Source organism: Xenopus laevis, chromosome 1S (assembly GCF_017654675.1).
Source record: "Xenopus laevis strain J_2021 chromosome 1S, Xenopus_laevis_v10.1, whole genome shotgun sequence".
NCBI lineage: Eukaryota > Metazoa > Chordata > Amphibia > Anura > Pipidae > Xenopus > Xenopus laevis.
The window spans coordinates 182,697,232-182,985,589 of record NC_054372.1 but is presented as its reverse complement, the minus strand read 5'-3'; the positions used below and the strand labels follow the sequence as shown (position 1 = coordinate 182,985,589).

The 288,358-nt window shown below is 38.1% G+C and overlaps 1 protein-coding gene across 2 annotated transcripts; it reads right to left on the bottom strand.

Moving 5' to 3' along the window:
- Window positions 1-52,246: 52,246 nt before the first annotated feature.
- hcn1.S (hyperpolarization activated cyclic nucleotide gated potassium channel 1 S homeolog) lies at window positions 52,247-284,017 on the bottom strand. Of its 2 annotated transcripts, XM_041580579.1 has the most exons (9): window positions 283,168-284,017; window positions 239,718-240,141; window positions 146,993-147,154; window positions 108,410-108,628; window positions 89,718-89,864; window positions 71,198-71,438; window positions 68,307-68,471; window positions 63,390-63,420; window positions 53,141-53,378 (listed from the first exon to the last, which is right to left on the bottom strand). In XM_041580579.1, the coding sequence occupies exons 1-9, from the start codon at window positions 283,521-283,523 to the stop codon at window positions 53,243-53,245; spliced, it is 1,881 nt and encodes a 626-aa protein (XP_041436513.1). In that variant the 5' UTR covers window positions 283,524-284,017; the 3' UTR covers window positions 53,141-53,242. The 2 variants fall into 2 exon arrangements, with proteins under 2 accessions (XP_041436512.1, XP_041436513.1); XM_041580578.1 differs by lacking the exon at window positions 63,390-63,420 and having other exon boundaries at window positions 52,247-53,378; window positions 283,168-283,970.
- Between the last annotated feature and the right edge of the window lie 4,341 nt (window positions 284,018-288,358).

Below are 288,358 nucleotides of genomic sequence, written 5' to 3'. Positions count from 1 at the left end.
TGGTGGGGGTTCACCTACAATAGCATAGGGATAGATTCTCTGTATTCCAGGCTATAAATTGAGAATCTCTGATGTAGTTTGGAGTGGTTATCCTTTATCTACAGCATATGTTAGTTCATAAGTAAAATAAAATTATGGAAATTAAACAGACACATGAGTAAAATGTATATTTTAATTTAAAATGTTATATTTATAAAACTATTAAATATTATAGTTTTCATCACAAAAATTTGAAACTTTCAAAAGCAGATTTTTTTCTAATCATTCAATTAACATCACTCCTGTTTATCTTTTAGTATTCATGTTCAAACAATTTGATACTTAAAAGATAAAGCCCATGGTTTGTGCTTTACAACACAATCCTATCCAGAGAAGACTGCTTCATGCATTTTCCCTATGTCCTGGCATGTGTTCTGACCTTGAATTCGTTTTCCAGTATAAAGTGGATTAACAGGTTAGTAAAGCAGATATACAATGTGTCCTTAGCCTGACATGAAATTAGGCAGTTAATTCCAGCACAGTACAGGCTGTAAAGAGCAACTACTTGCTGCAGACTCTTACAGAGAGGAAAATGACGAAAAGAAAGCAAGCTTTTTTTCTTGATTCTCCTAAAATTTAAGATTAATTATTAATTAATTAAGATAGTTAATTAAGTAGGGGAAAATGTCACTTATTAAAAATGTCACTTATTAATGACCTTACATTTCTAGCTATTCCTTTCAAACAAATCACTGTTCATGTATTGATTTTGGAAGAATGGCTGGCTCTACTGTTTGTAAGAAGTGTTGGGCAAATGTATTCGGCAGGCGCAAATTAGCGATGAATTCCCGTGATTCGCCACCGGCAAATACATACGAGTAACCACCGCAAAAATTTGGTGGCGTCAAAAAAAATGGACGGTTTTTGGGACGCCGGCGCATTTTTGCATCCAAAAAAATGGACGTCAGCATCAAAAACGAGACGCCTTCGCCGTTTTGGTAATTTTTATCTGTTTCGCAAATTTCGCAGGAAATTCGCAAATTATTCGTTGAAATGCCCCAAATTTGCCCATCACTATTTGTAAGGAGCCAATTACCGAATAATCATTTGCAAATAACAGGTTCAGAAATAGGATTTAATAGAAAACACAAACCTCAGTATGCAGAGCAGAAAATAAACAAGTGCAAGCTCAGGCAGAGGTCTGGGCAGACAGCAATTAAAGACACAGTACTTTAGAGAGGCTGAAGGTCAGGGCAGGCAGAAAAAGAGCAGGGTCACATATCAGGCCAAGAGTCAAAACTGAGGTGTCAACATTTGGGATGGGGGGCAATAACAGGAGTTACATAATACAGGGGCACAGATTCAGGAAACAGGAACAGGATCAGGAACTGAATCAAGAACACAAACACAAGGCTTGGACATGATGGACTTGATGATCCAGCACAGGTTATTGGCGGCGGCAATCAAAAAAAATCTTGACAATTTGATTTAAAAATGTTGGCAACTAATACCGGGGATGCTGCTTCCAAATGTGTTTTCAACATTCAAGCTAAATTTTTAACAGATGAATATGCATAAAGAACATGCAGTTTATTTCTGCAACATAAAATGACAATGTTTTTCCAAGAGATCATTAAAGAAAAATCAAGGTTGCAAATGGATCAAGTTTAATGGAATTTTTGTTAGATTTTTTGATAGATTGGCCTCTAACTAGTACAATCATTGCCTAGTACAATAATTATCTCCTTAAAATTCAAAAGTAGTGTCTATTAAGAAAAGGTTCCTTGGTGCTGTAAATACTGGTTACTAAAGGTAATTTGATGGTTCTTTATATTAGTGTGCGTTTGATGTACACATTTTAAATGTACAACATAAATCTTTACATTGTTTACTACGTTTGAATGTGTTTTATCTTACATTATGTATATAGCTTGAAACATAGAAAACAATCTTTGCCCAGAAGAACCCAAGTCCAATTATGAAATGACATTATTGTTCTACTAAGTTTTTAAAGTGCCAGCAGATAAATTTGTTTTATTAATTACAATTCATGATGTAATGATATTCAGTTGAATCCTGGAGACTTCTATGATATCATATTAAAATGATGAGCTAGAAAATGTGTGAACTATTATTCCACTTTTCTGTATCACCCTTGAAGCAACACAAAGCTAAAACATTCTTTGTTTATATGGCTTATTACTTATAAGGACAGAAAAAAATATATTTGAAGGAAAATGTTATAAGAACTTGTTGGCAATGAAACTTTAAAATGTAAAGTAATCAGAGCACAGTACCAGTTCATCACTTAGAAATCACATTATATCGCCACTTGAGACTGCACTGCTATGGCAACCTCATGGTGTTGAAAGGCACTTAAATTATCAACATCTCCCATTCTTTAATGATTATGACTTTTAGGGGGCAGATTTATCAAAGGTCGATTGTACTCACAAGTCCAATGGGAGGTTATCTATGAAAGAACCCAAACTTCTAATATTCAAACGAATACAAACGACCCTGAAAATTTTAATCGAATTCTAATCGAGTTTTCCTCTGAAAAAAAACTTGAATGTCAGGAAGGCAATTAAAATCTTCAAATGGTTCAATGGACCTCTGCCATTGACTTGTACATGAACTCGGCAGGTTTTAGGTGGCAAATATTCAAATTAGAACTGTTTCCAGGGTCAAGGTGTGATACATCTCACATTCAAATTCAAATTCGAGTTGGTGATTTAAAATTCAAATTTGTGACTTTTGACCAAAAACGGTTTTGAAAATTCGAATTTACCATTTGAACCTTAATAAATCTGCCCCTAAAAGTTATCTGTCTAGATTTGCCTTTGATAAACTCAGTTAGATAGATCTCTTTAAAAACAATTCATCTATAGAGGAAGCTAATATACCACCAGTGTTGTCTAGTCTGTGGCTAAGGAATCTGCTTTTGAGTTTAAAATCTCATTCTGCACAGTCACTTTATAGAAATAGACAGACAAATGACAAATTGATGAATAGACAGATAGATAGATATATACAGGTATGGGACCTGTTATCCAGAATTCTTAAGACCCATTTATATCTACTAATAAATAATTTAAAAATAAATTAAACCCAATAGGATTAATGAGGATTAATATATATCTTAATTGGGATAAAATACAAGGTACTGTTTTATTTTTACAGAAAAAAAGGAAATCATTTTTAAAATTAGAATTTGATAAAAAAAAAAAGTCTGTGGGCTTTCTGCATAATGGGTTTATAACAGATCCCATACCTGTATATATAAGGGAGCAGATTTACTAAAGGGCTGCAAGGGGCACTCACCCTGGTGGTTCAGTGAGCCGGCGGGGATGCCCGCCGCATGATCCGTCCTGTGTCGCTGCTTGCACTGTTCTGTCTTAGGGCGCGCGCCGGGGCTCACTTCCGGGTTTTACGCGTGCAACGTCGCCGGTGTCATGACATCAACGAGCAATGGCTCGAGAGTTAAAGGTATTTAAAGGGAATTTTCATTCATACTCATTGCCCGTTGTTTGATTCTACTTAATAGTTTACTGGGTGCGATCCCTGTGTTATCTGATTCCTGTTTTGACTCCTGCCTGCCTGACTATTCTGAATTCTGTGATCCTGACCCATGCCTGTCTGACAGGTGAACGATCGTTACTCCGCAAATTCACTAAAGTGCGAATTTTACAGAATGTTACCTCTTTTGCCAGAGTTTCCTTCTCCAGCTTAGACCTGGCGAACTGATAAGATGAAGCTACATCCTTCTCAATCTTATGTCAGTGACATCATATCCTGTATGCTGAAAAGTCATAAAAATTATAAAACAAAAAACACTGGCATTTTTTCATATTTTAAAGCGAGCTTGTCTTTAAAAGTATCTATTAAAAATGTTTGTTTTAACCTTTTTATGCCACATTTGTTATAGGGTGGGCTCATGTCTAGGGCATTAGAGGATTTACTTTGTCTTTATTATGCTTACTTGAACATTTTTAATAAGTGGTCACTTCAAGCAATTAAAACTACATCTGACGAAGTAGCGTGAAATATGGAGGAGCCTTCGCAGGCGAAAACTTGCCCCAAGGACTGATATTAAGGGGCATATTTATCAAGAATCTAATTTTTGAGTTGTGTGAGGGTTTTTCTACCTCGAATAAACTCGAATTTCAAATGTTTGGGTATATATAAAAAAATAATCTGAATGTCAAAAACTCAAATGATCAAGTTCATGTCCCCAAAAAACTCAAATCTCTCAAATTGCTTGAGTTTATGTCCCGAAAACCCGAATTGGTCGAGTTTTCAGAAAAAAAATGCTCAAATAACCAGAGAACTTGAGCTTTGCCTAGGACTACTCCCATTGACTTCTACATGACCTTGCAAATGGCAAATTTTTACAATGTGTGAGTTTTCAAATGTGTGAGTTTTGGATTTTTGATAAATCTGCCCCTAAATGTATATAGGGCCACTTCTTACCAATTCATCAGCTCACTGGACAATATGTAAAGTCAAAACGATGACTTTTTCAACTGGCATTTGATCGTCAGCATTGGCATATCCTGACATCATGCTTGCTAAAGGGGCCTGACCCCAAAACATTGCACTGCTATACCGCAATAAACGTGCAAGGTGTTCCTTGCTTGCATCAGTTCTGTGAGCTTCTGGATTGTTTGACTTCTAGATATCCTTACACATCCCACTGTGGATGCAGCACTTGGCAGCATAAAATAGGGGATCACCACCTGGGTGGTCAGTTAAGAAAATGATCAACTTTTTAAGCCATCACAAAGGAAAGGTAGCTAATGGGTTATTTGGAGCTTATAAGCACAATATTACAGTTGAAGGATCAGAAGCAAATTGAGGTTTAGAAGTTAAGAAACCAACTCTTTCAAGGAGACAAAACAACTAAATTGGTAGTTTCACTATAATGTAGACAATACCATTCTGACATACACTGCAATTAGTCTGCATATTTTATTTCTCTACTTTAAAAAATGTTTAACTTTCTATTCTTCTCCTCTTCAGCATAAAATTTAAAATGTCACCAGAAAGCAGATTAAACCTGCGGCTGGATTTGTATTTTAATACAGGTATGGGACCGGTTATCCAGAATGCTTGGGACCTGGGGTTTACTGGATAATGGATCTTTCTGTAATTTAGATCTTCATACCTTAAGACTACTAGAAAATCATGTAAACATTAAATAAACCCAATAGGCTGGTAAATTATATCTTAGTTTGGATCAATTACAAGGTACTGTTTTATTATAACAGAAAAAAAGTAAATCATTTTTAAAATTTTGGATTATTTGGATAAAATGGAGCCTATGGGAGACGGCCTTTCCGTAATTCCGAGCTTTCTGGATAGCGTGTTTCCAAATAACAGACCCAATACCCGTAACACTTTCTATTGGGCTCCTTTCCAATCAACCTTTTAGTCTGTCATTAAGTCCATTTTCTGGTTGCTAGGGTTTAGCCATATGACACATCTCATACTTGTAACTAGTGGAGCTATGCTCAAGGGTACCATACATTTTAGGTATTCTACTGTAGTTTGCCAGTTGTTCAGTAACTCTTTCCTTTTGTCAGTGGGCCTAGCGGCTCCCAAAGGGAGTAGTCCGGACCAAGGAGGAAGCCAGGAACAAGAGTCCAAGATCATGGTATCCGAGGGGTTAAACAAGAGAATAGTCAAAGTCCAGGCAACGTTTCAGTAGGCAGGCAGATCAGGTTCAAATTCAGAGTTTCAGGCAGTAATCAGGATCAGGATAGCAATAGCAAAAACACACCCAGGTTCTATAGCACAATAAACCTATAATTGGGCAGGGTTTCAGTGTCCAGGGCGCCCTTTTATGACAAAATTCCGGCACCAGTGATGACATCATCATGCAGCGACGCTGCACCCATGTGTTCAACATGGGCGCCACCATCTTGGATTTTCATCCCGACCGCCGGGAAGGTGAGCAGCACCGTCGGGTGCTTCTAGCAGTCCTGACACCTTTTGCTTATTGTTCAGTTTGCAAAATGTCATTCTGACCTCTAAATTTGCTTGTCTAGTTTTGCTTTTCTTTGTTAATAAAATAAATTGCATTTTTTGGAACATTTTATACCCTGTTTTATGAACTGCTGTGCATAAAGTTTTATGTTGCATGAGTTTGATGATTCTTGCATTTCCTATTGGATGCTGTACTCATTTAGATGACCTTCAAGTGGGTCTTGTATGGAAAATGTTTGACAAGCATGATTCAGCTGCAATTGTTAGTAGGTTCTGGAGGGTGTAGACTGCAATAGAGCTCTATATTTGTCATCAGACATGGTGGGGACATGGCTGCCTGCCAATGCTGTGCTCTGCATTTAGCACCAGATATCTAATCCAGCACTAGATACAGAGTGCAGCCAATGTGCAACTCCAGTCCATTGCACCACCTCTTCCCTCTACTCTAAGGCTAAAGCGCTAGGGATTAATTAGTTCCTATGGATAGACCACCAGTAATCAATGGACAAGATATCCACCAAGGTCAGAAGAGTAATGTCCACATTTATGACTATGGGCCAGATTCAATTTGATGAATAAAAAACTTGCCTCCTAATTCAATTATATTTCCCACAGACCCAGTTGCAATCGAATGTCATTGCTCAAAATTATATTTTTACCACATGAGAACTTGTGAGCAATAGTCATGAGAGAAGAGAAAACATTTTCTTAATTCAGTTCCAGTTTTTTCCCCATAGAATTCCACAGAGTTTTCAGGTAATAAACGGTGGCATTGAATTGCATCTGTCTCTATAGGAAATTCTGGAATTGAATTAGTAGTTTTTTCCATGAAATAGAAGTCTATGGGGATATATGGAATAGGACAGATTCAGATCCAATGAGAAACTCCTAATTCAGTTCCAGATAGAATTTAATGTAGTTTTCACAATAAACATTGAGATATGATTTTCTCACTGAATTAAATCTGGCCCTGAAGGCCAGATTCAGTCTTAAAGACAAAGCTTTATTTCATAATTTATTATGTGAAAATTCAATTGATCTGTAAGAAATCTGGAATTAAATTAAAGGCTAAATCTTTTTCATTGAATCTGGTCCTAAAGTGAAAAACATATCTCCTAACTCAATTCCCAAATTTTTCAATAATTTATATTGAGTTCTCATTAGATAAACAATGAGATATGTGTTTTGCTTTGAATTTAATTAAATCTGACCCTATGGGGGTTATTTACTAAAACTCATTAAGATAAACTCAACCTAACTCCCATATACAATTTGGCTAATTTACTAATAATTTTTCTCATTGAGGAAGAACTCAGCAAAACAAATCAAGCATCAATTCGAACAGTGTCACTTCAATTTATCAAGCTTGTTGCAGAAAACCTCTAATTATTTGCGTTTTTGAGTAAAAATTAGCATCAAACACCGCAATACTCCCAAAATTGTTGAAGGTTAAAAACGTCATCAAAAGGTAAAGGAGACAACTGCCATTGACGTTTATGAGAATTTGACAGGTATTTTTGAATTCTGACTTTTATCAGCTTCCAAGCATAATAAATCTACTAAATCTAATAAATTCACTGAAAAAACTCGACTAGAAATAATTGAGTTTTAATAAATAACCCCCATATGTAGGAGAGCATGCAAGCATTTATATCTTGATTTATGCCTTGATATTAGATTCAACTTTCACTGTTGATCTGCAACTTTGTGCCAGATGCAATGCAATAAGAACATGGTATCTACTCCCTTTTGGACAGATTTAGTCCATGAGAAACATTTTGATTCCAATTTCCCCATAGACTTTTATTTGAATTTCCAAAAATAAACTGAGCCAGATTTAAATCACTGAGAACTTTTAGGAGAAAAACTGTATCTCCTAATTTAGTTCCAGTTTATTCCTGTAGATTTCAACAGAGTTTTCATGGGAAGAAAACAGTGAAGTAAGTTTTCTCACTAAATTGCACCTGGCTCTATGGAAAAATCTGGAATTGAATTATGAGAGAAAAGGTTTTCTCATTTAACTCAATATGGCCCCTCATGTGATTAACAGTAAAATAAGTTTGTGTCTCGACCTTATATGAAGGATACCTTATCACTTGAAAATACTGAGACATGTCTAATAAATTATATTGCAGGCCTTTTAGTTTGATTTTCTAGTCATGTCCCTGATTCAAGTGATCTTTGGGCCAGATTTAAAGCCATGAGAACAGGTTATGGTTGATCACATGAAAACCTGGGTAAGATTCAAGAAAAAGTTTAAATAGAGATAAATAGATTTAAATAGAGATTTTGGACCAGATTAATTTCAGTGAAAAAAAGGTTTATGAAAACTCATGGGCGAGATTCAATTTGAGATGCAATTCAATTCAGAAAAACTCACAGTTTGACATGTGGAAACTCTATCTATAAGTTTATGTGAAAAAACTCGAAGTCAATTAGGAAAAAAGTTTTTTCTCCTTGAATTGTCTCTTGTCCATGAGTTTTCACATGATGAACCACAAGGTAACCTTTTCTCGGTAAATTGAATCTGGCCCTTTAAACAGTGAGATACGTTTTTCCTATTGAATTGCATCTGGCTCTCTGGGATTACCTAAAATTTAATTAGAAGATAAGCTTTTCTCATCAAAATGAAACTGATGAACCCCTTTATATGCAAAGACTTGTTTGGTGGAAGTTATTACATTCACAGAATTTTATATAAAAATATATTTAGTTCACCAAAGTCTTTGTGCATTATTATTGTTCCTAGTGGGGCTACCCATGGGTGCATTCCCTGAGCTACCAGGTACCCAGTCTCTCCCAATAACACTGCGGATTGGCTCAGGTTTGTCCCGTGCCATTAGGTAAGCGCCACATGTGGAGTGTAACACCATCAGAAGAGGGTGTCGTTACATCATCAAATCATGCTGGATTGCTCCCCCAAAATACTCACATCTGACTTCTGTAGGAGTCTTGCTTGTTCACCTGTGTTATCTGAGGACTTACTCTACATAAGTCTGATTGAAGGTCTTTAAGGTGGCCTTATTGATTTCTCTAAGGCACAGATCAGTGTACAAATAGATTTAGTATCCTTCAGCAAGCTACAGTGTAAATCAACTCTTAAATCAGAACCTGGATTTTATCAAAATTCTATTCTTATTTCTTTTTAATGTGCACACTTTAATCCATATTCAAATCCACAGCATAATAGCCACATACTGTACATGACAAATCCAAACCTAAAATATTAAAGGAAAGAACAAAGGATTTGAAAATAATAAGCATGTCTACATGACTGAAGCATTCTGTAGCACCACTGCATGCCCAATCCAAACCAAAGGAATTAAATAACTAATGCAGATAACGTTTTCACTGCAGGTGGCTAATAGGATTGTGCTGATATAAGCATCTACATTGTGCAATGCCACCGCATTACGAACCTCCGCTTCAGTGTATAAATAAAATGTAATATATTATAATCACAAACATGAGTAACTGCATTGGAGGTGTAAATATGAGTCACTTGTAGGCTCTTACTCACCTGACTGCTGGAAATAGAATTATCTTGCTAGCCTCTAGTGACAGCTCTCTGACATCCACTTCATCACACCTTATAATTAGCACAGATTTTATAGACAAAACCAAAAGAAAGTGTGATTGGCGATCAGGGAAAGTAGTGTAATGTGCAATCTATGGATGGTGTCACATTATCATTACAGGCATGGCAGTCATTATCGGAGAACCCGTTATCCAGAAAGTTTAGAATTACGGAAAAGTTGTGTCCCATTTTAACCAAAAAATCTAAATTTTTAAAAATGATTTTCTTTTTCTCTGTAATAATAAAACAGTACCTTGTACTTGATACCAACTAAGATATAATTAATCCTTACTGGACACAAAACCATCCTATTGGGGTTATTTAATGTTTATTATTATTTTCTAGTAGACTTAGGGGCAGATTTATTAAAGTTTGAATTGGAATTCGAACTGGAATTTTGGAGTTGGGATTTTTGGTAAAATCTCATTTCTAAATTCACCAACTCGAATTTGAATGTGAGATTTATTACAGTCAGACCCTTCAAAAATTTCAGTTTGAATATTCGCCACTTAAAACCTGTTGAGTTCATGTAGAAGTCAATAGCAGAGGTCCCTTGAACTATTTGAAGATAATAGTGATGAGCCACATTTTTGTCAAGTTTCGCTGTTAAAATGAAGCCCACTCCAATGGGAAAAAAAAATGTTTCAAGTTTATTATTATTATGTATGAAGATCCAAATTACAGAAAGATCCATTATCTGTAAAACCCCAGATCCCAAATCATTCTGGATTTTTACCAAGGGGTTACACTTTGTAGCCAAATGGACTGATGGCAGGTAGGGTAAAATTATCCAATCACCCACAATTAGTGGAATAGTCCAGATACCTATTTTTGAGAGAGTTTGTTTCATGATAACCTTGTCCCGAATAGGACAGCATTCAAAGCATGTTGCAGGAAAAGATGTCCACCAAAGACATAAAGGGGATTATTTATTTATTTTTTATTATAAGTTCATTTTTTTTTTCTCATTGGCCTTTTAAAGAGGAAAAACACAATTTTTCATGGAAAAAGACCCTCAAATTTTTCGGGATTTATTAAAACCCAGAGGTTTTTGTAAAAGCAATAAGTACTCCAACTGCCGAGTTCCAGTAGAAGTCAATGGGAGAAGTCCCGAAGATATCCAGATCTGCGATGAGTTTCCAAAAAAATTCTGGTGTTTGGTCATCAAATCCGAAAAAGTCATGATATTCAGGCTTCAAATCGAAAAAAAATTTTTGCACAATTTTATCAAGTCTTTTCCCGCACAACAAATTATCTGAAAATGTATTGATAAATTAGGGGGGGAAAAATCTGTGGAATTGGTTGGAGTAGTTTTCTGCAAATTTTCAGATTTTGATAAATAATGCCCAAAGTGTATTCTATGAAACAAGTGCAATGGCCAAGGTGCAATTTCAGACACACATTGCCATGTTTTTTTACATTTTACATATTATACAGTGTTTTTTCCCCATAAGTCAGAGTTGTATCCAAAACAAATGCAATTGTGCTTGCATTTTGATGCAAATCAGGTGTGTCTCGCATGGGGGTTACATGACTTTCAGAGCGTGAATTAAAAATATCATTTGAAGTGCGCTGTGGGAACCCTAGAGCTCCTACCAGATCCAGGTTGTTGGTAGCTCCAGAGGTTCCCAACATCAACAGGAACCCACTTGCCATGTAACCATCAAAACCCCAGGCATGATTACAGCTGCAACCCTGTAGGTAACTACCTTTAACATACAGCTTTACAACTTGGCCCTCTGCCTTAAACTGCAACATTCCAGTTCTGTCTGTAAAGAAAACAGCTGAGCCATGTGGGTCATGGGAGCAGTATTGCACTAGGGAATTACATGATTGACCATTTGTATGAACAGGTATGGGACCTGTTATCTAGAATGCTTGGGACCAGGGGTTTTCGGGATAAAGGATCTTTCCATCTTTTGGCTCATTGTAATTTTATGGGGGAATGTAATATTGGCCGCTAACACAAGACTCGTTCACAATTCATTCGCAATGCAAATAAATGTTTGCAAAGTGAACAATTTTGCCTTTCCAAACAGTTTGTCCCTAACGCGACAGTAGGATAGCGATTTTTATATGTTATAGTTTGCTATAAGGCTTAGGGGCAGATTTACTAAGGGTCGAATATCGAGGGTTAATTAACCCTCGATATTCGACTAGGAACTAAAATCGTTCGACTTCGAATATCGAAGTCGAACGATTTAGCGCAAACCCTGCGATCGAACGATCGAAGGATTATTCGTTCGATCGAACGATTAAATCCTTCGAATCGAACGATTCGAAGGATTTTAATCCAACGATCGAAGGAATATCCTTCGATCAAAAAAACACAGGCAAGCCTATGGGGACCTTCCCCATAGGCTAACATTGAGTTTGGTAGCTTTTAGCTGCCGAACTAGGGGGTCGAAGTTTTTCTTAAAGAGACAGTACTTCGATTATCGAATGGTCGAATAGTCGAACGATTTTTAGTTCGAATCGTTCGATTCGTAGTCGAAGTCGTAGTCGAAGGTCGAAGTAGCCCATACGATGGTCGAAGTAGCCCAAAAAACACTTCGAAATTCGAAGTTTTTTTAATTCGAATCCTTCACTCGAGCTTTGTAAATGTGCCCCTTAGTGTATGTGATAAAACTTTTTAATGAAAAAGTTGTTACGTTTGCTCCAAAAGTTTATGCCACTTTCAAGCAGGTGTTAAAGGTTTGCAATGTGCAAATGTGATTTGTTATGCTATAGAAGCCTAACGCAGAATATTACATTGCGACATGCAAATTTTTACTTACAAAAATCAATTTTAATTTGTCTTTGTCAGTTTTATTACACTTCCCCAAAGACAACTTAAAAATCATGAAACATGAAAGAAACCCAATAGGATTGTTTTGCCTGCAATAAAGATTATGAGGCAGATTTATCAAGGGTCGAATTTCGAGTTCACGGGGATATGTAAAAACTTGAATCGAATTTGATTTGAGTTTTTTCACCAAAAATAAAACTCTATTTACAGGATGTCTCCAAACAACTCCAAATTGATTCCAGGACGTCCCCATAACCTAAAACAGCAATTCAGCAGATTTAAGGTGGCGAATAGTAAAATTTGAATTCTTCAAGGGCCAGTACATGATACATTTTGAAATTTGAATTTTTTTAAAAGCTCAGATATAATTTTAACTATTCCCTAGTCGAATTACTCTTAAATAAATTTTACATTTTTAAATTCGAAATTCGAATTTTCACTTAGACCCTTTATAAATCTGCCCCTAATTATTACTTAGTTGGGATAAAGTACAAGATATTATTTTATTATTACAGTTTTAAACGTGAATTTTTTGATTAAAATGGAGCCTATGGGAGATGGCTGTCCTGTAAAGATTTCTGGATAATGGTGAGTGCACTGCCACATGTATGTATTAGGGATGCACCGAATCCACTTTTTTGGATTCGGCCGAACCCCCGAATCCTTCGTGAAAGATTCGGCCAAATACCGAACCAAATCTGAACCCTAATTTGCAAATGCAAATTAGGGGTGGTAAGGGGAAAACATTTTTTACTTCCTTGTTTTCTGACAAAAAGTCATGCAATTTCCCTCCCGCCCCTAATTTGCATATGCAATGTAAGATTCGGTTCGGCTGGGCAGAAGGATTCGGCCGAATCCGAATCCTGCTGAAAAAGGCCGAATCCTGGCCGAATCCCGAACCGAATCCTGGATTCAGTGCATCCCTAGTATGTATTATAAAACATAATTTTATTCCTTGTAGGATATGGGGCTGGTTTACTACAGCATGCAAAGCCATGTTTTGTTTTTTTTTACCCATGATGCAGCATTTTTCTCAGGCATGTGCGTGATACAATACAGATTCAGACTGGCAAGATTTTGGGGATGGCGTCATTTCCAGTGTACGTGGTGTTAGTAACAACATTAGTGTATCATTTGCTGCATGCAAGTCATTTGCTTGTGTTGTTGCAACCTGTTAAATTATGGAGAAAAACAATAACCTCTAGGCCAGTGGTAGTTCCAGGGTTCCTTGCGTTTCATGCACCCTGTACTTTGCAGCTTGCATTAAGTTACACACTACTCATCAGAGCAGTCAGAACTGGGACATTGGCATGTGCCTGAATCTTAAATACACACATTTTAGCATCCGGTTTAGCTCTTTCCACTTCCACTTGATTTTGTAAATGAGCCTTTACACAGCTTATTTGGCCCAAAGATATATTTGTGACAAACTGTATATACCGTATCAGATCATCTTTACATGACTGCTAGTTCTGAAAATATTCTAAAAGAATGTAATTATCACTGTCTGCTCCATATTCTTTATATTGTGAGTGCAGAGTTAATATTCAGATTTCAGCTTTAATTTCTCTTTAACTCACCTGCAACCCCTTGTCCAAAACATCCCTAATGTAAAACATTCTTGTAAAATTCATTTTTCTCATGATGTCTCTAGTGCACTGAGCTATGTATAATCTCTCCCCTACATAACAAATTAATTCTTTAGCAACATCAGGACTCACTACACTGAGCTGAAGTGGCAGCACTTAATAGAGGTCAGCACAGATCAGACATGAAGATCAGTATTTTCTCTTCCTAGAAGGTAGTGTAAGACAAATCCAAAATTAAGCATTCTTTAATTCGTTGTTACATATAAAGGGGTTATTTACTAAACTCTGGTCGAGCTTTTTGAGGCAAAACTCAATTTCTTTTATTTTTTTTAACACCAACATTTTTTTTAGATTTATTAAAGTGCAATGAAGCAAAAAGCCCGAATCTGAAAATCCCCCATCTTAGACCTGCCATGGTTGTGTATAAGTTAATGGCAGAGGTCCCTATCGAGTGATTTGAGAAAAAAACTGTAAAAGCCAAGCGATTCAGGGAAAAACCCTGAAAGAATCGTACAATTCAGGTTTTCGCTCAATTTTATCAAGTTTTTACCTGAACAAATTAAATCAAGCTTTTTAGTAATAAATAAGGTAAAACCGGGTATGGGAGTTTGGAGTTTTTAATCAAGTAATGTGATAAATTCGGATTTTAGTAAATAACCCCTTAAGTGTTTCTGTTTAAATTACATAAATCCTGGTAGACTTTTTTTTTTTTACATTTTTAATGTTTTCAGTCTCTGTGCTGTACATTGAATTATATTTTACATAATCAGAACAAGTTTATAAATTTGTTGCATGGCAATTTTATGGCACAGTTTGTTGAGGAGCCAACCAGAAACCACACTATACTAGATCTAATGATCTCTAATGACCCAGAATTTACTGTATAACAAATGTGCAAGTAATTGAACCCCTGGGTAATGGTGGCCATATAGTGATTCATTTAGGGGGTTATTTGCTGAACTCCAAATGCCCAAAATTGAGGATTCATTATACCCTGAGAATGGAAAAGGTCAGAATCCGAAATCACGCATCTAAGACCTGCCAAAGTTGCATATAAGTCAATGGGAGAAGTACCAAAGATTTTTTGATCTGCGATGGGTTTCATTCAATAATCCAAAGATTTCTGGGTTTTCGGGCAAAAATCTGAAAAAAAATCAGATTTTTCAGGTGGAAAATCAAAAAAAAATTGTATGATTCGTATTTTTCACGATTTTTCCATTTTTTCCCCCCGCAAACAAAATTTTTCGCAAAGTGTATTAATAAATAAGGCAAAAAAAAAAAAAAACATGCAGATTTGGTCAGAGTTTTTTCCGAAAATATTGACATAAATTCGAACTTTGATAAATAAGCCCCTTGGTGTTCAGTGCAAAAAAAAACAAAATTATGCTGGCGCAGCAAAAACCCTTAATTTCAGAAAAGATAATTTTAGCTCCTTAAGAGCCTCCCTTCTTCAGAGCATAGATTGGGGCAGTATGTTTTCGGCTAAAAACACAGAGCAGCAATGGATGTTATTTAAAATTATATACAGTAGCTTGTACTTGATCCCAACTGAGATATAATCCTATTAAATAATTAAATATTTTTTTTTATAGAAGATAGATAAAATATAGAGATTCACATTTTGGAAAGACTTATCTGGAAAACACCACACCCTGAGCATTTTGAATAATAGGTCCCATACCTGTATTACTTTTATCTCTATACATCTATATATATTGTCTGCCTGAGTGTTGGTAACAAATAATGCAATAGTCCAGTGAAGTACAGTACTCAACAGGTCTTGTGCAAATAAAAATATATATATATTTTTAATTTAATTTACAAATCCGACATTTTGATCACTGCCTGTGACCTTTCTCAAGGGAAGACATCAGGTTTGTAAATTAAATAAATAAAGATAGTAGAAGGCACTGCGGAGTTATGTGGTCTGCAGCCTTGCACTTTTATAAGGTAACATAACTCCTTGGTGGCTGTTCAAGTGCTCCATAGATTTGACATTATTGTTTTCATATGATTTTGTTAATAAACTGAAATTCACTTTCAATTTGAGATAAAAACACAGTTGAAAGTTACTAGAACAGACACATACACCTCTCAGAATGTATCCCTAGTCCTCCTTTTCACCTTTCCTTTCATTGTTTTTGCATCCTTGCAGTTCTGTGTTCTATTTCAGTCTTCACATGTTTTCCTTTGTTCTTACCTTTTGTCTATTTTCCTCCATATCTCCTTATTGTCTCCACCTATCAGTGTTCTCTTTTTTCTCATTCTCCCATTTCTCTTCTCCAAATCATTTCTGCCCTTTGCTTCTCCTACAGTTTTCCCTCTACTTATTCCCAGTGCTGATATTAACCAAGGCACATGGGGCATAAGCTCCAGAGGGGACTGAATGTGTCCTTGGCAAATTGCAAATTCCATTATTATGGTGTGGACTAACGCAAATAAAATATGTTTTTCTTAAAGGAGAAGGAAAGCTACAGAGGCATTTTATTGCCAATAGATTAGCTGCATTAGTGAAAGCTAGAATGCTATATTTATTCTGTACAATGTTTTACTATACTTGAGTAAAAAGCTCTCTGTTTGTTTAGGATAGCAGCTGAAGTATTAGCTTCCTGCCTGAGTCTCTTCCTGCTCACTTATAGCTCTGGGCTCAGATTACAGCTGAGAATGGAGAGCGGGGGAAGAGGAGCAAACTGAGCATGCTCACGCCCGGGCAAGGATGTTTAAGCTGAAGGCAGGAAGTCTGATACAGAAGCCCATGAGTACACAATAGAAGGAAAGAAATGCTGTGTTTCTTTTGACAGAGGACTCAGAGCAGCATTACTTTGAGGGTTTACTGATATATTTAGGTGGAACTTTCTGATAAGGCTTTCTTAGTTTTAACTTTTCCTTCTCCTTTACTACGCCACAGTCATAGAATAATAATAAGTTGAATTTTTTAATCTTTTTCTGTTAAATATGTAGTGATTATCCATATAAATATAGCCTATCGCATGTATTAAAACGTTCCTGTATCTGACATATGTGCCCTATGTGTCCATTCCAGGGGGTGGCCATATCTTGCCCCTCCTATATGCAGGCAGCACTAGATAGCGAGAAAACAACCCTTATTGTGCCATTATTGTAGCCTCCCTTTAGGCACAAGGTGCATATCTGTGCCTGTGAGGTTTAAATCATTAACTATGATCTCAGATGCAATTGCTTGAGAACAAAAGTTAATTTACAATAAGCAATAGTCTGGGGTCTGGCTGCATCTGCACCTAGCATTGTATTGGAATGATGCGCAAGTTAGGTGATGGATAGGGGCCAAATAGGGGAGTTTCTGTGCCTAGCCCACAGATTGCAGTACTGTCAAGTGAAAGCAACACTGTATTCATGGGGTGCACCCAGGTCTTCTCACAGTTCTGAAAAGTGCAGGGAAGGACACAATTGGGCAACAAACATGGCAAACACTTAGCAGTCATTTTTTAGGCTTTACACTCTACCCTGCACTTTGTAAATAGTCCCTATAGTGTGTAGCTCCTGTTTAATTTCAACTTTGCACTATGAGCCACTTCACCAAATATCCAACTTTCGTTTTTATATCCATATATGATATCCTCAGTACTGTTCTCAACATATTTTCAACATAGAACAACGTGAAAAAGTTATCTGAAGACAATCTCGAAGAGAGGGTTTTATTTTTCTTAGACAAATATATCCAGCAAAAAAGATCTCATGCATGGACTCCAGTTCTGAGACTGTTAGACAAGTTCTGAAGGTGCTGGACAACCTGGTCCTGTAGTACTCTATGGAAACAAATTGTGGTTAGCCGCTACTAGCTGCAACTGTGTTAACATTAAAATAATGAATTAAGCTTAGTGGAATTGTTTGCAGGCAAAGCTATAGAAGAGTAAAATGTGTTCCTTGCAACATAATAGTTCCCTACTCTAAAAGCTCCGTACTATATTTTAGCATCCAGAAATTTTCAGACTGAATTGCTTATCAAGCTGTGGGGCATTCATTTCTCCTGACAAACCCAGAGCTTAGCACTTCTGATTAAACAAAAAGCATGTTGCAATTTTGTCCAAAAATATATATAACTACAGCCGAAACAACAAATGCTGTGATTTTAGTCTTTTCTGTAAAGGCTGTGTAATTTCCTGGCGCTTTTATACTCAAAATTAGAAGTCTTCTGTATGCAAAGTCACAAGTTATTTGCAGTGACCTTAAGTCTACGAGAAATCAAAGTCAGACAAAACTTTCTTTACTAGACCAGGATTAAAAGATTTTGCATTGCATGGCATAAAATGCATGTGAATTTGAGAAAATATATCTATACACCACTTGATTAGAGAGTGATTGGGTTAGCTAATTGTTAAGGGAAGCATTCATCCCTCATATAATGTAAGGATATTTGAATGGAAAAACTGTGCTGTTTTTTTACATTTGACAGATTTTCCTTAAACATTTCAAATGGGTGACTTCATCCAATCAGGTCACTGCAAAACTGGCCAGCTTTGTCATGTCTGTAGGGGTCCTTTACAAACACACACTCTCCTGTGGGTGCTCCAAAATGGGGAATACATATTGATGCATTTCATGAGGGTGTTTGCATCAAAACACAACCTGCACTTTCACATAGTTGCCAATGAGTTCATCATCTACTGATGATGGGGAACCCTGGAGCTACTTGCTCCCTGGACTTCCCTTGCACCCACTGAATCAGATGTCAATGTTGCCCACAGGAGAATAAGAGGCACATAAGAGGCACATTTACTTAGCTCGAGTGAAGGATTAGAATAAAAAATACTTTGAATTTCAAAGTATTTTTTTGGCTACTTCGACCATCAAATTGGCTACTTCGACCATCGACTACGACTTCGACTTTGAATTGAACGATTCAAACTAAAAATCATTCGATAGTCGAAGTACTGTCTCTTTAAAAAAATCTTCGACCACCTACTTCGCCACCTAAAACCTTACCGAACATCAATGTTAGCCTATGGGGAAGGTCCCCATAGGCTTTCTAGCCAATTTGTGATCAAAGGAAAATCGTTCGATCGATGGATTAAAATCGTTCGATCTAACGATTTTTCTTCCAATCGTTCTATCGTACTAAATGTGATAAATCCTTTGACTTCGATATTCGAAGTCGAAGGATTTTACTTAGACGGTCGAATATGGAGGGTTAGCCCTCGATATTTGACCCTAAGTAAATGTGCCCCTAAGTGTCACTGCATTTGATGTTTTAGTTTAACCCTTTTGTTTTTTTAATTAACAAGAGAGCTGAGAGAAGCAAACGAAGAGGCAGAACTTGCTGCTAAGTGCTCTTAGCAGCAAGAGCACTTAGCAGCAAGTTCTGCCTCTTCGTTTGCTTCTCTCAGCTCTCTTGTTAATTGACTTCATTTCCTACACCTGGAGCGGGGGTGCCTTGCTGAGATTGAAAGCACAGCTGCAAGTCCCCCAGTCACTCTGATACATTGCCTTTTGTTTTTTTGTCTGAAATGACTGTTTAAGCTTTTTAAAGACTGGGTCCACAGTGAGTTCCAAGATTTTAGTGTTCCCAAATAAAAGCGTATTTTGTTGTTTGTCATCTCCTGAACCAGGAATGGAGTCCATCTATTTAATTCGCCAAATTATTCAATATCTAACATAATGACCTGCAGGCCAGTGGGCTCCATATCCTTCAAAAAGATCATTGTATTGTCACATATGGATTTGCAAAACAACAGTTGTGGTTATCATGGTCAACAGAGTGTCATCAAAAAGTCAGACATCTGGAGCCTTTCATAAGGGATGGCCCTCTTGTCACTTTTGCAAGAACATTGGGGGAACATACAGCATACGAGCAGGAAGTAAGTGTTGTTAAAAAAGAAAGGCAGAAAAAAGCAGGTTGTTTATCGAGGAAAGGACAACCACTGGCTTTGATTCATTCGAATATTCACCACCTAAAGTTCATGTAAAAGTCAAAGCAAGAGGTCAGTTGAGCCATTCAGAGATGTTAATAGCCTTTCTGACATTTGAGGGCTTTTTTCTGAGAAAAACTCTATTTGTACGAATACAATTCAAATTTTCAGGTCAGAGCCATTTGAATATTAGACATTCACATTTTTTCTTAAATAACTTTTTGAGTATATTCCAATTAAAAAAATTCACATGAATTCCATATTTGACCTCCAAAATGCACAAAAAAAATTGTGGTATTGGCTTTGCCAACCAATACATTTTAAAGAAAACATCTTGCACTTGAGGTCTACCCTTGTTTTTCCCAGCTACAAATGTTTTATAAAATATATATTGATTTTCACAATCTGCAAGTGTCTCCTTAATGGTACCAACTGGCTATTCACATGGTGCATGCCAATAAAATTAATCCTTTCTTGTGTCAAGGAAAAGGTGCTTAAGTGTTAATAAAAGAAATGCAAATGATACAGTTTATAAAGCAAATATTATAAAAAAAAAACCTTTATAAATATGAATTTATGAATCATGTACTTTTAAGTGGGAAAAATATCAAGTCTAATTATATTCCAACCTCAGTCAGGCCTGAGGCACCCTCAGGTAAGGAGTTCCGTAATCTCAGCAGCACCAAGAGGTTGGAACGTCAGTAGGCCAGAAGCTAGAACATATCCAGTTCTGCATCTCAAGAGAGCTTATTATTTTCATGGTTCCCCTAAAGCTTGCAAGAATTAATTCCCCATTCATGGAAATTCATTTACACAAAGAACTGCTGTATAAAAATTATAGTATAAAAGAATGCAATCAGCAAAATGAAATAATTGTGCTTCAGATTGGAAAAAATAATATTTTAATCAGAAAATTAGCAAAGCTCTAGCAGACCTTTTCAATTATTGTGTACTTAATACTTTCCATTACAGCTATTCCAACTTCTTGTCCATAAATAGATTTACATACTATGCTAATGGCTCAGAGAGCATCATAAAGAGTGGAAGCTCAGCGTGTTAATGAAGAGAAAGTGGCGTTTGTATGTTCTTACCAAAATGCTGTTTAAGCATAAAAACAAGTGTATGCACCAAATAATTTACGTTTCCTGAAACCCTATCCAAGATTACATCCTTAATTGAAAAAAAAGCTGTGTCACTGCCATATTAGAATGTCCAAGTTAGTACAAGGCAGATGGTAAATTCAAAACGTTATTTTTAATGTAAAATAAACCACTGCTCCAACTCACCGCTAATCTGTGTGTATCATCTGGCAGGTCCATAAAGACATTCACAGGGTGTGGAAATCTCTTGGCCTCCCATGGCACATAACATGAATTAGAAAGAAATGGAGTACCAAAGTACCGGATGTCTTTAAAAACTTGAAGCTTTATTTGCGCATTTTGTGCACATTTGCATGCCTACAGTAACGTAACTAAGTGGCATCGAGCCCAGTTGTGGGCTGTGCAACCGGGCCCCTTTACCCCCTCCGAAAGAGATCTTCTGTGCAGATATGAGGGCATGCAAACCGCTGGCATGCCCTGAGGGGGCACGGACCCTGGTGCAATTGCACCTTCTCCTCACTGGTAGTTCCGCCACTGCATGCCCAAAATGCATTAGGCGAATAATGCTGCATGTTTTCTAATGTTGACAAATAAAGTTGCACATTTTTAAAGATGTCCTGCGGTACTAAACTTCTTTCTACTTAATTTTATTGTGGCCAGATAAAATATAGGAAAATAATGTGGGGTGATAAAAAAATATGTTACCTTTACAAAATGGTACCACTGGCTCTACTACTGAGGCAGTATATCAGGTATACACAGCACAGTACTGCCTTTATCTACCCACTTTAAAAAGCCACATATGACTTACATTATAGTGCTTACTTTAAAGATAAAAAGTGACAATTTTACTATGATACAAAATTATAATGGCTCGTCTGATGCAGACTGTCATAAGGGATGGTCCAGAGAGGCCACATATGCCACTACTCTCAAAGACTGGCGCTAAAACTTAATTCAGAACGGAAGGTGTGATGTCTCCTGTTCTGTATTAAGGGAAATGCACCTATTGACCCAGAGGAACCCTAAAACTATCACCACCTCCAAAAGTGGCGGTAACTCCAGGAATTTCTGCTGATCGTCAGAAATGGTGACAACCTAGTCTAGAAGATTCTCAAATTTCTCGACACAATTGTCCAATTCTCATTAAAATGCAAGCACACTTGCATGATTCTTGATGCATCACCTGTAACTGCATTAGATTCATCACACCTCTCGCAACAGCAATTATGCTGGTCCATATTCTTTTAGACCGCTGCTGTCCAATGTCAGTATTTGCTTCAATTTAACCTGTGACTATATGTGTTTCTAGTGGACTAAATAAGCTTCGGTGGGGGTGCAGTTCTCATTTATTAAAAAAAAGTCACTTTATGTTTATTTTAGATGAATTGCATCCTTCCCCCCACGAAGTATTGAATTTTTCATGTTGGCCGTGTTTGGTTATTGATTACAAAGAGAACAAATGTACCTTTTAACAAAAGTCCATTTATTGTATTAGCGGTACTTTCATTGATCGATCTCTTAAGAAACTGGCTTTTATGTATCAATTACGAGATACGCCCGTGATTACTGTCTGTCTGTCTGATCTGAAATATAATCATATTTTCTACTGATTCCAGCGATGCCTTTACATATGGACCATGGCAGTTGTAAATGAGGGGGAAAATGGCAGACCAGAGAAGAGGAAGCATTTATTCAACAACAAAGTTAGAGGCCAATTTAAAAATATTTGGTATTTGTTTAGAGGAAAACTATACCCCCAAAATGTATACTTGAGCAACAGATTTATATCATTTTAAGTGGCATATTAATGAATCTTACCAAACTGGTATATATATTTAAGTAAATATTGCCCATTTGCATCTCTTGAACCACCATTAGTGATGGTCTGTGTGCTGCCTCAGAGATCACCTGACCAGAAATACTGCAGCTCTAACTGGAACAGGAAGAAGTGAGGAAGCAAAAGACAGAACTCTGTATGTTAATTGGCTCATATGACCTAACAAGTATAGTTTGTTTGGTATGTTTGTGTGCACTGTGAATCATATGATCCCAGAGGGCGGCCCTTGTTTTTTAAAATGACAGTTTTCTATTTATGATTACCTAATGGCACATACTACTAAAAAAGTATATTATTATGAAAATGGTTTATTTACACAACACAGGGTTTTACATATGAGCTGTTTTATGCAATATATTTTTACAGAGACCTACATTGTTTGAAGGGTATAGTTTTCCTTTAAGAGCACCATTGCTTATAAAAATATACTGATATGCACTAAGCACTAACACACTAACAACTTAAATCCTTTTAAATATTTAGACCCACAGAAATTGTTATGAATTGACAATTTAGATCGAACTACTGTACTTGGAAGTTCGATCTTTAATAAATCTGCCTCTTGCTCATTTTGCACATAAAAGAGTGGAAGTAGAACCGTATTTTGAATAATTGCACCATTTAGCAATGCAAATCAGTAATTTATTCATAAAGTGCTGTTTTGTGTAGCTTTTCTGAAGAGGCAAATGTATTAGTTGTGGTTTTGGAGTTCCCAGGGATTCCAGATAATGAGCAGTTTTGTTCTAAATGAAGTCATTTCTGGATTTGAATTGTATACTGCTGCTAACTCTTTTACATATATTATTGGTGGGAGGGCAGTCAAAAATTGTCAAGTATGCTGAGGTAATAATTTGATTGATCAATTGTTGACAATGCTCAAGGGTTTTCCTAAGGTTTCCCAAAACCTATGGGTCAGTGCTTTAAAGTTCTCAGTTGGTCTGATATTTTAACCCAAAGAAGTTGAATAATTGGGCAGGGCCAAAAGATATGAAAGAAAGATCCTACACTACTCTCTTTGTCCTTGAGCATAGTAGAGAATGTTCTTTAACATTGCCATATCATTTCAGTGACATTGGTATCAGAACAGCTATTTTGTATCTACTCTATGTAAGTGATGATGCATTTAGCATTCTGCCAAATCTGTCTGCATTTGTGGAGGGGTGAGGTAGGGAGATCTTCCATTTCTTGATATGTTTGAGGGGCAGATTTATCAAGGGTCGAATTTTGAAGTACGAAAAACTTCGAAATTCGACCGTCGAATTGAAAAACGTACGATCAAAGGCTTTTTATTCGATGTGTAAAGACTTAGGATTTTTATTCGATGTGTAAAGACTTAGAAAAAGTATGTAGAAGGTCCCCATAGGCTAACATAGCACTTCGGCAGGTTTAAGTTGGCGAAGTATTGAAGTCGAAGTTTTTTTAAAGAGACAGTACTTTAATTATCAAATGGCCGAATATTCGAATGATTTTTACTTTGAGTCGAAGTAAATTTGAAGTCGTAGTATCCTATTCGATGGTCGAAGTATCCAAAAAAATTACTTTGAATTTAGAATTTTTTTACTTCAAAAATTCCCTCGAATTCACTTTGACCCTTGATAAATCTGCCCCTGAATGTCTGATGGAAGTACCAGCTAAAGGGTATGTGAGAAGCTTACAGTTTTGGGGGAGGCATCCTCTTTGAGGAAGTTCTGATTTAGCAAAAACTTCAAAAGTGATAGGTGCCATAACACTATGGGGCAGATTTATATAGTGTCGAATATCGAGGGTTAATTAACCCTCGATATTCGACTGCCAAATGTAAATCCTTCGACTTCGATATTCGAAGTCGAAGGATTTACCGCAAATAGTTCGATCGAACGATCGATGAAAAATCGTTCGATTCGAAGGATTTAAATCCAACGATCAAACGATTTTTCTTCGACCAAAAAATTGCCAGGAAGCCTATGGGGACCTTCCCCATAGGCTAACATTGCACCTTGGTAGGTTTTAGGTGGCAAAGCAGGGGGTCGAAGTTTTTTTTAAAGAGACGGTACTTCGATTATCGAAAGGTTGAATATTCGAATGATTTTTAGTTTGAATCGTTCGATTCGAAGTCGTAGTCGAAGGTCGAAGTAGCCAATTCGATGGTCGAAGTAGCCAAAAAAAACATTCGAAATTCAAAGTTTTTTTTATTCTACTCCTTCACTCGAGCTAAGTAAACAGGCCCCTATATGATTCTACAAAATGTCTCAAATGAAAGCGCTCATGTAACTAAAGGCAAGTGTTGTGGGCTTTCCGAAGACATAGTTAAACCTTGAATATTACATGTCGGTTTATTAAGTTGTGGCATTTGTGCTACCATTTTGCTGTAAAGTCTGTATGTGACGGATATTTAGTCTACCTTTGAAACCATATAAGGTACCTAGCAGTCCATATATTAGCCACAGCAAGAATAACCATGCTGGTTATGGTCACAGCAAGAATAACCATGCTGGTTATGGTCACTAACCCTAGACTTGTCACTGCATGCACAAGTGTTTTTGCCCAAAAACCAACCCCACATCACATTTAGGTGAATTAGTTCTACTACATGGGATGATAGTGGGCTGTATAAGTGGTTTCTCAACACACAGAATATTCTCTGTGTTTGAAATTACTCTGACTGCAGACCAATTACAAGTTGTCTTGAAATGCTGTTGTCTACACGGTTATCAAATTTGGAATTTATTTCAATGTTTTCTGCTACAAACTCCGATCAAATCTGCTGGGGTTTTTTACGCTTATTTATTATTACATTTTCCCAAAAATTTGCGGGGGGGGAAATCAGATTTTAACATTTTTTTTCGGATTTTTTACCCGATTTTCATGATTTTTTAAATTTTTTCACCCAAAAGCGGATTTTTGCCTGAAAACTCAGAAAACTTTGGCGTATGGCACGAAACCCAGCACACTTCTCCCATTGACTTATATGCAACCTCAATAGGTCTGAGATCCCGGATTTTCTGATTCAGACTTTTCCATCCTTGGGGTTTAATAAATTAAGAAAAATTTGTGATTTTTTAAAAGTCCACTTTTATAAATAAAAAATCACAAATTTCTAAATGTTGATTTAAAGGTGAACAAGCCCATTTAATCTCCACTCATTGTCAGAATGACATACATGAATAGAAGATCTATTTGTGGCTGATAATATGTCAGTGACCAAAATGTAATATACTGAAACCTAATATTATGATCTTTCTGAATGCTAAAGTCATTATTAAATACTGTTACCTAAGCTTGGTGAAATATGACCATTTCCATTGTTTTATAGAAATGAAGAAAATGGTTCATAAACTGCCCATTTAGCAGAAAAAAAAGGTTACATTTCATGACTTTGCATCTATTTTTGGAATATTGTGTTCTCCGGAGATTGAATACTATTCCTGTGCTTCTTTTTGCTTGCCTTGCTCTTAGAGATGGATAGTTTGAAGTTTACTGTCCCAGATGTGTCTAATTATTTGTTACAATATGTGGAGTTTTGCAGTTTGTAACCAAAAATATATATAAGGTACATCAGAGGACAAAGGCAGGAACTGTACCCAAATGTTAGTAATGATGGCAATTTGCTCTTGTGGCATTATCATATTTTCATTGAGACATTTGGTCCACTAGTGAGTGACCCATGGAAATGGGAAAGGACAATGTGTGGTCCCTTCACAAAGTTCGGGATCCTATTTGTTTTATTCAAGCAGCTTGTATCCTTGGATAGTGGGTTACTAGACCCATGCACTAATTTGCAAATATGGCAAGAAATACAGTGTTATTTTAAGTCATTTTAGGCCAGTCAATTATGGGAGTCCAGAGCCAATGCCTTCCCTGTTTTACACTTAAGCCAGATATAGACATTAGGCATCTGAATGAACTCGCTATTCAACTATATTCTCAGTGACTCTTAAGCCCTTGTCCTTCTGATTGCCCCTTAAAACATCTAGGGGTAAATTTATCAAAGAGTGAAGTTCCGCCACTAGAGTGAAATTCCGCAGCTCACAATTCATTTCTATGGGATTTTGAAAGGCATATTTATCAATGGGTGAAAGTGAAAGTTCACCCTTTGATAAATACGCCTTTAAAAATCCCATAGAAATGAATGGAAAGTGGCGGATTTTCACTCTAGTGGTGGAACTTCACTATTAACTTCACTCTTTGATAAATATGCCCCCCTAGTCCTAAATCAAAAAGGCTCCCCTAAGCCTAATATATATGATGATTACAAATGTATGGTCATAACTCATGAATATCATCCTATATTAATATCAGGATGGCATTGAATTAAATATGAAATTTGGTTCTTATCTATTTGTACCAGTTGGATAGAAAGATCAATGGAGATGCAATGTTTGACTTATTCCTATTATTTAAAGAAATTTGAGATTAGTGCATATTGATTCACTCCCTACTGTCTGTTTCCCCCACCATACTAATCATGTCAGTAATGTCATCACGGAGACTCTTTTCTCAACAAACATGAAGTGCTCTCTTTTCACTCATGGATCTTATTTACTGTAGCTATGTCCCCATTGCACAAAGGAGGGAAGATTTTGAGTATAGGGAATGATTTTAGAAATAGGCTTAAAGTTCCATTGACCAAATCTTGAAATAATTTCACCATACAAGTTCAGCCAGTGTGGTGCCTGTATGGCGAGTTCTGCTACAAATATTCATACTAAAGGCTGCTTTTGTGTCCCTTCGTACTCTTTCTTTTTTTTCTTTTTTATTTAATAGAAATTTTACAGAGAAATTTGTTGACAAAAAAAAGATAAAACGATAGAAAGTAGATCGAAAAATATATGACATATGGCATACCAAGTCCAATGTTCCATATTAACACGCTGACTGAAATCCCTGCTTAATGTTACTACAATGTTCTTATTCAGGCTGGTAATCTTACCAGGCACAGCGTGGGTAGGTTCTCCATTAATCCTTATTTAGCCTGTCCCCCAGTTAAGATTATGTGTTTAGAAACCTGACCCATGGTTCCCAAATTTTCCAATATTTTTTACTTTTATTATGAATAATATGTTATTTCTTCCATCTTCTTAGTATCTTCTACTACCTGTTGCCACTCCATGTAGCTGGGAGGTGCCACCTCCTTCCAGTGTCTTGGAATTATCGACCTGGCCGCATTCAATAAATGCAAGGTAAGAGGGTACTTCAGTATTTCGTTTTTATCTTTGTCTAGGCTTAACAGGATTAATGGAGCATCCTCCGCCACCAGATTTGAATTTGTTACTTCTGTTATTGCTTTCACTATTTTACCCCAATAGACATTCAAAACCTTGCAATCGAACCAAATATGAACTCGGGTTCCCTTATCTTGCCCACATCTCCAACATATATCTGTAAGTTTCAGCTTAACTGGTGTGAGGTGCCATCTGGTAACTATTTTATAATTCATTTCCCTCACTCTTAGCTCTCTAGATGAATTATGGACTAATGCCTGAATCTTATTCCACGATGAGGGGGAGATATTGATGTTTAATTCCTTTTCCCACTCCCTACGTGTTGTCTCCTTCACCAGAGAGATATTTGATAGTATTCGTTTATATATGCTGGAGATTGCTTTATTAAGGGTTTCTTTACATTCCAATATGTTTTCCCGTTTGGTCTGCTCTCTATTCCAGTCTGCATCTTTAAATTTAGAGATATAATGTCGCAATTGACAGTAATTTCATGGATCTCTCTTTTCTTGTAGTGATATTATTTTGTACTCTTTCACTTGTGTCCGGGGTCTCAACAAATGATCCCCACATTGTAATGGGTTTTGAAAATTAGAAATAAACTGCATTAAAACATGGGGAATGGGAAAAGCACTGTGGCTGGGTACTTTATTGCCACAAATTACAAATGAACAAAGAAAAAACCCAAATGCATGAGTATAAAAATAAAATAAAGGTAATATATAGCTTGCACTTTCGTATAGTTTTCCTCTCTGTCTTCTACTCGTTCCTGTCTCCTGTTCTGAGTTGTGCCTATCGTCGCAGGGAACCCTGGAGCTACTGCCACCTCTGAACCAGGCAGTAGTTCCAGGACTGCCACAGAGTCCTGCAGAGCAGTTGCATTGACAGAATAGGGTGCACATATCACCCACACGCTGAATTTGAAAAATAACACCAACCAAACAATTTCCAATGCAAGGTCCTATTCACATCAAAGTATGAAAGCAATTGCATTCATTTGATTGTATAGCTTGTACTTAGAAATTGCTGACAGGTATTCTTTTGTGCATTTATATAGGGAAACCATTATTTCTCTGTAATAATAAAACAGTAGCTTGTACTTGATCCCAACTAAGATATAATTAATCCTTATTGGAAGCAAAACCAACCTATTGGGTTTATTGAATGTATAAATGAATTTCTAATAGACATAAGGCATGAAGACCCAAATCACGGAAAGATCTGTTATCCGGAAAACCCCAGGTCCCGAGCATTCTGGATAACAGGTCCCATACCTGTACTGGCTAATTTGTTCTCACAACTGTAGTGAAAGTTCATTCTGTGGTGTTCAGGCACAAACTCAATGACTTGCAGTAGGCCAGTTGGCTTGTTAACCTGATGTTATTGCAGATATTACACAGCACTTTACAATTTAAGGCCAAAGCAGCCTGTAGATATTTCAAGAGTGATTGCCTCCCACCCAGAATTTTTTCAGCAGGCTCATAAACCAAAAGTTCCAAGAGGAATTCCTACAGCTTCTGAATACCAAAACAAGGGAAAAATCTCACAGCATGTACAACTAACTATACATGTGGAGGCTTATTTATTAAAGGTCAGCTTTTAAGGATTTTAGAAGTTTTTGAAACCACACCTAAACTCACAAACTCTAATAAAACGATTGTCATTGAGCTTATTAAAAGATCTGAATTAAAAATCTATGAAGAAAAAAAAAGAGCTGAACAATGCAGTGAAAAATGCCAAAACCTCTAAACATTTGAGTTTTTCAGACAATTCCTAGTGAAGAAAAAACTGAAAACATCTAAAAATCCAAGTTGACTTAAAGTGGCCCAATAGGATAAGTGCAGCTCCTGTTCACTTCTATAGCACCTCAATAACTTTTACTTGGCAAAGTTTTGTCTTATAGGTTTGTGAGGTTTTTCCACTTAATTGTCAGGTCTAGCCCAGGACTTGAACTCAAGGAGGTGCACTTACTCCATGAGCCACTGGCGGCTCTTAGGGCTGGTTCCTATGCTATATGTTCAGGTGTTCTCCCTATCTATAGTTTTCTCCTCCCTGTTCTCCACCCACATCATTTCCCTCATGTGTTTCCCATTCCTCATCACCATCCCTTGCTCAGGGCTGGGTCATTGAATTTGTGTTTGTTCCTGTATGTCCTTGTTCCTGTATTCCTGAATTCCTTGTTCCAGTGTTCTTATTCCAGTGTTCTTGTTCCAGCATTCCTTGCCCTCCTGGATTTCCTGATAACGACCTTGGCTTGACCTTGTTTTTTTATTTTTGCCCCTGCTCCTGTTATCTTCTGTTGCCATTAAACCTGCAATATCAATATGTCATCTCCAATTGCTTATGTGTATCCCCCTGGGCTTCCGCCATACCCACTTCCAAGTGTGTGGATAACTCCAGTTATAGCGGCTCCCTGCTGTGAGAGTTACATTAATATGTCTTAAATTTTTAGAGCTTTTTAGAAATATAGGAAAACCACGAGACTCACAGAAAAAATCATAATTCATTTGTTAGTAAATTAAACCATTATTGCTCTCCTAAAGACATATGTAAGAGTAAATTTTACCAAATCACTTATCTCATGTCCTTACTATATTGGTTAATATTGGTACAGCAAGACAAGATGGTTTATATACCTGCTACAGATATAAGAAAGGGAAACAAAACGGCACTAGTTTAGAAAATGCATTTTACCTCCTGGAGTAGTCCTATATTTTTTGCCCTCCTCAGCCCCTCCTGAGCAGCTGTATCACTGTCTGGGCTGGGAATGGCACTGTCTTAGAGTGCAAGATCCTACAGAGGACAGTGAAGACAGCAGAGAAGATCATAGGTGTCTCTCTTCCTTCCATCTAGGACATTTACACCACTCACCGCATCCATAAAGCCACGAGCATTGTGGCTGATCCAACACACCCTTCACATTCCTGCCATCTGGAAAAAAGGTACTGAAGCATTAGGGCCCTTACTACCAGACTGTGTAACAGTTTCTTCCCCCAAGCCATAAGGCTCCTGTATACTTGGGGACTGGACAGATCTCTCTCACACACACACTCCATCTGACCTTACTATATACCACAACATTACACAGCCACTGTACGCCATTGTATGGATGAATAGACATTGGATATAGTTGTTCTCTATGAGCACATCTGCACTTTGTCATGTTCTTTATCATGTTCTTGCTACTGTCATATCACAGTGATACACCCATCATGTCTGACGTTTAGCATTATTTACTTAACATATTACATCTGCTGAGTGTGCACTGTATTGTCCACTGCACTGAAGTGGCACACAACAATTACAAGATCACACTATTTACATATGATGGTGGAACTCCACATGGTGAAACTCCAGATTTCCCACAGTGGATTGCAACAGTAGTTGCAGCAGACCTGCACCTAAAGAACTTTAACTCTGAGTGACATCAGAAGTGACACAGTCCTGAAACCTTGTCCATTCCAGTCACTTCAAAGTACTTATGAGATGTGCAAGAAATTTTGTTTTGAAGAGGAGAAATAACATTCATATGAATATTGTGACTACCCCTATCAAACTAGGTAGACTAGGAGTAACATTTTTCCAAAGGTACTTTCACCAAATACTAGTATAGTCACATAGGACCTCAGGCACAGTTCTCACCATATCACATGATGATCTGCCAGAAAAGCAGGTTCAATAATAAACTGATATTACTCTCATTTTTAATGTTTTCACATTTGGGTAACCCACAGATTAAACCAGCCCTCCCATCTCGGCTCACTGGATCACCCTCTCCTTTTTTACTGCCAAAAGAGATTCATAGATCAATTTCATTCTTCAAGACCGGGAGATAAGCAGAATTATGGGAAAATGTAATGCGCCAGGAGCTGGATAGAGAATGAAATGGGATAACAACAAAAAGTGATGGAAATATGTTATAAGGTCTTTATTTTTTGGTATCACATCCCAGTTAGACTCCATACACTGTTTCTTAAAATATTTCAATATTTATTGACAAGCCTGTGGTACACCTGAAGACATTTTTCATATATTCTAGTTTTGTCCCCATTTGTAACCATTTTAGGAAGAGTTCTTAGTTCTTCTAAAACAGATCTTGCCGAAATCTCGATAAACATTTTCTCTTCCACCTTTTGGTGAAATCCTCCAATCAATTTTCAAACCCGATTTTTTTTCTCTGTGACCTGGATCTCAATGTATATTACAAAAATCACCTCTCTGTTAGAAATCAAATCAAGAGAAAACAGAAAAAGCAATTTGAATACGGAATGACTTTCATAAAGAACAACGTTTCCCAATTTATTGATGCCTGGTTCCCTGGGAACTATTGTCTGTTTAGAACCTGCTATTGACTCACTTGCACTGTTATGAAGCGATCAATTAGTAGCATTTTAAATGTTAATTGATGATACAGATCATGACCTATGATCTATTGAACTATTATATATAGCAACTAAAAGATACTAAAATTCTGATTATGCTGATTCCCCTGTGAACCCCCTGACTTGGATGGATTCTGTTCTTAAGATAGTCTTGGTCTTGAGGGCAGAGCCACCTGTTTGGCTGTTTCTGTGCTGTGGAGTAATATCTCTATGCTCTAATCTGGTAACCCCATTTTAAAAAGATTGTAAAAACCATGTAATCTCTTTTTTTGGGGTTCTGACTCTTTGTAAATCAGAGTTTGTGTCAAATAAACTTTTGTCTTTTACCTCAAATGATCTCCAGTTCCTGAATTTCCACAACAAAACCATAACTGATCTTTTGTGTCATTAGTAAGATTAGTTAGCTTAATTAAGTAAAACATGTTACTCACTGTATTAATTATTTTCATGTTTTAGTATTATAAAAATGTAAAATGTATTTTAAAGAAAACTCTCGAACACAAACAGTTTTTGATATACTACTGCATCATTTAGTGCCTCCTTATAATTGCTTATATATAAAATCTGCTGACAGGTATGCTTTTGTGCATTTATGTAGGACACACATTGCTATAATTATCCTACTCCATAACTTTTCCTTTCTATTATGGAATTGATACTAAGGTGAGAACACGCCAGTATAGCCTACAGTGATGTTAAACATAATGTCGGATTTGAGAAGACCAGGTGGCAGATTTACAAACTATACATGGAACTCTGTAGGTCTCCATTTTGACTCTGGCAGACTCTGTGCTGGAGTGGAAAGACCTACATCAAAGAGATGGGCAGAGAAGTTTACAAAGCATTTAATAATGGTGCACCACCTTACATCAGCATGATTAAATAGTTACCCTTGTGTACCTCTATGTTACATAGGGTATCCCAAAACCCAGAACTAACTCCAAGGTCCTGGTCACGGCCCATGTTTTGGTCTATAACAGCTGCCCTTACCTTTGGGAGGACCCCTCCGCTACTCGGATGCCACCAGAACAGTCAAAGAACAGGCAAAAGTCGGTTAAAGCAGCAGAACGGCAAGAGTCAGGGACAGGCAGTGGTCAATAACAGGATCAGACAAGATAAACACACCTAGGAACTAAAGAACATAGACCTACTTTGGGCAATGAGTGGTAGGTTGAGACCCCTTTAAATATTTGAATTTCATTCTGTGAGCAATGACGTCATTTGCATCAAACTGGTGGAAGTGACAGTTGCAGGTGTCCCCGCAGGGAGTTTGGTGGGAGTCCCCGCCACCCCACTGGAACACCAGATACCATTACACTATGCTTTGGAAATTCTGTGCTCTCTATAATAGAAGAGCCAAGTGCACTACACCTGTTAACATGCCAGCTGAGGCAAGGTTGTCACCATGCTTCATGGTACATGGTATTCATTGGTCAAAGTAGAACTTTGTAACTAAAAACCCCTGTTTTGAAAACACATGCACTTGCATTTATACTGAATTACTTATGAGACAGAGGACCAGGAAAGTGCATTGTAAGTAGCACTTCCATTTTACTTAAATAATAAAGTCAAGTTTAGCCTTTAGAGTGCTTCCACAACCCCCAGAATTCTGTATATTGTACTAGCCAAAAGCTGTGGCTTAGCTTCATGTGGCTTTTTGTAATAGCACCCCATACCCACCCCTTTAAATTATTGGTGGTCCTATGCTTTTAAATATGGACGTTAGTTTGGGCAATCTCTCTCTCTAAAAAGCCGCTTACTGACGGGGGAGGAATCAGCCTTCAGACTGAAACCAATGTTCAGCACACACTGAATACAGGTAATGCAATAATGCAGAGAAGTAAGTCTTTTTATACTATGACCTGAGGTAAACAAGTTAGGGACCGCCATATGAGGTTTACCTTGACGTGGCTTTTCAACTTTATGATCATAACTTTGTAACTAAAAACCCCTGTTTTGTAAACACATGCACTTGCATTTATACTGAATTACTTATGAGACAGGGGACCAGGGAAGTGCATTGTAAGTAGCACTTCCATTATACTGAAATATATTTTAATTTAGCCTTCCACAGTGCTTCCACAACCTCCCGAATTTTGCATATTGAAAGTAGAAGGGCTGCAAGACTTACACCAGTCATGAAGGACAAGGTTCACCTTAGCAAGTGTATCTCATTGGTACAGTAAGTCACAATTATGACCACAGACTAGACAGTCACAAATACACAGGTTGAAACAGAGCAGTAAATAAGCAATGCTTTAGTCTGCAATCACCCTTTATTGGTGTTTTATCACAGTGCTTTAGTCTTAGAAATAGGGAAGCATCTAGTCCAGAATTTGGCTTGGGATTCAGCCAGCATTCTGCCTTTTTCAGTAGAATTTGAATTTGGGCTCAAATCAAATATGAATCCTTACAATCATGTGACTTTGAACTTATAAAAAAAGGAAGGATTTTTTTTTTGTTTGCATGGTTCATTTTAACCCTTAATTGCCCTAATTTGCATATGCAAATTTGGTTTTGGTTCTGTATTCATGAAAGATTTGGGATTTAGCTAATGCCAAAAAAGTGGAGTGTATTCGGCCCTAATTAGAATATTTCCTGGCCCTTTTCACAAGAAGATCAAGATAATTCAACACCAGATTGTTGAGATTTCAGACACCAATTGCCAAATTTTTTTTTGACACAGAGAGGGTTATTTATCAAAGTCAGATTTTATCTCAACATTTTCTGCTACAAACTCCGATCAAATACGCTCAGTTTTGTACGATTATTTATTATAACATTTTCTGTATAACATCAAAATTAGGTCTGTCCCAATCCTTTGCTGAGCATTTAGATGCTGCCAACATTGGGTTAACCTGGAACTAGCACAGTCTTCATAGCTGCAGGGTTCCCCAGCATCAGTTGGCGCACTTGTTTGCAATTCATCCAAACAGACTTGTGGGGTACTTGGTGTCAATAAGTCCAAGTGCAAGTAGCAGCTTTGGATGCAAGTACCTTTAATGACATATATTCGAGTAAGTCAAGTTTAGTCTGGCCTTATCTACAGATGTGGCCATAAATTCTATGGTTTGGCACACAACTCCCCTCATGGCTTTTAGTTGAATTTGTTGCTGAAATGAGAATATGGAAATTCCTCGGAGGTCAAAACGATGCATTCCTCTATTAATTTGAACACAAAGAGGGCAATAATAACTGCAACAATTCTTCTTCAATTTGAATAGGAGACTTAGGGGCCCATTCATTAAGTTCGAGCAAAGGAATAGAAGAAAAAAAACTTCGAATTTTGAAGTGTTTTTTGGCTACTTCGACCATCGAATGGCTACTTCGACCTTTGACTACGACTTCGAATCGAATGATTCAAACTAAAAATCGTTTGACTATTCGACTATTCGATAGTCAAAGTACTGTCTCTTTAAGAAAAAACTTTGACCCCCTAGTTCGCCACCTAAAAGCTACCGAGCTCAATGTTAGCCTATGGGGAAGGTCCCAATAGGCTTGCCTAACTTTTTTTGGTCGAAGGATAATCCTTCGATCGTTGGATTAAAATCCTTCAAATCGTTCGATTCGAAGGATTTAATCGTTCAATCGAACGATTATTCCTTCGATCGTTCGATCAAAGTATTTGCGCAAAATTCTTTGACTTCGATATTCGAAGTGGAAGGATTTTCATTCCCTAGTCGAATATCGAGGGTTAATTAACCCTCGATATTCGACCCTTGATGAATTTGCCCCTTAATGTAAATATGATTCTGAAACACATAAATGTTTGGCTTTATATGATCAGCTTACAGTGTGTATTCTGTGATAACAAAACCCAACGTTGGTCAGTTTTCTGTGGCTGTGTTTTAATTCTGTTCCATTTGGAAAATAAAAAACAAACAAAATACAATTGAAAAAAAAATAATTAAATATAAAATTATAAGTTGCTATTTCACATATGTTACAGTTTAATTAAAGGGACTCACACCAATGCTCACCCAATTCTGGCATTATTGTGGACACAAATGGATGGTTTTCTTTGAATTGTGTTCTGTCAAAATGGATGTGACTGCGCATGTCCTTTGTTGCAAATCGGTAGCAATTGTGCCAAATAAGTCTGCCTGGTATTTCTTTAGGTACAAGCATGCTGCATCTCTTCAACCAGTAGTGGTATCTCCAAGGTTCCCCTATATTGGTAGCTGCAGCATTGTCCATTTTGGAAAAGAAGGCAGAGGGACTGTACGGAAGTACACGGAGCGCATTTTGGTGTACGTACCTTTAATGAAAGTGGTTTTAGATGCAACTCACCTCTTGGAAAAAGCCTAAGTTGCCTGCTGTGGACGTCAATAAGCCTTCTTCAAGCAGCAGCTGCTGTCTTCTGGTCCATCTTTGGTATCATCATTTATACAATGTAGAGCTCTTTAACCTATGGCACTGATCATGGCTATTGGTTTGTTGTAATTCAAAAACAACTGCAGTTTCGGCAATATTTATTTAAATTGTTACTACTGCCATTTTGCAACACTATACTAGCTATCTCCTAGTATTTTTTTTTACTTTTAATATTATAATATAAGCCCAGTGAAGTACTCTTGTGCCTCTTAGTGATCTAGTACTTGCTCACTGGAGATAAGTAAATTACCTCTAATTTCTGTAAAATAGCTGCTTAAGTATTCAAAACCCACTTTGGATTAGGTTGGGAAAAAGGACTGACTTTCACTATGCATGGGAGGGCAGCAATGTTAAATGAGTAATGAAGGTGGTAACAACTGCAAATAATTAATAATGGTGAGTCGCATTAAGATCCTTCTGGGGTTGTTAGATTTTTATAGAATTTTGCTTCTATCTTTGCTGTGTCTGTAAGATGGTGCATGAAGATTGCCCAATGACAAAATGGTCCTACAGTAAAACACTTAACAATGGGAATGTTAAGGAAGTTTGCAATACTCCATACTATATCTGTATGCTTTGTGTACGTTGTATATGCAGTTTTTAAAATCACTGCATTATGTGCTTTTTAAGAAACGCACACTTTCTATGGGGCAGATTTATCAAAGGTCGAATTTCGAAGTGAAATATACTTCAAAATTCGACCATCGAATGGCTATACTTCGAATATCAAAGTCGTAGGTTTTTTTTACCGAATTTGACCATTTTGCGGTCGAAGTAAAATAGTTCGATTGAACGATTAAATCGCTCGAATGGAACGATTTCAGCGATCGATCGAACAATTTTACTTTAACTACAAAAAAACTTAGAAAAATGAAGGTCCCCATAGGCTAACATAGCACTTCGGCAGGTTTAATTTGGTGAACTATTGAAGTTAAAGTGTTTTTAAAGAGACAGTACTTCGATTATCGAATATTCAAACTATTTTACTTTAATCGAATTCGAAGTAAATTCGAAGTCTTAGGGGCACATTTACTAAGCTCGAGTGAACTTCGAAGAAGTTTTTTTTGGGTACTTGGACCATTGAATAGGCTACTTCGACCTACGACTTTGACTTCAATTCGAACGATTCAAACTAAAAATTGTTCGACTATTCGACCATTCGATAGTCGAAGTACTGTCTCTTTAAAAAAAACTTTGACTACCTACTTCGCCACTTTAAACCTACCGAGCCACAATGTTAGCCTATGGGGACCTTCCCCATAAGTTTTCTAAGGGTTTTTTGATTGAAGGAAAATCCTTCGATTGATGCATTAAAATCCTTCGAATCGTTCGATTCGAAGGATTTAGGGGCAAATTCACTAAGCGCCGAAGCGCCTAACGCTAGCGTCAATTCGCTAGTGTTGGTCATTTTCGTTACTTCGCAAATTCACTAACGAACGCTGGCGTAAATTCGCTAGTGTTACTTCGCACCCTTACGCCTGGCGAATTTTCGCAACGGACGTAACTACGCAAATTTGTGCGCATTGTACTGAACGCTACCTTTTACGCTAGACTTCCTTCGCCACCTCAGACCAGGCGAAGCGCAATAGAATAGATAGGGATTGCTTCAAAAAAAGTTCAAATTGTTTCTAAGCCCCAAAAAACTCAGGCGTTTTTTCTATATTATGGGTGATAGGCTGAAAAAGATCGAAATTTTTTTTGGGGCTCCCCTCCTTCCCCCCTACATTTCCTAACTCATGGCAACTTAACTTTACAGGGGGCACATGTGTAGGGCAAAAAAGAAAAATTATTTGATGTTTTGAAGGTTTCCCAGGCATTTGTAGCGATTGTACGTATTCCTCCATTGAAATTTGAATTTGGCGCCGTATGCAAATTAACCATCGCTAGCATAATTTCGCTTCGCTTAGCGAATCAACGCTAGCGCAACTTCGCAACCTTATGTTACCCCTGAGTGCAACTTCGGATTTTAGTGAATTTGCGGAGCACTGGCGAAACTACGCCTGGCGAAGTGTGGTGAAGTGCAGCGAAGTTCGGCGAAGTTAGGCCTGACGCAACTACGAATCTTAGTGAATTTGCCCTTTAATCGTTCGATCGAAGTATTTGTTTTTACTTCGAAAATTCCCTGGCATTCACTTCGACCCTTGATAAATCTGCCCCCTATGTGATTGTTTGAGTACTAAAGGTATGTTGTACATTAACAAAATGCTCTGGTGAATCAACCAGGTATGATTTGGTTTTCAAAGATTTGCTTTTTGATTTGCAATGGAAATAACTGTCCAACCAATTGGTATGACTGCATATGAAAATCTGTGCAAAAGTGATGTGAGGCCGGCCTGAGACGCATGGAACCCTGGATTAGGTGGAGGGTTAGTATCGGGTGCAGGTTGATTTTTTGTCAATCCACTCATCACTACTGTGCAGATCAGCTTAAAGATAAAAAATCTCAAATCATTTCTATTCCTCAGATTTTCTCATTTCAATTGAACCGTTTTAAGGTCTCTTCACATCAAGATGCCTGGAAATATTCCCCCTTTTCATAAAAATCTAATAACTGCATAGATACAGATAAACTATATGTACATCCTGATGTCTAGATGTCTTTACAACACCATTTGAAGATATCATTGCAGGTGAAGAAAATATGAAATGCATGTTAACGAGTTAGTAATTAAAATCAAGTTCTTCAGGAAACATTTGGATCCTTGAATGCTAAAACAGTATTTAAAAATGTAAAATAGTCAAGGGGAAGCACAGGGGAGGCTGCACTGCAAAGTTCATGCATAATCAATGTGACTGCAACACTGAATGGAAGGCCAGATATAAATAGAAATGCTATATTAGGCGAAAGTAATTCCCATAACTCATACCATCTCAGCTTTGCTATTTCAATAGAAAACTTCCCACCATGACATCCACCAAACACAGCTATAAAGAAATTGCTGAAGCTTTTTATTTAATCAAATCATGAACTTTAAAGCTTAGATTTTACTCTTAATAGTGAGTTACCTACCTGGCTCCTCACCAGACCGTTTACAGAGGCCAAATCAATAAGCACAAAAGTTATTAAAAAACAAAGTAGAGCCAAAAAAGTATTTCACACACATTTCTGGATTTAGATAGCTTTATAGAATTTTGCGGCTTTCAAAGCCATCACTGGGCCACTGTGTGGCCTATTTATAAAGGTGGAAATAAAATGTGGATATTGAAATAAACATATTTTTGTCTATTTCTAAAATTTTAAATTGGCAATACGCCATAAAATTATTCACCTTACAATTTCACTGCAATACGTTAGCATAGTTAATGAGGCTGTTTTTTGGCTACTTCGACCATCAAATGGGCTACTTCGACCTTCGACTACGACTTCGAATCGAACTAAATCTAAAAATCGTTCGACTATTCGATAGTCAAAGTACTGTCTCTTTAAAAAAAAACTTAGACCCCCTAGTTCGCAACCTAAAAGCTACCGAAGTCAATGTTAGCCTATGGGGAAGGTCCCCATATGCATTGCTAGCTTTTTTAGCTTGAAGAAAAATCATTCGATCGATGGATTAAAATCCTTCGAATCAAATGAACGAATTGCGGTAAATCCTTTGAATTCGATATTCGAAGTCGAAGGATTTCAATTCGGTAGTCGAATATCGAGGGTTGATTAACCCTCGATATTCGACCCTAAGTAAATCTGCCCCATACAGTTACTGAATCTAATATGATTGGAGTGTAAATGATGAACAATTATAAGCAGATTCAATCTGATGACATTGTTTAGGGGGGTAATTTATCAAAGTCAGAATTTATCTCAATATTTTCTGCTACAAACTCCGATCAAATCTACTCGGTTTTTCTACGCTTATTTATTATTACATATTCCCGAAAATTTGCTTTGCGGGGTAAAAAAAAAATCAGATTTTAGCCTTTTTTTTCGGATTTTTCATCCGATTTTCGCATTTTTCTCTGAATTTCCCCCCGAAAACTTTGAAAACGTTGGGGTATTGCACAAAACCCAGCGCACATCAAAGAATCATTTGGACCACTCCTATTGACTTATATGTAACCTCAACAGGTCTGAGATGCTGGATTTTCAGATTTGGACTTTTCCATTCTCAGGGTTTAGAAAATTCTGAAAAATTTGTGATTTTTTTAAAAGTCCGATTTTTTGTGATTTTTGCATTCTGAGTTTAGTAAATAACCCCCAAGGTGTCTACAAATGATGTTAAAAACTAAGAGAGAGGTAGATGACCTAATCCTAATAAGTGATATCTATATCACCAATTTTACTCAAGGATACTGGATCCACAATACCAGATTCAAACCAATTTCTTGCAGTAGACTTTTGGTTGAGCACATCTTAAAACTAAACAAAATAATGAAGACTCATCTGGATAAAATGCAGTTTGGGATAATTCCTGGATATAAACTCTGGATATAAAATAAGAAAAAATACACCAGTTTTCAATGTTTTACTTTGGGAAAGATCTTCTGCCTGGGTTCAAGTAAGAGAAGCAAATGCATTAATAACAGTTACCATTCATAAGAAAACAATGAGCAGCTGTCATCTACTAAAAACTAACCATTAATTATTTTTAATTCATTTTAACACAGTACTTCATTATGTGGTTGGGTGGAATTTTTATGACCCATTGTTCTCCTTTAATAAAATGTCAGTTTGTGAAATATTTTTTTTACTGTCAATAAAATGTTCCTGGCTGTCAGAAAAGTGTTAACTCATAAACATAAGGATTTCTTATTCATGGATTCATGGACTATAATTTATATTATAAGCATTAAAGGTATTTCAAATTTGTAGCCTGATATTTGTGATATTTGTAGGTAGCATGTAGCAGAAATAATTATATTGGCAATTCTGCTTGACTAATTTAATAAAAATAAATTTAAACTCTGGGACAGATTTATAAGCATTCAAATTTAGCTTTAAAGTTTAACTTTGTTGTGACTAAAAAAATCAAATTTCAGAAACTTGAATTTAGGAGATAGCAAAAGACTTGAAAACTTGAATATAAAAAATTGGGCATTTAAAAGATTTTGAGTTCAAGTAGAAGTCAATGGATGTTAGCAAATTTGAAGCTATTGAAGACTTAAGGAAAAAGAAGAGCTTTTACATTGTTCAGTGAGTGCAATTTTATGTAGTTATCAAGTTTTTGAAAGCTGAGATTTTTTAATCGAGATTTGCATTTTTTAAATAAGAAAAGAATGAAATCATGCCACATCACTATTTTGAATTGGAGGTAAATTTACAAGTATAGCAGTCAAAAGACTGTAGTTTTTTGGGCTTGCTTCACCTGATTTAGTGACCTATTACAGCAACCTTTTAATAGACTGAACATGTTTTACTTCTATTCAAAAACAAATTAACCAGCATACAAGGAAAATTAGTCTACACGTCTTAACTTCTTAACTCTTTTTACCCAGGAATATTGTTAACAACCCAGTTTTGGAGGTAACAAACGTAAATCCAAGGACAAGCATGTGATTTATGGAAAAAACATAAATCAAATTAAATATGGATAGATAATAAAAATAACAAAAATGCATATACATATGTTTATATTATTTTTTATTAATATTTTTATATGTATTTATGGCTTTGAGCAAAGACAAACGAAAATAAATCCTCCCTGATCATACAGTCACTGTAAGAATCAGTTTATATATCATTGTTTTTCCAGCAGCATTAAGGTCCAACCTTTACAAAATGCATTACAGCCTGTACAGATGTGAAATACCTTTTATGTACATACATACAGAGGTTACAGTTCAATTTGTCTACATCAAGAGATCTTTTATATTACAGGAATGTGAATTGATTATTAAGCTAAGTCATATATACATTTATATATATAAATCTGTATATGTTTATATAGAAAGTACCCACACTCTGTGCCGGATTTCCACTTGATAGGTGCTTGGTCAATTGCACATATATCACTGTTCAAGAGAGACCAGCACATTGTTTCCTTAAGTCACCAAATGTTTATTGTAACATTATTGTGTATCCAAAGTTTCAGCCCTCAATGGGGCCTTTATCAAAGCCTTGATAAAGGCCCCATTGAGGGCTGAAACGTATGCACAGTGATGTTACAATAAACATTTGGTGACGTAAGAAAACGGTGTGCTGGTCCCTCTTGAACAGTTATAAATCTGTATATATATATATATATATGTATAGAGCAAACTATAAACAAATATCACATTGTATTGTAAATTTCCAGGATTTAACACAAATATTTTTGTATAGATTGTACCCTTATTTGGGGGGTCTTTTTCATAGGGAAAAATACTATAATACTGTAAATATTTAGATTCCTTGTATTTCTTTACTTTAGTCATCAAAAACATGAACATCACTAAGAAAAAACTTCATCATGGCACAGAGCTTTTATGCATTATATTTTCCAAAATAAAATAAGAGATTTAAAAAAAATCAAAGTACTCAAAACTAGGCCAAAGGAAAGGTGAACCAAAAAATATCTAATTTTTATATTTCATGTATATTTGAAATCATGCAAGATATTTTAATTTTAAATTAAGACTTGATCTTTTAAATAAAACTTAAAACATGACTCTCTGCTTTGAGATATTTAAAATAATGTAAATGTCTTAATATATAAAGTTCTTGTTTCACAGATTCAATGTAATTATTTTATGTAAGGGCTATGTCGAGTAGGATGATTTCTTTAGTGATAGAAATATCCAGTATCTAATTTATAGTAAAATAAATATTATCAGTGAGTACTTTACACTAGGCTATTCAAACATTCCCCTTCTGCAACACTCCATACTTCAATTTGTAGAATAGATGTGATATAAAAACGTATCGATAACATTGTTTTTGTAATAACATTTAAATTTTGTTTTTGTCTTTTCCTATGGCATTACACCCATTTTACGATAAATGTGCTGTGTGTTTTGTCTCATTTATTTAATTAAAAACTGAATTAAAAAATGAAATAGTAATCATCCATGTAAATGAATAAAGGAGGTATAAGGAAAAACAATTGATTTTATAAATATTATCATTGTTTACAACATATTTACTATGCTGAATGGTATGATATTAAAATAAACATTTTAGAAATTATTTTCCAAGAAGGGATATTTTTTTTCATTATGAATTCTAGGTAACAAAAAAAAAAAAAAAAAAGTAAAAGAAAAAGCCAGCAGCTGATGCATATCTAGCGCTGAGGTTTACTATGTACCATTTTAACAGTTTAATATATATCATCTTAACGGAACAGGAACGGATTGCTTTAGCCTGAACAATGATAAATCTGGCCCTAACTGTATTGCTTTGTACCTAAATTAGTGAATGTGAATTATCTTACATTTTCTTTCACTAAAGATGCAATTTAGGAGCTGTTTCATACAGTACAAGTAACACTCTTTTACAAAATCTTTTCTTCATTTCAATAGTTTTTAACCTTTATGTGTCTTATGCCCAGAGGCATTAACTCATAGGAACCAATGAGCAGAAAGCATTTACTGTTCACCTGTCTAAGAGCAAATATCTTACGAGTCACTGCTCCTGAGCAAACTAAGTACCTTTTATTACATATGGGGGTAAGACCTTTAAAAGTACATTTTGAACACACTTCCCAACTATGAAGGGATGTGATATTAAAGGGTAGTGATGAGCAAAATTATTGGCTGAGTTTTGAAGTGAAAAGGATGCCCATAGACTCCAACTGGTGAAAAAAATTGTTGTACATCAAAAAAAAAAATTGTTGTGTGTCAAATTATAAATTGCATTTCGGCAAATTTTCGCCATTTCGCAAATTTTGCCAAAGCAAAACGGGTCAGATTCACCCATCACTAATAAAGGGGTTATAACTACAAGCAAAAGTAATTGTTATTATATCTCATATACATTGCTACAAATATTGTTTATACTGGGTAATAATTTTAAATATATTAATTTTCTGTGAGTTTAAGATTCATTTTATATTGCATAGTATGTATAATAATTCAATTTTCCCTATAATACACATCATAGTCATATAAAAGGGAATCAAATCAAAATAACATAATTAAAACTGTAAATGTATTTATTATGTTATCTTTAGAGGCATAAGTTGGGACAATGTTTTACCAATTACCAGCTACTAGAAATAGGATTCAGGATTTTTAAGCAGTATATTCAAAATCCAAATAAAGGGACAGATTAAATTCAGTGATAAAATGGTTTATCACGTGAAAACTCATGGATGAGGTTCAATTTAAGATGCAATTCAATCCAGAAAAACATATCGAAAGGTTTAGCATGTGAAAACTCTATCGAAGGCTATGGGAAAAAATGTAAACTGAATTTGGAAAAAAAAAAACTTTTTCTCACTGGATTGAATCTGGCCCTGAAACAATTATGCAATGGATGTCTGAAGGGAAAAAAAATTAAAATTTGCATGTCCTTGTTCCCACCCACTCTACACTGAACAAGACCATTTCCTGGCTCTCTCGCTACTGTTGCAACTCTTTTGTTATATTTTTATGCTTTAAGATTTAGAAGTGGATTGGGTTAAAACTGTTATACCTAAACACAGATAAAGTTTAGTAACTAAAAATTGCTGCATATCCCAAGGGTAAAAATTTAAGTATGGGTTCGTGATCTATTTTTTGGAACCAGGGCATTCTGTTTTTATGTAATTTTGAGCACCATGCTTTATGTAAAACATGCCAACTTTTTTGTCCCACACAGTTGTTACACAAAGAGTGGCACTATAAAAAAATCAAGTGAAGCTACAGTGAGGTTCATTGTCATTAACCCCAATTGAAGTCTTGCAACTTTATTCTGTATTTGAAAGTCTCAAAAACAAGCTTCAACATTTTGTGCCTAATGTCAAGTGCCATATTAGGAATGAAATGTGTTAGGCTTGTATTTTATGTCCTAATAAATATATTTTTACTTCTCAAGTCACTTTGGATGAGTATTCGTTTGAAGCTTTCAAATACAGGATAAAGTTGCAACACCAAAACTACTATTAAATGATCCCCAGGGTCATTTTACTATACTAACTAAGTTTAACATACATTCTTACTTTCACAAAGAAAAAGTTAAGCAGTAAAAAATCAGGAACTATTTCTTTAATTAGGACATTGCTTAATTTTCTGAGCTTTCTAGATAACAGGTTTCCTGATAACAAACCCAAACCTAGTTGAGGCATTGACAGGATACACCATATGCATTGGGGTATGTATATTAATGTTTACACGAGGAGCAGCGTGCATAACTGCACATGCCTAATTCAGGAGTGCCCATAATTTACTAATGTGAGGTCTACTTTTAGGGGCAGATTTATCAAGGGTCGAATTTCGAAGTAAAAAATACTTCGAAATTCGACCATCAAATTAAAATACTTCGACCTCGAATATCGAAGGCGAAGGATTTTTTACCGAGTTAGTAAGTAAAATTGTTCGATCGTACGATTAAATCGTTCGAATTGACCTATTCGATGGTCGAAGTATCCCAAAAATTACTTTGAATTTCAAATTTTTTTACTTTGAAAATTCCCGAAAATTTGCTTTGTGGGAAAAAATCCAATTTTCAAGATTTTTTCATTTGATTTTTTTTACAAATTTCATGACTTTTTCGCAATTTTTACCCAAAAACTTCGGGATATTGCACGAAATCCAGCACACATCAAAAAATCTCCCATTGACTTAAATGCAACCTCAACAGGCCTGAGATGCCAGATTTTCAGATTCTGACTTTTCCATCCTCTGGGTTTAATAAATTCCAAAAAATGTGTGATTTTTTTTTTAAAGTAAATAACCCCACTGGCCTTCTAGGTGATTTTAATGGCCTTCAGTCTGCTCATAAGCTCCAGAGATGGCAAGCTAATTTATATTTCTTCTGGCCCTCAAACATGCAGTATGGGTAAAAATCAGCTTTCTACATTAACTATTTATGATAATTTATAATAAACTTAAATGAAAGGTATATATTAATTTATTTGCAGTGTATAGGGGAAATAATGGCAAACTGTTCCCCTTGAAAAATGGGGTAGTTCTCTTTAAAATAGTATTTTAGTATGAAAAGTAAACTACGACAATATGCATTTTTAACTTCATTTTTGTGGTATTTGGGCAGATGTTATTTCAAGTTTAGAGAGATACAAATAGATAAACAATTAAAAAAAATAAACTTCTCCCCTTTACAAAGTTGTAAAGCTTTTTCCATTTAACCAGTTCAAAAGAACATCTCTATATATTTAATTATTTGCCATTGCAGCAAATGTAATACTATACTATATAGCAGGAAGTAGTAAATATAAAAATAAAGAAGTTATCCCTTTACTTTAATGGTCGCTGTTGAGACTTTACCTTACATTTTGCATATACTTTTGGAGATCCATTATGCAGAAAGATATAAATAAAATCAAAATCGGTCAGAGAAGGACAGCTAATATGATACTTTGCTTGCACAGCTCTGAAGAGTGAAGGAAGAGTTGGTATATTCTAGAATTTAAATATATTAAGAAATTTAGAGTTAATCAAAGGAGCATTTTTTTTTTAAAACAGAAGATGGCTGGAACCAGCAGGAACACCAACAAGTTAAAATGAGGAAAAGGGAAGACTTCTTTACAGTAGTGGGCATATTTATCAAAGGTCGAATTTCAAATTTATGTGAATTTTTTTACTCTAATCAATTCAAATATACTCAGAACTCGAATGGGAGGTTAAGAAAAATTTGAACATCTAGGGGCACATTTACTATTGGTCGAATATCAAGGGTTAATTAACCCTCCATATTCGACCATCAAAGTTAAATCCTTCGAACGATCGAAGGAAAAATTGTTAGATCGAACTATTAAATCCTTCTAATCGAATAATTTGAAGGATTTTAATCCATCGATCAAATCGATCAATCAGAAATTGCAAGGAAAGTCTATGGGAACCTTCCCCATAGGCTAAAATTGGTGCTCGGTAGGTTTTAGGTGGAAGTTTTTTTAAAGAGACAGTACTTCGACTGTTGAATAATCGAACGATTTTTAGTTTGAATCGTTCGAGTCGAAGTCGTTGTCGAAGGTCAAAGTAGCTAATTTGATGGTCGAAGTAGCCAAAAAAATACTTCAAAATTTGAAGTATTTTTTATTCTAATCCTTCACTCGAGCTAAGTAAATGTGCCCCCTAATATTTGATTAAATAGTCCAGACTCAAAAATTCTAATTGAATTTGAAACATGTTTTCCCTCTGGAAAAAAACTCCAATATCAGGAAGGCAATTAACATATTCAAATGGTTCAACGGACCTCTGCTATTGACTTGTAGATGAGTTCGGCAGGTTTTAGGGTAAGGCCACACGGCGCGATTTCGCCGCGATTCGGCGCTGGGCGAGTTGTCGCTGCGGTTTTAAGCGTTTTTTAAGCCGAAATAGCTTTGTTAACTTTGGCGCTGGCGTCAATGCAAATCGCGGCGAAATCGCTGCGCTAATTCACACGCGGCGATCCTTTTTCTATTGTCGCCCGAAGTTGCCTCGCTGGGCGTTTCCGGGCGACAGTAGAAAAAGAATCGCCGCGTGTGAATTAGCGCAGCGATTTCGCCGCGATTTGCATTGACGCCAGCGCCAAAATTAGCAAAGCTATTTCGGCTTAAAAAACGCAGCGACAACTCGCCCAGCGCAGAATCGCGGCGAAATCGCGCCGTGTGGCCCTAGCCTTAGGTGGCGAATATTCAAATTAGAATTGTTTCCATGGTCACATTCTAATTTACATTCGAATTGAGGGATTAAAATTCGAATGTGTGAATTTTGACACCAATTTTTTTTTTTAAAAAAAAAAATTCTAATTTGTATTTACTGTTCGACCCTTATTAAATCTGCCCCTAGGAGAAGGGCTTATAAGTCTTCTTAGTGGCATTCTGAGTGGGAGGGTTGGAATGCAGAATGACCCCATTCACTTGAGTGAAAAATGTAAACTTTAAGATTATCTTTATCAGGATCCCCAATAACACAAACTACCATGGCTAGCCTAACCAACTACATTGGTGAATGAATCTGACAAAATGAGGGGTTACAGTTTTGATGGTGCTTGATGCCAATCTAGAGAAATTCAAGCACATAAAAGGTATATGTGAAATTACAAAGATATAGTTTAATACTAGTATTAATTTAGCTTTGCATAGTTTTCTCTCAAGACAAACAATCTTTCCAGCAATTTATATTCAAAAAAATGCTCTATTCAAAAGTAGGCTATTTTTTCCTCTGCAAGTTTCATAGCCTTCTCATCACAGAACTTGTATAGTGAGGCTCAAAGTTTACCCTCCTCACTGGTCCTAATACAAATATGCATTTTCATTACAGATAAACTTATCATGACAAATAACTGTGGGACGTATGAACACTGGGCAATCACACAGGCAAAAAGCATTTTTGCTTTTATTGTTCTACCCACAGCTGGCTCAGAGAAGCTAATCATTTCTTGGTTGTGATGGGCTAATGCCCAGTTGCTAATTTGCCCAATGCATACTACTATTCAAACAAAGGCATATTTATAAAATATTTTTAGATTATTTAATTATGTGTGGAAATGTTGCAGTAATGTTCTCATTTTTATCTAATCGATGTTTATTGATTTATTGTAGAAATGTGCAGTGAATTGTTAATGGCTATTGAGCTAGTCATTTTTATACTGGGAACACCATTTTTTTTTACCATGCTATGGGGCTGTGTTTAAGTATGCAACATGTTTTCAGAATCAAACATGTTATTGGCATATTGCACCAGGTTGAGGCTATTCTGAGTATTATTGGCTTAAATAGCCAATTTCAGTGATTATAAGGGGTCTCTACATACATGTCCTGAATGGGTTTGTTGGGAATGGAATAGTTCAGACATCAACCAAACTGAATACCTTTGGAATGAATTGGGTGCAAGTCTATTTTGAGATATTTTCTTCTTCATCTATATGATGAAGAGACAGTTTATTTTTGTAACAAATGATGTTAGATGTCCTTATACAATGATTAGTAACAGTTTGAGATTTTTTTTTTGTGAGTTTTTTGCTTCACCTGTATGACGAAAAGACAATTTATTTATGTAATATCTGTCATAAACATTTGTCTACATAAATCAATTTAATTTAAATCAATTTAATTTAAATTGCTACATTTTTATTCTTGATAAAAATAATTCATTAAGCCCGCATACAAAAAGGTAATGTTTCGAAGCTTACCAGGCACTTTATCAAGCCCTGTGTTACACCATATCACATCCTTTTAAAGTGAGGAAAGGGGTGTGAGCACATGCTACACCCGCTCCCTGTAGTGACATCACCAAAGTGTTATTTCTTTTTATTTTATTTTATTTTAAACTAAATATTTTTTTCTTTATCTAAGGTTAATAAAGATCTACATAGAATAACCTGAGGGCTGACAACACATCTTGCATATCATAAGGTGTCTCAGAAAAAGTGTTGAGTGCGGTATGCAGAGTGAGTCTTATTGGTGTCTTAGGTATGTTACGTAGATCATAGTGAGATGATGTTAATTTTTCACAATATCAGGTTGTTACTTTAGTTATTTTTTGGATACAAATGAGCTTCACTATATCAACTTTTTACTTTGTTTATAAAAAATTTTTTGGCTACAAATGGACTTATTTTGGACACTAAAAATACTTTCTGGACTATTTTCTTCACTGGATTAAGGACTCTATACTGGATTGGATTGAATTGATCTATAATTGTATATAACACTTTGGTGATGTCACTACATGGAGAGGGGGGAGGAGCATGTGCTCACACCCCTTTCCTCACTTTAAAAGGATGTGATGTGGTGTAACACATGGCTTGATAAAGGGCCTGGTAGGCTGAAAATATTGCCTTTTTGTATGTGGGCTTAATAAATTGTTTTTGTACACTATTACAAAGTATTTCAGTGTGCTGCTGGTATTTTTCTCTAGATATTGCTGTGGCCCAGTGGCAGGAGTGGGTCCTCCAGTACAGCACACCTGACAAAACAAAAGTGTTTTTGAAGGGAGGTGAGCGCTCCACAAAAGTGAACTTATCTCTATTAATAGTAACTGATTGTGCTATGAATCAACTGTCTCTGTTTATACATTTGATGTTGCTTAGCAGTCCCATATTCCACAACACTATCAGCAGTTTGCAACCAAACATTTGTCTCATATAAGGAAGCACATTTTTTATGCCTTTTAGAGTTTACTTTGGTTTTAAAAAATTAAATGCTATGCAATTAAGAATGTGCCAAATATCACTGTTTGATGGCTGTTGTGGCTCATGATGTAATAAATCTTTAATTGCAGTTTGCAGTCTACAATCTTTTTGGCCTTCTATTAATGTAGGACCGATAGAACCATAAAAAAAAAATCAATACTGTGCATTCATTAAACGTCAACATAAAACACCGTACATGGCTGTAATTATTCATTAATAAATTAAAGCTTTTTTTGTCATCTGTGTCTCCTATACAGCTTAATATATACAGCTATAAAATAACATTGTCCATTAAAGGCTTATTTTGCAGAAATGAATACATGAAATGAAGGTACATACACCTGATATGATATTCAGTACAAATTCTGTTGATTAGGTTGAATAAATATTAATTTAGACAGTTTAGGCACAAATGATTACTAGTAAACTTCCTTGGTGCAGAAGTCATCTAAATCACAAGACTTATGTCTAAATATGAATTTGGCGTTCACAAAACCATTTGAACTGACACTGCTTTCATTCGTCAGTGCCTTTCCCCCATTTTTTTAAAATACAAATACATTTAATAAATCTCATACTTATTGGCTAAGTTTTTTTTTTAACTACATGCCTTAGGATAAAGTGATCCTATACATTAAACACAGAGTAAATTGCGTGCGCTTCGGGACTAATGGATTACACATTTTTTTGATGATCACCAAAAACACTTCTAAAGTGAGATTAGAAATTAGAAACAAAATTAAAACTGAGACTCACAATTAACCCCACAAATGTAAGAGGAATTCAGAACAAATTTGTTTAGGTAGACAATATTTGTATCACATTCAAAATTCTTGAGATATCTACTTTTTTTTACCCCATTATGCCCATAGCCGCCCCAAATGTTCTTTAGAAGCCATGCAGAAGAAATCTGTTCTAATTCTGGCAAATAATCATAGCTTTGGGAGTGCTGAAATTAAAGGCAAGCAGACAGCAAATCAGGTTTGCATTTTGATTGTGGGAATACTGTACATACAGAAGACATGCTGTTTTTTTTAACCTGCCGGTCAGAGATGCTGTAGATGCTCTTGCAGTCAGAGAATCTATTCTATAAAAACATTAGAAAAATAAACTAACCTTGACCACCTAGACATGACCCAGATGTAAGTCAAGCCAGGTGTAGATGACCTGTGAAATTTCAATCATGAGGAGTAGAAATGAAAAAACATATCAGCTGTTCAATACAGTCATTGATTAAAAGACCTCAATTACAACATGTTTTTTGTGTTCTTTCTGACATTGAAATTTGAAATATCCAAATATCATATCACACCAAGTAAGCTGTTATTAAGCTGATTGTATAAATGCAAAGCAGGGTTAGCTTTTTTTTTTTTTTTTCGTTTTTAATACTTTGAAATGAATTCTAAATGTGTACTTAAAGAAAAAAAAATACAAAAATGTTCTTTAATGTTTAAAACAAAGGAAGACACACAGACGTATATTCATAAAGTTTTAGTGCTAAACTCTTTGTCGATTTTTGTTCTTTGTGTCAAATACGTTTTTACATTCCTTATGTAAGTCAGAGCAATCTAAAATGTTTCTTTATATTAGAGACTACGAATCTATAGACTAAAAGAGTTTTGGGGGTAGTTTTTCCTTTTTTGATACAGTGAGCGCTGTTAGTATATACAGGCAAGAGTCATCATAAATTTGAAGCATATTTCAGTTTGTCTGTGTCCGTGTCTGTGCTGGATACTATTGAAGAATCCTTACTTGGGGGTGCAGGAGGGGCCTGTGTTGGTGCCCCAACTCTTGCAGGAGGTAAAGCTCCTGAAGACATCTGACGAAAAAGGGTTACCCTTTGAGGGATATTGCTCCGACTTCCAGACTGAGTACCTGCAGTTTGAACATTTGATATGGGCTGGGGGAGTGAAGCTAATGATTCTCCCACAGTCGGGTGTGGTTTAGATCCTAAAGTAGATATCTCATGTGGCAAAGAAGGCTGTGAAGCTGAAAGATGCCTCACATCTCTAGTTAGGTTAGTGTTTGCAAGAGCTTGAGCGCTCTTATGAACTTCATTTATCTGGGATGTGCCAGATGCTTGCTGCTGCTGCTGGATTAATGAAAGCTGTGACGCTGTTAGTGAGCTATACTGAAAAGTTCGACCAGCCAATGGACTCTGAACAGAAGGACTACAGGCTACAGCAGCAAAGGAAGAAGGTGAGAAAATAGCAGCTTGTTGAGGCGTCTGGGGGCTGGGTGTTGGTGACTGGAGGTTTCCATGGGATAAACTGTTTGCATTATAAACAGGTGGAGATTGGATCCTCATTCGCAGTGATGAACGTGTGCTAGGATTTTGAACTGGCAATTGCTGGTAGCTAACTGAGGGATGACCTTCCACCATCTCCCTGTCTTGTGTCAACATCTGCTTCAGGATTTCGCTCTCCTGGTTGTTGAATACTACCGTGTTGAGGTCCTTTTGAAATCGTTGCTGAAGAATTGAGTTCTTCCTCCCTGTTGGGGGAACATTTTAGGTGTTAATTTTTTTTTTCTTTGGAGGCAGGCAGAAAGCAGGCTATTCATAATTCATGCAAAGTTCACCTTAGAATATTTGCTTTCGTTATAGAATTGTGAAAGGCTTCCATGGTTTACAGTACTTAGGCAAGCCCACTGCAATAAAAAAACACTTTTTTATTGCAGATTTCAACATATAAAACAAATTTAGCCTTGTTATTTATGTATTTATTTAATTATTACAAATGGGATATGATAGCAACTACTGAAAAATGGTTAAGGAAATATAGAGTAATGAATAAATAACATTGGCCAAGTAATAACTAGCAAATTCTCACAAGTTATATTTTGGGGGATACCCCTGTTACATAGCATATGACACTGCTGCATAGTGTGAACTTCTTACCTTGTTACATATATAAACTTAAATTGTGTGTGATTGTCCCTTTTTGTTTGGATTTTTATCTTTCTGATTTCCCCCTCCATCTTCGTACATGCTCAAGATAGGGTCCTATCAATACAACTTCTTTTATTTATACCCTACACATTAGATTAGGCTAAATATACAAAATTCCTTGAGGGACGTGGTTGCATCTACAAGTCAATTGGGTATAAGAATTTTTGGGGGGAGAATTGTTATTTTATTTACATTTTATTACTTTCTTATATAAATGGATTCCATTTACATAACCATGCCTTTTGGTTTAAACCTCATTCTAATATTCATAATAGATGTAATGCAAATGTATTAAATACTATTTTTCTAACCATCCAGTCATTAATCAGATGCACAAGTTAGGGAGTATCAAGACACTGCACTCCTTATGTGAGCACTAAGGGTGACTGGCACTTGTTGCTCTTAGTGGTCTAACACTTATGCCTTAGATTATGCTATATGACGCCTTATATACAGTATTTTCCACTGTTGCTTCAACTTGACAACACTTAGGGGCCGATTCACTAAGGGTCGAATACTGAGGGTTAATTAACCCTCGATATTCGACTAGGAATTAAAATCCTTCGACTTTGAATATTGAAGTCGAAGGATTTAGCGCAGATAGTTCGATCGAACGATTGAAGGATAATTCCTTTGATCGTTTGATAAAATCCTTCAAATCGAACGATTCGAAGGATTTTAATCCAACGATCGAACGAATATCCTTCGATCAAAAAAAGTTAGCCAAGCCTATGGGGACCTACCCCCAGGCTAACACTGACTTCGGTAGCTTTTAGATGGCAAACTAGGGGGTCGAAGTTTTTTTTAAAGAGACAGTACTTCGACTATCGAATGGTTGAATAGTCGAACGATTTTTAGTTTGATTCCTTCGATTCGAAGTCGTAGTCGAAGGTCGAAGTAGCTCAAAAAAACTTTGAAATTCAAAGTTTTTTACCTTCGAATCCTTCACTCGAAGTTAGTGAATCGGCCCCTAAATGATGGAATTGTTTCAAGTAAGGCGGGTAAATCTTTTGGAAGTGAATTTGTACAGTAGCTCTTTTTGGAAGCGGTGACTATGAGAAACAGCTTTCTTTCTTTTTTATTGTAAGAGGTGTACAATGAGTGTTCCTTGTCTACTTCAATATGCAGTACTTCTTTTGATTAAAAAAATATTACTTACATAGTAATTAACTCTAAAAAAAAGCTATTTCCATCAAGTTCACTCCTATCCTTATTGATCCTTATAATAACTTCCAATAATACAGATCTAGGCATAAACCTAAAGAAAAACCTTTGCCACAGAAAATGAAACTATTTCTTTCTAAATTCAAAGTGGACCAGTCCTTAGATCAACATTATACTAAGAGTATGCATTTCAGGTGACTTGTATTTCCTCACTTGCTGAAAAGTCATCCAACAATTTTTTGAAACTAATATGACGATAAAGAGCATTCTCTAACTTCCTAGCTCTCACTGTAAAAAAAAATTGTTGCTCTCGGAATAAAACATCCATTGTACTAATCTCAAGAGATGTTCTTGTTGTTAGATATGCTTATTAGTATTTTATTTTCTAACAGAACTCCCCAAGGTGTATGCCTTGGAAAACATTGGGTGGAGGCATTGTGCAAGCTTGTACCAAGTTTCCAAGTCTCTCCAATTCTACAAAGAGCTTCCAGGTTTCCTGACTACCAGCAGGTAGATACCTTGGGGGGTATTTATCAAATTCCCGAATTTATCTCAATATTTTCTATTAGAAACTCCGATCACATCTGCTCTGGATTTTTATACTTGCTTATTTATTATTGAATTGTCCTGAAAATTTGCTTTGCGGGAAAAAAAATCAGATTTTCTCCATTTTTTTCATCAGATTTTCCTGGGGTTTTTTTTCGGAATTTTCACCCGAAAACTTCGGGTAATTGCATGAAACTCAGCGCACATCAAAAAACCATTGGGACTTCTCCCATTAATGTATATGCAACCTCGACAGGTTGAATTTTGCATTCAGAGTTTAGTAAATAACCCCCCTTATGTACATTGTACATTGGAGTGTAATCCTACCTCAAAAGGCAGTGCCAGGAACATACAGTACATTTCCCAAAACCTTAAGACAGAAAAACTATTTTGTCAAACAAACTCTACAGACATTTAACATGATTATTTACTCTACAACAAAGACATTACTATGCAGACAGAAGCCTATGGGCAAATTTACTAAAGGGCAAAGTTACTAACGTGAGCGTGTGGTCATTTTGGTACTTCGATGGCCGCTAGCGTAACTTCGCTAGCGAAAGTAATAGACTTTAGCAGTACTTCGTTCCCTAACGCCTGGCGAATTTGCGATCTTACGAATGGACATAACTACGCAAATTCACTAAGATGTGGATTTTACTGAACGTTACCTCTTGCACCAGACTTGCCCAAAAGTCCTATAAAACGCTAGCGTCTTTTCCTTTTTCAGGGTGATAGGCTGAAAAAGAGCATATTTTTTTGGGGGGGTAACCAGCTTCCCCTCTACATTTCCTAACATATGGCACATAAACGATACACTGGGCTCATGTGTAGGGCAATATAACAACTCTATTTTATTTTATTAAGGTTTCCCGGGCTTGTGTAGTGTAATGCATTTCCTGCAACATATATGTTCATTCAACTTTAACTTCCCACCGTATGCAAATTAGGCAACGCTAGCGCAACTTCGATTAGTTTGGCGCAGTAATGCTAGTGCAACTTCAACAGCGTTCGACGTACAACCAGATTTAAGTGAATTAGCATTGTCCTGGCAAATCTACACCTGCCGAAGGGTTGCGCAAAATCGTCGCTGGGTTATTTTCAGAGGTTAGTGTATTTGCCCCTATGTGGTTTCTGTAGGGAACAAAGAAGGGTGGAGGCTAAATAAGGGGCCGATTCACTATGGGTTGAATATCGAGGGTTAATTAACCCTCGATATTCGACTAGGAATTAAAATCCTTCGACTTCGAATATCGAAGTCGAAGGATTTAGCGCAGATAGTTTGATCGAACGATCAAAGGATAATTCTTTCGATCGAACGATAAAATCCTTCGAATTGAATGATTCAAAGGATTTTAATCCAACGATCGAAGGAGTATCCTTTGATCAAAAAAAGTTAGCCAAGCCTATGGGGACCTTCCCCATAGGCTAACATTGACTTTGGTAGCTTTTAGATGGCAAACTAGGGGGTCAATGGTTTTTTTAAAGAGACAGTACTTCGACTATCGAATGGTCGAATAGTCAAACGATTTTTACTTTGAATCCTTCGATTCGAAGTCGTAGTCGAAGGTCGAAGTAGCCCCCTTAGATGGTCGAAGTAGCCCAAAAATTTTTTCGAAATTCGAAGTTTTTTACCTTCGAATCCTTGACTCGAAGTTAGTGAATCGGCCCACTAATGTTTATATCTGTTTTTTTTTTCTTAGATTAAGGTGGGTCCCAGTAACTTTTTGTTAAAATCTACCGAATGTGGATATATAATACACTTGCCTTTTAAACAAAATTATTAGAGACATTTTTAAAAATGTAAAAATCATTTAAATGGTAAAAAGTAATTGGATTTCACTAATATATAAACAGGAGCATGACTTCCGCAATGTCACACAAAGAATGAATTAGACACGAGCCATAGAAAACATTCGGATCATATTGGCATTGATTCACTTCCAGGAGGATGATGTTATAGAAAATTAATAGTCAGATGGTGGGGACATATGCCTATAAGTCTCTCCTTCCTTGTTAGTTGTCTTGTGTCTTGTTAGGATCCATATACAGTAACTACAATTAGATGCTGTCACATGCCTCAAAACAAATACATGATTGTGCAAGACACAGGATTTATTCTAATAGAGTGTTAACCCACTCAGTGCCTATTGTCCTTGTCTGTTTGAAGACTATTAAAAATAACAAAGCAATAAAGTAAGGAACAGACTGCTTATGAGCTAAACTAAGACAGTAAAATAAGATAAAGAAAAGGGACTAGAGCAACTCTTGCCAAACCTTTTGTCAGTGTGAAAAGAGGTAAAAATACTGTCAGAAATTGTATAAAACAGACAAATTGGAAAGTGCTAATGTGTTCTTCCATCTTCCTCTTCATATGACTGCAACACACACTTTCCACTATACCTTCTGACAACAAATAATTTTTCTGCTTTCACATTTTTTTAAACCCTCTACTTTCAAAATGTAAATTTGCTTTTGCCCATGAAATATTATTGTGTAAGTACACTGTATAGCAAAATGTACCAGTTACTGCACCCTACAGAGCAAACTCTACTCTGATGCTCAAATGAAATATATTAAAATGATGGTGCAGATTTTTTAACATTTGTAAATTATAGCGCATTCCACATTAGAGTTTTTTTGCGGCACAAATCGTGAATCATAAATGGAGTTGCGGAAACTTTTTGAGATTTTTGAAGTACAGAAAATTGAAATTTAACATCTAAAAACTAGGGAGTAAACATGAAAGACGAAAATGTAATTTTAGTGTGTTTGAGTGTTTTGAGTGTTGCTTCCAGTGGCCTCAGGTTCTTATTTTGAATTCCTGGCTTGGAAGAAAGTTTTTGTTGCATTAAAACCAGGTGTACTTGCAAACAGAGCCTCCTGTGGGCTGCTAGTTCACACCACCCCCAGGAACGATTTTCATGCTTGTGTTGCTCCACAACTCTTTTTATATTTGGATGTGGTTCATGGGTAAAACAGGTTGGGGAACCGTGCCATATAGGACCACTCATTTCTTTATTGAACTTGTTATAAATAATAACTGCTGCATCAATTTTACTAAATATGTTCCTAAATTACATATTCTGCTGCATGAAAATAGCCATTGTAAGCATTTGCTTCCATAATGTTTTCTTTTGCAGCCTCTACACTGTCCACGAGAAATACAGTTAAAGATCTGTACTCTGTAGCAGTAGTATAGATCCAAAATTACAACACAATAGTTCTGCATTTTTTTATGAATATAACTGCTTTCAATACGATTATCATGGAACAGCAGAAGTCAATTTTTGTATCATGGCTCTTTCCAATATGTGAGTGACAGCCATGACTGCTTGCTAATATAAGCCTTGCTCTTTAGTACAATGTTGTATTCTAAATGGCTTATCAGTAATTGTGCATTGCACATTGAGCCTTGGGGTGCTGTGTGGCAACCTCATCAACTGCAAGACAGCTCACTGCTTTAAGAGATTATTAGGCCATTTGAAGGAAGAACATTTTTACAAGTAAAGATGATTGATTTAAATTCATGTTATCGCTTTTTACTTTCCAGTTTTAGTTGTCACTAAGACTAAAATAACTTACAAATGAAATACCTTTTTGTAAAATTTACAAAGATTTTGGACACGGACAGCGGTATAACCTCCTAATGAAAAAAAAACACCTTACATGGGCATACATCACAGGAGGAAATAAAATATGCCCCCAGTGCCATCAGCCTAATAGACAAAAATTTTTAGGTATGCGCTAAATGCAAGGTTTAGTTCAATATTTGGCCAGGATTCAGTCTTTTAAACAGGATATGGGGGACCTTCTACAGTTAAAAGTTTTTGAAGTCGAAGTAAAATCGTACAATAAAATTGTTCGATCTAATGATTTTACTTCAACCGCAGAATACACAAATTTCGATAAATAAAAGTTTGAATTCGATATTCAAATTCAAAGTATTTTAATTCGATGGTCAGATTTCAAACTATTTTTATTCAACCCTTGATAAATCTGCCTGAATTGTTGCCTCATCTAGGATTACTCCTAAAACATAATACTGGAAAATTAATTCTAATTCTTCTTAAAAAATGTAATATTTAGGAGGTTATTTATCAAAATCCGAATACCATGAAAAATGTGCGTTTTTGCTTTAAAACCAGTGTCAAACCCAGAAAACTCCCATTTCAGGAGGGTTAAAACATTTTCAAATGGGTAAGGGGACATCTCACATTGGGGCAAATTCACTAAGCCGCGAAGCGCCGAACGCTAGCGTTAATTCGCTAGCGTTTGGCATTTTCGCTACTGCGCAAATTCACTAACGAATGCTGGCGTAGTTTCGCTAGTGTTACTTCGCAACCTTACGCCAGGCGAATTTTCGCTAGCGACGAAACTACGCAAATTCACTAACTTGCGCAGTGTACAGAATGCTACCTTTTACGCTAGACTTCCTTCGCCACCTCAGACCTGGCGAAGCGCAATAGAGTAGATAGGGATTGTTTAAAAAAAAGTCCATTTTTTTTCCAAGTCCCAAAAAACGCTGGCGTGTTTTCTACATGATGGCTGATAGGCTGAAAAAGATCGAAAATTTTTTGGGGCTCCCCTTCCTCCCCCCTTCATTTCCTGACTCATGGCAACTTACCTAGACAGTGGGCACATGTGTAGGGCAAAATAACATTTTTATTTGCTGATTTGAAGGTTTTCTAGGCATTTGTAGTGCAGATACGTGTTCCTCCATTGAAATTAGAATTTCGCGCCGTATGCAAATTAGCCTTCGCTAGCGTAACTTCGCTTTATATAGCGAATCAACGCTAGCGCAACTCCGCAACCTTACGCTACCCCTGTGCGCAACTTCGGATTTTAGTGAATTTGCGGAGCCCTGGCGAAACTACGCCTGGCGAAGTGCGGCAAAGTGCGGCGAAGTGCGGCGAAGTTGCGCCTGGCGCAACTTCGCAACTTAGTGAATTTGCCCCATTGACTTTTACATGAATTCAGAAGGTTTTAGACGGAGTATTTTTGGATTCGGACTTGGAACAGCTTCAGGGTATAATAAAAATCACATATTTTACTTTTTCAGGTTTTTGGACGCTGCAAAAAAATTGCACCTTATTAAATAACCCCCATAATGTTACAAGTCTAATCCTTCAAAAAATGTTTTTGCGTGAAGTACAACTAGTGATGGGCGAATTTGGGGCATTTCGCTTTGCCAAAAAATTTGCGGAATGATTTTCAGTGCAAAATTATTCGCCTGCGGTGAATTGCGGGAATTTGCAGCGAATTAGCACCTGCCGAATAAATTCGCCCATCACTAAGTACAACAAATTCTCTGTATTTAAAGCACAAAAGGTGAGCAACTAGGTTGATCTCTGCTATTTCTTTCACTCACTATATGAATGTGTTCTGCACAACAGACCAATGATATCTTATCCTTCATTGAATCTAAACACTGTTCCACATTTATTGTTTTAGTATTTCAATACTAATTCATTAACTAATTTATTAATTAATTCAGGGTCGGACTGGCCTGCCGGAGTTCCGGGAAAAAATCCAGTGGGCCCCAGCCTTGGTGTTCCCCTAGGCCCTCTTTCTAGTTAATTTGCCAGTGCACCACAAAAATACATATTTTTTTTACCAGGCAGGCCAACCAGCCATTCGTTTAAAACGCCGGTTGTGGGCCCCCACCAAATCAGCAGAGCACCGGTAAGAGCCATGTGTCCACACACCAGCCGTTCGCACTACTATGCATTTGCCAATAGAGCTGTAACCCGTCCCAGTGGAGGCTTGGAGCTGAGGACCCTAATGTTGCGTCATCAGCTTCATGTGATTGATGGAGCCATATCTTTGATGCTGAGTGGCTGGCCTGTGCTGTGCCTGCACAAGTGCACAGCCAGAACAGCCTGAACGTAAATCCTACATTTCAGGTAGCAGGAGACAGCAGGCTTAAATCATCCCACATGCGCACTTCTATAGGTCCAGCTCTCTGATGGTAATGCTGCAGATGGGGACGGATTATTTAGTGTGTGAGTGTGAACAAAGGGAGACTGAGAGCATAAGTGCAGGTCTTGGCTTTGGTACATCAAACCAGACTTTACTGCCTTTACTGAATCCTCTGCTGCATCATTGCATTACATAAGGTGAAACAAGTACTAACTTTTTTTTCATTTTACTATATTTTCATTTCCAATTTTAAGTGCCACTCTATGAAAAAAACCAGCTGTCACCTAGTATGATCACAAAAAAAACTGAAAAATAATGAAACCTACTTAAGAAGCATATCTGGCCCAGGAAAATGCCAACAGAACTGTACCGTTATTTGCTTGACTTTTTTGAGCAAACAACTGCAAGATTTCTGAGTGATTGACTTGATGGTTGTACTTGAATGAGAAGTTGGACTAAAGCAGCACTGATAAATTAAAGGGATCCTGTCATCGGAAAACATGTTTTTTTTCAAAACTCATCAGTTAATAGTGCTACTCCAGCAGAATTCTACACTGAAATCCATTTCTCAAAAGAGCAAACAGATTTTTTTATATTACAATTTTGAAATCTGACATGGGGCTAGACATTTTGTCAATTTCCCAGCTGCCCCTGGTCATGTGACTTGTGCCTGCACTTTAGGAGAGAAATGCTTTCTGGCAGGCTGCTGTTTTTCCTTCTCAATGTAACTGAATGTGTCTCAGTGGGACATGGGTTTTTACTATTGAGTGTTGTTCTTAGATCTACCAGGCAGCTGTTATCTTGTGTTAGGGAGCTGTTATCTGGTTACCTTCCCATTGTTCTTTTGTTTGTCTGCTGGGGGGAAAAAGGGAGGGGTGATATCATTCCAACTTGCTGTACAGCAGTAAAGAGTGATTGAAGTTTATCAGAGCACAAGTCACATGACTTGGGGAAGCTGGGAAATTGACAATATGTCTAGCCCCATGTCAGATTTCAAAATTCAATATAAAAAAATCTGTTTGCTCTTTTGAGAAATGGATTTCAGTGCAGAATTATGCTGGAGCAGCACTATTACATGACAGTATCCCTTTAAGTTCTGTGCAAAGAAATAAAAGGGGTGATACACTTTTAAGTTTACTTTTAGTAATACTAATACTAAGCAACTTTTCAACTGGTCTTCATTATTTTTTATAGTTTTTTTTTCAATTATTCTTCTGACCCTTTCCATCTTTCAAATGGGTGTCACTGACCCCATCTTAAAAACAAATGCTCTTTCAGGTTACACATGTATCATGTTTTTGTATTTATGACTAATATTGTAATTTGATTTAATTTTGATATTTATTTGTGGGCACTATTTTCCCTTAAATATCCTCCAACTGGGAATGTAACTTGTAACCAAACCTGAATGAAATGTGAATCGTTGGGGCTAAAGATCCCAGTATCATACAGTATGATTGAGCACAACAAGCTGACAGTTTAAGACTAACAGAGGAAAATTATGTAAGGAAAACAGAATCATAATCAGTCGGCAATCAGCTTTTTTCATTAAAAGGAAACAAGCATATCGAAGGATGCAGCATGATGGTGGAGAGGTGAGAACTGCAAAGAAAAAGTGACTCTTCACAGGACAAAATGGTAAAAAAGCGGTGGTTTCCAGGTGAAAATGCTCTTTTCCCCACCAGTGTGCAACATGCCCTTATATGGACATTATAAAAAATATTCAACAATGTTTTCTCATAGAAATAGAACATTCTTCTTTTACCTGCTACACAGTTTTAAGTCAAATGTTAACTTGTTTTTCTATCTAGAATATGTTCTAATGGCAATAAGCATATAACTAAAAGAAGATTAAAATAGCATTATGTAACAAAGCAAAAAAAATAAACTAATGCTTTGGGCTATTGCTGAGGAAGACAACAAACCTGAATTTTCTTGCCAGGTCCTCTCTGAAGCCTGAATATAAATTGCAATAAAAATAAAACATTATAAGTATTGACGTTGAATTTGTTTTCAGGTGTATAGAACAGATTTCTAACTAATATAACTGAGTGGTTGTGCAATGAGATAAATATACAGGAATATAAAAATAATAAGGAAAAAGTTGTGGATGTGGTGGCCTTCCTGACTCCTATTTGTAAAATGTAAACATATTTCTTTTCAGTTCTTTTTGTGAAGTCTTTTTATGAAACAAAAGTGCCCACAGGTTTAGTAAAAATATACACGACAAATATTCCTTCCATTCGACAAAGCACAATTGGCTTCACAAAAATAGAAATTGCTTTTGAGCTTTTGATTAACGCAGTTGCTATAGATGGAAATCATTTTGGGATTAGCCAATTGTTGAAAAATTTCTCATCCCATTTTTCCAATTTTTGTACATTTTAAACCTTTTTTGTATTTTGTAACTGGGTAAAATACAGTACATGTGATAATTTCTATTTCATGTAGTGTGGGCATCTTCTTTATGTATAAAGCTAGATGCAAAAATATAATTATTGTAATTACTATTTTACATTTTATTAATGATTCAATCAAATGCATAAATAGTATAATTTTCCTATAATTTCTGATATTTTAACAATTCCATACGAAAACAAGTTTAGTTTGGTCTTAAAATGTATATTAGACCTTCAGTTTATAAAATGGTTAGACTTCATTGGGTAGAAGCATAGTGACACAGAACAATATCTGCCTGCACTACTATTTTAATTGTTTTTGAACCAAAAATAAGGGGCAAATTTATCCACAATCAAATTTGACTTTTTGCTGCACTTTGAGAATTTCAGACACAAAAATTGAATATACATTAAAAATTTACCATCTAAAAGCTGGCGAGTTTTTGAACCAAAAATTAGAGGCACATTTATCAGCAATCAAAGTCGACTTTTACTGCGCTTTGAGCATTTCAGACAAAAAATCATAAACATCTAAGAGCTGCGAGTTCATGTAGTAGTTAAAGGGAGTTGTATGTGGTAGGGAGTTGGTAATGATGAGTAGAATTTGGTTGACTGTTCTTTTCATGTTTTTGCATGATCAAGTTTTTGAAATATGAGGTCTTTTTTTATAAATAATCACACATTTGAGATTTTATGGGGGGTTTTTTAATTAGAAAAAAATTATCTTTGATCAATTGATCTCTAAATCCTATGTTTGTAAAAATATTTTTCTTTACTTCAACAATTTTTTTCACCCCTATTCCTCTGTGAAAATGTTCACCATTTGCTAAAATTTTTGCGGCAAATCTATTTCACATTACAAAAATGAACTCCAAAAAAGTAATTGTTAGGAGACCTTTTAAAGCTACTGAATGTAGACCCTATTTTATGACAGGTTCCCTCAAAAGCAATATAGCTGGCAAAGCTAATCATGAACATGAGTAGGTTGGATATGCATTCCCTAAAACAAAATAGCAATACAATTTGAAACATATATGTTTACAAGCCACATTATCACAAGTGTCACTTTGACTAATGAACAACGACAGTGGGCTATCTTAGCTAAATTAGTGTTATGCCAGGGGCTTAACTCCTGGCTTTCTTCCACTTGGAGATATTTACTATTGTTGTTTCTCAACCATTAGGAGTTCCGGGCCCCCTTGCCAAAGGATTACCAACCTCCTAGTAGTATCTACTGTCTCTGTCCCATGCTGAGTTATGTAAGATCCTGAAAGGAAACAACAGAAATTTTGTGCCTGCCTCTTCCCTTCTGTGTTCATTTCTATATCATCAATCTGATTCGCTGAGTCACATCAATCTTTTAAATTAATGTGCAATGTGCAGAAGCATTTGAATTTAAACTAACACAGTCAAAAATGTATCAAACAGCATGAAATATCTTGAAAAGTACAGTAAATACTTACATTTCTAGATGATAACTACTTTTTATCCTACGTAAAATGATTTTGCTAAAAAAATAAATCATTATTTTTAACTTCATAAAGCATGAAATGTCTTAATGAGAATGCTTTCAGTCAATGCCAGCGTCTCACAGGAAGTTCTTCTCCTGAGGCCTGGAGCTTAATTCTTGATAAATTATACCAAATGCTCCATGCAGTTTGTAAACTTGAGTGTATTCAGCAATTTAATTTAGGTACTGGAGCTATAACATACAATTTTATGTTTTTACTATTCCAAAATAACCATACTTTTATTAAATGAATAGACCACATGAAATATGATATAATTTATCATTCATGCAGGTACAGAGTTCGTTTTTAGAAGACCGAGAGCAGAACAAAATGAAGCTGAGGTTATGAAGAGCCAGGAAAGAAAGTTTTTTTGTGATCTAATGGTCTGGATTTTCAGCTGTTTTTAAAGCTGAAGCTTTTTGATATCTGTTTGTGCTATTTCTTGTCATTTTAGTCAGTGTTTAGTTTGCATAATAGATTAGTGTTGCTGTACCACTGTATGGTGTTAAACACCACATAAATAGTACTGAAAATCAATTAACCACTAAAATATCCAAATAGTGCATGTAACTACCACGTGTACTTTTTTTTTATCTAGCTGTACTGATGGGTGAATAAATTTGGCAGGCATGGATTCAAGGTGAATTTCCACATTTCGCCGCTCGCAAATGTATTCCCGAAACTGCAGAGAAAATTCACTGCAACAAAAAATTAGTTGCGCGTTAAAATTGTCACGCGCATAAAAGTTGTCAAAATTTATTGGACGCCCATTGACTTTAATGCATTTGGACCAAATAGTCTCTCGTATAAAAATTGCAACGCATCAAAATAATTTTGATTTTGCAAATTTTTTGCTGTTTCGCAAATTTTCCAGCTAAGAGAAATGGATTCATCCATCACTAATTTCAGTAATAAAACTATTTCTTCACAGACCCCTTGTGGAGATAAGGCTAGCATTTTGAAGACCTTCTGGTTTCCTCCTTGGCCAGCTACTATTGTGAGCTTACAATTTTGCCATATACTGTACTATAATCTCATGTGAACTTATGTTAGTGGGATAGAACAGTTCCACCATCAGATCTCTGCAGGAGACGTATTGAAATAATCATGGGCCCCTGCATTCTTAAATTAAGGGAATAATTCAAAGGAAGCAGTCTAGTAGTGCAAAAGAAGCAGCATTAGCAGCATGCACACATGGCAAAGCATGTCAACTTTTTGACCATACACAAAACAAAGGATACACTACCACATGGAGTTTTTAGATATAATGTATAGTGTAATGTATTGTCCTAGAAGAATTGCTTGTTAGTTATTATTATTCATGATGAAGTTAGTAGAAAGTAGATATGCACAGAATCCCTGTTTGTATAATATCATGAGCCAATGAAAACATTTATTAAGATGAAATCAAAATGATAAAAAAACAGAAATCTAGAAAAAATATTGCTATATAGCTATAACTATCTAGTTTGTGTAGTCTAAAGCTATTAATATGTGTAATGAATTGCTCATGTGACCGGATTTTTGACTTGACACCCACTTGGAGGCAATGATAGGGCTAGAGGAGAGTCTGGTCCTTCAAGCCAAAAATCAGATGACATGAGATGCTCATTGTAACCATGTGATGACCAGATCGTCTTCCACTGTGTGGATCAATATTTTAACAAACTAAATTAGATATCAGCCAAGAAAAGCCATTTTGGTTCTAAACAATATTCAGTGTGAAGCCAAAAAATGTCTGTCTGCATATTGCACCAATTCAATTTGGTCCAAATTTAATTCTAAACAAAATTGATATTTGGCCCAAATCTAGCCTAAAACTGGATTCAGTGCATCCCTACCTACAAATAACCACTTAGTCTAATAAACACATGCCTGGATTGTAAACAATTGTTGTGGAAATGGCAGGTATAATTGTATTTAGGCAATGAATGCTGGGTTGAGTTTATGTTTTCTTTCAAAAAGTAACAACAGAATGAAAGAAAACCTATGAATTTGTAAAAAAGAGAATACTGTATCCTTTACTGTATAATAAGGGCTGTCTTTAGTGCTGATGGACAAAACAATGGAATGCAACAATATTTATATACAGCAGGAAGTGACCTATGACCTTTCATATGTGGTTTATCTTCAACTTTCATTGCAACCTTGAGCTGTTAATGGGTGATGGAGTTCATCAACAACAAGGTCAACAACAACAGGGTCACAATTTAGGCAACACTGATAATTGTTAATACATTGCCCCTCCCCTTTCCTATGATCATTATCTTGCTCTGTTATCACCATCTACATCCTATACCCTACTACACCCTAATCTTTCTTCCTACAGCTGCTGCTCTACAGGGCTCAAACAACACTTGAGGACCTGGGTGACAAGCGCTATTTAGACCCCTAAAGACAGCTTTGTATATATATTGCATCCATCAGACTACATATTGTTCTTTGGATCACTGAGCAGCAATGGGAAAAAAAAAAAAAATATATATATATTTATATATATATATATCATAGGTATATCATTTTAATTGACAAAACATGCACATGCAAAACTAGTGCAATGGCAAATATTGTATGCTGTGAAAGTCACAGATGTAGTATTCATAACCAGCCCTGCTGGTGCATCAGTAACCCAGCTAATGGAAAAAGATGAATTAATCAATGTGCAACATTGCAGTTCTGATTTCTGGCAATTTTACTGTGCCAAACAGAATCTGTATAATCCAGTTTATGGAGTAGCATAATCGAAAATACAGTTTTTGGGTCTCAGTTGTATGACTCCCCTACAATGTGCTGTATATTGTTATGTTATCCACCAACAGAATGGTCAATTAAGTGATCTACATCTGTGCTAGGAAAGAAGTATTCACTGTAATTATAAATATGTCATAGAAGAAAAGCCAAAGTATAGACATATTAATGTAAAAAATAATACCTATCCTGTCTAATCTGTCTATGGCCACAGTTTCAAATGCTCTTCTCATCATAGGATATTCTTCTAGCACTTCATTGAAGTTCTCCACCGAAAGAGAATATAAGCGGCAATAGGTTTCTGCTCGGACGCTAGCAGTTCTCCGACCTTTTGTCAAAAGGCAAATCTCTGCAAAGAAACACATTCAGTTATTGCAAGTCGATTTCAATTTCAGATATGACGTTACATTTATGAATAGCTTTTATTTGTAAAGCAAAATAAAACAACACTTCAGTGAGATATTCCTAGGGTAATGCTAAGAGCATCAGTCCCAACTCCATTAGTGCTTTACTTTGTATGTCACACTAAACAATAAACACTCGTCTATCTGAAGGGAAAATACACTATGCGGATGTTCATCTATTTGCACATTGCTGACATAGAATGCAGTTTTGGGTAGCTGGGTAGCTTGGGTAGCTGAACTGGATGCTGGTTTCCAAAACGTGTATTTATAGCTTTTTTTTTTTAAATAAAAATCGATGAAATATCATTAACACAACTGTTACATGCTCAGCAAAACTCAGCAATTGTGCTTGTGTATAATTACAGTAGTTTTTATTTTGATACGTAGGCTGATTCCACATTCATTCTCATGATGTTTATTTTCACAGCTCCACCAAAGAAGTTATTGGGGATGGCTGTTGGCACAAAGGGGTGTTGGGTTGTAAAGTTGTTGTCTGAGAGACACAATGGAGTTATGCTGGTACAAAACATTAAATCAATTCAAGAGAAATGTACTATAGAATTTAATGGAGAAAGAAACATAAAGTTGTAGTAAATTAAACAGAATGGAGTAGGAGATAAGAGACTGAGAGGAGGGGGAGCATAAAAGGGCAGAAAAGGAAAGAGAGAATGAAAAATTGAATAAATTAACACTCAGGGGGTTATTTACTAAACTCCGAATGCTACAATCACGAAAAATTTGTGATTTTTTTTTTTTAAATAAAATTTGACTTTTAAAAAATCATGAATTTTTCGGAATTTATTAAACCCTGAGGGTGGAAAAGTCTGAAAATCGGAAATCTCAGACCTGTCGAGGTTGCATATAAGTCAGTGGGAGAAGCCCCAATGATTTTTTGATGTGCGCTGGGTTTCGTGCAATACCCCGAGGTTTTCTGAGTTTTCGTGTGAAAATTCAGAGAAAAATTGTGAAATTTGTGAAAATCGGATGAAAAAATCCGAAGAAAATCATGAAAATTAGATTTTTTCCCGTAAAGCAAATTTTCGGGAAAATTTAATAATAAATAAGTGTAAAAAACCAGAGCGGATTTGATTGGAGTTTGTGGCAGAAAATATTGAGATAAATTCAGACTTTGATAAATAACCCCCTCAAAGTATGTACAACAAAAAAAGAAGGGATGGCAGAGACAAATTGAGAGAAAAATCAAAACATGAGGAGCAGAGGTATGGAAGAACACTGGGGCTGATAAGAATGCATACATCTAAGGAATACATGGACAAAAGTAGAAAGACAAAACAGTAGAAGTAGCAAAAAGAGTCTGTATTTTTGCCTGGTAACAACATCTAAAATCCTCTGCATTACAGACACAGAATTATACCAGAATGTTGTCCCTGGCCTTACAGGAAGGCTGGGCCCTATATTAGGTGGGAAAAATTCATCAGAATTTAAATAATATCCAGTGAAATAATATCTAGTATATTAAAGAGAGCACCAAGACTCATTTATGATAGCAAGTTCAAGTGTAAAGACACAGTTCATAAAAGTAATTGTTTCCATACACAGTCCTTGCAATTGTGAGTCCAGGTATGGGATCAGTTATCTGGAAACCCATTATCCAAAAAGCTCGGAATTTCAAGAAGGCCATCTTCCATACTATAGATTCCATTATAATTGAATAATCCAAATTTTTATAAATGATTTCCTTTTTCTCTGTACCTTACACTTGATCCAAACTAAGATATAATTATATATTATATATATAATATAATTAGCTTTTTGGGTTTATTTAATGTTTACAGGATTTTCTAGAAGATCCAAATTACAGAAATATCAATTATCTGCAAAACCCCAGGTCCTAAACATTCTGGATAATAGTTCCCTGTACCTGTGGGAAATGTCAGAGACCCTGCCTAGCCTTCTCTTATTTAAAGTGTGAACCATGCTCATTCACGCTTGGAAATTCTGGACATGAAGGTAGTTTCCAGGTTCCTCTAGCAGAATGCGTCAATGACTTCCACCAACTTACTTGCACTTTTACAACTAAAGGTACACTCGTGGGTGCAAGAACTTACACCATCCCCACTTTGAAAAATTTGCAATAACTTTTGCATTATTTCTAAAACACATATGCTAATTAGATTGAATATTGGTGCAGTATTAATGGTAAAAAAAAACATAATTTGCAGATGTGCTTCTTTTGGAAATTAATCTTTAGATAGTTTGGGCTTGTTCATTAGCTTTAGGGCATGCTAGCCCAAAACTTTTTGATCAAGCAATAAAACACATTGCAGCATAATTCTGTTGAAGGTTGTCCTTTTTACCATTTTGCTTCAGTCATATAGGAGCCTGAGTGGAGGTCATTAAAGAGGATAAAGCCAGCATTGCAAATAATAGTGCGGCAGCTAGTACAGTAATAATATCCAGTCCACATGCAGGGTGGACATGGTTCACTATGTCCATATTTCCTCATCATGCACCTGTACTGCAGCAAAATGTTAACTGGAATTAACAGTTAACCAGTTATTGGATTGTTATGTAGACCACAGTACTATGCAGTGAAGCTGCAGTTTCCAGTACTACTTACACAAATGCTGCTTAAACACCTGCTTAGCACATGTACCATGACTTACCTTATTCTAAATAAAGAGTGTATTATCACTCATTTCATACTGACCTCCAAAATATGATCCATCTGTCAATTTCATGTCTTTGCTGGATTTAGTAATGACACCTGCCACACCATGTTGGATAAAATACATCTTTTTCCCCACAGCTCCTTCCCGAATAATGTAATCTCCAGGTTGAAACACTTCAAACTTCAGTTTGCTCAGCATGGCTGTGACAAAGTTTGGATCCGCATTGGCAAACAGAGGCATTGTAGCCACCAGTTTTCGACAGTTGAAGTTGACTATTTCCTAAAAAAAAAGACATAAATGGAAATGTGACTTATTTGTGTTTGATAATAGAGTAGATTATTACTCGTTCACTAAGGTCCAACAGATTGTTATGAAACAAGACTTGATAGTGACTGGATTTGCCTTGTTAAAGAACCTGTATGTCCAACTGTGGCTAAATGAAGGCTTATGGCAGTACCTCTAGGAAAGATGTTATTCAGTAAGTGAAGAAAATAGGCTTTGATCCTATGAACCCTATTATTCTCTAATAGTACTGGCAGTTGCTTTGGCTGCACCTTTACAATGAATTTGGCAGTCCAGCAGACAAGCATTTGGTACATTATAGGTAATGTTCTTGCAGCCTCAAACTAACTGGTCATTCAGTATATGCCAAAGGTCCCAACCTTTTTTAAATGTGACCAACACTCAAATGTAAAAAGTGTTGGGAGCCACGCACGCATGAAAAAAGTTCCAGGGTGTTGCACTGTGATTGCACTATGATTGACAGCTTGGTAGCCCCATGCAAAATACCTGCCTACATGAAGTCCTGTTAAATGTAAACAAATGTCTTAGGGGGTTATTTATCAAAGTCCGAATTTGTATCAATATTTTCTGAAAAAACCTCCGACCAAATCTGCATGTGTTTTTTGGGATTATTTATTAATACATTTTCCCGAAAATTTTGTTTGAGGGAATAAATGGTGAAAAAACTATTTTCACCTTTTTTTCAGATTTTTCACCCGAAAACTCAGAATTTTGCTCGAAAAATTTGGGGTATTGGCAAAAACCCAGCGCACATAAAAAATCATTGGGACTACTTCCATTGACTTATATGCAACCTTGACAGGTCTGAGATGCCGGATTTTCAGATTCAGACTTTTCCCATCCTCCGGGTTTAATAAATTCCTAAAAATTCATGATTTTTTTGAAAAATCCGATTTTATATAAAAAAAAATCACAATTTTTTTGTGATTTTTGCATTCAGAGTTTAGTAAATAACCCCCTTAAAGTACCTGTTTAGAGGCCATTGGGAGCAACACAAAAATGAGTTGGTGGGCAACATGTGGCTAGAGTTTTTCTCAAAATTATGTATCCATTTGTACTAAGAAATTAATAACTATGCTGTTCCTTGTGTGTCTTACTCCATTGGGCTCAAGGTTGTGTCTCCAAATCCCTTGTACTGTTTAAAAATAAACCATGGTACAGTGAAATCTATAAGAATGTATTTAAATTATAGAATAAAGATATTGGGAGCAATAGTATGCCTATAGATGGGTAGTCTCTACCCATCTGTTTGCTTGATGAAAACACCAATAACTGTCTTAAAAATAAAAAAAATAAAAATCCATGTTGCACATACAGATATTAACAGCTGAGGGCATCCTTGCCTTGGAGGTCAAATTGCCGGAAATCTGGATATGGAAGAATGCAATTAATATTATACCGCCTGAGGAACGCTGGAAATAATTGTAAGATGAGCTAGCACATTTCTGTCACATTAATTGTGTTATTCAAATGTCACCCTAAGACTGAAGTGGCTCATTACAAGAAGTCTAAATATGACACGTAATAATGCATGAATGTATATTTTCAGCATAATACAGATTGATTTTTAATATGGAATTAACCTAATAAATAAACTCTTACATGAGCACCAAATGACCTCCTTTTATCCTTCTTATACACAACTTAATGTTGCTTGACCACCCAACAGCATTTTGCTTCCCAGCTGGCCATTTTCTATTTGCAACACAGTCATGTTTTCAACAAGCACCCAATCAGCGAGCATTTGCACCCACAGTGATTCAAGGTAGTTCAAGACATCCCACCTCCATTCATTTTGTATCAATAGATGCCTGTTGATACCTTGGTGCACTAACATAGAGATATATGCTAAGGTTGTGACAGAATATTGATGGCTTCTACCTCTACCTTTATTTAATGATTAATACCATTTTGATTCCATCAAAACATACAATGCTGTGCAATGAATGGTAGACAATCCAATAAGAACACAACCCCAAAAAATCATCATTAATGATAAGGCAACTGTTTCACCATGTGACCCCTATAATCTTCACCTTTCTATCATTTTATGTAAAAATACTAATCACTTTATCTGTATGTTCTACAATATTTCTAGGATTACCAAATAATTTGAAGGTGAAATCAAAGTCTAGTGTTTTCAGTCAATGGAATGACAATCAAGTGGGATTGAGAGACTCTGTTTTATTTAAAGAATGGGGATTCAGCAAAGCCTAATCACACATACAACAGATTTGTGAATATGTATCATGGCTCAACCAAAGGAGGTGTCTGAGGAACTTAGAAAAAAAGTTGATTCCCATAAAGCTGAAAAAGGTTACAAGACTATATCTTAAGAGTTTGGATTCCACAAACCAACAGTCATACATATTGTACACAAATGGAGGAAAGATCGGTGTTACCCTACCCAGAAGAGGGTCAACCATCAAACTCCACCTGCAAGGTGTCTAATAGTCCAAGGGGTTACAAAATAACTTTCTAACTTTCTAACTCGCTTCTAAACAAGTGAAGGCCTGTCTCACATGTTGATGTTCATGAGTCCACCATAAGGAGAACACTGAACAGCAATAGTGTGTATGTAGCAAGGAGAAAGTCACTGCTCTCCCCACCCCTCAAATATTGCTGACTGTCTACAGTTTGCTTCAAATCATGCAGACAAGGACAAGGATGCTGGAAGAATGTTTTGTGGACAGATGAAGCTAAAATATATCCTTTTGGCTTAAATGAGAAGAATTACATTTGGAAAAAGAAAAACACTGCATTCTAACCTAAAAACCTTATACCATCTATGAACCATGGTGGTCGGAGTGTTCTTGTTTGGGCCTATTTTGCTGCATCTGGGCCTGGACAACTTGCCATCATTGATTAAATTATGATTTCTGAACTGTCCAGAGAATTATAAAGGAAAATGTCAAGACATCTGTCCATGATCTGAATCTTAAGAGACAATGGTTCATGCAGCAAGACAACATTACTAAACACACAAGTCGTTCTACCAAGTCAAAGTCCTGACCTTAATCCAATTGAAATGTTGTGGAAAGACCTAAAGGGAGTTGTTCATTTGTGGAAACCCACCAACATCCAAGAGCTGAAGCTGTTCTGTGTAGAGGAATGGGCTTAAATTCCTCCAAGTCGATGTGCAGGACTGATCAACAGTTACCACAGATGTTTAGTTGCAGTTATTGCTGCACAAGGGGGTCACATGAAATACTGAGGGCTCAATTCACTTACTTTTGCCACACACAGATATGTTATTGTGTCTTTTTTTTTCCAATAAATACATGACCAAATAATGTTTGTATCATTTGTTTAACTAGGGTTTCATCTATTTTCATCTATTTTCAGGACTTGTTTATAAATAATAGAGATGTCGCGAACTGTTCGCCGGCGAACTTGTTCGCGCGAACATCGGGTGTTCGCGCTCGCCGGAAGTTCGCGAACGTCGCGCGACGTTCGCCATTTTGGGTTCGCCATTGTTGGCGCTTTTTTTTGCCCTCTCACCCCAGACCAGCAGGTACATGGCAGCCAATCAGGAAGCTCTCCCCTGGACCACTCCCCTTCCCTATAAAAACCGAAGCCCTGCAGCGTTTTTTCACTCTGCCTGTGTGTGCTGAAGAGATAGTGTAGGGAGAGAGCTGCTGCCTGTTAGTGATTTCAGGGACAGTTGAAAGTTTGCTGGCTAGTAATCGTTTTGATACTGCTCTGTTATTGGAGGGACAGAAGTCTGCAGGGGTTTGAGGGACATTTAAGCTTAGGTAGCTTTGCTGGCTAGTAATCTACCTTCTACTGCAGTGCTCTGTATGTAGCTGCAGTGGGCAGCTGTCCTGCTTCTGATCTCATCTGCTGACTGCTGCAATAACAGTAGTCCTTGTAAGGACTGCTTTTATTTATTTTTTTGTTGTTTTACTACTACTACTACTACTACTACTATAAGAGCCCAGTGCTATTAGTCTAGCAGTGTTGGGGAGTGGGACTGGTGTGCTAATCTGCTGCTCCTAGTAGTTCAGCAGCACCAACTTTAATTTTTTTTTTTAATATTCATTTTTTTTTATTTTACTTTTTTTTATTTTACTACCGCTGTAGTAGTGTATAAGTTGACCTTTTAGGCATTATTTGCCCTGTAGGCATTATTTGCACAGTGTTTTCTTCAACCCGCCATCTAGCTGTGTGACCTTGTTCACATTCTGTCTAAATATCCATAATATTACCGTCTCCAGAAAAAACACCGGAGTGACTTTTTTCAAGCAGCCATAATATATTTTACGTAATCCGTATCCACCGCTGTAGTAGTGTATACGTTGACCTTGTAGGCATTATTTGCACAGTGTTTTCTTCAACCCGCCACCTAGCTGTGTGACCTTGTTCACATTCTGTCTAAATATCCATAATATTACCGTCTCCAGAAAAAACACCGGAGTGACTTTTTTCAAGCAGCCATAATATATTTTACGTAATCCGTATCCACCGCTGTAGTAGTGTATACGTTGACCTTGTAGGCATTATTTGCACAGTGTTTTCTTCAACCCGCCATCTAGCTGTGTGACCTTGTTCACATTCTGTCTAAATATCCATAATATTACCGTCTCCAGAAAAAACACCGGAGTGACTTTTTTCAAGCAGCCATAATATATTTTACGTAATCCGTATCCACCGCTGTAGTAGTGTATACGTTGACCTTGTAGGCATTATTTGCACAGTGTTTTCTTCAACCCGCCATCTAGCTGTGTGACCTTGTTCACATTCTGTCTAAATATCCATAATATTACCGTCTCCAGAAAAAACACCGGAGTCACTTTTTTCAAGCAGAATTCATATATTTTACGTAATCCGTATCCACCGCTGTAGTAGTGTATACGTTGGCCTTGTAGGCATTATTTGCACACTGTTTTCTTCAACCCGCCATCGAGCTGTGTGACCTTGTTCCCATTCTGTCTAAATATCCATAATATTACCGTCTCCAGAAAAAACACCGGAGTCACTTTTTTCAAGCAGCATTCATATATTTTACGTAATCCGTATCCACCGCTGTAGTAGTGTATACGTTGGCCTTGTAGGCATTATTTGCACACTGTTTTCTTCAACCCGCCATCGAGCTGTGTGACCTTGTTCCCATTCTGTCTAAATATCCATAATATTACCGTCTCCAGAAAAAACACCGGAGTCACTTTTTTCAAGCAGCATTCATATATTTTACATAATCCGTATCCACCGCTGTAGTAGTGTATACGTTGGCCTTGTAGGCATTATTTGCACAGTGTTTTCTTCAACCCGCCATCGAGCTGTGTGAGCTTGTTCACATTTTGTCTAAATATTGATAATATTATCGTCTCTAGAAAAACCACTTGAGTTACTTTTTTTCAAGCAGCATTCATATATTTTACGTAATCCGTATCCACCGCTGTAGTAGTGTATACGTTGACCTTGTAGGCATTATTTGCACACTGTTTTCTTCAACCCGCCATCGAGCTGTGTGACCTTGTTCCCATTCTGTCTAAATATCCATAATATTACCGTCTCCAGAAAAAACACCGGAGTCACTTTTTTTAAGCAGCATTCATATATTTTACGTAATCCGTATCCACCGCTGTAGTAGTGTATACGTTGGCCTTGTAGGCATTATTTGCAGAGTGTTTTCTTCAACCCGCCATCGAGCTGTGTGAGCTTGTTCACATTTTGTCTAAATATTGATAATATTATCGTCTCTAGAAAAACCACTTGAGTTACTTTTTTTCAAGCAGCATTCATATATTTTACGTAATCCGTATCCACCGCTGTAGTAGTGTATACGTTGACCTTGTAGGCATTATTTGCACACTGTTTTCTTCAACCCGCCATCGAGCTGTGTGACCTTGTTCCCATTCTGTCTAAATATCCATAATATTACCGTCTCCAGAAAAAACACCGGAGTCACTTTTTTCAAGCAGCATTCATATATTTTACGTAATCCGTATCCACCGCTGTAGTAGTGTATACGTTGACCTTGTAGGCATTATTTGCACACTGTTTTCTTCAACCCGCCATCGAGCTGTGTGACCTTGTTCACATTTTGTCTAAATATTGATAATATTATCGTCTCTAGAAAAACCACTTGAGTTACTTTTTTTCAAGCAGCATTCATATATTTTACGTAATCCGTATCCACCGCTGTAGTAGTGTATACGTTGACTTTGTAGGCATTATTTGCACAGTGTTTTCTTCAACCCGCCATCTAGCTGTGTGTATTATCGTTTCCAGAAAAACCAACTGAGTTTTTGTTGTTGTTGTTGTTTTTTTAAAAATAATGCCAGGCAAAGGCAGGCCGCCACGCAGAGGCCGTGCTAGGGGCCGTGCTGCTATGCAATCCTGTGGCCCTAGCAAATTGCCCAGTTTTAAAAAGCCAATGACCCTGAACTCCCAAAATGCTGAAGAGGTAGTTGACTGGCTTACACAGCACACCCCATCCTCTACCGTTTCTAACTTTACCACAACATCCTCCTCATCCTCCACTGCTATGGCCACCCCACGTAACACTTCCTCCACCACCGGTGCCCCTTCTTCACTGGGGTCAGAGGAGTTATTTTCCAATGAGTTTCTTGAACTGAGTAATGCGCAACCATTATTGCCAGAAGAAGATGAAGGAGATGAGGACCTTACACCAGATTTAATTCTGGCAGAGAACACGATAGAGATGGACATAATGAGTGATGAGGAGGAGGTCCCTGCTGCTGCTTCCTTCTGTGATGTGTCAGAAGAAATTGATGCATCTGAGGAGAATGATGATGAGGAGATTGATGTTTTGTGGGTGCCTAGTAGAAGAGAGCAAGAGGAGGGTAGTTCAGATGGAGAGACGGAGAGTCAGAGAGGCAGTAGGAGAATAAGACTTAGAAGAAGCAGGGAGGACAGCCCGCAGGGATCAGCAGGGCAACAACATGTATCGGCACCTGTGTTCAGCCGGCCAACGCACCCGCCATTGCCGCCAATACCGCCAACTCCGCCAACTTCTACTGTTACCGCCAGATCGCACACTTCCAAAAAGTCAGCAGTGTGGGATTTTTTTAATGTGTGTGCCTCTGACAAAAGCATTGTAATTTGCAATGAGTGCAGTCAGAAACTGAGCCTTGGTAAGCCCAACAGCCACATAGGTACAACTTCTATGCGAAGGCACATGAGCGGCAAGCACAAAGCACTTTGGGAGCAACACCTCAAAGGCAACAGGCAAACTAAAAGCCACACTCCTTCTGGTCCAGCATCTTACTGCTCTACCTCTGCTCTCCTTGACCCGTCTGAACCACCCTCCACTCCGCCTTCCACCTTGACCACCTGTTCCCATTCCCAGTCATCTGCCACCAGCCAAGTTTCTGTGAAGGCCATGTTTGAGCGTAAGAAGCCAATGTCTGACTGTCACCCCCTTGCCCGGCGTCTGACAGCTGGCTTGTCTGCACTCTTAGCCCGCCAGCTTTTACCATACCAGCTGGTGGACTCTGAGGCCTTCCGCAAATTTGTAGCAATTGGGACACCGCAGTGGAAGGTACCCAGCCGCAATTTTTTTTCTAAAAAGGGAATACCACACCTGTACCAACATGTGCAGAGCCAAGTTACCGCATCTCTGTCACTTAGTGTTGGGCCAAAGGTCCATATGACTACTGACGCATGGTCCTCCAAGCATGGTCAGGGCAGGTATGTCACCTACACTGCCCACTGGGTGAACTTGGTAATGGCTGGGAAGCAGGGAATGGGTAGCTCAACAACAACAGTGGAGTTGGTGTCACCGCCACGGATTGCACGCGGTTCTGCCACCACCTCTACTCCTCCATCGCTCTCTACCTCGTCTTCTTCTTCTTCTTACTCTGCTGCTGGGTCCTCCTTCTCCTCCTCCACACCTGTGCACCCCCAGCTCCCCCTAGGCTATTCGACGTGCCAGGTACGCCGTTGTCACGCTGTCTTGGGGATGACGTGCCTGGAAAGCAAAAACCATACCGGATCTGTACTCCTGTCATCTCTGCAGTCACAGGCCGATCGGTGGCTGACCCCACACCAACTGCAGATCGGAAAAGTGGTGTGTGACAATGGAAGCAATCTGTTGGCAGCGTTGAGACTAGGCAATTTAACACATGTGCCCTGCATGGCACATGTGTTAAATTTAATAGTCCAACGTTTTGTCTCCAAGTACCCAGGATTCCAGGACGTTCTCACCCAGTCCAGAAAGGTGTCGGCCCATTTCAGACGTTCCTACACAGCCATGGCACGCCTTGCTGACATTCAGCAGCGCTACAACATGCCAGTCAGGCGTTTGATTTCTGACAGCCAGACTCGCTGGAATTCAACGCTCCTTATGTTGGAACGTCTGCTGCAACAACAAAGGGCCGTCAACGAGTACCTTTTTGAACTGGGTGGTAGGACTGGATCTGCACAGCTGGGGATTTTTTTCCCCCGTTACTGGGTGCTTATGCGCGATGCCTGCAGGCTCATGCGACCTTTTGAAGAGGTGACAAATATGGTCAGTCGCACCGAAGGCACCATCAGCGACCTAATACCCTTCGCTTTCTTCCTGGAGCGTGCCGTGCGACGAGTGACAGATGAGGCTGTAGACCAGCGTGACGAGGAGCTGGAAGCGCACGATTTCTGGTCGGAATCACCAGAACGAACCCAGGCACCTGCTGCAACGCAGGGAGAGGTGCCAGAAGTGGAGTCAGAGGAGGAAGGTGGCTTTGTGGAGGAGGAGGAGGAGGACCAACAGGAGCAGGCTTCCCAGGGGGCTAGTGGTGACCTTTTGGGGACCCCTGGTCTTGTACGTGGCTGGGGGGAGGAGACCGTGGATGATGCAGTCCTTGATAATGAGGAAGCGGAGATGGATAGCTCTGCATCCAACCTTGTGAGAATGGGGTCTTTCATGCTGTCATGCCTGTTGAAGGACCCCCGTATCAAGAGGCTTAAGGAGAAGGACCTGTACTGGGTCGCAACGCTACTAGACCCTCGGTACAAGCATAAAGTGTCAGAAATGTTACCAACATACCACAAGTCCGAAAAGATGCGGCATTTACAAACCAGCCTGCAAAACATGTTGTACAATGCTTTTAAGGGTGATGTCACTTCAGGAACTCATCAACATTCCAGGGGCAGAGGTGCCAGTAATCCTGCCACGAGCACACCTGCAAGGACAAAGCCCTTTGGCCAGTCTGTAACGTCAGACATGCAAATGTTTTTCTGTCCAAGGCAGCGCCACAACCCTTCTGGATCCACCCTCAAAGAATGCCTCGACCGGCAGGTAGCGGACTACCTGGCATTAACTGCAGATATCGACACTCTGAGGAGCGATGAACCCCTGGACTACTGGGTGCGCAGGCTTGATCTGTGGCCAGAGCTGTCACAATTTGCCATGAACCTCTTGTCTTGCCCAGCCTCAAGTGTGCTCTCAGAAAGGACCTTCAGTGCAGCAGGAGGGATTGTAACTGAGAAGAGAACTCGCCTAGGTCACAAAAGTGTCGATTACCTGACCTTTATTAAAATGAATGAGGGGTGGATCTCGGAGGGTTACTGCACGCCGGAAGACTTGTTCTGACTTCTATGCAGCTGTCCTTCTCTTCAAGCCTCATGACTCCACACACAGCTGTCCTTTAGCGTCCTCCTCCTCCCTCCGCCACCGTTACAAACTAGGGTGCAAACCCTACTGGTTTAATTTTTTCTGGCCTCTGTGCTTCAGTGGCTGCAACCAAAAAAACTGGGCAAACAATGTCTACAAGGTCAACGTATGGCAAAAAATGACTATTTTCAGCATTTATATGGCATATTTTTTCTGGCAACTGTGCTTCAGTGGCTGCATCCAAAAAAATGCATATTTTCTGCATTTATATGGCATAATTTTTCTGGCCTCTGTGCTTCAGTGGCTGCAACCAAAAAAATGCATATTTTCTGCATTTATATGGCATAATTTTTCTGGCCTCTGTGCTTCAGTGGCTGCAACCAAAAAAATTTATATTTTCAGCATTTATATGGCATAATTTTTCTGGCAACTGTGCTTCAGTGGCTGCGACCAAAAAAATGACTATTTTCAGCATTTATATGGCATATTTTTTCTGGCCTCTGTGCTTCAGTGGCTGCGGCCAAAAAAACTGGGCAAACAATGCCTACAAGGTCAACGACGTTGACCTTGTAGGCATTGTTTGCCCAGTTTTTTTGGCCGCAGCCACTGAAGCACAGAGGCCAGAAAAAATATGCCATATAAATGCTGAAAATAGTCATTTTTTGCCATACGTTGACTCAACGTATATGGCAAAAAATGACTATTTTCAGCATTTATATGGCATATTTTTTCTGGCAACTGTGCTTCAGTGGCTGCGACCAAAAAAATGCATATTTTCTGCATTTATATGGCATAATTTTTCTGGCCTCTGTGCTTCAGTGGCTGCAACCAAAAAAATTTATATTTTCAGCATTTATATGGCATAATTTTTCTGTCAACTGTGCTTCAGTGGCTGCGACCAAAAAAATGCATGTTTTCTGCATTTATATGGCATAATTTTTCTGGCCTCTGTGCTTCAGTGGCTGCAACCAAAAAAGTTTATATTTTCAGCATTTATATGGCATAATTTTTCTGTCAACTGTGCTTCAGTGGCTGCGACCAAAAAAATGCATATTTTCTGCATTTATATGGCATAATTTTTCTGGCCTCTGTGCTTCAGTGGCTGCAACCAAAAAAATTTATATTTTCAGCATTTATATGGCATAATTTTTCTGGCAACTGTGCTTCAGTGGCTGCGTCCAAAAAAACTGGGCAAACAATGTCTACAAGGTCAACGTATGGCGAAAAATGACTATTTTCAGCATTTATATGGCATATTTTTTCTGGCAACTGTGCTTCAGTGGCTGCGTCCAAAAAAACTGGGCAAACAATGCCTACAAGGTCAACGTATGGCAGTTGTTTAAAGAGAACAGCAGATTACTAGCCAGCAAAGCTACCTAAGCTAAAATGTCCCTCAAATCCCTGCAGACTTCTGTCCCTCCAATACAGAGCAGTATCAAGCAGATTACTAGCCAGCAAACTTACTATCATCTGTCCCTGAAATCACTAACAGCTCTCCCCCTACACTATCTCTTCCAAGCACACACAGGCAGATTTTTCAGATACATTTTTGCCCTTGATCCCCCTCTGGCATGCCACTGTCCAGGTCGTTGCACCCTTTAAACAACTTTAAAATCATTTTTCTGGCCAGAAATGTCTTTTCTAGATGTTAAAGTTCGCCTTCCCATTGAAGTCTATGGGGTTCGCGAACCGTTCGCGAACTTTTTTTCCGACGTTCGCTACATCCCTAATAAATAAATCAGATAATGTTATAGGTCACAGTCACTTAAAAATATAGAAAATTTTAAATATAGAAAACTTTCATGCACAATTGTATGTGTGTAGTGATGGGCGAATTTATTTGACAGGCGCGAGTTTGCGGCGAATTTGCGCGATTCGCCGCCAGCGAATAAATTCGCGAAACGCCCGTGAAAATTTGCCCGAAAAAATTTGCCGGCGTCAAAAAAAACAGACACCGACGTCAAAAACGGGCGCCGGCGTAAAAAACGGTGCCATTTCGCGATTTTTTCGTCGTTTCGCGAATTTCGCAAATTTTTCAGCGAAACGCCGCAAATTCGCCCGTCACTATACGTGTCTGTGTGTGTGTGTATATATATATATAAATTATATAATATAAAATAATTATTTAATATAAGTAATAAACATATAATTGAACATATGCAATATTTGATTACATTTATGATTGTTATAAAAAAAATTTTTTTTATTATGTTGCTCTTTTTAAAAAACAACATTCTAATAATTTATATTCTGATAAATTTAGTCTTTGTAGTGCACCAATTACCCATATATTTTGAACAAATACTACAAATTAATTCATACACAAATATTGTGACTATGTAAGTTACTTACCCCATTGAGATAAACTGTGGCACATTGGCAGTTAACGGTTTTGTGCTAATTAAGCTATAGCCATGTAAGGCTTCTATAAAGAAAGCTTATCACTAATCACAGCCTTGGATTGAAACATCTAACATCAAGTAATGAAAGAATGAATATTTTATTGAAGCTGCTGCTTTCATCAACAAAATGTCAAAAAGTGTGTCACTGTACTGCAATGCCTTTCAAAAAAGAATGTTATTTCCAGACTTTAAGAAAAAAATGTAGTCCTGTTAACTGTTTATTTCTATATATTTGTTTGAGATACTGTTGAAATTAAAGGAGGAATACATGTTAAAACATTGGTGTGCCAATATGTTGGGCAACCTCTAGTGAACCAAATCCCTAACTGTTGTTTCCTCACTTTCTATACAGAAGTTATTGATTCAGCCTTCAGTTCTTAATCAATGTTTTATGGCTTTTGACCATGACTTTCCTTCATCTATCATAGACCTTATGTAGTTTTGTAGTTCCTTAAGAAGTAGCCAACAAAGGACCAGATTCAATTCAGTGAGTAAAAGTTTTATCACATGGAAACTGATGAACAAGATTCAATTTGAGGAGAAAAAAAATCTGTTTGTTTTTTCCCATACTTCAACTTCAGACTTCAATAGAGTTTTCAAGTGATAAACCGTTTCTCTGAATTGAATTTCACCTCAATTCAAATGTCAAATGTTCAGAAAAAATATTTGATTGTTTTGAACATAGTAATTTAGTGATCCCCAACCAGTGGCTGGTAAGCATCATGTTGCTCACCAGCTCATTGGTTGTTGGATCATTGGATCAAGGCAGGCTTAATTGCATTAAAATCATGAACCAGAATCTTCTGTCGCCTGACAGTTCACATAGGGGCCACCAATAGCCAATCACAGCTCTAATTTGGCACTCCCAGAAACATTTTGCCTGCTTATGTTCCACTTCAACTATTTTTACATTTGAATATGGCTAACAGGTAAAGAAAGGTTGGGGGCCCCTGCAATAAATAATGACTTTCTGTGGACACAATGGATTTATCTAGTTTTTTCCCACATTCTGTGATTTCTGCTTTAGCCCTACTATAGTTTCCTCCATATTCAAGGCAAACACCATAAGCTCAACATACACTTTACATTCTTCTTTGAAGCTTGTGAAAATATTAATGCATAATGGCAACATTGAGAGGCTAGTTCCTCTGGGCATTTATTTAACAGTGCTGCGTCTGTTATCCGAAACCTGTTATGCAGAAAGCTCTGCCTAATGGGAAGGTTAGCTCCCATAGTCTCAATTTTAATAAAATTATCCAAATTATTAAACATTCTTTTTATATTAATAAAAAGTACCTTTTACTTGTACCTAACTAAGATTTAATTAATTCTTATTGAAGTCAAAAACAATCCTATTGGGTTGCAACAATTTTTTAATAGACTTAAGGTACACTATGAAGATGCAAATTACATAAAAGAGCCCTTATCTGGAAAACCCCAGGTACTGAGCAGTCTGGATAAAAGGTCCCATCCCTGTAATCTCATAGGGAAGCTGATACAAGTTCTTACACCTTTCCTGGGTTTTGCAAGCATGAATACAATACTTTCTCATTTAAAGGAAAACTATACCCCCCAAACAATGTAGGTCTCTATTAAAAGATACTGAGTAAAACAGCTCATGTGTAAAACCCTGCTTCATGTAAATGAACCATTATCATAATAATATACTTTTTTAGTAGTATGTGCCATTGGGTAATCATAAATAGAAAATTGCCATTTTAAAAAATAAGGGCCGCCCCCTGAGATCGTAAGATTCACTGTGTACACATACAAACCACATGTAAGGTCACATGAGCCAATTAACAGACAGTTCTGCCTTTTGCTTCCTCACTTCTTCCTGTTACAGTTAGTGTTGTAGTATTTCTGGTCAGGTGATCTCTGAGGCAGCACAGATAGAGTCACGAAATGGTGGTTCAAGGCAAGAGATGTAAAAGGGCAATATTTATGTAAATATATATTCCAGTTTGGTAATATTCTTTAATATGTCATTCAATTTGATATAAACTATCTGTTGCTTAAGTATTCATTTTGGGGATATAGTTTTCCTTTAAGGCTTTTTTTCATTAACACCAATCCTAAACATCCCAGCACCTAAACTAAATACACACTCATTTATTAAATAAAATCCCAAAAGTTGAATTTAAAGCAACATAGCGGCTTGTTATATAAATGTAGCACCCTATTATGTGTGCAGATTGTGTGAACATTATATTATGGGACAATTATTAGTATTATCAGAAGGGAAGAGCAAGGAAGGAACAAGAGATGTGCAGTGCTGGAAGACTAAGGGGGTTATTTACTAAATTTATTAAACCCAGAGAATGGAAAAGTCTGAATCTGCAAATCCGGCATCTCAGACCTGTCGAAGTTGCATATAAATCAATGACAGGTGTCTTCTGCATGCTACTGCTAAGATTATTTTCATATGTGATAATCGCATATATGTTCACAAAATAGTGATATTCCATATTACTACTACAATGACAAATCCATATTTCACTATAGGAGGGTGCCTTCTTTTTATGGATATTGATAATTGGTCTAAAAAATGAAATAAAAAAATAATCTGCACAGAGCGGAACAGCTGTCCCAGTGCTGGAGAATAAAATTTAGCATTTATCCTCAGCTTCTACTCCATTTGTAATGTTTTAGTCTTGCGAGTTTTTAAAGTTCTTTTACCTTCCCATTTTAAGATTGTTTAATTTATTTACATCATTTTACCACCCATTTCTTATTTTCAATTTTTGACAACTTTTTTGTCCACTATATATTTTATCTATAATATACATTATGGAGGTTATCATTTATTTTTGCTATAGAAAGGTAGCTTAAATAGTAAAAATGTAATTTAATATTTTTGAGAATACCTGGAATATCAGGTGGGAGTTCTGAGTTTAAAGGAATTGTTCAGTGTAAAAATAAAAACTGGGTAAATAGATAGGCTGTGCAAAATAAAGAATGTTTCTAATGTAGTTAGTTAGCCAAAAATGTAATGTATAAAGGCTGGAGTGACTGGATGTATAACAAGTCAGTCAGAGCACTACTTTTCAGCTCTCTTGGTTTACACTGACTGGTTGCCCTGGTTACCAGGCAGTAACCAATCAGAGACTTGAGGGGGGGCCACATGGGTCATTTCTGTTGCTCTTGAATCTGAGCTGAATGCTGAGGATCAATTACAAACTCACTGAACAGAAATGTACCATGTGGCCCCCCTTCAAGTCGCTGACTAACTCAGAGTTATAGAGCTGAAAAGCAGGAAGTTGGATTCTGGCTGTTTTATTAGACATCTGTTCACTCCAGCCTTTATACATTACATTATTGGCTAACTAACTATATTAGAAACATTTTTTATTTTGCACAGCCTATCTATTTACACAGTTTTTATTTTCACACTGAACTATTCCTTTAAGCTATAAGTAATTGTTTACTATGTTTGCCATGTTTTGCCATGTTACCATGTATCGCATGCTTTATCTCCTGAAACCTCAATAGAAGCCCTTGGGGAAAATTGGATTTGAATTAGGATATACCATTTTCTCATCAAATTAAATTTGGCCAAATATGTTTTTAAACAGTCATGCATTTGACCTACTAAATACTCAATAATACAGCTGACCTGTCTGAACAAGTTCCTTATCGTATGATCAAAAATCCAATCTGTGAGTTTAGTAGTGGATGTGTAGTGGGTTGTCTACCTGTGGGTTACCCACAAAAAAAAAAAAAAAGGTAACCTGGTTGTTGCTAGTAGCTATATTAATCTATTGGTATTATTGCTGGTAGTTTTAGGGGCAGATTTATCGAAGGTCGAGGTGAAGTTTTGAATTCAGAAACTTTGAATTTCGAGCTATTTTTTGTGTACTTCGACTAGGGAATAGTCCAACTTCAATTAGAATTTGAAAAAACTTTGAGAATCGAAGGTCGAATTTTTTTGAAGTACTGTCTCTTTAAAACTTCGACTTCGACCATTTGCCACCTTAAAGCTGCCGAAGTGCTGTTTTAGCCTATGGGGGACCTCCTAGAACCTGTATGGAGGCAATTAGGGAAGTTTGGGAGATCGAAGGTCGAAGTTAAAAAAACTTTGAATCGAAGTACAATCATACGTTTCGAAGTATGATCGTATGATTCAAAGTAGGCCGAGTTCGGCTCACTTCGACCCCAAAAAATTTCGACCTCCATTCGGTTGGTCTTCTTGAATTCGAAGTTCGAATTTTTTTTTTAACTTCGAAATTCGACCTTTGATAAATATGCCCCTTAATGTCTATATTATTTATCTTTTACTCCGTTTAACATTTTGAAACAATATCTACTCTTGCCCAGTTGTGATGATATCATGATATCAGCAACAGCACATCCTGTTTAAAGGCAGTTGCGGGTTGGTAGTAGTTAAAATTGCGGGTTGGGGTCTGGGTTGAGGGATGAAGGTCTGGGTTGGGTCTGGGTTTCAGAAATTGGTTCCGTGCAGGACTGTTATGCCCCCTTCCTTTACTTAAAAGGATCCATGGTAGTGTCTATCTACTCCTGAGATAATGGACAGTTACACTTTGTTGCAGAAGTTAATAAAAAAACAATAGTAGATCTCTCACTGTTATTTAGCCATTATATTCTGTAAGACCTGCTGGAGATTAAAAGGCTTCCTATATTGTATTACCAGAATGCCATATGTCAGGTGATTTATGGGGTTATTTGTTGAAGTGTGTTATATTTAAACCTCTAAAACTCCTTTTTTTTCTATAGCAGGTAGAAAAACTACTACAGATAAAATGGGTACACAGAAAGGCATTATTATTGTGGGAATTGTTTTGCAGACATGTTGCCATATAATAATCACTTTTGGTTGAAAAGCTCTACATTACCTGCTCCTACAAGAGAACAAAGGGCAAATAAAGGTGAGATACCGCACAGTTTTGAAAAGTAGCAGAACCAATCCCCCAGATTCATTAGTAAATTCTAAATTCTAACATTGCTCTGCAGAACCTTGAAGGAGGAGCTATTCTTCATGGTGAGAAGGGTACAAAGTTCCATTTATCTATGCAAAACAATCTCATGTGACCACTGAACAGTGGTGAAGACTTTGCAGCATGTCCAGAATGGGGCATTGATGAAAGGAAGTAAAAGGGTGGCTATGAGTTATAGCTGGTGGATGATAATTCAGAAAGGAGGGGCTTATTCTTCATGTGCAGCTTTTCCTGTACTGCACCAGTATGTTTTAACTCACCATCCAGCACTAGAACAGCACACTTTATTCATGGATAGTGTGGTCTTCTTTTGAGGTGTTTTGCTGCTGTAGATTAAGGGGCTGATGCATCAAGGGTCAAATATCGAGGGTTAATTAACCCTCGATATTCGACTGGGAATGAAAATCCTTCGACTTCGAATATCAAAGTCGAAGGATTTTGCGCAGATACTGTGACTGAACTATCGAAGGAATAATCGTTCCGAATCGAACGATTCAAAGGATTTTAATCCAACGATCGAAAGATTATCCTTCGACCAAAAAAACTTAGCCAAGCCTATGGGGACCTTCCCCATAGGCTAACATTGGGTTCGGTAGCTTTTAGGTGGCGAACTAGGGGGTCAAAGTTTTTTCTTAAAGAGACAGTACTTCGACTATCGAATGGTCGAATAGTCGAACGATTTTTAGTTCGAATTCTTCGATTCAAAGTCGTAGTCGAAGGTCGAAGTAGCCTATTCGATGGTCGAAGTAGCCCAAAAAACACTTCGAAATTCAAAGTTTTTTTTACTTCCAATCCTTCACTCGAAGTTAATGAATTGGCCCCTAAGTCTCTGCTCGGTGGGTGCTGCTCTGATAGCACCCATAGTCATGTTATGTGCCTCTACCTTTAAGTTATAAATGGTGCACTCTGAAATTATAATGCACTCTATAAAAGGATGCAGTTTACAGTATGAGTCCATGGGAAAAGACCATACTGCATATTATATAAATATAAGCATATTAGAAGTAAATGGATTTTTGTTCCATGAATATTGATACAGTCTAAAGGAATGCTTGGTGTTGGTGTGATGTTCTATCACATCTGTTTTTCAGAATTCTCTTGACTCGAGTATTTTGTACTTTCATGTCTAAAGAATGATGGCAATGATGGCAAGAATGCTTTCACATGACCAAGGGATTGTTTATGAAAAATGTAACTGCTGTAGAATGACTTCTGTATGTAAGAAAATTAATTTCAAGAGTACTGTAACAAAAGCAACATTTTTGTGCCAAGCTTCAGTTTTAGAGTTTACAACAATGTTTAAAAAAAATATCCCCCCAAAAATCTGTCTTTTCCTTACCTCTCTCAGTGGGTCGTTCAGCTCATTTAGAATGTTGTCTTCATCAAATATTTTCCCTTGATATCTGTGTTCATAATAATCGTGTATCTTCTGTCTCATATCAGAAGGCAATTTGTGAAATGACATGTACTGTTCCACTTGTTTATACTGTGAAAATAAGAGTCATTATTCAGAAATTAGTTATCATATAATGTATTTTTTTCGGCAAATCAAATCTGCTTGTGATCTCTGTGTAACATTCACCAGGCTGGAAAATTAATATGATTATTTGGGGAATTCATCAAGCCAAATATAGAATACATCTTCACTTGGAGACCTTTTTATTATAGTTTGAACGTCATCGGTTTTAGAGGTTTTTGTAAACTCTTTTTCTGTAAAATCACGAATGCCATGAAAGTTATTAAAAGATCTGGATATAAAAAATACAAATGAAAAAGAAAAAAGCTAGATGATCTGCTAAAAAATAGAAAAACCCCTAAAAACTTGATTTATTAAGTGAAAAAACTCTAATGCAAACATTTTCCACGTAAAAGTTGTCAAGATGCTCTAGAAGTCAATGGAAGCTGTGCTGATCTGATTGAACCACTTTTAAGGCAGAGACTCACGCTCAGATTTGGGGAGATTACTCGCCCAATGACAAATTTCCTCTTCTTTGGGGCAACTAAACTCCCCAAACTGTCTCCCTTCGGCTAGAATGTAAATTGCCGGCACATGGCAATCGGTGCACTTTGCTTTCCGAAGTCGTCCGAAGTTGCCTCACGGCAGGTAGCAGTTTGGAGAGATTAGTTGCCCCAAAGAAGAGGCAATTTATTGCCTGGTGACTAAATCTCCTTGAATCGGAACGTGTGTCTCTGCCCTTAGAGGTTTCTGGATTTTTTTTTCGCTAGGAATCGTCCGAAAATCTAACATTTTTAGAGATTTTAGAGGTATTCGTATTTTTTCAGATAGTTCAGCATTCACCATGTTGTAAATTAATCGTTACGTCTTGTACATGTACAATGGCATCACTCAAGCAATAAAAGGCTTTCACATGACACTGCATACCGCAATACTGACATCACTCTACATCATGGTTCCAATTAGGGAATAAACCATGGAAATGCAATGCATAAAATATCAAAATTACAGATGAACACAATAATACAGCCCATACATAATATATATTATACATAAATATAGCAAAAGCAAGTATTATCTCAGGTCCTTGTTAACAAGGAAAAAACTCATGTCTTAATTGTGTGTTTAGCAGCATTGAGCCTTTATAAACAGATATTAATTAGCTTAAAAGTGTGCAGACACATGCAGCTAGGCTGGTAAGAGGAATGGAAGAATTGAACTGAAAAAAAAAAAAAAGATTGTCAAGGTCGGAGTTGTTATGGAGAATAGGTACTTGGGAGGGGACATGATTACTTTTTACAAGTACATTAGAGGAAATTTTAGGCAGATAGAGGATTTTTTTTCCATCTGAAAAGAGCAAAGAATGAGAGGCCACCCCTTCAGACTAGAGGAACAGAACTTTAATTTAAAAGTGAAGGTGGTTCTTCAAAGTGAGGGCAGGGAGGTTGGAAAATGTCCTGCCAGGTGATGTTGTTTGACAGATTATATTGCCTTTAAGAGTAGTTTGAATGACTTCTAAAACAAGCACAATACCGTATAAGTAATGTCTTTGTATTATGTGTGCTGGGTTTCATTTGGAAGGGTAGAAGATGATGGACTTTTGTCTTCTTTCAACCCAAATTAACTATGTAACTATATCGAACATGCTAACCTAAACAGCATATTAAAGCAAGAAAAAAAACAACCACAGAATTTCCTATAAAATAGTTATAAAAAATACCTAATTAAGTTGCAAATGTTTTTGTAGTTATTTTTTACACCTATTGGTAACAGCTGCAAAACAGGTGCAAAATAATTCACAGCTTTTGTTCCATTTTTGTTTGCGTTGCCCAGTTTTTTTTCTGTTTATTACAGTTCTTTATAAATGCTTTACTATTAATAGTATTATTATTATTATTATATACAATACATAATAATAATCAATGTAAAACACCAACATATTCCAGAGCTGTTTAAAATAAGATCAGAACATTGTGAGCCCTGTTTCCAGCTGCGAGGAGATAGAAATGAGATAAAGAGGTGAATGTGCCAGAGATAACAGCTTGGGTGTAGATAATGAGGACATCCCTAGAGATAAGAAGAAGGGGAGGTTTCAACTCAAGGTGTGAAAGGGATTTTTTATACTGAGAGCTGTGAAGTTGTGGAATTCTGAAGACAGATACAGATACATTTAAGGGCCGGATGCCTACTGAAAAAACCAACTATACTGGTATTAATACTCTTAGTACAATGTTGGGATCAGGGACTGGTCCCTTTACCCTTTTGGATTTTGAAGCAACCTTGCTTGACCAGAAAATATAAATTATAACTATATATAAACTAAACAATATAACCACATTTTGAAGTTAGATGTGGGTTTCTAGTGTAATCAAACTGTAAACAATATTTCAGTACAATGTGAATTGTCCTTTTTGAAGACTGACAATCCTGTATACCATTCTTGGCCACAGAGACAGAATGTGGGTTACATTGGATTTCTTACTTTCAGTCCAGATTTTCACAGTAAATTAGTAGAGGTATCACAACTCATTGGAACTACCTATAGAGTACCTTTACAGTACCTGTACTTGTGTTTCAGCCCCATAGTACCAGAGCTCTCCAAGGTGGGCTACCAAGGGAATCATTTCTACCCAATGTCTATACAGTGAATGCATGTTACAGACTGCCGGCTGTTTAACTGCCAAGGTATGTGAGCGATGGAGCAAATCCAGCCTGACAACTCCCTATTAAAGGAAAACTATACCCCTCAAACAATGTAGGTCTCTATAAAAAGATATTGCATAAAACAGCTCATATGTAAAATTCTGCTTCATGTAAATAAACCATTTTCATAATAATATACTTTTCTAGTAGTATGTGCCATTGGGTAATTATAAATAGAAAATTGCCATTTTAAAAAATAAGGGCCGCCCCCTGAGATCGTAAGATTCACTGTGCAAACATACAAACCACATGTAAGGTCACATGAGCCAATTAACAGACAGAGTTCTGCCTTTTGCTTCCTCACTTCTTCCTGTTACAGTTAGAGTTGCAGTATTTCTGGTCAGGTGATCTCTGAGGCAGCACAGATAGAGTCACGAAATGGTGGTTCAAGGCAAGAGATGTCAAAGGGCAATATTTACTTAAATATATATTCCAGTTTGGTAAGATTCTTTAATATGCCACTTAATATGATATGAACTATCTGTTGCTTAAGTGTTCATTTTGGGGGTATAGTTTTCCTTTAACAAAAATTTTACAATATTTCACCCCAGCATTTTCAACTGGCAGACCATGCCTCCTCCCGTCGACTTCAATGGGAATCACACACTGCAATTGTCTGGTTTACAAGGAAAAGATTAAAAAGCCTTAATTAGTATTTACTTAGCTGACACAGTTTAATCGTCCTGTTTCACAGACTTATTACAGTGGAAGCAATTTAAGTATAATTCAGTAAGTGCTCACTTATTAGAGGTAAGTTACCCATGAGACTTTTATATACTACCATCCAGCTTCTAAACAACAAAATACGAACATGTTATGACATTGTAGGCCATATAAAAATGACACATTTTAATGCTGGCAAATACTTTAGATATTATACTAGACATCTAACTTACTGAGTCTATGTTATTTTTCTTGAATATAAAGTAAAGGAAGAGGTAAGAGAAATAAAATAAAGTGTGTAACTTATCAGAGCTGACACAAGGCAAATTTCCCTGACTGAAGAAGTAGAGAACAATTGAGCGCCACACAGTGAATCAAATTCATGTTGTCACCCCAAAATATTGAAAAGCAGTCATCCATGCTGTGAAATGAGTGAAACATCTATATTATCCCACTGGGATAGCTGTATATAATGTAATTATATGTCATAAAATACCAGTCTTCAAATTCTTACACAGAAGAGCTAGGCTCCGAATTTTGTATTTTTCCTATTCCTAGTATGTGATGGGAGTAGTGCAAGTCATACCGGGGTTTGCAAGTATGCCAGACCAGGAACGGCATCATTGTCTTAATTTTTCTTCCTACCTGATGAAGGTATAGTTTGATTTCAGGGCTGTGCCAACGACAACTAGTGATGGGCTAATTTGCGCCATTTTGCTTCACCGAAAAATTTGTGAATTTCATGTGAAATTCGTGAAACGGCGAAAAATTCGCAAAACGGCGCCGGCGTCTCGTTTTTGACGCCGGCGTCCGTTTTGTGGAAAAAAAGATTTTGACGCCACAAATTTATTCGCTGGCGGCGAATCGCGCAAATTCGCCGCGAATTCGCGCCTGGCGAATAAATTCGCCCATTACTAACGACAACCAGAATACTTCCATTCAAAGACTCTTATCCAAGGAGACCATCACCAACCGTGGCACACTTAAGCTTAAAATTGGGGAATAGTCTCTCCAACCCCTGGCATGCAGGCCTCTCCAACTGTGATAGATAAAACTGATGCCTCTATATGGATCCATCTATTTTATTAAAAGGTTGGGTGGGCAGAATGTTACTTGTCCCTGGCTTACCACTGGAAAATGCTGCCATTTCCTCTTCCCACCATCCACATATCTTATTCACTCCCTCTTCCTGTGCACCCACTTCCTTTCCTCCCTTATTGGCCTACATTTTAACCCTGCCTTAACCCTTCCCTAGCATAACACTTTCTTCTCGAGCCTACCCTTCTAAACAAAGTCAGGGCTCTTCCCATTAATTAACTTGGGTTGTGCCCCAATCTCCAGTAAATCTATAAAACCCAAACATTTCAGAGAATTAGCCTTTCATCAGAAGAACACAACCAGTCTAGGAAACAATAAATCTATTAAGCAAGAAAGCAAGCAGAAAAAATATATGGGGTCTGTTAGTTTGATAGCTAATATCTTGGGGAACCTCCTCATTGTCTCTAGCTAGCTTGCAGCATCAGAAAGTTATTTTTGGGTACACCTAAAGCACACAGTTATGAATGCACAAGCATGCATGTAGTGGGAGCACCAAAGAATTTTCATTCATTGCTGTTAAGAAAGATTTTCATGTGTCAACAAAACTGCCACCTGTCTGATAACACTTATAATTGAAGTGAAACATTTCCCTGTAAAACTCTATATTATGCCTTACCTAATGATGTGCACAAGCAGACTTACAGAAGCCCTGTGATAGGTTATCTAGAACATGGAAGCTGTGAGACTTTATTGAGCATGCAGATTTATCAAACAGGAGCCTTCTAAGATGCCTGGAGTGCTGTGAAGCATATACCATACCTTCTTCATTAGTATGCTTACTGTAACACCACAGAATTGCAACAGGTCCTGCAGATGAAAGGCAACATGGTCATCTATAACTACCAGGATTTACATTTGATTAAAAGTAACCCTATAGCATGCCTGTCTGTGAAAGGGTTAGACAATTCCTGAGATCTAAAAGCTACTTTACTCCTCCAAAAGACACAACAACCAGAAAACCAACACTTAAGTGCATGTGTACACTCATAAGTGCAGTGAGCAGTGCAATTTCAAGTGCAATCACAATGGGGTTTTCCCACAATGTAGTGTCCCCCCCCAAATTTCAGCATAATTACAGTTGATGACATTGTGCCATGTCTACCATAATTGGCAAAAGTGCCAAAATTAATGCAACTTCATCTGCAAATCAGGGACTAAAGAAACTCTAGAGCTACAGCAGGATCCAGAAGTGGGGGTAGCTCCAGGATTCCCCTGTGTCAAGATGTGCATCAGCACTAAATTCAGAATGAAAGGTGGGGTGTACTACATGGAAGTGCAATGATCTCATTTTGAAGCAAATGGTCTTGTGTGAAACTGACTGTGGAGAAAGTGCAGGGATCATAACTAGTGATGGGCGCATTTATTTGCCAGGCATGGATTTGCGGCAAATTTTTCAAGTTTGGCAAACTTTTCAGCGAAGCAAAATGGGATGTTTTTATTCACCAATCACTAATCATAACTGCATTTTCAGATGTACACGAGCCCTTTAGTGTCATTTAAAGGCTTTTGAAAAAATGTAAACATTAAAGACCCAACAGGATTGTGTGGTTATCCACATGGACAGATTCAGTACAGTAGCTTTAACAAACCTTCAGCACATAACATCTCTGCAGTAGAATATTTCTTAGAAGTTGGCATAGTTGGCATATGTAAGACAACTGAGGTTTCTGAAGAACCAGTTGGTACAGAACAACAGAATGGAAGCAGCAATGAAGACGGACTGACCACTTTAGAATATAAGATATCTATAGTTATGTAGATAATATGGATAAAATGAGATTGAGTTATTTGTGTGCAAATGGATTACCCAATGATATGTTGAAGTAAGCTTATGAAATCCCATTCATGATCTTTGTTTTACTCTGCTTTCCTAGTAACATATTCTCCTGGTACATTGTTATCCCTTCTTGCTTTCACTTGCTCTTCCCCTGGTATCTGCTTCTTATCCCAGACACTGATTAGCTGGGATTGCTGCATACTTCCACTAACCATTTACAGTTCCTCTTGTTTTATTTAGTACACGTCTGAGTGGTAAGTGAAAGGCAATATTGGATATTTCCATTTTTAAATTAAATGTTTAATCTACATTTCTATCTCGTCTTAGTCAAAGATGTTATCATGCATAGCAAATATGGCTTTCGATTCTGATCTCATTCTTGCAGGGCATCTTCCGATTACCCACAATGCTGCTGCCTTACTAAATATAATAGTATTTTATTATTTATATCACTCACTCCAAGAAGCCAAACACAACTGCTGAAAAGTTATATAACAAGTTAACACATTTAGAGGCAGATTTATTAAGGTTCAAATGGTAAATTTGAATTTTCAAATTCAAATTTTAAATCACCAACTCAAATTTAAATTCGAATGTGAGATGTATCACACCTTGACCCTGGAAACAGTTCTAATTAGAATATTCTAAAACCTGCCGAGTACAAGCCAATGGCGTTGAACCATTTGAAGATGTTAATTGCATTCCTGACATTCAAGTGTTTTGGTTTTTTTCAGAGGAAAACTCAAATTGAATTTGATTCGTATTTTTGGGTCGGTCATATTCAAATGAATATTATACGTTTTATATATATATATATATATATATATATATATATATATATATATATATATATATATATATATATATATATATATATATATATATATATATATATATATATATAAAATATAATATATATATATATATATATATATATATATATAAAACCTCCCATTCGAGATGTGAATACATTAAAAATACATTTCAAAAAATTTTAAATTGGACCTTTGATAAATCTGCCCCAAAATGTACTAATTTCATTAAAGAGGTGATATTCTGTACGTGCACATTCATCAACACTATTTTTATGTGTTTTTTTTTTTTTGAGTGCAACCTCAACCAATTTAGATAACAGGTGTCATGCACCCCCACTAGCCCAGTTGTAGTCAAGCAAATGTCCCTGCAGAAAAAAATCCCATTCATTAAAGGTACAGTACATGTGTCAAAAGGTGCTCCTTCCATTTCCATATCATTACATTTGCGCTGCTCAGTCCTTCTTGCCTCCTGTTCCAAAGCGATTGGATCAACCTATTGATGTAAGGGGAAGCCACCTCCAAATCAGCAGCTCTCCAGAGTTCCCACAGTAGCCCATGGCAATCATCAAAATGCAGGGGTACCAAAAGTATATGATGTATAAGTCACTTGCAAACCAAATGACTCCAACTAGACAGCAATGGTATCTAATTCCTATAGAAATGTGAGTGCAATTGCACTAATTATAATGCATTGAATGCAAATGCATCTGGCATAAATATTCCTGGTGACTGCAACAATGCTGGAATTCTGGAAAAAATGTGGCATTGTGGGAAAAAATTTGATTTTTTTTGCTGAAAAAGTATTTAATTGTGAAAAATAAAAAAAATAAATAAAGAAAACTGTTTGAGACTGGGAGCCTTTCATTTCTTCTGTTGAACTTTACAACTGTGTCCCTCTAAGTGTGGATGTTATTATCAGATTCTCATTTTCAAACAATTACAGGATAGCGTTTACAGGAAAGAGAAACAGCAGGATTGCACAGAAAAGAACCGTAGGGACATGTTCCTTTTAAAGAGAGTGTTTTCAAAGCCCAAGCTGGCAATTACAGGAACATGTTTCTAGCTATTTAATTAAAATTATTCAGCCAAACCCTACAGATTTCACAGTGCATGTTTAGGCAACATCTTCCTCTGCTAATGGAATCCAAAACTCATTTCAAAGTTCATGGTGGACGGCCAAGGTGTTTGCTGATTTAATCTCTTTTTCATCGCTGATCTTGTGTACAATATCCACTGACCTCAACAGAGCTGAACTTTTTCCATTATCATAAACAGAATAACAATTACGCTTCATTTATTAATTTAGTACTTTGTGTTGTGCTGAGTGTAAATAAATAGCTGCACTTGCTCTACTTCATGGAAAATGTGGAAGGGGGTAACACAGAAGGTAAATAAGAATTGAATGGGGGTAGGCTCTAGGTTAGGTGGTTTTATGAACTTCCTGGTTTCAAACAAGGGACCTTCTATACACTGTCGCTGCTCCTCCTTCTTGAGCCACAGGAGGCAGTGTAGTTGGGGCCTGATGAAAGATATCAGTGATACCAGGGTCCCCTGGTAACCACACCCATGATCCAGCTGCAGCCAATATCCCAATCATCCCAAACAACCTGTTGCTGGATCACTGGTCCATCTGCCTTTCTAAGCGATCTGACTTTCCATTCTGAGATCCTGTTCTTGAGTTCCCCTTTCCGTAAGTTCTGTTCCAGCCCTGTCCTTGTTCCCCATTAACTGACCTCCTGGTTTGACCTTGGCCTGTTACCTCACTCTGTAATTTTTTTGTCCACCCTTGACCTTCGGCCTTTTTTCTGGTTATTCTGTATTTTTATTTATTTTTATTATCATTAAATCTTGTTTAAACCTGCAGTTCTTGTGAACAGTGTTTTTTCAGCAATTGGCTCCATATGAACCAGCACTTTTACTTACAAGAATGATCTAGTTCAAGTGTATAGGGATGGCATAGTCTTTAATAGATATTGTTTAATTTGGCTGTTGCCTGCAAATGGACAATTGCCATGGATCAGGGAATACTGACTGTCACTTAAATTATCGTGAAAAAGAATATTTAATATAAATGACAGCATAGTAAAATAAGAAACTTTGTAAATACAATCAATTAAATATTCTGCATTGTTTCTGAAATAATCAAGTTTATCTTCACTATCACATCTGTTTCTCTTCATTCTGTCTTCTTACAGCAGTTGGGTGTCAGATATTCATTGACAGTTAGATACAATATATCTAATAGGGGGGCTCCCTTTCCTAGTAGATGTATTAGAGCTCACTCAAACAACTGATTCCAGTAAAACAAAAAAACCTGCCCTTTTCACAAATTCTGCATGTAGAGAGACATTATTTCTGATGATTTTAACAGAGTGAGCTCTAATACATCTTCTAGGCAAAAGTACCCCCTATAAGATATATTGGATCTAACTGTCAATGAATATCTGACACCCAACTGCTGCATGAAGACAGAATGAGGAGAAACAGATGCTGAGAGAGGAATAGTGAAGATAAATGTGATTATTTCAGAAACAGTACAGAATTTTTAATTGATTGTTGCTTATTTTAGTATGATGAAGCTTATATAAAATGTTCATTTTCACGATAGTTCCCTTTTAATATCATTCACCAGGCCCCAACCACACTGCCTTCTGTGGTTCAAGCAGGAGGTGCAATGGCTAGAGGCCTAGGGAGTTACTAACAGGTAGCATAGGCCCTCTGTGTGTGGGAAATGGGTAATGCATCCCTATGTTCTGCTATTACTAAATACAAACCATCTTTATTCAGGCTTTGTTGCCCTTTAAGGACGGAAAACCGATGCAAACAATTATTCATATTTTGTAGATAACATGCACATCTGTGGAAGTGCTTATTATTATGTTGCACAGAGATAAAATTTCCTTTGCTGTTTCAGCCTATAATAAGACCATCTGGTGCTAAAATTAAGCATTCCATTGGCTCAGAATCTAGCAGACATGTTATCCATCTTATCTGCCGGCTTGGATATCTGCCACTGTACTGTGTACATTTCCCAAGCTTCGACAACCTTGAGAGAGCATTATGTGCTATGAAATACAGCTGGCCTTGACACACAATCATGTCTATAAAATCAAATGCAGCATCGCAAACAGCATTCGCCAACATCTGGGGGACAATGAGATGGGTTACTCTGGTATATGGCAAATGGATTCAAGCAGCAGGAGTTATAATAGATTTTTTAAAGGATTATTTAATTACTTTTTATCCCCTCGCACAGTCTCTGCCAGTATAGGCAATTTTAGAGTGTTACAACCAGGCATATGAATATAGCAATTTGTAAGCATTTTTCACACTTTTTTCAATATCCAACAAACAATATTTTAGCTCCCTATGAGGAAGCAAGCAAAGTGTCTGCATGAAACCTGAATGTCTCCATATATTTACCATTCACATTGACTTTAGTAAAAGCTTCTGTAGCACCTACTTGGCTGTATTTAGTTAAATACCCACTAGCAGGGTAGAGCATTACTACATGCGACTTACACAACAGGGTCAGGGCCTTCGCCATGTGGAAGTGTTCCCTCTATGGTGTAGTGCAACTACCACCCTCAGGCTACTGTGCACACAAAACATACAAAAGATGGGCGCCAGGAAGTTCTTGCAGTAAAACAGGAAACGGTTTATTAACTATGCACAAGGCAAGTGACCACAGGTTTAGTACTCACGCAGGAGCTGAGGCAATAGTAATATTTACTCACACAGAGCTGCAGGCATTAGGCATTTCTCACAGAGGAAAGATCTCCATTAGGCATTTGCAGAATTCACACACATTCCCTCCTGGAAGTCGTCAGGAAACTCCTCACTGAGGTCCCTGACTGGAGGCAACACACACAGCCTCTGGGAAGCTCCTCCCTTTCTGCAAATCCTTGTTGGAGCTTCAGCTGCTCTTTCTCTCTCACCTCTCTGCCTTTCTCTCCTAGTGGGACATTCACTAAGAATCGTAGTTGCGCTTCGCAAGGCGTATTTTCGTCAGTGCTCCGCAAATTCACTAAAATCCGAAGTTGCGCTCAGAGGTAGCGTAAGGTTACGAAGTTGCACTAGCGTTAATTCGCCAAGTGAAGCGAAGTTACGCTAGCGATGGTTAATTTGCATACGCGCCAAATTCAATTTCCAATGGAAGTATTCGTAGCAGAACTTCACAAGCCTGGGAAACCCAGCAAATAAAATTTTTATTTTGCCCTACACATGTGCCCACTGTATAGTTAAGTTGCCATAAGTCAGGAAATGTAGCGGGGAAGGAGGGGACCCCCAAAAAAATTTTCGATCGTTTTCAGCCTATCACCCATAATAAAGAAAAAACGCCAGCGTTTTTTGGGACTTAGAAAAATTTTTTAACTTTTTTTGAAGCAATCCCTATCTACTCTATTGCACTTCGCCTGGTCCGAGGTGGCGACGGAAGTCTGGCATAAAAGGTAGTGTTCAGAACAATGTGCGCGTTAGTGAATTTGCGTAGTTACGTCCGTTGCGCAAATTCGCCAGGCGTAAGGGTGCGAAATAACACTAGCGAATTTACGCCAGCGTCCATTAGAGAATTTATGAAGTAACGAAAATGCCCAATGCTAGCGAATTCACGCTAGCGTTAGGCGCTTAGTGAATTTGCCCCCTAAAGAGAGACTATGACAAGTCTGCCTTAGTATATCTATTCCTCATTTACGGGGATTTCTGGTCCCCGACTTGTTCTCCAAAGCACATGGGCCTTTCTGGGCCTAGCTGTACCCAGGCTCCCCTGAGCACATCCAGCTGGATCACCATCCACAGGCCAAAGAGGAAGTGGCCACTCCCTACACACACTATATAGCAGTGTAGCAGGGGAGTGTCATTACACCTCTCAGCCAATAATGCTAAAGTTTATTCTACTACAGGGTCTCTTACCCAATAACCCAAAGAAAGAATGAAAAGATTAACTCTCTATAGGGCCTATTAACTGTATAGGGCCCTACACTTCTTAAAGGGCATGCAAAAAAATAAAATCCCATTTTTACTTTCTTTAATGAAAAAGAAACCTATCTCCTATATACTTTAATTAAAAAATGTGTACTGTTTTTGTAAGAAACCTGACTGTATGCAGTGAAATTCTCCCTTCATTTACTGCTGTGGATAGGAATTGTCAGACGGTCCCTAACTGCTGAGCAGGGAAACAATCATACTTATGAACAGCAGGGGGAGCCCCCACCTTACTTCCCAGCCATGCAGAACTCAAGCAGCTTTGTTTGTTTCCCTGTTTTGATAATTTATGATGATCCCTAAGCAGCCCAGACCACACTGAGCATGTGCACAGTCTTAGTCTTGCAAAGATGTTTAACAAAGTTACAAGATGGTGATCCCCTGTAGCCAACTTTGAAAGCATAAATCATATTTTTGATTAGGCTTGTGGTGCAGTAAGTTCTTGTTTATATTTAGTATACAAAATACAGCATTTCTAGCCTTATTCTATTTTAGACTTTACATGCCCTTTAAGCAAATACTTCTGATTACTTCAATAAATGGAATATAGCAATACAGACTTTCTCTCACTTTATACACTTAGAGGGAGAATCCTGCTGTAGATTTTGATAGATAACCCCCCCCCCAGAGTACATTACACAGCTTGTATCACACAAGAAAAAATAATCATCTTTCCATAGAAACCTTTGTCTAAAAAAAGAATATTGGGCCAGTATGTCTCAAAAGCTTGCAATGTAGCGTATCATATGATTACTCTTTAAAGACAGCATTCTGACCTACATGCAACGACTGTACTGGGTTGTAATTGCTACAAACAGGCTTATTTTCTCGATAAAAAAATAGAAGTACAATTCTGTGAGCTATTTTGAGCATACACCTGCAACAATAACATGCTGACAGCGTGAAACTTACATTAACAGAAAGCCTTGCATTCTTATTCCACTAGCAGTGGGAAATTCATGTCTTTCATTATGTTGTGATTTCAAGGTTAGTTTTGTGAAGCACATCGCTGATTGGCTTTGTGTCCTTAATATTCTGCTTACGCACTACATATTTGTTGGATGTGAGATGCATGGGCAATTTGAAAGTCTTGCTGCATCTATGATCATTATGTGGTCCTCAGGAAGGATTGCATTTGTCAAGACAGATTTATTCTGTATTATTTTAACAACCATGGTATGTATCAAGGGTTGTAGCTAGCAGAGCATACTCTGTGCTCATTTTCATCACTTGTTTTTCCTGCATAATGTAAGGTATACGTTTCATGAAAGGAATATCCAATGAATCATTGCCCTATATATTGCTAGGTCATTATTACCAATATCATGTGGGTGCAGACAGAACACGTTTAAATGATGCTTTAATATGGTGCACTGAAGCTGGGCTATAATGTTCCATAATATCGTCTCCATCTGTATATTCTATCATTAACATAAATGGAAACCACCCATCTTTTTGAATGACTAGTGATGAGCGGGGACACCTGGCAAAAAAGATGCCCATGGACTCCAATGGGTGAAAAAAAAATTGTCGCCCCTTAGACTTTTCATCGAAACGGGTCAGATTCGCCCATCACTATTAGCGACAGCTTGTTTTCAGGCCAAAAACATATAAACATGCCATTATTGAGGAGGAAGAAGGGGATGGTTTAAAGGGATACTGTCATGGGAAAAAACATTTTTTTCAAAATGAATCAGTTAATAGTGCTGCTCCAGCAGAATTTTGTGCTGAAATCCATTTCTCAAAAGAGCAAACAGATTTTTTTATATTCAATTTTGAAATCTGACATGGGGCTAGACATATTGTCAATTTCCCAGCTGCCCCAAGTCATGTGACTTGTGCTCTTATAAACTTCAATCACTCTTTACTGCTGTACTGCAAGTTGGAGTGATATCACCCCCTTCCTCCCCCCCCCCAGCAGCCAAACAAAAGAACAATGGGAAGGTAACCAGATAACAGCTGCCTAACACAAGTTAACAGCTGCCTGGTAGATCTAAGAACAACACTCAATAGTAAAAACCCATGTCCCACTGAGACACATTCAGTTACATTGAGAAGAAAAAACAGCAGCCTGCCAGAAAGCATTTCTCTCCTAAAGTGCAGGCACAAGTCACATGACCAGGGGCAGCTGGGAAATTGACAAAATGTCTAGCCCCATGTCAGATTTCAAAATTGAATTGAATATAAAAAAATCTGTTTGCTCTTTTGAGAAATGGATTTCAGCGCAGAATTCTGCTGGAGTAGCACTGTTAACTGATGCGTTTTGAAAACAACATGTTTTCCGATGACTTGAGAGTACTTGAAAAATGAGTGTCTGTGGGAATTAGAAGACTGATGCTGTGTATGTACAAGGCAGTTGTCTTTCATGTACAGTATATTAGAAAAAAAATAAAGAAGTGGTGTATTGATTGGTAGTTAGAGAAGTGAATGGATCCAGTTAAGGGGTTCGTTTGAATGAGGATGTAGAAGTGGGAGCTGAAAATAAAAGGATGAGGAGTTTTGAAATGTAACGTTTATCGAACAGTCAATTCACATATATTACAAGCTTTGTGTTGGGTTACACAATCATACTTGTCAAGTCACTGGAGAGCTTGTTGATCTTTCAAAAGGCGTGCAAAAAAAAAAGAAAAAGATCAAAGGAAAATTAAGTTGTACATTGTAAAGTAACAAATATATTTTGGAGGTATTTATGCCTAAATTTCAAATATGCTCAGATAGATATTGTGTTTCGGAATTTCCATGTTGTTGTATAGTAGTTGGTTTTTGTGGAAGGTGCCAGGAATCCCAAATTTTAGCACATTTAAAGGATGAGGAAAGCTGAGAAGGAAAATATTGTATGAAGAGTAAGAAGCTGAATTAGGTGAGAATTCATTGTTGTGTTAAGAGCTGAAAGGCTGTTAGAGGGGTACATACTTCATCGCTTGCATTTACTCATTCTCTAAATGTCTGTTACTATATTACTATGGCACCATCTCCGTATGTTCCATACCTTTTAAATGTGATTAATGATTGTCATTGGCAAAACACACATGGATATGAGAAGAACATAAATTAACTTGAGTGATGTAATAAATATTACTTTACAGTATATATTAGCAAGGCATTTTTACGTAAAAAGGTTTTGGCTGGTCTTGGGGCTTTGAGGCAAGTGCAACATCTTTGTTTTAAGTTATACATCAATATTTACATTTTGTCAGAAAACTTCAGAAAATGCAATTAAAACATCTCTCTAATAAACTTTTCCCACAGCATATGTGCAGCAGCCCAAGGAGATGAAGTTCGATTTGTTTTTCTTAAGGAAGTGAGAGCACAAAATATGTTCATTCATCATTGTCAGTTGACTTGGTAGGAATACACCAGAGTGCTCTTGTTTGCTTTCTGTTCATTTTCCCTTTCCTTTTGCAGCCCAGTTCGGTATTCTGTCACTGAATTTTAAAGAGGTATTCCTTTGGTGTTATCATAAGCAAACAGACTGATGTAATAGAGTTTCTTGAAATGTGTATATCGAAAGGGGAATAGGAAGGGAATAAGTTCTTCTAACATCAAGTAAATCTAAAAAGCACTGCAAATATACATCACAAGGGGTGTCAGGGTCTAATTGCTGAGTGACTAATTACGGTTGCTCTTCAGTTAGTGCTAACAAATAAATCAAAATGGACTTATGGTTTATTATATCATCAAAGAACAAGAACTTTAAAGGGATACTGTCATTTTTCAAAATGAATCAGTTAATAGTGCTGCTCCAGCAGAATTCTGCACTGAAATCCATTTCTCAAAAGAGCAAACAGATTTTTTTATATTCAATTTTGAAATCTGACACGGGGCTAGACATTTTGTCAATTTCCCAGCTGCCCCTGGTCATGTGACTTGTGCCTGCACTTTAGGAGAGAAATGCTTTCTGGCAGGCTGCTGTTTTTCCTTCTCAATGTAACTGAATGTGTCTCAGTGGGACATGGGTTTTTACTATTGAGTGTTGTTCTTAGATCTACCAGGCAGCTGTTATCTTGTGTTAGGGAGCTGTTATCTGGTTACCTTCCCATTGTTCTTTTGTTTGGCTGCTGTGGGGAAAAGGGAGGGGGTGATATCACTCCAACTTGCAGTGCAGTAGTAAAGAGTGATTGAAGTTTATCAGAGCACATGTCACATGACTTGGGGCAGCTGGGAAATTGACAAAATGTCTAGCCTCATTCATTTTGAAAAAATTTTTTTTTCCCATGACAGTATCCCTTTAAGGAAAAAACAAATTGCCCTTCCTTGATAGATTTTGTGCTCCATAAAAAGGTTAGCAAAAACTGCTCATTTAATGACCCAGCTAACTGTAAAGACTGGTTCACTCACATTGTGATCCATAGGTGGCTGAGTGTTTAACCCTAGGGCCAGGAATCAAGCATCATAAAAAGTAGTTAAAGGAGAACCAAACCCTTTTTATTAAAATCCCCAACCCCCCTACCCTACATAGACCACCCTCCCTGCTGCCCCCCAGCCTAGGTGTTACCCTGGGTAAACTTTTTACTTACCCCTCACTGCAGATTCAGTGCATCAGAGTTCACAGGTGCCATCTTCTTCCCTTAGGTAATATTCGGGAAGAGAGCGGAAGATGGCACCTGTGAACTCCGATGTGCTGAATCTGCAGTGAGGGGTAAGTAAAGAGTTTGCCCAGGGTAACAACTAGGCTGGGGGGAGCAGGGAAGGGAGGTCTATGTAGGGTAGGGGATTTAAACAAAAAGGGTTTGGTTCTCCTTTAAATGTAGAAATTATTACACAAGCAAACATTCATATTTTGGTATTGTTGTTCTTGTTACAACAACCTTGTGCATTTTATTGTTGTAAGTAAAATGTCCAAAAAGCTTTGTTTTAGCAAAGCTTTTTTTTCAGTTGCTAGTTTAAGGCACAGCAAGAAGAATTCTCATTGCAGGTTTCTGTACAATGTTTGTTTTATAAGGATCTCATGCTGTGGGGGACCTCCAGGCAATGTAAAGCCCATTTAGGGCCAAGTATAGATAATCGGTGGTTTAATCATATTCAAATTCACATTTTGATGCTTAGGAAAAAGACAAAATATAGAATATGTTAGTTACATTGGGTTACAAGTGGGTTGAAAAAATACCAAAGTCCGTCAAGTTCAACCCCTCCACATGAAACCCAGCATCAATACATACTGACCCCTCCATACACTCACATAAACTATATATACTCATACACTTACTATAAATCTTAGTATCACAATAGCCTTGGATATTATGTCTTCCCAAAAACTCATCCAAGCCATTCTTATAGTCATTAACTGAATCAGCATCACAACATCACCCGGCAGTGCATTCCACAACCTCACTGTCCTGACTGTGAAGAACCCCCTACGTTGCTTCAAATGAAAGTTCTTTTCTTCTAGTCTAAAGGGGAGGCCTCTGGTACGGTGATCCACTTTATGGGTAAAAAGGTCCCCTGCCATTTGTCTATAATGTCCTCTAATGTACTTGTAAAGTGTAATCATGACCCCTCACAAGCACCTTTTTTCTAGAGAAAACAACCCCAACCTTGACAGTCTACCCTCATAATTTAAGTCTTCCGTCCCTCTAACCAATTTAGTTGCACTTAGTCTCTGCACTCTCTCCAGCTCATTTATATCCCTCTTAAGGACTGGAGTCCAAAACTGCACTGCATACTCCAGATGAGGCCTTACCAGGGACCCATAAAGAGGCATAATTATGTTTTCATCCCTTGAGTTTATGCACTTTTTTATGCAGGACAGAACTTTATTTGCTTTAGTAGCCACAGAAAGACACTGTCTGGAGTTAGACAACTTGTTATCTACAAAACCCTCTAGATCCTTGAATTTATTTACATTAAAGGCTTGAGGTTTTCTATCAAGGCAGAATTTTAGGATCAGATCAGTGTTGGCATTGTCCAGGACTAATGCAGAAACAACAGCCCATGATACACAAGGGTGCAACATACACCTTTCATGCACCTTTGGTCGACATGTGTTGGACATTTATACTGCACTTATACAGCAAGGCTGAGAAGTAACAATAACAGGAATACAACAATAATCGATTAGCACATCATTTAGAACATACACAAATATGTACAACAGATTTCTAATTCAAGCTTTTTTTTAATTCACCCATGCTGGACATACTGTAGGTGTGTATTTATAACAGTTGTGTTTCTAATAGATAGTTGGGTTTCTGTCTTCATGATATCTTCAGGAATACATTATGTGGTAAAAGTGCATACCGTGAACATTGTGCAAGCAATGCTAATAGCATACTCATGGACAAGAAATTTTTGTGAAACTCCTTTAAATCTGCTATTCAAGTTATGGTCTTGACTGTACCACCGTGACAGCAACTTACATGGGAAGGAGAATGGAGTCATTAACGGTGAATTGTTATGGAACTTAACTATCATTCATTTATTGAAACTTGCCAAAAGAATATGTTTACTAAAGAAGACAGGTTTAACAAAATGAAAAGTAACAAGCCCAAAAGGCTGGTATAGTTTTAACATATACTAGAAATTAGAGAGGACTTTACCTTTTCTTGGTACTGCCGACGTGAAGAATCCAGGGACTGTATTAAGGCTGTGGCATGTCCAACAAACATGGCGTAGCATGTGGCTCCCACAATCATGCTCAACATAGTGATCCACAGATCGGACATGCTGACAGGTGCACGAGCCCCATATCCAATACACAGCATATGGCTCATTGCTTTGAAGAGAGCATAGGAATACTGTTTTCCCCAGGAATCATTCTAAAAAAGACATCAAGAAATGATGTTTTATGTACAACACACGTAAATAACAACAACATTATAGGAAACATGTATATGCCACATCTAGCCAATGATCAAATGAGGCAAACAAAAAATTAATTGACTCAAATCAGCCAACAGCGGGCCTACCTGCCATAGCCCACCAACTGAAGATAAGCTGCATGTTTTCTTTCCATATTTAAAAACCCTAATTAGTAAAAACTAATATGAGCCTACCCTTCATTACCCAGAAGGTAACAAGACCTTGACCTTTTTTTAGAATTTAAGTAAATCCTTTTCTCAACCATAGCAACTACAGAATCTAGAAGTCTGGTATCCAATTAAATATTGTGCAGATCATCCTCCTTACTGATCCCCAAACATTTTGGTGCATATCTATGAAAATCCTAATTTTTTTGAGTATTTAAAAAAAAAAAAAGTCCGACCAAACTAGAATCCAAGATTGGACCTTATTTATTATTAAAAAAAGCATGATTTAATCGATTGGGGACAAACTCGAGAAAACAAAAAAAAACCTGTAGTTTTTTTCCTAAATCACTCATATTTTTAGGGCTTTTTTCGGATTGTTGCCCGAAAAGTCTGAAATATTCAGATTTTCAGGCTAATTCCAGTGCAGACCACAGAAACTTCCAAATAGCATAGAGACCTCTCCCATTGATTTATACACAACCTAGGTAGGTCTGAGATGCTGGAATTTTGGATTCAGACTTTTTCCATCCGCTGGGGATTTTTTCCCACTAAAAATTTGGATTTTGTAGTAAAAAAAAAACTTGAGTTTGTGGCATTCTGACTTTAATAAATAACCCTCTTACCATATATCTGCAGTGACAACATAATTCTTTACCCATACCACTTTTTTTCAAAGTCCTCATCCCCTGCCCAGAGGATATTGAACTGGATACAGATAAGAAGAGACAAGCACTACAGAGGTATCACTCCTCTCTTGCTATTTTGTTAATAGGGTGCAGAGAGTGCATGGCCGGCACAATGATTTTGGGCCTCCCCAGTCTGTATTTATGTGGTGCACATTGGTCTGGGCTGTGGTGGTATGAAGCACCCAAGCTGCAAGTGTTTCTGTTGTAAAGGTGGCGACTGGTAATGGTTTTTTTGGCTACTTCGACCTTCGACTACGACCTTCGACTTCGAATCGAACGATTCAAACTAAAAATCGTTTGAATATTCGACCATTCGATAATAGAAGTACTGTCTCTTTAAAAAAAACTTCGACCCCTAGTTCGCCACCTACCGAGGCCAATGTTAGCCTATGGGAAAGGTCCCCATAGGCTTTCCAAGGTTTTTCTGATCGAAGGATAATACTTCGATCGAAGAATTATTCCTTTGATCGTTCGATCAAACGAATTGCGATAAATCCTTCGACTTCAATATTCGAAGTCGAAGGATTTCAATTCGGCAGTCGAATATCGAGGGTTAATTAACCCTTGATATTCGACCCTAGGTAAATGTGCACCTAAGTGTCCTAGTGACACAGATGCGTCAGGCAAGAGATTTTTATGTAAATAAAAGTTTTCTAAAGTTTTATCTAATTATAATCAGTCTGAGTGCCTTGCCTTGTTGCATATGGTTTGATGGTACCTCTACTCTGTTTGAAGAAACGTAAAACAAACGAAACTTTCGGAGAACATCACCTAGTCTGCAAAAATACCAGTGAGTGTTGAGACTAATCTACACTGAATCTACACTGGCCCTCACCACTAATGCAGCTGTAACCCCCAAACCCCTTCTAGATACAACTAAATTTAATTGTCCAAAGCGTTGTGATACTTAATGCCATTAGAAATTTGAGCCTTGTGCTCTAAACAACCTACCGATCTAGATAATCTCTAATTAAGGTAAATATATGGTATCCATTAAGAAAGAACACAGCATAAGAATTATTCCAATCTGTTTCTGAAGTTTAGCAGTAACAAACCACCTGTTGAAATAAAAAAGGTCAGTGACCTCAGGGTCCTCTAGGAAAGAACTTTTATTGGGCCTTGTTGATACCAGGCTCAATGAAACATCAGATGTAACAGATGCAGGCCAAAGAGGAAGGACCACCCATTACCAAAAAGTATTAAAGTGTGGTATGAAGCGGTTATCAACCAATGGGCCAATAATTAAAATATGTAAATTGGTAGATACATGGGCAACTGCCCGGCAACTACAGTACTGAAGCAATGAAGGGGGTTTACTAACCCTGTGGGCCCCTACATTTAAATTCCTTGACAGAATTTCACCACAACAAAATATAATGTGCTAAAATTTCACCATGTGTGTTCATTTGCCAAAAAAAAACAGTCTTGTGTCCAGAGGGCCAATTATTGGATCAGAATTGCCACTCTGCAGGCAGTTGAATCAAGGACTACATCAACACGCAGATGCGGTCCCCAATCCAACTTGAAATTCAAACCCATGCAATCAACATCTGGTTGATTTTCAGTTAATTTGTTCCATCCACATCTTTTATCAGCCCGTGTACCTTAAGAAGCTGTCCATGAGATGTGTTTGAAAGAAACTACCAACATGGTATGGTAATATACAGTATATGCTACAGCAAAGCTAAAAATGCCTTCATTGCAATGCAATTTTGTGTTTCAGTTGATTTCAATGCATTTGGCAAATTTTAGCCTTTCTGGGTTCTGTAAGTACCTGTTAAAGGGTCTTCTGCCTAACACTAGTTCTCTCCCCTCTGCCACCCCCTCTGCCCTCCCCTCTGTTGCTCTTTCCTCTAACACCGCCCCCCCCCCCGGCCACTTCACAGCACATTCAAGAGCACACACTGGGGAGGTGGGGGGACATGGTGGAAAAATCCTACATACATTGTAAAAATTCAATCAAATAGAAAGACAAGCAGCAATTCCTAAATTATTTCACATTCAACTTTTGATAAATCTGCTTTCATTTTAAAAAGAAGAATTCTAGCAAAAGTGTTGGAGAAGTTTTCAAAAGTAAAATAAAAAAAGATACAGATGCTGTGGCAAAGAACTAATACGACAAAGTACAAATCTAATGTTCCACCCAAGTGTATAGATTTCATTTCCCTCTGAGCCATTATCTGCTTGGCAGCATTTTAAGTTTTCTCTTATATTTGAATAAAATAATGATTATGTTTTAATGGCTCCTTTTGTGGCGCATGCATTAATGGATATTTCTAATATTGATATAAGTGAAAACAATGTAAAATGTAACGATGAAAGTATTCTGTTATTTTGTTAAAATCACAAAAAATAGAGGCAAAGAATATAATACTGCTACTACAGGTATAGGATCCATTCTCTCAGAATTACAGGAAAGCCATCTCCAATAAACTCCATTTTAATCAAATTAAAAATGATTTCCTAATAATAATAATTAGGAAATAATAATAATAACACAATAACACAATAATATTAACACCGACTAAGATATAAGTGTTGGAGGCTTATTGGGTTTATTTAATTTTTAAATTATTTTTTAGTATACTTAAAGGTATGAAGATGCAAATTATGGAAAGATCCTGAAAACCCAAGGTCCAGGGCATGCTGCATAACAGGTCCCATACTTGTAATAATTATAATGAAATTTATTCATTCTAATTTTTGGTTACAGAGGTCAGTAACCACAACTACCAAGTAAAGGAAATAATATACAGCAGGGAAACTTTTTGCACATAGAAAAATGAAAAATATCAAGAGTTCCCCCTCTTTGACTTGTAGGTGATTCCTCAAAGTGAAGGCAGTGAGGTTGTAGAATGCCCTGCCGGATGATGTGATGGCTGATTCCATTGGTACCTTTACTTATGGACTGGATGATTTCTTGGACAAGCATAATACTAAAACCAAAACTATACTGATCTTTTAAATTCTACAGTTAGTTTTTTTAGTTTTACAGATTATATACAGTATATATATATATATATATATATATATATATATATATATATATATATATATATATATATATATATATATATATATATATATATATATATATACTGTATATAATCTGTAAAATGCAGTCCCTGGAAACTATGTGCCAAAAATGAAGATTTATGAAAAAATTAGCTTTAAGGAATATGTATAGAGGACCAAATTTTTTGGATGGATTATACACTGCTTTTGGTTCTTTGCACCCAGCTTTAAGGGAGTGCCACTTTTTACAATTTCACATATATATCATATTAAAGGTTATTTAATGGTTAAAGCTGTAGTATATTGGACTATGTCAGCACCTGAAGCAGCAGCACTGGACTAGCTAGTGATGTAATAGGAAGTTATATGATGAATCTGGACATGCCCACACAGGAGAGTACTTGTTAAGAGAAGCTTTGTAATAGAACTAAGTTCTGCTCAGTCTTGTGTCTGGTAACTTGGCTTAAGTCACATTACAAACTCTCCCTTCAAGAAAAGAACATTGTTGTGTTTAAAGGGCTATTATTATGGAACATGGCTGGTGACTTGTATTCTTAATTAAAATGCTCCTTCCTAGATAATATGCCAGAAATATGTTGAGGTTTATGTGATACATCTAGGAAATGCAAAAGATCCCTGTTTTTCAAGTTAACACAACCTCATTGTTACCATCATCAGTAAAGACCAACCACTGCATCATTTTCCAACTCTTCTGCCTTTTATTGTATATTAGGGCTGTCCATGGAATTTATTGACTCCCAGGAAGGCCAAAGGCTCCACATTCACCGTATGACATCAACATTGTGTTATTTATTATTACCTGGCCCTTGATCATGTACAATATTGGAAACTGCATGGAATAGGACAAAACTGCTGTTCATTATTCTCTTTATGAATTATTACAAATACCCTACAGCCTTTGCACAATGCACAACCATAGATTTAACGGGTTACAACAGCTTTCACGCAGTCAAGCAGGTTTTTTTTTACAAGTAAAGAGCTTAAACTGAAGAAGGAACATTCTGATCTGATAACAAGCTTGATTGCTTCTTTCTTCTAAAAATTGGAAATCAAAGCTATTGTCTGTTCCAATCACGCAAGATAATTGTACCTTATCCCTTACTTTAAAGCAAAGTTCTAGCAGATTTGGGCCATTATGAAGGAATGTACTTATTCTTTGTTCCATTTAAGTACATCCTTATCATTTGTTTTACGTTTGTCATGCAAATAGTGATGCTACTGGTTGTACAAATGAACTATACATCTATAAGATATGTCTCATCTTCATGTAAATCAGTGAGTGAACCTATACAATTTGTATTTACAGTTTTCTACAAAGATGTGAAAAAGCATTCTTCTTTCAATCCACTTTTTTCTGCAATAGCATTTTTTTCTGCAGCTGTTTTTTGTCTATCATGTTTTTTTTTTTTTTTTAAAAATATCTTGCCACCTGAAACAAGAACACAGGGAAAACAACCCACAGAAATAGCAAACTAAATACAATTGATTTGATTCAGAACAAAATGTTATGAAATTGCACATAACTGGCTCTAAGTATGTACAAGTTGTGGGATCCGTTATCCTAGAAACCCGTTATCTAGAAAGCTCTGAATTACATTTAGGCCATCTCCAATATACTCCATTTTAATCAAATATCATTAAATTTTTTTTTAAAGGATTTCCTTTTTCTCTGTAATAATAAAACAGTAGCTTGTACTTGATCCAAACTAAGATATAATTAATTCTTACTGGAGGCAAAACCAGCCTATTGGGTTTATTTAATGTTTAACTGATTTTAGTAGACTCAAAGTGTGGTGATTCAAATTACAGAAAGCCCCTTATTCTGAAAAGCTCAGGTCCTAATAATTCTGTATAACAGGTCCCATACTTGTACAGATATTAATATATACTTAGGGGCAGATTTATCAAGGGTCGAATTTTAATTCGACCATCGAATTGAAATACTTCAAATATCGAAGTCGAAGTATTTTTCACCGAATTTGGCCATCGAACGATCAAAGTAAAATCATTCGATCAAACGATTTGAGCGTACGATCGATTTATTTTACTTTGATTTGTGAAGGCTTAGAAAAATGGTCTAGAAGGTCCCCATAGGCTAACATAGCACTTCGGCAGGTTTAATTTGGTGAAGTATTGAAGTCAAAGTTTTTTTTAAAGAGACAGTACTTCGATTATTGAATGGTCGAATATTCGAACTATTTTTACTTCGAATCGAATTCGAAGTAAATTCGAAGTTGTAGTATCCTATTCAATGGTCGAAGTATCCAAAAAATTACTTCGAATTTCAAATTTTTTTACTTTGAAAATTCCCTCTAATTCACTTTGACCCTTGATAAATCTGCCCCATAGTAAATAATTACCCTTCTATTAATATGTGGAATACTTCACATCCCTGTGTCAAGACTCTGCATCATCCAACCTGTGAATTTCATTGCTGTATGACATATGTAATTGGAAACAGGATCGCATGCACCATCTGGACTGGCCACCAAAAACTTTTTATTGGCCCATGGACTCCAATGCATTTTGGTGAAATATTGCAATTTTTTTTTGCAGTTCTGCAATTTTTTAGCAAAATGAAATGGGCCAGTTTTGCTCATCATTACTTAGTGCATAAACACTGTATTTTATAAATTACTGTGAAATGTATCATTATATTTGCCAAAGGCTGTTGTCAGATATTCTCTCCACACTCACTGCCTTAATGAGGAGCCAATTAATTTTATAGGAGGTAATGTCTTGTGTGCAAATGACTTGCTGCAGAGTGAAATCAGTGGAGGAACTATAGAGGAATAAATAGAGACCCCGGGTGCGGATCTATAAAAGGAACTCGGAAGTCAGGCGGGTGCGGGCTGAGGCAAGGCAGGTTAGGGTCGGGGCGGGTCGGATTTTACTCGACCCACACATCACTACTGGTAATCTTCTCCATTGATAAATTTGCCTGCATATCTGGTTTGTGATTTATTTATCAATGAAAAGTCAGGTTGCAGAAAACAGTGGTGTTTTCTCTGAAACATTGTAGTTTGATAAAGGCCTATACTATATAGACACAAACACTTAGGGCAGAGACACATGCTGCTATTTCGGGAGATTAGTCACCCAGCGACATATCGCTTCTTCTTCTGGCAACTAATCTCCCTGAACTGCCTTCCCATGGGCTAGAATGTAAATCAACTACAAGAGGTCCTCTGCACTGAAAAATGCCTTACCCTTTAAACAAAACAGGGATTGTTTGTCCATATATTGCAATATATTTAAGCTGGCCAACTACGTCAAAGTCATCCCATATCTGGCCAGTCCTACACTCAATTTTCATCTGATTCATTAAGAATTCAATTACAATTGAATCAGATGAAAATTAAGCGTAGGACTGGCCAGATATGGGATGACTTTGACGTAGTTGTCCAGCTTAAATATATTGCAATATATGGACAAACAATCCCTGTTTTGTTTAAAGGTTAAGGCATTTTTCAGTGCAGTATGCACAAAATGTCTCTGTCTTAAATATATTGATAATTGGTTGAGTGCAGAGGACCTCTTGTATTTGTCTATATGTATTTTGTGGTCACAGCCTCATTGCACCCCTGCCTAATGGTTTTAAAAAATAGTGGTGAGCACAACTTTCCCTTGTTTGTTCTAGAATGTAAATCGCCAGCGGGATGGCACTCAGAACACTTCGTTTTCCAAAGTCGCCTGAATTTGCCTCACGAGGAAACGGTGGGCGAAAACCAAAGCGATACGAGTGCCATCCCGACGGCGATTTCCATTCTAACCCACGGGAAGGCAGTTCAGGGAGATTAGTCGCCCGAAGAAGCGAATCTCCCAAAATAGCAGTGTGTGTCTCTGCCCTTAGGCTGGCCATACACAAAAGCCAACCTCAGTGACATCAGAAAATCTTTAAAACCACAAATCAAAGTAAGATCTTCCAGTTCTAAATGTGACATCTGCCATTGACTGCTACATGATTTTAAAAGGCTTTAGATTGTGTATCTTTGAATTTGTAATGATCTCAGTTTTTTTGCATAATAAATGCCAAAAAAAAGTCCTGCGATTTTTTAGAATTTTTGGCGACCTAAAAAAGTTTTGGTTAATTTAATTGTCCCCTTACCATATTGTTTCTTTACAACGATACATGCTCTCTAAACTAAGGTAAAGAAAACACTTTAAAACTGCTATTTTTGGACCAGATAAATGTTCTTGACTGTCTCATATGGGCTGCTTTAATGCAGATTACAAACAGTCCCATGCTGACAAAATTCTATCAGTGAAATTACAGTCATAAGATCTGCTTCATCTTTGGGGGAGGTCTCCCTTTGTAACTAATGAGTGCAGAAATTTGACAGGTGACAATGTGCCAATTTATTCCAGCTCAAAGGAATACTGCTCACAATTCCACGTGGGATGCATATTTTACACTATATTATTATGATATCATTAATGATAAAGCATACCTATATTATTATTATATTATAATTATGAATCATAAAGCATATCTGCAGTATAAATGTAGATTGCTAACATGATGCATTAACTTCCTGCTTATTATAACATATTTATGGAGTCATGTTATAATGAAATGTTTTGCCTGGTGTTACTATAGTAGGGAAGAACAGCTGGTATCACTGATGAGTTTGGGTCCTGCTTGAGGAAACACAGAGTTAAGGAACAAAAGATAAAAGGTAAAGCAAGAGTTTGAAGGGCCCCCTGAGAGGGTTGAGCCAACTCTGCGTAGGCAGCACTATTTAAGTGTCAGAAAACAAATTCCATAGGCGGAATAAAAGACATGGGACCTGTGCCAAGGATGAGATAAAGTAAAAATAGTCTACGTATATAGATGGGTCAGCTGCAAAGCTTGTTCCTTTCTTAGCTAAAATTGTTAGGATGGTATATGATATTCAGTCAATATAAAAGCGAGTTTAGGTGCCAGGAAATGCTCTTGTGGGTACTGGCTGCATTAATATTTGCCTGTAATAATAAAAAAATGTCAGCATTTTGCAAATCATCTGTCTAGGTTTGACTATGCATTTACTGTACATTAAATAGTGTTGTGAAGAAGTAATCTACTAATGTGAATAGTCGTTACTTAATTAGGGCCCTCTTCTCTATTTTTCTCTCTATTTATCTCTGTTTTAGGGCCATATTCTCTATTTCGTGCCATTTGTATTTATCATAAAGTGCTTTGGAGTATGTTGGCCTTTATAAGTAATATAATCAGGTAAATAATTCATTCTATATAATGCAATCTTCTTTACACTTTTTGTCAATTTCTTGTTAACCCTCATCCTCCTATAAAGCTTACCTTTTGTTTGCAAACATCTTCTCCTTCTGCCTCTAAAACTCTTCTATCTCTGCTAACCCTCCATTTTTTATTATTTAAATAGTAAAAGCAGGCTACTCCTACCCATTGACCAATGTGACTGCACCCACTGTTGGTAGCCAAACTAAGTAAAATAGGTCAAATCATTTGACAGTTACCTGAACAAATGGAATTGGTGGGAGACCTGTTAACTCCTTAAGTTATTGATCATATAGACATGTAGAATTGCAATCATCAGAACAATGGTTTCCCAACACATTCAGCAGTCAGAAATCAGAAAGACAGCATATCTGTCTGAGGCTGGACCAAACACTGCCCAACTTCCATGGTATCTAATTACTCGCTCTATAAACTGAATGGACAGATACTGTATAAATATCTTTACTAAAACACTACATACTGTTTTTTCTGTTTCAATGTAAGAGGTCCAAAGATCAGGCCATAAAGCTTGCCCTACACAGCTCCACAGAGCAAGATTTGACAACAAACCGTTTCAAATATTAAAATAAAATGAAAAAAAATGCATGGGCATTGTCACATTGTTTTGCCATTTAATAGTTTTTAATCTAGAATGGGTTTTTGTTATAAGAGTGAGTTTTTTTCAATCACTAGCATATCAGTTCTGTTGCTGAATTAATCAATAATCAAGTTGTTTCTCTAAATTTTAAAAAAAAGCCAGTAAAATTTTCAACAATAAAATAAAAATTCCAAAACAATAAACCTAAACCAAATAATTCAAGAGAATTACAATGAGTCAGTGCTAAATTGATATATTAATAGCGTTCCATAGTATCCAGAGCATCTTCATCAATGGTCTAGGGAAAAGTGGTGGGGTCGGCACAAGGCTGACTGAATTAGTTTTTAAAAACAACTGATGTCATTACCCTTTGGCCTTTGCACATGATTCATAGATCTATCCAAATAAGTCTTGAGGTTCATCAGTAATCATTCTCTTAGAACATTCTATAATATAATATAATATTTTTTTATCAATAGCATGTAAAATATATAGCTTCATAAACAATGCTTACTGATATTACCAGTTATAAATGGTGCATCATGATGTTACAAAACTCTTTGAAACTTGTGTATTATAGTTAAAATTATACCCCTACTTTGTAATGTTCCACGACTTGTATATTGCCATAGAACTACTTGATGACTTCTAATATCATTATAGAATTTTTTGTGTGTTCGAGATTCTAATTGGTCAACATTTGGGGGCCCATTTACTTAGTTCGAGTGAAGGAATAGAATAAAAAAAACTTCGAATGGTTTTTTTGGCTACTTCGACCATCAAATTGGCTACTTCGACCTTCGACTACGACTAAAAATCGTTCGACTATTCAACCATTCGATAGTCAAAGTACTGCCTCTTTAAAAAAACTTCGACCCCCTAGTTCGCCACCTAAAACCCACCGAAGTCAATGTTAGCCTATGGGGAAGGTCCCCATAGGCTTTGCAACCTTTTTTCGAAGAAAAATTGTTCGATCGATGGATTAAAATTCTTCGAATCGTTCAATCGAACGAATTGCGGTAAATCCTTCGACTTCGATATTCGAAGTCGAAGGATTTACATTCGACAGTAGAATATCGAGGGTTAATTAACCCTCGATATTCGACCATAAGTAAATTTGCCCCTTGGTCAGACCAACTCATAATATTACTTTAGCAGTCACTTTGGTACAGATTTAGTAGTATCCTGAACACAAGTCTTTATGCCACATTGTAACCCAACTGGCCCAATGGCTAGGGGACCCATTTACTTAGCTCGAGTGAAGGAATAGAAGAAAAACAACTTCGAATTTCGAATGGTCGAATTTGGCTACTTCGACCATCGAATAGGCTACTTCGACCTTCGACTACGACTTCAAATCGAACGATTCGAACTAAAAATCGTTCGACTATTCGACCATTCGACCATTCGAGTCAAAGTACTGTCTCTTTAAAAAATACTTCGACCCCCTAGTTCGCCACCTAAAACCTACCAAGGCCAATGTTATAGGCTTCCTAACAATTTTCTGATCGAAGGAAAATCGTTCTTTTCCTTCGATCGTTGGATCGTAGCAAATGCGGTAAATCCTTCGACTTTGATATTCGAAGTCAAAGGATTTACATTCGGCAGTCGAATATCCAGGGTTAATTAACCCTCGATATTCGACCCTATGTAAATTTGCCCCTAAGTGTTATAGAATGACTAATTCTTGCCACTTTTTCAACTGGTACTCATTGTTTTCTTTTTTTATAGTTTTTGAAATATTTGCCTTCTTCTTTTCTGCTTTCCAGCTTTCAAATGGGGGGTCACTGACCTCATCTAAAAAACAAATTCTCTTTAAGACTCCACATTTATTGTTATTGCTACTTTTGATAAATAGTGATGAGCAAATTATTTCAGCAGCCGTGGATTTGCTGTGAAATGTCTTATATCTGCAAATTTTCTTTGTGAAACTGGGGCAAAAACTGTGAGAAAAACCTTGAGAAAAACGCTCATTGACTCTAATGCATTTGGAGTGAAAAATCTTGAGAAAATCGCCCATCGACTTTAATGCATTTGGACAAAAAGTCATCGCCACAAGGAAAAATGCCCATTGACGTTAATGGAGTGAGAAAAAAGTTGCATGCGTAAAAATTTGTCGCTTATAGACTTCAATGAGTTTCACTAATTTTTCCTGTTTTGTGAATTTTTTTAACAGGTTTTCAGCAAAACAAAACGGGATAGATTCGCTCATCAGTACTGATTACTGATCTTTCTAGTCAGGTCCTATGCGATTTATATTCCAGTCTCATTTTCAAATTAATGCATGGTTCCTATGGTAATTTAGACCTTAGCAACCTGATGCTAAAATGGCTGAAATTGCAGAATGGAGAGCTGCTGAATATAAAGCTAAATAACTAAAAAACGCAATTAATATAAAAAGAAAAAAATTGCAAATAGTCTCAGAATATCACTCTCTACATCATATTAAAAGTTAATTTAAAGGCGAACAACCCCTTTAAGTCTCAATCATTCAACTACATAATGTAAATGCCTGAAATGTCAATAAACTGTATTGTCCTTGAGTGTCTTTGAATTTAATCAAACGTGGCAAGGTCTGTGTCCACGATCATATCAAATTCACAAGCTTTATTTATATGAGTAATAGGCTGATTTATAAATCTTCATTTCAGCAATTGTGAAAATATATCTATACAATATACTGGCATATCACTTTGGCTGGTTTATTGTTACAGCAGAGAGGGTTATCACAGATGCTCACTACACTGAGCCATGGGATCTGCTTATTCATAGGAGAACATGCAGTATGACCTTGGCTATTTTATGTAAATGTACATCATGTGCCTTTTAACAACAATGACAGCAGATCCTGGGATGCTTGGACTAGAAGGAGAACATAATGGCTGGTGGGAACCCAGAGAGATGCATAAGTCTTGTGACCAGTCACCAAAGCTTTTAATTAGTGATGGGCGAATTTATTCGGCAGGCGCGAATTAACGGCGAATCTGCGCGATTCGCAGCCAGCGAATAAATTCACGAAACGCCGGCAAAAATTTGCGGCAAAAATTCGCCGGAGTCCGAAAAAACGGACGCCGGCGTCAAAAACGGACGCCGGCGTAAAAAAACGGGCGCCGGCGTCAAAAATGAGACGCCGGCGCCGTTTCGCAAATTCGCCCATCACTACTTTTAATATGAAATATTATATTAAATATTCATCTAATATTAAACCCATGTCTGTTATAAACCTATTTAAGGATTTCAACTGTTACACATATATTGCATTCTCCAGCTCTATTTTACAAACAGAGCATTCTCTTTAAATGCTGCACTTACCTTCCAATCTTCACACTTCCCATCTCTCCGCAGTATCTATAATCCAGCATAGCCAGTGCAAGAGTGCAAAGTGCAGAAAAAGTGCATCAATGGGTGTGTTCCCTTGTGCATGGCATTGCATATGAAATCTTGGTGAGATTCAATTGGCAGAGCTTGGTAATGTAGGTGAGTGCAACATGCAAAGGGGGCTCTGGAATTACGTCTTGTCCAGCACTATGCCTGGCAATTATAAATAGTACTGAGCAAATTATTTCAGCAGTCATGGATTTGCTGTGAAATGTCTTATTTCTTGCATCTGAAAATTTTTTCAAAATTTTTTCAAAAATTTGAAGCAATATAAAAGTCGCAAGACAAAAATTTGCCGTATGAAAAAATGCCCATTGACTTTAATGCATTTGGAGTGAGGAAAAACCTTGAGAAAATATTCCATTGACTCTAATGCATTTGGAGTGAGAAAAACCGTGAAAATCACCCATCGACTTTAATGCATTAGGACAAAAAGTCATCATCACAAGGAAAAACGCCCATTGACGTTAATGCAATTATAAATATGCCCCATAATCATTGCCATGGTATGACAGTCAATTTACACTACAGGTATGAGACCTTTTATCCAGAATACTTGGGACCTGGGTTTTCTGGATAACAGATATTTCTGTAATTTGGATTGTCATACCTTAAATCTACTAGAAAGGCACTTAAATATTAATTAAACCCAATAGGCTGGTTCTGTTTCCAATAAGGATTAATTATATCTTAGTTGGGATCAAGTACAAGCTACTGTTTTATTATTACAGAGAAAAAGATCATTTTTAAAAAATTGAATTATTTGGATTAAATGGAGTCTTTTGGAGATGGTCATTCTGTAATTTGGAGCTTTCTGGATTTCACGCTTTCTGGATAACAGATTTCTGGATAATGGATCCCATACCTGTAAAAACCAAATGCACTATGCACAAAGAAAAACATCCCAAAATGCATTATTTTCTATTAAAGCACTTTTTTGCGTCTCCATACACTACCACTGCCCAGTTACAAACAATGTAATCACTGCCACTATTGAGAACAAGGGGGACATATATATAAACTCCAATCAGTAATACCAGTCAAAAACAAATCATGTCAGACTATGATCATCCATTGCACAACAGATAGATGAAATGCATTGAAAAAAAGTTTCTTTGTGAACCTGCAGAAAGCAGATGTGCACAGCTTTGGAGTGGCGCGGTGCTTGGCTCTTGAAGAGGCTTCACATAATGATTCGCATTACACAGTCCTCTGCACAGGCAAAGGCCAAAAAATTCTTTAGAGCAATAGAAAATCACTAATTAAAGCGCATGAAAGAAACTTCTTTCTACTGGGTAGCAACACCTGCAAATTGTATGGCAGGAACATTTTTGTCTCTATTCATTTTCACGTTTGAAAGCATCAGGACTTCACAAATGATGAGTAGTCTATAGCCATCTGTTAAAGATCATAAATATGTGAAAATGTTAAAGAAGAACTAAACTATGGCAATCATTTTTCTACATTTGGCCCTGTAAGGCTGCCTATTAAACTGCCAGTGTTTGACCTCCATTGTGCATGCTTGGCTAACTAAACACATTTAGATCCAAGAAATGTAGTCCTAGGGGCAGATTCACTAAAGGGCGAATTGTCGCCAGTGACCATTTCGCGCACATTGCAGCACTTCGCTAGGCACTAATTCGCTACCACTACCCTAATTCACTAATATGTGAAGTTGCGCCCTGGGCGCCGAATGCTGGCCACTTTTCACTAGCGTTACTTCAGCAGTGCGAGCATTTAATAGCGAATATTCACTAGCGTTTGTGCCTAGCGAAAATTCGCTAGTGATCTTGCGATTAGGTTTTGCATACGGCGGGTAATTTAAAGTTGTATGGACGTCTTTATTATAAACATTGGTGCAAATGCTTGAAGTTACCACTTTTTCTTACAAATGTCCAGGGAACCTTAATAAAGACAAGAAAGTTAATATAATGCCCTACACAAGAGCCCACTGTAAAATGAATGTTCTATATGTTATAAAATGTCTGGAGAAAACCAGTTACCCAAAAAAAAAGTTTAAGTCAGAACTTTTGCAGGCACTTTTGCAGGCAATTCCACTTCAAAAAAGGAAAATTCGCCAGCGTATTTGGAACTTTAATGCATTTTCGACCGGATGCTAGTGACGATCTCTTTCGCTAGCAAATTGGCGCCTGCTCCTGTTAGTGAATCTGCCCCCTAGTTTGTTGCTACCATCATTGTTGGTTTTTTTGCGTTTATACAAAGTCACAGAAAGGATTTTCATTTTCTCAGTAATGCCGTTTAATAGGGGCCTGGAGGCTAATGAAATGGGGTTAAAGGACAAAAATTAACAGCTGTTGGTTGAATTCTACTTTTAAGCATAATCATTCATCTCACTGGGGTTGTTTGAAATTTTGTGCCATAACTTCAGGACACTTGTCAAACAGAAAGACACTGCTCTTGGTGCCATCACAGTAAGATAAAACAATTTATTACTTTATCAACTGATAATTAATCAAGGTCATGGAGAATGGGACTTTTTGCTGTATGATCTTAAAATTAGCCACAGACCTTGAGCTTCTGGTCTCAACACTTATTTTATGCAGCACCATGCACCACTGACATGTCTGGGGTTATTATGTTCTTTATCCGTTTTCTGCAATGAATATACTGGCATGTTTGGGTAGTTATGGTCATAGGGAGTTCCAAAGTCGGTGTGGAATGAAATATTCAGCACTGTAGTATGCTTTGTCCATTTTTGGGACTCTACGTTTCACATTCATCTTTAGGCCACATATTTTATTTTTATGTCTCTGCTTGTCCTTGGATATAGCACAAGGTGGACAGCGGCAGTGTCGGACTGGCCCAGCGGGATACCAAGAAAACTCCTGGTGGGCCCCGTTGTCAGTGGGCCCTCGTGCTACTAAACATTTGGCCTATTTCATGGCCATTCCCTATTTATATGAGAAAAAAGAGGTTAAATAGATGTAAAGTATGTAAAGAGACTAGGAGAATAGAGGCTGATTGAGGAGAGGAAGAATAATACTGAGAGTGGCCCCCTGGTCTAAGGCTTTTGGGTGGTCCCCTGGTGTCCCAGTCCGACACTGGACAGCCTAGGGGGTCTAAGTGAACTGTCCAACAAACAGATATATAGCCAGATATTGCTGCATTTTTCCATTTGCAAAAATTCATTCATTCTCTAAATTACTTATTGCATCTTCCAGTACAAATGTTTAAAGATTGCATTCGAAACCTCGCCCTCCTCACCGTAAGAACCCTTTCCAAACTGAAGTTGAAACCATTTCTTCTCATCTCAAGGGACATTCTCATGATCTCTGGATCTCTGCCTATATGTTACATCTTTACCATGTTATGCCTAATAAGCACATACAGCAGCATCTCTTTGACCTTGTTCAGTTTAAGGTATTTAATCGTTTCTGCTAATCACTTAAAAAAAACATATTGCGGTTATGCTGATTGTGGTTTTGCAGAAGAAACTAAAAATGTAAACAAATATTCATTTACAATACATGAAGGACACTCTGCTTCAAGAAATGTCAGTAAAATACTAACTCAGGTTCAATAATGCACTTTGATGATATATTTATTCTTGTAGGCTCTTTCGAAACCCATGAGCACTTTGTATAAATGGCCCTACTGCCCAATATTGAATAAAACTTGGTTTCGCCTGATGGTGACAATGAAGTATTATGGATTCAGGATAGTGGCAAATGTTATTTATTGCATTAATCTAATAGTATAGAAATCATATACTGCTATACATTAGTAATGAATGTTTAAAAAGGAATGCAGTCATTTTCAACTCAACTCAATGAGATAATGGTTAAAGAAATAAATGACTGATATTGAAGATTACAGCAAAGGCTTTGAAATAATAATGAGGCAAATCTACCAAGTCCAAATGACACTGTCAGTTACATAATACATTCCATTCATAAACACTTGGAAAGCAATATTTTAACAGTGATAACTCTCAAGAGTAGTGATGGGCTAATTTATTTGGCAGGCGCAAATTTGTGTGTTTCGTTAACGGTGAATAAATTTTAAGAATTTGCTCAGAAATTTGCTGGCGAAACTATCATCATAGTTTATACTGGTCCAAAAGCGCATTTTGTGTTATAAATATAAATGCTTGCTGTAGCTTATAATCAAGCGTGTTACTACTTCACATGCAAGGCTGTAGAATGAAATGACAGTGGGGGTCATTTATCAACACTGGGCAAATTTGCCCATGGGCAGTAACCCATGGCAACCAATCAGATTGCTGCATTCATTGTTCTACAAGCAGCTGGCTTTCAAAAGCTAATCGCTGATTGGTTGCCATAGGTAACTGCCCATGGGCAAATTTGTCCAGTGTTGATAAATGAGTCCCAGTGTGTTCTTTAGGCAAGGTTAGGAGTATTTGAAACATAAACACAACATTCTGGGGGTTATTTATCAAAATCCGATATTTTTTCAGATTTTTTTTAAATAAAACAAAGTCAGACCAAACTAGAATCCACGATTGGACCTTATTTATTATTAAAAAAGCACAATTTAATTGGATCTGGGACAAACTCAATAAAATCGAGTGAAAACTTGAATCGTCCAATTTTCAGAGTTTCTTCCCGAATTGTACAATTTTTTTGGGATTTTTCCTGAAAAGCCTGAATTTTTGGGATTTTTGCCTAAATTTTTGGGATTTCTGCCAGAAAAGTCAGAAAAAGTCAGATTTTTGTTCTACAAACTTCCAAATCGGATAGAGAACTCTCCCTTTGACTTATATACAACCTCGGCAGGTCTGAGATGCTAGATTTTCAGATTTTTTGCAGCTTCGGGCTTTAATAAATCCCGAAAAATGTACGTTTTTTTCCAGTAAAAAACTAAAATTTCTACCATTTGGACTTTAATAAATAAACCACTTTGTGTGAAACATCTAAAAACAGAAACACCTGTATATGTTATTAAAAAATGTAATTAAAAATCGCAAGCGATGTTTAAAATAGCGTTTTTGCTAATGTTTGTGCTGCTTGCATGTAAAATCATTTGCTGATGAATATTAAATCACTTATTATCGCTAAGCAAAGGTTAGAGTTGACACCTGTAATGAAGTTTTGTTCAATATTTTGGTACAAAATATGCTTTGCAATTGCAAAATTTCATTACATACATTGCACATGTTTGCAAAAGCCAATTGAATACAAACTTTTCGAGGAAGTCGTTGAGGTCTGTAATCGGCCCATTAAAGGCCAATCCTAGCAGATTCCAAGGAAGAAATAAAAAAAAATTTAAAAAAATAAGGCAAGGGTGGAAGGGAATATAGCGCATTTCTCCCACGCCATTATAGTCGCACTAAGTAGCCTGAACAACAGGAGATTAAATGACTTGTTCAGGGTCACAAGGTGTTGCCACAGCAACCAGGAAATAACAGAGGTAAGGCCTTGTCTATAAACCCCCATTTCAAATTTTTTACATTGACAAAGTTAAAAGGCATTAGCACTATTGATATGCAGGCCGTCCCGATGCGAGCTGGTTCAGGCCGACCTCGCACCTCCAGTGGTGGACAGGGTTGTGTTGAGCTCTTCTTCCTGCTCTCCCCACCCATCACCTTGCACTGCCGGCTTCCGACTTCCTTTTTTTATAGACTCGCACCTTATCGCCCCACCCCCTTTTGTGATGTCATCGGCGAGGTGGGTCATCGTGGGTCTATAAAAGGAACCCAGAAGTCGCGAACGGGCACGGGTGGAGGGAGGGCAAGTTTAGGGTCAGGTGCGGGTCGGGTAAATACCATTGATAACAATATTATATGCATTTGCACTTCATGTATAATGACTAGAATACACATCTTAGTGCTTACAGTGTAGTGGCACATTTGGATATACAGTACTTTACCTTCACCTATCATACTATACAGATGAAAATCCATGAATTAATTTGATTGAATTCACTAATACAAGAAGGTGATGTGAATATGATACAAATGCCCATTTCTACTATTTACAGAATCATTGGATTGTGGTCATATGCCCTTCCAGTGCTCTGTAAAGGTAGTGTAATTAAAGACCTGCCATAGATCTAATAAACCATAGCAACTAATGAGTGGTCAACGGCTTAAAAACAAAAATCTGATTGGCTGCAATAGGTTACTGGACCTGGTGCTTTTAGCGGTAGAAAGAAAATCTGGATTAAAATGATCAATGGAGCAATTCCCAGGGAACACCTATTTACATTCCTGTGGACATCCTGAAATCATCGGTGGTGAAGAGGAGCAAAAGATTAATATTGAAAAGCTGAAGAGAGACCAAGTAAGCAAAACCCAGAGAGAAAAAGAGAAAGGTACAGTTTGTCTGAGATGATTCATTGGAAGTAAGAGGTAGAAGAAGAGAACTGTGGGTCTTCTTACCTAGATGCACAAGTGCCATGTAGAAAATAATTAAAACTTCTTTCTTTTTTCTACCTGAAAGAACTCCTGAAATTCCCAGAAATGATTCCTGCACAGATTGATCACAGAATTAGTCATAGTTTATTCTCCAATTATCAAGAATATGCTGTCATACTCTCTGTACATGCAGTGCAGCCATAAGGTCACAAACACTTTAAAGGATAAGTAAACCTTTAAAACAAGTGAATGTAAAATTGATGAGAGTGTTATTCTAAGAACCTTTGCAATTTACATTCATTATTTATTTTCTTTTAATTCCAAGATATTAAGGGATACATGTACTGTTAATATGAATGAATTTTGTTCCAACAGCGCCACCTTCTGGTCAGTTTCCCACCAGTCTGACCACCAAGTATTAAGGAAGTTGTCAGGAGAAAGAAAGAGGCTGCTCTGATGTTCTTCTGGTTAGGAAACCAATTAGAAACATTTCTCACATCTTTCCTAACCAGAAGAACACCAGAGCAGCCTCTTTCTTTCTCCTGACAACTTCCTTGACTACTTGGTGGTCAGACTGGTGGGAATCTGACCAGAAGGTGGCACTGTTGGAACAAAATTCATTCAAAATAACAGTACATGTATCCCTTAATAAAGAAAAATAATGAATGTACATTGCAAAAGTGCTAAGAATAGCACCCTCGTCAGTTTTACATTCACTTATTTTAAAGGTTTACTTATCCTTTAAAGAGGATCTGTCAACTACAGAAAAAACCCACAAGCCGAAGAAAATATTTAATTTGTCACAGATGTTTGTGTTCTTTATTCATTTTTTATTCTTTCATAATTTTGATCTTGTTGCACCTATCAGACTCCAGTTTTAAGTCCTGTACAGACAGCATACTGTAGGTCAACTACTATGTATGATTCAGGTTGAGGGTACACTTGTGCATAAGGGATTGCTATGGTGTAAAACAATTATATCTGTGACATTATTATAGTGAGCTTTTAAGCACCTGTAGGGCAGTTGCTAGCATATCGTATACGGAACAAGAATCATTGTTGTAGAAATCTTTCTTTTAAAACAACTTGTTGATTGTCCAGTGCTTAGCACCTGTTTTCCTTTGCGGGATAAGTCCATGATTAATTCTGCTATTTTGATTATTTGCAGCTGAAGTTAGGAAATTGCACTTAGAGTTACTGACTCCCACAGAGTTGGAAATCACACTTCTAATCGAATCAATCATTCAGGTTTAAGAAGTTCTAATGAACTTGTTCCACTGCATGTCAAAAATGAACATCTTCATATATTCTATTATAGATTTTATAGATTGCTTATTTCTAATATAGCAATGTACGTGTACCTCTTTAAAGGAACAGTAACACGGTAACACCAAAAAATAAAAGTGTTGTAAATTAATGACAATATAATGTTTTGTTGCCCTGTAGTGGTAAAAGTGATAATGAGCAACACAATGTGTATTTTTACTAATAAAAATCCAATTTTTGCACTGTACCATCTTTGATAAGGTCCCTTATTGTTTGGTAAATGTGTTTGTGATGTTATTTTGCAGCATGAGGTACAAAGGATATCTTGTCCTTGTCCAGGACCTTATGAGGTCAATCAGATGTCAAGCCCATCTTGGGGTTCCTCTTGCAAAACTATGGGCATCAAGCAGGTATCCCCTGTGAGAAACATTGCTCTCAGAACTTCAATTCTTAAGGACTTGAGCTCCTTGGTACTGGGGCATCTGGGATTTGTTAGTTGACTCCAGGGCTTCTATTGATTGTCGGGTGGTCCCTCACTCCAAGGGTATCAGGGCTCTATTCAACAGAGTCAGTGGCACCGTCCAAGCCACAAAATATCCAAGGTAAAAGTAAAGTTCACTCTGGAGAGCCAACTTCGATTCAGTGTACTTTATTCAAACACAACATGTTTCGGACAGACATGTCCTTCATAAGGTGCTAATTAGCACCTGATGAATATTGGCAATACCAGCGTCTTCCAAATATCATGGAAATGAATAAGGGGAACCTAAAGCTTGCCATACACCATAAGATCTGCTCATTTAGCAAGGTATGGCCACCTAAAGTGAGCAATGTTGTGCTTAATCTGATAATTTGCCGTAAGACTAAGCATGCCTTCCATACACAGGTATTGTAGATTGGACTGATAGAAAGATGCACCAAGGAGGTTCTTCCATTTGTCATGAATTGGATCGTAACAGAGAAATACCCATAATAGTGCCTTACATATATATCATGTATTGGACAATCATTAAAAACTGTACTAGATATACTGTATGTGCCAAGAATTGTTTTCAGTACTCGGATTGGACCATAATTGAAGGATGCAATGAATGGCACGATTCTTACTATAAGAAAGATCCCATATTTCCATATATCCCATATTTCCATAATTCTGAAGTTAAAGCCCTCAAGCTGAGTGATATTTTAACTGATTAATACGAAGCTGGCTTCCATATTATTCACAGTGATTCGGGCGACGCAATCCAAATGAATTTCTCTTTGACAGCCTGGATTAATTCAGTTCAAATTTAAAAAAAACCTCAAAACCAAATGTGATCTGAATCAAAATTACGTGAGATTCATGTAAAAAAAAAAAACCACTTTGACTACAAATTGCATTGCGGCCACTTGATTCGAATGAAATTCCAAAATGAAACATTTGATACACCGATGTTCATGTTTACTTGAAAATGATGTGCCCATAAAGGTGGCATTGCAAAAACAAATGCAAATGCTAGCAGGTGCTAAACGCTTAGATATTGTGCTCTGTTGGCAAACCAAGTGTCATAACCCTACCACAATATCCTGCACGCAGCCGTCATTCAAAGTGGCAAGGCTGATTCTCTTTGACTGACAAAAAAAAAATCAAGTCATTTAGCATGATTAGCCGTATTTGAATAAAGGCACCGTGATGACAACATAATTACTTCCAGATCTATCCATTGTAACTGTATTGACAAAGATTCTGAAATCAACTGTTTTTTGTGTTGTGATAAAGCTTCCAGAGCACCTCTTTTCTATTAACAATGTTTCACTGCAGGGAAAAGGATTTCATTTGTCTGCAGAAAACATTTTTTATCCTGTTGTCTAGACTGGATATATAAGGCTCCTTTTTGAACTTATGAGACAGAGCTGTAGACAAACATTTAAGTTCTGTGTGCACCAGGGAGGCCCATTGATCAGTTTTGCACTTAAATTCCCAATCTCCATGGAAACCAGAAGACTACCATGTCTGGCCTTGTCTGCAAAGTGACTGATTAGAACTAGCTGTTAGAGTCAGAAGCAAACATTTTAAGATGCATTGATGCATTTGGAATGCTAAGCACTTCTCAAACACTTTCGATTACCATGTTAAACCGAACAGAGATCCTTAACTGCTTAGAGGCTTTTTAAAGAGGCTTCTTCAGGAAGCATAGGCAGGTTTTATTTCTGCTGTACTAAATGATGTTCCCATGCCATATTTTAATGCCAAAGGTTTTTATTTTTTTTTTAAAAAAAGCCAGTTCACTCATGAATTGTCCAATTGTAGTAATCACTTTCTGCAAAAGGCAGGCTAGGCAGCAATCACCTAAGGACCAGGTTAAAGGTCAGGGTAGGCAGCAAGTTTTAAAAGGTGTAATTTACCAAAGCCAGGCATAAGAGCAGCTGTGCATTTCTTTACCACATGGCCCATTATGTTTGGTAGTTCCAAGTGCAAGGAGAGCAGTGCTTGAGGAGTTAAGCACAAGGCTGATGAACACCTTCCATCTAAAAGCACAAGGAAGGGGTGAATGAAAAGCAAGGAACAAAGAGTAGCTCAAACATATTTTAATAACAAAGGCCAAGTCTCAATCTCCTCTCTTTTGTTTGCTTGAAGCGAACTTGGCCAGATCAGTTGCACTCTATTGTTTTTTATATTTTTTACTTAGCCTTGGAGTGTTCCCACAATGCCCCCTTTTTTTCTGTAGCAGTTATGCTGCAGGTTGAGCGCCCATGGTGGCCTTATGCCTCTTAAAACGGGTGATATTCTGGTCAGTCTCTCTCTTAAAAGCTAAAAGTGGGAGTGGATAAAGCTCGTGGAACCAAAGCTGTGGTCATAGCAATCAATGTCATTTAAAAGCTGATGGCAGGGGAGGACTAAGCCCTCTGACTCAATCCTATGCCAAGAAATACTACCATGCAGGGAGGTGCCAGCCTTTGAATACTATGTAGAAAGGAACCAGCAGCACACTGTATTCAAGTTGCAAAAAGTGTACCAAAATTTGTTAAGCCCACATCATACAATTTAGGCAACGTTTCGGGCCTACCAGGCCCTTTATCAAGCCATGTGTTACATGATGACCATTCCTTTTAAAGTGAGAGCAAGGTGCTCTCACTTTAAAAGGAATGGTCATCATGTAACACATGGCTTGATAAAGGGCCTGGTAGGCCCGAAACGTTGCCTAAATTGTATGATGTGGGCTTAATAAATTTTGGTACACTTTTTGCAACTTGAATACAGTGTGCTGCTGGTTCCTTTCTACATGTTATTATGACCCAGTGACAGGAGTGGGTCCTCCAGTTACAGCACCTGACACTACAAGAAGTGTGAAACAACAAGGTGAGCGCTCCACGTTTACAGAGATAGCCTTTGAATACTATGACCGGAGGTAAATAGTTAGGGACAACCATATGGGGTTCTATGGTGGCTTATCAATTGTATGATCATAACTTTGTAACGAAGATCCCCTGTTTTTGAAAATATGTGTAATTGCTTAGACACTAATTACTGGTGTAACAGGGGGCCAGGGAATGTGCATTGATCAATCTACCTTGACTAGATCAGTCACATTTTCATTGTATTTTAACATTATTATTTAGCCTAGGAGTGCACCCACAACCCCTCTTTTTGTAGACATGGTGCAACAGTATACATATGTTCAGAGGCTGTCAGAAGGGATTGTGAGTTGCAGTCCATCAGCATTTAAGGAGTTGAACATTGCCCATCATAATCCAAAATCCTCCTTCACACTGCAGATCTTTTCTTTACTATAAATCAAGCCAGTCAACTGAATTCAAACGACAGGACTCAGATCAATGTCACCCCCTATAATAAGGCTCAGTCATTCTCAGCAAAACTGCTATATGCTCCAAATCGGATGTGACAGAGGCTGATAGCACAATCGCATGATGGCATGTTTGCTGAATGAAGAGGATATTTTATCATTTCTTAGCATATAATCACATATCTTGTTTTAATAGGTCATTCTTCCACTTTATAGAGCACTGGTAAGGCCCCATCTAGAAAATGCCGTACAGTTTTGGTCTCCATCACTCAAACAGGACATTATTGTATTAGAGAGGGTACAGAGAAGGGCAACTAAGCTGGTAAAAGGTATGGAAAATCTTAGCTATGAGGAAAGACTGGCCAAATTGGGGATGTTCACGCTGGAGAAGAGGCACTTAAGGGGTGATATGATAACTATGTATAAATATGTAACACCTATTTGGGCCATACAAAGCTAATTCACCAGCTAGTGCACTAGAGCATGGGTTACACGTGACTCTAACACTTCAAGCTAGGGCCTTCGCTATATGGAAGATTAAAGGTGTGGTGTAGTTTAACTACAACTCCCACAGGCTACTGTGCAATAACAAAAGACTTGGGCGCCAGGAGGTTCTTAATAAAACAGGAACAAGGTTTATTACTATGCACGAGGCAAGTGACATCAGGTTTCTACTCACACAGGAGTTGAGGCAACAGCATATAGAGAGGTCACACAGATCTGCAGGCAGCTCACCTAGAGCAGACACAGGCTGACACTCCCTGGGGACAGACTTGGCAGGTCTCCCACTTCACCTCTGCGACATATTCCAGTAGTGTCTCTGGATCAACCTCAGGGCAATCACTCTCTCTTGATTCCCTCTCCACTGGGATCCCTATACTACAGGCAATATGGCCTGGGAGAGATACCTCCAATTTATCACTCCTATGTTGGAGCTCAGAACTGCTCTTTCTCTCTAACCTCTCTGCCTTTCTCTCCTAGAGAGACTATGACAAGTCTGCCCTAGTATATCTATTCCTCATTCACGGGGTTTCCTGGTCCCCGACTTGGACACATGCCTTCTTCTGGGCCTGGTGTACTCAGTCCCCCTGAGCACACCCAGATGGATCAGCATCCAGGGCGAAAGAGGAAGAGGCCACTCCTTACACACACTATATAGCAGTGTAGCAGGAAGCTGTCATACCTCTCCTGGCCGATCGATCGAAGAAAAAGTTGGGGCCTTAAAGCTGCAGGGCAGATTAACCCGTAGGGGCCCCTACAAATATATAAGGGGATCATATAATAATCTCTCTAATGCTTTATTTTCCAGTAGGCGTTTCCAGCTGACACAAGGTTGCCCATTCCAATTAGAAGAAAAGAGGTTCCGCCTAAATATTGGGAAGGGATTTGTTACAGTGAGAGGTGTGAAGATGTGGAATTCTCTCCCTGAATCAGTGGTACAGGCTGATACATTAGATAGCTTTAAGAAGGGGTTGGATGGTGTTTAGCAAGTGAGGGAATACAGGGTTATGGAAGATAGCTCATAGTACAAGTTGATCCAGGGAATGGTCAATTGCCATTTTGGAGTCAGGAAGGAATTTTTCCCCCTCTGAGGCAAATTGGAGAGGCTTCAGATGGGTTTTTTTGCCTTCCTCTGGATCAAATGGCAGTTAGGCAGGTTAAAAAAAGTTAAAAAGGTTGAACTTGATGGATGTGTGTCCTTTTTCAACCTAAATTACTATGTTACTATGTAGTCAGAGGCTGTCCATCGCAGGTGATCCTCTGCAGCAGTATAATCATCAGATGTAGCTTCAGGATGCACTGCTGAATAAATGTCTACACTGCTGTTTCAAAAGAACAAGTAGCACCTCTGACATAGGTCTATTAATGCCTTATCATGACCAGGTCTTAGCTTTCAAAAGACAGTAGCAGAAAGTCTATTTTGGACCCCTGTCTAAACAGTTTGGGGAGTGGGGGCCCCATGGCTGCCACATTGATCCTCTAATCGCAAAGCCTACTTTTATATGCTTATATACATATCATTTTAATTCTCCCTCTTCTCTTTATTTTCTGTTCTCTTTATAAATTCAGAAATCCCACCTGAAAAGCACCTGCTTTAGTCCTCATGTACTTGAATGCCTCCTGTATTTTGCTAGCTGCCTGTAACTCAAATAAATTGTTCCTCAAAAGATACAGTAAAGTCAATAAATCGCACTGCAGAATCTCTACTCCAAATTGGAAAATGAGAAACAGAAAAAGACTTTAAACACGAGATTGATTGCCTTTGTCTCTCAGGCTTTTCTATCAACATAGGGTTATAGCGCTTAGAGGATGTTTTGTTCTGATTCTAAGAAACAACATAAAAAGTATTTTTCTTTTAACTGAACTTTGGGAATACTAAAAAGATAACAAAATAGGGTAATAGCGCTTAGAGGATGTTTTGTTCTGAAGTACTTTAACCAAATAACCATGATTTACTGTGAGATTAAACGTAATTAGTGATGGGCGAATCAATTCGCCAGGCACTAATTTACGGCAAATTTCAGCCTTTCACCGCCAATGAATTCAAAACTGCGTCAAAAATTAGTCAGCGAAAAATCCGCTGCGACAAAAAAATTGTCACGTGACAATATATTCGCGCGCATAAAAGTGTCACGGGTCAAAATTATTCGGACGCCCTTTGGCTTTGGATAAAATAGTTGTGCGTATAAAAATTGTCACTCACATCAAAATTGACGTGCGTCAAAATTATTTTGATTTTGTTTGGCGAATTTTTCACCGTTTCGCTAATTTTTCTGTATTTTGGCACAGATTCACCCAACGCTGAACGTAATGCTTTTTTTCACAGTGCTTCTCAAATATTTAGTGGGACAGGTGGGCTTGGGGATAACCTGTTTCCTTTCACTCTCCACTGATCATGACTTATTTGCTCAAATCAAAGAATGTCCTTAGCTGCCCCACTGCTCCTGCCTTTGCCAGCTGCAGATAAAACATAAACAATTTTTAAGATGCCTTTCCTTGGATTACGTTCATTTTAGACAATTAAATGGTTTCCAGAACAAATGTTTATATAAGACAGAATGCACTTCACATTCAAAATGAAATGATTGACTATAAAGGCAATGTACCATATCTACAGTTTCACTGCTTTGCGCTTTATTATCACTGTACTCTAAAAGCTAATGAGCAAGTCTTAAAATGACCTCTGTACATATTATTATCCTCCTCTCACAGCAGCATACATTATTGAATAGTAGGAAAAACATTACTTTGACACTAAGGGGGTTGTTTATCAAAATCTCAAGATCTCAGGATTTTCTGAAAACTACTATGACCAAATCCACACAGATTTTTTCCCCTTATTTATCAATATACTTTCCCTAAAATTTATTGTTCAGGAAAAAACTCAGTAAAATCGTGCAAAAATCTGAATACCGCGACTTTTTAGATTTGACGCCCAAATACCACAACTGTTTCGGATTTGTCACCAAAAACTGAGACTTTTTTGGATTCGAACCGGAAACTGCTACATCTTCAGATTGTTGCCCGAAACCCAGCGCAGATGAGGATCTCTTCAGGACTTCTTCCATTTACTTCTACAAGAACTCGAAATTTGTAGAGCAGGCACTCAAAAAAGGCAATCTACCACCAAGTGATAAAATAACTAAATATTTATTATGTCAGATATATAGCTCACACATTACACACACTTAGTCATAGGATAAGTGTGTGTGTTACACGAAGGTAAAGAAAAAATTTACTTCAATAAGTAACCCTCTAAGAAACATCTATCATCTTTTCCAAAAAACAGGTAAAAGGTATGAGCAAAATATTTTGACGCATTTGCGACAAAAAAATTCCCACAGACTCTAATTTATGATTTAAAAAAAAAAAAAAAGTTACATGGTTTAAAAAAAATGTTGAATGGTTTGATAAGTATCACGCCACAAATGCCCCATTGATTTCAATGCATTTGGCAAAATTTTGGCCATTTCACAAATTTTCTGTAAAGTGAAATGGGTCAGAATCGCCCATCCCAAGTTAACCTTTCCCTTAAAAATATTGGGGTTTTTTTCCCTTAATGCACCACTAATTTGTAAACCATTAGGCAGAGATGCAATGAGTCTGTAACCACAAAATTCATGCAAATACAAGAGGTCCTCTGCACTCAACCCATTATCAATGTATTTAAGACACTGAAACATTTTGTGCCTTAGGGCAGGACTACATGGCCGATTCAGCCGCAATCTGACACGCTGCGCAAAATCGCAGGCGTCACGTCGGATGCGACGGAAATAAGGTAAGTAATTAAATTGTTGCATCATGTCGCAGCATTGATGCGACGCGACATGACTGCCGGATGCAGTCCTGCCCTTAAGATACTAAAACGTCCTCCACTTTACACTTACAAAACAGGAATTATCTGTCCATATATTGCAATATAATACACAAAAGCCATGAATATCTTGTAAATTATATCCTTAAAAACGGTGAGTTCTGATGCCATAAGTTATAAACGGTGAGTAGTGATGTCATTTCTGTCACATGACTGAAACTTGTGTATTATAATAAATAAAGTACCCCCTGTTGCAAATTATGAGGATATTAGAAGTTACCTCAGAGTTCCATGACCTGTATAAAAGCACTTGGCCTTCAGCCTTGTGTTTTTATATGGTCATGAAACACCTCGGTAACTTATAATATGCTTATAATTTATAAGAGGGGTACTTTATTCACTATATAATGTATTTATAAAAGTCGATCTGGCAGGCTTAAAGATCCCCTAAAAACAAGGATAACACTGGGTTCATTGATGTGGTCATCAGTCTGACCACCTGTATTCTCCTCGTAGTGATCCGATTGTTGAGTGCTAGGGCCCACGATCAGATCAGCCCAATATTGCCCACCTCAAGGTGGGCATATCAGGGAGAGACCTCCTCATACGAGTGGTTCTCTGCATCTATGACCAGCTTAAATAAGAAGGAAAGGCTAAAACTAAGTAAGCTTTATCAGAAAGGTCTATATAAATACACCAGTAAACCCTCAAAGTAATGCTGCTCTGAGTCCTCTGTCAATAGTAACACAGCATTCCTCTCCTTCTATTGTGTACTCATGGGCTTCTGTATCAGACTTCCTGTTTTCATCTTAAACCTACAGGGCTAGGGCTTGAGCATCTGAAAACAAATGCTCTCTTAAGGCTACAAATGTATTGTTATTGCTACTTTTTATTACCCATCTTTCTATTTAGGCCTCTCCTATTCATATTCTTGAACACTAGAGACAAGATTGCTCAAGTTGCTGGAGAGCTGCTGAAAAAAAAGTTAAATAAGTCAAAAACCACAGACAATAAAAAATAAAAACCAATTGCAAATTATCTCAGAATATCACTCTCTACATCATACTAAGTTTATTTAAAGGTGAACAACCCTTTTAAACGTCCATTTAGGCTAGCTTTATTCTACATTGTATTTTTGTAAAGATTTTTGTAAAGACCTTTACGGTGACCAATCCGCTCATTTGGCGATGTCGCCAAACGAGCGAATCTCTCCCCGATATGCCCACACTGGAGTGGGTGATAATGGGCTAATCCAATCGTGGACCCTAGGGCCCAACGATCAGATCATAATGGATCCAATATGGGCGGTTGGATCACACAGATTTTTTAACCTGCCCAATTGACATCTGCCCGACTTTCAGCCAGATATCGTTCAGGGAAGCCCGTCAGATGGCCCCACACACGGGCCAATAAGCTGCCGTCTCTGTCTGTTGGCAGCTTTTATTGGCCCTTGTATGGTGGCCTTTAAACATCTTTCTTAAACTCCTCCAAGAACCACTCTGCCCCCCCCCATTGTGTATCAACTGTGCTTCAAATGTCTGTGATATCTGCAAACAGATTGATCCCAGTGATACCACTACTGATAAGACTAATGAGTATATTAAAAAGAACAGGAGTGAGCAGTGAGGCATACCACAACAACATCTTTCCCTTGAGCTTACACAATAAATTCTGTTTTCCCATCTTTTAGCTAAAAATAACATCCATTTTACCTGATTTGTGTTAAGTCCTAAACGATGGCAGTTTCTGAATCAGTTTATTGTGTGAGTTGGTGTCAAATGCCTTGCCATCATGTATTCTGTACAAATAATCACATTTCACTTAAAGCAAAACTTTTACCCCGAAAATGAATACTTGAGCAACAGTTTATATCAAATTAAGTGACATATTAAAGAATCTTACTCAACTGGATGTATATACCAGTAAATATTGCCCTTTTACATCTCTTTCCTTGATCTACCATTTCATGATATTCTCTGTGCTGCCTCAGAGATCACCTGACCAGAAATATTGCAGCTCTAACAGGAACAGTGTGGGAGTGTAATCTAACATGTATGGTTTGTTTGTGTGCACCGTGAATCATACAATCCCAGTGGGTGGTCCTTATTTTTTAAAATGGCAGTTTTCTATGTATGATTACCCAACACCACATACTACTAAGATGCATACTATTACATACATACATATAGAAAAAATGGTTTATTTACATGAAGCAGGGTTTTACATATGAGCTGTTTTATGCAATATATTTTTATAGAGACCTACATTGTTTGAGAGGTATAGTTTTCCTTTAAGATTTACTGTACGTATATATACACACACACACATACACACAATACAGTAAGGTGGTTATTTATTAACGCACAAATTTTTAACGACCGCCGTTTTTATGCCGAAAACCTAAAATAGTTGCAGTAAAAAAGACGAGATCTTTCCGTGATTTATTATGCCCCGAAGTTGTTCCAAGTCCGAATCTGAACCATGTAAAATTCAATGGCAGATGTCCCCACACAAAATGCTTGGAGTTTTCGGGGTTTTGTCCATTGATGCAAACAATTCAGGTTTTTTGTGTGACAATCGGAAACAAGCTGTGGTTTTTCTCGATCCAATACATTTCCTATACTCTATAGCAGGATCCCCTACCAGTGGCCTGTGAGCAACAAGTTACTCAACAATGCCTCAGATGTTGCTCACAGTGCCCTCAAAACAGGCTTATTTTTCAATTCCAGGCTTAGAGGCACATTTTCTGGTTTTATGAAAAAACATGTATAATGCCAAACTGCTGTAGGCTGCCAGTCTACATAGGGGCTACCAAATGTCAATCAAAAGCACTTATTTTGCACTACCCATCAACATCTTTCATGCTTATGTTGCTCCCAAACTCCTTTTACATTTGAGTGCTGCTCACAGGAAAAAAAGGTTGGGGATCTCTGTTCTACAGGGTTCCTTTACCCTACAGAGCATAGCTGAGAAGAGGCTGAGAAGCCAAGTAAAAATCTGCATAAAAACTTCCCAAGTGGAGAAAACTTGCATTGTATCTCTGCATTCTCACCTATATAAACAGAGGTGGCACATAGGAGGAACCTTCTGTGTATTTTCATATGTAATTTATAAATATGAAATAATTTTACACCCAATTTTGTCCTTACCTACCTCTCCAACGTTGTCAGCAAGTTACTGTATGTCATTTAAAAGGTACAGGCATGAGATCTATTATCCAGAATGCTCAGTACCTTGGGTATTCCGGATAATGGATATTTCTGTAATTTGGATCTTCATACCTTAAGTCTACTAGAAAATAATGTAAACATTAAATAAAACCAGTAGGTTGGTTTTTCTTCCAATAAGGATTAATTATATTTTAGTTTGGGTCAAGTACAGGTACTGTTTTATATTACAGATAGTGATGGGCGAATTAGGGTTGTTTCAGTTTGCGAAAAATTTGCAAATTTCCCACGAAAAATGAATTCGCCGGCGGTGAATCGTGGGAATTTGCGCCTGCCGAATAAATTTGCCCATGACTAATTACAGAGAAAAAGAAAATCATTTTTAAAACTTTGGATTATTGGATAAAATGGAGCCTATGAGAGACGGCCTTTCCGTAATTCAGAGCTTTCTGGATAACTGGTTCCGGATAACCTATGTATGCGGCACTGTGTGTATACACACCTCTCCTACACACACACATGTTTTTTGTCTCTGTTATATGAGTTTTCTCATTTCCTTTCTTTCACCAAAGTATGAAACCAAAAGTACAGCTGCACAATATGAGCGAAATGGAAGAAAATGATCAGGAGCAAACTGTGTTAAAATGTAAAAGTCACAGTGACCTACTTTCCTATCTGAGCAATTACACTTTCAAAGGTTACTTTTTACTTTGCCTGAAAAGCTTTATGATGATTTGTTCACATATATATCTATAATTTGTTTTGATGTAGGATATTCTATTTCTTTTTACATTGATTTGTAATTGGCAACACGTTGCTGGTCTTATTGGCTAATTAGCGGCACCAAGGCTTAAACTGAATGTGGCAGTGACGTCAGTGGATGTCTGTCTGATAAATAACATGATATGTCTCGATATTACTCTCAGCAGGCAGTTTTCTTTTTAAGCCAAAATGTTAAATGTCAACTTAGATGTTATCATCACTATTGGATTCCACATAATTATCCCTTTACTTAAACTCTTAGATAACAAATAGAGTCATTCATAAAGGAAATGTAGCTATTGCTTCTCACCGACAAAGATACATTTTGAGGATATAATGACTTATTTAAACATTTTTAACTTTGGCATTGACAAATGGTGACACGATGAGATCATTCACCCCTGGTCTTTTCTATGTGAATTTGTTTGTCTTTCACCCACCTGAAAGTATTTTGATGCTACACATTTTTTTTTGTTAGTCTTAATATAAATAGAAACACAGACATAACTTTGTTGGCCAGAAATATGCTTGATAAGTGAATCGAAATGAAGACTGATGGACAGGTTTAAAGACTGTAGGGTTCAAATGCTGTTTAATTTGTCATGTTGCTTATCGGCTTGCTCTTCAGCAGTGATGAGCAAAATATTTTGCCAGGTTTTGCCATAGACTCCAATGGGTGAAAATAATATATTACGTTTCAAAACAAATTTGGTCGCCCATAGCACTTCAATGCATTTGGTGAATTTTTTGCAGCTTCACAAATTTTCGGCGAAGCTAAATAAATCAGATAGTCCATCACTACCTTCAAGTAATATTGTCTATTCTTTCAACTGCACCATGGGCTTGTATGTACATATGATGTTGTAGGGATGTAAAATAATTAACATTTTTCTTATTGACATTTAGGGGCACATTTACTTAGGTTCGAATATCAAGGGTTAATTAACCCTCGATATTCGACTGTCGAAGTTAAATCCTTCGACTTCGAATATCGAAGTCGAAGGATTAAGCGCTATTCGTTTGATCGAACGATCAAAGGAATAATCGTCGATCGAATGATTCGAGGATTTTAATCCATCGATCGAATGATTTTCCTTCAATCAGAAATTGGCTAGAAAGCCTATGGGGACCTTCCCCATAGGCTAACATTGATGCTCGGTAGGTTTTAGGTGGTCAAAGTTTTTTTTAAAGAGACAGTACTTCTGCTATCGAATAGTCGAATAGTCGAACGATTTTTAGTTAGAATCGCTCGATTCGGAGTCGAAGTCATAGTCGAAGGTCGAAGTAGCCAAAAAAATATTTCGAAATTCAAAGTATTTTTTATTCTATTCCTTCACTCGAGCTAAGTAAATGTGCCCTTAAGTAACATGGGATTGACCTGTGAGGATTCTGTGGTTTAAAAAAAATTTGGGGTGACCTGTCCCCTAGTTGACATAATAGTGGGAGGGATTGCCATGTGTTAGGCTCTTGGTTCTCTTGAACGTCCACAGTTGTAGGTCCAGAGGCTGAAATAGGCATGACTTCTCTATTAAACCAGCGATCAGGACCTCATGACCAAGCATTAAAGTGGGTCAGTGAGTAAAGGCAACATAAATTCCAAATGTAGGGGGTTAGTATTCCCCAGGTAGTACTCCCTGTTACAGAGACAACAATGGAAAGGTTTGTTTGTTTAAAAAAACACTTATTTATGTTTAAGAACTAATGTGGGAAATTGAGTTAATTCTACTCAAGAGGTACAGTTTATCTATTACCTCCCTTCCTCCAGCAATCTTCTGAAGGCCCAGCCGAGTCATAATTAATGCCTACTCTGCCGGGAGATGCCTCTCACAATGCTGTACTGAGAAGGTGTGAGAGTTAAAAGGCTAGGTCAGATAGCAACATGTGGTCAAAATAGGATTACAATGGAAAAAACAGAAGCTCTTTCTACACTTGCCACAGAATACAGATGCATCAAGGTATTATTTCATTTGCCTTAAATGGCACACATGATGAATCAAAGCTTCTACTAGGAAAAGGTTTATGGCAATGTGCATAAAAATTCGTAATAAAGCATGCACATCTATACAGTGTCTTTTATGCATTTGATTGCCTTTTAAAAATAGTATACCAGCCAAGTGTTAAGAGCAATTGATAATTGTTTGCTCCAAAATAATTATCTTCTGGCTGACTGGGTGCTTCTTTGTGGTTGCCACCAAACAATATTAGTATAGAAGTCTTTCAAAAGAATAGTAAGTGCAACAAACCTCTGGTATATACATATATCAGGACAGCATTAATGCAGGAGACTTAGTAATTCATTAGGACAGCAAAACAACAAAATATAACTAAAGTTACTATCACAGCTCAGTGGGATAAGCAGATGAAGACAGGACTGGTTATAGAAACACTTCAATGAGGTCACTACCAGTGCTTGGTGCTTGAATGCTTGGTGGAATTGAAGGACACTTATATACTAATGCAGGCCATTTCCTGGCAGACATATGATTACTCAAAAATTGCCTCAATTTCGCCAAAAAATTTGAGAATTTCCCACAAAATTTGCAAAACTGCAAAAAATTTGCGAAACGGCGCCAACGTCTCGTTTTTAACGCCGGCATCTGTTTTTGATGCCGGCGTCCATTTTTTGGACGCCAGCGCACCTTCGCCGGCGTCAAAAAAAAAACGGACGCTGGCATCCATTTATTTTTTTGCAAATTTATTTGCTGACGGTGAATTGCGTGAATTTGCGGTGAATTTCGCCCATCACTACTCATTTATCAACAGTGACAGGGGCCATTTATTGTAATAACTGGAGCTCAGCAGAATAAGATTCTTTCCTATTTTCAAAGACACAATAAGAGGTGGAGAAAATCAGAGTAGCAGCTGTATCTAGGTCTATCCCTTGGCTTCCTCTTGTGTTTAGAGCCTGTGCAGAGGCTTCAGTCTAGACAATTGTCTCTACTTAGTTCATTTACTATTGGTGTCCTATATTAAATCTGGGACATGTCCACAGATATCTTCCCCCATTGTTGTATTTTCTATGTAGCCGTCCAGTAATGTTTTTCTTTGGTCCCTTATGAAATGACTTAGAAGCCCTTCTTTCAGCTTTCCATTAATGATAAGCTTGATGATAAAAAACTGGGACAAAATAGTTTTAATTTTGAAGTTCACAACTCTTGCACAGTATTTTCTACAGTATGTAATAGACCTGATTGTAGAACCTCAAATGAAGTTTAGAGAAAAAACTGCTTAACCTAAAATTACTATTGACATTAATGGAAGGAAATCATATTTTTTTTAACTGACCACATAATTTTCTAAATTCAACAACCCTCATGGGCAAGGTCAGACAGGGTTGGCCCAGATCTTTTGGGCCCGAAAGCCCAGACCCGCTCCCTGCACTGCCGCTTACCTCCCTCTCAGATCCCAGTTCTCTTCCGATGCACAGGAACTGCTCGCACACATGCGAGGGGCGGGGATTGGAGGCTGCATGGGGTCCCAGAGGGGGATTAAGGCTGGGGGGCCCAGAGGATGGTGTGGCCCCCCAGTCCAATGCTCCCAATAGGTTAACAAGGACATATACTGTATATAGCTCACCCATGTACCAATGTGCTGGAACAATAGAACACATTAGAAACATCTAACTTCAACACAATTCCACATCAAACTTTTGTTGAATAGACTTTGAAAATAATTTGAGGTCTGTAAATCTGATTGCAAAGCAACAAATCAGAAATGGACAATCTTCAGCCTATTGCATTTTGAATAATAAACTAGTTGGTTGCTGGGCATTATTCAATTTCTATACCCATGTTAAGAAAGTAGTTCAGACAAATGCATAGATTGCTTATATAATATTCAATGAATATACTCATTATCTATTAACAGATACCATTTGTATGTATTTCAAGTATCTCCTCGAAATACAACCCCTTAACACAACTGGCAAGTAGTGATGGCATTTCTGCATTTTGCCATCAGCAAATTTTTTCGCGAAACTGCGGCAAAAAGCCACAGTGAAAAATTTCACAGCAACAAAAAGGTCGCCAAGACGAAATTGTCACAGAGACAAAAAAAAGTCACCATAAGAAAAAAGCTCATTGACTTTAATGCATTTGGACAAAAAAGTGGCAAAGACAAAAAAGTCGCAGTGACAAAAAAAAGAAAAAATAGACTTTAATGCATACGGGGCAAATTCACTAAAGAGCGAAGTGGCTAACGCTAGCGCAAATTCGCCAGCGTGACGTCATTTCGTTACTTCGCCGATTTACTAACGGCTGCTGGCGTAAATTCGCTAGCGAAGTGGACCTACTCTAACGCTACTTCACACCCTTACGCCAGGCAAAGTTGCGCTATGCCGATGGGACATAACTACACTAATTCACTAACTTGCGCATTTTACTGAACGTTACCTCTTGCGCCAGACTTGCTTTCGCCACCTCAGACCAGACGAAGTGCAATAGAGTAGATAGGGATTGCTTCAAAAAAAGTTTTTTGAAATTTTTTCTAAGTCCCTAAAAAACGCTGGCGTCTTTTCCTTTTTTAAGGGTGATAGGCTGAAAAAGATGGTACATTTTTTGGGGGGTACCCTCCTTCCCCCCTACATTTCCTAACATATGGCACCTAAACTATACAGTGGGCACATGTATAGGGCAAAATAACAACTCTATTTTATTTTATGAAGCTTTCCCAGGCTTGTGTAGTGTAATGTATTTGCTGCTACATATACGTCCATTGTACTTTAACTCGGTGCCCAATTAGGCAACGCTAGCGTAACTTTGCTTTCCTTGACGAATTTACGCTAGCGCAACTTCGCTACCGTTCGCCTCCCTGAACGCAACTTTGGATTTTAGTGAATTAGCGCGCCCTGGCGAAACTTCGCCTGGCGAAGTGCGGCGAAGTGCGGTGAAGCCTGCGCTAGCACAACTCCGCAGGTTAGTGAATTTGCCCCTGAGAAAAAAGCGCTTAAAAATTTGTATTGTGGTGCCCAGTCAAATTTAAATAGCAGCATAGTTCTGCTCCTCTGCTTCCTCCTCAAGCTTATTTATGATAGAATTGCAGATAGCATTATGGTACTTTTTTCTTTGCTGCTCTTCTAACTATTGTGAGAAACCCAAGAACTGCACATAGCAGAGATGTGGAATGTATACCAGCATACAAGGCAAGCTCTGGTTGGGTATAACAATAGCAGTAGACAACCGACTAACGTGTTTTTGCTAAAACAGAATAGCCTAGTCATTTTTAGGCGAGCCACTTCTGTTAGATAAAGACAATAGTATTTTAGCTCTCTATGGGTTTCAGAATGCATGGAAATTATCACAGTTATTTAACAGGATATATAAATATGTTAGCAAAGTAGAGGAGGGGGGTAGGTTGCTATCCCAATAACAGAGAAAAATAACATAAATTAAGGAGGATCAACCAGTAGTAGTGATGGGCAAATAAATTCACCAGACCTTGAATTTGCTGAGAATTTCCAGCAAAATTCGCAAAACTCCTGCAAAAACTTGCAGGCGAAAATTCACCCACGAAAAAAAAAAAAGGTAAATGTCCTTTCTGCTATACCCTAAAACTAGTCATTAATGCAGAGAAATAAGACACGTACTTACCACCATGTTATTTAATGATACCCAACAGTCTGGTGGAAATTCTTGAAGTAATGGTACCAAAAACTGAAGGCAACCGTCCCAGTGACAAAGCAGCAGCATCATGCCAATGAGATTGAAGATTCTCACCACAGCACTAGCCAAGTCATACGTCATATGGAAAATCTGTGCAGAAAACAAAAAGATCACTGTCATTTGCCAATTGAGATAGATACAGCAGGTGAAAAGAGATCAAAATACTACATACATAGCTGGAACTAAAAAGTCTCCATTACTGATATACATGGTAAACTTATAATAAAGGAGAAGGAAAGCTACCAAAGCAGTGTATTTCCAATAGATTGGTCACAATATTGCAAGCTATAAAACTATATTTATTCTGTAGAATGCTTTACCATACCTGAGTAACCAGCTCTAGAAGCTCTCTCTGTTTGTTTAGGATAGCAGCTGCCATATAAGCTTGCTATGACATCACTTCCTGCCTGAGTCTCTCCCTGCTCACTTATAGCTATGGGCTCAGATTTCAGCAGGTAGGAAAGGATGGAGAAGAAAAAAGGGAGGGGTAGAGGGAGAGAGGAGCAAACTGAGCATGCTCAAGCCCTAGCCCTGGATGTTTAAGATGAAAACAGGAAGTCTGATACAGAAGCCCATGTGTACACAATAGAAAGAAAAAATAGAAGGTGTTTCCTTTCACAGAGGACTCTCATTATGTTGAGGGTTTACTGGTGTATTTATACAGACCTTTCTGATAAAGCTTACTTAGTTTTAACCTTTCCTTCTCCTTTAAGAAAAAAAAACCTATGGAAACGATGGTGATATAAATCTAAAAACCAAAGTAGTGGATGGGCAGTTGGGGATGTGCCCTTTCTTGTTGTTCTACAACAAAAGTAATTTGAAAGCCTATTCTAGCTAACCACCTGAAAATAGCACCTGGGCTGCTTGTTAGATGGGCAACCATGATATTGCAGAGGTGAGCCTTAGCCTAAATAATAAAAGTCCTGATAAATATAGGATGGCATAATAATTACAGTATTACTTTTAATGACCACTTGATAAAAAATGGATAGAAATGGTTTGTGCTGCTATCACTTGTAACAGGCCTACACTGGAGAATGTTAAATCCTGGGCTTGATCTGCCATTAAAGGTGCCATAGGTCAATTTGTTGCGACCCCACTTTATTGTGCTACTGTGCTGAACCATGCTTCTAACTCTCAAATACTGTATATTTCATTTTATTTTAAGATTAAGTTCAACCTCAATACCCTCCATAATGACCAACATACATCAGCCCCACATCCATATATCTACAATGTAGAATAAATCTCAACATGTCCTGCTGTGGTCACTCAAGAGCATGTCCTTCAAAATGGTTTGACAAGCATTGCAGCTTCAGCTGTCAGATGCCCTGAGGGATGCTCACTGCCCTTGTTAAATGACCCCTAAAATGTTTTTATTACACGTTTAACCTAAGTGTTTTGTTCTTTCGACAGATGAAAGATAAATTAGGGGTAATTTAAGAAGACTCAGGTAGATGTGCAAGAGCACTAAGGGGTGCAATTTTGCAAAAAAGCACCACTGCACAGGTCTGGATCTGAAGGAGGTTGCAGAGTCATTGGGTGCAGACCTGCCCTGTGTTCCAACCCATCCTAAACACACCACTGCCAAAATAAGGCAAAACAGTGTCCATCATGTGAGCTACAGGTCTTTGTGCTTTAAAATGGAGCTTAGATAACAGAGGCAATTCAGGGATAGAAGTAGATAGTGTGCAATAGTGATTTGTGGGCCAGCCCGATACCTGCGGGTTTACCCATGGATCGGGTGGGTTCAGGCCGACCTCGCACTCCTCTTCGCTGGTGGCGGGCAGGTGTGGGTTGAGCTATTCTCCTGCTCTCCCCACACGCCACCTTCAACTTCTGGCTTTATAGCCATGCCTGCCCCTTTTGTGACATTATCGGTGGGGCGGGTCTATACAAGGAAGCCAGTAGCTGGGTGCGGGCGGGCACGGGTGGAGGGAGGTCAGGTTTCAGGTGGGTGTGGGTCGGAAAAAACTTGACCCACACATCACTAGTGTGCAAGCTGTAAAAAATGCTACAGGTATAGGATCCCTTATCCACAAACCCGATATACCCCAAATTACATAGACTCCATTTTATCCAAATAATCCAAATCTTTTAAAATGATTTCCTTTTTCTCTGTAATAATAAAACAGTAGCTTGTACTTCATCCCAACTAAGATATAATTAATCCTTGTTGGAAGCAAAACCAGCCTATTGGGTTTATTTAATGTTTAAATTAATTTTCTAGCTTCCTTGATCCAATAATATTATAACTGAATATTCCCAAACAGATGGTAGACCTCAAAATAACCCCACAATCTGTGCTAACAAACCTTTAATTACTACTCTACAGAGGACCTATCAACAACCCTGCTGAGTTTATGGAGAACACCAAGTTTACAAGGCAAAATGGGCTCTGAAAGTACTTACAGGATTACATCTCAATTCAGACTCTCAAAACAGAGGGGCACATCCAATTTCTGGAAAATCTACACAACAATCAAATGGCAGTCAACTCTGTATACTCACTTAGGTTGATCCATAGCCTAAAGGCCCCCATACACCGGCCGATAAAAGCTGACGACAGACCAAGTTGGCAGCTTATTGGCCCATGTGTGGGGCCACCCAACAGGCTTTCCCGATCGATATCTGGCCATCTCGATCAGGCATGTTAAGAAATCGGATCGGATGCTGTATGATCCGATCGTTGGGCCTTAGGGCCCACAATCAGATCAGCCCGATATTGCCCACCTAAATGTGGGCATATCAAGAAGAGATCCGCTCATTTGGCAACATCGCCAAATGAGTGGATCTCTACGTCTATGGCCACCTTAGAATGGTCTATATATAGGTCTATATATATGCTTTCAATAGAGGGTGTTCTGAATAATTGTACAATATACTGAATAATATGAATAAATAAAATATAATTAGCACTAAATAATTATATACAGAGTTCCTAGACGCCTATGAATATGCATAACATACAGGAAATGTGAGTTTGCAGAGCAGCCACTAATTGTGATGGTAAAACTATATCTAGACATATGGCTCTCCATATCCAGCCACATAACTCCATGTAACTAGATCATTATCATACTTATCATAAAGTATCATAAAGTGAACACTGTGACATATTGTGGAGTGGGGCACTGTGTGTACCCTGTTATGTAGATGTATGGAACCTGTTATCCAGAATGCACAGGACTTAGGGCTTTCCGGATAACGAATCTTTCTGCAATTTGGATCTTCATACCTTTAGAAAATCATGTAGACATTAAATAAACTCAATAGGCTGGTTATGTTCCCAATAAGGATTAATTATATCTTAGTTGAGATCAAGTGCAAACTACTGTTTTATTATTACAAAGAAAAAGGAAATCATTTTAAAAATGTGGATTATTTGTATAAAATAGAGTCTAAGGGAGACAGCCTTTCCTAATTTGGAGCTTTCTTGATAACGGGTTTCCAGATACCGGATCCCATACCTGTACTGTCAAAACAAAGTCTGCCACATCTGTACTTTCTATTTTTTGTACTGCATGTGCATAAGCAGTAAAACATTCTGTTTTAATCATTAGACATTGCTAGTCAACAGACGATTCTACAATGCTTTTCTACAAATATCATGGTACCATTCATATTAATTAATATATAATATGCATTACATTAATGATAATATAAAGAATATAGTAACAATTATTATATTAACTGTGCAGAGTTTCTGAGTTATGGAAAGGCGGTCTCACATACAATCCATTTTATCCAATTAATCCAAATATTTAAAAATGATTTCCTTATGCTCTGCAATAATATAACTGTACCTTGTACAAGTATGGGATCCGTTATCCGGAAGGCCATCTCCCATAGACTCCATTTTATCCAAATAATCCAAATCTTTAAAAATAATTTCCTTTTCTCTGTAATAATAAAACAGTACCTTGTAATTGATCCCAACTAAGATATAATTATTCCTTATTGGAAGCGGAATAAGCCAATTGGGTTTATTGTATGTTTACATGATTTTCTAGTAGACTTAACGTATGAAGATCCAAATTATGAAAAGATCCATTTATCTGGAATACCGCAGGTCCTAAGCATTCTGGATAACAGGTCCCATACCTGTACTTGATCCAAACTACAATATAATCAATCCTTATTGGAAGCAAAATCAGCCTATTGTTTTTTTTTAGAAGATCCAGCTCCCGAAGTAGGCTGAGATTCCGTAGTGTGTGCAATAAGTAATCTTTTATCGTAAGATATGCATGATTGCTGTAACGAAGGAGTGTCTGGCGATTATAGACCTGGACCTTAGTTGTTCTGACGTCCATAGCTTCACAAAAAACAAAGTAAAAAAGCACAAAAACCACAAAAAAAGAAAGCACCTTGTGATCCGGAGAGGCCGCTGCAATCTACTGTCGCCATCTTATTCGCCACTAGGCCTGCACCGAGGTGCCCCACGTCACCAGGCCAGCAGTCTGCTTGCAGCTCAGCAGTCTGCCCTGCAGTTCAGGCCCCAGCTCAGTCCCGGGTACTTCTACTACTTGAGTCACCAGCTTCTGTTGAGGAGGTAGGCCCCGTTTTGTTCTCCAGCTCTGTGTGTGCTAGAGAGACAGTTTTTCCTCCTTTAGGCTGCTGGTGTGGGAGATGTTGGCAGAAGCAGACTTGTAAAGCACGGATGGGTGCAGATTTTAACAGTGCCCTGGGAGTCCTTGCAGATGTGTTTTCCGTGGAGGAGGGTGGGTGTGGTTACAGGAAAGAAAGGCCACTGTGACTTGGCTCCAAATGCACCTGTGTCCCCCAGGGTTATTGGTCTTTTGTACTTTGTACATTGAGTGAGCATTGTAAAAAATCTTACCACATACTGCACAATGTTTGCCCAGGAGCAGTATCCATACCAACCAATGAGATACTTACCTTTAAACAGGTGACCTGTTAATGCTGCATACGGATTGGTTTTATATTGAACTTTGCTCCTGTTATTACATAACACCATATACAGTATCTTAGCACATTCAGAATACTTGATGTCTTAGGTACCAAACATGAACATTTACTAAGGAAGAATGTAAGAAATTCTTTACATTGGTCATTTTATATTTAATAAAAAAAAAACAAGGAACATTTTGTTTGTACAGAACATGAAATTACAGAAAGTATTTTTCAAAATCATTAGATGCTAAATTGAATGTCGATGTGTGTTGTAGAGCTCTCTCCACTGATTATAATGAGGGGTTTGTTGTTTCTGAGAGACAACGTGTTCAAAAATGATTGCAGATAAAATTTGATAAACAATAAATAGCAGAAAAGTGTTTTGTCCCTTAAGGGCAGAGACACACATTAGATTTGAGGGGGGATTAGTCGCACGGGGGGGGAAATCCCCTCTTCTATGGGGCGACTAATCTCCCCCAATTGCATTCCCGCTGGCTAAAATGTAAATCGCCATTGAGATGGCACTCAGAACGCTTCGTTTTCCGAAGTCACCCAAAGTTTCCCCTAGCCGGCGGGAAGGCTGGGAAAGGCAGCTCAGGGAGATTAGTCGCCCCAAATCTGACCATGTGTCTCTGCCCTAAGGCTGCACAAAAACAGACAGAGAAGACAGATTTTTGCATTTCCTCAGATTCATTTTCACCTGGTATGGTGCCTATAGATTGGAGAAAAAAATATGTTATTCCAATATTTAAAAAGGGATTATGATCTCAGCCTGGCAATTATAGGCCAGTAAGTGTGACATCTGTGGTGGGCAAATAATTTGAAGGCTTGTTAAGGGATCACATTTAAAATTGTGTCCTAGTGAATGGCATTATGAGCAGCAATCAGCATGGCTTTATGAAGGATAAGTCATGTCAGACAAATTTGATTGCTTTTTATGATGATGTAAGTAAGATGCTGGGCAGTGGGGGTGGGGCAGTAGATGTGATCTAAAGCGTTTGATACTGTGCCCCAAATGACTGCTTTCTAAACTAAGGACTAAACAGGACATTTTTGTATTAGAGAGGATACAGAGAAGGGCAACTAAGCTGGTAAAAGGTATGGAAAATCTTTGCTATGAGGAAAGACTGGCCAAATTGGGGATGTTCACTCTGGAGAAGAGGCGTTTAAGGGGAGATATGATAACATGATATATATGTATAAATATATAAGGGGATCATATAATAATCTCTCTAAGGGCAGGACTACACGGCCTATTCCGCCACGATCCGACGCGCTGCGCAAAATCGCAGGCGTCAAGGTAAGTAGTGACAGTGTTGGATCGTGTCGCATTGTTGATGTGAAGCGACTGTCGGATGCAGACGCTTCGTGCAGCGTCTGCATCCGACTGTCGTGTCACGTTGAATCAATACTGCGACACGATGCGACAATTGAATTACTTACCTTATTTCTGTTGCATCTGACGTGAGGCCTGCGATTTTGCGATTTCGATTCTCGGCGGAATTGGCCATGTAGTCCTGCCCTTATGCTTTATTTACCAGTAGGTCTTTCCAGCTGACACAAGGTCACCCATTCCGATTAGAAGAAAAGAGGTTCCGCCTAAATATTTGAAAGGGGTTTTTTACAGTGAGAGCTGTGAAGATGTGGAATTGTCTCCCTGAATCAGTGGTACAGGCTGATACATTAGATAGCTTTAAGAAGGGGTTGGATGGTGTTTAGCAAGTGAAGGAATACAGGGTTATGGGAGATAGCTCATAGTACTAGTTGATCCAGAGACTGGTTCGATTGCCATTTTGGAGTCAGGAAGGAATTTTTTCACCCTCTGAGGCAAATTGGAGAGGCTTCAGATGGTTTTTTTTTTGCCTTCCTCTGGATTAACAAGCAGTAAGGCAGATTAAAAAAAAACTAAAAGGTTGAACTTGATAGACGTGTGTCTTTTTATTATAAGGGCAGGTCAAACTGAAATCTAGATTAATTCACAGCAGATCCAATTTTATCACAGTTATTTTGATTTCCATAACAGTCAGGAAAGTGACAGATTTAGGCACCCATAAGGTTAATCCCTATTGTCTCGGAATTTCCCTACTAGTCTGAAAATTTCTTTGTTTGATAGGAAGTGCAGCCCCATGTAGCCTATTCTTCTGGGCAGGGTTGAACTGGAACATCTGTGCCCACTAGACTGTAATTTGTAGGCCCCCCAATTAGAACAGAAGCCCCCCTCCCAGTGCCTTGCACCACTTCCCCTCCCCGTTCATGTTTGTGGCCAATGCCTCATACTTCAATGCTTGTGTCATTAGGGGAAAGAGGACAGTGCAGGTGGGGCAGCAGGCATTGGTCTGCAGGGCCCTTGAAGGCCAGTGCCCATCAGGTTTTTTCCCTTTGTCCAGTCTAACACTGCTCCTAGGTGGGATAACATTCCCTACTATCCCAGATGGAGTATAATTATTCCCAGGGAAGGTTTAATATAGTAAATGGGGGCACAAGGCTCTTCAGACTCCAGGGTGGATGCCTGCAGAGGAGTTTATAACTACAAGGCCAGGTGAAGCACCCAGGGAATGTATCCAACATCTTTTGGTATTGCCCTACGCATTCAGCCCCTTAGGGATGAGATTGAAAACGTATTTTCGGGCCTCATGCATGAGAACATACCGAGGGATATACTCACGTTCCTGCTTGGTAAAACCATTACTGGGTTTCTCAGGGCATAACATAGTTTAGCAAATCATTATTCATAACTCAGATTTCCATTGTAGCAAAATGGAAAGCACCAACCCTCCCATTGTTAAATGAAATTCACCAAACACTTTATAGCAATAAGAACTTTAAATACAGGATTGCTCTTCTTCATATCATCCATACAGTGACAGTTTTGGTGGATATTTACATATTGAAGCAGTATGTAATTTACGACACTTATGTCCATGTTTAAGGTTTAAATACACATATTATTCCTTAAACTGATCACTCTTGCCTTTACCTCTATTAAAGTGGAACTATCGCAAAAAATAAAAATTTTATATTTGCTTAAGAATACTGAAATAAGAAACTTTCTAAATACAATACATTAAAACATTTGTACCATTTCTGAAAAAAAAATCAAGTTTAGCTTCACTATTCATCTCTGCATCTGTTTCTCCTCATTCTGTCTTCATTCAGGAGTTGGGTGTCAGATGAATGATCCAATATATCTTATAGGGGGGCTCCTTTTGCCTAGAAGATGTATTAGAGCTCACTCTATTAAAATTACCAGACATCATGTCTCTCTACATGCAGGATTTGTGCAAAAGGCAGTTATTTTGTTAGATTTTGTTTGTACTGGAATCAGTTATTTGAGTGAGCTCTAATACATCGTCTAGGAAAGGGAGCCCCCCTTATAAGATATATCATTCATATGACACCCAACTGCTGCATGAAGGCAGAATGAAGAGAGAGAAATAATGAAATTAAACTTGATTATTTCAGAAACAATGCAGCATATTTAATTGATTATATTTAGAAAGGCTCCTATTTCAGTATGAGGAAGCTTATATTAAATTTTCATTTTCGCAATATTAAGTATTTGTGGGAATCATGATAAAAGTGTGTTTGTTGATAAGCAATCATAAATCCAGGCAAAGCTTACAGTACGGACGAACTTGATAAACTTTGAATAACTGAAGGTTATTGAATTGAAGGTAGTTAATAAATGAATGTATTGTACTAAATCTTGTTGCTGGAAATTATCAAACAACATTTCATCAGTGCACTGTTGAGCATATTAAGTGTTTTCACTTGCGGTTTTCTTTTAAAATCAATAAAAAATATTTTACAAAAAAAAAAGAATTTCTGGAGTCCTAAAATCCAGCAGCATAAGCGGTGTAGTTCCACAACACCAATTTAGGGAACGGAGGGGTTTGTTTATACAAAGCTCTTTATCTCCATCTAAACTAATTACTAAAAAAAATGTGATACAGATATGGGACCTGTTATCCAGATCATTTTAAATATTAACTCATTTAAACAATAAATAAACCCAATAGGGACGTTTTGCCTCCAGTAAGGATTAATTGTATCTTAGTTTGGATCAAGTACAAGCTACTGTTTTTTTTTATTACAGAGAAAAAGGAAATTATTTTTCAAATCTCCATGGGAAATGTCATTTCCATAGTTTGGAACTTTCTGAATAACAGATTTCCAGATAATGGATCCCAAACCTGCACTATAATAATATTGTAATTATATGATTTTGCTACTTTAAGCAACACACACATTTCTACAATGACATTATAAATGCCAGCACCCATAGTCGGTCAGGAATTCATTATCTAAACCTCAATGATTGTCGTTTGTCACTAATTCATATGAAATACTTTACAAATCTCTTGTTTATTAAAATATATTTCTCAAAGGATTAAGCTCACATTTTATTTGCCCTAGCAAAGGATACTTGACATGTTATTTTCTATTATTTATTTCTGTATTTAAAAAAAGGTCCTTGGTAATTATCACTTAGCCCAGCACATCTTAATAAACGAATTTGATATTGGCCAATGAAAAAACTTTCTCATTCTTAATACCAAAATGTCAATTGCATTTGGATCAATATACATTTTACATTCATGAGTTTTTGAACTGTTCCATTTTAATGATGTTTGTGACTATGATGTGTGTCTGTGCATAGCGTGTGCTGTAGGACTTTAGAACTGAACTTCTCAAGTGAAATTTTCAGGGGCAAATTTTCAGACCCAGATCGCGAACTGCCTCTTAGCTATCTCCTCCTGGATGAACCAATGCCACCTCAAACTCAACCTGGCTAAAACTGAGCTTGTGGTCTTCCCATCTAAACCTAGCCCTTCTCTTCCTTTCACCATTACTATTGATGGCATGACCATTAATCCTTCAACACGCTTCTTGGGGGTCATCTTTGACCAGTCCCTCTACTTCTCTAATTATATTAATAATACCGCCAAAACATGCCACTTTTTCCTCCACAATATTCCAAAATACACCCCTTCTTTCACAGTTTCACAGCCAAAACACAAATCCATGCTCTTATCCTGTCTCATTTAGACAATTGCAATCTCCTACTAACCAGTCAACATAAACTTCCAACTCTCTCCCCTGCAATCAGTCTAAACTGTTAGGATTCTCTGATCTCTCCTAAGAGGGAACCTGTTCATCCCCAGGTAAAATCCTTAGCATGGCTGCCTGATTTGCAAAGGATTGCAAATAAAATCATTCTGACCTTCACTCCTCTGCTCCTACTACATTTCTTCCCGTGTCTCACTTTATGTTCCTGACTATGTCCTTCGCTCCTCTCAGAGCCACTGTCTTTTCATACCATCCACATCCACTGCCACCATTTGTCTTAAATCTTTTCTATTTCGCTGCTCCTTACCTCCCAATCTCTTCAATAAAAAAACTCAGATTCTACATTATATATATATATATTTTTTTAATATATATATATCTATCCATTTTACTTTACGCAATTCAATTGTACATATGAGCTTGTAAATTGTCCCATCAGAGTAACTGAAATAAAATCAATTAACTTAAATGTTATTTATTTATTTTTTCGATCCACGGAGGTATTTTGAAGCTAATGTAGGTCACTATTACCATAGTTATTAAAATCTTCCTTAATGGTCTATTTAAATAGATTCTTAAAGGAACAGTAACAACAAAAATGAAAGTGTATGAAAGGAATGACAATATAATGTACTGTTGCCCTAAACTGGTAAAACTGCTGTGTTTGATTCAGAAACACAACTATAGTTTATATAAACAAGCTGCTGTGTAGCCATGGGGGCAGCCATTCAAGCACAGGGTACACAGTAGATAACAGATAAGTCCTGAAGAATCCCATTGTATACTATAGAGTTTATCCTGTGCCTTTTTTCCTTTTTCAGCCTCGAATGGCTGCCTCAATGGCTACACATCAGCTTATTTATATGAACTATAGAAGAACCAAACACACCAGTTATACCAGTGCAGGGCAACAGTACATTATATTTTCATTCCTTTCAAACAGTTTAATTTTTCGTGGTACTGTTCCTTTAAAAAGAAGGCAATCTATTTTTTGGAAACCCATTATTCCCATTTTAAACAGATAATTCTAATTAAGAAAAATGATTGCCTTTTTCATCTGTAATAATAAAACAGTACCATGTACAGGATGGTAAATAAGCTAAATGAAGCCACATTGGTGGCAAGCCAATCCTATTGGGTTTGTTTAATGTTTCAATTATTTTTAAGGTATGGCAATGCAAATTATGGAAACATCTGGACATCTTGGACACAGGTCCAAAAAATTTCAGATAATAGATCCCATAACTGTAGTTTACAACAAACAAAAATGTACATGGAAAGGTTGCAGCATTCTGGCATATTTTCATCACCATGATACTCTTAGGAAGAATCGTTGCCTTAAAGGAAAAATATACCCCCAAAATGAATACTTAAGCAACAGATAGTTTATATCAAATTGAATAACATATTAAAGAATCTTACCAAACTGGAATATATATTTACATAAATATTGCCCTTTTACATCTCTTGCCTTGAGCCACCATTTCGTGACTCTATCTGTGCTGCCTCAGAGATCACCTGACCAGAAATACTACAACACTAACTGTAACAGGAAGAAGTGAGGAAGCAAAAGGCAGAACTCTGTCTGTTAATTGGCTCATGTGACCTTACATGTGGTTTGTATGTGTGCACAGTGAATCTTACGATCTCAGGGGGCGGCCATTATTTTTTAAAATGGCAATTTTCTATTTATGATTACCCAATGGCACATACTACTAAAAAAGTATATTATTATGATAATGGTTCATTTACATGAAGCAGGGTTTTACACATGAGCTGTTTTACTCAGTATCTTTTAATAGAGACCTACATTGTTTGGGGGGGTATAGTTTTCCTTTAAAAATACCCATAATGTGTTTCAGAGGGGAGTATTGATGACTCCATGTTCCTAATAGCTACCTGTGTCACTAAAAAGTGACCATTGAAGGATCAAGGTGTTCAAAAACGGTGTCAATCAAAATGCCCTGATGTCTTACATAAAGCCACGAGCGATCACAGTAGACCTTTGCTAAATATGTGACAATTAAAATAAAAATAATTATACTAACTAGGATTTCCATGTTGGTTTAGTATAAATTACTGAACCCTTTAAAAACAATACTCTTTGAAACAGAGAGCTAATACTCACAAAGGAATCAATATCCAGATTGCTCAATGGAAAGCCTTCTACAAACCTTTATGACACATATTATTCTTTACATACAAAACAATCAATCATTTTGACCTTTAAGGGGAATCCACAGGAGAGCCATAACATCAGGGCAAAAAGACAAAAGGCTACATACATTACACTGTGGGGGAGATGTTCTATGTAGTAAAGAGCCATGTTTCTTTAAAAGGACACTCTAATCCCCATGTTTACTAATTAAATGAGATTTTACAGTTGACTGACAAGAGACTGAATAGCAAATATATTTTGGCAGCAGGTGAACAGCTCATCAGCTATTCCAGACTGCAGTTGAAAATATCTAAATAAATTTTTGCATTTGTTGGGCAACTTGAAATTTTAAGATTGGGTAAAGTTACTAGAAAAATCAGAAATAAACTGAATTGTTGGGTATATGTAGCGCTAAATATCTGAAATAGTCCTTGAAATCTGCACGAGAATGTCAGCATTGCTACCGAACACTTCAGCTTTGTGCACATGACTGCAGTGATTACTGTAGCGAGAAACCTGCTTCATTACTTCATAAAAACCACTGAAATTTGTGCTAATGGAGATAGTCACCTTAAAGGATCAGTAACAGTAAAATGATTAATTTGCAATAACATACCAGTCATTTCTGACCTGACAAGGTTCTAATTCATTAGACTCTCTCCATCTATGCGTTTTATTCAGGTGCCAGGAAATAATATTATTATTAATTTGTACTTTCAGTGGCAATGTATAATAAATATGTGTATACATTAAACATACAGGAAAACAGGAACTTCTCCATGCATTTTGTGCTGCCAGAAAAAAAAGGAAAAAACGCTATTGCCTTGTCATTGATTTAAATGCATTTTGCAACATTTTGGCAATTTTATAAAATTTTTCCACATTTTACAAATGTTTCGCTGAAGGAAAATGGTCCAGTTTTGCTAAACACTAATCAGAACCCAACCTGGTTTCAACACTGTGTGGCATATTTATCAAGGGTTGAATTTCGAATTGAAAAAACTTCGAAATTCAAAAAGACCGAAATTTAGTCAAAGTTTTTTTTTTTGATCGAATAGGTCCGTTTTCGATCAAATAGGTCTGTATTCGGCCGAATTCGAATTGTAGGATTTGAAGGAATATCACATTAGTTTGAATTCGATTGGAAGTTTTCCCAAAAAAAACTTGTGTATTTCAAGGAAAGATTAGCATTCTAGAAATTATGCAGAACCTTCAAAAGAGAAGACTGTTTTCAACTGTTTTCTGGTTGTTGCGGTCCCAAATACCCTACATGAAGGCTAGGAGATGAAAGACTGAGAGCCTCAGGAGACAGAGGCATCAAAGGTTTTTCCTCAAGAAACCTTCTGTAAGACAGGGACAAAGCCCCTCCTTCATTTGAAATACTGTAGAACCCCACATTTATGTTTCCCAGGGAACCATGTCAAAACAGCATACATTCCAGGAAACATGAAGATGTTTATTTATGTTTTTCTCACTTTTTTATTTAAAAATTTGACCAAACTCTCAAACCTGAATCTTCTTAATTTACCATTAAAACTTCTCTAAAAAACCAGTGAGTGTCATGGCACATGACTTGACTTTATCAAATTGTTGCCCAGAAAACTTGAATCTAATGAATGCCCCGAAAAATTTAGTGTATTATTGAATGAAACCAGTGCAACATGACTGAAACTATCGAGAATCCTGAAGGTAAAAAACTTCTACATAATTTTGGAGTATTTTCAGATTAAAATTTTTAGTAACTTCAGAGCAAAATAAAAATCTTGTAAAATGTGAGGTTTCTTCCCCTCTAATCTTTGCATAAATTGTTTCTGGATACAGCTACTCCAACCTGTTGGATATGCGAATAACAGGAGGGTTCACTACTACACATGTTTTAGGAGTGTTGCAAACTATATAAATGCTGGGTGATGGTCGAGGGGTAGCTAGAGAGAGTGACCATGGTAATAGTAAAATTAGACCCGTTGGTATTAATTTAAGGTGATAGAATCACAAAACTGAGGAACCCATCACAAAGGATGGCTTACCAAATCTTGACCAAGCCCAGATTTGTGGCAAGGCCACAAAGGCCCGGGCCTAGGGTGGCAGAAATTCAGGGGCGGCATGCCGCCCAGCCGCATTAAAGTCAGTTGCGCATGTGCAACTTTGTATATTCAAGATATGTGTATGTACGCTCAAGCTGCGACACAAAGGGAGGGGGATGCGGATGGGGAGAGAGACGCAGAGGGGGAAGAAGAAGAGGAGCAGGACGTGGAGGGGAGAGAGATGCTGAGAGGGAAGGGGAAGGAGATGCGAAGGAGGAAGCAGAAGGGGAGGCAGAGGGGAAAGAGACGCGGAGGGGGAAGCAGATGGGGAGGCGGAGGGGAGAGAGACATGGAGGGGGAAGCCGAAGCTGATGGGAAAGCATAAGGGGAGGCAGACGGGAAGGGGAGAGAGACGCTGAGGGGGAGGGGAGAGAGACGCTGAGGGTGAAGGGGAGGGAGACGCAGAGGGGAAGGGGAGAGAGATGCGTAGGGGGACGTGGACAGAGAGGGGGAGATGAGTAGAGGCAGCCTAAATTCAGGCCTGATCTTGACGGGGGCAAGGGGCCTGAATGCTAAACACTGGAAAGCCCCCAGACACCCACACAACAGGAATTTCTTTTCATAGACAGAATGAGATTTGTACGGAGGATGGACTATCAGCGTTGAAGCAGGACACAGTGGATCAAATATTGTATAATTGGGACCTACTTGACCTATAACTAGGGATCCATCCAAATCAGGGGGAGCAGGAAGTGACTAGGAAATAGAAGGAAAGTACAGGGCAATAAGCTTGGGACAGCTTTGAAAACTGAGGGTGGAGCAGGGTAATGGGAGAAAGGTAATCAATGTTACTCATTAGAAATAAAAGCAGCTGGAAGCCAAGTACCTGCGCAACATGAGTATGTATGGGATTAATGGACGAAAGTATAAACAATGTATGATATTCCACACATTTTCAATTATGTTTTCTGTACTATGTTTTGGCCCTGGAAGGGCAAGTTGTATGTTTGAAAAAGAAAAAAATCATAATAAAAATATAAATTAAAAAAAAAAAAAAAAAGATTTAAATCCAGTGTTAGATACAACATAGCTTTCCTCTATAACTGATTGATCCCTAGTGCATCCAGCATGCCTGAAGCAAGGACTGAGACTCACTAGCCCACAATATACATATTCATACAGACTAGATTTTAGTGTATTGCTATAAACTTCACTAAAGGGCTCATTTACGTCTGTAAGTGCAGTTGCAGTCCCACAAATCTTGGTTGTGCATAAAACCACTTTCATTAAAGGTCTTCCTTCCTTCCACTGCAAATCTATGTTGTGCCTGTTGATACAAGGAAACCCTAAAACTACCGACAGCTCCTGATCTGGTGCAGCACACTTGGCCTAAAGGATTGGGTGCAGACATCACTTGTGTACAGAACATTGGAAATGACGCCAGATGGACTTCCATTTAGTGATGGGCGAATTTATTCGAAAGGCGCAAATTCGCGGAGAATTTGCGCGTTTCGCCGCCAACGAATAAATTCGTGAAACGCCCGCGAAAATTCGTGGCAAAAATTCGCCGGCGTCAAATTTTTTTTTTTTTAAAAAACGGCGTCAAAAACGAGACGCCGGCGCCATTTCGCGAATTTTTCGCCGTTTCGTGAAATTCGCGAATTTTACGGCGAAGTGAAACGGCCCAAATTCGCCCATCACTACTTCCATTCAATTTTGGTGATTCAAACACAATTGCATCAGAGGCATCACAGCTGTGTCAGGCTGATCACAGTACTGGAATTTTGGTTAAAAAACACTGCATTGTGGGGAAAAACCATGGAGATTGCACTCAATTCACTGCACTTGTTGACATAAATGAGCCATTAAGTCTCTGTTACTCACCCCCCTACCTGCACCACAGCCTACTGTCAAAAGAGGAGATGGTCTTGACTTGGACAGAACAACATCGGTTTTCAAAAGCTCAAATATCAGACAGTTTACAGAGGCCTAATAACAATGTGCAAAGGCACAATTTATTTGTACATCTCTTTTTTCCTGTAAACTGTTTTATGACATTAGTTTACTTTATTCGGAAGGCACACTGGGACATAGCACTAATAGCACAGTACAAGGCATGCAGGCCCATACTGGCATACACATAACTAGATGGAACAATTGCAGACAGTACAATTGCCACTATATATTTTCTACACAGCACCAAAAATGTGCATTATATAGTTTTCTTCTATATTGGTTTTATACTTTTCTTTGCAATGCCCATCTAAATCTCCTTCTGATGTTACTGATTTGTTACCAATTTTTGTTTCTTTCTTTCTTGAATGATAAAAATATTGATCACTGCTACCACTCTGTTTTGGATTACCCAATTACAGGTAATCAGGATTTCTGACAAAAAGGCAGTCTTGTTATTATAACTAAGCTTCCCTACATCGTCCCATTATTCTTTAGTATTATTGGCTCTTTATGGCAACAGCCTATACACTGTTCAAATCTGAAAGATAAAAGGTCAAAGATGTATTTCCTTGAGTATAGATCGTAGCTCCAAATGTATTACCTCTCATTATGTAAAGCATGAATTATCAGATCCTGGGCTGCGTGGCTATCTATCTATCTCTCTATCTAATTAATTATAGACAGTACAATTAGATGCCACTATATATCTACACTTAAACAGCACCAAAACTGTGCAGCATATAGTTTTCTTCTATATTGGTTTTATACTTTTCCTATCTATCTACTATCTATCTATCTATCTATCTATCTATCTATCTATCTATCTATCTATCTATCTATCTATCTATCTATCTATCTATCTATCATCTATCTGTCTATCTAATTAATTGCAGACAGTACAATTAGATGCCACTATCATCTATATATTTATTTATCTATCTATCTATATATCTATCTATTCATTTATCATCTCTCTCTCTCTCTCTCTCTCTCTCTCTTTCTCTCTCTCTCTATCTATAAAACATGGCAAAACCTCGGCCTGTTTCCAGATAAAAAAAAAATTGTCACTAGCAGTTAAAGGGTTAAATATTTGACATGCAAAGCAAACATGACAGACAGTAGTAATTATTGGCTTTGGATAGGTCAGGTTGTGATGAATACAGTGAATCCATGATCAGTGAAACGCGTGAGCGAGCAGAAGATACACAGCAAGAACTACGTGAAATCAGTCAGGCCCAAACTGAATTGTCTGTGAAGAAGAGAGAAAGCTAAATCACAGTTATTAAGTAGAGAATTTCCACTCTGGGTTCACCCACAGGAAAAGAACAAATTAAAAAATAGCCAACGCTATCTAAGATTGGGGATTTGGTGGTATTCTACTAATTTGTTTGACTCTCTCATTATAATAATAATGCTATATCACTGTAATATAGAGTAGATGAAATCATCTGGGGAGACATTCCTGCCGGTGTCATATTTTCTGAACTTACATCAGTCAAGAGCTTCCCGGGGCTACAGCCTTGTTTTAAGATTATTCTTTTTAGGAATCATAACTACAAAAGGGAGAAGAAAAATCAATGGGGTGGAAAATGGGCACATCATGAGTCATTCACAGATGAATACGTTCAATCTTCAGGTTTTGATTCTAATCACAATCGTCTCTACATTTGGGGGCAGATTCACTAAGGGTCGAATTTCGAAGTAAAAAATACTTCGAAATTCGACCCTCGAATTGAAATCCTTCGACTTCGAATATCGAAGTCGAAGGATTTAGCGCTAAACGTTCGTTCGATCGATCGAAGGATTTTTCGTTCGATCGAACGATTAAATCCTTCGAATCGAACGATTCGAAGGATTTTAATCCAACGATCGAAGGAAAATCCTTCGATCAAAAAAAGTTTAGCAAGCCTATGGGGACCTTCCCTAACATTGACTTCGGTAGGTTTTATCTGCCGAAGTAGGGGGTCGAAGTTTTTTTTAAAGGGAAAGTACTTCGACTATCGAATGGTCGAATAGTCGAACGATTTTTAGTTCGAAACGAAGTCGAAGGTCGTAGTCGAAGGTCGAAGTAGCCCATTCGATGGTCGAAGTACCCAAAAAATACTTCGAAATTCGAAGTATTTTTCATTCGAATCCTTCACTCGAGCTTAGTGAATCGGCCCCTTGGTCATAACCCATTTCATTGCCCTCTCCTGTGCAAGCATTAAAGTGACTAAAAATGTTTCGCAATTGAAAGTCTTCAAGTTACTTTTCTATACATTACACTTTATTCCATGCAAAAATGCTAAATGTATGTTGGATGATGATGTTCCTTCATGTTATAACCGTTGATGATGCTTTAGGGTGTTTAATGCTACTGAAGGACAATTATATGAGATAGAATTCCCAAGTGGACTTCCTCAAGGGCAGAGCATAGTAGCCATCTTTTATGGAACTCTGGCTTTGAATATTGCTTTGGGGTGAGGCTGGGACAGTCCTATTTATTTAATAAAATGTAAATAAATCCTGTGGCCATTTTACATAATTTCTGACTTCTAATGTTTCATTAAGTCATATAACAATGGGGTTCAGTGGGATGGCTGAAAGCCAAGGGTCAATTGAGGAGTCCCCTTTTCAGGCCATCTCCCATAGACTCCATTTTAATCAAATAATTTAAAATCGATTTCCCTTCTCTTCTCAATAGTAATAACCGTACCTTGTTCATGAATGAACAATAATAATAGTAAAACAGTCCTGTTGGGTTTATTTGATGTTTAAATAATGTTTTAGTAGATTTAAGGGACGAGGATCCAATTATGGAAAGCTCTTACATCTTATCTGGAAAACCCCAGGTCCTGAGCATTCTGGATAACAGGTCGCATACCTGTATAGAAAAAGTCTCTTTGTTCATCACTGTGTTCGTTTTTTTTTAACTGAGTGAAACTTAGTGATCATTACATTTGCACTGCCAACAATACAGTATTTATTGCCAGTGCATTTTCTCTTCATACAGACCTTTTACAGATCTTGTATAGAAATAATACTTTTTAACTGCCAAGAAAATGTATTTACTACAACAGTTTTTTTTTTTGAGGGGGGGGGGTTGGAATCTGACCTACTTTTCAGTTTCTATTGGCTAGGACAAGTCAAAATGAAGTCTGCCAAAGCAGACAATATCAGTCCTTTGAAATATATTAGCATAAAAATAAGACAGAGGCAAGGATACAATGCCTCCCTAAATTAAGCAAGGACATATAAAGAAAGAAAATTTATCAATATAATGCAGCTAGCACAGTACTGAAATTAATAGTTGCACCAAGCTGTTGCTATCTATGAATTATCAGATTCTGGGCTATCTATCTATCTATCTATCTATCTATCATCTATCTATATCTAACTATCAATCAATACCCATCTATATCTATTAATATATAGCTATCAATATCTATTGATCTATCTAATAAATTAATAATTATCTATCATCTATCAATATCTATCGATCTATCAATTTCTTTCTTTCTTTCTTTCTTTCTTTCTTTCTTTCTTTCTTTCTTTCTTTCTTTCTTTCTTTCTTTCTTTCTTTCTTTCTTTCTTTCTTTCTTTCTTTCTTTCTTTCTTTCTTTCCATAAAATCTGTATGACTGTGGGAAAAGCCACCATAGAAATCCCATGTCATGCTTTCAAATCTTTACACAAATAAATAGCCCTAACATAAGGATGCTCAACCTATGGAATCCCATTTTTCACATAACTGAAACCTTCATGGTTCCCAGACAGTGTTTTATTGAAATGGAAATGTGATGTAACCTAGAAACATCTGAAGATTAGTCTGACCATTCCTACTACATGCATAACCTCAACAACCTCAGTTCTGGTTCTGAAAACAGCAGTACATTGAGCAACTGAGCTATACAGCATGAGCATCTAAACACACAGGTTCCTGTGTGTTATGTAGAATATTAACACAAGCCAAGTAACTCACTTACCTGCGCAGCGTCAAGGCCATGAGTCTTACCCTTTCCACTTAACCCTGTATATAACATAATGATTACAAAAACAATATTTGGAGCCTAGGATGGGGTTCAAAAGGCTGCAGCTTTATTATCTACATCACTATAAACAACATGTAGCTGAAGCATAACATCAAACCAAAGGGATTGCTTGCTCAGGCAATTACTCCACTGAGTGAGCGGGCCACCTCCAGCCAGCCACCCAAATGTGCTGCACCTGGATGGGCAAATAGAAGTGAAAGGCCTGACTCAAAACCTTACATAGTTACATAGTTAAATCGGGTTGAAAAAAGACAAAGTCCATCAAGTCAAACCCCTCCAAATTAAAACCCAGCATCCATACACACACCCCTCCCTACTTTCACATTAATTCTATATACCCATATCTATACTAACTATAGAGTTTAGTATCACAATAGCCTTTGATATTATGTCTGTCCAAAAAATCATCCAAGCCATTCTTAAAGGCATTAACTGAATCAGCCATTACAACATCACCCAGCAGTGCATTCCACAACCTCACTGTCCTGACTGTGAAGAACCCCCTACGTTGCTTCAAATGAAAGTTCTTTTCTTCTAGTCTAAAGGGGAGGCCTCTGGTACGGTGATCCACTTTATGGGTAAAAAGGTCCCCTGCTATTTGTCTATAATGTCCTCTAATGTACTTGTAAAGTGTAATCATGTCCCCTAACAAGGGCCTTTTTTCCCAGAGAAAACAACCCCAACCTTGACAGTCTACCCTCATAATTTAAGTCTTTCACACCTCTAACCAGTTTAGTTGCACTTAGTCTCTGCACTTTCTCCAGCTCATTTTTTACTTACTTCCCAGGATACTTACCTGGAGAGGCACCAGCACACTCCATAGATAGGGGACTACTGCCCCATTACCCCACTCTGGCATGCATTCCCCCGCTTACCCAGTTGCCATACCACTTAGGAGGAAGCCCTATTCTACTCAGGTAATACAGGTATGGGATCTATTACCCAGAATGCTTGGGACCTTGGGTTTTCAGGATGTGTCCTTTAATTAATTTGAATATCTATACTTTAAGTGGTCTTTTCTCACTTTTGCTCGACCAAACTCCAAAGCCCAAATCACCTTAATTTACTGTAGGGCCCTATAGGGATACAGGCCCTATAGAGTTAATCTTTTCACCATTTCCTTGGGTTATTGGGTGGAATCCCTGTTACAGAATAACCTTTACAGTGATAGGCTGAGAGATTTGATGACACTGCTCTGACTCACTCCTATATAGTGTGTGCAGGGAGTGGCCTCTTCCTCTTTTGCATCTGGATGTGATTCCAGCTGGATGTGCTCAGGGGGACTGAGTGCAATAGGCCCAGAAGAAGGCATGTGTCCAAGTCGGGGACCAGGAAACCCCGTGAATGAGGAACAGATATACTAGGGCAGACTTGTCATAGTCTCTCTAGGAGAGAAAGGCAGATAGGATAGAGAGAAAGAGCAGCTGAAGCTCCAAAAAGGATTTGCAGAAAGGGAGTAGCTTCCCAGAGGCTGTGTGTGTTGCCTCCAGTCAGGGACCTCAGTGAAGAGGGACTGTAGGGTAGAAGCTGCTTTCCTGACAACTTCCAGGAGGGAAAGGTTGTACTGCAATTGCCTGTGTACTCTCTGTGTGAGCCTGCCTTTGATCTGTGTGAACTCTCAATATGCTGTTTTCCTCAACTCCTGCGTGAGTACTGAAACCTGTGGTCATTTGCCCTTTTTGGCATAATAAACCGTTCCTGATTGTTAAGAACCTCCTGGCGCCCAAGTTGTTTTTGTGTGCACAGTAGCCTGGGGGGAATGTAGTTGCACTACACCATAGAGGGAACACTTCCACTTAGCGAAGGCCCTGCCCTGGGTGTAAGTCGCGTGTAACCCATGCTCTAGTGTTCTAGCTGGTGAATTAACCCCGAGTGGCCCAAATAGGTGTTACATTTGGCGCCCAACGTGGGGCATTAACCCTTTAAATACCAGGCTGTGCATTGTTTTGTTCGAATCGTACGAATGGATGTACGAATTTCCTTTGAAGTATTTGGCCGTGGGTTCGGGCTTGGAGGTTCGCCCCGAATTTCACGAAGGCCTGCGGATGTCAGTTGGATGGGAGGAAGATGGATGTCTCGGATGGAGCCATTTCCTGCTCATGTGTGATCCCGGATCATGGATCTGGAAGAAGAGAACCTGGAGGATGGATTCTTCTGTGTTTGCTACAGCTCTTATATGGACTCCTGCAGAGTGAGATGCCTAGAGTGCTGCTTGCTTGTTTTTTTGTGGCTGGAAGGACTGCTGGACTAAGTGGGTTCTAATTCAGGACTATTGATCCCCACCACAACTCTTCTGCCTTGTTTCTGCACTTCAAGGATGACCTGTGTGGACCCTTGGGAGGAAAGAAAGTTTTTGGCGTATAATAAAGTTGACCAACTGCAACTGTTATTATTTAATGTTGATACAGTATTGTGTATGCTGTGTGTTTTTCCTTTGCAGTGACCATTGTTACCAGGTATGCCTAGGAGAGGATACCAGAAGTGGATGTGATGGTACTGTAAGTTGAAATGTTGGGGATTGTTAAACCATTGTCAGGAGAAATGGTTTTTTTTCCGACGGGTGAATGTAGGGCCCTATAGGGATACAGGCCCTATAGAGTTAATCTTTTCACCATTTCCTTGGGTTATTGGGTAGAATCCCTGTTACAGAATAACCTTTACAGTGATAGGCTGAGAGATTTGATGACACTGCTCTGACTCACTCCTATATAGTGTGTGCAGGGAGTGGCCGCTTCCTCTTTTGCCTCTGGATGTGATTCCAGCTGGATGTGCTCAGGGGGACTGAGTGCAATAGGCCCAGAAGAAGGCATGTGTCCAAGTCGGGGACCAGGAAACCCCGTGAATGAGGAACAGATATACTAGGGCAGACTTGTCATAGTCTCTCTAGGAGAGAAAGGCAGATAGGATAGAGAGAAAGAGCAGCTGAAGCTTCAACAAGGATTTGCAGAAAGGGAGTAGCTTCCCAGAGGCTGTGTGTGTTGCCTCCAGTCAGGGACCTCAGTGAAGAGGGACTGTAGGGTAGAAGCTGCTTCCCTGACAACTTCCAGGAGGGAAAGGTTGTACTGCAATTGCCTGTGTACTCTCTGTGTGAGCCTGCCTTGGATCTGTGTGAACTCTCAATATGCTGTTTTCCTCAACTCCTGCATGAGTACTGAAACCTGTGGTCATTTGCCCTTTTTGGCATAATAAACCGTTCCTGATTGTTAAGAACCTCCTGGCGCCCAAGTTGTTTTTGTGTGCACAGTAGCCTGGGGGGAATGTAGTTGCACTACACCATAGAGGGAACACTTCCACTTAGCGAAGGCCCTGCCCTGGGTGTAAGTCGCGTGTAACCCATGCTCTAGTGTTCTAGCTGGTGAATTAACCCCGAGTGGCCCAAATAGGTGTTACATTACCAATAATTATTCTCTGAAAAATGGGTGCGAGAGAAGGTTGCAACAAAATTGTGCAACAATACGAATCATGCAGCTTCTCCGATATGATGTTCAAATTGTGTGACTTTGTCAAGTTGTCACCCGAAAAACTCGAATTTATCCAATTATTAAATAAAAAAAACAGCGCAAACAGCTTGAAACTATCAAGAATCCTGAAGGTAAAAAACATGTTCCAATTGTTAAAGGGACCATCTGCCATGGACTTCCACATGATTTTGACAAGTTTAAGATGGAATATTTTCGGATTTGAATTTTTAGCAGTTTCAGAGCATAATAAATCTTGAAAAATTGAAGTTTATTTTTTCCTGTAAAAATTCTAGTTTATCCCCTTTAAAAACTCAACCATAAAAATTCAAGGTTTAATAAATCGTCTACTAAAAACAGTAAAATAAAATTCTCATTTTGTATCTGCAGATTATATGTATGCATTTTTAAAGTCTTTTACTTGTTTGTTTTCAGGGTTTCAGCGGTACTATTATATACTGTTGGCTGCAGGCAGACGTGGCAAGTGTTAATTGCTTTGTGTGAATGAACCTGTAACACTCACTGCTATTTATAATCAGATATTTGCTACTCTGTGATGCCTGTGAGTACTGCCAACAATGGCTGGCTGCCCACAAGGTTCACACTATTCCACGTAGTTTCACTGTACTGCAAAGCATTCTGTTACAAATGAATAAATGCTCTCCTCTTATCAGGGTCCTGTGCTGTTCTGTGGGCTTTAGAATTGACCATACCTTACATCTAGTAAAAAAATTATTTATATATTAGTGTAATTCTTCCCCTTTTTCTTATGGTGGTAAAGAACAAATCTCTGCAGTATCCTGCTGGACTAAGAGAAAATATTTGAACATATAAAATTCTTTCTGCAATAACATAAGAAGCACCTTAAACAGAAATAATGGTTCTAAAAATGAAAAAATTAGGCTGCATAAGAAGAACCGATGATAAATATCTGCAGCGGAAAGGCTTTAAACTAGTGCAAAATTTGGACTCAAATTCCCATGTTTTTTTACGCAAAATGTAGTGTTTAATTCCATAGATTTCCAATGAAACTTACCTGCAATTTACCCATGCAGACCACGGCTGATTTAAGGTACCGGTAGACCCAGGGCAAATATTTTGTTAGTGGACACCCACAGCCATAGTCGGACTTGCCTGGCAGACACCGGGGAAATAAACTGGAGGGTCTACAACCCTCATGGGCCCCACTGGCCAGATCATCTCCTGCCTGACTGACACCCGGTGCTCCATGACCTCACCTAGCTCCAACTATTGGAAGGAAAGCAGGTACATGCTAGACCGAGGGAGGTGGATAGAGGTTGGTTGTGTGTGGGGGGCCTGAAGTTGACAGAGGTGGGTCAGGGGCCCTGAAGTTGGCAGAGGGGGGGGTCAGAGCCCAGAGTGGCTGTGTGTGTGGGCTCCTGATGTGACAGCCCTGGTGGGCCTGGACCTCTCCGGTTCGACATTGCCCATAGCCAAAAAATGTGTGATAGAATTACTGTAAAGCAGGAAAATATGAATATAATAAGGCAGGTAATAAAGATATGCTCTGTGCTTACTGTAGTAAACATAAGGTAAAGGTGAGCTGCTCTGGCCCAACCAGAATGGATAAACCAAAATGTATAAATAAGAAAAAAAACAAATAAATTAGACGGATATGACATGGAGTTCTTTTGGAAGAATAATATGAGGGGTCTACCATGTCTGGGGGATTCAATCAGTCAAAAGTCAGACAAAGCTCTGATTGTGGGCCACCTGGCCTGGTGGGTCCTGGGCAAATGTCTCATTTACCCATTTAATAAAATGGCCCTGATGCTTTGCTTTGGTAAATCATGTGCAAGTTTTGGCTCAAGCTTATCTTACTGTATGTGTGTGAGAACTGTATCAATAATGGTAGTGTTTTGGTGTGTAATTCACTATATACAAGTTAGATCAGCCAACTAAAGAAACCCTGGAAGTAACACTTCCTCAGGGTTTTGGGTTATATATCCATCTGTATAAGTGACCATCATCAATATGCAATGCATCCTCCCAAGATTGGAGGATCTTTTGGACCTCTCTACTATTTAAACCAAAAAAATCTTACCATATATGGCCATGGTTAATCCAAATTCAGTAATTTTGCATTCAAATAACTGCATCTCAAATTAATTTCCCACTTAAAAGCAATATTTTTTATTTCTTTCATTTTCAATGTCTAATCAACTTGTTGTTGAGAGTCTCCTATGCATGTTGAAGTCTGTCACCGAACCCTTGTGTGGTTACTAGGGTCAGTGGAACCCAAAAACAACATAACCAAAATAACAAAATAAATAAAAAGTAAATAAAAACTAGCAGCAAATTGTCTTAAATGTTCATTTATGGGGCACAAACACTTAAAGGTCTAAACTAAAGGTCTAACCTAAAAGTGATTTAATGCTGATTTACTGACAAAGTATTTCTGGAGCACTACAACAATGAGTTTTATGGCATCTATAAGTAGTACAGTTTGTTTCCCCCTTTTTGCAAACAGATCCCCCAAAGACGAGCTTATAGAACAAGAGCTTACTGTCAAAATGTGTTTCTTGAATAATTGATTAGACTGCCTGCTAAACATGGAACAGATAAGCGAGGACAAATGTGTCAGCCAGCTCTGAAAAGATTTCTCTATTTCCCTTTGTTGTGAATGTGGGAGTATCAGTTAGGAATACTAACAAAATGTGTGAATAAAGAATGCCAGAAAGACATGCATGACAAAGAGGCAGAGATAAAGAAGGGAATTTTGAAAGACACAAACCAAACTGATTTAGTGTTGCAGGGACTTGACAGAACGACACTCGCAGTGACTGATCTATAGACCCAAAAGGTGACATTTAATATAGGGAAGACATATTACTTTGTGAATGTAGATAACTCATGTTCTAAAACGGTGGGGCTTTCCTCTTGGTGGGGTTTGGAGCAGTGACCCTGGGGTCTCAAAATGAAAGCCAGTTGGAGTAAGATTTGGGGAAAATGTTTCTTGTCTAGATACACCTCATTGGTCAATTAGGGTGAGATTTGGGGTAAAAGTATTAAATACCCTAAATAATCTCTATTAAGAACTTTCCAAGAGAGCTTGAACTGAAAAAAGTCCAACAACCACTACCTTACAAACAATATGTAATTGCAGCTGGTGCATTAAAACTATTGCTCTTGTGCTTTGATGACACTGCTTGGCATTAGTGATGGGCGAATTTATTAGCCAGGTGCAAATTTGCGGCGAATTTGCGCGATTCGCCGCCAGCGAATAAATTTACGAAACGCCCGCGACAATTCGGGAGAAAAAATTTGCCGCCATCAAAAAAATGTACGCTGGCGTAGAAAAAAAACGGACACCGGCGTCAAAAAATGGCCGCCGGCATCAAAAAATCGGGCGCCGGCGTCAAAAACTAGATGGACGAAATTCGCACATTTTCTGGCGAATCGAAACGGCGCAAATTCGCCCATCACTACTAGGCATAATTTCTGGCAGTTGGTGTGCAAGTGATGTCTTCCATATTCTTTTTGTGCAACTGAGCTGCAGCAATTGACTTGGGCCACTGCAAGAACACTATTGCCTGGTTCCGAGGTGGTGGTATCTCCAGGACCTCCCTTTTGTCAATTGGGGCAACTTCCAGGGTCCAACTGGACTAGTGGAACATCCAGAAAAACCTGGTGGGCCCGGCTGATCCAGACCTGCTCTTGCTGAAGCCCTTGGTGTTGCTGCCTGACCTCCCCCAGCTCTGATCAGAAATGCAAAAAGAGAGACCAAGGTAGAGGGGGACAGAGGGGTCTTTGATGTGCCGATTGAACCTCATGGCTGGAGTGAGAGGGCCCGGGGGAACTGGGTGGGTCTGGGCCGCTAAGGCAGCAGCCTCGTTGGGCCCCAAACCACCCAATCTAATGCTGGCAAGTGCCCTCAATTCGGAGCAGAAGCCAGGAAGTAGAGGAAAAAAACTTTTTTGGAAGAGTAGTCAGAACTTTTCCAATGACAAGGGTGTATAACAGGGAGACCAGCAGCAGATTTTGACACTCTATGGAGTTAATGACTATTGTTAAGGCAAGTTACCTGGCACATAACATATAATGCTAGATATTGGATGATGCCTTATACTTATTTTCTTTCTTTATAAAAGCTCAGAATTAAGTCATAGTCAAGCATTATTCTCTCTATATTCGATACCTACTTCTACTGGAGACTTGTTTTTATTAAAGCATCTTTAACACTGTCAATAAACCACTGAATTGTAACAATACCCCTGAGCTTTCCATTCTCTAAATTCATATCTTTCAACACACTGGCAACAAAACCCATCTGGGTTATTACTATGAATTTCATATTCTTAAATGTATTGAATAAAGGAAGTAAAAAACTCTAGTACCTTCCCCATAGGCTAACATGGCATCTCGGTAGGTTTTAGATGGCAAAGGGGGTCAAAGTTTTTTTTAAAGAGACAGTACTTCGACTATTGAATGGTGGAATAGTCGAACGATTTTTTGTTCAAATCGTTCGATTCAAAGTCAAAGTCGTAGTCAAAGGTCTAAGTAGCCAAAAAAACATTCGAAATTCAAAGTTTTTTTTATTCTATTCCTTCACTCGAGCTAAGTAAATGGGCCCCCTTATGTTTAATAGAATACATGGAAAAAACCATAAACGTTCCATGATGTATTGTCACTATCAGAGGAGGGAAAGCCTTACTATATTTAGAAAAGGGACGACCTTATCAGGAATGCCACATCAACTGCCATTTGGCTGCATCCTCCTGAAATCTACGAAGAGCTCCTAAATGTTATCTGTCTCCAGAACAGAGGAACAAAGTATGTACAGTGTCCTGTGATGCTCTTATCCTGATCAGGTTTCAATCGTGTTATTGTAAGTGGAACACAAATAAGGGTTCAGCACTTGCTCAGGAATTAGTCCTATACTCAACTCAGACTATAGTGATCTCAAGATGTACAGTTATTCGAGTACAGGCCTCGATACATATCATTTAGATATGTTAGTGTATAGCTAGGCCTGTATATACAGTATGGGGCAGATTTATCAAGGGTCGAATTAAAAGTTTGAATTCTTAAATTCTTGAATTTCGAGTTTATTTTAGTGTAATTTGACTAGGAAATAGTCCGAATTCGATTTGAGTTTAAAAAAAATTAAAATTTGACTATTTGCCATCTAAAACTTGCTGACGGTGTTTTAGCCTATGGGGGGATCTCCTACAATCAATTTGTAGTCATTTGATGGAGTTTTGAATTTTTTTTAAAAAAAATTTTTGGTGAAAAAACAAATAAAATTTGATTAAAATGTTATTCGAATTTGCGGTCGATCCTATTCATCTGAATTGAAAAAATTCTAATCTTTTAATACATTTCGATTGGTGTTTTTTTTTCCAAATTTCGAATTTATGGGGGTTTTTATAAACTCTCATAAACTCTAAGGGGCAGATTTATCAAGGGTTGAATTTTGAAGCAATGGCAGTGTTTTTGAACTCCCATAACTTCGAAATTCGAATAAAAAAAGACCAACCGAAATTTATAAAAAGATCGAAGATTTTTTTGCAGGTGAAAAGGCTGTATTTGATCGTTTGAATCGAAATAACATCGTATTTGATCAAATTAGATTCAAAGTATTTTCAAAAAAAATAAAGTCGATTTTTCAAAGTCCACCAATTGACTCCAAATGGGTTCTAGGAGGTCCCTCATAGGCTAAAACAGCAATTTGGCAGGTTTTAAATGGTGAACGGTCGAAGTTAAATTTTTAAAGAGACAGTACATGATAAATTTTGATATTCAAATTTTCACATTTGTTTCAAATTCAAATCGAATTTGGACTATTCCCTAGGCGAAGTACACAGAAATAGCTTGAAATTCAATTTTTTTTACTTTGAAATTTGAATTCGACCCTTGATAAATCTGCCCCTAATTTCGACCCTTGATAAATATGCCCCTATGTGTGTGTATTTGCTGGAGATCATTTGAGGGGGGGGGGGGGTTTCAACCAAAGTTAACTATGTAACTGCTTTAACAGGCAGAATACATTTTCAACAGAATCCTAATTCATTTGACTCATGTTAAGCAAAATATCCCTTTTTAAGAAAATAAATGGCAGATAAACTAACCTTATTAAGTTATTTGCTGTATATATTTATTCAATATAAAAATTCCAAAAGTTCCGAAAAGGTCAATATTTTTGCTAATGCAGATATATGTCTTAGATGATGTTGAATAGTCTCTTGACCCATTAGAGTGTGTGTGAAACATCAGAATGCACTGATTAAGTGAGGTTACAAGTTCAGCTAGCAACAGCAGCTCACATAACCTTCATAGGGATTAAAAGCAGCAAAGCATGAAAGCTGGCAAATCTCTGCATGAGATGGGATTTCTTCCAGCCAGAAGTCCAAATCCTGTGCCTTATGCACCTTTCCTAATAAATAAATATATATGCAAAGTATGTTTGAATCTATACATAAAAAATTCTTAAACCCAGAACATTTTTTTGAATTTTATATATATATATATATATATATATATATATATATATATATATATATATATATATATATATATATATATATATATAAAGCAACAAGAATTTGCACCAGTGTGCACCAGAATTTGGTCTTTATATATATATAAATATAAGTAGAAATGCTTTCCAACAATTAAGAGAGGGGCAATCACGTTCCACTGAACGCGCTAGAGAGAGAGAATTTAATTTTTTATCCACAGGAAACGAAAGACCAGACGAGGTGGAAAAAGGAGGAAACAGAAATATGAGGACACAGAAGGAACGGAAAATACAACCAAGGAGAGAAGCACGCAACAAATAGTATACAACCTTTCATCTGTGGAGCTGACACCAATACAGATGAAAGTTCTATCATATGGACTCAATTACTGCCCAACATCTAAACTTGACTCTTTTCAATTACAGGTTGACCTATATCGTTTTTTTCGTTTGCTTAGACTAAAAGCACATTTTTCACAGAATCAGGAAACAATAAATGTAAACCCAGTTCCTGTTATAGGGTTTGATATTAACAGACTGGGTTTACGTAATAAAAGTAAATTTGTTCCCCCAACATCTTATTCCACTGTGGAAACATATATAAACAAAGTGAAAACTGATGTAGAATCATTTTTAAAATTGCCACTCAGCTTGAGTAATTACAATATGAGTCGTGATGAAATAGACGCTTTATCACAACTGTCCTCTATGTCCCACATAACAATTAAACCTTCTGATAAAGGAGGGGCAATTGTTGTGTTGGACACAGATAAATATATATCCGAAATCAATAGACAACTTTCAGATAAAACAGTGTATATTGAATTAAAGGGTGACCCTACCACATCCTTTAAAAAAGAACTGGATGGTGCTTTACATAATGCCTCTCAGCTGGGGATAATCACAGAGAAATCTAGGACATATATGATGGTGGACTATCCTATTATTCCACTCATATATGTCTTACCAAAAATCCATAAGGATCCAATAAATCCGCCAGGCAGGCCAATAGTGGCAGGCATAGGTTCCTTGACGAGTAATGTAGCCGAGACTTTGGATAAAATATTGGGTCCCCTGGTACAAACAACTAGATCTTTTGTAAGGGACACCAATGATTTCTTAGAAAAACTTTCCCAAATACCTATGATAGAGGGGGTATGTTGGCTTGCCACCTTTGATGTGGCGAGTCTATATACATCGATTCCTCATATGGATGGCTTAAAGGCAACCAAAATTTTGTTGAATCGATCAGGTTTGTACAGTGATGCAGAAATAGAATTCTTCATGGAGATGTTGAGCTTCATACTACATAGAAACTATTTTCAATTTCGGGACAAATATTACTTGCAGGTGCGGGGGACGGCCATGGGGTCCAAGGTCGCCCCGTCATATGCCAACTCCTTTATGAGTTGGTTTGAGGAGGAGCATGTCTATCAAAATGTACTCTTCACTAGGCACTGTTGTGCCTGGTGGAGGTACATCGATGACGTGTTCCTCCTATGGCGGGGTGACCTGGACTCCTTGGCCGTCTTCCGTGAGGCAATTAATGGGGCCCATAATGACATTAAATTCACGATGACAGCTGATCTCCAAGTAGTTACTTTCTTAGATGTATTGGTTACACGAACCGAGACAGGGTTTGATACTCGTATCTATACAAAACCCACTGATCGAAATCAACTTCTTTCTTATGACAGCTTCCATCCCCCCTCAGTTAAGAGATCGATTCCTATCAGCCAGTTTACCAGAGTGAGTAGAATTACAAATAATCCGGTGGTCTTGGAACAAGAATTAGAAATAATGTCTAGGAAACTTACAGATAGGGGATATCCGAATCAGCTAATACAAAAAAATCAACAGGCTGCTATGGAAGGGATTCTTGGATGTACATCAAGAGATCGGCGTACTACAGGTAACAGATTAGCTTATGTATCCCAGTATAATTCTGCCAGTTCCAAATTTAAATGCATACTAGATAAACATTGGCACTTATTAAAAGATGCATATCCCTCAATTCCAGAGTTTCAACAAGGCCCTATGATGTCCTATCGCAGAGGAGCAACCATAGGGAGTAGATTAGTGAATGCAGACATACGGAAACCACCTAATAAGGCAATGTTTTGGGGTCCCAAGAAAGAGGGCATGTATAGATGTAAGGGTTGTGCCCAGTGTCGATTTGTATTGGTAGGTCCTGATTTTGACCATCCACATAGGGATCAGAAGTATCAAATTAGGGGTTACAATACGTGTGATACCAATTTTGTTGTATATATGCTGGTGTGCCCATGTGGGTTGGTCTATGTTGGAGAAACCACCCAGAGGGTGAAGGATAGGTTTTCTCAGCATAGATCAACTATACACGTGGGCAACAGATCATTGCCAGTCTCTAGACATTGTTTAGAACAAGGACATACATCAGAGGAGCTGAAATTCAGAGTTATCCAACACGTCCCACCTCTGAAAAGAGGAGGAGATCGTGTTCTAGCATTAAAAAGAGCAGAAGTTAAATGGATTGACAGGCTAGGGACTCTCAGTCCATGGGGTCTAAATCGTGATTTTGACTTGCATTTATTTCTGTAAAGTACCCATTTAGGGTGAGTAGTAATATTTTGGGCAACTAATATTAATTTTTTTTTTTTTTTTTCTTTTTTGCCATTTCATCTGTCAACTTTTGCTTTTCATTTTGGCATAATTTGCTCAAACAACTACAATTATCAGATATAGTGAAAAATGCCCATGTAATTTGCTGTTACTGATATATTTCTTTTCTTTGGTAACTATGGACTTTGCATAGTAACGGGAGGGTGGAGATATGTGGTGACTGACCTGCAGATCCGGCCTCCAGGTGAGGAAGCATCATCACAGTTACTTACCACGTATGCCCCGCCTAACGAGGAAGCAGAAAGTGTGTGCAATGGAGTCCTACACGCTACTACACGATACATACGCTTGAGAAAGGGAACGGATGTGTCCCGAAACGTCGCGTGAGTGTGGATGAATATAGCGTTTATGCTGGACTTTTAACAGATAAGTGTCTTGATACAAATGACGCTGCTACTATGTTGTGAAGAATGCCATTTTTTGATACATTTTAACAAGCTAATAAAAGCTATGTTTTAAATATGGAGTGCGATCTGGTTGGACCAATATATATATATATATATATATATATATATATATATATATATATATATATATATATATATATATATATATATATGTAGTACTGTATATACAAATTTAACTGTCCATTGAAATAATTTTTTTTACTTTTATTGAGGAATTTTTGACCTAAAAGGTTTTAAGGATATATAAATTCATTGTTTTTTTTAGTAGGAGGAAAGCAATACAGTTTTTTTTTACTTTCTACTTTTTGCAAATTAAAGAACGGTCTCATTAGCATCCACTAGCGAATACAGTGCACCCACTTTCAGCTTTACCAGTTGTATGTTGGTATCCAGGGCCACCATCAGGACCCCATAGGCCCTTTGAGACCCGTTACAAGTGTAACTTTTAGAGCCATCTGATTCATGTTAAATAAAACAGGTATGGGATCCGTTATCCAGAAACCCGTTATCCAGAAAACTCCATATTAAGTAAAAGGTCATTTCCCATAGACTCAATTTTAGCCAAATAATCCAAAAAATTTTAGAAATGATTTCTGCTTTCTCTGTAATAATAATAATAAAACAGTAGCTTGTACTTTATCCAAACTAAGATATAATTAATCCTTATTGGAGGCAAAACCAGCCTATTGGGTTTATTTAATGTTTACATGATTTTCCAGTAGATTTAAGGTATGAAGGTTTAAATTATGGAAAGATCCATTATCAGGAAAGCCCAAGCATTCTGGATAACAGATCTCACACCTGTACTAAATATACATTTCCATGACCTATGGTTGTACAGTCTGTAATGTACACCAGTAGACTGGTGTCTATATACAAAAAAACAAAAAATGCAAAAAAATATATATACAGGTATAGGATCCCTTATCCGGAAACCCGATATCCAGAAAGCTCAGAACTACGGAATGGCTGTCTCCCATAGACTCCATTTTATCCAAATAATCCAAATTTTTAAAAATGATTTCCCTTTTCTCTGCAATAATAAAACAGTAGCTTGTCCAAACTAAAATATAATTAATCCTTATTGGAAGCAAAACCAGTCTATTGGCTTTATTTAATGTTTAAATGAATTTCTAGTAGACTTAAGGCATGAAGACCCAAATTACGGAAAGATCCGTTATCCGGAAAACCCCAGGTCCCGAGCATTCTGGATAACAGGTCCCATACCTGTATATATATATATATATAAAAAAAAAATATATATATATATATAAATATATATAAATATACTACACTCAAGCAATCAGAATGAGTTCAGCTGGAAAGTGAGGGCAATTTATTTTCCTTACTTCCTTCATCAAATCAGCGAGCGATGAACTTTCCCGACAAAGTAGAAATGTGACTGTGACTTGTTCTAACGCATGGATAACTGGCAAGTACAGTGTGTTAGGCCTATTTATTAATGTTATCCAGGAAGGTCATGAAAAAAGCTTCCAGTGAAATCCTTATTATGTTCTTCTAATAGCATACGTCTAGCATAATAACACCACTACCAGTAATTTATGAAGACTGAGGGTTGGTAGTTACGGAACCTCTTACTGAACAGTTTAACCTCTGACGACTGAACATGCACAAGTGCCTGAGAAACAAAAGCAATGAATTCAGCAATTTCCTTTTCAGACAGATTTGCTGACTATTGTATGGGACTGGCAATGATTAAGGGCAATGGCTTCATAATCAAAAATCTGATCCCATAATTAGTGATGGGTGAATTATTCCCAAGTTTCCACGTTTCGCCGCCGGCTAATAAATTTGCAAAACTCCGGCGAAAAATAATATCAAAACTAGTCGGATGGCCATTGACTTTAGCGCTGGCGTCAAAATTGCCGCAGGAGTCAAAATTCGAGTTTCACAAATTTTTCTCTTTTACGAATTTCGCAGGAAATTCATGAATTTTTTGGCAAAGCGGGAGAGATTCGCCCATCACTACCGATATTCTGCATCATGAAAATGTGATATAATCTTCAGCATACTGCAATAAGAAACTTTCTAAATAAAATCAATTAAAAATTCTGTACTGTTTCTGAAATAATCAAGTTTATCTTCACTCTGTCTTCACGCAGCAGTTGGGTGTCAGATATTCATTGACAGTTAGATCCAATATATCTTATAGGGAGGCTTTTGCTTAGAAGATATATTAGAGCTCACTCTATTAAATCATTAGACATCATATTAACCCATGAATATCGAGGGTTAATTAACTCACGATATTCGACTGCCGAATTGAAATCCTTCGACTTCGAAGTCGAAGGATTTAGCGTTATTCCTACGATCGAATGATCGAAGGAATAATCGTTCCATTTTTAATCCATCGATTGAGGGATTTACCTTCGATCAGAAAATTGTTAGGAAGCCTATGGGGACCTTCCCCATAGGCTAACATTGGCCTCGGTAGGTTTTAGGTGACGAACTAGGGGGTCGAAGTATTTTTTAAAGAGACAGTACTTCGACTATCGAATGGTCGAATAGTCAAACGATTTTTACTTCGAAACGTTCGATTGGAAGTTGTAGTCGAAGGTCGAAGTAGCCTATTCGATGGTCGAAGTAGCCATATTCGACCATTCGAAATTCGAAGTATTTTTTCTTCTAATCCTTCACTTGAGCTAAGTAAATGGGCCCCCGTGTCTCTGTACATGCAGAATTTGTGTAAAAGGCAGCTATTTTGTTACATTTTGTTTGTACTGGAATCAGTTATTTGTAGTGATGGGCGAATTAATTCGCCAGGCGCGAATTCGCGGCGAATTTGCACAATTCGCCGCCAGCGAATAAATTCGTGAAACGCCCGTGAAAATTCGCGGCAAAAATTCGCCGGTGTCAAAATGTTTTTTTTTCCGAAAAAACGGGCGCTGGCGTCAAAAACGGGCGATGGCGTCGAAAAAATGGACGCCGTCGTCAAAAACTTGACGCCGGCGCCGTTTCGAGAATTTTACGCCGTTTCGCGAATTACGAGAATTTTTCGGTGAAGCGAAACGGCGCAAATTCGCCCATCACTAGTTATTTGAATGAACACCTCTGCTAGGAAAGGGAGCCCCCCTATAAGATATATTGGATCTAACTGTCAATGAATATCTGACACCCAACTGCTGCATGAAGAGAGAATGAAGAGAAGCAGATACTGAAATAGGAATAGCGAAGATAAACTTGATTATTCCAGAAACGATGCCAAATATTTAATTGATTGTTTTTGCAAAGTTACTTATTTCAGTATGATGAAGCTTATATTGAATTTTCATTTTCACTACTCAGAGAGAAAACTATTAAAAATGTAGACACCAGTCATGCAAGACACTCAAGTAGAGTGTAAAGAGGCATTGGAATGGCTGAAAATCAAATGGAGCATGGTATGATAATAATCCTTTTCCATGTTAGTTCCAAGGCTGACATCAGTCATGACGTCAGTAGGTGCAAGGACCCAAAATGCATTCATATGGAAGGACATCATTATTGTGGCAAACGGCTGAAGGTCCCCTGGTGAGTGATATGATGTTTTTGCTCTAAACTGTTTCAAGGTAAAAGTCATGATCAGATAAGACAAATCACTGATTCCTGTAAACCAGATCATTCAACTGTCACACACCAAAATAGCTTTATAAGTCACTGGCCTTGAACAAGGCATATAATCTCTTTAATATCAACTCTACCATTACTGTCTTATCGATCACCAGAACTATGGGTCTAAGCAATTGCTAACCACTAGCCGCATACATTATAAACACATTGTGGAGGAGACAATGAGGGATACGTAATACCTAACAGCTTTTCAATTATAGTCATACTGCATATCTACTCACATCTGTCACACTTGAAAAAGAGGGCAGATATAAGAAATGATAAAGGGTTGGGATCCTTTATCAAGAAACTCATTATCCAGAAAGCGCTCACTTCCAGTAGAGTCCATGCTAATGAAATAATTCAAAGTTTTAAAGGTGATTACCTTTATCTCTATAGCAATAAAACAGTAACTTGTTACTTAATCCTAACTAAGATAGAACTGATTTTCTCATAGACTTCAAATATGGTGATCCAAATTACAGAAAGACCTTGTATATGGAAAACACCAGGTCTCAAGCTTTCTGGATAACAGATTTCATGCCTGTATATCCTTTGATACAATTTACCTTCAGATAGACAATCCTTGTGCTAGAATTGAACTAGCATCCATACCTTCATATCCTTGCTCCTCTCTGTGTCTCTGACTCCCCATCCTTTTAGCCCGCTATACCCTTTCTCTGTATACCATAACACAATTAATCTATCCCTATACCAGAAACCAGGATGTATTATACAAGGTAACTTTTTTAAACAGGAATGAGTGATTGCATTAGCCCTTATATATCTAAACTTCAAGAGAGAGTACTGTATAGGGTTGCCACCTTTCCCTGGCCCAGGATACAGGTAGGGGATGGGGCCATGATGTCAGAGGGACGGGCCGGTGACATTGCAGGCAGGGGGGATACATCATTGGGGCTGAGCTATGACATGGCAATCAGCGATTGGCTGATGACAATCAAGGGAGATCCTGCCCGGTTTTCCATATTTTTAAAACCAGGCAGACTGCCTTAACTTGGGCTGCCCTTCTGAAAACCAGGCTGTCTGGATCAAATCAATATAGGTGGCAACCCTAGTACTGTACCAATATTGCCTTCAGCCAATGAGTTCCAACTGCATAGCTAATGCAAGTAAGCTTCTTTCTTCTGCTCAATTAAAGATCTTCCTTGATAACCCATGGTGCTATCCAACAGGCAGAGCAAATAAGGTTTCCCCTAAGACCAGCAAAGCACAAATCCCTTGCAACAACATGCAATTAAAAGCTGTCACTTAATTTGAGCTTGTGGCTTAATGAGCTTACTGATATGTACAGCTTTAGCCTGGGGCATGGAAACGCTCTACTTTATTGCTTAACACAGTCGGATTGTAACCCAATAAGTGCAACAATATACACCCATCACTAAATTCAAGAAAGCTAACTTTGTGCCTCTTTTGAGTCGGTCCTGTGAATGTCTCTAGTGGAAATCACATTGTCAGCTGAGCCTCTATACTGCAAATTCCCTTAAGCCTTAAGCTGTTGTGTAGCACAGCCGATGAGCAAAGCTTGGTACAGGCAAGCACTGAATCAGAGAATGCACTCGCAGGAAGCTGATTCATCCATGGTGGATATAGATTCCTTTGATCTTATTTAATGGCTTGACACGTGAAACAGAAAGCGTTTGTGAATTGGCACTGCTGCAGGGGACAGATACGAGGTTGGAGTCTGGCTGGGGACATGGGCAGATCAAAGCATCTCAATCAAGCTCATCAAGCTGGGGAGGTTGATAAGATGCTATATGAGATAACAAATGGATAATCCTGCATTCACAAATTGACAGTACATGTAAGACAAACCTAAACGAATGCCAAACATACAGCTAGCGTGAACTACAAGGCCCAGGATTCTTAACTACATTTCACAGCAACCTAAGGCCAAGTTTACACTTCCCAGATGGTCAAGAAATAATTTGCCACTGTCCCTTAATCACCCCATTACCTGTACCTATGTTCTTTTACCTCTTTTGCTTATTAGTTCCTTTTTTCCTTATGTAGTGATCAATCTGTGGAAATTGGGTAGTAATAGGAAGAAAAGGACTTCCAGATACTGTAAATATACAGGTATGTCCCATACAGGTCCCCTGTTATCCAGAATGCTCTGGACCTGGGGTTTTCCAGATAAGGGGTCTTTCTGTTATTAGAATCTCCATATCTTAAGTCTACTTGAATTACATTAAAACATGAATTAAAGTGAATAGGATTGCTTTGCCTCTAATACGCATTCATTATATCTTAGTTTGGATCAAGTACAGGTATGGGATTCGTTATCCAGAAACCCGTTATCCAGAAAGCTCTTAATTACGGAAAGGCCATCTCCCATGGACTCCATTATATCCAAATAATTAGAAATTTTAAAAATGATTAATGATTTCTCTGTATTAATAAAGTAGAAGCTTGAACTTGATCCAAACTAAGATATAATTAAACCTTATTGGAGGCAAAACGAACATATTGGAATTATTAAATGTTTACATGATTTTCTAGTAGACTTAAGGTATAAAGATCCAAATCCTATATAATAAAGTTGAAGTGTCTCTGCGTCCAGTCCCTGTGTCCGTGGCATTGCGCTACTGCGCATGTGCCCCACTGACCGTCTCTGGCAAATTTTCTACATATGTTCTAGCGCCCGTTAATTTAACGGGCTTAATGTCTAGTTATTTATAAAATGGAGTCTAAGTGAGATGGCTTTTCTGTAATTTGGATCTTTCTGGATAACAGGTTTTTGGATAACAGATCCCATACCTGTATTGTATATGGTGCTTGGTCTCCAATCCTATCCTCTTTTTCCTTTCCTTTCTCCTTCGGTTTTCTCTTTTAATTCTTAACCTTTTGCATTATAATTACAGTATTTCTCCATATACTACTCACCTTCCTTTGTAATTCCATTTTTTCTTTCCACCACCTTTATATAAACTAACCATTTTTGTAAATAGTGTGAGCATTAGTCCTTATATTCTACTGTTAGTTGTCTCTTTCTTTCCAGTTTGCCTATCAAATACCCTACCATCCTCATACAGTATTCTCTCCCTTTGCGCTCTCTTTCCTAACTAGTGCCCTCACATCCTCATCCAGTACTTTCTCCTGTTCAGAAGACATCGTGGAACATTTTTCCTTTTCTTGTGAACTTGGGCTTGAGGAGACTCAAAAGAAAAGGGTAAAGTCATTAGGATTCGGGAGAGGAAACCTCCTTCTGTACTGAGGATGTTGAGCCTACTTCTTTACGTGCTATCAGGGCTAATCCGACTGAATTGGACCTAGATGACTTCGATGCATCAGAAACATCAAGAAAGGCAAAAAACTACAACGGCCAGGATACGTTTCCAAAACGCAAAAAAGCGAACAAGAAAGATTGGCCCAAATCGAATCATCAGGCGGAAAGAAGACAAGAAGAGGAGGAGGAAGATTCCGCAGGGGGGCACTACTGGTTGAGGATAAATTCGAAAAAGAAGAACAGGACTCACTGAATGTGGTTAACATTTCCTCATTGCCCTTGACCCCATCTCAAGAGAGAGTCCTTAGTAATGGGCTGTCATTCGCACCTACACATCACTTTAGCCTGTTTAATACTCTATTAGATGTTAATAGGTTTGCCAGAAAACTTACCCTACGTAGACACTTTGGCCCATGTGGAATAGGGATAGCTAGTGACAACAGTCAACAGTTTGAGGATGGCAGTGAGTGTACTGGGGTAAATCAGAAGGGGTCCCCCAATTTCGATTCCTTTCGAGAATATTGTTGCCTTACGGATTTAAGCTCTTTACAGAGGGAAAATACAATAGAGTCCCAAGGTCAAAATAATTACATAGGTCATGTTTTTTTGTCTAAGAAATTACCCTCTAACTTTTATCCTCTACATTCCAGATGCCCCTCTATGGACACGTTCCAAGAATTGGTGGAGGGAGACTTAACCAAATTGAGTTTAGACAGGTCCAGGAGGACCCTTGAAAACATCTCTAGTGAAGAAAGAGCAGCCATAAAATCCTTGAGAGATAATGCAGCTCTCACAATTAGACAAGCAGATAAAGGGGGATGTGTTGTGGTGATGAACACCACGGATTACATATCCGAAGCTGAAAGACAGCTTAGTGATTCCGATACCTATCAAAGATTACATTCCAATCCACAAAATGAATATATGAGAATCATTGAGCAACTGGTTTCTTATGGGGTGTCATTGGGGGTGGTGGATCCTCGGGACAAGGAATATTTGGTGAGAACACAACCTATTGTCCCGATCTTCCACCACCTCCCTAAGATACACAAATCTTTGTCATCCCCAGAGGGTAGACCCATTGTGGCTAGTATAGGGTCAGTCAATGAAGGCCTTTCCGATTGGGTGGATGCTTGCTTGAACCCCCTGGTACCTCAATTGGCGTCTTTTATTAGGGATTCCGGTCACTTGTTGGATAAGTTGTCTACCGTGAAATGGTTAGACACGTACACATGGGTCACAATGGACGTGAAGTCATTGTATTCAATGATACCACATACATTAGGCGTCACTGCCGTCACAGAGATATTGAGGGATGCACAACAATATACGGATGATTTAATTCACTTCACACTTTTAGTTTTAGAATACTTGCTAACACACAACTTTTTTTATTTTGACGGGGGTTTCTACCTTCAGAGACGGGGGACCGCTATGGGGGCCTCATTTGCCCCTTCCTATGCCAACCTCTATATGGGGTGGTGGGAGCGGTCCCGCGTCTATGGAACGGAAAACCCCTTCCGTCATCACATAATATGGTATGGCCGCTACATAGACGACCTTCTATTTATATGGGGTGGTCCACAAGAGTTGATTGGTGATTTTCATTCTTATTTAAACGACAACCAACACAATTAAATTTTTTCACTTGAGTACAATCATCTGGAAATTAACTTTCTGGATCTTAATTTAAGAGGTAACCATGTAAGGGGAGGCGTCGAATCCAATATTTTTAGGAAACCAACGGCAGGCAACACGATACTAAAAGCCAATAGTTGTCATCCTAAGCACACTATTCATAGTATCCCCTATAGCCAGTTTGTCAGGTATAGAAGGAATTGCAGTCAAGATGATACCTTTAACAAACAGTCTCGAATGCTGGGAGATAGGCTCCGTAGGCGGGGCTACTCTAAGGAGATTATAACTACATCATTTGATAAAGCAGGGAGTTCCATAAATAAAAATGGTTCCCGCTCTTACTCTAAATTCAAGCCCAAGACATACGCCACTAAAGGGGAGAATCAAGTCCATTTTATAACGGAATATAGTGAGGAATATAATAAAATCTGTGGCATCATCAGAAAGCATATTCCAGTTTTATACAATGATGCCAAGTTAGCAGAGACTCTGAAGTCGATAGACATCAGATATAGGGATGTAGCGAACTGTTCGCCGGCGAACTAGTTCGCACGAACTTCGACTGTTCGCGTCCGCCAATAGGCGTTCGCGTCAAAATCGTTCGACCATTCGACCATTCGATCGCTAAAATCGAACGATTTTCGTTCGATTCGAACGAAAATCGTTCGATCGAACGATTAAAATCCTTCGATCGTTCGAATCGAACGATTTTCGGATGTTCGAAGTTCGCGAACAGTTCGCGAACAGTTCGCATTTTTTGCCGGTGTTCGCGAACAGCGTTCGCGAACACATACTCGGCGGTTTGCTACATCCCTAATCAGATATGTCTCGAAAAAAGCCCCTACGCTGGGAAAAATCTTAGCACCCAGTTTAGTGACTAAAGGTTCAACTAACACCAACAGTACTTGGCTTTCGATTAGAGGCACATATAGATGTGGGACAATTCCATGCAAAACATGCACGGTTATCTCCACAGGACCCAACTTCAAATCCAATATTACTGGGAGAACCTTTCAAAACTATGGCTTCTATAACTGTAACACTTAGCAAGTCATTTATCTACTGGAATGTACATGTTGCGGGAAACAATATGTGGGACGCACTACCCGCTGTTTAAAGGAAAGGGTTAGGGAGCATATCAGGGCAATTGAGAATAAGGATGAAGGTACTCCTGTCGGTAAACATTTTGCCCTTTGTTCCTCGAGAGGTATCCAGGACCTGGCTGTTAAAGTCATTGAACAGGTAAAGGTGCCATTTAGAGGGGGTGATCTACTACATATAATCAATTTAAGGGAAGCCTTCTGGATCCTAAAATTGGAAACGAGAACACCAAAGGGCTTAAATACTAGATATGATATCACCTACCTATACTGACAAATGTGAATTATAGGTTGTATCAGTTGAGTATTCAGATACCTATTTAGATTTGGGTCGAATAAAAGGGTAACCCACTAGGATATCTAAGCCTGCTCATATAATTACTATATAAATTAATGGAAGCCCAACCCACAGCTCACAATCGAATCCGACTATATTCGCTCGTACAGATTAAAGATTTCCTTAAAATCAATCTAAATGTATATATAAAACATAATAAATATAAGAACCCCCCCCCACTCTTTCCTTTTTCCTTTTTCTCCCCTTGACATCCCCACATGAGTGTGCATACACCAATTTACATATATATAGATATATCTTTCAGCACATTCAAATATAAATATAGCATATAGAAAAAATCTAAATAATAAGATCTAAAGTAAACTATATAGAAGTTGATTTGCTTTTGGATAAATCCTATAGTAAGGATTTAAGTTATTATTATATTGCTACACTTCAACTCTAATTGACAACTATATGCAACTTCCAAGGCTAGACAATTCCCTTTCCCCCTTTTTGGTTTTACATATTTTAACAGAGTGTGATTGATTTTATTGATTTACAAAACATAATAAAGTATAAGAAAAAATATATGTATATATTTTTTAGCTGTAAGTACTCTGATAACCAACAGAGGTCGCTAGACATTTATAGTATATAATGCATGTGTTCGATCCATTTTGTATGCCTATGATTAAGGGAAGGTGTTCCCGAAACGCGTAAGGTCTATGTATCCTTGCAGTTCTCTACAATAAAAACCTGCTTTTTACCGGAGTGCCGTCCTCCTGTTCGTATATTAAAGTCATTAGGATGCCTGCATGTATTGATATAGTTAAATAGTTCCATAGAGTTCACAGTGTGTCCCAGAAGACAATGCAGGAAAGCAATAATCACAATAAAGTCAGAATAAATACAAGGATTTTCTTGTTTGCTTTGTTAAAAAACACACGAGGAAGAATTCAGCCCCAGAAGAGGCTACAGTCTAATCTGGAAACAGATGCAATGCACAGTAACTCTGGTGCAGGGTGCTTAATTTTGGAGAATTAATTAAATGTGATATTGAGTCTAGGTTCTCTTTTGTATCGAGACTTGCTGCTTAACGAATATGAAATGCAATTAGCAAATACAATGGAATGTGGTAACTGTGACCTAGATCTACAGCATGGACCCGTAACTTGTGGGCCGTGATCTAAATTTATTTGGATCCCCAGAAACCACAAGAGACTGTGTTGACATAAAAGATTGTACCATTACCAAACAAGTAAAAAAGAAATTTCATGAGAAAAATTATTAACATGATTTCTTTTTAGAAGTCTACACAAAAGTGCCATGTCATACACTGTAGTTAATTTGAAAATGTAACTGAGCTGTAGCAAGACTATAAGGGAAATTATGTATTTAAATATCATGCACTTAATTCCCTGCTCCTGTTGTGCCAATGAAAGCTCTTAAAGAAGACTAAATTACATTTAATTAAGAAACCCCTACGTATGTTATTGGTTAAACTACAAGTGAACTGTAATTATGTAAACAACTGAAACAAAAAAAATGAGTGTCTGTATTTATTGCTGGTCCCAACATCACCCACTGCCTTTACTCTTCTTTTTCCAGTCTCATCATGTATTTACTATAAATGCATTTTTCAACTTCAGTCTCCCACACAATAGGTAGACCAACACCATGACTTATAGAACCTTTTCATGGTAAATATGACGCTGATCCATTTCTTCATGTTTCTTCTTAGTGATTTCCACACACAAGACCTTACTCACTTCAGCTCTTGATCATGGAGATGTTTTCAATCCTTGTTGCACATGACATCAATAACTCCATCAATAGCACACAGCAGAATACAGAGACCTCAACAGGTGCTGCTATACTCTAACACAATGATCCCCCAATGATCCCCCCCCAACCAGTGGCTCACCAGCAACATGTTGCTCACCGACCCCTGCGATGTTGCCAGCAGTGGCCTTAAAACAGGTTCTTATTGTTGAATTTCTGGCTTGGAGGCAAGTGTCGGTTGCAGAAAAACCAGGTGTACTGTCAAACAGAGTCTCCTGTAGACTGCCAATCCATATAGGACCTACCATATAGCCAATTACAGCCCCTATTTTGTACCACCCAGGAACATTTTTTATGCTTGTGTTGACTCTCCAACTATTTTTACATTTGAATTTTGCTCATGGTTAAAAAATGTTGGGGACCCCCTAACATATATCACAATGGGTGGGGTCTTCTGACATAAATCATAAAAACACAATGCTAGATATCCAGCAAACTTACAGGAGATTCTGGACACAGAACCCACATAAACTAATTGCCAACTGTTTTCTAAAAGTGAGTAATAGTTTTTCATTGTGGTAACTGCCAACACAATATGAATGTTTATGTTAGCTGAGTACTACCTTACTTAGCATAATACCCATGTCCTTTGCTAGATGCACATTATGGTTTTGGTCTTGGGAAAAGCCACAGTTACAACATGTCATGTAGCATTAATAAATGGAGCAGTGGTGTGGACATAGGAATGAGAGGGAGAAATGTTTTTAGCAGTACTACATTTATTCTGATATGTACTTGGTCTGCCTCCCATTTATAGGCTTCTATGTGATGAATAGTGAATGATGAGTACTGCTGGCATCCTTCAGTGTTCATTCAATGTATTGTGGAACAAGTAATAAATTAGCTTTCTCCAATTAAGCCTGAGCACAATAGCCTTCCAGTGTTGAGTCATATGAAGGACTTGAGATAGTGGCAATCTTGAAGGTAAGGGTCTACCTCTCCAGAGGATTTCCCACTCTGGTTTATTTGGAAAAGGTTCAATAACCATAGACTCATCTGCACAATGTTGTCTGTTGTCTCAAAGGAGACAAAATTAGTGCGTTTCTTCATGTGCTTCAGGAGGTATTCACATGGTATCCCTGCCATCTGGTCAGTTCCTTCTGTCAGTCTGCCTTACAGTTTGTCCCTGATATATAAAAGCAATGCAACGAGAAGCTAAAAATATAGAAATGTCTGAATCCTTAAAATCACATGACTTTTCATCACACAAACTAAGTAAAAAAAACAATTATTAACCATGCATGTGGTTCTTTTTTTACCATCCTTACCCTAATTTGCATATGTAAATTCAGGCTTGCATTCAGTTCGGTATTCAGCCAAACCTTTCATAAAAGAATTAGGATTTGGCCAAATCCAAAAATAGTTGGTCCAGTACATCCATATCCATAACTTCCTATCCCACCCAATGATGGTATAAATAGTTTTGATAATTACCATGCTAGACTCTGGATATACAATTTTCAGCAGAGGTCAACATTTTTACATGTGACCAAATACAAATATAACCATACATTTTGTTAAGCCAATTTAAAGTGATAGTGACCCTAAAAAATTACTCTTCGAAATATTAATCTACATTACTTTACCTAGAGGTCATGTAGATCATTTTTAAGTAATTTTGTAAGTAATTGTTACTGAAGTTCCTAAACCTGATTGTTTTGCCAACCTTTCCTTTCTCAACCTGTCAGAGTTTCTAATATTAATGGACTCCTGCTGCACAAATATGGCAGCCCCCTCATAGAGGAACATGGGATCAGACAGGTAATGTAAAAGCAGAAGGCACATACTTTTACAACAAAATAATAAATAGCATGCCAAGACAATGTTATGTTAAAAAAAAGGTTTAATTTCTGGTTTCAGCATCCTTGGTAATGCTACCGGGGTACACAAGAGCGCTGCATACCAGGGTATTCATATCAATGGAAAAAGGGGCAATGATAAGATTAAACAGAGTGACATAAATGCCCAGATAAAGTAACTAATATTTGTGGTGAAATAGGTCAGATATTAAGAACTTCCCATTCTGAGGTTGCTTTAATTTTTACAACGTGTTTATTATATTCCATAAACAAGTTAATAAATGGAGCAATACAACAAAATTCCAAAATATTGAATGTAGCAATATTCAAATATAATAACAAATGATAATCTTCATGAACAAACTTAGAGCATTAAAGATCCAACATAAATTATAAAAGCAATTCCTTTTTGGGTTTATCAAATAAATCTAGATATCTGGACCATAGACAATGAAAAGAATAGGAGGACTTTTCTTTCTCAAAATTATTGATGGACGAATTTGCGGCGTTTCGCCGAAAAAATTGTGAATTTCGCGCGAAATGCGCAAAACGGCGCCGGTGTCTCGTTTTTGATGCCGGCGCACGTTTTTTGACGCCGGGGCCCGCCGTTTTTGATGCCGCCGAATTTTTTTGGGTGAATTTTCGCGGGCGTTTTGTGCATTTATTCGCTGGAAGCGAATGGCGCAAATTTGACGCGAATTCGCGCCTGGCGAATAAATTCGCCCATCACTACTCAAAATTATATCTAAAAGCTTGCAAGCATAACTGACTTAAAGAAACAAGAACTTCCTTTAAGGTAGGGACTTCCTTCTGTATCCAATAAAGAGATATAAGTTTCCTCGTAGCATTCATGAAAAGATGTAATAAATTCAAAATCTCCTCTAATTTCAAAGTTGAGTTGTCAAAAATCTATCACCCTCAATTAAATCTAATAAAGCAAACATTGGATAAAGTATGATTTTTCTCTCTAAGAGAGAGAAACTTTCCAATTTCTCCATTAATTGAGAGATTAAAGGGCAGGACCAGAATTAATGAAACATGTCCACATTCTTTGCCTCACATTTTGGGCAATAAGAGCAATTTTTAAGATTATCCACTTTTTTATAACATAACCATGAGCTTTATGGATCAACTTCAAATGCTGTAGTCTCCAGTTCTCAGTTTTCAACCTAGTATTGTAACTCTTAAGAGACTTAAGAAGCTTGACTGATGTAATAGAATAATCCAGGAACTTTGCTCAACATTTAGCAGAAAGCTGTAAAGGGTCGTCCATTTTTATAATAAGCATAGGCGGAGGGTGAATTTTTTGTTTGGGGAGGCTAAAGAGGGACCTAAAGCTAATCTCAGACATTGATCTGTTGGCGTAAAAATTATTGTTCCCCCCAAACCACTTCAAGCAGTGTCTACTAACTTTCAGGAAAACTGTGCAGAAGTGCAGGTGATAGTGCTTTTGGTAGTGGTAGTGCTTTTCTAAAATGCTCAGGATGTAAAAGTACTAACATGTGCACTTCCATGAGATTCCAACTGAGGTTACATAAAAGGGGTTATCCATCTGTCTTTGTTCTAATTCTTATAAAGGGGACATCGTTTTGTGGAGTGTTAAATTGAAATCATTTTTAAATTGAAAATGTGCTGTAGACTGAAATCTGGTTTGTTTGTATGGGTTCTCAGCCTAAATCAAATACTGCAACAATTACTATATTTTTTAACCCTAAGGGCTAAAAAAAAGTATAAACTGTTGGCACATTAAAGGGGTTGTTCACCTTTGAGTTAAGTGTTAACATGATGTAGAGAGGGATATTCTGAGATAATTTGCAATGGTTTTCATTTTTTATTATTTGTGGTTTTTGAGTTATTTAGCTTTTTATTCAGCAGCTCTCCAGTTTGCAATTTCAGCAATCTGATTACTAGAGTCCAAATTCCCCTAGCAACCATGCATTGATTTGAATAAGAGAATATGAATAGGAGAGGCCTGAATAGAAAGATGAGGTATAAAAAGTAGCAATAACGGTACATTTGTAGCATTAGAGCATTTGTTGTTAGATGGGGTTAGTGACCCCTGTTTGAAAGCTGGAAGAAGAACCCAAATAATTAAAAAAATATTAAAAATAAATTTTGAAGTCCAGTTGAAAAGTTGCTTAGAATTAGCCATTCTATAACATACTAAAAGTTAATTGAAAGGCGAACCACCCCTTTAAAGCATTGTGTCCTAGGTAAGTTAGCTTAAATGAATTTTTTACTGACAGGAAGATAGTGGATACTGACACCCCAGGAACATTATATGCAGTGAGATGCAATGGACAGTGACACCCCATACATTTATATGCAGTGAGATGCATACAGTGAAAAGCAGTAGGTAGGCACCCAGACATATTATATACAGTGGGTACTGATGCCCGACATTCAGTTCCCCACACACACACACACACACACACATTGTCACGCTACACTGAAACATAGGGTTATAGCCCATCCATGCAGTTTCATGAGAACTCTGCCTTAACTAACCAAAAATTAACAAAACAATGACAAAAAAAATTCAAGTGCAAAAACAAAAACCCCCAAAACGCCAAAAAAAATTTCAGGGGAAAAGAGTTAATTTAGGACTAATGCAAGGGTGATAGGAATATTACTGATGCTAGGTGACAAAATGTTAAATCCAACAAGTAGGGTTGCCACCTGTCCGGTTTTGAACCGGACAGCCCGGTATTTTGAAGGGCTGCCCGGTTCAATGCTTCCTGCCCGGTTTTCCAAATAAGGAAAACCGGGCGGGATTAGCTTGATTGACGCCGCGATCGGCCAATCGGCGATCGCGACGTCATAGCTCCGCCCTGTGACGTCACGGGACCGCCCACTGACGTCACGGGAACGCCCACTGACGTCACGGGAACGCCCACTGACGTCACGGGACCACCCCCTGTCCGGCTGGAGCCACAGGGAAAGGTGGCAACCCTACCAACAAGTGAGGCAGCTTTCAGAAGGTAAACAGTATAGTACCTTAGAACCTGTGAGAGTGGGATGAAATCTGCAGCACATGAGCTAGTGGGGTGCTTTGGCAAAGGTCACAGCATACACATCGTTTCTACAGTCCTTTCAATAAGATAAGATCTCTCTAGCCCCACCTACATCTGTAGCCTTAATTGGTACATTTTACTGTCTGTCAAGAGAGCTGCGCTCTGATTGGAGGAGTCATGAGGAGAATGATCCAATCAGAGCACAGCTGGTTGCAGCAGAACCGGGAAGGACTGCAGTAAGCTTTCACTCCTTTTAAAATAGCAGCGCAGCGCAGGTCAGTAAGGGAGCAAGTTTTTTTAAAATTTTATTAGGGTGCCAGACAGGTTTGGGGGGGCTTAGCTTCCCCAAGCCTTATTGAAAATCCGCCTATGATAATAAGATTTAAAAAATTACACAATATACAGTAAAGTTAACTTTATTTTGAAAAGAAAGTTCTATAAGCGTATTAATCAATTGAGTCAAGTTTTTACTTGCAAGAGCTAATGAGTTAGAATTAAAACATAACCACAGATGTTCTTTAATTTGAAAATATAAAACTCTCTCTTTGTCAGAAAGGCTAAATTTATTTTGTAACACTTCCCAGGAAAGAAGCTTTTCTTTGTCTACATCCAATACATCTCTTAACAAAGTTGGAATATTGTTCTTAAACCCAAAGTAAAGAGGAAGGACATGGATATACAAAATCCTTTAAATTTTGAACTGGAGTAAAAGGTGTAATACGATGGTCCATGTCATGGTTCTTAAAAAGAAATCTCCAAACATAAATGGAATCTCTGAAAATTGGATTGCTAAAATAGTTGGGGATACATTCTGAAGTTCCTATTGCTACTTTCCTAAAATGTCGGGTGTATTGTTATTTCATGTCGCATTTGTATGATATTAGAGTCAGTTGGATATTAGAATTTTGGAAAGGACTATTGGATGGCAACAATATACACAAGATGGAGACAGCAGGGTAATCTGCTATCAGTACAGAAAGATGGAGGCAGAAGTACAAGAAGGAGACTAGGCAACTGGATGGCAACTTTAAAGCAAGGCAGAGCTCCAGTTTGGTATTTTAGATGCTATCTGGTTGCTAGGGATTCATTTACCCCTGCAACAAGGCATGAATGGTTTGAATTAGACTCCACAAGATGAATAGAAGATGGCTTAAATTGAAAGGTAAGTAATAAAAAATAACTTTACCAATATAATTGTAGCCATATATCGATTTTTAACTGCTGGGGTCAGGGACTCCCACTTAAAAGCTGGTAAATGGCAGAAGACGGCAAACTATAAAAAAATAAAAAAATGTAGACCAATTGAAAAATTGCTAAGAAAAGGTCTTTCTATAACATACTCAAAGGTGAATTACCCCTTTAAGCCATGTTGTCCAGCTGTGAAATCAGTGAGTCTTCCGATAATAAGATGGGTGTTTGCCACTTGCAGTGACTAAGGGAAAGAGGCACCATGTATAATTTATTATTGTGGAGGTGGGCAAGATTGCTTTATATATAGTATAAGAGACAGTGGCATGGGGATTTCTCATCAGGCTAGCATATGAATCAATCTGACAGGAGCACAGAAAGGTCACAAATGAAAACTTTTGAAAGTGCATTTTAGAAGGGCAGAGTATAGGATGCGTGCATTTAAACTGGTCTGGGTTCGTGCATATTTTACTTCCGCACTAGTAAACAATACAGACAAATACATGTACCTACTCCCACAAAAATAAACGTAAATATCTGAAAACTGCAATCCTATAGTCATATATAGCTAGTTTGCATTAATCAGTGTCATCTGTTCCACCAGAAAGTCACTTTATTGGCTCCTGCTATATGGAGGTAGCACACACTCTGCATGTCAAATGTATGTGGACATCTGCCTGTCCAACAATTCATTCCAAAACCAATGGTGTTAATATGAGGTTGGTTTTATCTAATCTGGGAAGGCTTTCTACTAAATTTAGGAACATTGTTGGTAGGATTTTCATCCATTAAACCAATGATCCCTAACCAGTAACTCGTGAGCAACATGTTGCACTCCAACCCCTTGGATGTTGCTCCCAGTGCCCTCAAACCAAGTAATTATTTGTGAATTACTGACTTGGAGGGAAGTTTTTGTTGCATAAAAACCACATATTCTGCAAAACAGAGCCGCAAGCAGGTTGGCAGTCCACCTAGGGGCTACCAAATGGCCAATCACAGCACCCCATTTGGCACCCCAAGAATATTTTACATGCTAGCATTGCTCCCCAACTCCTTTAACATCTGAATGTTGCTCACGGGTTCAAAGGGTTGGGGATCCCTGCATTAAACCATAAGAGCATTGCTGAGGATGGGAACTGATGTGTTCAGTTGGGTAGATGTCAGGGTTCTGTGGAGCCAAGTCAAGTTCTTCTACAAGCTTTTTCCACAAAGAAGGAAGACTAAGAATATCATTATATGATGTAGTGATATTTGTGTCAGCAATAACAGCTGTGCGTTAACCACTCAATTCCACTTATTAGAAGTCTAGATCTATCTCTCTATCTACTTACCTACATGTATCTATCTATTTATCTATCTATAATTCTATACACAGGTATCCATCTATCATCTATCTATCTATCTATCTATCTATCTATCTATCTACAGTTATCTATCGATATATATATATTATCTATCGGTATCTATCTATCTATATACAAGGATCTATCTATCTATAGATCTAAATAAGCATTCACATGACTGTGAAGAAAAACTCTCACAGCTGTAAAACACAGGCCACACTGCTTGCAGAAATTTTTCAAACGGCAATAGACAGTGCAATAGAGAACCTGCCATTAACAAGGAATTTGATCCACTTACTGTAGAGTTTTCATGAGCGAGCCAACCCCATGTAAACAAGAGAAGGCAGTTTGTAATTTCAAAGGAAACACAAGAGTTTCTATTTCACATGGAAATGACACTATATAGCTATCGGATAGCTGGAAGTCTTCTGTGAATTTGCATTTGCAGCAGTTACTTACACAACTATCACAAACTGGAAGATCTATTATAATAAATATTATTATTATTATAGACCTAGTCATTAATTCAGAAATATAGTATTATCCGTATAGATCAATAGATTAACAACATATTTAGAAAGGGTCAATTAAATGCAATCTTTATAGATAAGCTAACAGAACAAGTAACAGCCACAGAAATAAGACTTTCATTAACAACTCTTAGTTGATACTTGAAAAACATTAAAAAAAGACACTAGGGCAAGGCCTTTTCAATTTGCTCTGATTTTATTCCATACTCCAAATTGGTAACTGAATCGACCCCTGAATCAAAAGTTACAGTATGTATTTATACCTATTGCTAAATTATATAGTGAATAAAGTACACCCTATTGTAAAATATAAGGATACTATAAGTCACTAAGGATTTCCATGACCATATAAACATATTTATTCAGGTCATGGAACTCACAGGTTACTGCTGCTATCCTCATATTTTCCCACATGGGATACTTTATTTATTATAATACACAATTTTTAGTGAGTCATGTGACAAAAATGACATCACTAAGCTCTGTTCATAACTGATGACATCACTAAGAGCTGTTTATAAGGATATAATTTACAGGATACTCATGGCTTTTGTGTATTATATGCTTATAAATGTTTAGTTCTGATGTCAGAATGCACAGTTTATAACTTAAAGTGACACACATCTAGCTTTACTATGGTATTTGCTTACTTGGTCTTTTGTTATTTTCTTTTGTCTTTTGGCCTTTGTTTTTCAATCTCAAAACAGAAATGTAATTAACCCTTTAAATGCCACAGATCGTAGAATCTACGTTCTGTGGCAAAGGTACTTGAAATGCCACAGAACGTAGATTCTACGTTCTGCAGCACTTCCGGGTTCAGAAGCGGAGGAGCGGCTGTTAGAGCCGCTCGCTCCGTTCCTGCTCGATCCCCTGCCCCTAGGCAACGAGCAGAGCAGGGGATCGAGTGGCCCCTGGGGCGCGATCGCCCAGGGGCCCAAAAACAGCAGCAGGCACGTGTTACTTACGTGTCCTGCTGCTGCAGCCTGCACCGGATCGACGATCTCCGCCCCCACAGCACACAGACAGGAACCACGAGGCAGATGTCTTCCAGGGAGTCTTCCTGATCGCCTGCAACAGTCTCCAGCGATTTTTTCAGGTTAGTGCAACAATTACACACACAAACACACCAACACACACTTATTACAGTAATACACACTTAGATTCACACTTACACACACTTACACATACATTTTTGGGGATTGGGGGGGTCACTTACACTCACTGCACTTACACACATGTGCACACGCACACACGCGCACATAACATGTAATTTACCATTTGTACACACGCACACGCACATACATGGCATTGTGGCTTTTTTTTTTTTTCTTATCGCATCGTCTCTTTTTTTGGCTGAAAAAAATGTTTTATTGCCATTACGAATAGCGTATTCGCTAACCGTACTGTGCAATATCTTTTTTATGTTATTTCGGTGATTATATTGCAATTTTGGGTATTTTGGTGCATTTTTAGCCATTTTATTGAATTTTTAGCCATTTTATTGCATTTTCAGCTCTGCGTATGTTGTGTTCACTTGTTTCTAGCCGTATAACCTGTTTGGCCCAGCTAAAATATTCAAACTGTGATTCTGACGGCCGATAACACTAGTCTGGAAAAAAAACATTGATTTTTGTGGTTTTATTGGATTTTTTTGCATTTCACTCTTTACTGCCTTATTTTGTTTTGCCTTGTAAATTTTATCTACTTTATATCCATTTGGGGGTCTCTGTGCGCCACATAGTTTGGTATATCTATGCATATTGGGCATCAAAGTGTTCAGTAGACCCCTGGCGTTCATATTTAGGATGTTTTATGCTGATACGTTACGAAATGTGGGGCATATAATGGGGTAAAATTCAAGCTTTGTGACGATTTTCAGAAATTTGATAAAAACCGTTATGTTCAGCATTGCTTTGCAGTTTGGCAGTTTGCAGTAGAAACACTTATTTACCCATATTGGATTCGTCAGAATGTGTACTTTCTGAAAATATATGGTTTTCTGGGGTCTCTGTACTGTTAGGGGGGTCTAATGTCGCATAATACACACACCAGGTGCTCATATTGCAGCAGCCAGCGCGTCAGCCGTGAAAATGTATATACACTATTGTCATTTGGGGGTCTCTGTACACCACATAGTTTGGTATATCTATGCATACTGGGCATCAAAGTGTTCAGTAGACCCCTGGCGTTCATATTTAGGATGTTTTATGCTGATACGTTACGAAATGTGGGGCATATAATGGGGTAAAATTCAAGCTTTGTGACGATTTTCAGAAATTTGATAAAAACCGTTATGTTCAGCATTGCTTTGCAGTTTGGCAGTTTGCAGTAGAAACACTTATTTACCCATATTGGATTCTTCAGAATGTGTACTTTCTGAAAATATATGGTTTTCTGGGGTCTCTGTACTGTTAGGGGGGTCTAATGTCGCATAATACACACACCAGGTGCTCATATTGCAGCAGCCAGCGCGTCAGCCGTGAAAATGTATATACACTATTGTCATTTGGGGGTCTCTGTGCGCCACATAGTTTGGTATATCTATGCATATTGGGCATCAAAGTGTTCAGTAGACCCCTGGCGTTCATATTTAGGATGTTTTATGCTGATACGTTACGAAATGTGGGGCATATAATGGGGTAAAATTCAAGCTTTGTGACGATTTTCAGAAATTTGATAAAAACCGTTATTTTCAGCATTGCTTTGCAGTTTGGCAGTTTGCAGTAGAAACACTTATTTACCCATATTGGATTCGTCAGAATGTGTACTTTCTGAAAATATATGGTTTTCTGGGGTCTCTGTACTGTTAGGGGGGTCTAATGTCGCATAATACACACACCAGGTGCTCATATTGCAGCAGCCAGCGTCAGCCGTGAAAATGTATATACACTATTGTCATTTGGGGGTCTCTGTACACCACATAGTTTGGTATATCTATGCATACTGGGCATCAAAGTGTTCAGTAGACCCCTGGCGTTCATATTTAGGATGTTTTATGCTGATACGTTACGAAATGTGTGGCATATAATGGGGTAGAATTCAAGCTTTGTGACGATTTTCAGAAATTTGATAAAAAACCGTTATGTTCAGCATTGCTTTGCAGTTTGGCAGTTTGCAGTAGAAACACTTATTTACCCATATTGGATTTGTCAGAATGTGTACTTTCTGAAAATATATGGTTTTCTGGGGTCTCTGTACTGTTAGGGGGGTCTAATGTCGCATAATACACACTCCAGGTGCTCATATTGCAGCAGCCAGAGCGTCAGCCGTGAAAATGTATATACACTATTGTCATTTGGGGGTCTCTGTGCGCCACATAGTTTGGTATATCTATGCATATTGGGCATCAAAGTGTTCAGTAGACCCCTGGCGTTCATATTTAGGATGTTTTATGCTGATAAGTTATGAAATGTGGGGCATATAATGGGGTAAAATTCAAGCTTTGTGACGATTTTCAGAAATTTGATAAAAACCGTTATGTTCAGCATTGCTTTGCTGTTTGCCAGTTTGCAGTAGAAACACTTATTTACCCATATTGGATTCGTCAGAATGTGTACTTTCTGAAAATATATGGTTTTCTGGGGTCTCTGTACTGTTAGGGGGGTCTAATGTCGCATAATACGAACACCAGGTGCTCATATTGCAGCAGCCAGCGCGTCAGCCATGAAAATGTATATACACTATTGTCATTTGGGGGTCTCTGTGCGCCACATAGTTTGGTATATCTATGCATACTGGGCATCAAAGTGTTCAGTAGACCCCTGGCGTTCATATTTAGGATGTTTTATGCTGATACGTTACGAAATGTGTGGCATATAATGGGGTAGAATTCAAGCTTTGTGACGATTTTCAGAAATTTGATAAAAACCGTTATGTTCAGCATTGCTTTGCAGTTTGGCAGTTTGCAGTAGAAACACTTATTTACCCATATTGGATTTGTCAGAATGTGTACTTTCTGAAAATATATGGTTTTCTGGGGTCTCTGTACTGTTAGGGGGGTCTAATGTCGCATAATACACACTCCAGGTGCTCATATTGCAGCAGCCAGAGCGTCAGCCGTGAAAATGTCTATACATATTGTCATTTGGGGGTCTCTGTGCGCCACATAGTTTGGTATATCTATGCACATTGGGCATCAAACTGTTTAGTAGACCCATATGTTTATATTTAGGATGCTTTATGCTGGTAATGATACATGGACAATACGATGCTGGAAAGTTGAAGCTTTGAGGCAATTTCCAGATATTTCACCAAAACCGCCAAATTTGGCAAAGCCTTGCGACTCAGTAGTTTGGAGCAGAAAGGCATAGGTACCCATTTTAGATTCTGTAGAATGTGTACTTTCCAAAAATATATGGGGTTGGGGGGTAAACATCTATTTCTGTGTTTTTACCCCACAAAAATGCAGTGAATGTGTTAATTTTTCATTAGCTGAAGTTACCCACCGGACAATTTGTATGTGCTAACTTCATTTTGGGGCCTCTAAATGCCATATACTTTGGTAAACTTATGAACGATGGCCACCAAAATGTTCAGAGGAACCCTGGCAATCATATTTAGGGTGCTTTTTCTTAGTACGTAATGACACATGGGTGATATGGTGCTGGGAAGTTGAAGCTTTGAGGCAATTTTCAGATATTTCACCAAAACCGACAACTTTGGGAAAGCCTTGCGACTCAGTAGTTTGGAGCAATAAGGCATGGGTACCCATTTTAGATTCGGTAGAATGTGTACTTTCCAAAAATGTATGGGTTTGGGGGGTAAACATATATTTCTGTGTTTTTACCCCACAAAAATGCAGTCAATGTGTTGATTTTTCATTAGCTGAAGTTACCCACGGGACTGTTTGTATGCGCTAACTTCATTTTGGGGCCTCTAAATGCCAGATACTTTGGTAAACCTATGAACAATGGCCACCAAACTGTTCGGAGTAACCCTGGCAATCATATTTAGGGTGCTTTTTCTTAGTACGTAATGACACATGGGTGATATGGTGCTGGGAAGTTGAAGCTTTGAGGCAATTTTCAGATATTTCACCAAAACCGACAACTTTGGGAAAGCCTTGCGACTCAGTAGTTTGGAGCAATAAGGCATGGGTACCCATTTTAGATTCGGTAGAATGTGTACTTTCCAAAAATGTATGGGTTTGGGGGGTAAACATATATTTCTGTGTTTTTACCCCACAAAAATGCAGTCAATGTGTTGATTTTTCATTAGCTGAAGTTACCCACGGGACTGTTTGTATTCGCTAACTTCATTTTGGGGCCTCTAAATGCCAGATACTTTGGTAAACCTATGAACAATGGCCACCAAACTGTTCGGAGGAACCCTGGCAATCATATTTAGGGTGCTTTTTCTTAGTACGTAATGACACGTGGGTGATATGGTGCTGGGAAGTTGAAGCTTTGAGGCAATTTTCAGATATTTCACCAAAACCGACAACTTTGGGAAAGCCTTGCGACTCAGTAGTTTGGAGCAGAAAGGCATGGGTACCCATTTTAGATTCAGTAGAATGTGTACTTTCCAAAAATATATGGGTTTGGGGGGTAAACATATATTTCTGTGTTTTTACCCCACAAAAATGCAGTCAATGTGTTGATTTTTCATTAGCTGAAGTTACCCACCGGACTGTTTGTATGCGCTAACTTCATTTTGGGGCCTCTAAATGCCAGATACTTTGGTAAACCTATGAACAATGGCCACCAAACTGTTCGGAGTAACCCTGGCAATCATATTTAGGGTGCTTTTTCTTAGTACGTAATGACACATGGGTGATATGGTGCTGGGAAGTTGAAGCTTTGAGGCAATTTTCAGATATTTCACCAAAACCGACAACTTTGGGAAAGCCTTGCGACTCAGTAGTTTGGAGCAATAAGGCATGGGTACCCATTTTAGATTCGGTAGAATGTGTACTTTCCAAAAATGTATGGGTTTGGGGGGTAAACATATATTTCTGTGTTTTTACCCCACAAAAATGCAGTCAATGTGTTGATTTTTCATTAGCTGAAGTTACCCACGGGACTGTTTGTATGCGCTAACTTCATTTTGGGGACTCTAAATGCCAGATACTTTGGTAAACTTATGAACAATGGCCACCAAAATGTTCAGAGGAACCCTGGCAATCATATTTAGGGTGCTTTTTCTTAGTACGTAATGACACATGGGTGATATGGTGCTGGGAAGTTGAATCTTTGAGGCAATTTTCAGATATTTCACCAAAACTGACAACTTTGGGAAAGCCTTGCGACTCAGTAGTTTGGAGCAATAAGGCATGGGTACCCATTTTAGATTCGGTTAGAATGTGTACTTTCCAAAAATGTATGGGTTTGGGGGGTAAACATATATTTCTGTGTTTTTTACCCCACAAAAATGCAGTCAATGTGTTGATTTTTCATTAGATGAAGTTACCCACAGGACTATTTGTATGCGCTAACTTCATTTTGAGGCCTCTAAATGCCAGATACTTTGATAAACCTATGAACAATGGCCACCAAACTGTTTGGAGGAACCCTGGCAATCATATTTAGGGTGCTTTTTCTTGGTGCGTAACGATACATGGGTGATATGGTGCTGGGAAGTTGAAGCTTTGAGGCAATTTTCAGATATTTCACCAAAACCGACAATTGTGGGAAAGCCTTGCGACTCAGTAGTTTGGAGCAGAAAGGCATGGGTACCCATTTTAGATTCGGTAGAATGTGTACTTTCCAAAAAGATATGGGTTTTGGGGGGTAAACATATATTTCTGTGTTTTTACCCCACAAAAATGCAGTCAATGTGTTGATCTTTCATTAGCTGAAGTTACCCACGGGACTGTTTGTATGCGCTAACTTCATTTTGGGGCCTCTAAATGCCAGATACTTTGGTAAACTTATGAACAATGACCACCAAAATGTTCAGAGGAACCCTGGCAATCATATTTAGGGTGCTTTTTCTTAGTACGTAATGATACATGGGTGATATGGTGCTGGGAAGTTGAAGGTTTGAGGAAATTTTCAGATATTTCACCAAAACCGACAATTTTGGGAAAGCCTTGAGACTCAGTAGTTTGGAGCAGAAAGGCATGGGTACCCATTTTAGATTCAGTAGAATGTGTACTTTCCAAAAATATATGGGTTTGGGGGGTAAACATATAATTCTGTGTTTTTACCCCACAAAAAATGCAGTCAATGTGTTGATTTCTCAGTAGCTGAAGTAAAGTCCTGAACAATTTGGATGTGCTAACTACATATTGGTGTCTCTAAATGCCAGATACTTTGGTAAACCTATGCATAATGGGTATCAAATTGTTCAGTGGACCCCTGGCAATCATATTTCAGGTGCTTTTTCTTGGTACCTAATATAGTTTGGGATATGCGGAGCAGCAAAATAAAACCTTTGAAATGATTTTTCAGAATTTTGAATTTTTTGTTGAAAAACCGCTATGTTCAGACAAGCTTTTATGTTTGGTACTTGGGAGTAGAGAGACATAGTTACCCATTTTGTAATCGGCAGAATGTGTACTTTTCAAAAATGTATGGTTTTCTGGGGTAAACCTACGGTTTCAGGATTTTTTGCCTTGGAATCTAAAGCATGCCGTTTTCTGCCTTAGTGCTTTCAAAATTTGGTAATAGACTGCCGGGAGTTTTTGCTGTACAGAAATCCTAAATCTCCCTAAAACTATACATATCTGGTATTGGCACGTTCGAGAGACATAAGGCTTTCCAAATCAGTTGGATTTTCATCCGTAAAATGAAATATTTTTCTGGTATAAATTGATATACGATGAAAAATGGTAATTTTTCATTTTTTTTTGGTATTTAGCACTATAAATTTTTTTGCACAGGTGTAAATACATGAAAACTCAGGCAGATTTAGAAAGCTCAGTTTCTACCGAAAAAAACAATGTATAGTTTTCCTAGGTAAACTATAGGTTTCCCCTCAGAAAATGCCCCTAAAGTGAGAGAGCACAAAATGTTTCAAAAACGGCTGGCATTTCGCGTAACCAAAATGTGAAATTCTGCTGGCACTTAAAAGGTTAAAAACTTTTACAGAAAGTGCAACAACAGAATCAAACTCAGCATATCACAACTTATGATTTACTAACATCAGTGCTATATCGTGCCAGTGCCACTACCAATGGCTTTGAATAGACTACTAGAAGTTTGAAAATGAGTTTTGAAGCACTAGCACCTGCCATTTGTGTTAGTTTTATTAAGGCTACACATGTATGGAAAATCATATAACAATCTGCCATAGTTTCAAGCAAATAAATGTGCACCCGAGTGCAGCCCTAGAGTTGGGGGGCTGTCTTGTACTCCATCACACTTCCATACCAAAATACAGTGCATTGCCGCTTAAATGTAATTGTCTTATGATATTTTGGGTCATATAGATCATTTTTCAAGTATCAACACATGCCATGAGGCCGATAAATGTAAGCAGCAGAGCACTGTTTGGTATTGATCCATCCATTTGTTTCCTAGTCTCAGATTTTTTGATTGTAAAAAAAAAAAATTGATAAAAAATTGTGATTAAACTGCAACTCTAATTTTTCATGATCACTAGTATATTTATGCAAAAACTTGAATCAGAAAAACTTGATAGCATTAAGTTGTGGATTTTCTTGAATCATAGAAAAAACACTATATATAACATTTGCCCCTTGCAACAAGATCAGTTGACTTTTTTCTAATTGGATTTATTTGTAAAAAAAAAATGGGATTGGCACTTCTAAGGCAAGTAGATGTGATCACAACTGATACTGATCTAATCCAAATGGAAAATGGTTTGGGATAATATACCCTGATATCATAGATAAGTATCTAATTAGAAATGTTAATATTGATATTTATCCAATCAAACCATCTTATCCAACTGATACCAAAACATTCCTAGTTCCAGTAAAATACCACACAAGGCTGGAACTGAAATTACAAATTTACGGGCAATGTATCTGTAATATATTTAGTACCACAGTTTAGCCAAAATCTGTAAGCTCACGTGCCACAACAAGGCCCCTCATTGTGCGTGAGTCCTACACTACGGGGGTTATTTATCACAGTCCAAATTTATCTCAATATTTTCTGAAAAAAACTCTGACCAAATCTGCACTGGATTTCTTTGCCTTTTTTATTAATATACTTTCCCGAAAATTTTGTCTGAGGGAAAAAAAAAAAAATCGTGAAAAATACGAATCATATGAATTTTTCAGTTTTTCCACCCGAAAACTCAGATTTTTTCTCAGCGCAGATCAAAAAATCTTTGGGACTTCTCCCATTGACTTATAGGCAACATTAGCAGGTCTGAAATTCCGGATTCTGACTTTTTCCATCCTCGGGGTATAATAAATACTGAAAAATTTGTGGTTTTTTTCCACTAAAAATTCAGATTTTACACTAAAAAACATGAATTTTTCGGGTTTTTGGCATTTGGAGTTTAGTAAATAACTACGTGTATCTGTGAGCATTCTAAGTATGTAGTTAATTTATAATCAAGTCCCCCAGCAACCAGTGTGTAATAACAGAGTAATACGACAATGGTCCACTTACCCTTCACTCAGGAGTTTGTAAGTTGGCTGGGGCTTAAAAGCTCCCTGCTTTCTCACTAGAGCTCCTGAGTTAAGGGTAAGTGCACTGTTGGTCTTACTACTCAGTCACAATGTTTGCTGGGAGACTTGACCTTAAATGCACTACATACTTAGAATGCTCACAGATAGTATAGGACATACAATGAGGGGCCTTAATGTGGCATGTGAGCTTACATGCAAGCTTACATATTACTAATCCTCATAATTATTTTTAAAGACAAATCATGCACTGGCAATCTTCCTTCTTCTTTTTGTTTAATATATTGTTGTTCTGCCCCCAGCCCATCCCCAACAGTCACTTCCAAGCTGGACCCCTTCTGTAATTCTCTATGTTGCCCACCCAATCCACCGACCTAATTTGTTCAACTGGACCTTTAGATCACAGCCCATTCCACACAGTCCCCTCTACCATATTGAAGCTGCCAGACTATAAGTAGCAACCCTACTGGTCATATACTGCAGCATTCTTAGTTTGGAATTTGATACTGCAGATCAGCCGACTATGTTTGCTGGATGTACTAAAGTGAAATTAACTTAAAACATTTATCTGCTTCTTTGTATGAGAAAAATTCATCCAGTCTCTAAGGGATTAAATACACACTCCACTGATAATATGAAAGATTTCTGATAGCAGACTGCCTGGTAATGGCTTGGCAGCTCTGGATAAGAATAAAATGATATTTTCCTGTCCATCATTGATTAAACTCCATTTCCCTTTAAGCATTTATGGTTTCACAGAACAAGTTCTTTTTTTCTCTTCAATTTTTCCCTTTCATTGTTATTGCTAAATGTAATGCAAAGTGATGCCTTCTGGAATCAGAACTTATTTACTTGTCGCATGCCATACACACAGCACTACCTAGATACCAAAAATGAGAGTTTTAATTCTCCCATAAGGCATCATGGGCAGAGACAATCACTCCTTTGTGTCCCTATGGCCAACTATGAATCCAGAACCGCTGGTTTATAGAACAGACACAGCCTAATTAATTATATTTACTCTTCAAAAAGCTTATGTTATGTTTGTGTGGAGTTCCCCTTTAACTTTTTACAAAAGGGCAAGGTCAAGCAGTAGAACTTGACAGCATTTTATAATTAGATTACTGACACCATATATGTAGCAGAATCCCTCAGACAGTTCCTTGCAGCATTTTACATACAGTAGTTTATTATACTACTTATTAGCAATGTCTCAACTTTCAAGTGCAAAAGCAAATTGTTGTTTTCCGGAATTTGTTTCCATGGCGTTAGATCAAAACTATCAATGAAGTGGAAATTTAATTTTAATAAGGGTCATTTATTTAGGGTAGGTCAAGTATGCACAGTGCAAATAGGGAGCAATATGCCATGGTTTTGTGTATGCTGTGTTCTGTCCTGCACTTTAAAGCATTTTTTCACGTCTTTGTGCTTCAAATCGAGTGTAGATACCTGCATTCAAGCCATGAATACAGTGCTGCTTGTGTTTGGCCATGCTGTATCCATGAGGAGCTGGTGGAGGCACAAGGTGGAAGGGCTGCCTTTTGCTTAGTGCTATAGTGTGTATATTTTTGTAGGTATGTATATTATTATTTGTAAAGCGCTCCTTGAGGGCAAAGCACTGTACAACAAAACAATACATTAGTAGTAACAAACAAGGGGTCATTGGAATAAAAAGTAACAATAAGTGCATTATTAGAATACAATTCACATAAATATAAAATATAATTACAATGCAGATTAAGTGCTCAGTGTCAAGGGAACAAAAGGCTAGAGGACCCTACCCCGTAGGGCTTACAGTCTAAATGGGAGGGTAACATACAGAGACAATTCAGAGGGGTATTAAGGTGCTGGGGGTTACAGTTTGTTACACTGTTATATAAGTGACAGTTCAGGTGTTATCCAGGTGCTCCCAGAGGTAGTCTTTGAGTTTTGTTTTAAAAACATTGAAGGAGGATTCTCTCGTGAGAGATTCAGGAATGACATTCCAAATATAAGGAGTCGCAAGAGAGAAGGGTTTGATACGGGAAACAGCAGTAGTAGTGGGGGGTACAACCAAGCGGTTGCTCTGAGAGGAGCGGAGGTTTCGGGCAGGAACATATAGAGAGACAAGAGATGAGATGTAGTTAGGTGCAGAGGAATGAAGGGCTTTGAAGGTTATGAGGAGGAGTTTATAAGTTATTCTTTGTTTTATAGGAAGCCATGATAAGGACTTCAGCAGCGGAGGGGCCTGTACCCTTTTGGATGAGAGGAGGATAATTCAGCAGTGTTTAATACAGACTGTAGAGGGGAAAGATGGAGTTAGGGAAGCCAGTTAGTAGAAGGTTACAGTAATCTAGTCTGGATAGGATGAGAGCATGCATGAGCATGCTTTGTCCTTACTGAATGCCCTATGGCCTACACCTTCCAGTGCTCCCTGTATGTCTGGTTGAGATAGTAACGTAACTATAACTGCCAGGGTTTGGGTGCAGGATATGTAGCTGGGTAGACACAATTTTTGTATCAGATTTATATGCATACTAGGCTACGGTGGGCCCAGAGGGGGTGCAGGCCTGGGTGCAATTGCACCCCCAGTGGTTCTGTCTCTGGATTAAGACCTGTGACATTTCTTTAAATTGTTAAGCATGATGGACAGTGCCCTAGTTTGAGCTTTTCACTTTGGCCTGCATTTAATAAATGACTCCCTTTAAAATATTATAAACTTTCCTTTCTGATTAAAATGCAAGTTCAAACATTATATTTCAAAAGGTTTTCGCCTTCTGGCTGTCCGATTAATTAGCAATAAATCAGTACAGGTCCAACCATTTGTGCAGGAGCTGGAGACAATATACTCCTTTCAAACGCAATATATTTTAAACAGAGTCACTCCCAGACATGTCAGGACCCTCATTGTAATCATCAGGGGGAGAGCTACACTCCCCTTAAATAACTTAGAACAGGCTGACATTAATGGTGCTCCTTAAAAATGTACTAAAATCAATTCCCTATCTTTCATCCCTGGACAGATTTCACTGATCAGCTCAGAGCCTTGGGGAGGTTATTTATCAATCTCTGAATATCCAAACCTCGAATAATTCATAATTTTCCGAGATTTATTAAAGTCTGATGGTCTAAAAACTCAGAATCCGAAACCCCGGCATCTAAAAGCTCTAGAGGTCCTGTATAAGTCAATGGGGAAGGTCCCTGTGTCTGCACTGATGTCCATACCGATATTCGATGATTCCGGGGTTTCGCCACAAAAAAAAATCAGAAAACTCAGAAAAAATCATAGTTTTTGCGGAAAACTCCGAATAATTCTGAGTTTTCGCGGGAAAGCTCCGAAGTTTTCAGAGTTCTGCCCGACCCTATTTTTTTTTTTCTTTATAAATAAGGTCCATTCGGGAATTTGGAGTTGTTCGGAGTTGGATATTACAAATACAGAGATAAATTCAGACCTTGATAAATAACCCCCTTGATGTACAGTGAAGGACATATATTAAGTTTTTCTGTGCTTCCCTCTAGATAATGTCCCCAAGGTCTATGTGATCCAGCCAACCCTTTGTAGTAGTACATTTTATTGTACTAGCAGGAGACATAAATTGCTGCAGATTCTACAAATTAGCTTCTGTCAAAGACGACTTTGACTAAGTAATAAAGCACTAGTAACATTGATGATAATAGCTCTGGGCTATATTAGCAGTCGAATTACAATTACAGCAGCTATCACGTCCAACCACAGTGATCCCTTTTTTGATGCCCTTCTTCAAATCTGACAGCCTCCGATAACACTTTATCTGCAGCAAATGTGAGTGATAAATAACAGAATTAAAAGAAAAGTGTCATGTTTATTAAAAAAAACGATGGGAACAGCAGCAAAAGAAGAAGGCAGTACAAAAGCAGACCAATTTGTGCCAGTGGAACCAAAAAGGAAAGATATTACAGTGATAAAGAATTTAATGAATAAGTACATTTGGAAAAAATGTGTTTACCTTGTAATTAAAGTTGTAAAGTTTAGACCAGATGTTGTAACCCAGTGCATCTAATCATATACAGGAATTGTAACCATTGCCCAGAATGATTGGGAGCTGGGGTTTTCTGCATAAGGAATCCGTATCTCAATTCTTTAATCTACTAAACAACTATTTCAATCTTAAATAAATCCAATTGAATTGTTTTACCTTCCAAAAAGGATTAATTATATCCTAGTTGGGATCAAGTATATTATTATCCGGAAACCGGTTATCCAGAAAGCTCCGAATTTACAGAAAGGCTGTTTACCATAGACTCCATTTTATTCAAATAATCCAGACTTTTAAAAACAATTTCCCTTTTCTCTGTAATAATAAAACAGTAGCATGTACTTGATCCCAACTAATATATAATTAATCCTTATTGGAAGCAAAACCAGACTATTGAGTTCACATCATTTTCTTATACAAAAGAGGGGGGTTGTGGGTGCACACCTAAGGCTAAATTTTAATACATTTAGATACAATGGAAGTGCTACTGATCCGGCCAGTCAATCAATGCACGTTCCCTGATGCCCTGTCTGAGTAATTCAATAAATATGCAAGTGCATTTATTTTAAAAACAGGGTTTTTTGTTACAAAGTTATGATCATAAAATTGATAAGCCACCATACCACGTCAAGGTAAACCCCACATGGTAGTCCCTAACTTGTTTTCCTCTGGTCATAGTATAAAAGGTCTTTTACCTCTCTGCTTAATAGCATTACTTGGAGTAAATATCTCCTGTGTCCTGTCTCAACATGTTGGCTAAATCCTCCCCCGCCACCTGCTTATGCGGCTTTTAAGAGGTAGAGACAGCCCAAACCAACGCCCATTTTAGAAAAGGGAGATAATTTAGCCAACATGTTGAAACCAATGCCACCTGCTGGACATTTCAGCTGACATACTACAGCCAGCTGAAAATGATTTTTCGGAGAAAAGAAAGGCTTTGGGGTGATGTTACATTTGCTTAGAACTGACCAGAGAAAACCCAGTTAATTTTGCATAATCAAATCAGCATCAAATGAATGAACAGCAGGAGGCCCTGTTGTTTCAAATTACTTCTATTAGCAATTTAAAAAGTGTTAATGTCTTGGAAACTAAAAAATGAAATGTAAATTTCGCAAGTGCATTAGAAGAGCGTGCTGAGCAATTTAACATGAATTTGTTTTTAGGCTAGGGCCACACGGCGCGATTTTGCCGCGATTCTGCGCTGGGCGAGTTGCGAGTCGCTGCGGTTTTTAAGCCGAAATAGCTTTGTTAACTTTGGCGCTGGCTAATTCACACGCGGCGATTCTTTTTCTACTGTCGCCCGGAAACGCCCAGCGAGGCAACTTCGGCGACAATAGAAAACGAATCGCCGCGTGTGAATTAGCGCAGCGATTTCGCCGCGATTTGCATTGACGCCAGCGCCAAAGTTAACAAAGCTATTTCGGCTTAAAAACCGCAGCGACTCGCAACTCGCAACTCGCCCAGCGCAGAATCGCGGCAAAATCGCGCCGTGTGGCCCTAGCCTAAGAGTGCTGCAGTACTAAGTGACACTGTGTTTTGTGCTCAGCTGGTAATATCTGAGTTTCAGCCTATAATGAAAGATTGTCCTGCATTCCTTTCAGCTGTTGGATGCCAGTTGCAACCCATGTGTGTCCCCAGTGTGAGGAAAGGTGTTTCTCGTGTGCCTGTCCTGTGGGAGCTACAGCCTTATCTTAACGGAGAGGTACATTGGGGCAGGTAGCGTTATCTGGCGAATAAAGAGCTCTGAAGAAAAGGGACATTTAAAGTGAACTTGAACTCTGTTGTCCACTCAGAGTGGAGAGAGACTGTGCTAGTTACTAGACAGAAACATGTTTCCCCATTGAAGGACAATTACTGCATTGTACTGTTTAACCTATTCTTTTCTTTATCCATTATATAAAGTTTCTATTGGTTTACTGAAAACTGTGTTTTAATTACCTAGAGTGGAATTCGCCTGAGGTGTGATCCTCAGGGCTCAGTAGGTGGAGGTACTGCGCTGTAAGTCCCACTTCACATACGCAAAGAGAACTCAGGGCCTTTAAAGGATAACTAAACCCTAAAAACAAATATGGCTAAAAATGTAAAATTTTATATAATGAACTTATTGTGTCAGCCTAAAGTTTCAGCTTGTCAATAGCAGCAATGATCCAGGACTTCAAACTTGTCACAGGGGGTCGCCATCTTGGAAAGTGTCTGTGACACTCACATGCTCAGTGGGCTCTGAGCAGCTGTTGAGAAGCTAAGCTTAGGGCTCGTCACTAATTATCCAGCAGAAAATGAGGTTGGTCTGTAATATAAGCTGATGCTACAGGTTTGCTCATTATTAAATTCTGATGCTAATTGCACTGGTTTCTGTGCTGCCATGTAGTACTTATCTGTATTAATTACTTATCAGCCTTATATTGTGACATTTCTATTCTATGTGTACTGTATATTGTGAGTGGGTCCCTAAGCTCAGTAAGTGACAGCAGCACAGAGCATGTGCAGTGAATCAGCAGAAAAGAAGATGGGGAGCTACTGGGGCATCTTTTGAGGAGCAGAGCTTTACTGCTAAAGGGCTGTGGTTGCCTTGGGCTGGTACAGAAGCCCAAAACATAATGTACAACATTTATAGCTACTTCTTTAGTTAAGCTTCGGTTCTCCTTTAATTGCAAAGGGTTAATTGCTGTTTAAGAGAGAGTGATCCATTTCTACAAGAAGTGTGGTAAGGAAAGGGTTACACAGATAACCCACATCTTCTGAACATTTTAATGCCACTCCATCTGACATATAATGTCTGCAGTGTTGTATCCCCTAAGTAATAACAGTAAATACATCAGATAATGCCATGAAAAAATTCCTATCAAAGCGTGCTACCATGCAACGCCAAAGTCTCCATCCCTCGGGCCAGGGAGACCATTACAGCTGTGTGGTTTAACAAATAAGGTGGACTAAGGGAACCATCAATTTCAACATAAACAATAGAAAATATTCTAAATCAATAAATCTGAGTAAAAGTAGTCATTGACATGTTCCCTGCAAAAAGGAAGATATTCCAGTGAAATCAAAATCAAAAGTTGAAGGGCTTTCAGGCTAAGGTTCCAATTATATGAGTGAAATTCACTGTCTCTGGGAATATATGCATAAAATAAATAAAATTATGTGACTATGACCCATGTACCTACATATGCTTTTGACATTCTGGGTCTTTATTTCAGGTGTTTTGCCCACAAACATTTTTCCATTATCAAAATACAGCACCACAATTTCCCACATTGCTGTTTAAGGAAATGGCATCCAAGCTTCAGGATTTACACATAATACTCACACAAGAAGCACTTGAGAATCGCCTGTACTAACATTTTATTATATTACCCTTTATTTCCTCAAGGGCAGGCCTCAGTTAAGCTGAATGCTATTTGCTTTTTGCCTTTTGTGCATCTATTTTTACAAGATTTCCACTGCCAGTGAATGAGACACACTAAAGGTAATACTTGGTCAAAACCTCTGGCATAAATCGTAATCCTCATTTCTAGTTATGGGCGAATTTATTCGCCAGGCGCGAATTTGCGGCAAATTCCTGTGATTCGCCGCCGGAGAGTCCATTTTTTTGGACAAAAAACTAGACGATGGTGCTGTTGTGCGAATTTTTTGCTGTTTCGAGGGAAATTCAAGAATTTTCCAGCAAAGTGAAACTACCCAAATGCGCCCATCACTACTCATTTCAGGATTTTTTGGAGAACCAGCAGATTGCTCCTTTGGTATCTTTTTGGCTAACTATACACAGACATATGTTCATTCTAGAAACACTCATTCTGTAGTACCATTTCAAGGACTGATGGAGGTCATTCTTCTACATTACTGAATAATGACTTTGCTTTTCTCATAAACTGCATTTTTTTTCCGACAAGTTGAAGGTCTCTATCCCTGTTATTAAAAAAATTATTTACAGCTATTGTCCAAATGGCTGCTGACATTTGGACAATTTATAATGATACATGGTAATATAGTAAACCAGACATAAACCGATTTTCAAAGCAACACAAAATATTTTTAGACGAAAATGAAAATAACTGAGAAAGAATTTGGGAGATACCCTACAGATATGATTACTTAACAAATTTTTATAAAACAGAAAGGAGAAAATTCAAGTTTCATAAAATAAGGAAACACACACACATAAACAATTAAAAATGCCTTCATGGTGTAACAGCTGTAGGTAAGAAAATTGGGAGTAGCAGGTAGAGAAGAAAGTAGAGAAAGTAGCTCAATATGGTGACAGTAGGGCAAGATGGTATCACTAAGAATTAAAATGATGTTAAAGAACAAACTCTGCAATTGGTGGTTGTTTAGAGTTGAAAGGCTAAAAGTTAAGGGTAAGGCCACTCAAGGAGATTCGGGGACATTGAGGCAACTTCGGGCGACTATGGAAAACACATCGCCGCGTGTGCATTGGTGCAGGCGACTTTTCATTATAGCCTATGGGAAAACACGCTGAGGCAGTTTGGGGAGATAGCCCCTTCAGAAGACGAGGCGATTAGTCGCCAGGCGACAAAATCTCCCCGAATCTCCTCGTGTGAACTAACCCTAAAGAGTCCTACTTATAAATGATGGATGTCATCAACATCTTTTTTTGCCCTGGACCTGCCACAATTAAAGATAGCTCCATATAACCCTTGGGATAACAGCTTGGAGATGCCAGAATTTCTTTAAGGGGAATGGACATAAGACTATACTACTTACCTTCTGAACTGAACACATCCTATTAAATATTTGATAGCAAAATAGAACTTAATATCAAAACAAAGAAAGAACCTTACAGAAAAAGGGGGCATTTTACATTTTTTGTAATCATCTGATCACATTATTTATATAAGATAAGATGATAGTGTTTCATCTGGGACTATGGTGGTACCAGTACATTTACCGAGTCTTAATGCTATCCATTAAGCTTGTAAAGTTGTAAATAAGGTATGGAAGACTTAATCAGGGTTCAGCTTTATTGTTTTAGTGCTTGGTTCACTTCAAAACAGCCCTTAAGGTCACCATACATGGGCCAATAAAAGCTGCCGATACACCAAGTTTGCAGTTTATTGACCAGTGTATGAGGCCCTCCGATGGGCTTTCTGGTCCAATATCTGGCTGAAAATCATCCAGATGTCAATTGGGCAGATTTAAAAATCCCGTCGGATGGAGGATCAAATCAGTTCACTGCCTACATTCCTGAAATTTGGATCTGATTGATGGGCTCATGATAGGATCAGCCCAATATCGCCCACTCAAGGTGAGCTGCCCATGTATGTTCAACTTAACTTGAAGAATAGTCACAAACTCTTGCCTCTACTGGGTCTCTACTGTCCTGGTTCTCCCTCTTTCCTTGTCTTTAACACTGTCAGAATGTCTGCCATGCCCTTACATCTAAGTGCCATTAAGCCTGGAGGTACCCGGAGGCAATCTGCATTGATTAAGACCTCATTGAAAGACCCTGATTGGATTTTAGACTGTGTGCCTCTAGGTACTTAATTTAAGCAGCAAATTCCTGCCCATTATACATGCAGCTCAACTGCATATTTGAATGAAAATACATTTACTAATATGGGAAATTAGATGTTGTAATTTGGGGTTTCTTTAGAATGTTTGCACTCCAAAACCAATTTTGAACACAAATGACTGACATCTGACATTTAATCAGTGTAATCTGAAGGCACGTTCCAATCACAAGTTGGAATTAGGTTTCTGATTTATCTTGCATAGCTTTACAGAAATGCAATCAATAACACAAGACAATTGATTTGTTTTTGTTTAAAATCCATATTGCTTCTAGTTTTCTGGATTGTGCCAATGAATTCCTATTTCACAGCAGTAACTAAGAAGCCTTATGACCTAACATAGTGGTCTTGCATGGACGGTCTATTTGATAGATTATTTTTTTGTGCATAAACATAATTATTGTAACTCTGTAGACAAAACATATTGGAAGGCTGTGTTAAATTAATGAATCTTCAAGTGTTGCCAAATTTCCTAACTTCTTTAGGAATATAATATACAGTACATAGTGTAAGGGTCAAATGGAAATGCCCATAGAAAAGCTTTTCTATAATTTTTTTCCAAAAATTTCTTACACATTTTAGTTTTCAATACAAGTATCTGCCATTGAAAGTTTCCACTGACTACTCTGATTTCAAAGGCCCAGTTTCCCCTTCTGATTTGAAAGGATTAAGATTAAAAGAATACCTTTTAGCAAATTTCAAAAGCTTGTATTTTCCAAGAAGGTTAATTACTGTAATGTGTTTATCTTGCTCTCAAACAATAATACCCTAAATCACGTGGCAATACCGCTATAAAAATAGGCCAGATTAACCAAATCTCTTTAGTTCGGCTATAAAAATAACTGTTGCAGTTGAAAGTAGCCATGAAAGCCCTTAGGGGGAGATTTGTAAAAATTTGGACTGGGAAATCCCCATAGGATTCTGAGTAGTTTGAATTTTAGCACATTTGTTAACACTTTCTTCTTTTTTCTTTACAAATTGACACATTTTTTTAAAGCAGACCAATGGGGCATTTGATCAGAATGTGGTTGCTTTAAACAATGAGGTATTTTTGCAGGGCTCTATCACCCCTCCAAAACGTTTATCCCCGATACACGACAGGAAAAGAAGTAACAACTATCAAACGTGTATTGATCTTAACAAGCTGCACAAGATTTACAAACATCAAATGCAAGTACTGCTCTTCCTGGAACATTATTAAATGGCAAAATGAAAATATGAAATATTGTTTCTTGGAAACCACTGTAATAATGGGAAAGGGAGCCAAGTGTTGATAGGATTTAATCTATTTTTAAAAATTCTGCTTGTTTAGAGAAATATTTTTCAGGCAAATTGAATTTTCATATATGGATGTAGCATGCATAATTTAACTCCAGCAGGGGTGGTGGACTGAGTGATAGAAAATGTGCTATGCGATATGACGTAAACAGATTTCTGTAAATGCTGTACTGGACTCATTTACCAAGATCAGGTGTAAAAGTACAAGGACATGGCCCCACTGATGGCTGTGGCCTCTGTTGCTCCCCAACTTGCATATGTCAGAATGATAAAGAGTTAGGTATCAAGTAGGGGCACAAAGCGCCTATGTGCGCTCCTCATGAATACAACAATGCCAAAACAGGCAGTCTTGTATTCATAATGCAAATAAACTGTACAAGGAAAGCAGTGAGCAAAGGGAAAAATGCATCCATTTCTTGCAGTTTGTATTGCAAATGCATTCCTTATAGTAAATGACCCCTTACATGCTTTTAAACATATAACTCAAGTAAAGGTCACAGAACTTGATGCTATTAATCTTCCAAAAAGATATTTTAGGACCCTATGATCCCCAAAACTTTGAGAAAATGATTTTAATGTGTGAAGTCAGGACATCCATCTATACCCTCTATACTGCACTCTATATATTTCCAGCATCCACTGCAACTAGTTTCTCTTCTGAGGTGTCGCTGAAATGTTTTGCTTTCAAAAAGCACATTTTTACACCATTTTATCAGGCACAGGCCTTCAGGGAATAAATACATCTGCTGAATGGAAGATAAAGTTTGGCCAGACAATTATTTAACTTTTTTCGCTATCAATATAATTGAAGGTAAACTGGACCCTATTAATAGACATAGGCATTCAATTGTGAAAAACTATTTATAACTATTCATAAGCCCCAATTTTCTGGTTACTTTTATTTTAATTTTCTCATTTCATTTACTTTACCCTTAAATAAATATGTCCCAGGAGGGTAATCATATCATTCTGCACTTTTTTGCTTTCATCAACAAAAAAACTCTTTTGCAGCATTTGGTAAAAATTGTCATCAATAGATCCCAATATCTATACCATAAATAATGCCTTAAAGATAGTAAGTGATATAAAGGTTTCTATGTGTAACTGCAAAAATGGAAAATGCCATCTGAAAGCATTAAGATTTAGTTGTGGATTCCATAGAGCTAGTATCCACAATGTATGTGGATATGAGGCTACTGATCTAACACTTTTAGCTTTAAAATAGTAAAGGTAAACCATTGTGTACACATTATCAACAAACAGCTCTATAAAAATGTTTGTCATTGACTTCTGTTTCCCAATGGAACTTGCAATCTAATTTATGTATCAAAGATACAGAAAAGCCTGTCCACACTAGTGTCGGTTTAATTAGGGGCCAAATAATTTGTGTGCCTGATTCTAGAGTGTGGGGGGGGGGCAAACAGGGTAATGATAAAGAAAGAGCTGTAGCCAGAACTGCACTCAGGGGACCAGCAAGGCAGCAATGTTTACCCTTAAATCACCTGTTAATGACTTTACTTCTACCTACAGTTCCCTTGTGCTCCCAGATTCAGGGACTATGCCGGTTCCCTTGGGGAAATATTATATTATCTGAATTATCTTCCTATTATTTGATCTGAATTATTTTGCAAAAAAATGACATGATAAAACATTACTTCCTCCTTCTGACCTTTCTGAGTCTTCAAAGTATCATTTCAGATTTATGTTCTAGTAGATCAGTGCTACATTCCTTGACTTTTTAATAATGAGAGAACAAAAGGATATTGTCTGAGCTCTAAATCTAAAAATCATTGAAATGTAATATTTCTTATAACATTTCTTTTTGCTAGTCTGTTTTTTACGAAGATATATTCATTTCAAAAAAATTTGAGTGACAATTGAGACAATACTTCCTAGTATTTCACATCGTTATGTGAAGCAAAGCAGAAAAAGAGAACATACTGCAACCATTCCGCAGATAACCTTTAGTCGCCTCAAGTACTGTAAGTTCTGCACAAGTCAAAGCTTGACATCTAGCCTTCATAATCAATGAGGAAGATAAGGAAGAATTCTTCTGCGGACATTGCAGGTCAGGAAAGAAAAAACACGAGTCTCGGTACTATTCTTAAAATAAAGTACTAGTAATCTCAGGACTTTGGAGGTGTTCTGGGCAAATGGAATGTCTAAAAGCATCTATAACTGATAAGGAGATAAAACAGGAGGCTGAACAAGAAAAAAGGGCAATGCAAAGTTTTACCAGCAGAAACGAGAAAACACTAAATACATTATATTGAGGGGGGATAGTTTAATTCTAATATAAAACATTTATAAGCTCTTTGGCTAGACTTTTCAAACTATGCCTTTAAAATCTACTGTGTTACAGTTCCCACCCACGTATTTAGGTTTAAGCTTTATAGAATAATATACTGTATGTAAAATATAGATGGTAGAAGTCATGGAGGAGGACCGTGACCATATAAAGTAATGATACTACAGGTCATGTGCTTTTTTTTACAATGTGCTTAAAAATAATATTAATCATAATATCCTTATGTCTAAAGATACATTAAGTACATTTAATCTCAAACAGGACAAAGAGGCAAATTTATTAAAATTCTATAAAAATAAAGAAAAAATTGTGATAAAACATTGAGCATAATTTTCTTTATAACCCAGAAAAAAGTTGACCATCTCACTTAACATAAAAAAAAATACTATGATGAATGACAAATGAATGTCATGAATGTCAAATTGTTACGCTCATTTTGAAAACTTAAAAAAAAAAAATAGAAAATAGCTTGAATTTTGAAAAAATACTTCCAGTTGCCAAATTTTGAATCTGTTAAACTGATAAATCTTATAAACATGAGTTTGGAAAACCTGATCTCAAATATATTGAAAATCATGTATTTTTTTGGGGGGGGGGGTGTACAATTTAGTTTGCTACAAAAAGTTGTATTCAACTGTTTATAAATTCGCCCCATGATGTTATAATATCATATGGATACAGCAAGCAACAGATTAGAATGATTGCTGAAAGGGAACTTAAAGTCATAAACAAAGAGCGCTTTTATTTGCTAATTAAGAGCAGGTATCCAAATAAGGATACATTTCCGATGTGCTGCCACACTGTAAGTAGAGTAGGTAGACAAACATACAAAGATACAATACATTAAGACATGGATAGGGGCAAAATACAGCAAGAGATAAATAAATATAGTTGCTTGATAAAGAACCTATACAACATGGTAATGAAGCCCTTTAACTACTAAGTACTTTTAAACTTAGGATTGCAGCAATGGTGATTATACCTTGAGCTGACATTGATTGATGGAGCGGCCAAGAAAGCGTAAGTGAAAGTAGCATGATGTTTTCAGTAAATTAACTTGTTTGTTCCACTGTAATTGCAGTATTAGTGATTCAAGTCTGAATTGAAGGATTTAACAAGTCAAGCTGAAACTTAATAAGTATAGGAAAATAAGTATCAAGAGATGCCTTCTACCGTTAGATCATCCACGGGTATTGTGTTTAAGAAAGACATGTTACGAGGAGAGACCATTATCAGCATTGATTGTTTTTATCAAGGGTTCTTTGTCCTCTGCCGGAACCAATGAAATGTGACAGAGGCCTATTTACTAAAACTCAAATTTTTTCACTATTTTAAAAAGAAAAAACTACAGAACTCAAATCCCCTCAATTTACCAATAATTATTCTTGGAGAAAAAGTCACAAATTATAAACAATAAAGATAACTCAAAACCAAATTACAACTGCACTTTCAGTTGTGACATTATAAAATCATGAAAATGAGTCCATGGATCAGGGTACCCAGGCATTTCCCAATAAATACTATGAAATGTATGGCAAGCTAATTGTTGAGACACCCTGAGCCCGCCACACTCTTCAAACATACCAATTACGCTGCGTATAAATACAGGTGACAAATCTGGTTTTGTGGCTTGTGATGATTTCATCATTGAAACATGGAACACTCAACAAAAAGGTCATAAGAAAGTAGAGATGAACCGAATCCAGGATTTGGTTTGGTATTAGGCCAGGATTCATCCTTTTTCAGCAGGGTTCGGATTCGGCCAAATCTGAATCCTAATTTGAATATGGGGGTTTGGCCAAATCCAAAATAGTGGATTTGGTACATCCCTATAAGAAAGGTAGATATACTATAGTTATTCAATTAATAATTAAATACTTTCAATTTGGAGTTTACTTAATTGGCTTTGTACCTTATTGGGGAGATGTAATAAAAGTTGTTATTAGCAAAATGCAAAACAAAAAATAAAATTTTTGTGATCCTGAGAAATTATTTAGCATTCTATCCTCCCTCCTAATTCTATAGTGGAAGTATATGTGCCAGGAAAACTTCTTAAACCTTAAAGCGGGTCTTTAAAAAAATGCCATACACTGAATTAACAATTGCAACATAAAAATGGTCTAATGAAGACTATTATTTTGAAAAATGCTATTTTGTTGTTCATATTAATTCAGATTTTATGCATATGACTTTTTTAAAATTAATGGCTACCCTGCCTTATAAAGTGTGCCCAAAATTTAATTTTCTGAAAGTGTTGCAAAAGATAAGTAAGAATTTGGTTTTAGCTTAAATTCTATGTCCTTAATTTATGATTAATTATCTACAAACCTTTACAAATTATGATATGAGATACTGCTACTTGATTTGTGTTCATTTGTTAAAGGAAGAATAACAATAACAAAAGTAAAAGAAAAGAAGGGTCCGGTGTGGCTGCAGAAAGAAAATTTTGCATGATTTTGGGCTTCTCTAGCACTGGACCCCGGGATTTATGAGTGAGGAAGTGTCCATCAGACGTGAACTGCTGGTCGGATGGAGGAATAAATTGCTAGGGAGTTTAAGTTACACATCTGGTTTGTAGTATCTTCTTGGTGAATGGAATGGGAAGCACCATCCTTGCAGTCAACCTGATGTAGTTTTTGCACTCAATGTACTGTATTCTACTTAGAATGAACAGGGGTTTAGTTATTATAAATCAGATAGAGAATAAATATGCAAGTTTAAATACCCAGTAGGAATGAGCAAGAGGAGACAAACAAAAACAAATGGGGAGGAGAACAAGTGCAGAGGTTTATGTTATGTTTTGGGTAGCCGAGGATGAGGAGAGTATAACAGTGCTTTATTAGCAGAGACTCTTGCAGCCATTACACAACAGTAAGTTACACTTTTAAGCTGTCAGGAAGTATGCACAGTATGTCTGAGCACAGTGACATCTACAGGCCATTTGTATAAACACCACAGTTTGCAGTTGACAAAGTTGGTAGAGCTTTCCAGAGGCATGGGCCAATTAAGGAGATAGGGTTTATACAGGAATCAGCTCTTGGGTAGGGAATAGATTCTCCTGATTGAGCATAAGGATCATAAGGGAGTATGAGGTAAGATTTAATCAGAGAGGAGTAGAAGAAAGTAAAGAGACAACTCTAACCATTTGAATGTGAAATTACGACTTTAGTTGCCTCTTCTCTGTTGTATTTTAACTGAGGTGAAAAATCTCCCCTTCATGTCAACTTTAATAAGGATGTTGTGCTACAACTGTGACATTCATAATTTCATTTCTCTTTTCTCCGAGTGCATGGAGCGCTAAAAAGTAGACCGCTGAGAAATCCCCACTGTGCTTTCAGTGTACGTGCAGATAAATGATGCTAAAATGCCAGTGATTACATTTCCTCCATATCAGCAGTTTTCCTTTATGTTCACTGGGGGCTCAAATAAAAATCATCTTGTTTCAGGCTTCTCTGCTTGGTTATTGAGAAATATAATACAATACATTTATGGAGCATTAAACAAGTCAGAAAGGTCTATAGACATTTTGTATATAATTATTATTATAAATGCCATCAAGGGACAAGTCAATAGGATTTGGCAAAAAAAATGTCAGGGTGAGTGTCTATTATTGGCATTTGTATCAAATCGCCTGCAAACTTAACACCTAATATCTCAGTGTTATCCAACAACTTTCCTCCCACGCATTCAGCTGCCACCATATGTCAAACCTTGAGTTACTAAGCACATTTAACATCACACTTACATCTTACAAATCCTAGGATTTCAACAGTTTCCTATGCAGAAATGCACAATGGAAATCAACTAGTGTGTCTATGCTTATGCAGTCAATGTAGGAACACCCCCTCCCACCAACTAGATGAACCCTAGCTTATGCTTGAGCCTTACTCAGACACACAAGTTAGGGAGTAAGTACCAACATACACAGGCTGCAATGGAGCCCTGCACTTACCCAATGGCCGGCAGTAAGAACAAGGCTGCCTTGTGCCCACTGGTGCTGCACTCCTACAGTATAGGGCACTAGGGGCATAGCGCAGTCAGACCCTGGACACAAGTGCTCCCCCTAGTGTTTTAGCATTAACTGAGGTCACAATAAATGACCCCCTAGGGGAATATATATAAAGGGCCGAATTTGAAAACTTCTAAATTCTAATTCAAAAAGGCCAACCGAAATTAAGTAGAAGTTTTTTTTTTAGGCCGAATAGGTCAGTTTTTGATCGAATAGGTCCATATTTGGCTGAATTTGAATCGTACGAATCAAAGTAATAGCGCATTCGATTGAATTTTTCCAAAAAGTCCACCAATTGACTCCAAATAGGTTCTAGGAGGTCCCCCATAAGCTAAAACAGCAATTCGCAGGTTTTAGATGGCAAATGGTCGAAGTCTAAAGAGACATATACATGATAAATTTCATATTCAAATTTTCTAATCTTTTTCAAATTCGAATTTGGACTATTCCCTAGTCGAAGTACACAAAAAATAGCTCGAAATTTGATTTTTTTTTTCATTCAAAAATTCACCTCAACCTTTGATAAATCTGCCCCCTAGTGTATTGTTTTTGGCAAAGTCCTAGTCCTTATTTGGCACCCCCTGGAACTTTTTTTCTGTTTTTGTTGCTCCCCAACTATTTTTACATTTGAATATGGCTCACAGGTATAAAAGGATGGGGACCCCCTCCCTAGAATAATATGGCAGCTATGTCAACTAATAAGTTATATTTCCCTGGACATGCAATCCTTAGCAAGAAATCACCTGTTGGCTTTAACTAAACATGAGCTAAAACCTCTGGTTGCTTCAGGTCACTGGAATAGGGCAAAGTTTGGCTATGACTCTGTACAACCTATATAATAGTCAACACAGTCCACTTGCCTATGCATTATGATTTATTGCAATTTTTGCGAGTAAGCAACATGTTTTCTTCCCCACAGTCCCACACAAATCCAGTGTTGTTGCAGTTTCCAGCAGGAGATGTGCCAGACAATTGCACCAGCGATTGCAGTGAACATTGTCAAAGTCTGGTTGTCATCTTTGTCAGGGTTCCCCTGTGTTAATAGGTGCAGCAAATCTCAAGAAGCAATTGGTGGGGCATAAAAAGGCAATAAGGGGCAAGTTCAGTGGCAATTGATAACCGGATTAGAAACTGTAATGATTATGTGAAGAAGGGGGGTCGACTGTTGGAGTTCCTGACTCCTGTTTAGGAGCTACAATGCTAAGTTTATGTCAGTTTGCACTTAGGGAGCAGTTAGGTTGTAACTGTCAGGGTAGGTGAATTCACCTTTCAAGTCAAGTAACAGGGAATCTGCTGAGATTTAATTGTCTTCAACCTCATATTCTGTTATGACATTTGGCTCGCAGGGAAATCTCAGACAATAGGGCTCTATGGATAGCGATATTTCAGTTATTAAATCGACAGCTCTGAACATATACAGTAAATATAAATACAGTAGCTGAGTCTTATAAATCCACATTCTAACCATCCATATTCATTGTCATTCATGTAACCACCAAATTGGCCCCCAATTAAAACCCACCAGTTACCCCCCTGGGGTGGGCAAAGCCAACAAGTAGAATGGGGTCCCAAAGAAAAAAAATACCCCTTGCATGCATTGTACCACCCTGATTCAACCTGTCTATGCTCCATTACGACAAAACACCTCTGCCTGGCTCTGTCCCCTCTGTCAAGGCCACAGACTACAGCCTTTCCTCTATCCATAGGTGGTACTACATAATGAAAAGGTATTCTTGAGAATTCTGACTTGGAGAAGTACACTCCCTGGTTTAGAAAAACAATGCCCATATGTGCAAAGCAAAATCCATACAAAATGATACAAAATGGCTTTGCTGTGATGGAAAGAACATGGTCCACACAAAGTCCTAACCTCAACCCAAATAAACATCTGTGGGATGAACTTGAATGCCAAGGTCTGATCGCCAACATCATTACCCAACCTTGAATGAATGAATAAATGAATAAATGAAAGAAAATCCCAGTAACAATATCACAGCATGTGGTGGGAAGCTTTACCAAAAGAGTAGAGGGTAAAGGCTCTTTTAGCAGCAAAGAGAAGGTCGAATTCATATTAATACGATTGGTATTAATATGATATTGTCCTCATAATTTTGGCCATAGAGTGCATTACATATCTGAAAACATCCAATATCTCCAGATGTAGCCTCATACTAATCATTGGCTCTATTTCATTTTGAATTAGTGTAACTAACTTTGATAACATACCCTTGTTGAAACATCTGTTTTCCATATACTGAATCCATCAGTTCTAAAGCGTTACCATAATACTATAGGAAAGATTAACTGATACTCCATCAAGCACAATTTAGCTTTTATCCAAACAGCAATCTTTCCCCAAAAAATGAAGGAAATAGAAAACGCCTGTATGAAAGTTAGTGTGGTGGCAATGTCCTTACGAAATGCAATATAGCAATTCAATCCACGCAGAGCCATTTATTTTACTAGAGCACTAGAAAACAGGCATGGTCTCTGATAACTTTTTGTGACTAATAGCACAATTATCTTTATAGTTTTTACTGATATTTCCTAATGGAAAATGGAACGAGCACAAAAATATCACTAAATCTTTCTCTCCCTGACGATGAATTGATCAATGATTGACTATGACAATTGACAATGATTACATCCATTGGTCTACATCTTGATGGCCTTGAATTTTTTTTGGTGGAGATTTTGATCTCCATTTATAGTACATCTGTCTAACCTGAGCCAATGCAAATTATGGATGAATGGGAAGAAGGGCTGATTGGCTTATCTCTAGCTGTGTGCTTTTTTTTACATTTATGCCTCACAAATCATTTCAGGACATGTCATCAGAGATTATTATTTTCTCTACATTGTTGATGTCAATCCTGGAAAAGGTAAAAGCATTGCAAATGTCTAAAATGTCTAAATAAAGTGAATGGATATATTTCTTCTTCTCATTCTGTCAGCCTCAATAAAAATGCATGAGCCTGCCCCCTCAAGCATACAGTGTACCATGTTGCTGCCTAAGGCAGAAGCACATTATGGAGGTCTATTTATAAAGGTGCAGAAAAAAAAATGCCATGAAAATACCCCTCACTTCACTGTATTACACAATGTAAATAGTCACATATTTATAAAAAAAAAAAGTGTTAAAAGTTGTAGCATAAGGGAATGTGATGGAAAAATATAAACGTTCCTATGGGTATTTCCTTGTATTTTCACCCAGGGACACCGACATGTTCCTGGTTTTAGGTACATATAGGTATCACTTTAAAAATATTTCTTGCACTAAAACATCACATTAAAATTAACACCTTGACTATCTGAGTCCCACAGTTATTTACAGGTGTCTGTGGCAGCAGTGATGTCAGCCAAAAATAGATACAAAGCTCCAATAATTTGTCCCAACCTTAAGCCTGAGACCACTGCTACAGCAACCATGGCTGAAGAGGTGTTGGGAGGCTGACACAGGTTAATAAGGGGGCTGGGTAGAAGAACGAGAGGTTATTTACAAAGGCACATTCAGTGTGCAAAAATTCAAAGCACCAATATTTTTACCCATACTGTAGGGTTTTCTTCATAGTTCATTCTCCTGCCAAGTGCATCCAGCCCACATGGATTCAATGCTTTAAAATAGACAAGATTGCAAGTGTGTTCAAAAAGATATCAGCATCCAATTAACTAAGCACAAGTCTAGTAACCCACTGTGGGTTCCTGGTGCTAGCACAAGGTCCAGGGTAGTAGTAGCTCCAGAGTTCCATGGTGCTGTAAGAGATAACTAAGGGAAAGGAGTGAGTCCTTTAGGAGATGAACTACTACTGATCACACAGAAGGGTTGATGCAGGAACAGGTTCAAGAATAGGGTGACATGGGCAAAGAATCTAGATCAGGCAAGATAGGGAGGGAGCAGGCAATGAACAGGACTAGAACAGAGAGAAGCAGAACAAAAAGACAGAATCTGGAAAAGGACAGAGTGGGCATAGAGACAGGACAGGAACAGGACAGTGGCGGGAAGAAGACAGGACTGGATCAGGATGCAGGGAATATTAAACAGAAGCAAGACTAGAACAGGAGTGAACAAGGGCAGAGCTAGGTACTGGAATAGAAACAGTAACAGAACAAGAGCAGACCAAGAATAGGTTGCAATGCAGGATTAGAGCTACAACAGGAGCTAGGGACACATCACAGTGGACAGGAAGCAAAGATAAAATGTTTAGGCAATGGATGTGAGAAGGGCTGTGCTTTTATAGGGCAGAGTCAGCCCTGATTGGTTGACCCAACCAATAAGTTTGCCAGGGTGATATAATAAAACCAGGGAAACAGGTGGAAGGGAGATGAAGACATTTTGGCTGCTCTCCCAGCTCAGTGGTAAAGGTGAACAGTCAACAACCAGATGGGCCCTGGTTCAAACCCCAGCAAAGCTCTACAAGTTCCAACCAACAGAGCTGCATTCCATTTATCAGATTAGGCAGAATTAATGCAATAGGTGCCATGTGGAAGTTCAGAAGCATGTTTGGATGAAAGCACAGCAGAACCATTCCAAGTTTAAATCTCTGAATTTTATGTTGTCAACATTTTTTCACATTCCTACACAGGAAATTTGTGTTTTTTCTCTCCTGGATTTTAAGTGTTCCCAAAATTTCCACCACTGTATCGTGGTCCTCTGTAAAATCTGTGTTTTAATGTACCATAATAAACTGCAGCAATGTGCCCTCTGTACTGTACCTATTTTAAAGCAACTACACTTGTGGGTGCATTTATAAATGAGCCCTAAGGTATTTGTTTTAACAGATTAGATACAATATTGACATTTGTCCAAAACTAAAAAAATAGAGATACTGTTTTCTATAAAATATTAATATTTAGTTAAAAACTAGAATTTTCTGTAATGGCTAATTCTGTAATGGCTAATTTAAAAAAAAACACTTTGGCACCATAGTGACAGAATCAGGCGTTCCTGCTGCACTGGGTGTCCTGCGGTCTCTGCATTATTTCAAATAGGTGAAAGTTGAAGGAACAGCAGCGGTAACTGCAGAAGCATTTGGTACACATATTCAAGACACCCACGCATGAAATGAAAATTACTGAACATTTGTATTTCTTTCTTTGGACGCTATAGGATTTTAATGTTTATTTGGGTTTGGATCTGTAGGGATTCTTTGCTAACATCCTGATGTGGTTAAAAGGAGGTGGTCAAGTTAACATTCGCCTTCAGAATAAATGTATTAAGAATATATATCCTACTGTAATTGCCACTGTCATGATTCTACACAGCATGGTTACGGTATGAATGCCATTTACAGCAAGGCTGTTTTGTTTCTCTCCGTGTTCATTACTTCAAGAAAGCTTCTTACTGAAATGTTGTTTGTAAGAGGAACAACACATCATACTTTACAGACAGGCTGACACACCAAAAGGAAAGAACTGACAAACTTTGTTGACTTCATTTGTTGTGAGTTGCAAGACTCCAACATTTTCAGTGAACTTCAAGCTGGTGGGAATTATCCAATTATCCTTATCCACTTTGGGACTGGTGATTGTTGATGGCAACCAGGGAAGCACAAGTTCCCTGGTTGTACAATATACTGTCCAACTCTTCAGGTGTGTTTGGACCAAGGAATATTTACAAATGGCATTCTTGGAACTGTCTTGGGAAAGGTTCTGGAACTCATACTAATATCAGGCTATAATCAGGTTAAATAACAGCCATCTATTTCTGTACCCACTTCCTCCCATTCCCTTTATCTCTAATACTCATATAGACTTCTACCTCTTCCCATTCTTCTTTTGCTTCTCTATCTCTTTGCCTTACTCGCCATTTTTTCTTAAATTGTTTATCTTTCCCTTTACTCTTTCATCATCAAGGTCTTTGTACCAAATGGGCACTGCTTGGGACACATAACACCATATAGGGAAATTAATGAAGAGGGTAAAAACTGATATACCAGCTATTCATTCATGTGGACAACAGAATCTGATATTTGAATTGTGACTTGTGACACTTGGGGGGTTATTTATTAAGTTCCGAATTTATCTGAAAATTGGCTTCTACAAACTCAAAACTAACCCGCTCGGGCTTTTAATGCTTATTTATTATTACATTTCCCGAAAATTTGATTTGTGGAATTTTATATAAAAAAAAAAATCGGGTATTCGGAGCATAGTAAATAACCCCCTTGGTGTTACTGAAGACAGCACAGGAGTGGGAAAATACAGGCGTAATAAATCTCAGTTCAGATTGACTCCCAAAGATGTCACATGGGTGAGGCAGCTCTAAAGAGACAAGTCGATTTACTCTTCAGAACAGCTCAATAGTTCTTTTGACTAATGAACCTCCAATTAAAATTTCTCCCCTAATGCACAATTGGTAACCACAGGTTTTCTGAGCTCTGTCTTCAACTGCCTAAAATGATATATGATGGCTGGCCAACAAGTCCATGGGCAAGGAACTGCCCCGAAAATGATTTATATTGCCCCATATATTCCCCAGAGCTTCCGAAACGTCTTTATATGGCATCCATCACTTATCTGTCACCCTAAGGTGTTTTATACTGAATAATTATTATTAGGACCCCAGGTCCATGTATTCAACACTTGCCAAATAAAGATAAACATGCCAAGATGGTTTTGTCTAATGGTGTTGTATATATATATATATATATATATATACACAGAAATGGGACCTGTCATCCAGATTGTTCGGGACCTGGTGTTTTCTGGATAACGAATCTTTCTGTAGTTTGGATCTTCATACCATACGTCTACTAGAAAATCATATAAACATTAAATAAACCCAATAGGCTGGTTTTGCTTCCAATAAGGATTAATTAGATCTTAGTTGGGATCAAGTACAAGGTACTGTTTAATTATTACAGAGGAAAAAGTAAAGGAAAAGGAAATCATTTTAAAATTGGATTTGTGGATGAAATGGAGTCTATGGGAGATGGCGTTTCCGTAATTCTGAGCGAAAGCAAAACAAGTCAGATCTGCCCATCACTTAATATTCTATATACCCTTAAAAATAGGAAAATTTTCTTTTTCAAACAAAAAAAGTTTCCTTGAATGTTATATAAGTTTCGTGCAAGGACTGACATTCGAAGTGACCCTTGGCGACACATTGTGCTCAAACCAGTCCTTCACTCTGGGGCCCAGACACATCCCAAACACATCTCCCTGATGAACAGGCGCCAGGGTTTCAGTTCAGTCTGTTATCTCTACTTTCTCATCAGCACATTAGAGAACAGACAGGTCAACCAAAATGCACTTAGAACATTTCTACATATTGCTCTAAATTACCCCAAATGTTTTGGTAAACAGTATGTACACTTACACCTCCTGAGTGTGCACCAGCTTTCCACTTTTAATCCAATATATCATTATGTCACAGGTAGATTATTTTAGCCAATTACAGTCCTGGAACGCTACAACTGGAAAGCAAACTGCACTCAGTTTTTAATTGATGGTGTGATTTTGAGCCTATTAAATGTTAATTAGACTTTAATATATACAGATATGGCTTACTGTGCACAAAACTCCTCTCTTTTTTGCATATTTGTATTTATACATTGGAATGGAAGCGCCTTATTATTAAGCGAATGAAATATGAAAACTCTCCTTGGGGAAGCAACATGGCAATTATTTCTGACTGTTCAGGTTTGGTCTACACAGAATTCCTCATCAATCTACACTAACACACTAACAGGGAAATGTAATAAAAGTCGCAAAGAGCAAAACAATTCGCACCAATAAGACTAAAAATCCACATCTCGAAATGTAATATTGTTCCTTAAACTGTTATTGCATTGCGAATTTTAATTGCGCATTGCGAATTTTAATTGCGCACTCATAAGAAGTGCTTGAAGGTGTCGTAATCTTTTGGAGCAAACATAACGACTTTTTCAGTAAGAAGTTTTATTACATTGACTGCGCATTGGCGCAAACTATAAAATTCGCAAACGGTCTTTCACTGTCGGAAGTGGTCGCTAAACAGTTTCCGGGCTCGCAAAAGCTATATTAAATTCGCACAAAGCAAAATTTGTTCGCGCAAAGGCATAATTTTTCGCATTGCGAATAGTTTTTCTGTTAGCGATTTTTATTACATTCCCCCGTTAGAAACTAAAGGTAATGTCTGCTTATATTTATAACAGAGTTTATTTTATAAATAGCCTTTATATGGTAATGCCATAAACTGACCACTCTACAGGAATAATCATTAATCTTACCCATTAATTATTGTTCTTTGGAGCTTATTATCTAACCACACATACTATTTTTCTGATTGGATCAGAGGAAATTGATGGTGACGCCTAAACTAGGCGGGTTTATGCGCCAGCATGATGGCGTCATCGTGCAACGGCGCGAAATTCAAAGTTTTTAAAGGGCCTTTGTGATTACACATTGCCCGTTGTTAGGTTCAATTTAGGTTGTTCCTGGTGCTAATTCTAAGTGATTCCTACTGATCTTCTGGTTATTGACCCTTGCCTTGCCTGACTATTCTGAACTCTGTATCCTGACCCTTGCCTGGCTGTTTATTCTGAACTCTCCTAGCTGACCCTTGCCTGTCTGATTATTCTATACTCTTCAATCCTGATTCCGGCGTGTCTGACTATTTATTCTAAGATCTCCAATCCTGATTCTCCTAGCTGACCCTTGTCTGTCTGATTATTCTGCACTCTTCAATCCTGATTCCGGCCTGTCTGGCTATTCTAAGCTCTCCAATCCTGATTCTGGCCTGTTTGACTATTCTTAACTCTGCTTGTGCTGGCCCTGCCACGTTGTATTGTCTGGCCTGCCTTCCAAGTTGTGTTCTTCCATCCAGTATCCTTGGTGAGACGATCGTGCCCCTTTACTCGTCCAGAACCTGTAGCTTTGCTCCTCTCTTATTAAGACCTGACAGCATCCAATTAGCCGAGGGGAAAGGCGGCTGTTAAAGGCAGAAGCAAGAGCCAAGACCAGAGAGCCTAGAACTGGTTCTGGATTTAGGGTGACAGTTGGAGAGGGATGTCTAAAAGTCTGCAAAGACCATTGTGAATGGTAGCGACCAAGATTTTTATCAATTGCCTTTTTAAATGGTTTGAGACCTCAACGTCTTTCCTTGTAAAGTTTGCAAACAAATGGCTTTTGCAAATATGTGTAATGCCTTTAATAAAATATCACAATTGCAAAGCGGTTTTGTGCCAAAATATTTATCAAAACTCCAGAGCGAGTATTGACGCTAACCTTTGCTTAGTGATAATGAGCGATAATAATAATTATAATAATATTCATCAGTGAATGATCCTACATTGTTCGGAAAACTAAACATTTGCCAAAATTCCATTTTAAACAACGCTTGCATTTTATATACTTTGCCCCCTGCTTCACCATTGGTAAATGAGCCCTCAGGTCACAGAAAATTGTCCAGCAACTACAGATTTTGTGGGAACCTACATAATTCACAATTGACTTCAACATATCCAACTACTTTGCACGCACACATTTTAAAAAACACACACAAAGGATTATTATTGGCCATACAGCCTACCATTAACTAGTGGAAGAACAGTGTTAAAGAACAGCTGGGCATTGTATCCTGCCATCAAGGAGTTTCCTCTAACGTTGCAAAGAAAAATAAAACTGTCTTCTGTAATCCATGAAATGTAATGAATTGATATAGCTCAGTGCAGAAATAGTTGGAAATCCATCACACCACTAACTACCATCTTAAGTGGACAATATAATGTACACATTGCTTAATGTTCATAATAAACTCTTATCTTTCATCAGTATGGAAATAGCTTTTTTTTCTGCATGGATGGGCTTTATTTGAATGTGAGAAGCAGAGAAGGCAGAAATCCCTATGTCTTTTTTACATAAATATCCAAAGTGAAAATGTTTATCCAGTTGAAAGAAAAATGGGCAGTATTGGTGACAGTAGATTAACACGATTGCAGGGATATCCGTCAAACCCTGACACCAGCATAGCTTTAAGGTAAATTATCCAAACTGAATGGTGGTCTTGGCAGGTGGTATTAACAGCTCCTGTGCTGGCTTTCTTCATGCCATTGAGCAGACTAATAGGATTAGTGCCCTTTAGCAGAATATGGAAGCAAAGTCTTGTCCATTGTTTTGGGAATTTGGGGTTGGCTTGAAACCTGGGGTTTTTAAAATAACCAGCCTTTCATAAAGTGGCACACATGATTACATTTTACTATAAACCATTTCCCCCTCCAGAATTCCTGTATAATTGCATCTGTCAACTATATAATTGAGCCTGTCATTCACTACTTTTAAAGGACTTGTACAAATGTAGCACCAGATTAGGGTTGCCACCTTTTCCCCCAGTAAAGGCCGGGCAGGGGGCTGGGCTGTGACCGTGATATTTAGGGGCGTGGCCATGATGCAGAGAGGCGGACCGTGACATGGAGGGGTGGGGCAATGATGCTGTGTCAATCATGGGGAATCCTGCCCAGTTTTCCTTATTTGGAAAACCGGGCAGGAAGTTTTGACATAAAAAATGGTGGCCAGTGCCCCCTATATGTTATATAAAAAAATTGGTGGCCAGTGATCCTAAAAGTTATATTTAAAAAATTGATGGCCAGAGTCCCTACAAGTTAATTAGAAAAAATTGTTGCCAGGGCCCCAACAAGTTATATTAAAAAAAATGGTGGCCAGGGCCCCTACAGGTTACATAAAAATTGGTGTTAAAAAAATAAGTGTACTCACCTCAGCTGCAGAGTTCGGGGGAGCTCAGGTGTCTCCAGCTTTCCTGTGCTCTGATTTGCCAGAAGTGTAGGTCCCGGTAATGTTGTATGGTGATTGGATAAGCTGGAAGTGGGGTTCAAACTTCACCCATCCAATCAATGTGCAGCTTAACCGGGACTTACAATTCACTGGCAGATCAGATCAGTTCGAAGATGCAGGTTCCCGCCCACTCTCCTTTCCGAAGTCTCATGCTCAGTGACAACGGGGCCAGCTATCCAAGCCGCCCGGCCGGAGCAACCCTTAACTCCTAAAACCCTCTGGGCCCGTGACAACACTCCCCCCTGTCCCCCCCCCAATGGCGGCCCTGGCAACCCTACACCAGATACATGGTGTGCAAGCACAAATTACCCCCTCAATTAAAAAAGTCCCACTTGACCTTTTGCACCATCTTTTTTTCAGCGTTTTCTGGGTGCAAAAAAACAGTGAACATGGGTAAGTGCTCTGTACTAATGACTGGTTACTGGTGGGGCTAAAGTACAGGTATGGGACCTGTTATTCAGAATGCGTGGGACCTGGGGTTTTCCAGATAAGGAATGTTTACATTATTAGGATCTCCATACTTTAAAATATGAAATGAACCCAATAGAATTGTGTTACCCCATATAAGGATTAATTCTATCTTAGTTGTGATCAGGTAGAAGGTACTGTTTTATTATTACAGAGAAAAAGGGATCATTTTTAAAAAATGTGAATTATTTTATTCAAATGGAGTCTATGGATAACAGGTTTCCGTATAACGGATCCCATACCTGTACTGAAATGTTCTGCTGGTAGGGGGTTCTATCAGAAAAACATATTCAGAAGGTAAATAAGAGAAAATGCACAACCTGTGTGCATGTTCCTTATCCAAGATCAAAAACAGCAGAAAAATACAGATTGCAGATCAAGCTAAATAAAAGAAAACACCTATAAACTACAGTAGTGCAAAGGTCGCATTGTATAAAGAATGGCATCACAGACTAAATAAAAAAATTAACTTAAAAAAACACTTTTGAAACTTGTCCATGATGTTTGAAAGCAGAAAAAACATAAATGTTGCCAGCAGAGATTATTCCTAAGATCAGCCTTGCCTCGCCAATAACAAACCTAAACATGAATACACATGATAGATAAAACACTATCTGACCCTAAGATGTAGGGTCATTTATGAACAAAATGGAGAATCCATATTGATTCCAAACAAGTTCCTGCACTTCCAGTGGAACTCTGGAGCTACCAACACCCAGGACTCAGCAGTAGCACCAAGGTTGCATCAATAGGTGCACTAGACTCTGCTGCTTTGAAATTGAGCTCTAGTAGTGAGTGTGGAAATGTTAGATGCAAAAAGCACCCAATTTGCATCAAAATGCTGACTCAATTACATCTGTTTTGATGCATCAGACACAAATAGGGAAGACTTAACTCTTCACTTGGCCTCAAAGATACTGACATTGTACAAAAAAAAAGCAAAGCACATGGCCAATTGCATCCAAAATTGCACTTCTGGATGAAAATGGTCCCTGTAATGTAGGTGTAATGTAATTCACTGTCTGTTCGTGCCCTAGTCCTGTGTGTAAATGAAGGGATATTGGATAGATAGTATGTTGACCAGTTTTAGGCCAAAACTGGGTGCCCAAAGTGCTTATGGTGAGTCTTCATAAAGTGTAAAAAAAATGTAAAATCACTGGGGGATGCCAAGTTGTTAAGGCACTTTCCATTGATTCTAATTGCTAACCACCCGCCCTCTGGTGGCCCTATTCTCTTTTTTTAAAATAAAAACATACCAGATCAGGGTACTCTTTGGATGACTGTACAAAACCCTTTCAGAGCTCTCTGTACAGTACATGCACCCTCCTAGAACTGGCACTGGGGACACCTGGGGGGAATGAAAGAAAATAAAACACCTAAAATATGGAAGAACTACTGACAACCTTTGGGAGCTGGTTGATCATCCTTGAACTTATATACTGTATATTCTTACACTTATTGTACATGAGCGCCCCTTGTTCCATGCCTCTATATCTGTATAACTATGAGTGATGTTATAGCACACATTGCATGGTGATTCCATAATTTTTCAACTTTCGTAAGCAGCCATTCTTGAGATATACAGTAAGCAAATAGACAATTAAAAGACATTAACTTAAAGGATTATTTTCTTCCCTTTATCTACAAGCTCGTGGGCTACTAGCACATTAAAATGTAAATGTTCTCTGAGCCAAATCTGTTGTATTTTTCACTATTTTTCATTTAAATTAGGGCTGCAGGAAATCCATAATTTCAGACACCGACTAAACACAGAATCCTCTACATAATGTAAAGAATCATCTGGCAATTTATAAAATAATTCTTAATCCTAATTATTGTGTTAGAATTTGAGTGCAAAAGGTCACAATGATTAAAACTCTGGCAACTCCATTCAATGCAAATACACACAATTGTCTTGGATTTGGATACAGAATCTTGGCATTGATACACCCATAGTTAAATTTAGAACTAACATCCGAAATAGTTGGAAATTTGCCGGCTTACCTCTTCCCACTGATGAATATATCTGATTAACCTGGAAAGTCGCAGCAATCGCAGCAAACTGAGAATTTTTGTAAACCTCACAATGCGGAGCGCCCGAGCAGTCTTGTAGACTTCCGAATCCATTCCTTTCTCTACAATGAGAAAGATATAATCCACTGGAATAGAGGAGATGAAGTCCACGACAAACCAGCTTTTCAGGTAACTCATTTTTATGACTTTTGGATCGAGGATTATCTCTGAATTGTCCTCAATTACAATTCCAGTTCTAAAATTCATGAACAAGTCAAATAAAAAGACAGTGTCAGATGCCACATTAAAGATAATCCACGGTGTTGTTGTTTGCTCTGTGAAGAATGTGATTCCCACCGGTATTATGACAAGATTTCCCACCATCATGATGAGCATGACCAGGTCCCAGTAAAACCTGCAAAATTCAAAATACAATACAATTACTGTCAAGAACTCCCTTCATGTTCAGCCCTCTTTCATTTGCATGATAACAAGTGTGGCTTTGCTATTCAGCATGAATGCATAATAATGAGCCATTTTCCCAAGGACCCAGATACTGAAATTAACATTTTACATATTTACATACATTGTTTTATGTGATACAGCAGATTCATCCAATTATTATGATTGTTACCGAAACACATGTGCAATTCTCTGGTAGCAAACACGTTTATATAGATACATTTTTCCCTGGTTTAAGCAAAATTTTAAATAAATCCCATGGGTTGTTATGCCACCTACAGTGATTTATGCAGTTTAATTCTGATAAAGTACAATGTACTGTTTATTTATATATTTAATTATCATTACAGAGAATAAGGATATCATTTTTAAAAAAATCATCTGATTATTGGTGCTGAGCGTATTGACACCAGAGTTACCTACACCCTGGATCTGGCAGTAGTTCCATGGTTTCAGCAGCGGATTGCCTTATATGCACCAGACTTGCACCCAGTGAATCTGATGCAAACAAGTGCTCTGGAAATGATGCAACCCTAGGCTTGCCACCTTTGTTAAGACCTTTTCGGCAGGTGCATGGCATCAGGGAACTGGACTATAGCAGGACTATGATGTGGCAGTCAGTACTTGGCAGGTGCATGGGGTCAGGGAACTGGACTATAGCGATGTGGCAGTCAGTACTTGGCAGGTGCATGGCTTCGGGGAACGGGACTATGGCAGGGCTATGACGTGGCAGTCAGTACTTGGCTGCCCATTGTGTCATTCAGTCCAGAGTCCTCCACATAGTTCAAAAGTTGGAAACCTGGACAGGCAGTTATCAAAATAGGACAGGTCAAAAAAGTATACAACCCAAACTCTGAACATGCCAGACACAACTTCAAACTGATTTTAGTCAGAATGCAATGGATAACGACTCAATTGTCAGTCATTACAGGGAAAACACAGCATTATGGGTAAAATATATTTCAGGTTGCATTTTTGTCAATTATTTTTGGTTATTTATATAGCCAACACATTTAATATGCTCTTTACATAGATTATACATCATTCACGTCTGCCCAGCCCCAGTGGAGTTTCCAACCTAAGGTTTCTAACACACACATATACAGAGCTGTCAGTGGGTTTCCAAACTGGGGTAAAAGCTGTGGCATGCGGACAGTGCTGGCAAATATTTTTCAAGTGCAGTGACATCATGGGAAGTGACATCATCATCACACGCTCACACACAGGAGTGACATCACTGTGCATTGTCATTCACCCGACCCACAACATATTACTGATATATCACTAATAATCAACATATTGGCACCAAGTCAATGACTCACAATACACACATGTATACACCACAAAGGAACAGGGGGGAGAAAAGATATTGTGCAGGTTCTTACCAAGAGCCCTCTCCCCTTGGGTCTTCTTTTCCTATTATTACACCACTGGTAAGACAGTTCTATAGGAAGGCAAGACAGGTATGGAATGCATTATTCAGAAACCTATTTATCCAGAAAGCTCTGAATTATGGGAAGGCCATCTCCCATTAATTCCATTTTAATCAAAGTTTCCATTTTCTCTATAATAATTAAATTGTAAAAATGGTACCTTGTACTTGACTACAGGTAAAATATAATTCATCTTTATTGGAGGTAAAAAAAATCCTCTTGGGTTTAATTGTTTAAATAATTTTTTGTAGATTAAAAGTATGGAGATCCAAATAATGGAAAACCTCTTATCTGGAAAACCCCTGAGCATTCTGACAACAAATCCCATACCTGTATTATGTGGCTATAAATGCTAAAAGATGGGAGGACCACACAGAGTAGAATAAGAGTAACAAGTGAATCATGAATCTGTTGGGTTTAGCATTTGGAAGGGTACTGAAAGCTTTCTAAAAATAGATTATGAACTGAGGACACTGTTCATAAGACAAAATAAGTCTGTCGGTAAATTGATCAGCTACCACATAGATACATACTGTATATCCTAGTGATGCAGTAAAGTCAACAAGAAAATCATTTGATTGATGGACCTATGGCAGAGATCGGACTTTAATGGTCAATAAAAAACAATTAAGACTGATCTTGAAATTGTACAAAAGACAACAAAACCAGCCATACAAAAAAGCAGCTGAAGATTCAGAAAATATACTGTAAAGTTCAAAATCCTCCTGGATGACTTGTTTACTGTTTGATTGAGCATAAGAAAATAATGGTTCTATTAAATGCGTTGACAAAGGGTTGGGATTCTGTGAAACACTTGGCCATACTGCAATTCGAGAGATCAGGGCCGCCATCAGGGAGTGCCGGCTGTGCTGCACTTTTCCAAATATCTGGGCCCCCTTCAAACTGCCAAAGCCACAACTGGCGAAGTCCCAAATCACCCCAAGTTCCCAAGAGCCGAAGTCCCAAAGAGCCAAAGTCCCCGAAGAGCTGAAGTCCCCCAAGAGCCGAAGTCCTGAAGAGCCGAAGTCGTGAAAAGACCCGAAGCCACAAAAGGAGCCAAAGTTGAAGTCCCCAAGCCGTGAAAAGACCCAAAGCCATGAAAGGAGTCGAAGTTTAAGTCCTGATGCCACAAGTTCATTCCTACTAAACACCCATCTGTTTTTTTTACCTTGTTAAACCCCTTGCCACCAATAACTCTATAGGCCCCTGCCACCTTTTTTTTTTTTAATATTCTCTTTTTAATATTCTCTAGGGCCCCATTGTTTTTTTTTTTAACTTGTAAGGGGGGCCGTTTGTTCAAATGTTTTTTTCAAAAAAAATTAAAGGGGGTCCTGGTACCAACATTGTTTTTAACATATGGGGGGCCCTGAACAATTTTTTAAAAATTTATATGGGGGGCCCTGGCGCAATTTTTTTTTTTTTTTTTAAAAAAACTTTTAATGGGGCCCTTGTACTGACCCTGGCACCATTGTTTTTTTAACTGGTCACCAATTATTTTTTTATCTTAACTCTTATGGGGAGCCCTGACATTACAGTTTTTTTTAACTTATAAGGGGGCCCTGGCTTTTTATAATTTGTGTGTGGAGAGGTTTTGCCATTTTTAGCACTGTTGTGTTGTGTGGTCTTTTAACTGTGGTGTGGGGTGGGCGGGATCTGGGATGGGGCTTGAGGGCTGGGTAGGACTTGGGGGCTGGGTTTGGCAGGGCCCAGAAAATGTTGTTGAATGGGGCCCTGTGATTTCTAAAGGTGGCCCTGTGAAAGATCACAAGGTTAAAAGCAATGTAGCTCATCCAATATGGCAAGAATGTGTGTATAATGAATGAGGAACATGTACAACAAAATCCCTTCACCCCCTGAAAAATACACAAAATTCCAAAAAATAATTTGAATGAAAAAGAAGAAGAGATAAATCTGCCAATCTGACAAGATAAAGAGTACATCCAAGATGAAGGTGAGTAAACCATGACTTTGGACAAAGGTGAAGCTGCCAGCTGTTTAGCAAAGGCAAAGGGAGACCCTACAAGAGAGTAACTGAGGGAGGTATTTGGGAGCATGAAGGGCAGACGTCTAATAGCAGCTCTTTCCATACAATATCTCACAACTGCTGTGAACTAAATCGCCCATTAACTGATATGTTACCAAGAAGGCAGTTGATGTTCACAAGGTCACGAGGCACAAGATTTTCATGCGTCTAATATTTTAATAGTATTTTCTTCCTTGATTTAAAGATCGTCTTTTGATCCTAGCTGTGAATTAAAGACGGAGAAAGCTTTACTGGTGTGTTTGATGTATACAGAATATCATCATATCCATAGGAAATGCCCAATGATCATCAAGATTTATCAAGGTCCGAATTTATCTCAGTATTTCTAAGTTAGAAATCTGAGCAACTCTGATTGCCTGAATGGACTTTATTTATGAAGAAAAAAGCTATGAAAAACGACATAGCTTTCAGAGTTTTTTGCGCAGAAAACACAAACTAATCGGATACCGGTACGGAAATCAGTAGTGATGGGTGAATTTGTGGCGTTTCACTTCACCGAAAAATTTGCGAATTTCCCGTTGAAAAACTCGCAAAACGTCCATTTTTTTTATGCTGGCAAATCTTCATTGCGGCGAATCTCGCCCATCACTAGACATCAGTGCAGACACTCAGACCTTCCCCATTGACTTATACAGGACCTCGAGAGCTTTTAGATGCCGGGGTTTCGGATTCTGAGTTTTTAGACCATCGGACTTTAATAAATCTTGAAAAATTCGTCGTTTTTTTTTTTCTTTGAAAAACCACAAATTATTCGAGGTTCGGATATTCGGACCTTGATAAAAAAATACCTAAGTCTGCCGCACTGCAAACTCAAGTGCTCAATTGATTTCATCACCTGCCGAATTAAGTATTACCTTAATTTTATGAAAATGCACGTCTATTCTAGGCCACCGTGAATTGGAAGCCCAGTGGAAAATTATTTGTAAAAATGTAAATATGGCTGGAATTTTATTAGGATTTCAGTGATTTTAATACAATATAAATCTGGTATACAGATATAACTGATAAATAAATGTGAAGCAAAAACACTGAGGGATTATAATTTAGCATAAAGATACTCTGCAAAACATGTGTAATAAGAAATTTGTAGTAGGATATAGTGGATTTGCAGTGAAAATGATTATTACTTGCCTTAGGAGCCCAGACAGGCTTTGTGACACACTTCTCCTGAATACATAATGAGGACAGATAAAAATAGCCAATACTAGTTTCTCTAAAGCAGGTGATGTTGACTGCAGAAGACTATTATTTAGAATAGGAATAGGAATTTAACATTTTTTAATCAGCATGTTTGCGTGACTTTAGCTTACATATCATTTTATTACCCTTAAACAACACACTCTGTGACATTATAGGGCCACTATATCCAGCGTTTGTTGTATTCAAATATCAGGAAGTACAAAATATGGAGAATTATTTCTTTGTTTTCACATGTATGATGGGGGCATGGCCTAGTGGTCCAGGTTGAGATGCTGATAGGACATAACGAGTCAGAAAGAACTGCCAGTTTGCAGAGCACTGCCTGTTTTAGGATCAGCAGGGTTGCAAAGCACAAAAGTTAAATAACTAAACAGTAGCACATTAGGGGTGCAAAGTACAAGTGTAGTGTGCAAAGTGACGTTTCAGGTGCAAATTTCTATAATTTTTTTAATTGATGTAGTGTTTTCCAGAGTAATTGCAACTACACTCTGACCTGCATCTGATGCATCAAAACAGACCCTATGTAAGTTGCGCCCGGAGACTTCTCCATTCTATTACCTCCCGGCGCGTCTCTCCCCGGCTTCTAGGGCACAGCCGCGCACTTCTGGCAACATCACATGTCCCGGACGTGCGCAAGTGACGCTGACATCGGTTCATTCTTTTGACACCGAACGTCATTACGTAATTTTTCGGTGCAAGATACAAATTTCAGGCGCCAATTCTTCTTTAAAAAGGCCTTCCTCCATTTTAACAGTGCCCAAGCTGGCTTCTGTTTACAGACCCTGCTGAAGCGTTATTTACTGTTGGAATTTCCTGGTTTTTGACTTCTGCTTGTTTTGACTTTGATTCATGCCGCCTGCCTCTGCCTTTTTGCCTGTTGTGACTATGCCTTGCCTAATCTTTCCGGTACCTCTTTACGGACTTATTACTTTCAAACGCACCAATTCCTTGTTGGTTCCACAGCAGAAAGCCCAGGGCCCCAAAAGGGTGTGTGTGAACACCGGAATCCGCAGGGTTTCATTTGTGCATCTGACCATACCAACTGCCTTCAGGGTTCCTGATTGATGAGTACATTACAGCCTATTGCACTTGTGGTTTGACGCAAATCAGGTGCAAGTTAGGGTTCTCCTATTCATTAGGCACAAATCTGGTGTGTTTTGCTGCCGGCGAATAAGTTTGCAAAATTTTTTTGATGCCGGCGACAATTCTGACACCGGTGACAATTAAATGTGCCCATTGACTTTAATGCGCCATAAATTGTCGCTGGCGTCTGAATTGTCACCAGTGTAAATTTTGATGGCGGCGAATTGACACTGGCATCAAAATTCACATTTCATTAATTTGAAATGGGAGAAATTTGCCCATCACTAATAAACAATTCACTATACTGTATAAAAGTATTTGCAATTTATTCAACCTAACATTTTCTTCTGGCTGCAACCAAATCAATAATGCTGTGAGTCGCTAATAGATTTCTTCTTATCTAATTGGCTGATTCCAGAATGACTTAGTAATTTGAACTGCACGGATGATATACAGCACAGTTGTTTGCAGTGAGAAAAATGTGAGGTTGAGGAAGCATAGTAATTAACTATTCACATCTCAAAAACTGCAAGCAAAAGTATAATAAACTATTTGTTTTAGAAAGACAGATCCACTTAAGTGAAAATTAAGGGGCCGATTCACTAACTTCGAGTGAAGGATTCGAAGGTAAAAAACTTGAATTTCGAAGTTTTTTTGGGCTACTTCGACCATCGAATGGGCTACTTCGACCTTCGACTACGACTTCGAATCAAAGGATTCGAACTAAAAATTGTTCGACTATTCAACCATTTGATACTCAAAGTACTGTCTCTTTAAAAAAAACTTCGACCCCCTAGTTCGCCATCTAAAAGCGACCAAAGTCAATGTTAGCCTATGGGGAAGGTCCCTCGAAGGATTTTATCATTCGATCGAAGGAATTATCCTTCGATCGTTCGATCGAACTATCTGCGCTAAATCCTTCGACTTCGATATTCGAAGTCGAAGGATTTTAATTCCTAGTCGAATATCGAGGGTTAATTAACCCTCGATATTCGACCCGTAGTGAATCGGCCCCTAAATGTCTAAACGGCTGATTTATTAGAAATACATTTTAGACCATTTTTGATGTCATTTGAAAAATATGTGGCAAAAAAGTGATCGGATGTCTTTTTTAAGCAATGGGAGAAAATACCCTTTTTTTTACTTTTTAATATTCACCAAATGGAAATTTATGAAAAATAAAATGTCACTTTTTTCTGTTAAGATGCCATAGGATCCAATGGAAAGTTTATGTTTGACTTTCAAGAAAAATACATTTTTGATCAGTTGTTTTCACTACAAAGAAATGTACATATAAATAATGAACTTTTCTTGAATTCTGTGAATTTGGACCCAATTTTTTTGGGATGTGAATTTCAATGTTCTTTCCGATCAAAAACGAATTCCCCAGCCACCCATAGCAAATATTGGAATTGTGGTTGAAAATATGAGTGAAATTTTTTACAAACAGGCTAAGCAATTTTGCAATAACCTTTGATTAAAAAGGTTAAAAAGTTATTGGTAAATGTAATTCCTATTGAAAGCAGTATTTATTTACCCCCTTTCTGTTCTCTGGGTCTGACTCTCAAATTGATGCAATGACACAACAATTAGCAATGTCTGGTCTTCTCCAGGTCTGTTACTCGGGTGACTTCTGCAACATTATTCCAGAATGAAAAATGCAGAAAATATAAAAAAGCCAACCGATTACTACACCCCTCGAGTGTCAGGATTGCACTGATCACAGCATTACATGTTTCAAAAATAAAAAAGCTTTAACAGTAACCAATATTGGTGCACAAGAAGCTATCCAATTAATTATTTTATTGATTTCTAAGCAACCTTAATGTCCTACAGTGAAATGAATCTCCTTAATAGGAAACAAAAAAATCCACACCAATCTTTTTTATGAATCCCCTGTGGGAGCGGTCAGATCATAATTATTCTTAATTTAATAAATCACCGGCCCCTAACTTTCCGCTTATTAGATCATGCGATGATGAACAATGAAAAAAATAGTGAAAGCTGCTAGTAGTCCAAACCAGAAATATGTAAAGTAGGCAAAAAAAAAAAAAATCTTCCACCAGGCAATACAATAAGTAAAAATGTAAGGCATATTCTCTATGCTTCACACAGGGCTGGAACTTGGGGTAATCAGAAGAGGCACCTGCCAACAATAAGGGGGCGCTAGGCAGGTACCTGTTAAAGTGTCTTCTACCTACTCCCAGTCTGTATTCACTGTCCTCTGTTGCTCTCCCATCCCACCCATGTTTGGGTGCATGCACAAGCGCGGGGGGATTGTAGCTGCCTGCAGGGTTACCTAGGGCACCCATTTGACTGGGCCCGGCCCTGACCTCACATTCTATTTCAGAAAAACCGAAGGCACAGCGTTGCCAGAAACACTTTTATTGAGATCCTTGTGAAGCCAGGACTCCATGGATAGAAAAACATCATATAGAAGTACTGGTATAGGATGGGCGTTTTCCAGTATACAAAGCTGCACATTTCATATTGCTTTACACTATTCTTTGGCAGCGAGCTCTGCTGGTCTCTACTCATTATGCATGGCCAGTGTCGGAATGGCCCACCGAGATATCAGGAAAAGTCCCGGTGGGCCCAGGTGTCACTGCTGCTAAACATTTGGCCTCTTTCATGATAATTCCCTATTTCTATGAGAAAAAGAGGCTAAATAGATGAAATAATAGATTATAGTATGTAAAGAAAAGAGACTAGGAGAATAGAGGTTGAATGAGGAGAGGAAGAATAATAGTACTGAAAGTGGGCCCCTGGTCTAAGGTTTTTGGGTGGGTCCTTGATGTCCCAGTCCGACACTGTGCACGACATGAGGACAGACAATGGGGACAAAACAAATTTATGCTCAAATGGAGGAATAAAACAGCAGAACAACAAAATAGTAAAAAAAACCCACACATTTCTCAATTGCAAAATGCAACAGCAAATCGGGAAAAAGAACCCTGATATAGAGGCTTTCAGTGCTGTTTAACTATCCAATGGGACCAGCTGTACATATGTCTGAGCCTCATTTAACAGTCACTTTATAAGACCAGCTGTACAGCTGCAACATTCATCACCAGGAGGCATCTTCACCTTCTGTTTCCCCAGAGGGAGCGGCTGTACATTTCTGTAATATATCACACCTTTATTGTAAATAGGTCACTCACTCTGTATCAGGCCCGGACTGGCAATCTGTGGGTTCTGGCAAATGCCAGAGGGGCTGCTATAAGGTTCCATAGAAAGTCAGTATTTAGTGGGCTGGTGGGGGCTGTTTGGGCCTCTATGTGGGCTGATTGGGCCTCTGTGTACTTGAAATGCCAGGGCTTGTTTTAATTCTCAGTCCGGACCTGCTCTGTATACAGCGTCCCCACTCCCAGACACGGCCCTCATATTGCTTTATTAGATAGGATTCTTCTAAGCAGTGATCACACACTAAATAATGCACATGCGTTTTATTTAAAGGATTTTTTTTTCATACAATGATTCTGACAACCTGCAGCAAAACAGTGAACTCTGTGCATGCTTCTCCTTTTTCCTGTGTGCAACCAGCAGCCAATCAGAGACTTAGGGGCAAATTCCCTAAGAGCCGAAGCGCCGAACGGTAGCGTTAATTCGCTAGCGTATGGCATTTTCGTTACTGCGCAAATTCACTAACAAACGCTGGCGTAGTTTCGCTAGTGTTACTTCGCACCCTTACGCCAGGCGAATTTTCGCTAGTGACGTAACTACGGAAATTCACTAACTTGCGCAGTGTACTGAACGCTACCTTTTACGCTAGACTTCCTTCGCCACCTCAGACCTGGCGAAGCGCAATAGAGTAGATAGGGATTGTTTAAAAAAAAAGTCAACATTTTTTCTAAGTCCCAAAAAAACGCTGGCGTGTTTTCTACATTATGGGTGATAGGCTGAAAAAGATCGAAAACATTTTTGGGGCTCCCCTCCTTCCCCCCTACATTTCCTGACTCATGGCAACTTACCTAGACAGTGGGCACATGTGTAGGGCAAAATAAAATTTTTATTTGATGATTTGAAGGTTTTCTTGGCATTTGTAGTGCTGATACGTATTCCTCCATTGAAATTTGAATTTGGAGCCGTATGCAAATTAGCCTTCGCTAGCGTAACTTCGCTTTACATAGCGAATCAACGCTAGCGCAACTTCGCAACCTTACGCTACCCTTGAGCGCAACTTCGGATTTTAGTGAATTTGCGGAGCGCTGGCGAAACTACGCCTGGCGAAGTGCGGCGAAGTTGCGCCTGGCGCAACTTCGCATCTTAGTGAATTTGCCCCTTAGAACATTTAAAGGATTAGACCAGCCTATTGCCAAGGAGAGGTTTAGAAGGTTAACAGAAATTTCTGTTAATGGGGAAAATGTAATAAAAATATAAATGGGAACATTCTTCGATAAAGAAGAACAATATATTGCAATTAGTAATGTCATATTCCTCATTTTTATATCAATACAGTGAAATTGCAAATTTTGTAAAATAATAACTTTGTCAGGGGTGCAAACTGTAACATGTCCAACCTTTTATCCCCTTGTTGATGGGATCACAAACGCTTTATAAAAATCACACAGCGGAAAAAATGTTCACAAATTACTTATTTTTTCTGTTAATGATTTTTATAACATTCCCCCCAATGTGTAAAAGCACCTCTGTAAGCAGCAGGGGTTAAGTTGGGCATAATGCAATAAAAGGTTAAAAGTCTGCTACTTTACCACTTAAAGGTAGTGATGGGCGAATGTATTTGGCAGGCGCAAATTCGCAACTTTTCTTGACGCCGGTGACAATTCCGACACCGGCATAAATTTCGACAACGAAATTAATTAAACAGACGCCCATTGACTTTAATGCATGTCAAATATCGCGGGGTCAATCTTGACGCCCATGAATTGACGCCTGCATCCAAATTTGTGTTCCGCAAATTTTTCGCCTGTTTTGCGAACTTTACAGGCAATTTGTAAATTTCGGGACAAATTTGCGGGAAATTCGCAAATTTTGGGACAAATTTGTGGTTAATTCCAGGGACAAATTCCCGTAGAGCAAGGAAGATAACAAGATAGACAAGAGACGTCTACTTTTACTGAAGCGCCTGAGGTTTTCTTTAGAAGGTACCACCCTCCAGCAGCACAGCCATCCTCTTAGAAATAAAAATTGGCAAACCGTACAGTAACCTTCCCACAATATACTCCCCAGAAAGACTAAGGGGCAAAGTCACTAAAGGGCGAATTTTCACCAGCGACCGTTTTGCCACACTTCGCGCCACTTTGTTACCACTATGCTAATTCACTAAAATCTTAGCAGCCGAACCCTGGCGAATATTTGCTAGCATTACTTCGGCAGTGCGAGCATTTCATTTGAAATTTGGCTAGTTTTCATGTCTGCCTAGCAAAACTTCGTTAGTACTCTTACGTTTAGGTCAATTTGAATATGGCAAATTTTGAAACATTTGTGCAGTTAAAATAGAAAAAGTGAAAAATTTGCAGATCGAATCTTGAGCAATTTTTGAACGTGTAGTGTAATGTTTCAGCATGAGTGTACTTGTTTGTTTGTCTGGGTACAAGTGACATCATTAAGGTCCTTCTACAAAAGATGACGTCACCAAACACCTGTCTTAAAGGATACAGTATTTCTTACAGGATATTCATGGTTCTTGTGTATTGTACAGTTTTGGAAGTATCCCTATGTTTTTCTTTATCTTCATCCTCTTAAGGTTATATGACATTAACCTTGTTCCTCTCCATACACAACCCACCATTGATCAGTGGGTGTCCAGACTCTAAATCCAGAGAAAAACAACGTTCTTCCATGTGGTATAAATAATCTTGGTAAAACCCACTGCTTTGTCCTCACATTCACCCAGACAGAATAACTCAGGATGTTCTTCACCACAAGCAGTTTAGTTGAATATGCTCAAGCAACGTGACATTTTTTATCTGTGTTTGCCCTCTACAGATCATGCAAACCATTTCTATAAACTTTCTATAGGATGTTTTGCATTCAGAATTTGCAACATCTAAGAATGATAGTCATAGGGTTTTTTTTTTTTTACTAAACTCCAAATGCAAAAATCACAAAAGATTCATGATTTTCTTTTATAAAATCGGACTTTTAAAAAATTTGAAATTAAACCCAAAGATGGAAAAGTCCGAATCTCAGACCTGTCGAGGTTGCATATAAACCAAGGAGTCCCAATGATTTTTTTGATGTGCGCTGGGTTTCGTGCAATACCCCAAAGTTTTCGGGGTTTTCCATTGAAAAATCTGGAAAAATCTGAAAAAAATCTTGAAAATCGGATAAAAAATCCTGAAAATCATTTTTTTTTCTGCAAACCAAATTTTTGGGAAAATGTAATAATAAATAAGAGTAAAAAACCCGAACGGATTTGATCGTAGTTTGTAGCAGAAAATATTGAGATAATTTCGGACTTTGATAAATGACCCCCATAAAGTTAATATACATACTATCCTTGATCCATACATATACTGGACATCATTTCTTTTCCGGTATCCATGTTTCTATATCAACTTTTACCCTATCAAATAAATACAAATAAAAATGTTCTAATCAATTTTTTTTAATTGGTCCTCATTTTCAAATAAACTGAAAATCAATCCGGTTGTAGAAACCGATTAACTTGAGGCTTTCATTTTATGATTCTTTTTTTTTTTTATATATATATATATATTCAGTCCTTCTGCTACTCATCTTTCATCCTGCTGTTTGGTTGCTAGGGTGATCAAGCCCTAGGAATCAGCTGTAAAATTTCAAGTCGGACAGTTGCGCAACTTAACACAAATTCAATAAACAGTGCCAAATTTACTTTCTTTAACCTTACTTAGAAAGTATCTAAGAAAAATCTAAAATTGAAAGTCGAGTCTACTCTCTACTTTTGGTAGAAATAAGCAATGCTCCGAGAAGTCCTCTGTATAAACAACCCCCTTTGGCTGCAGATTTTTAGGCTATAAATAAACCACTCACTATACAGAAGGCATCTCAGTGGACAACTCATCTATTCTGGTGTTCCTATGAGCTAAAATGGTTGAATGCTTCCTTTCTTTCAATTTCAGATGTTGTCCTGCATAGTATGTATAATTTGATTCAGAAAAGTGCTGCTGGAATACGCAACACTGTACATCTTTATCTAATCTATATTAGCATAATATCTAATCTGTATTTATGTAAGTATATATATATATAGAGATTAAGGGCCATGTGATAGGAAACACAGTAGGAAGGAACTCTCTGCAGAGCTTACATTCTAAGCATTGTGCAAGAACACTATACCTATTTATTATTTAAAACAATGGGCAAGCAGGATGGTCAGCACAACTTCAAGTCATTGCACTCATTTCTAATACTGTTCTTTTGAAATATAAACAATTCAACAATAATAAAAGAAGAAAACCAAAAGCAAACTATCATGATACCAAAAAGTTCATTATAAATGAGATACCCTTTTGGCTGCTCACTATCCCTGTTCCAACATACAAGTAAGCACCTTCTGTTCTGTCCATCTCCAGGGGCTAAAAAGGCAGCTCTTAGTTATTTCCACATCTACAATTGTACTTGAATCCTTTCAACTTGTGCCTTATGTGCTGGTACAGAATCAAACAGAGATATCCCAGTAGGCACTCAGAATATCTCGAGGCATCTCATACCAATTATATAAAGTAATGAAGCTTAGCAAATTGCTGCAGATAACAACCTAGATATGGTCCATGTTATTCCTTCGGGTTATCCCTTTTTAGATCATTACTTTTCTTCTGATGCAACATTCTGTGCATGAATAGTTAATCACCATTGCTAACTAAATGCTTTTTTTACTTAGTACAGCTTCTCTCTATTGGTTTTGGTTCCCATCAATGAGCTGAATTTCTTTCCTTCTTTTAAAAAAAGGTATCTGCTCTATGTCACTGTTTCCTGTGTTATCTTTCAATACTCCCATTAGAAGATGTTTCCATAAAGCATCTATTAATTCTTGTCCATCACCAAAGAAGGGTCAAATCATACAAAACTTGGCATTTCATGAATCCACAATGACCAACCTCTTATTCCCAACTTGGCCACTGTGAATCTGGTCATTCATGGCTGATTCAAAGCAATTGTCCCTTTACAAAAAAAAATAGAAGAATAGAAAATTTGTGTCAACACGTGCAGGTATGTTCTCAATCATACTTTCTTCATAGCCTTTATTGTTGCAGAGTTTATAATTTAGGATCAAGGTAGCATGGGATACATTTGTATATTGAGAATGTTCTGGGAAAATATTTGGATGGCATAGTTTCACAAGGTTTACAATGTCTTCTGTAATGATCTAGGATAGAACAAGCTATGAATACCCCACTGACTATAACCTTAATTCCTCCCAAAACAGGAGCGAATAGCATTGCTTATATTTATCAGTTGTTGGGCATATTGCACTTAAACATCCTCCCTGCCCTTGCCAATATTTGCACCAAGCACAACTGAGCTCAAACAAATTGATTGTAAGTGTGTTTACGGATGCTGAAGAAACTAGGAGGTGGAGGACATTCCAGTAGACTTGAACCGAAATAATTCCTGGTTGATGGCACTTGCAGTTGTAAATTAGCCCATACATATACAGTATATATCTAAATCTAGGGCAAGCCACAGTTAGTTCACTTGCAATTTGCAATACAGTTTACACCTACTGCACTAGTAACCTGTGGGTCTTAGGTTTTAAACCCTGGCATATTCTACAAATGAATCCTGGTGTGGGGAGTATTTGTTAATTATCAACTTAAGTTAAAGCTTCACTTTGTCTTTCATCTTATTAACCTCACTGCCACTCCATATTTCTGAGCTCTTGCTTTTCTGCTTTTTTCAGCCATAATCTTCCTCATCCTTATCTTCTCTCTCACTCCTACCAATGCCTTCTGGTCAATTGACTATCGCCTTACAATCCTCAGAACAGCTCTCATTTAGTTTCTCCTATCATAAATCTAAAGAATATCTATCCTCCACTTCTTCTTCTCTCAGGTTTCCTCTGCTTCTTTTCTACCCTCCATTAATTATCTTGTTTCTACTTTAAAATTGCATAAGCATTTGCTGAACATTTGCACTGGACCAACAACAACTCATCTCCATGCCATTTCATGCTTCTCCAATCAGAAGCAACCCATGCTTTCCTAATGTTAATCTGTAATGGTTATACCTTAATTGGCATTGCCTCCATAGTAACAGCCTTTAGTCTACGTTTTTAAGTTATCTAAACCTTCATGCGGGTAGTACAACCCCATTCCCATCATACTTACAGTGATTTGACAAGAAATCAGAAGCATGCAGAGGGGAACAATAAACGAGTGCATGAATCACATATGTCATTCCTTCTATCTCTGTTAGATCCGTTACACTGTGAAAGAGTTTTTTCATATGCCGATTTGAAAATGATAATGTTAATGATACTTAGGCTTATGACGGCTCAGATCACAGAACAGATGACTCACATATGCTAATATAAGGTCAGATGCAAAACCTGTAAATTCTAAAGCAGCTGTATATCATTAGCTAGAGTCCATTTCCACTCGGTGTGTTTATGGCACTAGATGAAGTGACTCAATGAAACAATACTCAGATGTACATGTTCTACATAAAACAATATAAGCTGTAAATGTTATATGATATATGTATGGTGTGATGTAAACTATAAGGATGTTGGCCGTCATAACACTAAAATCCTTCTGCTAACATTCAAAGCCCTTCACTCCTCTGCTCCTCACTGCATTTCTTCTCTTGTCTATCCCACAGAAGCACTGACAACTCTGGGAGTAGAGAAACAATATATCATTGTGTTTTTGTAGAAAGAACTATAAGCAATCAGTGAAAAGCTTAGTATGGTGTGTGTTTCTCCTTCCCATAGCTGAACATTGCCAACCTTCAAATAGTGAAACAATACTAAAAGTAGGTGAGTGAGTCAGTGAAAGTTTCTAATGTTAACGGACTCCTGCTGCACAAATATGGCAACCCCCTCATACAGGAACATGAGGCATCAGACAGGTAATGTAAAAGCATTGGGCAAATACTATGATAGATGTAAAAAGAGTTTAATTTCTGGTGTCCGTATCTCTTTAAAGCAGGGCCTTCACTAAGTGGAAGATTCCAGGTGTGGTGCAGTGTAACTACAACTCCTACAGGATACTGTGCTATACAAATATAAAAGAATGGATGGCAGATAAACCTGGCAGATATACCTTGAAAGTGGATTGGATCCTGTCCAGTGGAGTGGTCAGGGAAAAGAAGTCTAGGCCTGACACCCTATCCACTGTAGAACCTTCACTAATGGCAATTTAGGAGCCTTGGGAAGCTACTCCCTGCTACACCTCCTTGATGGAGCACAAAGCTGCTCTTTCTCTCTTTACTCTCTATCTTACGCTCCTAGAGAGTACTATTACAGATCTAACACAGTCTCTAGCTAAACTCATTCATGGGGTCCCTGCTCCCAACTCAGACACCAGAGATACTGGTCCCTCTAGGGCTTAATGGCTTTACTGGGCCTTGGTGCACCCTTGACTCAATGGGAACATCCAGATGGTTAAGACACCAGAAGCCAAAGAGGAAGATCCATTTCTTTCCATACACTATATTAAAGTGGGACAGAAAGTGGTCATTACACCTCTTGGCCAATTACTAAAATATGTAGATTAACACTAGATATATGGGCTTTTGTCCACTGGTGTGAAAGATGGACATTCTTGGTAAAGAGCAGTTTAAATGAGACAACCTTATAATTCAGAAGTTCTAGAACTATATGCAGCCAATTTCTTTGCTAGCATGTCTTGGCTGGCCTTATACCAAGGCTAAGGTCATTAAGTGTAATGACAAGAGCTTGCTGTAAGGAAATGACAATTCATGGCAGAGTTCCAAACACAAGTATAAATAAGTAATGGTTCTGCTTTTCAAGATATTATCACAATTAAAATTTAGATATACTATCCATAGATAGACCAGAATAAAGCTTTTAGATTACAACAGATGACTTATCATGATCAAGTTATATAATGACCACTAGTTATTAAAATGTTTGTTTGAAAATCTTTTAAAGGAAGCCAGCTATAAAATGTTTTTGGTGCCTTCCTGCTTAAAACTAGCCCCCTTTATCACCAGTTCTTAATTTCACTCCATCTAACACCCAGCCTTAAGTAAGGCACTGTGCTTTGGCCGTATGCAAAATGCCTGTTTTTGATTGTTAGTTTATTTTTAATTTTTTTAATGAAAATTTTAAGATTTTTGTAGTCCTTGAGCACCTTAAGGTCCCGGTCCCGTGGGCCAGTAAAATTGTAAATTCCACATCTATTTTGCAGCACCAATAGCAAAACTTTTAATAGACAGTTTTAGTAGATACCTCATTTAGTTTACAAATAAAAAATGTACTTGTAGAATTGGCCTTCCAGGAACCATAAATTCCTCTTGAAGTAAATCTGGATTTTATTTTACCTTCCTCTAGACCACCTAGATGCTAGAATGACCTATGGGAAGGCTGGGTATGTGTATTATTACAAACTCAATAATAAGTTCTGTACATTATTTTGTACCCACTAAATTTTGTAACACAAATTCTTTCCAAATCTGGTAGGAACCTAAGGGATCATTAATCTGCCTATTAAATGCAGTTTAAAGAAATTTTGGCACCTGTTTAGCAAGATGAAAATCGACCCATTTGCCATTGCTCATTAATGCTTGGACCTTTGATTTGATCATCCACCATTCCAATATTTCTCTATCCCTGCAGCATTAGCTCCTGCCACTGACCAACAGTCATATACCACCAATTCTATTTAATATGACATTGTACTTCTCCTTTTATATTACAGCAAACAGGAGCTTATTTCCCATTTTCAAAAACTCTTTCCGTAGCCCAATCCCTGTTTGAAACTAAGTGTTATCCTATTTTTGTGAATGAAAACTCCAACCACCCTCTGGGGCACTTTATAGAAATACAGAGCAGCTAAATAGGCATTTCAAATCCTTCTAAAAATTTCATGGGTCAATTATATCTGCCCTCCTCTGTCTCTCTTCCTTGCTTTTATAGTGAGGGCAATCACTATTTCATGTACTGCAGGCCCAGGCATCAGTGATTGCTAACTATGATTTTTAAGGGTATTAAGCCTCAATAACCTTAACTGGTTTAGGAGGAGCATTCCCCAGAATACACTACTTTCTATCCACTTCTGAACCCAACCCCCCCCCCACACAAAAAAAAATATATCTTCCTAATGGAATGTCATAAAAATGTCTTACACAGGCTCTTATCTACGTTCCCACCCTCATAGCTCATGTTAGTTAACCAGCTGAATAAATCACCTAGATTAGGCTGACAAGATCTCTCAGCAGTAAGCCCATCTTGCCTTGAATCCTTTAAGTCTCTGGGCTCAAGATGAGCACAAAGAGCTTCTTCATTATCCAGCATTCTGCACTTACATTCATGCATTTGTACTTATTAAACACAGCAGTACAAATCAGGGAAAAATGTTAGAGGCCTGGTAGTAACAACTTCACCTTATCTCTTAGTCCCTTATTCACGTTTTTGTCCTGCAGAAGAAGGTATATTACAGAAAGAACTTAAAACAGACAATACATTTATATTGGATTGTAAAGTCAGTGGTTACTAACTCACAAATCCCACTACAGCATTATAAAATGTATCATACTATTATAGTTAGAAGTCTATGCTTAGTTTTCAATAAATGCAAGTAATCAGGAGAAACAGACGCCTATAACCAGACAACACCACATGTTGCTCATATTGACTCCATTTATTAAGGATACTTGCATCCAAACATGCTTCATGCACTTCCACTTCCTTGAGCTGAGTGCCATTGCCTCTGTTCAGCCCTTTCTGAGGAATCATATACACGTGCACCTACCAGTGCTGGGGAACCGTAGAGCTACCACCTCCCTGGACTTAGTGGTAGTCCCAAGGTTTCGACAGCAGTTACTACCAATGAACGCAACTGATATATGTCCAGTGCATTGGATGCTAATGTTTTCAGTGCGTGCTCTGAAAATGACTCAATACACACTCTAAACACATTACTAAAACTTGCACCCTATTCACAGACCTGCATTATTGCGTTTTTGGACGCAATTTTGGTGGACTTAACTTGGCGCTTGGATGCAATGATGCTGGTACGTCCAAACGTGATGATTTGTGTCCAAGCACTTCACTGCTCCTGATAAATAAATGCCCCTTCAGATCCATGCGTTCATGATCTAACGTTTAGTAGACTGATCAATCAGATCATTCGCTATGAATAACTACACCTGAAAAATGCAGCACCTATAATAGTGAATTAACCTTAGATACATGCATTGCTGGTTTTATGATCAGTCAGATACCCATCGGTTGGTATAATGTCAGTTATATCCTCATCTGTGTGGGTACTGGCAATTGCAGTCTACAAATAGGTAATTTTGCTCTAGTTGTCTTGCTTCAGGTTTTCTGTATTGTCACCAGACCCTGGCACTGGCCTTGGTACTGAGCAGAAGAACTCTAAAGGCCAATGGTATTGGACTGATTGTACCTGACCTTAATGAGACTGAATGAAGAATACCAGAAGAAAGAGACAAAGAAGAAGAGAGGCAGCGGAGGAGTAAAGTGCCTATGAGGGTGATATACTAAACCAAGGTACCATAACCAGCTGTGGTTCAATAAGGATGTGCCCTGGTCAATAAATAAGCAGACCAGACTTCTAGACTGGCCAAGTCATTATACAGTATATGTTTCTCATGTTATGACTGACAAAGAGAAGCTGACCCTTTCCCTGCAAGGGTGTGCCAGATCTGCAGAGGAACGCTCATTGTGTGCAACAGACCAATATGATGGAAAGATTATTCTTCTGCACTCAGTAAAAGGCAGTGACTAGAAGAAGAACGATTCCTTCTGTAATTAAAGCAATTTTATCCCTAATGCAAGTGAATCATTCTAACCTACTGTCAGTATCCAAAGTGACCTTGACATTCTACTGCAAAACCACACAGATCAACCACAGAATGACGCCGTCTGTCAGATAAACTTGTTGGGGGAGGAATGAAAATTCTCATTTATCAGTCAGAAATGTCAACCAGCTCCATGTCATTGGGGTGATGATCCAAACCTGGATTTTTAAAACCTACTGTAATTCTTCTTCACTATAAATGGTATCATGAAATACGGCCTCAACAATAAACAGGATGATGCTGGATTAGCTGACATGTCTGATCTATTACCCAACTTTAAATTGTAATTTTTTTTTAAAATTTAACTATTTAGAAGTAGGGATTATCTTGCATGAGGCACTTGAGTCTTGATCTATAAAAGGTGAATTGCAAATGTAAGTGAAGTTTGCAAAGTGCAATTTCGGATGCAAATTGCTGTTCTTCTACCCATAATACAGCACCTCTCATTCAAGTTTGAGTAATAAAATAAACTGATAAAAACAAGGTTATTACAGTATGTCACAGGGACTGCAGAATAAACCTTAATTACAATTTCAGAATTGTCGAATTCTAAAGGATATGCAGCAGTTTTATCTTTACTGACAGTCAGGAAAGTGTTTAATGAACTGACACATTTTAAAAACAGATGATGAAGGTTCAGATATTCGGATTGTGTTGGAGTGCTTTGAGTTGTTGAGCGCATGCATCTTCTAGGGGTGTTAGTCCTCAACGTAGTTCAGAACCAGCAGTGAGCACTAACATCCATCTAATTCCTTACTCCCCAATAATTTTCCGACGTGAGAACAAACCATTCCAGCAAAGAACTGTGACATCTAAAAGAAATCAGCCCTTTAGTGTGATCATAATTGTGTCCTTATTTTAATAACAAATACATATCATAGTGAACATTCTATTCAGTCAGCATCTTCCTATCCTCATGTTTGCTGCTGAATAGCTCTGCTCAGCTTTCTCCATCCTATAATTACCCTTGTCACTTATCCATTGGGCACAATTGAATACAAAGGAGTTCATTAACCTGCGGCATTGTAACAGTGAAAGGGTTCACGGAGAATAAGACAAAGGGAACATCTAAAGTGAACGTCTATTAGGAGACTAAATTTAAAAACATAACAATATGTCTGAACACCATATGGTCCTTTTATCATATTTCAAAAAGTCAACGTCAGGCAGGACAAGTCTGTCCAAAACATGCGATAAAAACTCTTTGTGATTTGCATTGACAATAAAAGAAGGAATTTTAGAAAGAAAATAAAATGATGGGTGGGATCTATCCATTCAATGTTGGTATGTCTCACTGAGCTCCCTTATTTCTGCTTTACTCATTCACTTACCACTATTCTGTAACAACTGAGAGATCTGCTGAGAGATCTTGTCAGCCTAATCTAGGTGATTTGTTCAGCTGGTTAACTAACATGAGCTATGAGGGTGGGAACATACACATATTTATATAAAATCTTCTATAACTATATAAAAGTCTGTAGAAACAAAAGAATCCTGTTACTACTGTTCCTGATGCAGAAAGCTAATGATGGTTACAGTGCTATGCAATATGTTGGCGCTATATAAATACATGTTAATAATGGTTAACTGTTCATTCCCCTTAAGTGTTTCATCCCGCAAGGCAGAGGTCCCCAACTTTTTTTTACAAATAATCCACATTCAATTGTAAAAACAGTTGGGGAGCAACACCTGCATGAAAAAAATCCTGGAGGTACCCCTATGTGCACTGGCAGCCTACAGGAGGCGCTGTTTGGCAGTGCACCTGGTTTTTATGCAACCAAACTTGCCTCCAAACCTAAAATTCAGAAATAAGCACCTGCTTTGAGGCCACTGGGAGCAACAGTCAGGGGAGTTGGTGAGCAACATGTTGCTAGTGAGCCACTGGTTGGGAATCACTATCTTAAAGGAACAGTTCAGTGTAAAAATAAAATCTGGTTAAATAGACAGGCTGTCCAAAAAAAAAAAATGTTTTCAGTATAATTAGTTAAAAATTAGTCAACATTTTAAAATATAAATGAGAACTAAAGCTTAACTAAAGGAGTAGCTAGAAATGTTGTACATTATGTTTTGTGCTTCTGTACCAGCCCAAGGCAACCACAGCCCTTTAGCAGTAAAGATCTGTGTCTCCAAAGATGCCCCAGTAGCTCCCCATCTTCTTTTCTGCTGATTCACTGCACATGCTCTGTGCTGCTGTCACTTACTGAGCTTAGGGACTGTCTCACAATTACGGTTGCCACTTTTTCTGCCGGTAGAGACCAGGCAGGGACATCACAATATAAAATATAAATGTCACAATATAAGGCTGATTAGTAATTAATACAGATAATTACTACATGGCAGCACAGAAAGCAGTGCAATTAGCATCAGAATTTAATAATCAGCCCTGTAGCATCAGCTTATATTACAGACCAACCTCATTTTCTGCTGGATAATTAGTGACATCTCCTAAACTCAGTTTCTCAACAGCTGCTCAGACCCCACCGACAGCGCCGATCCGCGCCTTTATGCCGCCTGAGGCGGCCTTCCGTTGCCGCCCCGACCCCTCCTCACGGCGCTCACATTTTCTGCGCAGGAGGGGGTCGGGGCGCTGCACGACGCTAGTGCAGAGAGCGCAATTGCGCTCTCTGCACTAGAAGAGCCGAATTTCCGGGTTGAAAACCGGAAATTCGGCTCTTAGTTACCAGGAGCGGCATTTTTGCCGCCCCTGGTAACCAGGGGGCGCTGCCGCCTGAGGCGAGTGTCTCAACTCGCCTCATTGGTGGAGCGCCCCTGCCCACCGAGCATATATATGTTGCAGAGAGAGTCCCTGTGACAAATTTAAAGTCCTGTTCAGTATATAAAATACAGCATTTTTAGCCATATTAATTTTTTGGCTTTAGTTCTCCTTTAAATGTGCCTGTGTATGGCCACTTATTCTTTCACAATTGTGAACTTGAGCACTTTTCTTCCAGTGTGCAGTTGCAACTAAAGCACCATTATACCATTACACACTTTTCATGCATGTGTCGACTCACAATTTCAGAATTTCTTCTACTATACCTATGTTCAAGGAATCAAGGCACCAGGGAACCCTGCAGCCTGGATGGGTAACCATGAAATAACTTGCAGGTTAATGGTATTTCCAGGGTTGTCTAGTATCCAGCTATGTGCAGTCCTTCAGTTCAAACCAGAGTTAACAGACACATTGATGATCACCTCGAGTAGCTTGCACAGGTGTGTATGTTCTCAAGCACTTGTGTAAATACAATGAGTTGTATGTAAGTCGGGTGTATTTAACTGGAGGACTCCCTGTAGTTTCATTGAAAGCTCAACTTTGCATTTGTCTTAATGCATTGTACTTGCCCATTTGTTCATAAATGAGCCCTAAACTGTTCTAAGGCTGCAATACTGTCTTCCTGGCCAATTCAGAAACATATATTTTGCAGACAAACCTTTAATAATTGAAAGAGTGTTTATGTATATGAGAAAAATAGAAAACAACTGCAATGGCATCTGTTAATGCACTAGATCCTTGACATGATTGACTGAAACACATATTTCCATGCTCATGCCAACTGTATTCTGCTAATTGCTTGAGATATTCAGGATATGCTATCTGACTTCTTGACAAATTTCGCAGTAAGGCAACAGCGTTCAGATAGTCAAGGTGAGTAGTTACTAGAATTTCTAATCATTTGCTCACAGCTGCAGCATTTCAGGCCTCTGCATTCAGCTTGAGCTGGAACAGAATATAAACAGGAACAAGTGAAAGTACATTTGAAGTCCCTGCTGTATTTATATTAAATCCACATTAAAAGCTCTGTTGTAGAAAACACCCAAGAGCTTGTTTACAAAAAGAATGCAAAATCTGCATGCAATCCTCCATGTTTTTACCCAATAATGCAGTGTTGTTCCCAGAATTCTGCAGGCATTTGCAAAGTATTCTGCTGCAGCCAGTGGCATAACTACCAGGGGTGCAATCGTACATGCTCACCCTTGGGGAGTGGGGGGCACGGCTGTACCAGGGCCCGACCCTCCTTAGTTATGTTACTGGCTGCAGCTGGCATGCAATTTACCAGAGTTGATGCAAGTTGCATTTGCATAAACATGCAAAATGCAAGCTATGCAGCTGGAAAATGAATTAATAAGGCTCATTTACTATGCAGAAATCTCTAAAATTGTATCAAAAAGGGATTTGCACCCATTAGGTCAAGGCCAGTATTTCAAATTTACCAGCAAACATAGTTGCTAATAACTGTAATTACTTGTTGTTCCTCCCCTGACTTTGCTCCCAATTCTTGCTTCCAGGCTGGCCCTCTATTTTCCGTCCAGGAAAAATCCGTGAAAATCATGAGAAAATGTTCAGTGAAAACAGGAAGTGGCATCACACACATGTGCAATCACTCTGCTTTTTTTCAATTAAACCCAATCTCAGAAGCTCATTATTTCCATGACCCTTTACTCCCTCTCCATATACAATTTACGATATTTTCTCCTACTTCTGGCTCTCATATATGCAATACAAATATAATGTATAATTCTAATACCGCATGTTCTTTTATATTTACCTTTACAGAGTAAGACTATTCTTCAGTATTCTTCAATTGCAAATGCGCTCACACTGCCAATGATGTCATGCTCACTGCACATGTGCACCCAGATTTTTATGAGAACCAGTAACAATTCAGGAGAAGGCGCTAGGATGACAGAAGACTGGGGACAGGGGCTAAATTCTGGCAACTACCTCCATCTTTATACCAACCATTTTGCATAATCACTCCACCTCTCGCTGTCCAGCCCCTATTAAAATGCCCAATTTTTTTCTCTTAAAAAGACGGCAAACCAAGTACCTATACATTAATTTTTTCAACTTGCAGTGAGCGCCAATAAATCCTTTCATCCTGCTTTGATAAATTATTCAAAATTGACTCAAGAGAGCCCTGAAATTACCATTAGCCTGGACCTGTCGATAATTTCACATAACGGGTTGCATCAATAGCCATAAATCATTTGCGTCAAGTAAAAAAGGAAAGCCCTGGAGCTATAAGCGCAGGGGCTGTATGACAAGGGATCTGAATTATACTGGTTTATGTTTAGAGATTGGCAGAATCAGATGCAGCTGTGATTGGGTGAGAAGGCATGAGTTAAGACAGGGGAAAACTGGGCTTGGGAGGAGAATCAGAGGGAAGTGATGTCAGGGGAAGAAACAGTTCACTTCCTTATCTTCTGAGCAGCTAAAAACATGCCACCCACCCTACCGCATTTTTGGCACATTTTGTGAAATGTCAGAAGTTTCTCGTCTTTATGTTCTCATATTATCTACTAACTGGAAGTAAAAGTTTTCCTGGTTTGGGTACGGATATACAGTATAAATGTTAGAGTCTGCATGGTATTATTCATGTTAAATGGATGTCAAAAGCTTGATCCAGGGAATGTTTCCGATCACCACTGGGGTCAGCAATTTTTTCCTTCTTGAGGCATAATTGGCACTGGCTTCAGAATGGGTTTTTGCCTTCCTCTGGATCAACAGTGGATATTTGATAATGTATTTTAAAGGGGAACTCTTAAAGAGGCCCACTTAACACAGAAACCCCTAATATACCCATCACAGTTACCTGTTTCTTCAAAAAGTATGAATAAATGCCATTTTCTATGCTGAAATCCAGCTGTTTAACAGTTCTTCTCTTTCTGCATCATTTGAAATCCTGGCAGGGAAGGAGGGACTAAACACTGATGTTACAAATTGTAACAACTTCTCCACAGCTTACAGACAGCATGCAGGAACTACATAACCCACAATGCATTGCACTGGGATGTTCCGTTCCTTATTGAAATCACGTGTGCAGGGAATTGTGGGGTTTGGATTATGCAAGCTGAGGACATATGGCTGCTGTTACAAAGTAACAGTAGTCAGTCAGCTCAGCGAAGTAGTCAGACAGATCAGCAGGAGAGCAGGAGGCTAGGCTTAGGGAACTGCCAGAAACCATTAAAAATCATGAAAAGTCTGCATATTTTTTAAATGATGTATATTGCAAAGTTGCTTGAAATGATGTTTACTTTTCAAAAAGCTTAAGTTATGTTTGTGTAGAGTTCCCTTTTAAGTTTTATTTGTCACAGCAGTGGTAGGAGCTTGCCAGAGTACTGCATAAGTAAATTTAGAAGAGGGAGAAAGGAGGTTCTCTCCTGTGAGTGCACAGTGGGTTGATTGATACAGATGCTACTACTGCTTGAGCTAGGGGGCAGCCTGCTTGGATTTCCTATCATCGAGACACTGCAGATTCAGGATCGACCGCAGGGCTGCTGAACTTCTCTCATGGTGGGAGACAATAATTTGGGACCATCAGGGATGGGCGAATTTTTTCGCCTCGTTTCGCCGAAAAAATGACGCCCATAGACTTGTATGGCGGCGTGCGTCAAAAAAAAAGACGCGCGTCAAAACAGTTTCGCCGCGAGACAAAATGTTTTTGACGCCCATAGACTTTAATGGGCGTCTGCGACATTTCGCCGGCGGCGAATTTTTGGCGAAGCGAAACGGGTCAAATTCGCCCATCCCTAGGGACCATCCTTTCTGTATGTAGAGGCAGCCTAATACATAGTGAATATAATGACATACAGTAGTGCTGATCTCAAGTGTGGAACGTCAGAGCATAGTAGTGATCTCTTATGGATTCTGGCTTTGAATACTGTCAGTGAGGCTGGCAACGTCCTATTTATTTGCTAAAATGTGAAAAAATTATGTGGCCATTTTAACCCATTTCTGTCTCCTGGTGTTTCATTAAGGAATGTAACTATGGGGTTCAGTGGAATGCTGAAAGCTAAGGGTCAGTTGAGGAGTCCCCTTGTCATGGACACTGATGCCAATATTAACACCATGTGCTAGACGTGACACCATATAAAATATTTCAAAGTTGTCAATTTGTGCCCATCCAGGTGCCCTGCACACACTGTGGACTTATAATGGACTTGCAATTACACCAGAATTCTGGGGCTGCCATTTGGGGAAAGATTGCACACTGCACTGCATTTGTAAATTACAAACGTGGCATGAATTTGGTGTAAGTCAATTGTGGGTATGGGTGTAACACACAAAGGGAGCACTTATCACAAGGCTCAAGTATATAGAACATGTAAAAACCTCAAGTCTCTTTATGAATGGGCAATGGATGCAATTTAGCACTTTTCACTTCTGATTGCATTGGTAAATAAGCCCCATCACACACAATTGTACTGGTAAATGGTCGGCGCAGAAAATAAATGATTTTCCTGTGAGAGTGAGACTCCTAAGCAGCATTTGTTCTGTTAAATAAATAGCATCTGTTTTCTACCATTATAAACGTCTATATCGGACTTGCCATAAGGCTGAGAGATATTGAGTTCCTTTGCATGAAACATGGCTGGACAGAGATCAATGCATTACCCAGCATGCTGCTGTACTGAATGATGATCTCCCCGTGCAAGAAGTAAATGCTATAGATGCCCAGGATAAGGCTAACCTGGGTATAAATAAATCTGACTTTAGTAGAAGAGGCAAGTTCTGCATCTCTAATATGAATTGATTCACTTTTGAGATTGGATTTATGCATTTAAGAAGCAGTTCACAATCTATGGCATTAAATCGGTTCACATCAAAGCAGCAATGGGGAATTGTATCCTTAGCGATTTCCAGCAACTGGCTTATTTATAAAATGACTTACCCATAATGCAGAAGCACAATCGAATAAGCAAAGTTTCCTAAATGTGAGAAACACTACATTGGGGTTGTGGAACTTTATCTTTATCTTTATTTTTTCCAAACCGTAGTTGTCTTATTTTAGATCCAAAAATCACCTTTTAAAACCCAGCATCTTAGTTAAGAAATAGCGACAGCATCCCAACTTGTTTCAATCATTTCAGCTTGCCTTTAACTGGGTAGGGTATAGGATTGATATCTGAATATCTAATATAGCAGGGTACAGGGTCGGACTGGGCCGGCGGGACACGGGCCCAGATCCACACCAATATTCACTGGATTCTTGCTGGACTCTTCTGATTCTTATTCACGATTCTGCCTTCCTAACATGGCGGTGGCACAGCAGAGAGTGGGGCTGGAGGAGGGCCAGAGGGGGTCACTGTACAGCAGACCCGGTGGGCCCTGGGCCCCCCAGTCCGACCGTGGCAGGGTTTAAAGGATAATTCAACCAGTAATGAAAAAAACATCCCCCCTACCATGAGTAGACCCCCCTCCCTCCTCACCCCCAGCTTACCTGCCCCGGGGAGGTTTTTTTTAAACTACGAGTTTAATTCTCCTTTAACTTATAACCCTATTAGTAATATAAGGTACAAAATTCACCAGATGTTGGCTTTTAAACAGGTGACCAGTAAATGCTGCCCGATATGAGTTACTGCTTCTGGACAAACGTAGTGCCTTTTATCAAATAACCCCCATAGACTTTCCCTTGTGTCAAAATCTGCTCAAAAACATGCTCCCTTGTGTCAGAATGTAGTCGTTGCACTTCAATATACTGTTGTTGCACTCGGCAATGCTCAGTAGGGATGTAGCGAACTGCCATTTATGTGTTCGCGAACGCCGTTCGCGAACACCGGCAAAAAATGCGAACAGTTCGCGAACTTCGAACATCCGCAAAATCGTTCGATTCGAACGATCGAAGGATTTTAATCGTTCGATCGAAGGATTTTCGTTCGAATCGAACGATCGAAACCATTCGATCGAATGATTTCATTCAATCGAATGGCTTTGATCGTTCGATTCGAACGAAAATCCTTCGATTTTAGCGGTCGAAGGAATCGAATGGTCGAATGGTCGAACGATTTTTGTTCGAATCGAACGCGAACACATATTGGCGAACGTCGCGCGACGTTCACGAACATTCGGCGGACGCGAACAGTCGAAGTTCGCGCGAACTAGTTCGCCGGCGAACAGTTCGCTACATCCCTAATGCTCAGCCCTTCCGGCCTTCCACACCTATTGATGCAGGGAAACCCTATAGCTACCGCCACCTCCTGACTAGGCATCACCTCCAGGTTTCCCTCAGTGCCCCCGTGTCAATTACCACATTTCAGTTGCACCCAAAGAATAGGGTGCACATGACTCCAGGCAGACTTATTATAGTATTATAGTATTTAGCACAACTTATTATTATTATTTATAGTTAATTCTGATGAATGACATTTGCACAACTGAGTCAAGAGCAACCAAAATGACCCCGGAATTCTGGGGGGGAAATCGACAATTTAGCTCAAAATTGTACTTGACTCAAAGCACTTGCAGTCATACAAATTAGTCATGACACAGCTTTAATCGAAAGTCCATATATACATTGACTTTTAATACATTACAGATGGACCTCTTCAACTTTTTCACTGTTCTTCACTAATCCTGGAAACCAACGACAGATCAACTAAAAAAAGTCAGTCCTATTGTTAATTTTTAGAGCTTATTTTTCATTTCATTCCTTTAACTTTTTTCTTTAACATAACCATACCAAAAGAATTATTAGCTTTCACATTTTTAATTACACAGAAGATAAAGCCTTCTGCTGCCTACTCAGATCTCTAAGTGGGAACCCAATCGTGAATACAGCCTGTCCAGTGGAGTAACACTGGATCATTGATTACACGGACAGGAATTTGTTTAACAGGTGTATTACACAACGGATATGGTATCTACTTCAACGTTACAGTTTCAGACTGAATTACATTACACAAAACCTTTCATCTGGTGCATTGATGGAGCATTCCCTACTTTTGAGCTTTCTGGAAATTGGGTTTCCAGTTAATGGAAACCACATCTGTACAAACAAATAATCCAGGGGCAGATTCACTAAAGGGCGAATTGTTGCCAGTGACCGCTTCGCACACATCGCACCACTTCGCCAGATGCAAATTCGCTACCTCTACGCTAATTTACTTATATGTGAAGTTGCGCCCTGGGCGCCGAACGTGGAGACTTTTCACTAGGGTTAGTTCCGCAACGCCAGCATTTCATAGCGAAGATGCGCTAGCGTTCGTTTGTGCCTAGTGAAAATTCAATCGTGATCTTGCGTTTGGGTCAATTTGCATAGGGCAGGTAATTTAAAGTTGTATGGACGTCTTTACTATAAATGTTGGTGCAAATTCTTGAAGTTACCACTTTTTATTACAAATGTCCAGGGAACCTTAATAAAGACAAGAGAGTTAATATAATGCCCTACACATGAGCCCACTGTAAAATGAATGTTCCATATGTTATGAAATGTATGGAGGAAACTAGTTACCCAAAAAAAAGTTTAAGTCAGGACTTCTGCAGCCAATCCCGCTTAAATAAAGGAAAAGTCGCCAGCGTTTTTTTTTTTAACTTTAATGCATTTTCGGCACACAGGATATGATGTAAGTGACAGAAGATTGAGAAAGATCTAGGTGCTTTCAAGCACTTCGCCTGGCAAAGTCAAATCTGGCAAAAGAGGTAACGTTCAGTAAAAAACGCACTTTACTGATTTTGTGGAGTAATGACCATTCGCTAGAGCGAGTGTGAACGAAAGCTAGCAAAGGTCTCTTATGCTAGCAAATTGACGCCTGCGCCTATTAGTGAATTGGCGATGTCCCTGCGGATGTGATTTCTGGCGAAAAGTCGCTAGCGTTAGCCACTTCGCCCCTTAGTAAATCTGCCCTAACAATTTAATAAAAGGGCGAATTTAACCAAAACTGGAAATTTTATTTACTCTGGATTTCCCATGTACCTCCCATTGTCTGTTCTCTGGAATAAAGAAGAAACACACTGTACAGAAGACATTAATGTTGATTTGACAACTGAGACCTGGAAATTAGTCTGGAAGAGTAAGAGGATAAACTGAGAGCAGATGACAGGGAAACTGTGGGGGGGGGGTATCCTATGGTGTAGGTTAGGTTTGATACAGCATCAATATAATAGGCGTTAACCACTTAACAACAATTGCTTTCATGGTTGAACTTTTCTTTACAAAATTCTAAAAACTCCCATTAGCAAGAGGACTTGGAATTTTCTAGAAGAAATGAAAGCTAAAAATCAAATGAGATATGGGATTGAACAACTACCACAACGGTTTTTCTATGAAAATCCTTTCAAAACCAGAGCTCGGAGATATTCAAAACTTAAGATAAAAGCTCTAACAGATCATGACAGTGAATGAATCGTTGGTGCCACAGAGAATGTGTGCCAGCCACACAAAGAGTTCATGCGTCAAATCCGTCACATCAAAGTACACGGAGGGAGAAAGGCCTTGACGAAGAGCAACTTTAAAATTTAATGAGATAGTTGACAGCACTCTTTCTTCAAATATTACTAGAGAACTGAAATGTAGAGTGGCCCATGTCATGAGATTCTATTAAACGTTTAAAAGAAGATTATATATATATGGCGTGGATGCCTCTGAGAAACCACTGCCCAACAGAGTCAATATACTGACTCAAAACATGGCGTAATGAATGGAAAGCCTGGTTTTGTGAGCACTGGAATAACTCAACACGCTCTGATGAATCATCTTCCAGGAGAAAGTTAACGGAACCTTCAACCAATACTGACAGTTGATGTTCTATGTAGTTGTGGATCTGTCATAGAAGAGAATCCTCTTTGCCGAAGCAGTTGAGTTTGATGGTAGAATTACATCCAAGAGGCACAAAGATATTTTAGCCAACCAAGAATAAATGAAGGCTAGTTTGTTCCAAGATTATAAGACCCAGTATCCTTGTTAGTTAAAGATGAAAAGATATCCCCTTAATTAGTTCTGTTATATTTTGATTTAAATAAACTAAGACCCAGTATCCTTTTATATAATTATAATGGACTGAATAATGGCTTTATGATAAAGTCAGAAACCATCCACAAATAGCAAATGTTGATGGTCTGGCACAAACCGGATCACACTCCAAAAATAGATGTAGTAATTAAAAAAGTTTTTTTATTCAAACAAAAACTTCACGACAAAGGCCTTATGCATTTCGTGTCATAGAGGCACTTAGTCATAGGCTATGTCTAGTCTAGCACGAAATGCGTAAGGCCTTTGTCGTGATGTTTTTGTTTAAATAAAAATACTTTTTTATTACATCTATTTTTGGAGTGTGATCCGGTTTGTGCCAGCCCATCACCATTTACTATTTGCCATATTGCCTGCCTGAGCTGAAGGTTTGGGGTTTGCGCACCTGGATCCCCTGCTTGTTTGGGTAAGTTAACCCCAACATTACTGTTTAATGCGTTGACACTGAACATTTTTCTTTATATATATATATATATATATATATCCTAGAAACCATCCACAGCCTTGCCAATCACCAAATCTGAACATAATAAAACATATATGGGAAAGGTTAATTGCTTTCCACCTCCCTTTTCTCTGCTATGTGAAGAGCTGTTTGGTATCCAACTGAAAGGGATGACACTTTTCTAAAGCTAAAGGCTTGCCCTATGTTACACATTCTATTAAATAATATTCTTTTACATGGGATCAGTATATAATGAAGTAAACTTTTCCTTTACACTGTTGCTTATTTTCTTTTCAACCCTTTAACTCTAATATGATTTAGTTAATAAAATGCCCACAGGTGTTCCTTAAATTAAAGGAGAACTAAAGCTCCACCATAAACGTGGCTAGAAATACTACAACTACTGTATGTTATGACCTTCTTTACCTACCTAAAATTACTGTAGCCCTGAAGCAAGGAATAACTGTGCCTTCATAGATTCCCCCAGTATCCCCTATTTTCTCAGCTGTTGTTGGCTATCTGAGTTTAGGGACCAATTCAATATAAGACATATATACAATTTACAATCTAGGGTACGAGACTGATTCGAATCAATTCACATACACATTACAGTAACATAGCAGAACAGAAATGAGTTTGTTAAATTAATCAATTAATTCAATTAATTAATAATTAGCCATGTAGCCTCAGCTTCAGTGACTGAAGCACCCTCACTTTCTGATAAAGTTTTCATGATTTCCTATGACCTCTGCTTTTCGATAGCAGCCCAAAGCACACTGAGCATGTGCAGAGCCACTGACAATCAATAGATTGCCTAACAGGATCCAAGATGGGGAGTTACTGTGGACAATGTTGTATCACAAAAAAGATTTGCTGATCCTCCTGAGTTACTACAGTAAATTCAGTGTGCAGTATTTCTAGACAATTTTTTTTGTAAGATTTAGTTCTCCTTTAAGAACCAACCACTTTGAAAAGTGTCTATTTAGAGATCAATCTATTTGCTTTTTTTTTTCAATTGAAAAAAAATACTTTATTTTATATAAAATATATACAGGTATGGGACCTGCTATCCAGAATGATTGGGACCTGTGAGTTTCCGGTTAACAGATCTTTTTGTAATTTGGATCTCCATACCTTAAAGGAGAATTGAACCCCCCAACTAATAAAAACCCCTACCCTACATAGTCCCCCTCCCTGCTCCCCCCTGCACAGGTGTTAACACCTGTAAATGCCCCCTGTAAATTCTCCTTTAAGTCTACTAGGAAATCATGTAAACATTAAATAAACCCAATAGGCTGGTTTTGCTTCCAATAAGAATTAATTATATCTTAGTTGGGATCAAGTACAAGGGACTGTTTTATTATAACAGAGAAAAGGGAAATCAGTATTTAAAATGTGGATACAATGGAGTATCCTCAGCTTTTTCGTAATTTAGAGCTTTCTGGATAACGGGTTTCCAGATAATGGATCCCATACAACACACTACAATAATTTTGTACCTTGCAACACATTTTCAAGGGTACAATTATCTAGACCTACTGAGGGAAGAGGAAGTGGATAGGGTGAGAAAAATGGGGTAAGAGAAGGAGTTCTCCTTAAAGGAGAACTCTGGCTTCCAAACCAAAATTTGATAAAGAGGCCCACATAACACAGAAACCCATAATATACCCATCACAGTTACCTGCTTTTTCAAAAAGTATAAATAAATGCCATTTTCTATGCTGAAATCCAGCTGTTTAACAGTTCTTCTCTTTCTGCATCATTTGAAATCCTGGCAGGGAAAGAGGGACTAAACACTGATGTTACAAATTGTAACAACTTCTCCACAGCTTACAGACAGCATGCAGGAACTACATAACCCACAATGCATTGCACTGTGATGTTCTGTTCCTTATTGAAATCACTTGTGCAGGGAATTGTGGGGTTTGGAGGATGCAGGCTGAGGACAGCTGGGTGCTGATACAAAGTAACAGTAGTCAGCCAGCTCAGTAAAGTAGTCAGACAGATCAGCAGGAGAGCAGGGGGCTAAGCTTAGGGAACTGTCAGAAACCATTAAAAATCATGAAACGTCTGCATATTTTTTAAATGATGTATATTGCAAAGTTGCTTGAAATTATGTTTACTTTTCAAAAAGCTTAAGTTATGTTTTTGTGAAGTTCCCCTTTAAGACAAAAATCACACAATAAAGTAAGGATAGGGTAAGGAGAGGGGTTTTAGTCTTCTTCTGTCTCAGGGCTGTCACAGATGGAGTAATCTTTTACCAGGCTGTAAACTGGCCTGCGACAGTTGTGAATGGACACCCTTTTCCATCTCAGAATGAGGTCATTCCTGGAAAACCCCAAAATGTCCCTAACACAATGTGCCAGGCTTCTAGGATTGTCCCATCCATATTGGAAACAGTCCATAAAGCACCACATGGTGGGTAAGAAGGTTCCCGAGCCCACAGTCTCTGAGTTCATAATTCCAGGCAAGATTCTCTAGATAATTTAGTCCATTCCATAGCAGAACAGGATTAACCTAGACCCAATCCAACATCAACTCTAGATAAAACACCTACTCTCAGAGGCAGAAAAAGTGATACAAGAGATAAGCAAATAAAAGCAGACCAGCCATTATCCGCCCATTTTGCATGTTCCTCTGTGTTATCTTTCTTGGGAGACAGACGGCTAAGTAGCAGGAGATGAGACGTGTGTATGTGTTTGTCTATGTTACCACAGAGACAACTGTAGGCATGAAATGTATGAAGGGAATTTCAATCAGAAACAATTACCATTGGAAATGTTTTGCATTGATGACCTCACGCACGCAAGGCAAAATAAATCAGCAATCAAGGTCAGACGTTTTATGTGATGCTCCGCTAGTTAATTACATGACTGTGATTAGGTGGAGCATTTGAAATGCGCTTAAATGAGTACTGGGCCCTATCCAGCACATCTGAAGATCTACTATGACAAACATCCCTGACTATGCAAATCTCTCGCTCTCTACTTTCTTTCTCCACCTTGTTTTGTTATTGACTGCTACCCACAGCGAACAACACTGCACTCAATCTCTGGGAAATATGGCAAATATAACAACAGAAATAAAGGTAGAATTTCCTTTCTCTGGCAGCGTTACAAAGGAAAATATTCTCGACATTTGAGGAATGATAGGAAAGTAAGGACATTGTTGGCTCCAAAAACACCACCTACTCTTTTACCAAACCCACAAAACACCACCAAACTACTTTTATGGGATGGAGTAGGTAAGTATGCAATATTCACAAAATGAAAGACTTCTTGTGCCACAGATATGGGATCCACTATCCAGAAACCTGTTAGCCAGAAAGCTCTGAATTACTGGAAGCCCACCTCCTATAGACTAGAATTTATCCAAATAATCCAAAGGTTGACAAATTTCGGCAAATTTGTTTGCTGCAAATTTGTGAATATGTTCACCGGTGGCGAAATGTGGAAATTCGCCGTGAATTAGTGCCTGGCGCCCATCACTATCTGTAATAATAAAACAATATCATGTACTTGATCCAGACAAAGATATAATTTATATTATTATAATTTGTAAGCAGCACCAGCCTATTAGGGTTTTTTATAGTAAACTTAAGATACAAAGATCCAAATTATGGAGAGATCCATAATCTGGAAAACCCCAGGTCCCTATCATTCTGGATAACAGGTCCCATACCTGTATATATATATATATATATATATATATTTACACCTGTAAAGGCCAAAAACACATAAACTATTGATTTGCACAAATAAAAGTAAACACAAATCTAGATACACCACAAGTTATTCTGAAGTGCAAAGGGTTTATTGTCTAAAACTTACAATGTGTTGGCTGCAGAATTTCCCATACATTGTAATACTTTCCTACAAAGACTTATGGAAGAGGCTTCCTTCCACTGGTGAAAAGTAGTACTGCAAGTGACAAACCCCTTTGCAGATCCCTGCAACCTGATTTGTCTTGTGACGTGATAAACAACCTTTAACAATACTGGAAGGTATAACAGATGTCGCCTGCACAGTATATACTTTAGCTCGGGTATCACAATACAGCCAGGCAGATGGGCCCATTAGCACAGCCTCTGGGATTTATTTCTTCAATACATAATCCAGAGCAGGGCTGTGGCACCTGTACTGTCAGGAAAATTACCTTTAATTTTAAATCAACCTGTAGTTTTTGTACGGTTATTGTTTCATGCTATTATATTTATGTAAATATTGATGGGCCAGTTTGCGCAGGCTGCTGGGAATTGTGGTTGACTTTAGATAAATTAAGAACATGTTGGCTATACCAGAGTTCAATCATAAGAACAGCATTCCATGTCATGTCCATTTTAAATCAATATTCCAGAAAGGCTGCCAACACAGTATGGGCAGAGATAAGTCTATTAATTAAATAATAGGGTGCTAATGATGATCCTATATTTCTGACCTCCTGCCTAAAAATAAAAGCAGCCATTCCCAGCTATGATTTATACCAGAGAGGGCCGGAGGGCTCAGTCAAGCGATTTTCTTTTCTCCTCTCTTCACCTTGACCTCAGCGTGTAAGAAGCAGCAGCAGCAGCAAGGGAGGGATCCCTGCATTAGAATTCTCTTCATGAAACACTATCAGATGAGATAAGCAGTTACGGAAATCTCAGAACATGTATTGAAATCTAAATGAAATACAATGCCGCAGTTCTTTCCCTTGGCTCCCCTTCATTCAGCAACATGGGAGATATACGTTTTGTACATTTTATACATATGGGAAGAAGGCAGAGCACCTCTACCACATTTGCAAACCTCTAGTCCGATTTGGGTCTGTCCTGCAAAAACAGTGAGATCTGGTAGTCAGGCTTCAAAGGGGCATTAGTATTCCAAAAACTATTGTCATTGGTTTTCCCAGTAGTTGACCCAGACTAGATGGGAATGGGAATCCAGCATAAGAGCATACTGTACATCAGTCATCTTGGTCTTATCTTACATAGGAAGAATGTGCAATCATATATCAGACGGGTGACATGAGTACTATAATGCTGTCTGGAACTGGGAAAAATATATATACGGAATACCTCCAGTCCCAATAAACATGGAACAGAGTCTACACTTAGGTTTCTTACTGGAGTATTCAGGTATAGAATCCATTATTAGAAACTCACAGGTATAGGGTCCATCATTGTAAGAATTGTTATCCAGAAAGCTGCAAATTAGAGGAAGGCCATTTCCCATAGACGCCATTAAAACCAAATAATTTAAATTTTCAAAAATGATTTACTTTTCTCTCTGTCGAAATAAAATAGGAACTTGTACTTGATCCCAACTAAGATATAATTAATCCTTATGGGAGGCAAAAACAATCCCATTGGGTTTATTTAATGTTTGAATTATTTCTTTAGTACAAGTATGGGATCTATTATCCAGAAACCCATTATCCAGAAAGCTCAGAATTCCATTTTATCTAAATAATCCAAATTATTAAAAATGATTTCCTTTTTCTCTGTCATAATAAAACAGTACCTTGTACTTCATCCAAAAGTAATTCTTTCTGGAAGCAAAACCAGCCTATAGGGTTTATTTAAGGTTAATATGATTATCTAGTAGACTATGGGGGTTATATATTAATGTTTGATTTTTTTCTGATTGTACTATTAAAAGGGAAAACCACGTATAATAACTTATAACTTGAAATCTTTTATTCGGACTTTGAATACCATCGGGGTTTAATTAAATCAATTTAATAAATCACAAAAAAATGGAGGGTTTTTTGTGATTTTCCCTTTTAAAAGTACAATCAGAATAAAACTCCAACTCAGACCTGCTGAGTTCATATAGAAGTCAATACCAGATGTACCGAAGATATACTGATTTGCGCTGGGTTTCCGAAAAAGTCATGGCACTCGGGTGTCACATCCGAGAGTTGCGTGTTCAGGTTTTTCACAATTTTATCAAGTTTTTTATGAAAAAAGGAATTGATAAACATGGGGGAAATCGCCGAACGGATTTGGATGGAGTAGTTTTAATAAAAATGTGAGAGCTTCGGATTTTGATAACCCCCTTATCTGGAAACCCCAAGGTCCTGTGTACTCAGGATAAAAGGTCCCACACTAGTAGTATGCTCTGAGTGGTAGTTAACAAAGTTAAGGTTGAACAACACTATTCCCTTCTCAGTAACTGATATTGACCCCTATGTATTACCTTTACTGATGGGAAGAATCAGCAGGATGGATAAGTCTCTGGACCAACTGACTGTGATTAATAAAATTTCAACTGTCGGCTAAAAACTGCCTCCCACTAGAACCACTTAGTTATGGACAGTTATGTCATAAGACTAAAATAGTCAGCTGACTATAGTGGTCAATGCCAGGACACCCTAAGGCACAACAAGCCTTTAATATGCTTAGCACAAGCTTTGACATACAATGTTGGCACTACATGTATAAATAGTATGTTAATGCTTATATTCCTTGAAATTGCAACAAGAGTAGGGCTGGTCATCTTATGAGCCTCTGAACTCTCACGCCCAGTGAAAGCCAAGAACTGAAGGCGTGGGTAGAACAGCCCTTACCTATCAGATAGCAGCACACAGTAGTATAAGTGACTAGGGATGGTGAGGATACATTTCTCTACCCTTTGCTGTAGAGCACAATCCGGTGTCAAATATCAGCAATAAGCCACGAGAGGATGTCACACGTTTGCCGAACACCAACGTTTTGCTAAATCTCTTATCAACCACAGATGGACAAATCAGCAACAAGTGGCAACTGTTAGACGGAAGTGGGAAAAAAGCTGACTGTTCAGAAATGCCGCCAACTCTGTAACCGCTGCTGCCTGAAAACATGGCTTTTATCTGTTAATGATATCCTTTTACATAAACAAGGGGACTTGGGTGCTGAGGATAAGCAAAGTCTCTCAGCTGATTGGCAAGCCTCAGTAATGTAATAAAAGTTGCCCGGGTTGGCAGGTAGGATGGGCAGAATGATGGTTCCATGGTTAGTACGTCTGCCATGCAGTGCTGGTGTCCTGATTTTGATTGCGGCCTGGGCACTATCTTCAAAAAGTTTGTATGCTCTCCCTGTGTTTGTGTGAGTTTCATCCCAAAAACCAGCAGGCTAATTGGCTCATCATAAAATTCACCATAACAGATGGAATAGGGGCCATAGATTGTAAGCTCCACTGGGACAGGGAATGATGTGAATGATACATTTAAATGGGTCGGCACTATATAAATAACAGATAAAAAAAATGTACAGTGGAACTAGTATTAACCCTAATTATCTACAGATCAAGAAGAGTTTTTGGAGAAGTTAAAAATTAAGGCCAGAAGAGAGGTTTGGGTAACTATTCCTGAAACTACAGAAGGGCGGCATGCTTCATATAGCTGTACCTTTGTTATGAGTTATGGGGAGGTATCATTAAATGCTGTATCTAAAAGAGGGACCAAGAAGCCTCAAAATCTCTTTTCTGTAGAACCAGACGATTTCCGAGGACCTTATTTTTCAGTTTACTCAGTGCTTTGTTAGTGCCAGGAAGATGTTATTCCCATCGGAATCATGCTGACTTTCAACATTCCCACATTTTCAGAATGACCTTAGTATCACATACAGTTACATAACATAATCCTTTGGCCAGGTATGGTATAATCGTGAGACTCCGCGAGCCGCGCGTCAGAAGGATACATGGTATTACTGCCCTTGATGACATGGTTATGCAACCGCGCTTATTTATTTGTTACAGTGTAACTCACATCTATAACACACAAAAACCTTGAATCACCTGTAAGGTATATCCACGTGTATATCCTCAGTCATAATCAGCATCTTCATTTGTGTCTCCTGACTCACTGAAACTTGTGTTTCAGGTATTGGATCCATTATCTGGAAACCAGTTATCCAGAAAGCTCCAAATTAAAGGAGAATTCAAACCTAAAGTTAAAAAAACCCTAACCTACACAGACCCCCCTCCCTCCTCCCCCCAGCCTAAGTGTTACCCCCGGCAAATGCCCCTAATGTTTTACTTACCCCTCGGTGCAGATTCAGGCATCGGAGTTCATGGGCGGCATCTTCTTCTCTTCGGAAATCTTGGAATGAGACGGGCGGCGCATTCGCAGTTGGAGCAATTTTCTGTTTCGCGACAACTGCGCATGTGTCGAAACTCATAAAAATTGCCGAAGTGCCGGTCTCATTCCGAACATTATTGAAGCGGCTAAAGATGGCACCCGTGAACTCCGATGCCTGAAACTGCACCGATGAGTAAATAAAATGTTATGGGCATTTGCCCGGGGTAACACTTAGGCTGGGGGGAGGAGGGTCTATGTAGGGTAGGGGGTAGAGTTTTTTTTAACTTTAGGGTTGAATTCTCCTTTAAGGAATGGCCATCTCTTATAGACTCCATTTTATCCAAATAATCCAAATTTCTAAAAATGATTTCCTTTTTTCTCTGTAATAATAAAACAGTAGCTTGCACTTGATCCAACAAAGATATAATTAATCCTTCTTAGAATCAAACCCAACCTATTGGGTTTATTTAATGTTTACATGATTCTCTAGTAGGCCTAAGGCATGAAGATCCAAATTATGAAAAGATCCATTATCCAGAAACCCCCTGTTCCCAAACATTCTGGATAACAGGTCCCATACCTGCATTACATTTACCCCTACTGTAAGAGTAATAGTAGCACTGTCTATGACCTTTATAAAAGCACCCAGCCTGCAGCCCTGTAACTTTTATAAGGTCTTGAAAACCCTCAGCGACTTCTGATATCCTTATATTCTATGTTACATTTTCCTCCTACATAGGATTAATTAATACACATCGGCTGCGGTCGGGTTCCCATTTGGTACATTTAGTGTACATTCACCAGAGCTTTTCTACATTGTTCCTAACTTATCATTTGAATATTTCAAGCCATACATCCAGGAAGGCTTTTTGTATAAACAATGATTCATCTCTGTAGGTAGGAAAATGGCTTTCATAGGCCATACTACTCTTATAATATAATGTACTAAGGCTTCTTTCTGTTTTACTCTTTTAGCTCAACCTGTTCATTGCTGGATTGTCAATAAGTACTTTAGGCTTCCAGCAGAAGGAACATGCAGTGTCCATACCCTAACAATGGCCGCATTCATTAGCAGTGCTGTCCAGCTCCTGCCATGTCATGGGCCAAATGAAATGGAACATTTTTTAATGGAAATTATTGAAATGCCATTAAAAATAAGTTGGACAGACTGAGGGCCATAATGATGCCTCGGAGCACTGTATTTAGTCCGGAGGCGCCCAATTGGACAGACCTTCATTAAAGTAGCACTATACTACCTGCTGTGAAATAATGTCTTGGTTACAATGTCAGATGTAATTATGGGATCAATTATCCAGAGAGCCCAGAAATGTGGCAATGCCTCTGTTCATAGAGCTAGCAATTCTTATTTCTTGACTAATTTCCCTTTTCTCTGTAATACTTGATGGTAACTCATCTGCATAACTTTATACTGGTGGCAAAATACTCTTTAAATGTTTTTAGCAGCCTTAATGAATGAGGATCCAAATTCCAGAAAGACCCCTTATCTAGAAAATCCCAGGACCCTTCTGGGCAATATATTCAGTGCCTGCACTGCTAATAGAATCAAACTTCAGCACCATGGACAGCTGCTCAGTCAGCCAAGGCAGTGCATTCCTATGATATTCCTTCATATTAACCCAAAACCACAATCTCTAATTAATCGGGGTTTTTTTGCATTTACATCACTGGAACTTCCAGCTCTAAACTTTTCTTTTTCACATTCTGTTTTTATATCAGTTCTAGTAACTCCACTGCGACAACTGTAAATGTGTGACAATACTCATAGCACTGAGTGACTCCAACGCGCAGCCATATTCCCTGATACAATAATGCAAATTATAAATAGATCCCAAAGAACCCGAAGGCCTTTGCCTGTGACCTCAATGAAATGTCAGGTAGAAATGCCAACCCCAGTCACCTCTCTGCAGCTACACACCTTCTGTACTTTGCTTTCATGTGTTTCCATTTCAGGACTTACTGGAATCCATGCTAGCATGTTTATGATATTAAGCCTTAAATCACATAGCGGCTCAGTTCACACCCACCCAAGGTCATTGCTATACAGAGGCTATAAATCCATCTCTTCGGTCAAGAGTGAGTTATAAAAGGTGTCAAACCTCTTGCCTCCAGCCCGAAGGCATGGACTGTACAAACGCTTTGGAATCAGCTAAACCAGTAAGGGAAGGCTCATCAACCTGCAGAACTGTTTAACTACAATTCCCAGCATCCCCTGCCAACAGCTTCCTTTGAGGTCATATTAATATTTTAAAATAAAAATCTAATGATGGGAAAGATGCACATTTTAGTTAGGTAAGACTTAACCCTATCAGTCGGCCCAATAAATGTATCTCATTGTTTATTCAGTGAGTAGATTATAAGCTCTTACTGCCCAGGATCTTCCTACAGTGGAACCCACCCGATTCCCATGATACCTAAACATACCCCCCGCCATATAACAACATCACTGGGATGGGAATATGTTACACTGCAACTAGCAGCCCCCCAAGCAGCAGATGCTCATAAAGTTTCCCCAGGTAAGGGGTAAGACGGCTGAAACAGAAAGCACCCAGTGAAGCTGCCCGTGATGTCACTCTACATTAAAAAGCCATTAATGCAACAAATTGCTGAATAATTATTAGCCATTGTCTATGCCTGAGAAGCAGTTTCTCCAGATGGCAATGATCTGCTGAAGCCATACAGGGGCTCTGTCATTTCCCCCTTCCCCCAATGGAGGGCACTGTCTGATGGAATCTTTGGAGGTGGAGGGGAAGCAGTAAGGCAGCTCTCTCACACACACACACACACACACACATAATATATATATATATATATATATATATATATATATATATATATATATATATATATATATACACATACATACTGTATATAGATTATTTCCTACTGAAGGGTTACAAGGAGCTGATTGCCCTGAATACATTTCCCAATGACTAAAGAAGGGTACTTGTAGCATCACAGGAAGGAACAGAGGGAGCTGAGCAGAGATTCCCCAGGCAGTAGATTAACCCTTTACCTGAAATCACTGTAGGGATGGATGATCCACACTCCTGCAATTTTAACCCTCTCCTGTTCCTTCTCCACAGCCTTCTGGCTGCCAAACATTCGAAGGGAGAATTTATTGACCCCCGGTTGCATCAAGGAGCTGAACTGTCGCTGAATGAAGCCACGAGGTCGGCTGGGCCCCTCGGCATCCTCAAATCCAACCACGGGGTCGTCGGCGGAGGCGGCGGCGTCTGTTTTGAAGCAAACGGAGTTGCCATGCTCCTTGACGCTGGAAGTGCTGGCAGTCAGACTTTTCTCCGCTTTCCCCTGCAGTACGTTATTGCCATCATCTCTGCTGTTGGTGGAGGAGTTTAATTTGCTTTCCATGCTGGGGAGAGCTGAACGGCTCGGGGGGGGAAGAAGCACTGAAGCTTATGGGCACGGGGAGCGCCTGCTCTGCTCCTCTCCTGCTCCTCTCTTGCTCTCATGTGATGCCCTTCAGGAGCTCAGTCTGTCTCCTCTGCAGCTTCTCGTCTGAGCTCGGGACTCCTCGGCTCTGCGTCTCACGCTCTCTACCGCCACCTGATGGCTCAAACGTTACCTGCAGCCTCCTGATTCCTTTAAAGGGGGTCTATCGAGAAATCAAATTCTCCTAATGGGTAGTTGAGGTGGAAATAATAAAATCTTCAAATATATTTCTTTACCAGAAATGCTTACTTTTTTAAGTAAAATGAAATATTAATACATGCAATTAGGGAGCTTTCTCTGAGAGACAGTTCAAGCTACGGCTGAATGGGCGTGACTACTCACTAGCTATGATGTCACTTAGCAACTAGCAAAGTCCCACCCTCCTCCATGCTGAATAGCATCCTCACACCAACTGCTACTCTGGAAGCTCCTTGTGAGAAAAGTAAGGCTGTCAGGTCTGCACAGTCTCTTAGTCAAGTACAGACAGAGAGATTGGCAAATATTGTACTGATGTTTATGTAATGTTTGAGGGAGTTTGGCTTTTTTTTGGATAAATGATTTTTGTCTATGTATGTTTGTATAATTTTTATTTATACTGCGCTACTTATGTTCACGTCACTGTACAGCAGAACAATACATTAATGGAGCAAACGGCTCATTACATTAATAAATTTAAATAAATTCAAAGTACAAGTACTAAGAGCTTAGAGTCAAAAATACAAAAGTGCCATGCCCCATTGAGCTTACAATCTAAGTGTAGATCTACTATCTCTGTATTGAACACTGCCTGGTATTAATTTATCTGCATATTTACTTTTCTACAAATATTGCTTAGGCAGCAATGTATCAAATTTTCTTTGTGTACTGCTTGGCTACAGATATTAGAATCCAATCTCTGGGATCTTTTCTTCACAAGATAATTTATTGCAATTTGCCTCATTATCTATCCCAATTTCTTACATACAAGGATAAAACACCCTAAATTGCACCCTAATATACCAGTGGTCTACTGAACAGTTGGATGATCGACAAGCATAACTTCACCTTCTGGGAACAAAGCCCCTTATATGGGTATTTATGTTATAAGACGCTCTAACTGTACAAAGAGGCCAGAAAGCCATATATTTTTGGAAAGTGCACATTTAGATGAATCCAAAAGGGATAAATATGTCTTTCTCAGCGCCGATTCTAAGCTAATAGCCGCCTGAAGCCTCGCAGGCTTACCTGTCGGGAGTGGAGGCAGAAACACTAATGCGGAAAGTGCAATTGCGCCCTCTCGCATTAGTAAAGCCGAATTTCCGGTTTAAAAAACGGAAATTCGGCTCTTAAAGGTACCAGGAGCGGCTTTTTGCCTCACTGGCGGCGCACCCCTGGTCTTGCTACTCCAAACTGCTAAGTGTGTTAAGAAACACCTAATGAATAAAAATGCAAGGCTTAAAGTGCAATATATTCACAATAATCAAATAAAATTGTGCAAATCAATAAAAAAAACCTAAATAACTGCATGGTTAACCCTTTCACTGCCAGCATATTTGGTGCCTTTTTTAACTATTGTTGAACATTTTGCACTTTTTCACTTTTCCTTGGAGGGTCTTTAAATTTACGCAGAAAAACAATATATATCGTTTTTTGTTTTGTTTGGACAACCTAAGATTTCAAAATATTCTAAACATTTTTTTATTTTTTTTCCCATAATATAAACACATGTATCAGAAAATAATTTATTTTATGCACTACAACACAGCAGATTTGGAAAGTTCTATGTCTCTTGAACACGCCAATACCAAATATATATAGTTTTATGGAGATTTCACACTTGTATAGGTCAAAAACTCCATGCAGTACACTACTGAATTGTCAAAGCACCACTCCACAAAACTGCATACATCTGATTTCAAGGCCAAACATTCCACTAACAGTAGGTTTACCCTAGAAAATTACATATTAATGGAAAGAAGAGATTCTGATGAATCAAAAATGGGTAAATATACATTTGCATATTATATAATATATTTTTACTCATTCTCTACTATAATACTATTTTATTTCTGTTATTCCATTGTACTGCATTATCATCACTGACAAAGGCAGCTATAACTAGTTCAGTGGCTTCCTTCTCACACCCATGTACACAACTCCTTCCCCCACCCCACCCCCTCTTAAGCTGGCCATAGACGCAAAGATCCGATCGTACGAATCAAATAAATTACAAAAGAACAGATGAGCCAATGTTCTCCCCCTGACAACAATCGTACGATATTTATGTCTGACAAAGCTGGTGACAGTCTCCCTCTGAAAAACTAACAGAAATCGTTTAACCTGTCCGATCAACCAAACGACCGATCTCCACCGGACGAAAAATGTCGGGACTCTCCACACACGGTCCGAAAATAGCACGAATCCTCGATTCGTACGATCAGATCTTTGACACAAGCTCTAGACACAAGCTCTCCCTCTGGATCCCCCCCTCCCTCCCAGAAACTAAAGGTAGAATCAGTGACTGTGATTTACTTCCCTGCCACATATTCATTTCTGTGTGAGCACTACAAAAAGTTACCGCACCACCAAGGCTGGATGTAGGGGAGGGTGGGGGTTGGGGTCTGGCTATGGGGACAGAAGGAGATCAAAGCAGCAGGACAACAGAGTCTTTGAAGCCACGGAGCTGCTGATATTGGTTTTACAGTTTGTGATTGACAGCACTGACAGCCAATGGGAGTGAGAACACAGCTGTTATGCAAATTAACCCGACCTCAGAGCAGCCCAGAAGCAGGTAAGAGAGAAGCAGCTGGGAATGGATTCACTATGACTGCAATATTTTAAAAACTGTACATTTTTTTAATGCATTATATTTAGACATTTTCATAACTTCATGCAATGATTCTTTTTACCAATTTTTTTATTTCACGATAGTTCCCCTTTAAATACTGGGTGACATTGAACTTAGTCCTTGAACAACGGGCTGTTGATTTTCCTTCTGCATCCAGTGACCCAATCCCCTTGTACTATTTGCTCTCTATATACTCATTGTATATGGAAAAAGGAAAAAGAGAGACTATAGCTGGTCAGAAGAAAGCTCCAGCCCTTCCCATTGCCTCCTATAGTATAGGGACTGTAGCCTGCTCAATACATGCCTAGAAATCATTCCCATGTTCCTCAACACACACATGTGTAGCCTTGCAGCTGCTCTGCCCCCAAGACTCAAAGGACAACATATAGAGAATACTGAATAGTATATTTACATTTGACATTTAAGTATAAAAATGAAAAAAATGCATGTCTGTATCCAAAAATGGTTGCAGTTACACAGAGCTTTAAAGGAGAAGGAAAGGCTAAAAACTAAGTAAGCTATTTCATCATAATGTATAATGCGACATGCCTCCCTGGTCTTCCAGCACATCCCTGCTTTGATGTCTTTGAAGTCCTTAGCTTCACACATGACTTGCAAGATATTTTCTTAGCTTCCAAATACCCCTAGGTAAGATGCTTCATTCTGGGGGGACAAGTATAGTGGGGTTCATGAAAAGAAATGTCGTTAAGACTTTGTCACCCCTTATAAATTCCCCTTCTATATAATGGGCCAGTAAAAGATGAATTGCAATGCTCAGTACAGATGATTAATCTCCAAAAATAATCATCACCGACCATTTTAATGAAAGGTTTAATTGCATTGCTCGCTGGTTAGTTTGAAAGAAATAGTTCAGTTGACTTTCCCCTTGAAAAGCTAGAAACAACTGGCTGTCTATTTATGGCATATAAAATTCAGTCTTCATGCAGTAGTGGGTATTGTTTAATTAATGTATCTGCTGAACAACCGGAATTATGAGGTTTAGGCAGCTGCGATGAAACCACAGCTGGAGAGGTGGAAGATGCCATTGGAATACAAATGCCGGGGGTTAAAAGGTGTGCTGGAATATGTGTGTGATTTACCAAGTATTTACCCACAAAAAACAGTGGTACCCAGCAGGTTGTGGGTAGAAGTTCTGGGTGCAGGTATAGATGCGGGTCGGCGGTTCTGCGGGTTTGTGGGTCGGGCTGCGGGTCTTCTCAATAGTGATTTTTACTCCTTTTTTCTGATCACGTCTACTTCCGATGATGTCACTTCCGGTTCACAATGACGACATTTCCGTATTCTTGATGGTCAGCAGGTAGCGGGTCCGGGTTGCGGATATGGAACTTGCGGGTCAGGTAGCGGGTAAAGCGGGTTGCGAATGCGGGTTGTGAATTGCAGGTTGCGGGTACGTGTTACAAAAAATGGACCCGTGCAGGACTCTACTGCAAAGAGGTTAAAAAACATTCCAATTTTCATCTAAATTGTATCTATTACATTGCATTCATACATGAGCTATTGAATATGCAAAGTGACAGATAACATTGCCCATCTCACACTTCCCATAATGCTGTGTATCACATCCCTCTGTACAATTCTAAAAGAAGTGGCAATGCCTGAGTTATCTTCATAGGATCCTTATTAGTGATGGACGAATTTATACCGTTTCGCTTTGCCATAAATTTCGAGAATTTCCCTCGAAATTCGCGAAACTGGCGAAAAATTCATGAAATGGTGATTTTGATGCCGGCGACAATTCACTGGCGTCAAAGTGGGCGCCACCTTCAAAGTTGCCGGCGGTGCCCTTTAAAGTCAATGGGTGTCCATTTATTGTTGACGCCGTCTAAATGGGGCAAATTCGCTAATTTATTCGCCGGCGGCAAAACAGGCAAATTTGCCGCAAATTCGCACCTGCCAAATAAATTCA

Coding starts and splice junctions, on each gene's coding strand:
- hcn1.S (XM_041580578.1), bottom strand. CDS start 283,523: ATGGAAAGCAAATTAAACTCCTCCACCAACAGCAGAGATGATGGCAAT. Junction 71,439..89,717: donor TGAACGACCCACTGAGAGAG/GTAAGGAAAAGA, acceptor CTTTTTTTTTAG/GAAATAGTCAACTTCAACTG. Junction 68,472..71,197: donor AGATGGATCATATTTTGGAG/GTCAGTATGAAA, acceptor GTTTCTTTGCAG/AGATTTGCCTTTTGACAAAA.